Below are 243,043 nucleotides of genomic sequence, written 5' to 3'. Positions count from 1 at the left end.
TGTGTTATAAAGTAATAAAGTGTAAATTATTATTCAATACAAGCCTTACTTTTTTAACTTATATATGCTATGAGTTTTAATTTTGGGGTTAATAAAGTTCATCCGTTACCTACTCAGTAAATTCAAATTTCAAAGCACTGGGTGTTCGTACTCTGAATCTGTTATATTGTCGTTAAAGTAAATAATATATTCTTTGATTAGGTACACCCTTGGTACACTAAATACTGTATATTTATCTACCTTATACATATATCACTGACCAGCTCAGCTGACCACAATAAAGATTGCTCTGTTATTGAGTAGCGCCATCTATCGTGTGATAGAGTTACCAAAATTTTTCTACAATAATTATTTATATAACATAAAATGTAATATATCTTTTTCCTTTATAGATATGTATTTTTATTTGATGAGTATCATTAATTATAAGTAATTGTAGAATTTAAGTCGTTGTAATACCTAGTCATATTTCATAATATCAGCTATTGATGACAAATAGCCCCAGAATTATACATACAAATTTAAGCAAATAATTGTATGAGTCCAATGAATATTTATTACCTTTATGAGTAGTTTTATATTATTTTTAAATTAAAATGCTGATCTTATGAGTACTTGCAAAATTCGTGGTTTTTAAGCCGCCTCCACACGTTATTCCCAACGCTGGTAATAATCCAAAAGTAAGAAAAAATCAAAAAACTGACGCTTGTTGTGTCTACTATTTGGTTAAGTCAAGTTGGTAACTGTATTGTTGAGTGATCCCAGAAAATTTGCAAAGCACACGTGTTGCGAGATTCTAAAGAATCGTTTACATAAGGTTCTAAGCAATGCCAGTTTTTGGGAACGTAGCCATCCATGAAGATTATTTATTATATAATAAATTATTGTAGTTCAATTTTATTAAGATAAAATTAATGGGTTTCCGTACAGCTTTACAACTAAGTTTCTTGCACCCGTTCTTCTCAGGTCTGAGGCATTTTTTTTCGAATGGGTGGTATATATTTGATGTTCAATTAGTGATTTTAAGATCTTATTTTATGTAAAACTAGTTGACCTGACAGACATTGTTCTGTATATAGTAAATAAAATAATGTTTTTTATGAATTTGTCAGTAATCATAACATCACGAATTATTTCGTAAAATATGCTCCCTGTTGTTGTAATGAAATTGTTTTACAGCAGAACTGTCAAACCATGCGTCAATAAATTCTCTCATAGAAAATATGTCCATACAAAACAAATATCGGGCGACGGGGACACATCAAGGGAAAAACAAAATTGTTGTTTTTATTTAATACCTAACACTTTCATATTTTTTCACCTTTTAAACCTTCCCTGGACTTCCACAAATAATTCAAGACCAATCAAGAATATTAGCCAAATCGGTCCAGCCGTTCTCGAGTTTTAGCGAGACTAACGAACAGCAATTAATTTATATATATATAGATTTTTTGAGCTCATCATGGTGACAAAGCCAATGTATGATATCAATTTGCTCTATATTTTTTTGCAATTATTTATATTCTAGTTCATAATTATTGGTTATTTATCTGTAAAAATGCGTAAATTTATTTATAATTTATATATTAAGTTTTTTATGTTAACTGGCTCCGTCGACTGAATATCGACGATTCGGCCAACGTCAACGTTGAGAGATTTTTTATTTTAATTTAGCTGATTGCAGTATATAAAGAGCTGATTTAAAAAGAAAATGAGCGGTTGAAATAGCTGTGGTTTTTTTTGTGAACTGAAGAATGGGCAACAATAGTTAGTACGGTTATTATTTTTTTTTTATGGAATAGGAGGACAAACGAGCGTACGGGTCACCTGGTGTTAAGTGATCACCGCCGCCCACACTCTCTTGTAACACCAGAGGAATCACAAGAGCGTTGCCGGCCTTAAAGGAAGGTGTACGCGCTTTTCTTGAAGGTACCCATGTCGTATCGTCCCGGAAACACCACACAAGGAAGCTCATTCCACAGCTTCGTAGTACGAGGAAGAAAGCTCCTTGAAAACCGCACCGATCCAGATGGTGGGGATGATATCGTAACTTGTGGCGTGTCGTGCGAAGGTGAAATTCGGCGGCAGGAATCAGGTTGAACAGCTCTTCGGAACACTCCCCGTGATAAATGCGGTAGAAGACACACAGTGAAGCGACGTCTCTACGCAACGCCAAGTGATCCAGCCATTCACAGAGCGCTAGGATCCCGACAATTCGAGCTGCTCTGCGTTGCACGTGGTCAAATGGATCGAGCTGATACTGGGGTGCGCCAGACCAGATATGACAGCAATACTCTATGTGAGGCCGGACCTGCGCTTTGTAGAGCGCTAGAATGTGTGCCGTATTGAAGTATTGCCGTGCTCTATTTATGACGCCCAGTTTCTTCGAAGCCAATTTGGCTTTGCCCTCCAGATGGCCACGAAATTGGCAATCGCTCGAGATTTCGAGACCCAGCATTCCGATACTAGGCGAGGCTTTAAGGCAAGTGTTCTCGAAGAGCGGTGATACGGCAAATGGTTTTTTTTTTAGTGGTAAACGCGCAGACTTGAGTCTTCTGGGGGTTAAATTGGACAAGGTTCAACTTATCCCATTCCGCGACCTTCTCGAGAGAGGACTCGATAGAAGACACAAGTTTCTCCCGGCACGGTTCGACGTTTTCCCGAGAGAGACCTGCATGGCCCGTGTATACGGCATAACCAGTGCTGTCGTCTGCATAGCAATGCATGTTGGCGGTGTCCAACATATCATTGATATGCAGAAGAAACAGCGTGGGAGATAGCACACAGCCTTGGGGCACTCCAGGGTTCACGGGCTTGGGATTCGAGCAATAACCGTCGACAACGACCTGTATGCTGCGCCCAGTGAGGAAACTGGAGGTCCACTTGCATAAGCTCTCGGGAAGCCCAAATGATGGAAGTTTTGCGAGTAGTGCCTTGTGCCATACACGATCAAAGGCCTTCGCTATATCCAGACCAACTGCCAGGCCTTCCCCCTTGCTTTCAATAGCCGCCGCACATCTATGTGTTAGGTATGCCAGTCGACCGACCATGGCAAAAGCCGTACTGCTGGTCGTTGATCAACTGGTGACCCTCAAGGTATACCAAGAGCTGGCGGCTAATTATGCTCTCCATGATTTTGGAGAGTAGGGAGGTAATAGCAATAGGCCTGTAGTTTGCCGGATCCGAACTGTCTCCTTTTTTTGGGATCGGATGGAGAAGGGCTGACTTCCATGAACGCGTTAGCACCGGCGTCAACTCAGGGGCACACGTTCTTAGCACGATTGGAGAAATGCCATCCGGCCCACTCGACTTCCTAAGGTCTAACGAAAACAGAGCTCGCCTAACAGTTTTCTGTCGGAACTGTACTTCAGGCATGGAGCTCTAACACCGCGGGATGGTTGGCGGTGTTTTTCCGTTTTCGTCAAGATTCGAGTTGGAGGCAAAAAGAGTGCACAGGAGATCGGCTTTCTCCTTTGCCGTATGGGCCAGGGTGTCATTCCTGATGTGCAACGGCGGCATGGACGGCTGGTTGAAGTAACCAAGAGCAGCTTTCGACAACGACCAGAACTTGCGTGTTCCGGTCGTGTAACTAGAAATCTGCTCGCCAATTTTGACGACGACTTCGATTTCGCACGGGCGATTTGCCGCTTAAAAAATCTGGAGGCACGGTTATATTTCCTCTTCAGAACTTTGCAGTTCGGATCCTTTGAGCCCAGCGCCGCAACAAGCCACCGCCCAAGTTCGATACGCCTGTTTGCACGCATCGAAACAGGGCTGTGATCTGCCACCGATCGGTACTACAGAGCTTGGTATAAAAATATCCATGCCCTGCAGTATCACATCGGCTACTGCAACGGCGCAGGCACTGGGATCATCCGAAGGGAAACAAACCCTGTCCCAAGGGTAGGATGCAAAAAAGGAATGCATCCTATCCCAATCTGCTGACTTGTAGTGCCAAACGCAGCGGGTCGCTTGTGGTCTGCGACGTTGGTGTCGGATAGGCACTACACTCCTGACCAGGCAATGATTGGACGTTCCGAGAGGGGCGTCGACAGAGACCTGGTAACCATCTGGATGTGTAGTAACCAGAAGATCTAATAAGGACGGCATGTTGCTATCCACATCTGGGAGCCGCGTTGGCGACTCAACCAATTGGGACAGACCATACGCCAATGCAAAATTATGCACAGATCGCCCTGCGTAGTCTGAAGTACGTGATCCAAGACATTCGGCATTGTGCCCGTTGAAATCACCCAAGACTACAATTTCAGCGGAGGGGATCTGAGCAAGCACGTCATCAAATGCCGCTTGAACGCAGCCCATGAGGTGATCCGTTTCTGCGTTACCACTATGGGACCTGTAGACACACGCATAGATGCGGACGCGGTCCTCTAAATCTACACGGAGCCAGAGAGTGGACAGGTCCCTACCCTCAAAATTGCCGAGACGGCGACAGCAGATATCCTCCCTAACGTACACACATACCCCGGCATGAGGCATGAAATTATGCACTTCACTTTTCAAGGATTTCTCTTATCTCTCCAACAATAATTATTTCCATGGCTTTGCAAGGTATGCAATTTACACTCATTAGGCGATAGTTTGCTGCAATAAGTTTGTTCCCCTTTTTATAAATATCTTATGTATGTCAATCCAGAAAACTACCGACTACGCAAATTAAAAGAGGTTCTATTATTAACATAATTTAATATAAGGAGTTAAGAAGTAATATTATTACAAATCAGAGTTAATTTATATATTTTATTATAGATGATTTTTACATCTGGATAGAGTCTCTCGCTGTTAGAAAACCGATAAAAACAGGCCAGGAATATTAGTTTAGTGTGCATGACAAGCTACGTCCCGATACCCTCGGGATTTGTATCACACTTACGCGTATAGTGTGCGTGAATTGCTCTAAATAGAGGAGAGCTCTAAACTCAATTGATTCGATATTTTCTACATATCTCGACGAATATATCAATGATCTAAGGACAAAGGCATAAATATAATATGTATTGATTATCGTCTAACTGTATCGCAAATATTGGTGCCGTTTCCTTTGTTATGACCGACAACTCCCGGAAGCCCATCATCATTCAGTCAACGTGTGGAGCTGGTTTTAGATAGTAAATTTTTCTTTTTAAAGCTAGCAACACTGAAATGAATGTCAATTTTCATTGGCCTATGGACTTGCATTCCATGCCACTAAATAAATAAAAAAAAAATAATTGTCATCTGAGTGTAATTTCTGACAATATAAGCCTTATGTCCATGTGTCAAGGACTAATATCTTTGAAACACTTGTGACGGAAGTATAATATAAAAACTAGGATTGCCTACAATTTCTTTAGAGAATTGAGACAGTGAGTCAGTGACGTCATACGAATTATAATACGAATGGAACTGGCCTCGGTCTTCTAAAATTACATGAACATTGAAGAAAATTATTAAACGACGTTTACGCTCCATTTTTCATCCAATTAAAGTGCCTAAAGAAGTGTACAACTTGTGTTCAGTGTTCTATTAATCTAGTTTTCGAAAGCGAATCATCATCTAGTGATAGTTATATTTTCTAGTTGCTTTGGATACGAAAATTCTCCTTTATTCTAGTCTCGTAAGTAATTTTATTTAATAATTTGCTATTCAGTATTTTTTATTAATTATTGTTTTTATTATGAGTCATTTAAAGTATGGTATAAATGTACGTTAAGAGGAACGTGCGAAATCCCCGTTGTCGCTAAAAATAAAACGGTGCGTATTTTGGGATTATATTTGGTGATTTCGCTTGCGAAAGTCGGGTGAGTCGCATGATATTGAAAGTAAATAAAATTCTCTGATATGTTCCACCGACATGGTACAATGAACTAAAACAAAAACATCGCTAATTTCGTGGTATCGTATTACAGTATACAGACATACAAGTTGCGATAATGTACGATATATTTTACTTGTTCTTTAATCAATTTTATGTGACGAGTTATGGCTAACATCCTTTTATGGACTTTGAACGTTTTGATCAATATTAGTAAAATCCCATGGGTCATGGCCTTGACACAAAACGCCTTAAAAAAGATATGACTGTGTTCCATAGAATCTCAAGGTCAGCAAAAAGTGAGCTTTGTTGTTTTGTCAAGTCATAATATTACTGGTATGCATGTTTCAATAAAGCTTGTGATGCTTTTTCAGAGTAGATTAGTGGATGTAAATTAACAGAAACATATTTTTTTTAAGTTTAAAAAAATATGTGACTTGACTTCATAATATATTTATTTGCATTAAACATGGTATACCATGGTATTATTATACAATAATGAGCTTGAATGTTTTACCAGCATTAGCTAGCATGCTTATATTTAACTTAGTACAACTAACATTAGAATTTAGAAAAAAGATTAGATATTATAATAATTAAGAGTAAAGTAATGATAGTTTTAATTTTACGTAGTCATAGTATTGTAAATGTAGTTATAAGATTTGTTTTGTTTGAATAAATAATCATATTTATAGCTAAATATTATGAGTCAAGATTAAAGACTATAGAAATTATGAATAGTTTATTCTTAAATAATCTAGAATTTAAATTTTTAATGCTACTCGGTAACTTATTATAAATACAAACTCAATTACATAAACAACTTTTATTATATTTAGTAATTTTGTAAACAACATTATTATTTATAATAGACTAAGCAGCTTTCGCTGATGCGTCTATATTTGCCATATCTATCCAAATGTTTGTCCAGTCTATTCTTAAACTGATTTTGATTTAACCACATCCTTGGGCAATCTATTCCATATATGAACGACATGTAGTACAAGTCTTTTTGCATCATGTTGGTTCCACAGATTTAAATCAAAGGCTTTATATTTAACGGTGAAGGTAACAATCCTAGTATTTTACCTATGGGTTGAAACTATTGCTCTGGATGCATGCCATATGTTACACTTTTACACTTTTTTTGAGAAATAAATGCTCTGCAAGTTTGCCTTTATCATAACAATGTTGAATAAACATAATTATTATTTATTGAAGTAGGCGTTACTTTTCAGAAATCCATAACTATACAAATGATTTAAATTTTCTTTAGTGTTAATTCCGCCAATATTTGATTGACACGTGCTTCGCCTCTATACAAGGCATCCTCAGGATGTGTTGTCTCGCCAAAATCTGGCACGAGACGGAGTCTCTACACTAAAGAAAACTTATAACTTTGTATATATTATTATTATACACAATTTGAAAATAATATAGTATATATATATATAGGGCCACAGCCTTTCCATCAGGCCTCTTGTATTTGATATTTAATATTCTGCTTATTCATTATATATTTAATGATATAAAATTTAAATTTGAACAAAAATTCCCGAAATAATAAATATATCCTATACTTAATAGCAATAATATTAATCATATCAATAATAAGTAATGCTAGCATCATTATATATATATTTACCAGTGGGAGGCTCCTTTGCACAGGATGCCGGTTAGATTATGGGTACCACAACGGCGCCTATTTGTGCCGTGAAGCAGTGATGTGTAAACATTACTGTGTTTCGGTCTGAAGGGCGCCGTATCTAGTGAAGTTACTGGGCAAATGTGACTTAACATCTTATGTCTCACGGTGACGAGCATAAATGTAGTGCCGCTCAGAATGTTTGGGTTTTTCTAGAATCCTGAGTGGCACTGCATTTGAATGGGCAGGGCGTATCAATTACCATCAGCTGAACATCCTGCTCATCTCGTCTCTTATTATCATAAATAAAAAAAAATTGTTTTGTTTTGAAGGGTCAGTAAGTTAGTGTAATAACTGATGAACATAGTTGTGGTGACACTCAGATTTTTGGGTTCAATCAAACAACCCAAGTGGCACTCCATTGTAGTTTGCATAGTGTATCAATATAGGCATTAAAAACTAGGTTGGTTTCTTTGGCCCTTGGTTCAAATCCTAATAGGTACAAATATTGGTTTAGTTGTCTCCAAATCATGGAAGTTTGCATTTAGTACTTATGTATGCATTGTATTTCACTTTGTCCATTTTATTAATAGTTTTTTAAGAGCTCACACCCATGAAGATTCATATTGTTTAAGTTAATTTCTTACATATAATATTGTACTTCATTGACGGGTACTTCCGCCTTAGTGATGTGCCACACACAACACTTATTACTATACCACAGATTAGCAGATTCCAATCTTAATTTATCATCATTTTTTGTATAAATATAATATATATTTCAAAGCAGTTGTTTATATTTCATCAAAAATATAAACTTTGAAATGGTGTTTAATTATTTAAATTCTAAGAAGAATTGCGGAAGTTACACAGTTCCCACAAAAACCGCCTTTTTTTAGGTAGGCATATCTTAATATATTATATAAATTACGTGACACGTTGTTTGTCCGCGATGGACTCCTAAACTAATGAACGGATTTTAATGGGGATTACTTCATGGAGTGCAGTTTAGTCGAACTTGAGAGATAGATAGTTTTTATTTCGATTTGGGACCTATAATTATTTTTATTTACAATATTTGTTTTGTATGGACATATTTTCTGTGAGAGAATTTATTGACGCACGGTTTGACGGTTCTGCTGTGAAAGAATTTCATTTCAGGGAGCATTTTTTACGAAATAAATCTTGATGTTTTTAAATATTATCGGCAAATTCCTATAAAATAGTATTTTTTTTATTGTCTACAGAACAACATCTGTCGGGTCAGCTAGTAATATATAGAAATTGTATTTATGTAAACAAATACTACTTGGGTGTTGGATGTCATAGTGTGAACCAGAAATGAACTCATATGAGTGCATCTGTACAAAGATACTGAAATCCCTGCTACCAGTGTAGCTAGTGTTTGAATTTTACATTAAATTTAATTAAATAAAGAAACAGAAACAAGATAGGATTAAAAAGTTAAGTTATACATAAACCTTATACAAACAAAGCAAAAAAAGAAAATAGAAGTTATGATTAAAATGTCAATATAATGAAAGTCCAAATCCAAATTATTGTCAATAACTTTAGAATATCCTTAACCGTTAGGTAGTCCTTAATTTAAGATAAGATTATCATTATAGAATTGTTTTGTTTTAGTGGGTATATCCCCGAAAAAAGAGTCCTTTGTTTTAGTTTGTTTTTACTTAGTTTTCAGTGGGTCCATTCGCAATGCTCGTGAAGTGCTGATACGCCGTAAGATTAAGAATCTCCCAAATACTCGAACAAGGCGAGCCTTTTACTTGACATCGACGCATCGACTGACATTTTTGTATGTCTTGTTCAACTCTCACGTTGCGACTTTTTTACTTGACAGTTTAATAAACTCATACGACATCAATGACTAAATATGAGGGCAGGGTTTATCAAAACTATAACACTTGGTCACCTTCTTCCACGTTTTTATAGATGTTACAGTCTATCTAGATGTAGATATGGATGATCTAAGCTATAACATGTACCTAATAATTTGTTACTGTCCAGTACAAAAAAGACTGATTCGATATTAACTGTTTTCGATTATTCTTCATTGCCCATTTAGTCCCTTTTTTTTGGTAGTTAAATATTTAAAGCAGTTTATGAAATGCAAAAATCTTTCAAATCTATGTAATTTTAAGGATTGTTATTACAATGGATCCGCTTTATGTGTTCTCAACCCACGCTTGCCGTATTATAACTCGAGAACCATAACTTATATAAATGGTGCATTATATAGTTGTTACATAACAAGCCGTAGATATTCTTGAAGCAACTTCTACCTATATAAGGTTTCTTGTGGCGATCTATTAATATTTTGTTATGTAATCAGCTGTAGAATCTATTCTATGTATTTTTTTACTCCATGACGAGCGTGGCGAAGTATTTTCATCAGACGCTACTACTGTTAGTTGAGTTAATTCCGTATGGATGGAATGTTTTGGTCATTGTCAAAGATCATATTATATCTAATTGTTGCATGTTTGGGAGGAGAGGTTTGTTCCCGCTGACCAATTTCAAATGCGTAAACATGAGAAATTTGTCTCTTAGACTGCTCACACTTTACTCACGTAAAACTTAGCAGCTTAGTGTGGTAAAACGCAAGGTTTTGTTGACGATCTGACAGCCCGATAATGTATGACCAATATTGATTTGTCTGTGTGTGCGTTAGCTAGTGTTTTCATATATTCATAGGAGCTGAGGAGACTTGGTAGCTAACTATGGGCGTTATTGAAAAGCGCATGGTCGCTCAGAGGGCAATGTAGAGGGATATTCTAGGAGTTTCCGTTCCTTAGATCGTTCGAATCAGAAATGAGGAGATCCGTAGGAGTATCCAATTCACCGACATAGCCAAGTGATTGCGAAACTGAGTTGGCAGTGGCAGCACAGGTGGCCGTATGGGCAGTAAAGTCCTCGAATGGTGACCACGTACTAGAAGACGCCGTGTTTATAGGCCCCCCGAAAACACCCCCAAAGATGGACGGATGATCTAGTCAAGATCGCCGCAATAGGTTGGGTGACGGCAGCGCAGGTACGATCGCTCAGAATCGGGATCTATTCAGAAGTGTTATTTTTGTCCGGAATTATTATGAGATATTTGATATAATATCATGATCTCTGTCTGCCAAAGAAAACAAATGAAAAATACAAATGGCTTTTCCATGGAAGTTTCTTGCCCCCTAAACCGAATTAGTAATTGATTTTCATACAACTTGTCCGCCGTCATGCTTGTACGTAATAAATGATGCACCTTCAGCCTATTTATCACACCAATACCGAGTCTCTATCCGTGGTGTAGAAGTGTAGAATAAAAAAGTTATTTTAACATGTTAAGTAAAGTTATTTTTAGTTGTGTGCTAGGCTAGGATGAAGTATCAACTAGATATACCACGCGTATAAACCCGAAAGGGACACACAATCCTATAACAAATTATTTATCAGTAGAACAAGCTTGGCCTAGAAACAAAGGGGAATGTTAATATTAAACTACTACTGATTTGATTCAATTATTTACTGATTATTAGGAATTGTAATGTAGGAATAGCGGTGACCTCCAATACAGGCATTAATCGCTTGCCTGAAGACATTATCTTAAATGTCTCTTTAAGATAAATAAATAAATCTATTTTGATTTGATCTTTGAATGTCATCACTCAAATGCCTCTCAATCATGATACATCATGAATCATGAAACGGAGACTCTAGAGATACAGGCAAAATATTGCTGTCGTCCTTTTAATTTTCCCTAACAGTTTTTGTATATTTTGATCTTGTGTTTGCACGGTATTATCATTTGCTTGTCACATCCAGTTATATACTTCATCCAAGGTTCTACCTTTATTAACATTTGCATGTCATATTATTCTAAAGTCTATGACGTCAGTATCAGCTGTTCTGTAAGGATTCAGTATCGGTTGTAATTGTTTAATGATAACAATGCGCATTCAATGTTAAAGATTATTATCAATGTTACCAGTACATATGTTATTATGTATATTTAGATTTTTATATCTTATTGACTATATAATAAGGTGTGAGAAGGTTTTTATCTGTGAGTATGTATGAAAATTATTAAGGCTGGGTTGCATTATATAAGCTGTTATAGTTAAGGTTTAAGTCAAATTTAGCGTTTACAGTAACGCTGACTTTAACATAGATTGCGGAATGTGTTGCACCAGGAAGGAAGGACGGAATACGTCCTTGGCATAGTTTAAGTTTAAAACTAAAAAGTTAAATATCAAGTCAATATGAATATTTTTTTGATACTTTTGACAGATCGCTATTTTACATTAACAATAGCTTTATCTCGCGAAGATTGGTCGGCTACGGTTGATTTCACTGGCGTAGATTGACGGTAACAATTTAAGTTCTGACGTTATCTAAAAATTGTCCAATGGTGTAACTCATGTTTTTCTTAACCGGTACTTTAACATGGTTGCTATTGCTAAAGATAGTTGGTGCAACACAGCCTTATTATTCTTATTAGTTAGCTAGAGCACTGGCACGGAACGCATGAGGTCTTGGGTTTGAGTCCCGCATTGTACAGAAAATTTTGTTTTCAAATTTTATCTGTGTATTAATCCTTGAAGGGAAGGTTATCACTTTAAAAACATAACAAATATTTAGCTAGATATTTGTCCGTAGGAACAAAATATTGAAAAGAATAATAATTTCTTTATTTTTAGTTACCATATTTTAAAAAACACATTTTTGTCGGCTTTTTTTTAAATTGGTAATGGAATTTACGAAATAAGTTTTTAAGTTAGAGCCATAAGTAATGTGTCTCACAAACTATTTAAATTTCTCAGACACAGTATTATGTGGTCGGGATTGTATTGCGGTTCGTTATGCTATTGGTTATCACGCCTTTATATGTGCAATGTGCACGTTACTTTTTCCATGAAAAATAATAGTCATTCGAATTCTTATTAAAGTTTCTCTCTTTCAGGTAGTTGTAAAGATGCAAAGCCAGTGGCCTCCGACTAGGTACAAACTTAACTGAAGCACTACAATCCACCAAAATGCCTGTCGTATCACCATCAAGGTACACCCCTACATCGTCAAACCTCACAGGGTCCTATCGTTCAACGCTGACTTCATCAAGTACCCTAGACAAGCCTTACTACCGGTCTTCTAGTGGAACATACGTCACTTCCACGCTACGGACCACATATGGAGATAGGACCACTGAATACCGCTCCAGATATTCAGATGTGGACGGTAAACGGGAAAGAAAGACTTCACTCGTAGAATACTCTAGAAGCTCGAGAGCGCCTAGCGTTACTGAGTCAGATAATGGAGTGTCGTCAAGATATCGCTCCGAAAGAAGTGAATCGAGATCCCGAGATGTGTCGACTACAAGGAGCGAGAGTAGCCGAACCTCAGATCTTAGGCCGAAAAGAAATGTTCTTACTTCTGCAGCATTGGCTATGTCAACTGCAGAGTTGTATAATAAATATTCACCAGCTAACTATGTCCCATTGACCCAAAGACTACAGCAAAGTCAGAATTGTGGAGAGATATCCAGGTCTAAGTCTATCTCAAATGATATTGGGAGGCCACCAGCGCCGGAGCTGAGAATCAGAAAGCCGAGAAATTCAGCTGCTACAATCTTAGAGGTAACTATTGATTTTAGCCAGTGTAAATCACATTTTGTTGGTATATTTATCTATGGACTTTAATATAATTCGTTACCTTTTGTCGATTATGTCTAAGTCTGCAGGCAAATATACGGTGTGCGCGTGTGTTGTGTGTTCTTCATGTCTTAACATCGCACTAAAGTAATTCAGAGAACAGCTTCCAAAAATGTCATCTGAAAGTATATTTCATATCTTTCAAGCGACATTGCTCAAAATCGTAGACGCATGTGCGGTATTTAGAACTAACACACAATTACATGACGCCCTAATCATTATTTACCACATTATGAGTCGCTTAATGTAAATTTCTCAACGGCCAGAAACCTGAAGGAAGGAGGTACAAGGAATCCTCGCCCTCTCCAAGCTTCAGAAAAAGAAACTCTGTATCGAATGGCGTTAAGGACACAAATGGAAATGAAGTGCCTACCGTTTCTGAAATACGTAAACGTTTCGATGGCAAAATTCCAGTGACGAAACTTCCAGCTAATGATTCGAGGTATAATAGTTCGAAAACCGTGGAGCAATATCTCACCCAGTTGAAAGACTGTGAAAATGGTACTGTTAGTTATACCAAAATACTACCAAAAGAAGAAACGTTGGTGCCAATCCACTTGCCTTCAGAAAAGAATGGGTTGAACCAGAGGTGGGAAACTTCGCCCAATAGAAATAGCTCGAGCTCAGAAATAACCTTAAGTAAAACTCTATCGGAGCCGGTATCCTTAGCTAAACCTTCGGTAGATAAAACAATGACAGTGTCTCTTACGGCTAAACTTCCGTCAGATAAATTAACAACTAGTATTAAGAATCAGTTAGATCCTAATAATCCGATAGGAAAGATTCTGGAAAAGTCCACAGTGATACACGTTGAAAATGGTGATGTTGACTACACAGAGAGACGAAAATTGAGAAACAGTCCAGAAGTAAAGCTTAAAGATTTGAAAAATGATATTGAAAAGCAAGTTAAAGCGCCAAAACATACGTCGAATTTTGCTTCGTACATTCAAATATCGCAACCCATAGCTAGTGGCACTTCGACTAAAGTTAATGAAGATAAAGATACAAAAGTAAAAGTTAATCTCAAACATATAGATTCGGATGAAGATCGTTTAGCTTTAGAAGAAATAGAATCTCCAAGTGAAACCGGTTTTGAAAACAAGACGTTCGAGCACGAGAATTATTTGAAGAAGAGAACAGAAAAGAGTGATGAACCGAAAGATGATGGTGTGAAGTCTATGGAAACAAGTACTGAAAGTACAATCAGTGAGCCAACAGATGATTCAAGTTCTGAAACGACTGTGACACGAAGGAGAATCTTGGATACGAAAGACTATGATGACATTAAAGCGGTAAGTTTTCATTGCATTTGCACTTAAAGGGGCTGTTCTTAAGATTAATTTTTAGATATTTTTTTAAGAACAGTGCCTTATTAACTGTAGATATTAGTTAAGGAATGATAATGGCAACTTTCTATATTCATCACACAACACTTAACATTATAATACACAAGCTGCCTTATTCATAATAAAACGCTTTTCGAAGGTATAAAGCTACATTAGTTAAAACGTGTTTTAAGCCTTTCGAACGTGCGATATAATTCCTTATTCATATTCGTTAGATAAATGTCCCATAACTAATACGTCTCTATAGTACGCAATGTTGCCATTTCGTACAAAAAACATGATTTTAACTTATTCAATGAGGAACTGTCAATAGAAACATACATGTTTTCAATGTCAATGGTGTGTCAGTTGTCAAAAGTCGATGTTAAAATAATTTCAAACTTCAAAAATCAAAGTTTTGAAGTCTGTCGGTTGTCAATCTATGACTGATATCCAACAACTTTGAGCGGGAAGCTATTTATCACATTATTTAACGAACAGCTGATCGATGTCGGCCATGTTTTTTTGCGTTCGAGTGCTTAAAATAGGTTTATAGAAGGCTCCTAGCTACTATAAGTCATGTCAGCTTTATCGAAGAGATAATGAGCGTTTTAGCTCTAATATGCGATTATAAATACCATTTTTTAACAAGTGTATATTAGCGATGTTTTAAATCTCCGCTAAGTCATTATGAATAATAAAGAAGATGTTTAAAAAAAAATATGTTACGCCTCTCTAATTGAATTTAAATATCTAGTTTTGGGCAACGAACGATCATATTTTACCGAAACTCTGTAAGAGTACCTAATTTATATTTTGGCGCTAGATTACGAACGTCCCATTACGTGGGTTTTCGTGGGATTACTCTGTAATTAATAACAGTGAGAATTGAAAGAGAAATATGATACTGCCTATCTTAATCAATGTTATGGATGCATAAGCTTGCATGTTTTTAACCGACTTCAAAAAGGACTGAGGTTTATGATCCGATTTACGTAATTTTTCTTTAGTTCGATGCAGAATAGATGCCATTTGGTCCCATAAAAATTACATAGTTTGGTCCAGTAGCTTATGAACATTTTTTATGAAAATTTTTGTTTACCTCGATGATATAATTGTTTTTCGTGTACGGCTTTTTTAGGAGTTTTCATTCAGGTTGATTATATATTATAATAAATATTATAAAGCTGCAGTGTTTGTTTGTTTGAACGCGCTAATCTCTGGTACTACTGGTCCGATTTGAATGATTCTTTCAGTGTTGGGTAGTCCATTTATCGAGGAAGGCTATAGGCTATGTTTTTCAAAATTAGGGATCCGTAATAAAATTGCTATTTTGTAACACAAGGTGTAAAATCGAAAACCTATTTTTGCGTGTGCTGCATAAACTATTGACAATAGAACAAAATGATGTACAATATTTATATAGGCAATATTTTATTACTTATAAAACTATCGCGTGAATTATACTTTATATGGCAAAACAACGTTTGCGGGGTCAGCTAGTATTATAATATAACTGACACTAAAAAGTAAAAAATAAAAAAAAAAACTGCGTTTAGGTGTAATAAATAAAATTTTCAGTTTTTGAAGTCGGTTTTTTTAAACTCAGTTTTTTTTGACAGGATTTACAGTGGAAAATATCACTTAAATCCATCAAATCGCTTGAGCGTACACATGACTAGCAATACTCTAGATTTTGTTTCAATAGAATTGAGCTTATAATCTTTAAGGTTACGATAATTTCATACGCGAAAACATCGGCGTGATGTTATAACATCGTGCGCAGCTCATAGCCTGCTCTCACCAATATGAGTGAGTTTAGTGTATTGACGTCACAACACCGCTCCGCTTAGCGACACTAGATGTCTTATGCGAATATTTTTTACCAATTTATTTCAGTTTGTCAATATATTTTAATGTAATAGTCAAAATTTCATAATATTCTTAAATCAGGACCGTAACCTTTCAGAAAAAAAAATATTTCTGCTTCTGGAGGACGAAAATATCCTGACATCTGCGGCATGACCCCACAGCAAGATGTCATAGGTCATTATGCTATGAAAATAACTAAAATAGACTAATCATGTAGTATCTACACCACATAAGTGTATTATTTTCTTAATCGCATAAGAGCAGAGCTTTGCCTGTCCGACAATTTGTTTATATGAGGACCCCATTATGAAAGCGCTTTCGTACTAAGTCCGACCAGAGTCCTTATCCGTGAAAACACGGTCCGAAGTAGCCGTAGTACTATTTCTATGGTAGTTTACGCACTAGATCCAGCTTCCGTCATTCGATTTCTTTCCGTCAACCGTTAGAAATAGTTCTACGACTACTTCGGACCGTGTTTTCACGGGTACGGATCGGATTTCTCTCAAGATTATTGAAAAACACAAAAAATCTGAGCGGCACTACAACTGCCCTCGTCACCTTGAGACATAGATGTCAAGTCTCATTTGCCCAATAATTTGTAATAAGAATAAAATGTGCCACGTCGTTTTAGTTTTAATATAATATTTTAGCGATCACATATGTATAAGAATCTATGAACAATTTTATTTGTTTAACGAAATACGCAAGTACCCGCATATTGTTCTACAAAGAATTCGAGTTCGTTGGCATTTGGAATCAGGCCGAGTATTTATATATGCGCCGTCTACAATATATTATTATATGTACGACTCTTATGTGTGAAGAAATCTTGCCTGTCATCGTAGCAACACTCAGGAGTATATTCGCCGTGAATTGCGGACTACCGTTTCGGCTTCAGTTTTAAAATCGATACTCAAAGTTATAATCTTGGATCATTTATACGTCTAAATAGACTGTGACAGCTTTGAAAACGTCAAAGAAAATTGAGGTTGACAGTTAACTTCTATTTTAAGCAATGCACGCACACTAACACAGTGGTTTACAGATCCCGGTGAAAGACAGCCATCGTGCATATGAGCCACGTGGCTGGTAATCTTAGATAATTTATACTTCTAGGTATATAGTCTTGCTGTTAGACAACCGATGAAAATAGGCCAGGTTTATACCTTTCTTTTTTATATTACTTTAGTGTGCGTGACAAGCTACGTCTTACACTTGCGATCACTTTCAAAAAACAAAATGCCTGAAAAACAAAAAAACAACGTTATGAATCTTGTCTTGTAGATTATTTTAAATCATGACCGTTTTCTTAGCTCTCCTACAATGCATAACAACTTGGAAGTTATTTTAAAGAAACTGAAAAAAAAATCACAAATGCAACCCATCGGTAATTCTTATCTGAACTAAACTTAAAGACGTTCTTTAAAAATTTCATAAAATTAATTAAAAACAATGCCCAATGTAAATAAAACACAATATAATACAATTAATGTAAATACAGTTCAGAACCAGTTATAGTTTAGTAGTTGGTAAAAACAATTAATAATTAATTGAGATATTTTGTAATTTTGCCTTATTATTTTGCCCATTAAGTTCTTGCTCGAAGTGATTATTCCACCTCGCTTTTGCTGCGTTTATAATTTGTGTTTCAAGTTTTTCCGCGGATAACTCAGGCGAGACGTCGTAAATTAGGGATTTCATGTGATACCAGACATAGAAATGAACGGGCGTTAAATCTAGAGTCTTCCCAGGCCACGCAATAATAAGTCCTCCTCGCCCTATCCAATGATTAGGAAAATGGAAATTAAGCCATCGCCTAACACTAAAATGTCCTGCGCATTCATATCATGTTTTGCCTTTTAGCCAAAGGCACGTCTTCGAGAAGGTAAAAAATTTCATTTGTGAAAAAATTTTCGCCTATTTCCTTGTGGATGGATTTCATAATAATAATTGACGACAATTTAATCGGACCACATTTTTTGCAGAGCATTCTAATGCTTACGAAAATTTTTTGACTATGCACGCGATCGTGACCTATGCCCCGGTCTTGGGCTTAAACAAGAGTTGTGGCGTTACTTCTGTGTCCACTCATCGCCTGCATATAGGAACATCTGTCACAACTATAGGTAGTAAAATTGGAGCATTCTGTCCCTATGTAGTCTGAGCAGAAGTAACAGATAACGCGTAAGATTTTGATATTCGGTGATGAAAACCTGTTGCCATAATTAACCCGAAAAATTGCCTCCGCACGTATCGAATGCAGTAGAAAGATGTAAGTGCTACCTACATACATTTATCGTCATAATGATTCGTCATTAACTAATTCTCCACTTATCCCACCGATACACACAGTTCTATATTTATACGCACTAAATGTAACGTCCAGAAATAAGCGCCGAGCCGACCACGTGCGAATTATTTGACATTTGTCTGCGGCCATCTTGAAAAAAGAACGCAACGAAAATAAATTTGTGACTTATTGTGTTTTTTTGTCGTTAGTTTAATATTACCGTGATAAATTGTTACATAATTATAACTGTTCATTGAATTTTGATTTCGATATTTAAATCTATTCTCTATTAATATTATACGTACTCTTTTGGCGCGAATTTTCCACAGCACTGGCTGAAAACGTTTGAAAAGCGTAACGTCAAAGTGCTGTCAAATTTTTCGATGTAATTTGTGTTTTATAAATGTTTTTAAATTAATTTCGGAGTGCATTTATTAAGTGTTTGATCAGTGTAAGGTGGTTTACGATTTTGTATGTCATAATTCCATAGCTATTTTTATAATTTCGTTGGCAAAGGGTTGGTATTTTGAAACTCATACGGAGTCTGTTTTATATGTCCTATTGTCCTACTTCAATATTGAGTTTGAACACAATACATAAAACTTCGATAGCCGTAGGCGGATTTAATTTAATAGTGTTGTTTTGAGTCTTAAACGTTATATTGTCATATTATGTGTAATAAACATATAATATAAATAGTGGGCCAACTATTGTGTTCTCTCGGTAAATATCTACCTTAGATTATTAATAGGTCCCTGCGCGCTACCTGATAACAACTAGTCCGTGAATTCATAAACATAATATTGTAATGCGTAGATATAACGTGCGTAGTATTTTTTACACAGTTTCCCTCCGCTTGGGCCAGTTTTTTTATTTTTACTTCGGATTATCACAAAATTTAATATAAAAATAACACTCAATACGCCCACCTTGTAGAATACTTGCAACGAGACTGGCTCGGGTACGCATTACGCAGAATTCGGCTTAGTATTGGCACTTAACGAATTCGCCGGCGCTATCTAGTCGGAGCGAGGGCGGGAATATCTATCAATAATCTTATTAAATTTTTCTATAAGAGGGGCAAATGGGAAAGAGGTTCACGATGTCAAGAGATTCGTTGCCGGCCTTTAAGGTGGCAGTATGCTCTTAGTCGTATCGGTTCGTGTGACGCCTTAAAAGAAAGTAACTTAGAATACTGCAGCCGGTAATTAACACACACTTTGTACCCCACAAAATGCCTATGCCCATCGAGTTTTCGGAACCAGTCCCAGGAAATTTATAGAATATAAGGATTTGAATATTACTTAACAGAAAGCACGTGCTGATATATTTCTCCAACCCACACACATCCTCTGCTTAAAGGCCTGCCAGTTACACCAAAGGCGCTTGTTTAAGGTACAGGTTATAATTTTGTCCCATTTTCATCTGATTAGGTAGCCATGTTGTAGCTACCGGAACTGTACTAATACCCTGCAATGTTTTTCCCTTTCTGTGAGGTTATTCTTCTCCTCAGTCGGTCAATCTTGTCAGAGTGGTTGTGGCCGCTAAGATGATCCGACATTAGTCGTTGGTCTATTATTTTTTGGGTCGCACTACCTCCCGCGCGATGTTCCTCCACTTTTGGCGGCTTATAGCATTGCGGGAGCACTCTAACAAGTTGTCTAGGTGAATATGAAACGCTCTTTTACCCTCCACCTGGCCCTGCACTACCAACAACTCAATCGATCCTTCATTTCTGCAGATGTGGCCGAAGAAATTCAGAATTAGTAATTGCACAGTCGACGATAGCCTTTCTTTTATATAAAACATTTTAAGGTTATTATTAGGCACAGTAATTTACCAATCAATCCGGGTTACATACATAGTCTTGCCATAAATACTGAAACTAAGAAAAAAATAATATGCGGATAACATTTATTACTTTTACATAAATATTTTATATAGTTTATACATAAATATATAAACAATTTAAAATATAAAAATCTTATTCGATCGATTTAATCTTAGTGGTCTCCATTGGCTGCAATACCTGTCCTTTAAACGTTGAGGCCAGTTATCAATAGAAGCACGCACTCTTTCCATGAGAAGATTCTTCACTGAGTACGGATTGTTTAGGGACTCCAACTTATCGTGGCGCTTAGAGCAAGCCGTGCTCTCTAAAACTGACCATAAATCATAATCCAGCGGATTAAGATCGGAATTAGACCACGGCTAGTCTTCAGCTCTGATGAAGTCCGAAACATTCTTTTCCAACCAAGACTGCGTAGACCGAGATTTATGACCCGGCGCCGAGTCTTGCTGGAAGGACCATTCTTGGTTATTGAACATGGTGTTCTTAAGGGGCTTCAATACATTCTCAATAATAGTATCATGATACACTTGTGCCGATCTTATGATACCTTTTTCACAAAAGTATGGCTCAGTCTCTCCTTCATAGCTAATACCCCACCAAGCCCTCACTGAAGTCGGATAGTGCCCACGTTGCACTCTGTCGACTAATTGGGACGCTTCTTTAGAGCTTTAAGCATAAATATTCATTTTGTTTGTTACAATGTAGCTCAATTGTAAAATTTTCTCATCCCTAAAGAATATTTTTCTGTTTCCCTTTGCGTACCACTTCAGTAGTTGTTTCGATTTTACCAGCCTATTCTTTTTTAAATTATCAGTTAGAAATCACCAGTCTCTTATAAAGCTGCAAGTCCTGAGTCAACTTTTAAAATACGCGACATGGTACTAGGTGCTATCTTCATCTCCCTAGATGTAATCTTTTGCTTTCGGACAGGATTTCTTCGAATTCTTTCCCTTACTGTTATGACCTCTTTTTTCGTACGAACAATACGTGAACGGCCAGTTCTTTTTCTGTCAGAAACAGAGTAGGTTTTACCAGTGGGAGACTCCTTTGCACAGGATGCCGGCTAGATTATTGGTACCATAACGGCGCCTATTTGTGCCGTGAAGCAGTAATGTGTAAACATTACTGTATTTCGGTCTGAACGGCGCCGTAGCTAATGAAAATACTGTGCAAACGAGACTTAACATCTTATGTCTCAAGGTGACGAGCGCAATTGTAGTGCCGCTCAGAATTTTTGGGCTTTTCAAGAATCCTGAGTGGCACTGCATTGTAATGGGCAGGGCGTATCAATTACCATCAGCTGAGTGTCCTGCTCGTCTCGTCCCGTATTTTCATAAAAAAGGTCTCATAGCCCGGTACACAAACATTTTCTAATACCAAGCGTTTGGAGAGTTTTAATTATTGCATTTGGCTCCATACCTACTTTCTGTAATGCAATCACAGCGATTCGGTTGTCTTTATCATCCCACTCCATTTTAATATCACAAAATATTGAAGGATGTATTGGCGCCAAATTGAGAAAACCAATGAACACTCATATAAAAATGACAGATTCCAAATTAAAATGTAATATTTTGTTAATTTTAATTGTGACAGTATTTATGGCCCGACTAAGTATTATCGCGGGTTTCTTTAAATGGAACCAGGTAAAGAGGATTGGAAATAAGAGATCTTGTATATAAGGGTTGCAGCCAGTAGAAAAAACCAGAGATTATGTCAGAATCATGGGAAAGGCGTTATCGTATTCATCATTAATTAATATGAAGAGTGCAAGATCTGAGCAACTTCTAAGGTGTTCGTGATATTACACGTAGAAATCCGAATAATAATAGCTACTTTTTCCCGCGCTGATTTATCTACGCGAGACAAAATATGTACACATTCATACGGATATTCGTAATCCTATTCTTTATCGGCGCAATTCATAACGGATAGTATCAATGCCATCCCAGTGCTGATTGTGAAATTTGGCAAAGATTTTTGGCCGTGCATCTGTAATAGATTGCTCAGTTATCCGCGCGACTTCGACATGGCTACCTCATGACGTCACGTAGCCGCGGCATGATCTTCTCCGCGGGAATCACCTAGCTTTCCTCTTCAACCTGGCCAAATAATAGGTAGATGATCACGCAATTTAACAATTCTGTGCGAACTTAGTGGTCTATTTTGTTTTCAAATTGGCCTTGATAATTTTATCAGGTGATCGGAAGTTGAGCCTTATTTGTTGTGGTTAAAGGACATTTTTGGATTAGTTGACTCAAGGTGTTAATGACATAGTTTCGTCGAGGTTGTGTTTTATCTGATATGGTGTATCCACGCGAGGGATATGATTACGTTGTTAATCTCGTGATGTAACAATTTTTCTGTGAGATTTCTTAGCCTTGCTGAAAAGTTTGAGGAACTTTAAGGTTTTTTTAAGTCTGTGGAAACTGTTCCTTAATGTTTTGTCGTTAAGATGTGAAAATGAAAGTCTTACATTTGTAATTCCAAACTGTTTTAAATGTTAATAATAAATTAGGAGTTTCAAAACAAATATTTTTATGTACTATTTCTAATATTAAAATAACAATAACAAAACAAGACCGAAAAACGGTTGGCCAAATTGTTTTTATATAAATTTTCTATCCAAGTGTTAGTGAAACATTAGTTAAAAAAAGTGTTAGTGAAGTGAAAGGCATCAGTAGTAGCCAAACGAAAATTGACGTTAGCTACTATTCAACCCAAGTAAGAAGGACGGTATTCGTATGCTCTGGTATTTGGAATTGGTGATACTAGCATGCGTGACTACTGGGATACTGTCTGCGCTACGCAATGAGGTGTGGCTGCCGTCGCTGCTACAAGCCACGCCCTTGCACAATACAACCCAAAGTAGTCCCTACATATGGGCTACATTATCAGGTACTTAGTCAACGTGAATTTAATGTAGTACCGAGTATTCCAAAGACAAAAGTGGTGTAGAACATAAAATCAGTTGACTGATCCTTTTTTAAAATATAAACTTTAAAATAGAGTATTTTGGATCAGCAATTTAAAGTCTGATAATTTGAACAACCAAAGAATAAGAATCAAAAAAGAACTCAAAAGACAGAATTCAAATATGAAATCTGCAGAAGCTGCACTATTAGAAAATGAGCCAAAGTAGGTCTGCCCAAGATCTCTAGATATAAAGAAGAGGTCTGATATTATTAACGCTAATAGATATCTAAAAATGCTCACTACAGCTACAGCAGTGAAAAATTGTTGCATCAACTAAATAACAGAAAAAGTTGGGTTAATGATGGTTTTTTCGTATTAAAAATTTCAAGCTACTCCAAAGTAATCCATAAAGATAGGGTAATTAGTTACATATTTCGATACTGATCCAAAATGCTTTTTATGGCTACGAAATTTTAATAGTAATAGAATAGGTCTTGATGTATCAGTAAATGATATTAGTGTATTGTGAGCTATAATGAGAAATAGTACATTGAGAAAGCCTCCTAGAAGGTTTTTTTTTTAATTATTAAAAAACCCTTTGAAAATTGATATGCATAAACGGATTTAGGTCTACGAAGCTATCAACAAGTCAAAATATTTGTCATGATTTTAGATCCATTATTTGATTTCTTTCTTTGCCGGAAATCCATAATGATTTTAATGTTTGATCCAAATGAAATGGACAGTAATTCTTTAAATGTTATGCCATCTACTAGATTGCGCGAATGGCGCGCTTTTGCCGGAGAAACGACGCGGCGGCAATATCCCGATGAACTGCTCCCGGATGGTAAAAATATGGGAACATCTTGAATGTAGCTTGAAACTTGTACACTCAGTGGCACACGCGTTAGTTTATTCTCGTTCGCCATAGAACATACTTCGGAGTTTTTTCAGGACTACTATTTGTTTAAAAGACTGAACTGAAATCTTAATGAAATTTTGGCAAATAAGTTTGGCTTATGAGCCAAGAAATATCTGAATACAAAACAAAATTTTGGAGTGCAATACTAGCAATTATTGTAAAATGCTTTTTGCTAACGAGAATTGTTCTCTCGCCAAGTTTATTATAATAGTTCACAAATGGTATTCGGCCGTACTCCAAAGTAGAAACAATGGAAACAGTTTTGATTGTGTCAATTATTCTTTAAATATGTCGCAGAATTGACATGAATAAGAACAAATATGACTAAATTCCTAAAGGTGCGTCTACACTAGAAGAGTTGAGCACGAGCGGCGCAGGTTCAAGTTTCGCTTGGAGGCAAGTGTGGGCTGTGGACCTACAATAATCCACAATGTCCTTTAAAATAGTTTTGTGCTCGCGCCTAGTTGCACGCATTGGCAATTCGGCTATTTCGGCTGATAATTAAGAGATATTTATAGTCAGTAAAAAGGCAAAAGTTAAACGGGCAAGACTATGGGTATCTACAACTTCCGTCAGTTTAGACTTTCAAGATGCTTGAGCGATGGTCGCGTTTGTCAGTTATGCAATATAAATATTGCAAGCGCAGCGCAAAAACCTGTGTGTTGTTGAGCCAATTAAATATTCGCGTCTTACCTGATCGAGGCTCGTAAAACACGTTCAGACTAGACGAATTCGTGCTCGGCTCAGCTCGTCTAGTGTGGAAGCACATTTATGAATCATGAGAACGAATGGCTCATCGGTCAATACCTAGATTTTATTATCTCCTGTGCGTACTTATTATTACTGAAAACTGTCAATAAAATCAAATGCTCATTCGTTAATTTGTATTTGTTTATATATATAGGTTTTCTTTACTAATAGGTGTACTAAAAGCGGTACACTCTTAAATAATATACATATTTAACATATTAAACACCGATTGAAGGATCAGTTGAGATCGCCCTTCTAGAATTCTTTCAGTACCAACCAGAGATTTGTCTCAGGTGCAGACCATTGATATCTGGGGCCTTGGGCTAATACTAAGTGGCCTGTCTATTTCATCATCTAATTAAGGCAAAACGTGTTTTCGGTATGTGTACCAGGTAGGATAAAAATGAACAATAAACGCATAAAGAAGAAAAATAACTTTAGCAAAAGAAAAATAAATGTTTATATTGAACAACTGCAATGGTTGTTTGGGCTGTTTGCATCCATGGGACGTTTAGCTGCAGTCCTATAAGCCCTCAAAAACTTAAAAGCGCCCCTGAATTCTCTTAATAGGATTTAATAAACAGGCTTCAAGCTACAATCAAATGTTTGGATGAAGGGACTTTGTGTGTCTTTTCGCTTGGTTTGTCTATTTCGTTGATTTCGTTTTTAACCTCATGGAGATATCAATTTTTCTAACTATCTGTTTCTACACTTTACATTTTAATGATTTTATAAAAAACAGAATATGGAAAGGTGCCATTGTCGTGATTAAACCTATTTTGATAGTTTCATTATTTAATTTTTATTAAAATGTTTGCATGCTGAGATGTGGTCGTGCAGCAATAATAATTTGGGTCCTTTATCTTAGTACACTAATATTGCATAATGGGTACTCCTGAGTCGTGACAAGTACATTAATTGAACGCGACATCAAGAAGTAGTGCCTGTTTATGCCGTAATTATTCCTGCTGCCCGACCAAACTGCAGAAGTAGTTTGCTTATCACCTTAGTATTTTTATTGATTGACTGCTTTATTTAGATTTGTCAAATGTATAGTAACAATGTAATCGTGCAGCTCTGCAAGCGATCAACGCAGAGTAAATTGCTTAATCGTTTACCATATCTTACGTGAGGAGTATTCCGAAGGGCTGTATGACCAGATCCCTTCTGCTGAATTCCACGATCACACCACACGCCATAATCTCAGATATCATGCTCACTATCTGGGTGTGTGATATTTCTCCGCAACCGTATACATTATGACATGAATATCCTTCAAAAACGTGTGTACTCACACTTACAAGACTGGTAACGCTCATTTTTTTTCCTCTGTTATAGACGGACGAAGGTAAACGTAGTAAGACAAATGAGCATTTTTTTCTCCTACTCTATAAAAGAATAACAATAGTAGTTGCCCTACAAATTAACCCTGGGCAGTCCCTTGCGTTCTTATTGTTAATATAGTGTTGTACTTGTTTTAATGTTTTAGTATAAGTTTACTAGTCTGTACCAATTTGAACCGACTTTTTACAGATATAATATGTTTTGCAATATAATAATAAATTACTACACCACTTATGTGACGATGTATGATGTCTATTTTCAATTATAAAAATATAGGCAATTATCTTGTGTTACTGCAAATACTTGTTAGTTTTGGAGTAGGGTATTACCCGCATCGAGAAAGTATTAATAAGGTTTAAATTTTTTGGAAAATAAAACGAAAATTTAAAAAATAGTACGTACGTAAGTACGTGGATGTGGCGATCGTTAGCATAATAATAAAAAAATATCAAGTCGGCATTACATCGCTATACAACGTACTTGTAAAATGTTTAAAAATCATTATCAAAGTGGGCCATTTATCCGATCTAAGAAAGTTTCTTGAAAACCGCCCTATGAAGCAACGCTCGCTATGCAAATGGCGACGGGGATCAGATCTTTGCTGATGTGTGTATTTCCGCCATGTTTTTATTTATTTTTATATAATATATAAGACTACCCTCCATTGGCTAGGAGTTTCGGTGAGTTATGTATATCTTCTTTCTTGTGTGGCATTGGGTTTCTCTCTTACCTATTACGTAACATTCTTCACCTATTACTGAGTTTTTGTACAATAAAACTATAGTATTTTGAAGGAGTATTCCTCTGATCGGAGTTTTTTAACGATGGTAGGAGTTGGCTGGTGGAAAGAGTGGACCCAGCGGCTTGAGGCGGAGTAGCGAGAGACGTGAACCATCCGAACAGAACGACAGGCATTCTTCAACCACCAGCGGTATGTATACGGTATTTTAAGCCGACTTTTAACATAGGTGAAGGTTTTCAAGTCGATTTAAATAATTTTTTATCGTTAAAAAGAGTAAGCGCCGAATTATTCCCATTTAAAATTGGTGGTTATTACTAATGACTACCAAAATATTTCGTATATCAAAATATAAGTATTTAATGTCCTATTTTTATATCTTTAAGTTACCTTTTTTAAGAGAATTTTAAGAACAAACTTCAAAAGTTTGTATTTTTTTGTAACTTATATTGTCAAGTATTGAAGATTGAAGAATTGAAGACACCAATTGAAGATTGAAACAGGGAGGGCCTGAATTCCTAGAAGAATTTATCGAAACCCGCTCGAAGGACCAATGAGCTTCATGGAAGGGGTCTGTATGGAGAAGATGCGCAGATCGAATGCGCTAGGGATATAATAGATCAGAAAAAGAGTTGCAGTCTCCGAAGAGACAAGTGGCCAAAACCCATAGAATTACTGTGTAAAATCCTATGCACAAGAAGTTGACTACATGTGAAGTACCACAGCGCCATCGTGTGTCCAAGCACTATGTGTTTCGGTTGCAAAATCGCCGTAGTGCTTTTTCAGAATTTTTAGTTTTCACTTCCAATCAAATGACCATCTTTTTTGTCTTGTCACTTCTACCATTACGAGTGAACCATCTCCAGGGCAACAAATGCCGCATATCTATCAGAAACTAGCTACGTTAGGTGTTGTCAACTTCTGTGGCTTGTGACAACGTTGGCCATCTTACTCGGCAAATGAGACTAAACAGCTTATGTCTCAAGGTGACGAGCGTAAATGTAGAGTCGCTCAGAATTTTTGGGTGTTTCAAGAATCTTGAGCGGCACTACATCGTAATGGGCTAGGCGTATCAATTACCATCAGCCGAACGTCCTGCTCGTCGAATGTAGAGAAGCACATAAAGACTCGGCATATATGTACTAATTGTTACCACATATTAGTATAAATGTTTTTTTAGTGACGTTAGTGTATTCAGTTTCTCTAAATAGTAATTCTGTTTGTCAGGTCTCAACGGTCTACGCAACATTGGCAACACGTGCTTTATGAACAGCGTGGTGCAGTGTCTCTCGAACACGCGGCCTCTTCTGGAGTACGTGACGCAGGACAAGTACACCACCGAGATTAACACGTCGCTGTCGTGTATGAAGGGCGCACTCATGAAAGGTGAGCATATTTGCAAAGGCATGTTACGACCGCAATTCGCTAATGCGCGCGGCCGCCATGTTGTGACGTCATCTCTGGAGAGACGCTTAGAACGGTACCGTAAGCAGCACGCTCGGACGAATATCCAGTTAAAGAAAAATAAAAATAAAACTACCATTAAAATAAGCGACTTCAAAAACTAAAAAGTATAAAATAACTTAATAGAGATTTTATGTAATACACCTCTTATGCATATCTTATACCTTTAATATTAATAAAATATCAGCAGCAATACGCATAAGCTGAGCCCTTTTGTCTTATTGTATGTTTACAATAAGTTTATTATGTTCATTTAAATTTATTTATTACTAGCTGACCTGATAGACGTTGTTCTGTATATAATAAATAGAATAACGTCTCTGGACTTTTACAAATAATTCAAGACCTAAATTTGTGAAATCGCTCCAGCCGTTCTCGAGTTTTAGCGTGACTAACGAACAGCAATTCAATTTTATATATATATAGTTTATTATTCGTACGTTCGTATGTCTTCCCATCTGTTCTATAAAAAAATCAATTCGTCAGTGTGAGATGTATAATTTGCAGACACACACATACTCACGTTGAATGCACGTGAGTACTCACACACCACAACCAAATACATTTATTTTAAACCAATAAATTGAATTAGTATTAATGTAAACAAAAATTATTTTCGGCTACCTTTTTAGTTAATTCGTTAATATAGCTATATTAAGAATTGAAATGGAGAAAGAGTGGTGTCTTTCAATACAGGCATTAATTGCTTTCCGGAGGACACTAGCCCAATTTATGTTAATGTTTTATTTATTTATTAGGATTTCAACAAGTACACTAATACAACAAAAAAATACAATGTAATTAAATTAATGCTAAGTGTCTTATCACTTACAGAAAATCACAGCATGCACGGAATTTTACTTATAATAATAATATTGACACACTTTTTACACAAATTATCTTGCCCCAAGTTAAGCATATATAGCCTGTGTTATAGGTACAAGACAATGATATATTTAATACAATATACTTACTTAAACATACATTAATTCATATAAACATACATAAATACATTTAAACATCCATGACTCGGAAACAAACATCCATATTCATCATATAAATGCTTGCATCTACCGGGATTCGAACCCGGGACCTCTAGCTTAGTAGGTAGGATCGCTCACCCCTCGGCTATACAGGTCGTAAGATCATACTTAATTAAGATAACAACACACTGACTTTTGTTTTTATTGCATACATAAAATAGTAGCAAAATTAGAAAGCACAGATTTAAAAACCTGTTTGGGTAATAAATCAAATTAAAATCACTTTATTCACGGAAATGACACTTATGAATGTCAAAAAAATATTTTTCTTATTGAATGTACCGCTACTTCGTAAAGGGTTGAGCTAATGAGAAGAAGTAGCAAGAAACTCATTGCCACTCTATATCAAGATTTACATTTGCATCGATTTACAAATCATTTCAATTACAATATAATATGCAAAATGATGCAACAGACATACTCAAACGTCCAATAGTCAATGCCTTACGCGAGTAAGACAATATTATTAATGATATCTCATTCGAGAATAATTTTCTTAAAGTTCGAGGAAGCGAAAATATCTAAGTTATACTGATCATACAAGGTTTGTGCGACACTTTGGTAATGAAAAAAAGAGAAACGTCAAGTTGACATGTACTTGGAGTCCAAATATTTATTTTAAATAGTGTAAATTAATATATTATTATTGATTTTTTTGACCGTATAAGAATTTGCGTAAATTTATATGATTTATAAGATTCCATTGTATTTGTTAATCTCACTATTCCCAATTGAAACTTATGTTGAACTTTTTAATTTGGTTTTTGTATTAAAGCTATTTTTTACTATTATCTTTGATGAATGTGTTGTGTTTTAGCGTTCGCGAGTGTTCTCAAGGAGCTATGGCGCAGTGGTGAAAAGGACTCTGTGGTGAATACAACGACGCTAAAGTCGCAGGTTCAGCGTTTCGCGCCCAGGTTTATGGGCTACAGTCAGCAGGACGCACAGGTTAGTGGAGTGCGGGTTCAGTGCCCAATTATATATGAAACAAATCTGGTCTGATGATAACCTGATGCTAAGCGACGTAGCCATCAAAAACATAACTTGTAAAAATAGCCAAGTCTCGCAACTCAGTTCTTCTACCGTTAAAAGTTGTGAGATCCATGTAATACCAAGTCGGCCAATTTATTTTGTGGCTACTTAAGGGTCATACCGGCCATACTCCACAGTCTTTTAAGGAATACATAACTTTAAGTATCGTCGAACCTATACTTAAATGGTTAAGGAATGGTTTTGACCTGTAAATATTGATTGAGATAAACGTGAATATAATTTAATTTAAATAATTAATCAGTAATTAGTTATAATAAATACATTTCAGTTTTAAAAGTTATTGATAGTGCATTCATTTTCTATATGATAAGGCAATATGGTAGATACGTCCTCAACTAAAGTGAGAAAGCTTCCATCCCTCTCTGTGGAGGTACAGAAAAAGGTCCACCTCCTGTTTTAAACAGACTGCCACGTTCATTTGCTCGAGTTTTATAAACTTATCTTTTGTAATAACATATTCCCAAAACACAACATAACAACAATCACAGTCGAAGGCACTGACATTGCACTAACGGCCGTTCCCAATATACTATCTACAGATAGAGATAAATTACTACCTTCTACTATCAGTAATTAGGTGTCAGTAATATGAAGCTGTCCCAATATACCCGATAAGTCATACTTATCGCCTTATATTGGGACGCGTGAATTGAAATTTCCATACAAACTTCTATCGCTGGTAAGCTATACGTCGCCCCATTGACAGACAGCGTGTACGAATAAGGTGAGTCAACGATAGTTACGATTTTTATCTCAAGTAAGAGATAGACTGAATATTGGGAACGGCCCTTAATGGACTTCGGATATTGTCGCAGTAAAAAAAACGTAACAGGGAGTTCACTTCTTTTCATGCTTAAAATGCTGAAGACTCTATGACTTTTAAGCCACTTCTTCTCATTAAAGTTCAACCTTTCCGAAGTGGTTGTAAATGAATAGTATAAATAATTATAGCTGTGAAAATCATCACTGTTTTATTTTTAGTTTTTAGATAAAATGAAGTTTTTTTTAAATCAATTTTGGTTACGATCGTTTCAGGAGTTCCTCCGATACCTGCTGGAGGGTCTTCACGAAGATGTCAACCGGGTGACAACCAGACCCAAACCCATCCTCACCGAAATCGATGACAACCTCAGGTGAGCCTATACACATCAGGTTATACAGGTTTAAATCGTTAAACTAAGTGACCAGGTGATTATTTCAGAACTATTACAGATCTCAAAAAAAATGAGCTGATATCGAAAGTACGTTTTCTAATCAGTAAAATATCATCAATAACTTTTAAAAATTAATAAAAAATTTTGATATTAAACACTTCCATACATTTAGTATGAGACTAGTCCAAAGTTACAAAGTGAGACTAGTAAGAAATTTCACTAGTTACGGCGCCCTTCAGACCGAAAAACAATAATGCTTTACGGCAGATGAAGGCGCCGTTGTGGTACCCGTAATCTAGCCGGCATCCTGTGCAATGAAGTCGTGCACACTTACGAGATGTCGTAAGTCGCCTCTTACGACATCCTTGGGTCTGGGACTACCCTATTCTTTTCATGCCCCAGGGAAGCACAGGGCAGTTCCTATCTTGCTAGAAAACAATTCAAGCCCCTGCTCTTCGACAACGTTCTGGATTGGTGTACAATGTAGTATTTCCATTTCAGCGACACTGCCAAAGCCAACGAGGCGTGGAGCCGATACGTTCGGATGGAGGACTCTAGGGTTGGAGACATCTTCATGGGTCAACTCAAATCAACTCTACGCTGCACGCACTGCAAGCATGACAGCGTCACCTTCGACCCCTTCTGGGACCTAAGGTAACCTCAAACAATATATATATATATATATACATACAGGGTGTCCCAAACTTATGGGATATGAAGGGAAAGTACCTTAAATATCGAAGATAGGCTATTTTACTGAAAGAAGACTTTATGTTATTTTTAAAAGTTAGTAATTCTGCATTCAAAGATTTTCCAAAAATTACTTGCCTCGTCTGGGAATCGAACTGCTGCCAATCGAAAGAATGGCCAAAAACTAATAACTCTTCTTGAGTAACATAGTATTTTTCCTTTAACCTGTATAATTCTTCTGTACGTGTGTTGACAGTGAAGTACTCCTAAACGGCTGTACTGATTTCAATGTAATTTTTTGTATGTGTTAAAGTGGATTCGAGGATTTTATTTTATTTTATTTGGGACACAAAACAAATACACACTGGATGATTACATTAGAGGAAGAAATAACATAAGTAGTACTAAGTGTATAATGACGACAATGTCCACGGGTTACTATATAAGTGTTACATTACAAGAAATAAAAGAAGACTCTAATTTATTTATTTATTTATTCGGAAACCCAACAATCGCACACTTTGTTAGTATATTCAATAAATTTATTAAGATCCGTCATGTTTAGTGGAGGTGGTAAAAAAATGGATATGAGCAGATATGAATTACTTCAATTTGGTTATCTGAATATCTCAATTTTACCTTCACCCACAAGTCTTCACACTCACCGCATTCTGTAATAACGCAAATTCTGCCTAATAACGTAGTAATTAAAAGATTATTATTTATTATAAACAGATGTTGCTTACTTATTTATTATGAGGGTAGGTATAATATATGTCTGCAATAAGAATACTTAATTTAATAACAATGAGATTTAAGTTTAAATTTAATTTACTAACATTAATTGAATTGATGCTGTTCAATGTGCTATTGCAGGGGCGAGGATGGTTTAGGTTCACAATTAAACTACCTCCTAAATGGTTGGACCGATTTTGATCATTATGTTAGTGTTCCAGTGAATTTGAGATTGGTTTAGATTCTCAATACAGTCGACATATAATTCTCCTACGTATGTTAGTGATCACCTCCTGACGTCTGGACCGATTTTTCAAATTTTACTCGTGTGTACAGGACAACGTCTGTCGGGTCCGCTCGTTTATTATATAAAGCTTCGAAATCTTACTTTTTTGTAAGCAGTTTATGCATTAGTGTGCGATTGTTGGGTTTCCGAATATATACGTTTGACACACGCGTCACATAAGTTTTCTGTGGGATGAAGTGACGTAACGAGAAGATGAGAGAGAACTTACCGGATCTTAGACCGGAATTTTACCGGGAATTGACTTGAGATGTCGCTCTTTGAAATCTAAACAATTTATTATTTTTTTTAGAGTCATAACCCTCACTTTTGAGATTAATTGGACGTAGATCCTGAAAAACGTTTCCACAAGCCACAAACATCACAATTTTAAGGAATTTGTGTTTAAAGTTGATTAAATATTAGTGTATTCCGTACATGTGGGTTGGGCTACTAAGTCATGATGTCATATACGACCGTTTTCAATAACGTATCTCTAGTTACGGATACATTGCTGTCACTGTTTCATGACAAGATCTTATCTATCCATAGTTATGTCCAATATAGTAATAGTCCAATGCTTTATGTCGATAGGTTGTTGAAATGCAAGTAAACGTAAAAGGATAGATTTGTCCAACTCTAGTAAGTTAAAATATGGATAGATAGGTTATTGAAAACGGCCGTTAAAGAGTGACAGTAGGGCTGCCATTTTTTGTCAGTCCGTTAATATGAATCACGTGACCAGTTTTGTGTTCTTAGCTCAATTTCGACATGATTGCGATTTGGAACGTTTTTGTGGAATTACGTACAATTACACAAATTAATATTATTAAATATTTGTCTGTCAGTCTGCCGATACCGTCGCGAACCGGCAACTTGAAGCTACAGCAGTGCCTGCAACACTTCGTCAGGGAGGAGGAGCTCGACGGCGACGAGAAACCTGTAAATATTTCATATATAAGAGAGGACAACCGATCGTACGGGTCACCTGATGTTAAGTGATCACCTGCGCCCACATTCTCTTGCAACACCAGAGCAATCCCAGGAGCATTACCGGCCTTTGAAAGGTGTACGCGGTTTTTTGAAGGTGCCCATGTTGTATCGTTCCGGAAACTCCGTACAAGGAATATCATTCCACAGCTTTGTAGTACGTGGAAGAAATTTCCTTGAAAACCGCACTGTTGAGGACCGTAGACACATTCAGATGATGGGGATGATATCCTAATTGTGGCGTGTCATGCGAAGGTGGAATTCGGCGGCAAGAATCAGGTGAACCAGCTCTTCGGAACGCACTCCAATTATATATTATTCTTGGTCTTTATATATTATTGGAAAAACCACCCCTGGAAGATAAACGCAGAAACCAGTATTAAAAGTTCCAACACAATCAATTAATTTATATTCATTTCATAACCTTATTATATTCATTTCGTAACTTTATTATTATGTCACCACAATGTCAATAAAACTTTTGTTCAAAATAACACATTGCTGAAATGGAAGAGCGGAGAGCGCGCTGTGCCTGGGGTACAGGCATTATTTGCCTAAAAGGTGACTCCGGCCACTAGCTGCTGTAAACTATGTTTTTAAGAGAAATAAATTATTATTATTATATTAATAATCAGTTATTTCGCTTATTCGTACAAAACCCTGATAATGTTATTAGCAGGGAGCGTACATTTCATGCCCGTCACAATGACGTATTAATATAAACACACAGGATGTTTCAAAAAACGTAGTGACAGATAGTCTATCAACGTTTGATTCTAACATAATAGTTTCTGAAATGTAAAAAATAAGTATTTAATGGATTGAAAACAAAATGCTTTATTGCTCTTTTCAAACTTGTTGACTACGGAGAAGACGAAACTGAGTACTTAATGTCATATATACAAAATGAAGCATTTTGTTTCCTGCCCATTAAATACTTATTTTTTGTATTTCAGAAGCTACTACGTTAGTTATAAATTATAACTAGTTAATTTATCTCTAAATAACACGCATAATTAGATAATAGTCATGAAAACTAACAATTCGTTTTTTTCCATCCTTTATGTAGCTTGGCGTCATACGCCTGTCATCGGCATGACATGTACGCTCCCTGGTTATTAGATTATTGGGAGGTTTGCCAAAACCGTCACAGTGTTTTTGTTTAATGAAAATAAAGGAAGAGACGACCAAGACATTCAGCTAATGGTAATTGATACGCCCTACCCATTACAATGCAGTGCCGCCCAGGATGCTTGAAAAACCACGGCATAGACTTATTATGGCATAGACATAAGGTGTTTAGTCTCATTAGCCCAGTAATTTACTAGCTACAGCACCCTTCAGACCGAAACACAGTAATGTTTACACATTACTGCTTCACGGCAGAAATAGGTGCCGTTGTGGTACCCATAATTTAGCCGGCATCATGTGCAAAAGAGCCTCCCACTGGTAAAAACGAATTAACGAGTGTTCCTTTAGTAATTACTAAATAATGGCGGTGGCAGGGCAAATTTGGATAGACTGCAATAAACAAAACTGAATGGAATTCTTTAGAGAAGCTTTTACCTGAAAGAGGTCCATACAAACCTCTGGTTTAATAGTAACTTAGAAGTAAGATTAAATTTACTGTAAATGTTTCGTATGGAATCAAGGAAAGCATTATTATTATTATATACGTCGTTTTCTCGAAATAAATATTTTTATTCTATTTGGCTACGACTAAACAATCAAAAAAGTGACAGAAAATTTAAACAAAGATTACAAAAATTAACTAATAAGAACATATTTTTTTATATATTAATTATTAATAATTGAAATGATTTGTAAAACGAAGAAAATGTAAATGTTGAAATGAGTGGCAATGACTTTCTTGTCACTTCTTCTCATTACGAAGACTCAGAATCTTTACGAAGTGATACTAAATTCATTAGGAAAAGTTATTTTTTTACAGTTATAAGTGTCATTTTAAGTGATTTTAATTTGATTTGATTTAATACTTGCTGGCCCGACGCTGTTCTGTAATGGCAACATTCTATGATAAAACATAGAATGATGAATCAATACGTTTTTTTAACGTCTCTGAACTAATTTTTTTGTTGGCGTGGTTCAATAAATTACTCTGCTGTGTTTTCAGACTTGTTCGAAGTGTGGAGTCCGAAGGAAGTGTCTAAAATGGTTCACCGTGCAAAAGTTCCCGAAGGTGTTGGTGCTACATCTCAAACGGTAGGCGTAGATAATTTATACGTCTTGATAGACAACTGATGAAAACAGACCGGGTTTATTAGTGTGCGTGACAAGCTACGTCTTACAATCGCGATTTGTATGCCACTTTGTGTTAGCGTGTGTGCATTGCTCAAAATAGAGGTTAAATATCAACCTTAATTTTTTTCGACCTTTTCACAGCTGTCACCGTCTCTATAGACGTATAAATGATCTAATTTCTAAGGCAAAAATAATACGTGGTTTTATATGATGAAAGATTTTTAAAGAGAAATCCGTTACCGTTACTGACACCTTTGTGACCTAACAGGTACCGGTTCGCAAGTGAGCGAACCGGTAATTTCTCAGAGGGCACGAGCATGAGGGGGCCGCTGCTATCCTTCATACCGCACCCCGAGACCCACACATTGCCTCGACGTTCTTAACTACGACAATATGTATAATTATGTTGTGTATTTCCTTCCAGATTTTCACCAACGGAACGGTTCCGCGGTAAGTTGAACGTGCTGGTGGAATTCCCTCTCAACGGATTGGATATGTCTCCGCTCTCGGCGAACAATACCACGGCAACCTACAACCTGTACGCACTGAGCAACCATTCAGGTACGTTTAGTTCTGGTTCCCTTTTGGGGTTTTCTGGAGAAAGACCATTTTCCCCAAAAAGTCCTAGTCGACAATATCAATATAGATGTATATTCCTTCTCAAGAATCAAACTGTTGATATTAAAAATACAAGTTATAATTTAAATAGTTGTACGCAACTGCAGATTATACAGATTGCCCTGTGGGAAGCATGCGTTTGCGTGACATAAAAATAATAGGGAATTCCCAGACCCAATGGAGTCGTAACAGGCGACTGATCATTTACCCATGGGAGGCTTCTGGACACAGGATGCCGGCTAGATTATGGGTACCACAAACGCGCCCTTTTTGTGCCGTGAAGGAGTAATGTGTAAGCATTATTAAGTTTCGGTCTGAAGGGCGCCGTAGCTAGTGAAATTACTGGGTAAATGACACTCAAACTTTGTCTCAAGGTGACGAGCGCAATTGTAGCGCCGCTCAGAACTTTTTGGTTTTTCAAGAATTCTGAGCGGCACTGCATTATGATGGGCAGGGCGTATCATCCGCTGAACGTTCTTCTCTTCCCGGCCCGTATTGTCATATAAAATTATTCAATTGATCAGACAGTCTGGGACTAGATAATAATTGTCTTGGTGCTATTTCAAATCCTGACTTAAAAAAAATTTCCCACCTATGATTTTGTTATTACTGTTCAGGTACCACGTATTCCGGGCATTATACGGCGTACTGCAAGCATCCCTACTCAGGAGATTGGCACGAATATAACGACTCCAGGTAGATATGAATTTAGAATAAACAGCCCATACAAGTTGACTTTGTGTCTTGTGATGTGACATCACTCGGACTTACTGTACGTTTTGCAAAAACATTATAGTTAAGTCATTCAAATATTTCTTTATTTTTCTTCTAATGCACAGTATATAAATCATTATGAAGATTATAAAAAATATTATGTCAACGTCACAATTCGTAATTAGTAATTACGTAAGTAAGTGTCGCCGCACACGAGCCACTCGCCACAGCCACAAACGCCGCCACGAGAAGCTATAAGCGGCTACAAAGGTAGCTGAAGCGCGCGACAGCCACTTGTGGCCGGTGGTCGACACTTGCGGTCGGTGGCTGCTACTTTTTTTAACCCTTAACGTGCAGTATCATAATGGACTCTGACGAAGAAGGTTTAATTGCGCTACTTTTGATAAAAAGACGTCGTCGTAGAAGACGAAACCGTAGTTATTGGATACATCCAATTTTAACGAATGTACACAAATGCAACGAACATTTCGATAATCTTCTAAACCATCCTAAAAAGTTTTTCCAACATTTTCGTTTAAGCATAGGTACGTTTTGGGAACTACATGCTCTATTATATGCTGGATTAAAGCACCACGATACCAACATGCGGAAAAGCATCGCACCTGCGGAAAGACTAGCTATCACATTAAGGTAAGTGGAAATAATCACTAGCATAAAACTCCACAGAACACTATGATAAAATAATCTATACTTTATTTATAATCACTATGCATTGTTTTTTCTACTAGAGAATAGCTAGTTAACAAATAAAACACGTAGGTATTTGTATTTAGTTATTGTGTGTTTATTATAATTTGATATCACTCGTCATCATCACGGAACATGTCTTCGATAACAGAACTGTTGTCCATAGACTGGTCAGAATAATATGAATGAGTTGGAGAAGGCTGAATTATAGGTGAAGACGGGATAGATGTAGAAGCGTTTTCTGTAGAGTATGACATGTCAAGCATAGACTTGTCGGAATAATGTGAATGAAGTGGAGAAGGCTGGGCAGATGTAGAAGCTTTTTGTGTCTTTTTGTGTATGTTGGCATTTCCTGAAGAATAACCATAATATTGTGCCGAATAGGTTTCATAATTTTGATTATGAGTGTACTTTCTAATTAACTGTAATATTTCTGATTGAAAATCAAGTTTACAATTTTCGTCAATTTTTTTTACATGTGGAAGCAGCGACATCAGAAATTGCTTATCGGGGTCATTTTGGTCGCTTATTTGATCATGTTTACGTTTTAAATTTTCCGAAAGTGTTCTGAGAATTTCATTTTCTGATTTTTCGGCCCTTTTTATATTAATGTTTCTGTTTATTTTCGGGCGAGATGTTTCCGCATCATTAGTTGCATTAGTAACATCGGTAGGCGGTCTCACTTCTTTTAAGGAATTCAAGAACGATAGATGATTGAAATAAATGTACTGTTTACTGCTTGTTGCTGCCGAACCACTCGCAACGTTCTTGTTTTTTGCATTTTCTCTATTAAAACTGTCACGAAGACTCTTCCACTTCCTCTGTAATTTAGTTACTGTAACAAAAAAAAAAATTTAATTTATTTAATTTATTTAAAAAAATATATATAATTTGTTTCAGGTATCTAGGAACTGGATGCTCGTTTGAGGATTTTGAACTCTCTTACCACCGTGGGGCCACTACAGCAAGGAAAATAGTACAAGAAACATGTCAACTAATTTGGAACTATTTAAAAGCCGTTTGTATTCCAGAACCGACCCAAGACATGTGGAAAGAAATTGCCAGCGGATTTCTTCAAAATACTAATTTTCCTAATTGTTTAGGCGCCATAGATGGGAAACATATAAGAATTATTCATCCATTCGATACCGGCTCCTTGTACTTTAACTATAAAAAATTTTTTTCAATAGTACTTCTTGCAACTTGCGACTCGAATTTACTTTTTACGTTCGTGGATGTTGGGGCATACGGTAAAGCATCCGATTCTACAATATTTAGAGAAAGTGAACTGTGTAATAAAATACACAGAAATACATTAAATATCCCCTCACCACGACAGGTCGGTAATCGACAACCATTGAACTATACATTTGTTGGTGATGAAGCATTTGGCCTCAGTGAAAATATGATGAGGCCATATGCTGGAAAATATTTGGACTTAGACAAAAAAGTTTTCAATTATAGGTTAAGCCGTGCCAGACGTTGCATTGAGTGTACCTTCGGCGTACTAGCAAACAAATGGAGAATATTACATCGCCCATTAAACACTTCTGTTCATTTCTCAGAAGACATTGTGAAAGCTTGTTGCATTTTGCACAACTTTATTCGCAAAAGGGATGGTTTCAATTTTCGGCACACTTTGAAAATAGTGGGACTCGAAAATATACAAAATACAGGCTGGCCAGTAACACGAGCGTCTACTGCAAGAGATACGTTAAAAGATTATTTTATGTATGAAGGAGCAATACCGTGGCAAGAAAATAGAATATAAATATATGGTTTTATATTATTTTATTAAACTTACCTTCAATGTTCTTTTCTTTGGCAGTTTTATTCGAAAAATCTCCCACAAACAATTCGCAGATTTCTTCCCAGGCCTTCACTTTTTCTCCTCTATTACTATAACTATCACTTTTTGAATCCCAAATCGCAGGACGGGATTGTATCTCTGATATAAATAATTCTATATCCATATTTATCTACATATATGAACTACAGACTACGTGCGTGCGTTACCGTCGACTTACACAGGTTAACTGAGGCAAGGGAGAGAGGGGCGCGGAATCGCGCGAGTGGCGTGTGGCGGCTTTTTGTGTCGGCGTTTAGTGGCCGGTGCGAGCCACAAGATGCAAGCTGCGACGATTTGTAGCGTGTGGCCGCCACCGGCGCCAACCGTGTGCGGCGAGTCCATATAAAATGTATGAAAATTACAGGAAATATGCCAGTGGCGGCGTTTTGTGGTTGTGGCCGGTGGCCCGTGTGCGGGAGCCCTAAGGCAGTTTCCATAAACAATGCATAAATTTGCAAGAAAACCTCTTTGGCTGTACTATTTGTGTCTTGCTGGCAACTACATTATGACCGCTTGTAATTGTAACTGTGTTTACATTTATTTTTGCGTATATGTTACATTTTTACTATTATTTTAGTCAACCCGACGTTTCGTGACCTTTCCAGAGCACGTTTCCAGGGGGACCAGTCAAGTAAAATAATGAGAAAAATGTAACTTTAACACAAAAATAAGTATAGAAAAACAGTAACAATAACACGCGTTTTAATCCTTTAAAAATTGTTTTATTATAATCTGTAACAGTCGCGTTAATCAAAGAAAAATACTACTATTGACGATATTTTTTCAGGGTGTCGCCTATAAACCCCCGGGACGTGGTGTCGCCTGAGGCGTACGTGCTGTTCTACGAACTGGCTGACAACTCCTAGCAGACCCTCACGACTACATGTTAGTACCTATACGCTTTTGTTGCTAGATTTACTGCAGAATACAGAACAAACCAGAAGACTATTCCAATCCATAATGTTAGTATACTAGTGTAATAAACGAACCCTGTGTGGGAATGAGATAACTAGAGATACACAAAAATCTAAGTGTGAGAAAGCGACGGAATAGATGGACCGTGAAACTGTTTTTAAACAAATTAGTGTCCATTAGTCTCCTGACAAACTGGACTGCGTTTAAATTTTAATGTTTTTATCGTTATTATACTGTATTTTAAAGGATATAAATTAAAAAATATAATGGTGATGTGTTCTGTATTAGATTGTGTTGTTATATACAGTCCAAATAAAGAAACATTTCATAAGTAAATACTGATTATTATCGTTGAACATATTCACTAAAATATTTGGAATTACATTTTAAATACGCAGTAAACACTATTTTCTAAAGATTATAATCATTTAAGAAAAAATGTGGTAGATAATTAAATATTATATACGTGAATATGTCACACGTGAATATACACACTTCACTAACTCACTAACACATCATATGTGTAAAACTAGCACACATGAACATTTTAAATTTAGTCTCGCCGTAATGAGGAGAGTGTTTTTCTGATACGCTAGTGTACTAAGTTTATGGTTCTATCACATTTCTACATTCATATTTTTCAATCAGCTAAGAAAATGCTCAAAAAAACCCTTATTTATTTACATTGTGTGTCGATTGATGCATTTACTGAAATCAATAACTCTTGTTTTTACGTATTAATTTACATTTACTTTGTTTGACTTACTTGTGTAAGTATATAATTTTACATATGTAAAGTAGTAAGTAACTGAAATGATTTACAAAAAGACGAAGCTGTACATGTTGGTTTAAAAGAGTGGCAATGAGTTTCTTGCCCCTTTTCCTCATTAAACCTCAACCATTTCCGCAGTGGTGGGAAATAAAAAAAGAAAAGAAAACTGTTGACATAAGTGTTCATTTCCTTAACCTACATGAGTAAATTCGTAAGACTGTCGTTGCGATGATGGATGAAAGTTGATTTTTCTGAGAGATAAACCTTTTAATTTAAAATAATTCTAATAGTTCTGAAGTGTTAAATTTTTAATGTAATACAAATTGTCATTATTGTGTACCATGGCGAAATAAATGAATATAGTATTGAACCACGTAAATTCTAGTACTTATGTACTGATAAATAAAGCAATTCGTGCGAAATTATTCCCTTACCATTCCAAAATATTCAAAAATGCACAATGTTAATATTCAAGTTTTTACTTCTGCCGACACTACCAGAGTGCAACGTGTATTTTTTGCATTGTATTAGACTGATCACTTTACATAAATTGTAATTAACAGTATATATATTACGCACCTAGGGAGAAAAATAGGTTATTCTCACCCTCGGAATATTGGCAGTGACAATAGCGGGTGGCAATGTCCTACTTATCTCGTGGAGCGTTTACAATTATTTTTCCCACCTGAATGAAAAGTTCGCTGTTAGTCCCTGGTACGAGGGACAAAAGTCGTCGAATCGGCCACTTTTGTCCCCCGTACCAGGGACTAAAAGACATCGAGGTGGGATTTTTTTTTAAACAATGAGTGAGGCACTTGGGAGGTGTTTCCAGGACGATACGACATGGGTACCTTCAATAAAACTCAGAAGTGAGGGATATCTCTTTAAAAATAACAAATTGTTAGATTTTTAATAATTAATATCTTGAATGAGTCGATTGACACTTTTTTTCATTTGACCTATCACCTGATTTGAGCTTAATTTTTCAGCTTTATATTGATGATGAAGCTGTGATGATGTGTTTACAGAATGGAACGACAACAAAGCAACGGCGCCGCCGCGGTGTCCAAAACACGCGTGCCGATTGCTGTAGATATACGAACATGCGACACGACTTGATGTAGCGGAACTGCTGGACCGAAAGTGATAGAGTTACCAGCCACTGTATTGGTACGTTAATCGAGTACTGGTAGCTTGGCATTTTCTGGTAAAACTTCGTCGACTTGACTTACCATTAGTTAAACGTCGACACACAACTTGCATTAAACAAAAACCCAACTCGTAATAAGAAATATATGATTTGGCAATTCAATTGTGTTAAATTTCTTTATATAAGGAGCGTTTACAAGGCACGATACGATCGCTACACGACTTTTTGCTGTACGATAGTAACATAGATCTTATTACTATTATAGTTACTAATTTCAAACTCTCGTAAACTTTCGGGCTTATATGTGGTGCGTTTGTCGCACTTACGGGGTGTAAAATGAAAATATGTAAATTAAAACGTATATACGTAATTCATTATCAAAACGGAGAGTAATGAAATCCCGCCCGCATAATGTAACTGCATAACTTATTATAAGCATTAGAAATAAACTATTGTCTTCCTTCGGCTTAATACTTGTGTAATAACTGAACTATAATATGAAATTAAGAGCATTTTAACGTGTACGTCGTTCCGAAAAAATCTTCTTAAGGTATGCTCGACCTTCTAAAATGTTATAACATGTTGGGTGCAGTACAGCCTGCATGGTTAAGAAAAAAGAAAATACTTTAGTATGTACATTTCTTTACAAAAATGTAGTTAAAACTATTTATTAATTTAGCTTCATATTGAAACACGATTAATCGTATCGTGTCGTGTAAAAGTCTAACTCGCTCACTAAAGAAAATGTCAAGCAGTGAAGCTCTTGATTGTATTTATGAAATTTTAATATGCATAACATTATTTTCTATTTTATAATGAAATTATAATTTTTTATTAGATTGACGGATTTGTTTTGTTTTTATAATTTTATTAATAAAAATTATAGTGTATTGTTTTATTAATTGATATCAGATATTAAAATCAAGTATTATTTATTTATTATGTATGTCTTAAACAGTTTAAAATTGACTTATTTATATTTATAGTTTTTTAGACAAATAGCTAATAGAATATTTATATGTTAAAAATAGTTTGGAAACTTATAGAAAATTTAGTTGTTTGTTATCACCTCCAGTTTAAAATATCAAATAAACCATACATCACTATTCCGCTCATGTTATTTATTACGCTAGTGATGTAAAATGTTTGTATAAAAAATTCAGCGCCCTCTAGCGATAAAGGGGTTCTTATTTTTGTATACAAATATTTAGGTATATATTTCACCGTGACACCAAAAAATACTGGTTGTGCCACCGTGGTGTCCGTAAATTAGACATCATACAGACGCCAGAATCATGATCCGAGCGAGCTGGTCGCTCCACCAAATTGGTTGCGAGTAACTATAGAGCTAAATACATTTTGTTGGTCGACTGGTTGCGCCACCGTGGTGTCCCGGTGAAATATACCCCTTAGACTGACGTTAGCAGCTCTGTGAGAGAAACAGATCTATAATCAAGTCGTGTTACAAAATGCGTGCCTACAATAGAAAGCTTATACGAGTAGGTAAGTTAATAATAAAATGTATATAAAATAGTTTAAATAGCGCCTTATTCGAGAAAAGTGCGTTAAACATGCGGTTGAAGTCTGCGTGAGTGAAACGTCAATGTCAAAATGTCAGTTATGTCTTTTTTCGAATAAGGCGAATGTTTGAAACGCATTTTTTCGGAATGCTACGTTATTTTTTAATCGGTGCAATCGTGGATTTTTACGATGTAAATTATCGGCATAGTGTGCTTTCATTTACAAAAATCGTGCATTTTACAATACTTATGTAGTTTTATGTTTTTGATTAAAAAAATAACGCAGCTTTCCCTGGGCTTTTTTAATTGCGCTATTTTATATAACTCCAATTTAAATTATATGATAAAGATAAATTATATATAAAATCCGTCCACCGTCCTGAATGGAAGTGCAAAATAGTAGATTTCTCTTTATAATTTCTGCATTTAAATCCTGGTTGTAATCCGTGAATAGATTTTAACTGGGTGCAAATCGAGCTCGAATAAAATACTCGTTAAATATAAAATATTTATAAAATTGTAGATTCAAAATGGCGCGCTTAAAAAGCCCACGTGATTCGCGCTCGACTCTGTGCCATCGACAATACAGATTATAAATTAGAATACAACAAATTGTTAGATCAAACAGATTTAAATTGTATTTATTTATAATGGCTTAATACTAAAACTATCTAGAATAGGAACTTGCCAGTTAAGAAAAATGCAATTACGAACACACAAAAAGCAAATTGTTCACCGTTCACGGTAAAAGAACACCATCGACTAAGAAATTGAAGCAGTGTGGTCAATCAGATTAGTAGCAATTAAAGTCAATTACAAGAAACCCGCCGTCGTAATTATATTTCATTAAGTAATCAACGTTCGAGTGTTCATTTTTACTGTCACTGTCATTGTCAGTGTGACAGGTGATCTTATATTAGTATTATTACTTACTACACGGCGACATTATCTTTGGACCTCACTGTAACGTGAAGGCCCCTCCCGTTTCACCACCTCGCGCTCGTCCTGTTAGGTCTGTACGGTCTGCAGTTTCATTACTGTAACGTACATGTCGTGATATTTTTGCTTTGTTTTTGAAGTTTTCATTGTTACGTTTTGACTTTTCTTGTCAAAAGTTCTGTAGTTTCTGTTGTTCTGTGTCGCTTTAATAGTTCTACCAGGAAAATAAAATCTTTTTTTAGCAAACCTAGATTCTGTCATTGATTTTCCATCATTATAATAATAATAATAATCCGCACCACAACACAACACCTTTACATCATCTATAATACTGACAAAATAAATCTATTTTTTATTTTTTCGTTATAATATTATCCTAGTGATGTTTGTTTTGCACACCGTAACAAAGCTACGATGTGACGTCATCGACTTCGTCCAGAGATAATGTAACCGGGTACTACAGTATGACCTTAAGTATCTTAAAATAATAATATAATCTGTAAAGTGAACTAAAGGTATAGTCGAGCGCGGATCGTCCCATTCAAGTCACTAATGTTATATAGTTACTAAATCATAATATAGTTTAAAATATCGAGTGCATTAATTGCTGATAGGCGTCCGTGAGCTTTCATATTGTTATGTGATTAGAAAAATAATTCTTTATCTGTGGACAAAATCGTTTAATATTTTCGTCAGATTATTTGGCTGTTAGTGCAAAAGTTGCCTGAATTTATTTATATCGCCTTATATTCTGAATTGTGTTTTTTTGTAAGTTAAACGAGACATCACTTTTAAATATTGATAACTTGGGGGACTTCCTGTTAAGTCGGCCATTTTGGTATTGGTTCTATGACGTCATAATTGGACGTAATTCCAGAAAAACTTTCCAAACCACAATCATGTCGAAGTTGAGTTAAGAACACAAAACTGGTCACATATTTCATATTAACGGACTGGCAAACATAAATGACAGCCCTACTGTCACTCTTTAAATGCCATCATGACTTAGTAGCCCAACCCACATGTATGGAATACACTCATATTGATTAAACTTTAAACACGAATTCCTTAAAATGTGATGTTTGTGGCTTGGAACGTTTAACAGAAACTACATCCAATTGTACTATGGACTTTTAATATTAAAATGTATTAATTTGATTGAAAGTTGAAAGTATTGTATAATCCTTAGATCAAGTATATGTCTAGATATACTGTGCCAGCTGTGATTTTGAGCAATACACACAAAAAGTGACATACAAATCGCGGGTGTAAGCCGTAGCTTGTCACGCACATTAAAGTTGTAAACCTGACCTGTTTTCATCAGTTGTCTAGGAGCAAGAGGCTTTATCTTGATGTACAAATTATCTAAGAATGACACAACCGTGGAGAGAAATTTTGAACGGAAGCATCAGGCCATAGGCATAATTCTAGATTATTTTTATTGCCAAGGTACATAGTTGGCTAGTACATAGAAGTAAATAGATTCAAATAGAAGAAATATGTTAGATAAACGCGATGTCGTTAAATGCGGGTAGGACACTTTTGCACCAACGGCCACACTCAAAACGTGAAAAAAACTTTAAGAATAGATAATTTTAATCGGAACAAACATAAAATTCTAGCTAATATAAATAATAAATATTGTTTTGTAACCGATTTTATTTCTATTCTTATTAGAGATGAAGCCATATTGTGTCCACGTGTTAGTCAACCGAGAGTTAGCTAAGAGTGCTGCGTTGTGAGATTGTTTTAGTTTATTTTCTTCTTTTTATATAATTTTATTGATTGTTAAATCGTTTTTTTTTTGTTTTCCGGTATCCTAGTTGCCAATACTTACACTGTTTTTTATCACGTGATGTTGTCAATTTACAACTAATTCGTAAATTTAATAAAATAAAATGAGAGTACTTATATTATAAACGCGAGGTTTATGATTTTAAAAACCCTGACCAATTTATATTATATTTTAGGGCCTCAGCATCTCTCCTCATACTCCTCTAACATCAGGCAAACAAACAAACGAAAATTACGATGCTACAGACCGATAGATAGACACATTGAACGTATATAAGTAAAACTTACATCAGGGATTAAAAATTTTGACAATATGAAAAAGGGTGGCGAACCATCGTACCAGATATTACAAAAGGTATTATAAATTTTAAAAAACTTTTGTAAAAGTAGCCCCTTTTTTCAGGACGATCATTTTGCTTTTATATAAAATTTCAACTGTCTAACAATTATTGTGGCTTTTGAGATATAGCTGCTAGGCGGCAATAAAGTAAAATACCGCTCCCACAAAACAATGTGGGTAGATGGAAATAAAAAATATATTCAGGGTATTATTAGCTTTACAGTAAGTAAAGTAACAAATGAATATATTAAATAATGTGTACTAAGAACATATATGATACCCAAATTATTGCATGACCTCCAATAATAAGAATATATTTTAAAACATTTATTACTAATAAGATTACAAGACATGAATATCATGTGATATTTTGCCAAAACCCATATTGGGTTCAGGTTTTTTTTATTGTTATTGTATTCGTTATAATAATGAGAATTATTTGAAATCATGCGAACTTAGTTAATAACGTTTTCATTTATGAGAAAAAGCCGTAATAAGCACAACGCCATCTTGAAATTATTAAGTGATTAAATGGACAGAATATTTGCTGAGTCATGGAATAGGATACCGGAAATATTTTTGTTTATACCATATTTACCATGGTCAATTCACAAAAGCGACACAGCAAGCAGACCGATACAATGTGTTTTTTTAACTACCCTCAAACAGTCTAATACGTTAAATTAGTATTTTAAAAGTAGGTTATTTTTATTTTGTTGCGATTTATTTACCACTTAAACCAAATATTGATTACTTAGAAGTATTATATTATTACGTAATTAGTATTATGGTAAATAATATCTGAATAAATACTCAACTCTTTACTGAACTGGTTCTTAAAGTAATAAAGGTTGTCAGATCAGTACTAATTTTTCACCTAATGTGTATACATGAATGCATTATAATGCCATAGGAACATATGAGTCGCTGTTGTGAGTTGAATAGATTATTAGCCAAAGATATTCTTGTTGAGATTTATGTATGTATATTTAATAATAAATAATTTATTACTAAATAATTATTTAAATCGTTTTGCGGGAGAATCTCCCTAACTATTGTCTATAGCCACGTAACAGATTTGTATTATAGAAATATATATTTAAAAGAATAAATTATTATTGAAATCAGTAATGTTTTATTTACTTTACTATTATAGTTGTTATCATCGACTCGACATCATGAATACGTCATTTAATACGTTAATTTTTTATTACTAGAGGCGAACATGTACGTAAACAGTGATGAATTTAGAGGAAGCACGTGAGGTTTATAAGGATAGAAGCAAGTGGCGTTCTGTTGTCTCTGCCTACCCCGACGGGAAACACGCGTTAGAGTGTGTAAAGTTTCTCCAAGTTTAATATTACGTCTCCCTGTCATGTACCTAATTCTGTAATGACAAAGGTAAGAAAAAAGACAATTTTAAACTTAGAGTTACTTTACATCACGTTTATTAATAAACACAGAGTATAATTTTTGTGGGTACCATCTACCATCGCTGAAGGTCCAGCTAATAATCTTGTAAATCCTTATTTTGAATGTCTATCCTTCGGATATTAAAAAAAAACTATTTTAATAGGTACATGACCATTCATTGCTTGGCCTATGGGTGCTGTTTAACATGTTTATTTTCGCGGAAGACTGCCGTGAGTTTTTCACTAAATACAATGAGTATATCCCGGTAAGAATGTTTTTACCAATAAATTTCAACACGGCAACAATATGACTTTTCAAATCTACCAAAATATTTTTATATAGTCTTTTTAATAAGTCCAGAGTTTAACAAGAGTTAAAAAATTGTAATATTTGTAAGTAACATATTTTCACCTAAAATATTTCGATGCGGTAGCAAACATCGTGGTTGATTTCTATGATGGCAGCCATTCAACTTGGGCAAAATAGCCGAGAATCGGACTTTTAGTCGCATGATGCTGTTGCGTTGCAATTAGTGGAAGCTAATGCAACTAAAGATGCAACCGACCATGTGGTGCGCTTATTTATAATCGGGCACCTCACTCTATTGAACACGGCGGTCAACGTATCGTTGGAAAACGAATCACTTACTCACTGAGATCCTGTTGCATAACGGGAGAGAAGAAGGGTTGTTACTACAGCCTCACTACGACTCACAGTATGAATATAATTAATCAGAATAAAGGGCAAGTACCTCTATTCAATCATTCAAAACAGCCCAACAAAATTATTTTATAAATCTACGAGGAAAACCTACGAGCACATCTGAGCTAACACATTAGATTACACTTGTGATAACCACAAATCTTGGAACGCCTTGTGGAATCGTGATTATACACGTACACACCAGGTATCTGTAGGAGTGTTTGGAGTGTGGTGGTGTGGAGCTAAATCATGTCATAAACTGGTATTTAAACCAGATAACATTTGTCTCTTACACTACATCATTTGGACAAATATATGAATAGGTCATGATGATGATAAACAACCGAGTGCACGATATTATGGTGCGGTGCGGTGACAGGCGAATGGAAAGAGCACGCAGGCGGGCGTACGTCTGCGGGCGGGGGAGTTAATAATTTCAAACGCCTGCAGTTGCCATTGTTGCATTTTCAATACCTATCAACAAATCGCAGGGAGGAAGTAGGCATACGTGGCTTGCTCACGCGTTTCAAATCGCAAAATCTGCATGTTTATGCTGACCGAAATAATTCGTTTAACATAGTTTATAGGAGTATATTGCAGCAGCTACCTTACAAACTATAGTATTTATTATACCTATTAATGAGATCATCATAAAAAATATTAAGTTCCAATTTACATACATTACACAATATAGTTGTTCGAACACTAATAACTGGATAACTGCTGGACGGGTTATCATGATTTTAAATTTGTTGAATTTATCTCCATCCCGAATAGCAAAATAATTTAAAAACATCGAAATAATGAAATTCTGTTACCAATAACGCCACATTTTTTGTGAGTGTCCTAGGCTATATTATACTAACCCGAAAAATTAAAAGACTTTTTAGTCATAGCTTTAAAAAGTAAGTCGGAAAAAAACGGCCTACCACTAAAAATAATTTAAGGCAAAACAATGTTTGCTGGGTCAGCTAGGTAGTTGTAATATAATAAAATAATAATACCATATTCCTAGGTATAAACAACACATAGTGGCAAAGCCGCTGTGTTTCATTTGGTCTGAGGGCTATCTGGAGGCTAGCCCTCCCCCCAGTGTTAAATGACAGCTTGGATCAAAAAAAAGAGTATGTACTCCAGCACGGTACCAGACTTAGTAGACCTGGAGAACCCATCCCAGGGTGTCCCCAATAAGGACCTTGTACCTTGTAGTGGATGCCCAGGCTGCCTCACATACTCTGGAGGGGGCAAACCTGTACTTATTGGGGACATACAAGCAAGAAGCTCAAATCACTCTCCTCCACATTTGCTCTTTACTTAAGCAACTTAAGTGGGCTTTGAACAAATTTAAATGCCATCCAATTCCACCGGGAGAGACTGAATCCAGCCCTGCTCTTTTATACATACACAGATATCCTCTTTAGCTGATACATCTTTCCTCTCCTACCCGGCGCATATAATCAATAATAATAATATTATAAGACATATTCCATCTTTAACTTTTACAGGATTAAAATAAATATCTTATGTAGAACACTTACCTAAACATTCCTAATGATGACTGAAAAATAACTCTGTATATCCACATTCAAAACATATAATCAATTACTAATAAATACAGTTAAATATATCACAAACTACAGTACACTTTCAATTTGTTTGTAAAGATGGAGACACATTCTTGCCAAGCACATTCTCCCGATATTTCAATTTCTCTACATTTGTTGGATCCTTTAGAGATTCATCCTCTAATCTCTCCAACCTCTGGTCTTGTATGGGTTCTGAAACAGATGAATAAAAAAAATGATTTAATTTGCTGGAACTTAGAACCCCATAAACATAAAGCATGAGATAGCTGACCACTTATGGTCAGTTAATCAGAAGTGAATATTAGGTGCAAGAGATACTAAAAATCTTACTGAGAGGATGAAGCATATTCCTGGAAGTGACAAGCAAATAATAACACTGTCCATGAACATGATCACAACATACAAAAACTATTAGGATTGCGAAGGACAAAAAAAGTTTTTGTGTCTTTGTCAGACAAATTTTATATTTTAACAAATTCAAGTGTCAAATGATTATTGAGTGTCCGAAAAATGGTGATATGTAAGGCTGTAAAATCCATACTAAACGGAATTCATAAAAGTAAACTTTCATAATAATGTAAATACAATTTTTAGTTTAAATATATCACATTTTGTAAAAAAAAATTTAGAATAATAGCAGTAGCATATTAATATAGTAATAGTTTCACATCTTTCAAAAGTGAATATTGATTATTATTACCTTAACTAGAATAAATTATTCAATCAAATCAGTAATAAGTTCAAATTATCATTATACAGAAACAACACTTGTCTACCTTTTGTTCTTCTGCTTATAATTTTTCTGGATTATAAGATTGTATGCATAGCACATCCAGTTGATACTTCATCCTAGAATCTAACATTGTCCTTCAAATAAGCAGTCAAGAAAAAATATAAATGGCATTTCAATTAATAAAGTATCTGTGTGTGTATTCTTTAAAATAAAATAAAAATAGTAGTTTTGTCTGGATATACCCAAGCTGGTGGTGGCATAATATTGAATTAGATCATAATAACTTTGCATCACCTGTTTGAAGAAACAGTGATGAGTGTAAAAGAACTCTTAGAAAATAGCATTTTGGCTCAATAACCATATTATGTTACTACGAAAATAGCTGAAATATAGCATTTAGCAACATATTATAAATTAGATGGATTTTTAATGGTTAATTTTAAGTACTTACTTGAATAAGGTGTATATCTATCGCTTAATAAGCCTTCCAAATTATAACCTATTATTCCAACCACCGCTGCTATAGGAAATGTAATGTATGGCGCATTTGATCGCAAAAATTGCATTAGTATCGGCCACATTTATGAATTTGTCTCTTTTTCTATCGGGGATTAAAATAACTCTCATTCAGTTGATGTCTTTTGCGATCATTCTCTTTTCTAGAAAAGCTATAAGAAAAAAATATATCAGCTGTTATCATTTTTTTTTTTATTCTTTTTCCTTTAAATGGGAAAGGCAGAGGACCATGCAGCCAACGTCAAAGAGTATGTTTTTTCATATCAAAAAATAAATTAGAAAAAATAAAATAAAGCTCTGAGCTTTATTTTTTCTAATATATTTACAATTGTAGTAGAAAACAGGGAGAGAATTAGAATGGGGAATTTCAAGAGGTAGGTATAAAATTTTATAAAGATGAATGCATTAGAGGACTACTGAATAATATAAACCTCCTATATATAGTACTTAGTCCTAAAGAATAATGATTGTTCAAGAAATTTTTTTAAATAAATAAACATTTTAATTAACTGTTGCATCTCAATATATTCTTGATATTGTGATGTTTTGTGGTAAAGACTACTATAACATAAATGATAAATGAATCGGACATTTATCGAGAGAAACACATTTTATTTAATGATTATTGTTTTTAAAATTTGCAACTAGGAAATTTAATAAATTACATAATTTTGAAAAAATAAAGTAAATTAAGTATGTTTTTATTCAGTCGGTAATTACTTATCTCTATGGTGAAACTATATTATATTATAATAGGGATGTTATCTATTAGGTACTTTATGGGCGAAACTGAATGGCACTTATTGTGAAAGCTAATTATCTCCGTTAAGCGACTAATTAACAATATTTTTACAGCTCAAGAAACTTACAATAGTTATAGACTCCACATATTTTATAAAAGAGTTATTATAATACACATATTAGTTGTTGATCGATGATTGTTCACACGCGCTATCAAAAGAAGCGCCGCCAAGCCACTCTAAGCGGTCATTCACATCTACAACAGTGCGAGCAACCGCTCGTTGTCTCCATACACTAGCTATAGCCCAACAACAAAACTATCGGAACTACACTCTCTTCTAGCTGCTCGCAAACTCCTTTCTAGAGTCACTTCTCGTTCATCGCTGGTGGCGGGACAAGACTTCCAATTGACTACTCCCTTTCTTTTATTGTAACTTTTATAAATTTCCGATATCTATTCATTATTATTTTAAATCAAAATACAATAATACACGATACACCAACGTCTAATACCACCTGGCTCACAGTTTACCGAGACAACTGAAAAATGCACGTCTTGTCACTCACTAGACTATGAACACCAAAAACGGTATAAAATTAATATAATCAATTGAAGAGTGGAATCTCGGGTGAAAGCAAGTTTCATGTTTTTCTGTAACAGTACTAACATATGTAGGTATGTCAAAACTCTATTGGACTTTTTAGGTATAAATTCTAAATGCTGGCAATAAGGTTAACGTCAAATTCCAAAAGTCAAAGTCCGTCCAAGTAAAATGTCATTATTGCTGAGCGTTGGAAAAAAAACAACGCGCTTCGCTTCTCTTTTGGGATTTATGGTTTTGTAACAAGGCTCGCTTTTGTGTTTCGCCGTGAAAATATTTTCAAATATAAGTTGTAATCATGTCAACAATGCGTTAATCGCGTAAATATCACAATTACCTTGTGATTATATTGCATTTTATGTAAGTAAAGTGCATTTATGGATCAATATTCGGAAACAATGATGTCTCTATAGCGTCGCTTAATGGAGACAAAATCGGGAGCGGGTGTTACAGACCATTGGATGAATAATATTATGGAGCCGGCGTCCAACGACAGGCAAGTTCAGAACGATATTTCTTCAATAAAACGTGAAAAAATGGCTGAAGCATACAACGGACAAGAGAATGTTACTTACGAATTGAAACAACAAACCAGATATAGATGTGATGTCTGTGATCTAACTTTTGAGGGCCTTGAATATCTCATACTTCATAAAAAGTTCCATGGCAATGATAAAGATACTCCACAAATGGAACCAGAGCCCCAGGCTGTCAAAGAAGGTCCCAAGAAGCGTAGAAAGTTTAAATGTGACCAGTGTGATGTTAAAGTTAATTCTCAGTACCATCTTGATATACATAAGAGTAAACATGAAGGTAATGCAGCTAAGAAGTTCTTATGTTTAATTTGTGACAGAAGTTTTGTTGCAGCTCAGTTCCTAAAAAGCCACATGCAGTCCCATTCATCAACAAGTACAATAAACTGTGAGATATGCGGTAAAAGTTTCACTGGTCAAGCCTATTTGAAATTGCACATGCAATTACATAATGATGTAAGGAAATTCAAGTGTTCAAAATGTGATGAGATGTTCCCGACAAAAAACTGCTTAAAAATTCATATGAAGAAGCATTCAAAAGTAAAAAATTTTAAATGTGACTGTTGCCAGAAGTTGTTTGTGTCAAAGATCACAATGGAGAAGCATCGTCAGAGCCATGAAGGCCAGCCAATGGATTGTCATGTGAAATGTGTGCAATGTGACCGAACTATGCACTCATCACTGCTCCGAACACACATTGCAAGAGCACATCCATCGACTATAGATGATGATGTGAAAAGACCTCACAAATGTTTAACATGTGGAAAGCGTTTTATTGTTAAAATAAACCTTAATCTTCACATTAGAGTCTGTCATCCAGATCTTGCAGAGCCGGAGGATGATGATGAAGATGTGATGACAGATAACTCTTAGCTTATCTTTATGCACCCCTGTAGATTACAACAACTAAAAATTCAATTACGCAACTAATTTTTTTTTTCTAAGAATCATGAATAGGCCATCACTTATTGCCTGCAATTATTTTTGTTTCCTATTCCTAATCTTTTTGTGCAACAATGTGATATATATGGTAAAAACATTGGGTGTTGTTTCAATAAAAACTATTAATATAGTGATATTAACTTGTATTCTTTTGTTATAAGTTTATGTGTAACTTTTATTTTAAGGTTTTCTGCTACTATAATCAGATTTTTTTGTAATAAATGCTTAATAAACAAAGCCTGTCTATTTTTTAATTTCTGACTTAGATATTGTATGTTTCAAAATTCTTAGCTAACATAAGAGTATCCATTATGCATAGATATGGATATCTATATATATAAAAATGAATTGCTGTTCATTAGTCTCGCTAAAACTCGAGAACAGCTGGACCGATTTGGCTAATTATGGTCTTGAATTATTTGTGGAAGTTCAGGGAAGGTTTAAAAGGTGAATAAATAAAATTTTGCCCTGTACTGCCCCGGGGCGTAAAAAGAATAGGGTAGTCCCAGGTCCAAGGGTGTCGTAAGAGGCGACTACGGGCTTTTTGAAAGTGGGAGAGTCACGCTTCCGTGTTATGACGTCAGCACAATCGGGCCAGACTCGTCCGGGCTACTTACCACACTCGCACAGATTACCGGCGTGAAGTAGCGGCCTAGTGCCACTATGTTTCGCATAGGTTAGTGTCGAGGACCGGAGGCCATCCCTTCCCCCCTCCCCCACCCCATCACCCCTCAACAAAAATATGAGAGCGGTCCTTAAAAAGATATTACCCCAGGAGGGTACCGGTTCTACCAGAGTCGGAGAATCCCTCCCCGAGCATTCTCGCTCGGGCTGCCCCTCGTATTCTGCGGAGGGCACAGTACCGCGCATACCTAAGGACAAACAGGGCAGCAACACCACGGCACCCCGCTCCACGCTTAATGTGGACTTCTGTAATATCAGGGGAATTCACTCCAATTTAAACGCCGTCCACCACCACCTTGAGACGGCGCAGCCGACCTTGTGCTTCCTTACGGAGACGCAGATATCTCGACCTAGCGATACGTCATATTTAACGTACCTCGGGTACAAAATTGAGCATAATTTCATGCCTCATGCCGGGGTATGTGTGTACGTTAGGGAGGATATCTGCTGTCGCCGTCTCGGCAATTTTGAGGGTAGGGACCTGTCTACTCTCTGGCTCCGCGTAGATTTAAAGGACCGCGTCCGCATTTATGCGTGTGTCTACAGGTCCCATAGTGGTAACGCAGAAACGGATCACCTCATGGGCTGCGTTCAAGCGGCATTTGATGACGTGCTTGCTCAGATCCCCTCCGCTGAAATCGTAGTCTTGGGTGATTTCAACGGGCACAATGCCGAATGGCTTGGATCACGTAAAACAGACTACGGAGGGCGATCTGTGCATAATTTTGCATTGGCGTATGGTCTGTCCCAATTTGTTGAGTCGCCAACGCGGCTCCCGGATGTGGATAGCCACATGCCGTCCTTATTAGATCTTCTGCTGACTACACATCCCGATGGTTACCAGATCTCTGTCGACGCCCCTCTCGGAACGTCCAACCATTGCCTGGTCAGGAGTGTAGTGCCCATCCGACGCCAACGTCGCAGACCACCGTCAGCAGATTGGGATAGGATGCGTTCCTTTTTTGCATCCTACCCTTGGGGCAGGGTTTGTTTTCCTTCGGATGATCCTAGTGCCTGCGCCGTTGCAGAAGACGATGTGATACTGCAGGGCATGGATATTTTTATACCAAGCTCTGTAGTACCGATCGGTGGCAGATCACAGCCCTGGTTCGATGCGTCAGTTAAAGCAGCATCTGACTGCAAAAAACAGGCGTATCGAACTGGGGTTGCGGCGCTTGGCTCAAAGGATCTTAACTGCAAAGTTCTGAAGAGGAAATATAACCGTGCCTCCAGATTTTTTAAGCGGCAAATCGCCCGTGCGAAATCGAAGCACGTCGTCAAAATTGGCGAGCAGCTTTCTAGTTACCCGACCGGATCACGCAAGTTCTGGTCGTTGTCGAAAGCTGCTCTTGGTAACTTCAACCAGCCGTCCATGCCGCCGTTGCACATGAGGAATGACACCCTGGCCCATACGGCAAAACAGATAGCCGATCTTCTGTGCACTCTTTTTGCCTCCAACTCGACTCTTGACGACAACGTAAAAAACACCGCCGACCATCTCGCGGTGTCAGAGCTCCATGCCTGAAGTACAGTTCCGACAGAAAACTGTTAGGCGAGCGCTGTTTTCGTTGGACGTCAGGAAGTCGAACGGGCCGGATGGCATTTCTCCAAGTGGAACTCCAGCTTCCTCACTGGGCGCAGCATACAGGTCGTTGTCGACGGTTATTGCTCGAATCCCAAGCCCGTGAACGCTAGAGTGCCCCAAGGCTGTGTGCTATCTCCCACGCTGTTTTTTCTGCATATCAATGATATGTTGGACACCGCCAACATGCATTGCTATGCAAACGACAGCACTGGTGATGCCGTATACACGGGCCATGCAGGTCTCTCTCGGGAAAACGTCGACCAGTGCCGGGAGAAACTTGTGTCTTCTATCGAGTCCTCTCTCGAGAAGGTCGCGGAATGGGGTAAGTTGAACCTCGTCCAATTTAACCCCCAGAAGTCTCAAGTTTGCGCGTTTATCACTAAAAAAACCCCATTTGCCGTATCACCGCTCTTCGAGAACACTTCCCTTAAAGCCTCGCCTAGTATCGGAATACTGGGTCTCGAAATCTCGAGCGATTGCCAATTCCGTGGCCATCTGGAGGGCAAAGCCAAATTGGCTTCGAAGAAACTGGGCGTCATAAATAGAGCACGGCAATACTTCAAGCCGGCCCACATTCTAGCGCTCTACAAAGCGCAGGTCCGGCCTCACATGGAGTATTGCTGTCATCTCTGGTCTGGCGCACCCCAGTATCAGATAGATCCATTTGACCGCGTGCAACGCAGAGCAGCTCGAATTGTCGGAGACCTAGCGCTCTGTGAACGGCTGGATCACTTGGCGTTGCGTAGAGACGTCGCTTCATTGTGTGTCTTCTACCGCATTTATCACGGGGAGTGTTCCGAAGAGCTGTTCAACCTGATTCCTGCCCCCGAATTTCACCTTCGCCCACCATCTGGATGTGTGGTGGTCCTCCACAGTGCGGTTTTCAAGGAGCTTCCTTCCTCGTACTACGAAGCTGTGGAATGAGCTTCCTTGTGCGGTTTTTCCGGGACGATACGACATGGGTACCTTCAAGAAAAGCGCGTACACCTTCCTTAAAGGCCGGCAACGCTCTTGTAATTCCTCTGGTGTTGCAAGAGAGTGTGGGCGGCGGTGATCACTTAACACCAGGTGACCCGTACGCTCGTTCGTCATCCTATTCCATAAAAAAAATAGGAAAATGCTCGGAATTAAATAAAAACAATATTTTTTTTCCTTTGATGACGATTCGAATTTATTGACGCAACGGTTTGACAGTTATGCTGTGAAACAATTTTATAACAACAACAGCGTGCATTTTTGCGAAGCAATTCTTGATTTTATGATATATTATTGACAAATTCATAAAAAAAAAATATTTATTTATTATATACAGAACAACGTCTGTCGGGTCAGCTAGTTATAAATATAAATCTCTGGATCCAGGCAATAAAGTGGTAAGCATTGGTTACATCCTTTAACTGCTATTTGATATCAGTAACAATAACAACAGCTTTAAAAAATGGAAAATTCTCCTATAATTAACTTATGTATCATTTGCATTACTCTAAGAAACATAGCACAAAAAACCAGCCTAGCAAAGCTAAGAAAAAAGTGATTCACTCGATTGAATTAAACATGCAGTCTGATAGATTGACAGACGACGCCTATAATTCTTGTAAATAAGGAGATAGCCGAAATCTACTACGTTTTAAGCAACTGTTCGCTTTCAAACTTAACCGGATTATAATTCGTGGCTAATTGCGACACTGTAATTGCTACTATTTCAAACGCTTCATACTAAACAAAATTTAAATTTTGGGCAGACCCGCCTCTTAATAGTTATTACGTAATATTTCATCCTCTTTGTTTATTTCCTGGTAGTAGTCTAGAGTTTCTGGTAACAGGATCATCTAGGTACCACAAGTAGCGCCCGTTCACGAGCATGACGCATGGGCAAGCCATCGGCCATCGCCACCCTTGACATTAATATTTTAAGACAGGGAATGACCGTCCCATGACGCCGCCACAAGCAGTGACATTTAAGCGAGCATGACGAAGCCTATCACTCAACCAAATCAGCAGTTGCGTACTTAATTTCATCGAAAATGAGAGCTTAAATAGTTACATAGGTCCAGAAAAAAAAATTACAATTATTAATCACGTAAACTTTCGTTTAATGCATTCAGTCAGATGTTTTAAATTAATTCAACGTGTTGGACACATTGGCCTAGCTGACCTGTGTTTTTATTAAAATCAAATTTATTTAATCACCAACCTAAGAAACAGTAGGCACAGTGTTAATGTTTACATTGCATTTTTTATGAAATCTAACTGTTCCTACAATTAAAGGATTATGAATAAGGAGATATCAAGAAAATTATTTCTATACTATAACTACCATTTTTAGGGTTCCGTGGCCAAATGGCAAAAAACGGAACCCTTATGGATGGGGAATTTTGGGGGTTCCCCATACTTAGAACTGCAACTCAAATTTTTTTTCATCAAAACGATACATACCCATCTATGGATAGGTCTTCAAAAATTATTAATATTTAATTATTTTTTAATTTCTAATATTAATTATATTTCTAAACTGAATTCGCGAGAGACACTTCCAAAGTAGTAAAATGTCTCCCCCCCCATGTAACTTCTAAAATAAGAGAATGATAAAACTAATAAAATATATGATGTACATTATCATGCAAACTTCCACCGAAAATTGGTTTGAACGTGATCTAGTAAGTATTTTTTTAATACGTCATAAATCGTAAACCGCAATCTACCTTTCATTCAATCAACTCAAATATAAATAAAAACATTTTATTTATTTAGCTTGTACTTTTTTTGTGTAGGTACATTTATTCAGATTTGTAATCAGTAACGAGGATTGTAAGCATATAAACTGTTTGCCCTTGTTTTTACCAAATGTTACGTTTTCCACGCAATATTTGTGCTCGAAAATATGATCAGGCGGCATAGATGCTTAGGAAACGATCATGCGCGAACTGCGACGTTGCCAGAGCTTACACTTGCACATACAAAGTGTCTGCCTACCTTCCCCTAATGAGCGCGCGTGTGGTATTATTAGTTCTCACCAACCTGTATAAGGTCCAGGCCTTTGCTTTGTTTTACTATCATAGATTATAGACACACTATGTACTAGAGATAGATGTGCAACTCATGTTTTTATTTTGTAAAAATCAGTGTACCAAGGCCAAGAGATGGCGCTGCGCTATTTTTGCGCTCTTAGCGTACCGTCGCTAGATGGCGCTTATTATGTTTATAGTTTTTACTATAAATGTTGTAGACCGTATTGAATGCATATTGAGATTTGTTTTGTGTGGGTGGAAATTATTAATCGATTATTAAGTTCAGTAGTCACCTAGTAGTAGTAAATAACGAGAGTCATTCTATGATTACAACACCATAGTCAAGTCTTTAATAAGTAAGTTAAGTGAGTTTTTTGCTATCACTAGCTCCATCTATCCATCTATCATGTATGTTAAATTATCGCCATCGTGGTGAAGTTGCAGCGTACCTAATAGAATAGGTGGCAGCACTTTCAATGCAAATATTTTTCATGTGCCAATGTTGGGAAGTTGCACCCCCCTGTTTACTATTTTGTTACAAAGATGGCAAGGCGGACGTTCGTAAATGAACTCCTATCGCTCAAGGGTGCTGCCATTTAGTGTCGCGTTATGTGTAAAATAATTAAGTAACTAGCTTCAAATGCTATATTATCACCATAAAACTTTGTCTATAATTCTTGCATAAGACCTTCATTTATTTACAGTGTGTGAGAATTGATGCATCTACTGGCTTTGAGTATTTGACATTTGAGCATATTTGTTGCATCAACTTATAGGTACCTACTTATATATGTAAATAAAATAATTTGTAAAACGATGAAGATATAAATCTTTAAAAGTTAAAAAAAGTGTGGCAATGAGTTTCTTGTTACTTCTCATTTAAGCTTGAACTTTTCCTAATTTGTGGTAAATAGTAAAAAGGTAGGAAAGTAGACTGAAGTATTGGTTTACTGAACTATGGTAAGTGGTAACTTTTGACATTCATAAGATATTTCCTTGTTCTAATTATACATAGTGGTTTTGATTTGATTGTATATAACCTATATTTTCCTCTTCTTAAACACAACGAACGACATTTTCGAAGCTTAATGAGAAGGCGGAATATTTTAGATTAGTTGATCTCCTTTAGATTTCGATTCTCGTAAAGACTTAAAAAGTCAATATTAAGTAGTTTTATTACTATATTTCAAATAGTTAAACATAAAATCCGAACAAAATTCGGACTAGAGTCTAAAAGTCCGGGCATGTCCGGTTTAATCCGAACAAATGGTAACTATGCTCCCGGTGTTGTTGCATACCGGTGTAAAAACAGGTACGTGACACACCATATTAAGTCTAATAAGGTACACCACAACCGATTTTGTCGGCCGATGGTGGACAGAACAACCAGGACAAATAACTCGTACGTGAATGTGCTAACACTGCAACAGTGTACCATTGGACTTTGCCGGTATTCTGTAGTCGACTGTGTAGCTACACGTTTTCAAAATGGAGTAATTCGAAGAAATCAGTCAAAGACCTGTACTTTCCCCGGGGCATAAAAAGAATAGGGGAGTCCCAGGCCCATTGGTGTCGTAAGAGGCGACTAAGGGCTTTTTAGAAGTGGGAGAGTCACGCAGCCGTCTTTTGACGTCAGCACAATCGGACCAGACTCGTCCGGGTTAATTACCACACTCGCACAGAATACCGGCGTGAAGTAGCGGCCTAATGCCGCTATGTTTCGCATAGGTTAGTGTCGAGGACCGGAGGCCATTTCACGCAGAAACCGATCATCTCATGGGCTGCGTTCAAGCGGCAATTGACGACGTGCTTGCACAGATCCCCTTCGCTGAAATCGTAGTCTTGGGTGATTTCAACGGGCACAATGCCGAATGGCTTGGATCACGTACCACAGACTACGCAGGGCGATCTGTGCATAATTTTGCATTGGCGTACGATCTGTCCCAATTGGTTGAGTCGCCAACGCGGCTCCCGGATGTGGATAGCCACATGCCGTCCTTATTAGATCTTCTGCTGACTACACATCCCGATGGTTACCAGGTCTTTGTCGACGCCCCTCTCGGAACGTCCGACCATTGCCTGGTCAGGAGTGTAGTGCCTATACGACGCCCACGTCGCAGACCACCAGCGACCCGCCGCGTTTGGCACTACAAGTCAGCAGATTGGGATAGGAAGCGTTCCTTTTTTGCATCCTACCCTTGGAGCGGGGTTTGTTTCCCTTCGGATGATCCTAGTGCCTGCGCCGTTGCAGTAGCCGATGTGATACTACAGGGCATGGATATTTTTATACCAAGCTCTGTAGTACCGATCGGTGGCAGATCACAGCCCTGGTTCGATGCGTCAGTTAAAGCAGCATCTGACTGCAAAATACAGGCGTATCGAACTTGGGTTGCGGCGCTGGGCACAAAGGATCCGAACTGCATAGTTCTTAAGAGGAAATACAACCGTGCTTCCAGATTTTTTAAGCGGCAAATCGCCCGTGAAAAGTCAAAACACGTCGTCAAAATCGGCGAGCAGCTTTCCAGTTACCCGACCGGAACACGCAAGTTCTGGTCGTTGTCGAAAGCTGCTCTTGGTAACTTCAGCCAGCCGTCCATGCCGCCGTTGCACATGAGGAATGACACCCTGGCCCATACGGCAAAAGAGAAAGCCGATCTCCTGTGCGCTCTTTTCGCCTCCAACTCGACTCTTGACGACAACAGAAAAACACCGCCGACCATCCCGCGGTGTCAGAGCTCTATGCCTGAAGTACAGTTCAGACAGAAAACTGTTAGGCGAGCTCTGTTTTCGTTGGACGTCAGGAAGTCGAGCGGGCCGGATGGCATTTCTCCAATCGTGCTTAGGACGTGTGCCCCTTAGTTGACGACGGTGCACGCGTTTATTCCGGCACTCTTATTCTAAAGGCGTAGTCCCTGACTCATGGAAGTCTGCCCTTGTCCATCCGATCCATAAAAAAGGAGACAGTTCGGATCCGGCAAACTACAGGCCTATTGCTATTACCTCCCTGCTCTCCAAAATCATGGAGAGCATAATTAGCCGTCAGCTCTTGGTATACCTAGAGGGTCACCAGTTGATCAACGACCGACAATACGGGTTTCGCCATGGTCGGTCGGCAGGTGATCTTCTGGTATACCTAACACATAGATGGGCTGCGGCTATTGAAAGCAAGGGGGAAGGCCTGGCAGTTAGCCTGGATATAGCGAAGGCCTTTGATCGTGTATGGCACAAGGCGCTCCTCTCTAAACTTCCATCATTTGGGCTTCCCGAGAGCTTGTGCAAGTGGACCTCCAGCTTCCTCACTGCGCAGCATACAGGTCGTTGTCGACGGACATTGCTCGAACCTGAAGCCCGTGAATGCTGGAGTGCCCCAAGGCTGTGTGCTATCTCCTACGCTGTTTCTTCTGCATATCAATGATATGTTTGACACCTCCAACATTCGTTGCTATGCAGATGACAGCACTGGTGATGCCGTATACACGGGCCATGCACGTCTCTCTCGGGAAATCGTCGACCAGTGCCGGGAGAAACTTGTGTCTTCTATCGAGTCCTCTCTTGGTCGCGGAATGGGGTAAATTGAGCCTTGTCCAATTTAACCCCCAGAAGACTCAAGTTTGCGCGTTTACCACTAAAAAAACCCCATTTGTCGCATCACCGCTCTTCGACAACACTTCCCTAAAAGCCTCGCCTAGTATCGGAATACTGGGTCTCGAAATCTCGAGCGATTGCCAATTCCGTGGCCATCTGGAGGGCAAAGCCAAATTGGCTTCAAAGAAACTGGGCGTCATTAATAGAGCACGGCAATACTTCAAGCCGGCCCACATTCTAGCGCTGTACAAAGCGCAGGTCCGGCCACACATGGAGTATTGCTGTCATCTCTGGTCTGGCGCACCCCAGTATCAGCTCGATCCATTTGACCGCGTGCAACGCAGAGCAGCTCGAATCGTCGGGGTCCCAGTTCTCTGTGAACGGCTGGATCACTTGGCGTTGCGTAGAGACGTCGCTTCATTGTGTGTCTTCTACCGCATTTATCACGGGGAGTGTTCCGAAGAGTTGTTTTACCTAATTCCTGCCGCCGAATTCCACCTTCGCACGACACGCCACAAGTTAGGATATCATCCTCACCATCTGGATGTGTGGCGGTCCTCCACAGTGCGGTTTACAAGGAGCTTTCTTCCACGTACTACAAAGCTGTGGAATGAACTTCCTTGGGCGGTGTTTCCGGGACGATACGACATGGGTACCCCTTCAAAAAAAAGTGCGTACACCTTCCTTAAAGGCCGGCAACGCTCCTGTGATTCCTCTGGTGTTGCAAGAGAGTATGGGCGGCGGTGATCACTTAACAACAGGTGACCCGTACGCTCGTTTGTCATCCTATTCCATAAAAAAAAAAAGAAGTCGACTTCAACGTCGGCGTTATTGGCGTGTGTTGGCTAATAATATATGTACAGAAAACAACTGGGTGAATACCACCACCTTTTTGCAGAATTAAAATTACAACTCATCAAGTTCTTCGAATATTTTAGAATGAGACAATAATTTCACTTAATTTGAGCTGTAGATGTCGGCAGACTGGTGACAACAAGTTTGGACTCGACGGCTGATCAGCCGTTTCTGGGCGTAATACGCGCTGTCTTTGTTTTACAAGTAGTTGATTGGATCTTCCGAGTACGGCCGTCATCGCCCGAGCAAAATTCGGCGAAATACGGATTTAGTTTACGCCAGCTGTAACGGAAACAGAGTCTCATATTGACTCTCTGGTCCACATCTCAGTATACTAGGTCTTGCGTTATATCATTGCTATGTGCAGATTTTTTTAAAGGAAGAGAACGATAAACGAACGTACGTGTCACCTGATGTTAATTGATCAGTAACATTCTACTGCACCAATCATCGACGATCAAGTCATCTCCGATTGGCTAGATTCTTTGGCGTTGCGTAGAGATTGCGGGTTCTTTCTGCATCTTCTATCGCATTTATCAGTGCTCAGAGGAGTGTCAAAATGCAAAAAAACACCCGCATCTCGTTGACGTCTAGCATTCCAAAACCGCGCGTTTTGCAAGAAATTTCTTGCCTCGAACAGCCGCTTTGTGGAATCAATTACCCGCTGCTGTTTTTCCTAATCGGTACGACTTTATTAGGAGTTTGATAATAACATAGCAGATACAGTTATATAGTATATTTGATAAAAATAGCACATTAATAATAGAAAAACACAGCGTTCAGCCTCAGCTGACACAACAGATATAAAGATTGTTTTTGTTTTTCTTTTGACATAGAAAAACCAGCAGTCACTCTAACTCTACCGTGAGCCTCTTGCCCGTTTGCCCCCTCTTGTATAAAAAACACGACCCCAGATGAATTACACGAATACTGACAGCTAAGGCGTACTCGCTTTGAAGGTTTCGCATTATCCGCCTGGAAACACCGCGGTATTAACATATGTTTGACATTACATTTTATATGCCCATGAAATCCACAACACTAGGGGTCCAGAGATGCGTTGCCATCTAGTTAGTAGGCATAGTCTGCACACTACAACTTAAAATCTTAGTTTCTTGTTTGATCGGTGCTATTAAATTCGCCTCACCATCACAATTAATTTGATCTATTTTCAACAAAACAGTCCGAGAACTTGACAACAAACTTCATCCATTTCTAAAAAAATATATTTTATTACCAGCCAGTATTAATAAATTTTTGGATTCCAAAGAATTTGCACCTCATTCTCCATTTAGTGCCACCTAAATAATGATAGTACTTATACATGGAAACTGTGCGAGGAGAAATAGCTGCCTGTATTGAGAAAGCTCATCATAAGAACCGAACTTAAATTGGGAGTATGTTTAAATCTTGAAGGATATCACGATTCAATTTTAATCGAGATTCAATTCCGATACGTTTTCTAATCGATAACAGTATCTCGACTATCCATTCTTTAATCTGTGAGCGGAGTAACGCGGTTTTGGTCGCAGCCCCCGCTACACCTCCCTCTGCTGGACCGTGACTTAGGTAGTAGACGTGCATGGCGACCAACTGACGCATATATACGACCAACGAATATGCAGAAGCCGCGCTGAAGACATAATAACATCGACAAGAGCTTCTTCGGTCTATTAGTTCTATTCTTTTGAAAAGGACACATTAATTTGTATGCAAAACTCAATGGCTATCGTCAAGTCCATGCTCGAACTAGTCTAGGCAGGCTAATATTATTAGCATACGGATATAATATATTTTTGCGTAGCAACGCTTCGACGTATATGAAGAGAGTTACCAAACTTCACATCGTGCAGCCACGTAAATGACGAGAGTTGTCAAACTTCAAGACATTGTTAATTTCAACAGCTCCGTCAGCAATACTCGTAGCTCAGCGGAAAAGTGTTTACTTTAGAGTTTAGACGTTGAAGACCCGGGTTCGACAAACCTACCAGTGTATGAATTTTTTTGGCTTTTGTAAAGTTAATGGAAATTTCTAGTAAGTTCAAGATCAAATCGAACAGAGTAAAGAGGATAGAAAATGTGTAAGCAGGACAACAATAGTTAAAAGAAATTTCTAGTACAATTTAAATTTAAAGATGGAATAGGAGAATCATTTTAAAAATAGAACAGATCCGGGGGTATATACGCCGTACTAAGCGTGGCCTACGGCAGTTCTAGTTCTGACTCGAAAGTGTAAAGGAAGAAGAAGAAGAAAACAAGAAGTAGTGAAAAGTGGAAAGTGATCCAGGTGAAGAAGAAGATAGAACAGACTAAGTGTTCGGTGCGGTGTGACGCTTTGAAGGTACCGCCGCCCACAAGAGGAACAGCGGCAGACAGTTCAGAAAAGTGAACCCAAATAAAGACTTGTTCCTATAAGCGGAGTATTATTTCCAATCCCTGACCCACTCTCGTGTCAATATCATAAGGATTACACTGCATTTAATACTGTGCTATTTGTAAATCCAAATTTGTAACTTACTAGATACCTTAAACATTAGAACCAATAACTTAGAGACATGATTACAAATAAATGATGAAATGAAATGAAAAATTTGACTTTGATTGTCAACTTATTAAAATTGTGATTAGACTTAAAGAAAACTGTAAATTAATTATAAACGTAATTTAAGTATCTCAATGAATTAAAGTAGGTACCTAGTAATTAAGTATAGTCCTTAAAATATAATTTAACATGTTAGTTCTTATTCTGTTGAATAAATTTAATAACTTTGTCTCTTGTATCCTTTTGTTTAATTTCATAATCCTGGATAGTTAAGAAAGTTTGTTTAATTTCATAATCCTGGATAGGTAAGAAAGTTTGTTTAATTTCATAATCCTGGATAGTTAAAAACGCAATAGTTAAGTTTTAGACGAGGTGTTCCTAGGACTCATCAGGAATAGACAAATAGCCAACATCTCCAAATAAACAATAAATTTTAAATACGTTGGAAAAAGATCCACTTTTTTATTTTGCATCTCAGCCATTTTGGAATTCGCCATCTTGGTTTTACAGACCGCTGACAGATGGACGGATAGCGGGATCTTGTTTCACATTGGTAATTTATCTCTATCTGTAGATAGTATATTGGGAACGGCCGTAACCTGCCTAGGCTAGTCGAGTACTTACCTACCAGTTCACAAAAGAAGAAGGTCTTCCTAGTGAGAGTAATCGAAATAAAAGGCGCATTAACAGAATAATTGTATATCTTATCAACTAAATCATTAATATGTTTTCAATTTTCTTTTTCTTCAGCTTCTTTTGCCTCTTGTACGGCTGCTGCCTTCTCTGCTGCCGCCTTTTCCTGCTCTGCATCAGCTTGTCTTTGCTGTAATATATATAAAAAAAACGATTTTTATATCAACACCTGGAGTAAGATTAAAACTGGAGCCAGGGTAATAAAATGCCTTGACAAGGGCGTAGCAAAGTACGTACAGAGGGGTGTCGCTGCCCCCCCAGAAAATACAGGAATGCTCACAAGCCGTAAAGTTATATACGTACGTACCTACGTAATAACGTAGGCAGTAACGTAAGCATAGAACCTCACCGTACATTACACAACATGGCTGGTAGAATTATTGGGAAACGTTGACCTAGCCATAGTACAATATTGTGTTTTGTATGCTGTGGTGGATGGAACTGTTGTTAAATGTAGACCTAGGCGTGCATTACACGATTTCTAACGGGAATGTTCTAAAACGGGACAGTTAAAACCCGCCTATAAGTATACTTAAATAATAATATACTGTGTCAATTCGTAGAGACTTTTTTACAACTCCTAGAGAATTTTACCAGTGAGCGGCTCCTTCTAAATTATGTGTACCACAACGGCGCCTTTTTCTGCCGTGGAGCAGTAATGTGTAAGCATTATTGTGTTTCGGTCGCCGTAGTTAGGAACTCACTCAGAACTTTTGGGTTTTTTAGGAATCCTGAGCGGCACTGTATTGTAATGTTTAGAGTGTTTCATTATTACCATCAGCTGAACGTTCTGCTCGTCTCTTATTGTCATAAAAAAAGACGACACCATTCACAGAATACTGACCTTTCTGATGTCATCATCCTTTTTGTTTTGTAGCGTTACACTGACTTCTCTTATTAACTCTAGTTCTTTATTCTGTTTCTCAGTTAATGTTTCGAAGACTTTGATTGGCACGACATTCAAGTCTCTTAAGGAATTGACAAAATTCTCGGACCTCTGGAATAAGTTTGCGTTGGACATTTTCTTGACTGGTGAAAAAAAACTGCTTTTAATTTAATATCCTTTTGGACTAGAAATAAAAATTGCTGACCACATAATTACCATAAAACCTACTCTTTGGGCAGCAATGGACTACACCTATTTATGTAGTATCTAGTAAATCTAATATATAAAATTCTCGTGTCATGGTGTTAAACTTTGAACTCCTCCGAAACGGCTTGACCGATTCTCATGAAATTTTGATTGCATATTGGGTAGGTCTGAGAATCGGACAACATCTATTTTTCATCCCCCTAAATGTTAAGGGTAGTCCACATGATTTTATTTTTTATTTTTTTTTACATTTTTTTTTTAAATTTGTTTGATTGAGTCAGCATTAAAAAATACATACAACTTCAAATTTTCACCCATCTACGATCAACAGTTACTTTTGTATCGCGATTTTATCGGCAATACAACGTTTGCTGGGTCAGCTAGTATTTATATATATAAAAAAGAATAGTAAGCAAAAAAAAGATTATAAAACATGAATTTAACTTACCAAATACTGTGTCTGTTCGCCTACAAATGTAAAAAATAACTGAACGGTATTATTTCTGCCTACGTACCTCAACATTAGCTATTCTTTGTTTTTCAATTGGCGCAGGTTTTAGCAACATTTGGTAAGTTTTTTAATTTTTATTTTGTACGCGAACATTACATTATTAGGATAATATGTATAACCAAAATATGAGCTCTTAGGCAGATCTTAAACAAAAACCAAGAGACCATATTTTAAAATAATTCTTCCACTACCTTAAATAAACTTCACAGCAATATTTATGTCGAAAATAATCGAAACATGTTGGCTACCCCGTTGTCCACATACAAAGAAAAACGGCGAACGTAAGGTCCCCTTCTCTTTTACACGCCTCGCCACACACACTCTTTGTTTTTTGGTCCATAGATTTCTTCACCCATTTATAGAAATTTAAATAAGAACTTAACTTAAATACTTTACAACGCTACTTACGCTTGCAACGTTCTGGATATTGAGTGACTTGTATAGAAATTAGTAGTGAAAAATTATCGCCATATATATTATTTACACCAGTTTAGTAATAAAACACATAGCAATGTAATGCAATATTTCGATCGGTGTAGTTTATTGGTGGTAGTGGTAGGTGTATTGTGGAAGAGTTATAGCAGGTTGTGCATTTCAGATACTGAAATGCACCATATTTATTGTGTTTAATCCTCCGTTCCAATATATACTAAATCACTACTATGTCACTGCTTGTCTATATAAGTCATGGAATAACGTAGATATCTCACTACTAGTACCTTTTATTCAGATTTCTATGGGACCGGTCTTAAATCCGACGATGGTAAGCTTATGACTACGCGATATCAGCTGGGATATACAGAAAGGATTCTTCGTTGCGTAATTAATGATTTGATTTAAACTACATGTGAATGAAAACGAAGCATAACGCTAAGTTAATATTACCTATGACGTATAAATAAAATGTTTTACACCCCTGCGGCCAAAGTTCGTAATCAATAAAACATTTAAAAGTATTCAAATTAGGTTCAATGTTAATGAATTTTTAAATTCAGTGAAGCACAAACACTTAAAACTAGCTGCTGCCCGCGAAGTTGTTCACGTGACCGTTTAATGCAGCAAAAATACAATGTCTGCAAGAAGCGTGATAATTTGTAATATCCGACATAGTCCCGACCTCTTGAAGTACATGCAAAGTTAGAATTAAAACTATTTAGTAGTTTTTCCCGGACATAGATTCGGACAAAATTTTAACAAAGTACTTTTTGGACTAAGCATTATTTGCAGAATACTGACACGGGAGTGGGTCAGGTCAGGGATTGGAAATAATACTCCGCTTATAGGAACGAGTCTTTATTTGCGTTCACTTTTTCCGAACTTGCACTTCGCCGGTCTGCCGCTATTCCTCTTGTGGGTGGCGGTACCTTCAACGCGTCACACCGCACCGAACACTAGTAGTCACTAGGTCTCTTCTATCTTCTTCTTCTTAGAACACTGCCACTTTTCACTACTTCTTCTTTTCTTCTTCTTTCCTTACACTTTCGAGTCAGAACTAGAACTGCCGTAGGCCACGCTTAGTACGGCTTATATACCCCCGGATCTGTTCGATTTTCAAAATGATTCTCCCATTCCATCTTTAAATTTAAATTGTACTAGAAAATTCTTTTAACTATTTTTATCCTACTTACACATTTTCCATCCCTTTTTTTCTGTTCGATTTGATCCTGAACTTACTAGAAATATCCATTAACTTTTTTTTTTCCATTAACAAAACCCGAAAAAATCCATACACTGGTAGATGTATCGAACCCGGGTCTACAGCGTCTAAAGTAAACACTTTTCCGCTGAGCTACGAGTATTGCTGACGGAGCAGTTGAAATTAACAATCTCTTGAAGTTTGAAATTCTCGTCATTTACGTTGCAGCGTTGCTACGCAACAATACCTACACAGCAAGTATTTTTCTTTTAAATATTTTTTGTAAAGTTTATACTTTATTTCGATTATATGCAAACATTACTTACGAGTCATTTTTAAACTTATAAGGCGTTTTTAATAACTTATCTGTGTTCTAGGTGTCAAGAAGTCGATGCTTAGTGATTAGGAGCAAAAGCAAATCTAGACCTAACGACCTTCTGAAAAATAGAATACCTAGTACGTTGTAATGTAATGAAATTGCCGGTTTGTACCATAAGAGTCAAATATTTTCTTTGTACGGTAAAATTTTTTAAGCGACGTCTTTATCCTTATAATCTTTACATTTCACGGGAAGGTAATTTATGGTTTAGCGGTAGAAATTTAACCTTAACTCGACATTAACTCTGTGAAAGCATTTTGAAATGTTTCTTGAGATGAAGTAAAAAACGGCGGCGGGTAAAGCTTGCCCTACCATGAATTGTGCCGTGTGATGAAAAGTGGATTCTATACGATAATCACAAGTGAGCAACGCAATGGCTGACTCTAGGTCAGAAACCTTAAAACGAAGCTTCCCATAGAAAAGTGACATGGTGTAATTAAATACAAATTCCTCAGATCTGGTCAAGCAATAATAGCAGATATCTATTGTACTTTACTTCGAACAATGATGGGGAACTCGCAGTGATTCTATATATAAACATAAAAGATCAAATCTGCAGCCCAGTGGGGCCCAGAGCGCTCTTTTTTATGATCATAAGGGACGAGACGAGCTGGACTTTCAGCTGATGGTAATTGATTGTACCGTTCAGAATTCTTGAAAAATCCAAAAATTTTGAGTGGCACTACAATTGCCTTCGTCTCCTTGAGACATTACATATTAAGTCTTGTTTGCCCAGTAATTTCACTAGCTACGGCACTCTTCTGACCGAAACATAATTTAATGTTTAGGTGCACATTACCGCAAAGTAATGAATAACCTTGCCTTGAGATGGCATAAACGTATAGTTAGCGAGTGTAAATAATTGGATTAGAAATAAATTATTAAAAATTTTACTTTAGAAAAAAAATGTTTGAAATTTTCAGTAGGCACAAAACGGCAATTTAATACCTATAATATAAATAAAACGTATTAGTAAGAATCACTGTTATTTTTAATGATTTTAATATATCAACATTGGTACATTACAATAATATATTATATATAAAAATGTTGATGGCCATAAACAAACAGAAAAACAAATAATAAATGTTAGAACTTTGTTTTCAAAAAGAGAGTTAAAACAATTCCCTAACGTCATTTTTGAGGGTTGATTTTATGGCCACTTTGACTGTAGCGATTCCATGTGTACACCACTAGATGGCTCTTCTCATCACATTGATTTCCAAACACGCAAACTATTCTATTGGCTTCACTTCTAAAACTGTGGCTAAAAATACATTTGCCTTTAAATAATATAAAACTAAATAATTGAATATAAACACTTTGGCTTGAGGTAAGATGATGTAAATATTTCGTAAAACGGAACGCAATTCAACCCCTAGCTAAGGGGAATGACTCACCCCACTCGCTCGACGTTCACCCAATCCGAAACCCGAAACAACCCGACCGATGCCGAGCGGGGCGCAAGTAAAAAAACAAGTTTAAAAATTTCGCGATCGTAATTATGTAACTAGTGGAGTAAAATATATTTTTTTAATAATCATTTATACCTAGCTAGACCCGAAAATGTTGTGATAATAATACAGTGTGAAAAATTACAGTGCATAATAAGTTTCTAAAGGGCTTCTAATGTATAACTTATATTGATTTTCTGCGACGTTGGATGCGGTATCCTGTTAAATAAATGTTATAGCTTTAGAGTAGGTAAGCTATTTTTATTATATTGGATTTATAATGTGGTTGTATTTACCTCAATTTGTGTAAGTAAAAAAAATATATTTATAACTGCGATTACGTAGACGCGAAAGCAGTGCACGTTTCTTTTTACATTAATTTCATTCAAACAATAATGTTCTGTCTATTAAAATAAATAATATTATTGAACAATTCCTGTTTTACACATAATTCAGATTGAATTAATTCACTATATTAATAATAATATCAAAATGTATGTAACAATATAAACTTTCTATGTTCCGTGATAAAATAGGCAAATAAAAATAATGATACTAGTAGCCGTTAAAAAATGTAAAATTTATTTACGTTAGTACCTACTGTTGGGTTCCAGGTAATACCTCATTTGCCTTGTTGTATGTATCTATCAACAAGACAATAAAAATCAATCTATTCGTTCATATTATGAAAAGTGCGTAGGTAGTTAGGTATATTTCATACTCTTTTACAATTTTAAAACCTACTAATATTGAATCAATATTTTTTGTCTAGTACTGTGTGTAGGTACGATATATACCTATATCCATATTTAATATTACTATGTTGGATTTATCACAGCGCGATCATTGCATCCACTTTTGTGTATAAATAATTATAACAAGATTAAAACCATCTCCTTAGTTATACGTAGGTCACACTAAAAGTTTTGCGTAACTTAAAAAAACAATATATAAATACTCTCCTTTACATCTTAAACATTTTTTCATGCGTTTGAACCATTTTTTAAAACAGGAGGACCAAAGATCTGAAGGCATGTTTTCTACGTGCTGATTGCTGCCTCTTCGGAATTGGTAAAAGTGAACCGTCTCATAAAATCTTTGATTTTGGGGAAAATACAGAAATCACAGGGTGCTAGGTCGGGGCTATGTGCAGGATGGGTGACTTTTTGTAGTTGTACTTTTTCGGAAGCTAAAAATTACTTAGTTTATGTTGGCCGTGTATGAAGAAGCGTTGTCATGATGTAGGAGAACGCGGCTTTTTGGTCGTCTTTCGCGAACTTTTTTTAACACCATGGGTAAACAAATGGTAGAATACCACTCGGCATTAATTTAAAAATTCTTTTGATCTTCAAGTGGAATTGTGCAGATGGGACCCGTAGCTGAGAAAAAAATGCGACCATTTTTTTTACCAAGGTTTCTCGCCTGCTTCACTGTTGTTGGCCTGTTCTCATTTTCAAACCCCGTTTCCCCTTTCACAAGATTGCTGTTTTTTTCGGGTTCAAAACAATAAATTCACGTTTCGTCTCCTGTGACAAATTCAAATTCAAATATTTTTATTCAAAATAGGATTTAAAATCACTTATTGAACGTCAAAATCTACCACCCATTCAAAAGAGACTGCCTCTGACCTGGGCGCAAGAAACTCGCGACAATGTCACGGGATCTAATGACAAAAAAGTTTCCGACCTTTAAATTCTTTGGGTACAATTTTCTGAATTTGGCTCATACCAATCCCCAATAGTCCTCGAATTTTCTAATAGGTGCGGATTACCTGTGGGTTTTCTTCAATTAGCCGCTTAACAGTAGCCTCGTCATTTTCGTTGAGGGCAATTGAAGGACGCCCTTCACGAAATTCGTCATGTAAACAAACCCGACCTCTCTTAAATTCAGCACACCATCGCCTCACGGTGCTCAAGCAAGGTGCTTCTCTCCCAAAAGCATTTTAAGGCCCAGCGGCACAGTCTTGCGGAGTGAAAGAACGTTTAAAATCATAAAAAATCATCGCTCTAAAATCTTTTCAACTTAATTCCATTTTCGTTGCGTACGCAGAACTTTGATGTGTGATGATATTGACAAATGATTTCCCGCCAATTGTTTCTTTTTATTACTAAGAAGGTTGTAACGTTTCAAAAAATATAACATTTGAAAATCAAATAGTTCTAAATAGCTAGAAGTGCAAACCTTTTAGTGTGCCCCATGTATATGTGATCCCAGTGTCTTTAGCTTAACAGAACATGTGGCACATCAACGTCACACATTGTTTGAGACTGGCTCGTGTTCGCCCACTTGGGCGTAGTATAAGTTGCCACACTTTGCGACTACGCCCGCGGTATCTAGTTGGAACTTAGCGCAGACCAATTCCTAATCAAGGTCTAGACGCTTATTAACAATACTTTTGAATTTCGAAACACACTTCTTTTGAAAACGAGACTTTTTCGCAAAAATCTAATGTAAAAACAAAGTAACAATGACATGCGTTTTAATACTTTATAAAGTGTTTTATTTAAATCACCATGTTGTCTGTTGAATTTTTTTTTGGAAACTAAACGAGCGTAATCTCTTTCGCCCACATATTCTCATCCAACACCAGAGGAATCACAGGAGCATTGTCAGACATTTAGAAACGTGTACGCGCTTTGTTGAAGGTACCCTAATCATATTATCCTGGTTTTGATGTTTAACTAGCTTTTACGCCCGATTTTTGCCGCGTTAAATTTGTAACGTTCTCTTTTGGGACCTCTTAAAATTTCGGCATGAAATATACTCTATATCTTTTTCTGTTCGGTTCTTGACAGAAGTTTGCAAAATTTCATGATATCAAATAAAGGCGTAAAAGCGAAAATTATCGAATCATCACTCACCGAATGTTCCCTACATTCGGTGAGTGATGATCTGGGATACTCACCGTACGACTCTTCCCACTTCCTGCACATCGCAAAGATGTTTTAAGTACTTTTTATTTTTTTACTAATCATTGTCGTGTCGTGTGTCGTACATCTTTACCGTCCATTGTGAAAACGGCTAAAGCCAGGGACCGCTGTTGTACAGTTATAAAGTCATATATTATTTTTCTTTAAGTACAAGCTGCTTCAGCGGGATAATATTTTGTAGTCTGTGTGTTGTACCGACCTCTAGTTAATATTCATGCTTTGTATTATACAGTGTGGTGAAACTACGATTACGAGATTTAGAGGAAAGTCGTGACAGGAGTCATACCCTCGAATTGTAATAAACCAATAACTACATATTTAGTTTTTTAATATTTCTTGAACTTTTTCAAACGATTTTTCCAAAAAATAATGTATTATTGAACCAATCATAGAAATCTTAATAATAAGTAACCATTGGACCCTGTTACTGATAAGGATCAATCTTTGCAAAGAAACGTATTATTAAAAATGAAGGGAAATACCAAATTTTATGTGTTATTATTTTTACACAGAAGAAAAGTCCTATTCAAACTTTTTATTCGGAATCTTACTTTTCTTGTTGATATTCTATCGAGGATAAATTCTGTCATGGTATCAAATGCAGTAAGGTTTTTAGAGAGACGTATAAACTTATGCATTGGAGTAAATGAAAACCATGTGGGGCAACTTATTAGTAAGGTAAAAGTGAGATATGAAAAGCAATTTTTCTTCTTGACTTCATTTTTAGTAATAAAGATCCTTTAACATCCTCAGGGTTCAATATAATGATGCCCTTCGCATATTATTTTGAATAGCCGGTTTCTGGGAAACTGTCAAAAGTTCAAGAATATTCAAAAAACTAAATATTGGAGTCTTATAAATCGAGGGCATGACTCCTTTCACGTCATTCCTCTAAGTTTCATAGTTTCCGACTTGGCCATCACCGCCACACATATACAAATAAAAAATTATAAAGTACTTTTTCGCTTCAGTATTTATTTGTACCCAGCAAGTATTCTTTTATAAAAAAATTCAGGTTACAGTTTTTACTCTGTTACGTTTTTTTAAGCTATTGTATAGCTTCTATCGCGGGCCTTGAGCGTGGAGACCGAATCCAGAAATTCCGTAACGAAAATAACCTAACACTTACTTACTAGATCAATATAGATATTTTGCCGCTATCATTACAGTTGCCGTGGAACAGCGGTTATCACGTATGCTTTTTGTGCAGAAGGTTCGAGCCTGGGGTTTCTTATTTTTTTATCACGTTTTTTTAATTTTTATTATTATGACAAGCATTTTTATTTAGTTTCAGCTGTCCCGTTGTCTGTCTGTAATCAAATCTTGCAAGTTTAATTTTACTCACTTCCCGCTTGCTTTTTTTTAAATTAATTTTATCAAAAAAAAAAATACTGCATAAATAAAATAAATAAATAATTATAATTGCATAAGTTGATAAAAAATGCTATGCAATAGCTATACCGCGGCAGTCCCCGAGTGCCACACGTTTTTTTTTTATTTCTTTATTATGGAACATTATGAAGCCAAATTACGAGCCATGTGAGATATTTAATAAGTCACAATCCATGAAAGTAATTTCTCCAAGTATTAATGTCTAAAGAATTCGTCGCCGTAATAATTAGGCCAAGAGTGCTTTAAGCGTAAGGCTTTGACGGAATTTCTAAGATGTTTCGCCCTTTATATAGTAACATATTCTTACGACTATACTCTTTTAATATACTACCGTATAGACGAACTGACAGCCCGATAATGCGTAATAAATCAATAGCTAACATCTCAGTCAGCAATAGCTAACAATGTCAACCAGAAATAGCTAACATCTCAACCAGAAATAGTTAACAATGTCAACCAGAACTAGCTAACATCTCAACCAGAAATAGCTAACATTGTCATCCATTAATAACTAAGAATGTCATTCAGCTTTAGCTAACAATCTCACCCAGCAATAGCTAACAATGTCATCCAGCAATAGCTAACAATCTCAACCAGCTATAGGTAAAAATCTCAACCAGCAATAGCTAACAACGTCACCAAGCAATAGCTAACAATGTCAACCAGCGCAACCAATTAAATTGTGTAAATGTCAGTGTGTGCGTTAGATAGTGGTTTAATATTCAATATACTAAGAGGTAGTTCAAAATCGGAGACAGTAATAATAGAATCGCTTTCTTTTTCTAACTTGTCTTATATATTATTTAGTCTATGCTTGAATTTTTTCAATTCAAGTGTGACTCCCCCAGGTCCCCGTCAATTCGAGCAGCTCTGCTTTACATGCGTTCAAATGGTTCGAGCTGATACTGGGGCGCGCATGACCAGACACGACAGCAATACCCCATAATATATATATGAAATATTGCGGTGCTCTATTTATGACTCCCAGTTTTTTCAAAGCCAATTTGGCTTTGCTGAATCACAGAAACCCCTAAAAAGAAATAACTTTTTTATGGAATAGGTGGACAAACGAGCGTACACCTGGTGTTAAGTGATCACCGCCGCCCACATTCTCTTTCAACAACAAAGGAATCACAGGAGCGTTGCCAGCCTTTTAAGAGGGTGTACGCGCTTTTTTTGGAGGTACCCGTAATGTCGTATCGTTCCGGAAACACCGCACAAGCAAGCGCATTCCACAGCTTGTAGTACGTGGAAGAAAGCTCCTTGAAAACCGTGCTGTGGAGGACCGCCACAAATCCGGAAGGTGGGGATGATATCCTAACTTGTGACGTGTCGTGCGGAGGTGGAATCCGGCGGCAGGAATCAGGTTTAACAGCTCTTCGGAACACAATGAAGCGACGTCTCTACGCAATGCCAAGTGATCCAGCCGTTCACACAGCGCGGGGTCCCCGACAATTCGAGCAGCTCTGCGTTGCACGCGGTCGAATGTGTTGATGAAGAGCGGTGATACGACAAATCGGGTTTTTTTTAGTGATAAACGCGCAACCTTGAGTCTTCTGGGGGTAAATTGGTTAAGGTTCAATTTACGGGCTTCGGGTTCGAGCAATAACTCTCGGGAAGCCCAAATGATGGAAGTTTTGAGAGGAGCGCCTTGTGCCATACACGATCAAAGGCCTTTGCTATATCCAGGCTAACTGCCAGGCTTTCCCCTTGATTTCAATAGCCGCCGCCCATCTATGTGCTAGGTATACCAGACGATCTCCTGCAGACCGACCATGGCGAAAGCCGTACTGTCGGTCGTTGATCAACTTGACCTTCTTGGTATACCAAGATCTGGCGGGTTAATTATGGTCTCCGTGATTTTGGAGAGCAAGGAGGTAATAGCAATTGACCTGTAGTTTGCCGGATCCGAACTATCTCCTTTTGTTTTTGGATCGTATGGACAAGGGCCGACTTCAGGGACTACGCCTTTTGAATAGTAGTGCCGGAATAAAGGAGTTAGCACCAGCGTCAACTCAGGGGTACACTTTCTAAGCACGACTGGAGAAGCGACATCCGGCCGGCTCGACTTCCTGACTTGCAACCAAAACAGAGCTCGCAGAACAGTTTTCTGTCTGAACTGTACTTCAGGCATAGAGATTTGACACCGCGGGAGGGTCGGCAGTGTTTTTCCGTTGACGTCAAAAGTCGAGTTGGAGGCAAAAAGAGCGCACAAAAGATGTGCTTTATCTTTTGCAGTATGGTTCGGGTTGCCATTCCTCATGTGCAACGGCGGCAGGGACGGCTAAAGTTACCAAGAGCAGCTTTCGACAACGACTAGAACTTACGTGTTCCGGTCGGGTTACTGGAAAGCTGCTCGCCGATTTTGACAACGTGTTTCGATTTCGCACGGGCGATTTGCCGCTTAACTCCTCAAATATCCTTCGGTCCTCGACATTAACCTATGCGAAACATAGCGGCACCAGGCCGCTATTTCACGCCGGTATTCTGTGCGAGTGTGGTTATTATCCCGGATGAGTCTGTCCTGATTTTGCTGTCGTCATAAGACGCCTGCGTGACTCTCCCACTTCTAAAAAGGCCTTAGCCTTAGCCCCGGGGAAGCAGTATAATATAACTATACAAATTATAATCTAAAGAATATTCATAAATAAGTTACCTCCACTACACTAATGACTAAAGAATATATAATACTAAAGACAAAATACAATAATGCAAACACTTTAATGAATTATGCGACCGAGCGGCGCATGCACAGACTGTTGATTTCATATTTTAAATTACAGATCAAAATGGCCGTCCAGGATATGACGTAACAGTGAGAGCTATGCGCCGGTAACACAAGATGGAGGGCAGCGGAAGTAGTACAGTGACGGAGGCGTACCAATATGTGGGCCCCTTCAGACTGGAAAAGACGCTGGGAAAGGGACAAACGGGTACGTAACCTATAAAATATACTGAGTGCCTACAGTAGTCTATCTGTCAGTACGGAAAGTGCATTCTTAGTGACAGTTAGATCAAAAATATATTTTATTTTGTGGCATCTCTTTGTGAAGAACATTTATTATTCAAATTCATGCAAAAGATAATATAATACCTATTCATGAAAAGCAATGATGTTCTATACACATATAAGAACATGTCATTGGCAGTCTGTTAGTTGAACAGCAAAAGTGTGCTGAGACAATGTAAGCACACTTTTCTCCTTAGTCGTTATCTGTCACTGTCTGAAACAAACCTGAACTGAATAAATGTTTTACATTGCTGCTTATTAACCAAGAACATTTTAAACAACTGAAGTAAATGCGGCAATGTATAGATATAAACTTCGGAGCTTTTTATGGTGTAATTTGTGGCATGTTTCGGCTTTGATTTTATGTGACGTGATTTATCTATATGTATAGAACGTCATTAATGAAAATAATCACTCAATAAATCAAACCAAATATATTTTTATTTCATAGGTAAATCATATTACACTTGAAATATGTAATTTTTATGAAACATCATTCGGAAGGCAGTTTTCCTCAGAGAAGAAAAGCAAGAAACTCTAAGGTTGCTCTTTTCAAAACAGATTAGGAGTTACAAGTTCTTATTTTTTATGCAATTTACATTACATTTACAAATTTCAATTACAATATATGTATGCAAAGTGACACAACAGAAATGCTCAAACGTAAAAACTAAAGGCTTACACGTGTAAGTCAAAATATAAACACAATATTTTTTGAGTTATTGAGAACAGTAGATGCATCAATCCACCAATAACAGTGGCTATCACAATAGACCACATTCACCAGTGGGTGGCTCCTTTTCACAGGAAGCCGGCTAGATTATGGGTACCACAACGGCGCCTATTTCTGCCGAGAAGCAGTAATGTGTAATCATTACTGTGTTTCGGTCTGAAGGGCGCCGTAGCTAGTGAAATTACTGGGCAAATGAGGCTTAACATCTTATAGGCCTCAAGGTGACGAGCGCAATTGTAGTGCCGCTCAGAATTTGGGTTTTTTGAGAATCCTGAGCGGCACTGCAATGTAATGGGCATGGCGTATCAATTACCATCAGCTGAACATCCTGCTCGTCTCGCCCCTTATTATCATAAAAAAATAAAAAAAATTGTTGCAGTGAAAGTGGGCTGCAAGGAACTGCACTAAAGCCCCTTTATCAACCATAACCATACCACAATACAGTAACGGCCGTTCCCAATATTCAGTCTATCTCTTACTTGAGATAAAAATCGTTGACTTTTCTGTCCCAATAACCTTATCGACGGTAACTCACCTTATCCGTACACGCTGTCTATCAATGGCACGACGTATATCTTACCAGCGATAGAAGTTTGTATGGAAATTGCAAATCACGCGTCCCAATAAGAACGACTTATCGGGTATATTGGGACAGCTTCAGATTATTGGCAACTAATTACTGACAGTAGAAGGTAGTAATTTATCTCTATCTGTAGATAGTATAGTGGGAACGGCCGTAATAGAACAGTAATGCTAACTTCATACTAGTACGCTTGAATCGACGCACGCACACATACATTCGACTTACATGGCTGCTAAGCAATCTTGAGAAGACAAAACTATGGAGGGCCACGCCGTACGCGTTCGGAACTGGTCGCTGTCCATTTTTGTATGTACCAACCCTAGCGCTCCGTCCAGACGTACTTATAAACAAGGAGACCGCTGATTTACGCTATATTGTGAACATACCAGTGGGAGGCTCCCTTGCACGGGAAGCCGGCTAGATTATGGGTACCACAACGGCGCCTATTTCTGCTGTGAAGCAAGTGATGTGTAAGCATTACTGTGTTTCGGTCTGAAGGGCGCCGTAGCGATTGAAATTACTGGGCAAATGAGACTTAACATCTTATGTCTGAAAGTGACGAGTGCAATTGTAGAGCCGCTCAGAATTTTTGGGTTTTTCAAGAATCCTGAGCGGCACTGCATTGTAATGGGTAGGGTATCAATTACCATCTGCTGAATGTCCTGCTCTTCTCTGCCCTTATTTTCATAAAAAAAATACACTGCATGGACAAACTATGTATAATGGAAAGAAAGGCGCAATAAATGAAGACTATAAGTGTAAGAATTTTTATTTAATAACAAAAATATATCCTAACATTATATGTATCTATATCTTTGGATGCGTCTCTTGCTGCCAGCTTCATCAAGAATTATTTGGAATAGAGAATTACTTAGGAGAGAATCTGAAAAGAGTTCAACATTGTTAATGAATTAGCCATGAACTTGAATAAGATATAAGCCGTGATTGAATTAGAAGCGGGGGTTTTACATAGCTGTCAGTTATTTTTTAGTATGACAATAAGGGACGAGACGAGCAGGACGTTCAGTTGATGGTAATTGATACGCTCTGCTCATTGCAATGCAGTGCCGCCCAGGATTCTTGAAAAACTCAAAAATTCTTAGTTGCACTATAACTGCGCTCGTCACCTTGAGACATAAGATGTTAAGTCTCGCGAAGGAGATGGATTTCTTTCGAACATTTCGCACATTTTTTCTTCGCCCATATTTCGCCGGCGATGTATTTTGTTTAAGCAATTGAAATGTAATTATTTAGCAAAATGATTCAAAACCACAAGTTAGTTACATATTATTGTTATTTTAATGGGAATATGAAAATTAAACACCTGAAATACGACACTAAATCCTTTTTAGGTTGGACATGCTGTATGATGGACAGTTTTTCACTGAACACTTTTTTATTGCGAGGCGTTGTATTCAAAGCGCGATCAAAACACAACTGAACGAAAACTCTGCTTAATAGAAGCGTAGGCAGAGTTTTGTTATTGGTGTTCAGAGTAATTGTGAGTCTAGTTGAATGATTTTCTTAATGATAGGTACCCCGACGTGGTAATGCAGCAACTGAATTTACGGTATTGCAATAAAAAACTGAGAGACCTACTGAATTTCTTGCGCCCGTTCTTCTCAGATCTGAGGCTACTGTGTGATCTGTCTTACTGAGCTACACTAACTGTGGCACTCTTTCAAAATTAATGGTTTTAAGATCAAATATTTGATTATAGCATTGAATGATATTAGTATTCAGATTTATAAGATATTCAATAAAATAACTGTCGGCCATATTAACTGAATCACCAATGAGTGTGAATTACGTCACGGCTTAGTAATCATCACGACGTCACGCGTCGCATTTTTTTATTGTTTATAACGCGATATCATTGATTTCTGAGGCGTTACGAAGGTTAAGCTTATTTTAACCCGTTCTGATACTAGGCGAGTCTTTATTTTAGCTTTTTGAAGTTATACTAATTTTTATGATGCGCACACCGTCACTCAAATTCGACACCCTGACGCTAGCTGGTCAACCAGGCCATTTGTACCATACTTCATCTACCAAGCCTCTTGTTACTCATATGTCTACTGAACCACAACCATCCGACGAGAATTAAATAATTTTCAATACAATATTCAATTTATGTTCAAGTTTTAAAATAAAAAAAAGTGCGTACATGAGTGTGCAAAAAAACTTTTTATTCTTTATTTTACCATACTTACTGGAATTAAACGAACTGGCCCGAGGAATTTGATTTTCGCTCAGAGTTGTGTAGCTAACTCCGGGAGGCATAGCTTGTATAGCAGCGGTGTACTCTAGTGGAGTGCAGGAAACTGATGCAACAGCAATCAGGAGTATACTGAAAATAATATTTAATTTAATAGCTAACATTTTAGCCAGTAGAATGGCAAATTATTTGGAATGCGCGGTCCCGAGTAAGTAGAACATCTTGCCTACTAGCGTTTAGTATTAGCGCGAGATGCGTGTAGGGGTGTCGGCATCGTACAAACGAACAAATCTTTGACTTTTTAATTCCATTTTATTTAAAAACTCAATAACACATGAAATTCTACCATGAACACCAACTACCTTCCTACATAACGGGAACCAACTTTTGACTTCCTTAATTATAATTTATAATTAATTTATAGGCAGATTAAAACAACCAATTTTTTCTTTACATTTCTATCTTAAATAGACATTGGGAAAAATTACCAAAGTACCCCTAAGTTTTACAGTTGGAGCCATGTTAATCATTCAATGTAGACAAAAATTGTATAAAAATTATTAATTGTTAACCAACACTATGTAACCTGACATAGTTTTACTATTTTTGTAAAGAAAATTGAATTATGTTTGTTATAAATTAAAAATGCTTCTAATTCCGAATTAAAACTATGGCGATCTTTGATGGGAGAGATAAACTAGCTCCTCGATTCCTCAAGGCCGTTGGCTCTGTCCCCAGCCTTAACCCGTTCAGAAACTATTTACAACGAAATCAAACTAATGAACATTACATAACAACTATTACATGCATACTTATATATAAGATACGACTTATATAAGTTAAATATATCAGACATTCATTCAATCCCGGTAGGTGCAATCATTTATATGATGAATGTGTTTGTTTCCGAGTCATGGATGTTTTATTAAGTATATTGTATTAAATATATCGTTGTCTTGTACCCGTAGTACAGGCTATGCCTAGTTTGGGGCAAGATAAAAAAAGATAATTTGCGTAAAAGTGTGTCAATAAATAAATAGATTCATTCACTGAAATACAACATTCACAACAAAACACAAAACCAGCAAATATATACTACGTCGCGTCAGCCATCTTGTAGTACCGAGTATCAGAACCAACTATCATGGTAAAGATTAATAATAAGCTTACGAAAACTGTTAGGGATCATCGCTCCACATCTTTAAAAGAAGGCTGCTATATCGTAAACAAACTAATGAATAAAACATCTTAAATTGCCCACAACCATATTATCTTGTAACTTGTACCACCGCCTTAAAACCGGAATGAAGCAACGAGAAAATTTGCATCTCATTCACTGGTTTTATGTTCTCATGTAAGTGACGACTGTCTTAATGAGAAATTAAGTTCTAAACTGAATCCGATTGTATTAATGAATCATTATGATTTTTAAACTCCGAACTGCCAACCCTAACTGTTATCGCCGGAAAGCGACTTCTGCCCCCACCGCACTCTCCAATTGAATCGCCTATTTTTCTCGACGATATTCTAGCTATGGATATTTTAATATCTTTGATGAATGGTTGTATAGAAGCCCGACATTTTCTAAATAAATTCACAGGAACACTTATATCAGTAATCGGAGTATATTTTAAGGGTGCCGTACCCAAATGATAAAAATAGAACTCATTAAAAAGTCTCCGCTGTCCATCCGTCTGCCAGTCTGTCATCAAGCTGTGTCTCATGAACCGTGATACTGAGACGGTTGAAATTTTCATAGATAATGCATTTATGTTACCGCTATAACAACAAATAATAAAAAACACATAAAATAAATATGTAATGGCCTCCCGTACAACAAACGTGATTTTTGCCGTTTTTATAGATAATGGTGCGGAACTCTTCGTGTTAGAGTCCAACTCGCACTTGGCCGGTTTATGTTTATCCACAAGATCGTGAATAAAGTGTAAACTTTAATAGAGTGTTGGAATTGCAATTTCAAAGGAATAAGCGGTGAAGCCTAGCCTGTTTTAGTTGATTCCCAATATTTCAACCGTATTTACACAATACAGTATAGAGCAGTACTTTTACTTCATACTAGCGCACCCGAATCGAGGCACGCACACATTCATATAGCTTACACAGCCGCTAAGCAATCTTGAGAAGACAAAACTATTGAGTGCCACGCCGTACGCCGTCGAGACTGGTCACTGTCCGGGTTAAATGAGCGGCGGCGCCGCGCCATCTGCGTCGTCAATATTTTTGCATGTAACAACCCTAGCGCTCCGACCAGACGTAGGTATAAATTTCAAGGAGACCGCTGAGTTACACTACTGTTCCATTTCTGTATTGTGGTATTTACGACTAGAATGAATCACGTACTTTTAAGACTAGAGAAGTCCGTTGATCGCTTGAGTATTATTAGATTAATTTATCTGATTTCGTACTAATAAGTAAAAGTAAGGTGAGTGCGTAACAGTTCTTAAACTGTTTTAACTTTTAAGGCTTCTAAGTAAACCTTACAGAAACTTACATCTTTAATTAGCAATGGTTGGAATACAGGGTCAGTAAGTCATATAATTTTCTTTCAGGCGATTTATAATTTTCTTGAACCTTGCCTAATTTTGGCTAACTGTAATAACTGTTTCATAACTTTACTTTTGAGGTAATATTATGTAGAAGTCTGACTTTTATTCATCTGTAATACGAGTTGTGGCCAGCTGTAGTCAACGCACTTAGTCTACGCCAAGCGTTCGTAGCAATAACACGCATTTGAGTGCTGCAGGGTTCTGTTTAAAATATGCCTACGTGTGTCAGCTAGTTTAGTTACTGGACAAATGACACTTAACATCTCAAGGTGACGAGCGCAATTGGACGTAGTTCCTGTAAACGTTCCAAGCCACAAACATCACATTTTAAGGAAATCTTGTGTAAAATTTAATAAATATTAGTGTATTCCATACATGTGGGTTGGGTTACTAAGTCATGATGTCATTTAAAGAATGACAGTAGGGCTGTCATTTTTTGTCAGTCAGTTAATATGAATTACGTGACCAGTTTTGTGTTCTTAACTCAATTTCTACATGATTTTGTGGTTTGGAACGTTTTTCTTGGAATTACGTCCAATTGTAGTGCCGCAGTATTTTTGGATTTTTCAATAATCCTGAGCAGCACGGCATTTTACGGACAGGGTTTATCAATTAGGTCCTGCTCTTCTCGTCCCTCATTGTCATAAAAAAGCAATTCATTCCAGGGCTTGTTTGTACGAGGAAAAAAGTCCTTAAAAATCGTAATTTACAGGAACGCTAATCTAGATGGTTGGGATGATATCCAAGTTTGTGGCGTGTCGTCCGATGTTGGAATGGCACGAGAGGAATCAGGTCAAATAGTACTTTGGCACGCTCCGCATGGATGCGGTACAAAACAAAATAAAACCTTCTTTTGTACTTGACCTACATTTGTTTTACATAATATTGAACTATATTGATCATCGGAATCCTGTTGTCTAGGGCAAGATAATTTGTGTAATAGTGTGTAAATATATTATTTATTATTATTATTTATCAAGCTCTGACTTAGCAAACTTTGTATTGCCTATCTATACAGTATGTATATATATAAATAAAATTGGAGTGTCTGTTTGTAGTATTGAAATAACCGTTTTTTTACCAGATGTATATGAATATATATACGGTAATACACCAAGATAACATTTCTGTCTGTCTGCCAGTCTGTTTGTTCTGTTTGTTGACCGATATTGACGGGACATTTATTGGCAGGTAGCTGATGTAATAATGAGTAATTTAGGCTACGTTTATTTTAAAAAAAATATTTTATTTTAGAAAAATAAAATAATGTTGCAATGGCCAAGAAACGGTCTAACTCTAAAAATAATTTATATGGCAAAACAACGTTTGGCGGGTCAGGTATTGGCATATAAATTAAGTCCCCGCGACCGTTCATTATTTGAATTGTCATATATAATGAAATGTCACTGACTGGTTTATTTGTATTGCAAATAATAAAGGTACTTTTAAGTCAACAAAATATAGGTTCCGGATAAGAAATCATAATAAATTATATACTAAAACTTTGTCCGAAACACGCAGCATCTAATGGTATAAGTATTATTCCGATCGGTTCAATAGTTTTCTATCGAAGTATAACCGAAGGAACAAACGGCTCTCCATTCATAGAATAGATTGATGTGACGTTAATTAAATTTACTATTTTATGTTTTATTCAAATTCAAATTAAAATATTTTTATTCAAAATAGGATGTAACATCACTCATTGAAAGTCAAAAACTACCACCCATTCCAAAACGAATGCCTCAACGCAAAAAACTCAGCGGGCCTTTTTTTCATCAAAAAATATCTTTACACATTAGTAAATCAAAATTGTTCACGCAAAATCGGGCTATCAGTATATACGCTAGTTTATTGTAAGTCTATCACTGGTAGCGACCACGCTTAGTTGATAAAATTTTTGTTTTCTAAATGTATAATCTGTTTATTGAAAATTTTCAAAATTTTATTTATTTACTCTAATTTTTTTATTATTAAGGTTAAGTAGTTTAGCTTGCCATTGTAGCGGCACATTATAACCTTAAAAGTACGCAAACGAAACCGCACGCAGAAACTATGTACTATGTACAACACATAAAATTCATTTATTCATTAGGTTTTCTATTCGACGCGATATGAACTTTGTACAAAGTTTGATTAAAAACGTGAAAAACTTTTTGCATATTGTGGAGTTTGTCTAGTGCTTCGATATTGCAGGCTTCAATTGATGGCTTGGAGTCAAAGAATATTTTTAGGGTTCCGTTAGAAAATAGGTCAACAGCTATCTTTTTTTTATGACAATAAGGGACGAGACGAGCACGACGTTCAGCTGGTGGTAATTGATATGCAGTGCCGCCCAGAATTCTTGAAGAACCCAAAAATTATTCGCGGCACTACAATCTTCAGTCACGTTGAGACATAAGATATTTCACAAGCTACGGCGCCTTTCAGGCCGATACACAATAACGCTTAAACATTACTGCTTCACGGCAGAAAAGTCGCCACTGTGGTACCCATAATCTAGCCGGCATCCTGTGCAAGTGCATGCCTCCTATTGATGAACTAGTCATATACAAAGATGGCCATTTTGATATTACCATTTATTGTGACGTATATTGGCGCATAATATTTAATCTATGTACACCCTTATTTTAAACTAGCTGACCCGGCAAACGTTGTTTTGCCATATAAAGTATAATTCACGCGATAGTTTTATAAGTAATAAAATATTGCCTATATTATAGCCTATACATCATTTTGTTCTATTATCAATAGTTTTTGCAGCGCACGCAATAATAGGTTTTTGATTTTACACCTTGTGTTACAAAATAGCAATTTTATTGCGGATCCCTAACTTTGAAAAAAAAAAAACAAAAAACAAACATAGCATATAGCCTTCCTCGATAAATGGACTACCCAACACTGAAAGAATCATTCAAATCGGACCAGTAGTACCAGAGATTAGCGCGTTCAAACAAACAAACACTGCAGCTTTATAATATTAGTATAGATTTACAAAAAAAAAACAACAAAAAATATTTGATATTTTAACCGCTTTTAACTTTGAACACGATTCATATATTGCATGAACTCATTTGTTATGTTTATTACAGCCATAATGTAAAATACTCATTGATTTTCTTGCATGTTCATCTCAAGATGAACTAAATCTCTGTACTTTTTTCGAGGAAGTAATTTAAAAGAAATATTTATAATGACTATTCAAAATCCTTAGATAAAGCCTATCCCCCTTATTCATAATGGTCCGCTAACTTAAAACAGCCGCTAAGGAGTGTTTTTTCTCATTCTGACTTAGGTCGATAGAAGAAGACAGAGTGAGAATTAGCAATGCAATAAGTTAGCAGACTATTATAAATAAGGAGGTATTTGTTTATATAATTTTGACATTGACAATAAAGCGATGCCTCTATGCATCATAGGGATCGAGCCGTTTATAGAATACCGGAGTAAAGTATGAGTATCGCTGACAATTCGAGCAGCTCTGTATTGTACGAACGACAAAAACTAACTTTTGAAATAAATCAATAATGAAAATCGACTTACCTCAATAACAACTTCATTATGAATATCAATGTTTGCTGGAAGCGTACTCTTGTGAGTTGTGGCATTGTATTGTAACTATATAGAGTGGATATTACCATATCAAAGAGTATTAAAACTCGAAGCTTCTTTTTTAACGTAGCCTTCCAAAGTAAACAGTAAAAGGTGTTTTACAAAGTATACATATAAAAGAGATTTTAACTTCAACTTTTATCTACGATGGCTAAACGAAAAAAGTAATCTGTGTTACTCCATGTTAGTTTAAGGTCTTGATCTTGTTGACTAGCCCAACAGTCGGTATGCTGTACTCAGTGGGTTCTTAATATTATTTAATATATACTATCTCTATGATTATTTATTTTATTTATCATTACATGTTACTTTTTACATTCTTGACTAAAACACATTTGAACACTAATGATGCTTCGCCGACCTAGTATGTTTTACTTAAACTGTAGCCAAATATCTAATTTACATTTCAAGGCCTACATACGTAAATGATGATGGTTTGTGACCCCATTACATTATTAAAAAAACACGTATATTCTGAAAGATGTAGCCAAAGAACGGGCACATTTGAGTCGATTTCTCCGGTTTCTAGCACCACTCCCAGATGACTACAGCATCATAAAAGGCTGCTTACTTTCTGGACTTCTTGCACAATAAGAAGATAATTTCATTCAATCAAGGGACTTAGTGTATAAACAGACAATTTAAACTGTATTAAAAACACGCCATCGTTCACAAAATGATTGGTCTCCGAGGAACTGAAGAGTATGAAGTTTCGGGACACCTAAATTATGTGGTGTCCTTTTCCAAGTCTTTCTTGAAATTCCAACTATTCCTTAATGAGACATCATAATAAAACGCGAACGCTCCGTTGTAGAAATGTCCATTAAATTTTAAAGGCATCATTAAACTCTAATGTTACATTAAACTGTTACACGAAATGTCTTTACGCCTTCCTAACATTACTTTAATTTTTAAAACTCTATCAGACACTTGACCGTTCCAACAGATTTTAATGGGATTTCCGTTGCACAAAGCCTCATTAAGGGTTAAAGGACTATTATATTGACAGCTAGAGCTTCAAATTTCAAATTGGCTGTGCAAGGCCCATTAAAGTGGATCTTAATATAACATCAAGTTTGCAATTGGGGAAATAACGAATATTTTGTGTATAAGACTGCAATTAAAATAGTCAATTATGAATTATGTCCTTAACTAGTCTTTCGCGTTTGTTGGATTTTTTGCACAGTCTAATCTTTGCTTGGACAGTCTAGAATTCAGTTTGGGTTTACGTAATGACGATATTTTAAAGGATCTTTCTGCAAGCGAAAGTACACATCTATAAAACCTCTAGTATTCTTACGTACCCGGTCTGGTGCTCGAATTGTTAAATTATGTGTACGGCTCAGAACTGTTGTTGTATTAACAGGTTGTTTTCGGAACTATTGTCCTAGAATGACGTACTGCGCGTACAACCATCCTAAATCTTATGATTTCTCTCCGGTCGTGCAAGAGAGTGAGGGTGGCGATGATTACTTACCACCAGTAATTAGCATAAGAAAAAATTACACCTATCCTTATTATTGAAGAAGAAATAAAACATATACGCTGGTGGTTCATGAAAAAGTCCATATCGTGTTAAGATACAAGTATTTATTATAAATGAGTGGTTTACAATAATTGCGTTACTAGCTATAATGAATACAGACCCTTTCAATGCAATGCCGAGTGCACTTCAGCCTAATTGGATTTGTATCACGTAGCGCTGGCCACGGCCGTGAGTCGTGACACTACCTCTCAATGAAACGTGCGTTCACTTTTACACGGGGTTAGTGGGACAGTACTTAACGTTTGCCATGCTGCTTCTATTCATGTTGTTTACTCGTTAAAAAACTCAGAACTTGAGTGCAACTGAATGCGAGACATATTTATAAAGAAATGTTTACTCAAAGCTATCCAAATTAGGTTCACAATTCTTAAATATATATATGATTATTTTGAGGTTTCGTTACCAAATAATGATAATGATTGAGAGTATTTAAATTTTATAATGAGAAATGCTTAATGACTTTGTTTTTTTTAAATTAATCATAAGATCTCACTAAGCCTGGAAACTAAATATTTTTTATAGCGCAATTGAGTAAGTAATAGCCATTTTAGTATGAAATAACAATGATATTATAGTAGTAAGTAGTAAGAGGTAGATATGTCACTAGCGCGCCGAAAATCAATCGCCTAAATGGAGTCAATTGGTTCCTCTGGTCGTAGTCGCTCTCTCGATTCGAAAACGGTACACACGCATTTGTTGTAGACAGAATTGCTTACAATTTGATATAGGTACAACATTAAAATGCCGTCTTGTGTTATGGGAAGATGCACTAATTACGAAAGTAAAAAAAAATCATAGAATTACATACCACAGTTAAGAAATCATGAATTATAACAATTTATTTGATTTCATTATTTATCTAACAAAATAAATATGTCGCCATGACAACGCCGATCGCCGCCAAGCCGATCATAGATTAACGTACAGAAATAACAAAATATTGATGCTGTCTGTTGCGGGATGATCGAGGTAGAATATTTTTGGAAATGATGTAAAAAAAGTTGTTGCAGCGAATGTAATATGAAATGTAATAATTTTTAATAAACAAGTGCGTATATAGGTAGCTGAACTTACAAACTACAAAAACAAGTTTTAGGGTAGGTAACGGATGTAGACAGTGAGTGCTATTTGTTTACGTAGGAGTTTTTTCAGTAACACTGCCCCTTTCAGTATATCCTTTGCTAACTGAAGAAGAATCAATGGATGCTGTTTTTCTTCTCCCATTACCTAATTGTAATAAACCCTCAACAAAAAGACATTCATAAATAATATAAGATACAAAAAATAATAATTGTAATCTTTCAACTTTTTGGGAGCCGTCGTTAGTAAAATTGTAAAAATGGGACCCTTACTGTAGGAACCTTTCGGTTTTGTTTTGGTGTCTGTATGTTTTTTATTATTTTATGTATAAATAATTGATATCATCAATGTTGGCTATATATTATAATAAATATTAAATATTTTTTTTTATAAAATCAATGACACATTATCTACTTAATTTCAATGCAGTTTTACTACTTTATAGCTTTTACTACATGAACTCAAAAATGAATCGTAATTTAGGCATAAATCACGGTGTACGGTAAAAATCATATCTGATGAATTAACTGTATTTTTTCTATACAAATACTAAGCAATTAGCAAATTAGAGTTATCTCGTTTTCGCTTGCGATAATTGCATTTACTATTCTTCTTTGACGTGTAATCGTAATGTAGTGTGCTATTGCAATGTTAAATTAAAATTATTCATGTGTACGTTAGTGTATCATTTTCAAACACCGAATGCTTCTACTTAACCTATCTATACTTGTAAATATCATTGTGATATAACTGGACGTTAGATGCTTTATGACTTTTAAAACGTCAGATTTTTTCATGCACTTACATATATAATATCAGATAAACTATACATAGTCTTAGAAACTCAATAGCCGAATGAAAAATATTTATTTATTAAAATTATTTCATTAATTACATAAAACGCCTTTTTATAAAGGACGCGCTGTAGAATTTATATATATAATAAATAAATATATATAAATAATAATTGTAATTACTTTATTAGAGCAGAACAAATAATAGTCATAGGTATGAATCGTATTATTTAATTAACCTTGTATTTTATACTACTCTAATAAATTACTACTATTAATACTATTTTTTATTAAATTAATTAACAGCTCTATATAGATCTATAATCCTTTCAAAGAAGTGCGTTAATAATGAGAAAAGGTATGTTTCTCGTGTAGTTGTAAACACTATCATATTTCGAGTCATATTGAGAATCGAAATGGTGTCAAATGTTTCCATCAATTAATTGATTTCATGAGATTGCGTATCAGGTGAAATGTATGCTATAAAAAACTTTTTAAGTTTTAACCGACTTCAAAAAAGGAGGTTCTCAATTCGTCGGTATTTTTTTTTATGTTTATTACCTCAAAACTTTCGACTGGGTGAACCGATTTTGATAATTCTTTTTTTATTTGAAAGCTGGTGCTTCCCGTGTGGTGGTGGTCCCGATCTGACCATGACATCCATGAGAAAACCATGAAAGTCTTAAATTTTCTATACGACAAATTTACGAATAACTCAATATCGCGCCAACCGATTTCGATGATTCTTTTTTTATTGGAAAGGATATACTTCAAAGCTAGTTTGGTGACAGTTTCGTTGGGGTCTGACTACGGAATCCATGACAACGTAACGAAACTCTTCAATTCTTAGGAGCATATTAACGATACTCGGCCGAATCTTTTTTATGCTATTAGGATATTTGAGTCACCTACCGTAACGTCATTATGGTCAAGTAATTGTCGTAGTAAAATATGATGATCAATGGAACACCATAACGATTTACAGTAAGGGTGCGATCTGTGGCAGAATTTCTAACTGTCTGTAATCAAATTGCAAGGCTCTTAAGTTCATTGCTGCATTGGGAATGCACATATTTAGACAAATTGTTAGAAATTGTACTTCAAATTCACAAAAAAATAAAAAATAAATTAACAAAAAAACAACCGACTTCAAAAATACTATTCCAAAATCTAATACATGAAATTCTCGTGTCACGGTGTACGTAATTGAACTCCTCCAAAACGGCTCGACCGATTTTCGTGAATCTTAGCGTGCATATCGGCTAGGGTGGAGAATCGGACAATATCTATTTTTCATCCCCCTAAATGTTAAGGGTGGTCAATTATTTTTTCTAACTTTTTGACATTTTTTTTTAATTTTGTTTAATTATGATTCAGCATTAAAAATATATCCAACTTAAAATTTTCACCCATCTACAATCAACACTTACTTTTGTTAAATTTTTATTTTAAAGGGCAGTAAAAACAGTCAAGTGAGGGTGGGTTTCGCAATCGTAGGGTTCTGTACCAAGATGTACAAAATGTAAGCGGCATTAGTAATATAACAGAAAAGAAATAACTTTATTAGCCACCAAAAGCCTTACATTGACAATATTAATTAGAATCGGATATTGAAGTCGTTTAAACTCAAACAGCATAGGTTATATACGGATAGGATCATCGGGATCCTGGGAATGAGAATTTCCACACCGTCGAATGTTCTTTTGAGTATCGTCGCGTAAATCACATGGTTCATCAATTTATGTACCACCAAATGGGTTCCATTGCACAGTTTTGGTTAGTTTATGTTTCGAAGCATTATTCGAACCTTTAGTCGTAAGTTGTGCGGTGGTAAGCCAGGCAAATCCAAGGTGTTTAAGAATTCAATTGAATAGTTGGTGGCATCATGTTCATTTGTAACACAGTCAATAGATTTTAATACTTATATTATATATTTGTTCCAGGGCTGGTTAAACTCGGGGTGCACTGTGTTACTGGAAAGAAAGTTGCCATCAAAATCATTAATAGAGAAAAACTGAGCGAATCTGTCCTTATGAAAGTAAGTTTGGAGTTATTACGTAGTTATAAGTTTGAATTGGGTTAAATTAAAGAAAAGCTTAATAGAACAGTTCCATAATATATCCGTTACATTACCTAAAGTTAGTTTTGATCGTTTTTTATTATTGTATCTTAGATATTATACTTATACACTCCTGCTAATCATGCTGTGTACACACCCCCGTAGAGTTGCAGCCTATATTGAATTTAGCTGATAGTTTTTTTGTATTTCTTCATGTAGGTATAGTTTTTTGTAATTTTGTGGTGTGTACCAATTAAAATTGATAAAATAAAATAAGTTTGTGGAGATGTAAGATTTCTCTGCATCATCTTCCACGCATCATGAAGAGTGATCGCAGGAATTGTTCGGGCTAATTAACACCACCATACATTACGTATTATTTAGTATTCCTTTTAGACCTCCAACAAACAACGAACGAAACTCGTTAAAACATCTCCCTTGTCTTTCGTCCGTTTGTTTTGTTTGGTAGTCGTTCATTATAATACTATGTGAAGGCTTAGGCTTACAAGTACTCGTAGTACAGCTAAGCCGCATAGTCTCACAAAATCACACGAATGGCTCGCGGGAAAAAACTTTTTTTTTTATGGAATAGGAGGACAAACTTGCGTACGGGTCACCTGTTGTTAAGTGATCACCGCCGCCCACAATCTCTTGCAACACCAGAGGAATCACAGGAGCGTTGCCGGCCTTTAAGGAAGGTGTACGCGCTTTTTTTGAAGATACCCATGTCGTATCGTCCCGGAAACACCGCACAAGGAAGCTCATTCCACAGCTTTGTAGTACGTGGAAGAAAGCTCCTTGAAAACCGCACTGTGGAGGACCACCACACATCCAGATGGTGAGGATGATATCCTAACTTGTGGCGTGTCGTGCGAAGGTGGAATTCGGCGGCAGGAATCAGGTTAAACAGCTCTTCGGAACACTCCCCGTGATAAATGCGGTAGAAGACACACAATGAAGCGACGTCTCTACGCAACGCCAAGTGATCCAGCCGTTCACAGAGCACTGGGACCCCGACAATTTGAGCTGCTCTGCGTTGCACGCGGTCAAATGGATCGAACTGATACTGGGGTGCGCCAGACCAGAGATGACAGCAATACTCCATGTGTGGCCGGACCTGCGCTTTGTAGAGCGCTAGTATGTGGGCCGGCTCGAAGTATTGCTGTGCTCTATTAATGACACCCAGTTTCTTTGAAGCCAATTTGGCTTTGCCTTCCAGATGACCACGAAATTGGCAATCGCTCGAGATTTCGAGACCCAGTATTCCGATACTAGGCGAGGCTTTGAGGGAAGTGTTGTCGAAGAGCGGTGATACGACAAATGGGATTTTTTTAGTGGTTAACGCGCAAACTTGAGTCTTCTGGGGGTTGAATTGGACAAGGTTCAATTTTCCCCATTCTGCGACCTTCTCAAGAGAGGACTCGATAGAAGACACAAGTTTCTCCCGGCACTGGTCGACGATTTCCCGAGAGAGACCTGCATGGCCCGTGTATACGGCATCACCAGTGCTGTCATCCGCATAGCAATGAATGTTGGAGGTGTCCAACATATCATTGATATGCAGAAGAAACAGCGTGGGAGACAGCACACAGCCTTGGGGCACTCCAGCATTCACGGGCTTCGGGTTCGAGCAATATCCGTCGACAACGACCTGTATGCTGCGCCCAGTGAGGAAGCTGGAGGTCCACTTGCGCAAGCACTCGGGAAGCCCAAATGATGGAAGTTTGGAGAGGAGCGCCTTGTGCCATACACGATCAAAGGCCTTCGCTATATCCAGGCTAACCGCCAAGCCTTCCCCCTTGCTTTCAATAGCCGCAGCCCATCTATGTGTTAGGTATACCAGAAGATTACCTGCCGACCGACCATGGCGAAACCCGTATTGTCGGTCGTTGATCAACTGGTGACCCTCTAGGTATACCAAGAGCTGACGGCTTATTATGCTCTCCATGATTTTGAAGAGCAGGTAATAGCAATAGGCCTGTAGTTTGCCGGATCCGAACTGTCTCCTTTTTTTTGGATCGGATGGACAAGAGCTGACTTCCATGAGTCAGGAACTACGCCTTTAGAATAAGAGTGCCGGAATAAACGCGTTAGCACTGGCGTCAACTCAGGGGCACACGTTCTAAGCACGATTGGAGAAATGACATCCGGCCCGCTCGACTTCCTGACGTCCAACGAAAACAGAGCTCGCCTAACAGTTTTCTGTTTGAACTGTACTTCAGGCATAGAGCTCTGACACCGCGGGATGGTCGGCGGTGTTTTTCCGTTGTCGTCAAGAGTCGAGTTGGAGGCGAAAAGAGTGCACAAGAGATCGTCTTTCTCTTTTGCCGTATGGGCCAGGGTGTCATTCCTCATGTGCAACGGCGGCATGGACGGCTGGCTGATGTTACCAAGAGCAGCTTTCGACAACGACCAGAACTTGCGTGTTCCGGTCGGGTAACTGGAAAGCTGCTCGCCGATTTTGACGACGTATTTTGATTTTGCACGGGCGATTTGCCGCTTAAAAAATCTGGAGGCACGGTTGTATTTCCTCTTAAGAACTATGCAGTTCGGATCCTTTGTGCCCAGCGCCGCAACCCAAGCTCGATACGCCTGTTTTTTGCAGTCAGATGCTGCTTTTACTGACGCATCGAACCAGGGCTGTGATCTGCCACCGATGGGTACTACAGAGTTTGGTATAAAAATATCCATACCCTGTAGCATCACATCGGCTACTGCAACGGCGCAGGCACTAGGATCATCCGAAGGGAAACAAACCTTGCACCAAGGGTAGGATGCAAAAAAAGAACGCATCCTATCCCAATCTGCTGACTTGTAGTGCCATACGCGGCGGGTCGCTGGTGGTCTGCGACGCTGGCGACGGATAGGCACTACACTCTTGACCTGGCAATGGTCGGACGTTCCGAGAGGGGCGTCGACAAAGACCTGGTAACCATCGGGATATGTAGTCAGCAGAAGATCCAATAAGGACGGCATGTGGGTATCCACATCTGGGAGCCGCGTTGGCGACTCAACCAATTGGGACAGACCATACGCCAATGCAAAATTATGCGCAGATCGCCCTGCGTAGTCTGTGGTACGTGATCCCGTGATTGTGCCCGTTGAAATCACCCAAGACTACGATTTCAGCGGAGGGGATCTGTGCAAGCACGTCGTCAATGGCCGCTTGAACGCAGCCCATGAGATGATCGGTTTCTGCGTTACCACTATGGGACCTGTAGACACACGCATAGATGCGGACGCGGCCCTCTAAATCTACGCGGAGCCAGAGAGTGGACAGGTCCCTACCCTCAAAATTGCCGAGACGGCGACAGCAGATATCCACCCTAACGTACACATATACCCCGGCATGAGGCAAAAAATTGTGCTCAATTTTGTACCCGGGGTACGTTAAATATGACGTATCGCTAGGTCGAGATATCTGCGTCTCCGTAAGGAAACACAAGGCCGGCTGCGCCGTCTCAAGGTGGTGGTGGACGGCGTTTAAGTTGGAGTGAATTCCCCTGATGTTACAAAAGTCCACATTAAGCGTGGAGCGGGGTGCCGTGGTGCTACTGCCTCGTTTGTCCTCGTTCATGCGCTGTACTGTGCCCTCCCCAGAATACGAGGGGCAGCCCGAGCGCGAATGCTCGGGGAGGGATTCTCCGGCTCTACAGGAGCCGGTACCCTCCTGGGGTAATTTATGTTTATATACCGCTCTCATATTTTTTTTGTTGGGGGGAAGGGGAGGGGGCGGGGGATTGGCCTCCGGTCCTCGACACTAACCTAGGCGAAACATAACGGCACTAGGCCGCTACTTCACGCCGGTATTCTGTGCGAGTGTGGTAATTAACCGGGACGAGTCTGGCCCGATTGTGCTGACGTCAAAAGACGGCAGCGTGACTCTCCCACTTCTAAAAAAAACTGTGCCAAAATCGGTACTTGTACCATAAAACTTCGTTTGTGGTAACACTTTAACTGTGAGGGTTGTTTCAGCCAGTATTCTGCAGATTCCCGGTATCCATACAATTTACAAAATGTCATCGAAGCAGTTTACTAATATCCATTAAAAAGTTACAAAAAAATCTTCGATTGTGGGGCTGGTTAGGATGGATACAATTTTTGTGAAATTTGTGGCGATGCCTTCTTTTTCTGTTTCATTGTGTCAGAGTAATAATACTCCGCAACGATGTTCTTTAAATCCATCTTCTGTATGACTAAATCGCAGACACTTTCGCGGTTTTTGATTGTAGTGCGTTTGTCTCGAACAGTTTTGCGGTGTATCGGTTTACCACACGCTGAAATTTACTGAGGAGTTGCTTTAGACTTAATTGACCTTAGATAATTTATAAGTCTAGATAGTTGCCGCATGACAACAGGCCATGTTTATTACATAAGTATGAATGTCAGCTTCGTCCTACACTGGGTCACTTAGTTTTTGTGTGTGTGCGCGTTGTTAAAAATAGAGGGTAGCGATTGGCCACAATTTTTTAATTGTTAAACATTGTATCACGATGTGTCTTGATGAAACTAACTTAATTAGTAGGGTGAGTCCGAACTCCGAAAATAATTTATTTCACTTGTTGTTTCTCAATATTCGAATCGCATAATCGCCTTGTTCACCGTAGTATTTTTTGAATGTAGTTTAATTATAATAATAATAAATAAAATATTTTATATGCAACTTCTATTGTTATTAAAAATTGGAAACCCAAGCGCTGGCAGCTATTTCGGTCAACGGATCAGCCTTACTATCCAACGCGGTAATGCTGCCAGTAGACTTGGTACGCTTCCACGTAATGATAGTTTTAATATTATGTAGTCATAGTATTGTAAATATAGTTATAAGATTTGTTTTGTTTGAATAAATAATTTAATTTGGAAGTTATAAACAATTATACTATACAGTATAATATATGTAACTCCTACTATTAAAAATGTACCTAATAATATGCTTTGAAATAAATTAGAAGTTGCAAGGGTAGCGTAATTGACTGTATAGTATTTAGTTTTCCAAAGATCCTTGGAAACGAACTAAATAGTACTGACGCATGTAAAATAAGAAGCATATTTATATGAGAGAAATAAAAAAAAAAACATTATTGTTTCTTGGCAGTATACCAGCCTTAGGAATCTTTAGTACTTTATCTTCCAACTCTTTTAGTAGTAGTGGTTATTCCATCAATGGCTACGATCCATAAAGATAACTCGGAGGACAATACTGACGACAAGGAAGATGGGAAGATCTAAGAAGTATAGTAGAGTGGAAGAGATTAGGAGAGAGAGGCCTTTGTCAATGGATAATCATAGAGTTGTAAATATTTAGATACTTGTTCTTACCTTTTAATGTCTAAATAAAGGATTATACTTTAATTATTTTTAATTTCAGGTAGAGCGTGAGATAGCCATAATGAAACTAATCGAACACCCTCACGTTCTTGGCCTCTCCGATGTATATGAAAATAAGAAATATTTGTGAGTATTTATTGTTTTCAACAAGTTTAAGATTATATTTTGAAAACATATTGTACAGCATTTATGCACCAAGCAAGGAAAATAGTAAAAAATTGTACCGTTTCGTATTGAGACGCTTATCCCGTTGGGCCCAGAGGCGCGAAGAATGTCTAAAGTACTATCTACGCGTCTCAATAGGGCTACTGGAAACCCAAGCGCTGGCAGCTATTTCGGTCAACGGATCACCTAGCTATCCAACGCGGAAATGCTGCCAGTATTCTTGGTAAACTTCCCCGTAATGATAGTTTTAATTTAATGTAACCATAGGTAGTATTGTAAATATAGATATAACATATGTTTTGTTTGAATGAAAATAATAAAAAAATGCTATTGGTGAATCAAAAATTTGAAAAAATACAGGAAGAGTGATGGTAAATGATCACGATATAATAGATAAGATTTGTTAGTCTACATGCAGAATGCACCTAAAGCCTAACGTTATTTGACAACTTAAAACTGCAACAAATTCGACACGTATTTCGTCTATTCACGAGGGATCCTCTGGAGCGCGCCTGCCCTCAGGCTATTAAATAATAAATGTTATTGTATGATTTTTCATTGCAACCATATTTTTATAAAAAATGAAGCCCGCTGATTTTCACGCGCCCGTTCTTCTCAGGTCTGAGGCATACTTTTTCCAAAGGGTGGTTGTGACTTTCATTGAGTGAAATTATACTAGTTCCACAAAATAACGCTGATTCAATAATATTTCTTACGTCATCGGATGGTTGGCTTAATATCAGCTGAGCAACGTTGGTAGCATAATCTACAGACCTTATTTAAATTCAAATATTTTTAATCAAAGTAGAATTGTAAAATATCACTTTTGAACATCAACATCTACCACCCATTCGAAAATGTATGCCTTTTTAATAGAGTTTCGTTAAAGTGAAATTTATTAAATATAAACTATAGGTACCACATAAACATTTTTTAAATAATTCTTTTGAAGTCCGTAACTCATTTGTTATTATACCTATATTTTCTGGAATCATTTTGTAAAAGCATTTATGTAAATTTCCAACAAAACTTACTAACTTAATTTAACCAAGCAGTAGACATAACAAGGTTTTATTTCTACTGCTATATATAGGTACTATTTATATTTGATCGTGGTGTTATCATTATGGTTACATTATGTATATTGCATTACCAAGGCCATTTCCTTTTATCAACTTTACGTTCCCGCGCACTTTTTTGTCAACCTTTGTATAGAGTGTTCGAATCTATCTGTTTAAAACTATACCTACATTATTCGACTTCATTCTATTATATATTCAAAGAGAAATAAGTAACACTTCCTGAAACCAGAAATCGAATGAGGCATGTGGATTTCTTCATGAGTCCGATTGCTTTACTCGGTACGCAAGGGGCAACCCCTCTACCCCGCTATCCTTACGTTGATACTGCTTAAATAATAATTATTCTTGCATAGTCTGTAATATATATTATAATATCAATATCGTTTTAACTCCTAATGTGTATATTACAGATATTTAGTATTAGAGCATGTAAGTGGAGGGGAGTTGTTCGATTATTTAGTTAAGAAAGGCAGACTGACCCCGAAGGAAGCAAGAAGATTCTTCCGGCAGATCATCTCTGCATTGGATTTCTGTCATAGCCATTCAATATGGTAAGTATTTATATAGCATAGATATTTCACTACTTTAACGATATATTTTAAATGATTCCTTATCACACGGAGACGATGCAGATAGTAAAATATAAAAGGAAGGATCCAGTGAACCTCTATTTTGCAAAGATTACTGTCGAACACCAGGGCATATCTCCCAAACCCCGACGAGGATACAAACTTTACCAAAGACAAAAAATTCCTCCCAAAAGTCACCTCAGGTCGACCGTCGAGGAAAAACAACACAACAAGATCGAAAGCAAGGGATTTATTTATTTATAAGGTTTGCCAACAGGTTTACATCTTAGTTACGACCAGAATTCACATTCATATTATAAATAAAGATGCAGACCCAATTACAGGCAAACACAGCTTGCGTTACAATAGTTAAATTAATTAAATAATAATAAATATTAATAATATAAATAATAATTCTTATAAATTGATAAGGATTAAATATTAATAAAATTATAAGAAGAAGGAAGACTAATAATTATTACGAAAATTTTGAATACAAATTACTTTTAAATTTAGCTAAAGAATCAGAAAGAATATCTATACTATTAGCGTGACAGAGAGTGTTGTTGTGTCCGCGACACATCCTGGCCTGAAAGCCGTTTTGACCCAAATTGATCCTGGTAATCTTTACATAAAAGGGTCAATAATTACTTAACTTATAATTAGGTCTGGGGATAACCAAGGATATCAGTGCAAGCAAGCAAGGGCAATCCATGAGGCCTCTTAGAATTTTAAACAACAAGATTTGATCCGACACATAACGGCACTCCTCAAGAGATGAAAAAGTATTGTAATCTCTCCGGATATTATTTAAGAGTTTCGGAGACAATTTCTTTCCATGGACAGTAAGAAAAAACATGAAGCATTTTTGAACTTTTTCGATTCTGTTAGTATGATATTATAGTGAAGATTCCATATGCTGCAATAATATCCAAATAGATCGAGTTTCAGAAATGTATAATTTTTATAAATTTTCGAATTTCTCCATAAAATCCCAGCAACCTATTCATTATAATATCATCTATGTGGTAAAAAAATATTACCTTACGATAAAAAAATACACCAAGATCTTTTATCTAGTCCACTTCCTCGAGGTCAGAGATGTCTTGCAGGTTTTTGCAAGTGTATCACCGGCTCTGTGCAGTATATAAGCTTATTTATTCGTCCTAATTACAATGACCCACTACTACTACAATATTCTAGACTATTTTTTCTGTGTGTCCAAAACATGTTGGATGCCTCCTAAACCGTATTAAAAGGTAGAAAATAACTTTTAATTATGGAGACTTCGTTGCATACTGATATTAAGTTTTAAAAGTTTTAAAGTCCGCAAAAACTAATTTAAAGTTCAAGAATGTTACGCAAGTGTTCACTAATTCAAAACAGCCTTGCCGACCTTACAAAGCGTCGAATAAACATTGGTACGTATTGGGCGCTGAATTGAATCGATGGATCCATAGTGAGAGTCAACGGTTAACCTATTGCACTACTAGACACTTTACGACGGGTTCATCCAAGACTTAGTTTTACTTCCTTAGGGGGAAGGTTATGTTGTAATAAATTTACGCAGGTAATTAATGAACAGCCTCTTATTTAAAGATTATTACTTATTTCTCTTAAATAACATAAATTACTGATACCCACAGCCATCGGGACCTGAAACCAGAGAATCTTCTTCTAGACGAACGGAACAACATCAAAATAGCAGACTTCGGTATGGCATCCCTACAACCCGCCGGGTCGTTGCTGGAAACTTCATGTGGAAGTCCGCATTACGCCTGCCCCGAAGTTATTAGGGTAAGTGCTTTATTATACTTTATACTGTACCGACGCGTCTCCGGCCATGTTTGGAGTATTTTTCTCTCTATTCTGGCAAGTTCTGGTATGCAGTAGGTACTAAGTACCACTAGATAGCTTGGCTTTGTTTTTTTATGAAAGTAAGGGACGGGACGAGCAGGACGATCAGCTGATGGTAATTGATACGCCCTGCTCTGGATTCTTGAAAAACCCGTCACCTTGAGACATAAGATCTTAAGTCCCAAATCTTCAATTTGCCCAGTAATTACACTAGCTGCGGCCCCCCGCAAATTGGCTAGAAAATTTGCTAGGGGGCTGAAGGGGGCTTCAGACCGAAACACAGTAGTGTTTACACATTACTGCTTTACGGCAGAAATAGGCGCTTTTGCGGTACTTACCCATAATCTAGCCGGCATTATGTGCAAAGGCTCCTTTGGTAAATACCGTATTGGTACATACCGCTAAGTAGAAGTACCTACCTACAGCTTGCGAAAATTGTCAATTGTTAGCCAGTATGGGACTGAGGGTCAATGCGAGCAGCACGTACGACGCGATCATGCGACGCCCCGCCAACGACCGAACGTGTCGTATTTTACTTTTTATTTTGTAAACCCTTCCTTTATTTATTTATTAAGTTTTGTTTTCTCCATAATTACAAAATTTTATTATATTAATTATTATTTATTTATTTATTTATTTATTACACTTTTTTGACACCACATTAACAAAATATAACTTAATTACTAACATACATAATTACATGATATGGTGCAAATGGCGGCCTTATCACTATATAGTGATCTCTTCCAGGCAACCATTTGTAATACAATAAAAGAGAACGGCAGTACATTAAAACGGTAAGAAGTGTCAAAAATATAGACACGCATAATATATACTATACTAAAATATACATACAGATAGATTCTATCAAATAGAGGACAGATAATGTTTTTTTAGTTGATTTTTAAAGGATGCTAATGATTGTGCTTGTCGGATAGTAAGCGGCAGTTGATTCCAAAGAGTGATGGCATTAATGGTGAAAGAAGAGTGATAGCTATCAGATTTATGGAAAGGAACATTTAGTATTTGTTTCGCAGCAGAGCGCAACGAAAGCTCATGCTGAGACCCTAGTAGCACAAATCTGTCTTTAAGGTAAAGAGGAGTGTTTTGGTGAAAAATTATGGAGTAAAGAAGGTGTAGAATGTGGGAATTGCGACGTAGACGTATAGGAAGCCAGTTGAGTTTTTTTCGGTAGGAGGAGACATGATCGTATTTACGTAGGTTAAAAATGAAGCGAATACATAAATTTTGTAGGCGTTCGAGTTTATCCAGCTGAGCCTCGGTAAGGTCGGGATAGCAAATGTCTGCATAATCAAGAATGGAGAGCAGGCAAGTCTGCGCAAGACATATTTTACTAGGTACTGGGAGAAGATTACGTAACCGGCGCAGGGATCCATGTGCGGAGAAAACTTTTTTACTTAATTCATTCAGTTGCGTCTGCCAAGAAAAATTTGAATCTATATGTAAGCCTAGATTTTTGACATTACTACTAAAAGGGATTAAAACATCATTGATACGAGGTCTAGGCAGTACATCCCAGTCAATTTTAGAGATCAGATGTTGCCTGCCTATGATAATTGCCTGCGTTTTTCCTGGATTTATCACTACACCATAATTTTTACACCACTCGCATATGGTAGCGAGATCCTTATTAAGACTATGAACTGTAGATTGTAAATCAGATAACGTGGAGTGCCTATAAATTTGAACATCATCAGCATATAAGTGGAAAGAAGAATTTAGATTGCTAGTGATAGAGTTTATAAATATTGAAAAAAGCAAGGGAGAAAGGACACCTCCCTGTGGAACACCGGCAGAAACCTGAACCCAGGATGATTGTATATCCGCAACTTTAATACGCTGTCGTCGCCCTATCAAATAGCTATGGAACCAACTCTCGGCATCTGCTGATAAATTTAAAGAAGATAATGATTTCACTAAGATGTCGAAATCGACAGAACCAAATGCGTTACTAAAATCAAGTAAGGTTAAGATAGTAAGCTGTTGGTTATCCATAGCGAGACGAATATCGTCCGCAACTTTGACCAAAGCGGTCTCTGTGCTGTGTCCAGGACGAAAACCTGACTGCACGGGGCTTAGAAGACAGTATTTATTAAGGAAATAACTAAGTTGTTTATAAACTAACCGTTCCAGTAATTTAGAAAGGAAAGGGAGTATAGATATTGGGCGATAGTCGCGAAAAGTCAGAGGGTTTGAAATTTTTGGTAAAGGAATTAAGTGAGCTTCTTTCCATGTATATATATATATATATAAATCTTTCCAATATTTGATTATGTTGTTTCATTATTTGGCCCCCTTATGTGAAAGTCCTCCATATCTTCCCATTTTTCCTATCTAGAATCATTCAATTTCTTCTATATTGTCTATTGTTTTTCTCTTTTTACCCTCTTACACTTCCTTTCCCGTCTTTTGTCATTATTCAATATGTCCTGCCAATTTCCATTTTAGCTTTACGGCTGGTTGCATAGCATCTATTAACGATGGATTATGTCATCAATATTAAATTGTAACATTAACAGGTGCTTTGTGGACGGATGTGATAATAACTAACAGTTATCTTTTTTTATGTGCCTAACTAAGTGATTGTGGAACTTAATTTACTTCATTACTTAGGTATCTCATACCGTGTATTATATCTCATTCGTGTATTATATACACATTAGAGTCATATTAGCAAAAGTGTGGCACTTTTTATAAAGCAATTTATTGTCGAACTATAATGAAGGTTAGGTAGCCAAGCTATAATAATACACACGTATGCACACATTATAACACACATATTTATAAGATTCTGGAGAGCAACCATCAAACTACAGGATAAGGAATGTAGGCCGATATCCATAGATGGGTCTAAAAAATTTCACCCTATTTCTAACATATTTTCAACAAAATTTAGTCGGCACCAAAATGTACCAAGATCAGAGTTAGATTCTGCTTGTTTTTTTATACAGTTTTATTAGACACCTAAAGATATTAGAACTACAGTTAATTCTATTAAACGCGGTAAGTCACCTGGGCATGATGACCTTAGTGTCGAACACATAGAACCTATGGGGTACAGAAAGAGTATACCATCATTTTTGTTGGACAACCACAATTACCGTTTTATTATAATAGGAACACTTATTATCAAAATATATCAATGTAGGTACCACGTAATTAACGTACATTTCCGTAGTGTTTTTTATATTTAATCGAAATCTTAAATAAGCGTGATTGATATTTTAATCAATTCTGCTTGGGCCTTCTCGCATTTCAAGAACTTATCGATGGAACATCTTAGCCGAGTTGTAGGTAGTCATAAAGCTTATGTTTGTTCCTAGTGTTAACATTATAGTTTTTTTTATGAAAATAAGGGACAAGACGAGCAGGACGTTCAGCTGATGGTAATTGATGGGCAGGGGGCCCATTACACTGCCGTGCCACTCAGGATTCTTGAAAGACCCAAAAATTCTGGTACTACAATTGGGCACGTCACCTTAAAACGTAAGATGTTAAGTCTCAATTGCCCATTAATTTCACTAGCTATGGTGGTGGCCTTCAGACCGAAACACAGAAATGTTTACAAATTACTGCTTCACATCTGAAATAGGCACCGTTGTAGTACCCATAATCTAGCCGGCATCCTGTGCAAAGTAGCTTCCCACTGGTAAAATACTTTGCATGTGCTATACATTAAAATGAAATACAAATTTTCAGCACACTTGCTCGTGAAGTGAGCATATTACATCGTTATTAGATCCAGTCTCACTTGCCTAGTAGTTTCACTAATAGCTACGGCGCATAGTTATGACAGTTTCTAGCAAATTCACTTATGTGACTATGTACATACATATAACATTATCAAGAATATATTGAGAATAACAATTAAAATGTTTATTTCTTTAAATTTTGCTCTCAATGATTCTTTAGGACTTAGGTTATAAATTTATTATATTAATTTTATATCTATAATTTAACTATTTACTTTTTAATTGTAATTATGACATACTTATGTAAATTTTTTATCTGTAATTTATTATAAGTGAAGTGAAGTGTAATTTAATATGAGTGAAATGCCTGTAAAAAAAAATTGCGCGAATAGCCGTCTTCCACAATACAAGTAATAGAACATCAGCACACTATACTCTGTGAGAGAAGCATAAGTTAGCGGCCTCCATGAAATTTATACCTATCTCTGGGCGAAACGCTAGGGGTGATATACCTACATATAAATAGTAAAATATGTGTTTAAATTTTTATTGTATGTACTTATGTTGTTTGAGGCTTAGGAATGAAACGTTAAGAAACGAAAGGTTTTTATTGTAATATGCTTAAGGCATTCCTAATCTTTGGGATACGTGCATAAAATGCCTATTTTATAGGTTAGTATCCATTATATGATAGTTTTTTCTAGTGCAGGGAATTGACCCAATGTGGCCCATGTGGGCTACAATGGATCAAATGGGGCACCTGAATCACAAGTATTTAAAATTCAATAAAACTTGTTTTTATTAAATGAATCTCTTTATTAGTTTAAAAAAGATATAATAATTAGTCATAGCTTCTGTTTTTAATCAGTCTATAAAGTTTCTAAATCACAAAATAGTATTAAAGATCAATCAATCTAGAAAGTAACTAAAGATAGGTTTTATAACATAAAAAATACAGATATTTCAAAATTTAAATCTAGGCCACAGTAAAACAAAAATGAACAAATAAGGCATCCAAAAATAAATCAATTATGTGATCAATTTTTAATCTTATGGCTAATCTATCTCAGACTTTGAACATATTTAGAACAGGAAAGAAAACTAAAACTTAACATAAATCTATGTTTGTAAAATCAACGTCGAAATAATAGTCCTTAAGTCCTTTTTATGCTCCCAATAGATCCAGGTTTAGGCAATATCAATTTAATATCGAGCAATGTGACCGTGGCAAGATCTGGAACAACAGGCAGGTGAAATTTGTTTGAGTTTTTGACTGATTCCTAAGAAAACTGACCTCAGTCTCTCCACCCTTTTCTCCTATTACTTTTGCAATGTAATAAATATTTTTACTCTTCACTTTAAATAATACTAATACGAAGTCCCCTTCTTTTGGCAATTTATCAGGATTAATGACTTGAAACTCAGCTTCCTATTCAAACACAGGTTCTTCTTCCGAATAGATGCTCATTACTTCACTGGAGCTATTATTTAAGACTTTTCTTTTCGTAACAGCTTAGTCTTAGCTAGTCTTTTTTCGCTTATGTATATCTTCTGCTCTTTTTTAGATTTGGTCTTTTTCGGGTGTAGCAATCATGGTTTTACCTTTTCGTCTTGCTGCTCTACTACCTTTTCTAGGATCAGCTTTTCGTAAGCCACGAAATTCTAAAGGACTAATGAATATCCTAGTTTGCGCATTTGATTCTATAAATGTACTAGAAGTTGGCGTTGGGCCATTAAATGCAGTGCAAGGTGGTTCTACAGGTTTGACTGGTGTACAAGCTGGTTCAGTTAATAGTTGATGAAAGAAAATATTTTCTGAAGGAGATATCAATGGCACTAGTTCGACATCATTTAAGGTTTCAATATCTTTCGAAGCTGATTTGGCAAATTCTGCAGATGATGTATTTTGAGGGTCGGCTAAAAACGATTTTTCGTCATGAACAATTGCCGATGATAGTTCTAAAGGCAGAATTGTTGGTGAAGGAGTTCTTGTTCTGTTCTCGTCATTGTCGTCTCTGGAAATAACTTCATGTTGTCTGTCGTCTGGGTTTTGATAGTGTGGCCTGTCGGTAACTTCAGTGGGTGCGAAATCCTTGTCAGTAAAAATATCTCTGTTGAAAGGGAAAATCCCTGTTTCGCGAAAGGCATTGCATATGTTAGCCGGCGTCATTGCTTTCAAATGGGCATCTCTAACACACCCAGCAACTTCATAAATTCCATCCAGTTGTAACAGCCTTATTGTAGGCAGTTTTTCATGGCCTAAAAACACCAACGTCTAGAGGTTGAATTTTACCGGTTGAATGCGGTGGGACAGTAATAATTGTCACCCCATTTTCTTTGGCTAAATTTAGTGCCTCAATACAAATGTGCGACTCATGATTGTCCAGTATTAGAAGGCTAGGATTCATTTTACTTGAATTTGTATGAGTTATAAAATGATGTAATGTCTTTGCAAATAATTCTCCATTTATTTAGCCAAATTGTGTTGCGAGTCCTAAAGTCATTTATCATGTGTTGCTTAAAATGGATCCTTGGAAAGATCATTACGGGTGGCAGAGTATTACCCAGTGCGCTCACTATGTAACATGTAGTTACTAGTGTTCCGCGCTCTGTACTGGTAACTTTGGAAACCTGTTTTTGGCCTTTGGGGCGAGTACTTTGGCTGATTTTTTAGCTGTCATGGTGTTGGTTTCGTCTAAATTGAAAACCCTGGTTCCGTTTCCAAACACAATTTCTCTCGACATAACGTTTTCTAAATTGTCAAAAAACATTTTTACGTTATGGCGGTTGAAAGACGTGGCACGACTCAAACTGCAACCTTCAGGTGTTCTTAGGCTTAGATCAGGATGTTATTCCTAAAGCCATAAAACCTACCAGTTTGGTTTCATGGCATTTTTTTGGTACCTAGATAACATTTAGCAACGCCATCTCGTATGCAAGCTTACGTATACGTGGCATTTTAACTTGTAAAAAAAGTACTTTGAAGATCGAAGCTCTTTGGGGTACAATGGATCGTGATCCAACGAAACCCATAATAACATGATTCACCCAAGTACCAAAAACACAAATAATATTTTTTACATTAAATAATTTGCTTTTTTCCTGAACCTCAGTACGGTTCTATACGATTGAGTACATATCTATATATAAAGAAAAAATGCATTTAATAAAAAAAATCCAAGTAACTTTGCAGTAAGACAATTTTAAGTAGCACGTAAAAATTTTTTTTGCGTACTTACCTAGTGATTGATGCGCTATCGCGCGTCCTCCCGCTATGATGGAAAGATTACGACTAGTTGGGCCGCGCGGGGTATGGAAGTGGAACAGCGTTATTGAAACCATCGCGTGTATGTGTAGGTGCTATAGATACAGAACTAAAATGATTCACTGTTCCCCGTGATCCACTGATACCCATGTTCCCCTATATATAAAGGTATTTCAAGTATTGATCTTGAGCTGCACTTGTTGTGAGCAGAGCGTATTAATTACCATCATATGACGATGATGATCGACTTGCTCGTCTGGACGCCAGTTATATTAATAATAAAACAATTTTCATTTAAAGAAAAATATATTAATGAATACCTACAGCTAGATACCAGAAAAAACTCAAAAACACCATAGTTGTAAAGTTAAAGGCAACCATATTATAAATACACTAATTAAGTACAAATATTATTATTCACACCTATAATATTATACAAAATAAATAGAAAAATAGTAAACTACAAAATATTCTACAGCTAATTGGTTGGAGACAAAATTCGTTTCTTGTCTTAGCTCGGCTAAGTCATATATCAGCACTCCGGATAGAATCTCCCTGCATTGTGTCAAGTAGATATGTCTTAGGGATTTAATAACAGATACCAAGTATGTATATATATATATAAGATACTAAAAAAATCAAATATAAAATAGTTAAATTCTTAAGACATAGAAACATTAAATTTCTAAGCCAAGTTGAAACAAAAACTAGTTTTAAATTTGTATCACAGAAAATCTATTTGTACTATACAAAATGTACTTCAAAGGAACTATTACAAAATTTGAGCAATAACAAAAATTAAGGTGATCTTAATTGCTAGTATTAAATGGAAACAGTTATGCCAAAATAAACAAACAAATAATTTGTTATTAACCGCAACTTAAAAAGAGTACATGTGTTACCTAAATATTTATTTGGAATACATTCGGTTATAATGTTGACAACTGTACTCTAAAATAGAGTACTGTACTCTTTTTCAGTTACTCTACTATAATATAATGTATAACATTGAGAGTCAAAATACTCTTCTTACATAATGTGCCAGACATACTTATAAGTAAAGACTTTCTATTTACTAAATTTACTGGCTGATGGTATCCACAACATGGTTGTTTGCAGAACACAGCCGCAAGCAGCTTAATATATAATGTAAAAGTTACTAGCTGTGGACAAATAGTTTTCAAAAATAAATTAAAAGAGAAAAATCTCTTGTTTTTTCTTCTCTCTCTTCTTCTAATAATCTCTTCTTGTTCTATTCAATGATACCAAAATAGAAAAGAAGCCCTATTCAATTCTATATGTGGGTCTAGGTTCTACCTAGGGGCTTTGGATTATGGAGATTTTTTTATATATTAATTGGTGTCAAACGGGGAAAGCACATCAGTAATAGCAGAGATAAAGAGACATGTTACTGGCCTTTGTCATGATAGTATGCTTGAGACATGAATACCCTAACTCGTACCAGTTCAGAAATACAACACATGATTCTAGTTTCTATTGCGGTTGTGGTTTGCTGGACGTCAAAGTGATTCAGGTAGGATTTCTCAAACGGCAGCAAGTTCATAAGATTAGGCAGGAAGGAACACACGCAGAAAAGGTGAAGTGCTGATGTAATTCTAAGATACCTAATAAACCATTAACAATACTCGGGCAATGTTATAACTCTAAGTGCATCCCAATGGACGATACACATCTAGAATAAATGTAAAATACTATTCATAAATACTCATAGTACTGTATATATATATGAAATCAAATAAACAGAAACATAAATTATAAGGAACAATTGAATTAAGAAATATCTCATTATCAATATAAGTACCTCATTCATTTTGGCATAACTGTGTCTAATTTATAACTGCGCCTTAAACCATTTTTAAACACAGAGAAAAATCAATGTTGTTCCTGGATCTTTACTATTCTAATAAAAAAAATATATGAACAAGAAATTAAACAAGTTTAGCTACACTTTTGGCATTCCTGTGTTATTGGTCATATACCATCTCGTAACAAACTTCCTTTTTCTATTTACCATAAAATTATCTGCATGGTATCCTGAACTGCCTGTGTGGCTTTGGAGATTATATTAGTTAAGTTGGCTTAAGAATAATATTTCACAAAATCAAAATTTTAACTGTTTACCATTCACAGAGAAATCAAATTCCAAGCTATGTTATATAGCTACTGGATTTAATTTGCTTTTAACAATTCAAAAGAACAGTTTTAAAATATATAACTAAAGAAATTTAACTTTTGTTCAGCCTGGAGTCAAATCAAATTCACTTTATTTCCAGCAAACAACTTATTTTCATTATTTAAAGCAATTTTCTTTGAAACATATTTCAAGCTCTCTACTTGGTAACAAAATACTGTAAATAGTTCATTTAATCATCATCTACCCTTTGCTTTTTGCTAGTGTTTGATGGTGTTTGTGGTGGTGAGCATCCGGTGTCTCGTCTCTTGCCAGAATGCCTTGCACATGAATGTCTTCCACTAGTTGAATGAGATTCTCGCTCCTTGGTTGGTGAAAACTGCTTCAGCAGCTCAACATCTTTGAAAATCACTTGAGCTCCTCCTCCACATGTGGGCACAATGTCTCCCTTATATGCCATGGTTTCTACTTCACCATCAGTATCCTGCTGCTGTGATAACAAACAATACTTAGATCTCTTGGTGTGTGTTATGTCCTTTACATTTGTCAGTTTATTGACATGCTTGCTATTTCCGAGTGTTGGTTTCATAACAGTACCCATTGGAACCATATTGTTTGGTGCATGTTCTACCCAACCACGACCACGACCATCAGCTGAGAGAGATCTGCGATGACGTGGGTTAGCGATGGCCACACCTCGTCGTGATGTTGGTGTCTCCCTATTGTCCTTTGTGTGTCCAGAACTAAATGGTGTTAATAAATGTGCAGGTAAAGCTCTTGGAGTAGAACCAGGTGTATATTCTTGAACACTTGCTTGAGCACCAAATTCTAGAGTTGATCTAGGCACAGCATCTATATTATCCCCATGCCCATGCACAGCATTTGCAATGTTCCTCAAAATATTCTCCTTTTCTTCAATAGCATTCTTCAACTTCTGCTTTTCTATAATAATCTCCTTTGCCTTCTCATGTTCTGCTGCAATTTTGTGATTATATTTACGTTCAAGTATCTTTTTCTGTTTCTCTTTATCTAGCTTATACTGGCTCAAGAGTAATTCTTTTTCCTGCAATTCCCGTTTGAGCATAGAAGTGTATTCTGTTAATTCTTTGTGTTTTTTCTGGTGGCTAATTGATGTGTTTTCGGTTGACATTAGGCGTTCTTCTAAAGCTTTAATTCTCCTCTCAGCTGAGGATAGCTGTCCTTTCAAAGATGTATTGATACTCCGTACTTCTAGTGACTCTTTTTCCAAATCTAACAATGCAGACCTTAACCTTTCATCCTGTATGGCTTTGCTCCTTTTTATTATTTCAGCTCTATTGATTCTCATTTCTAAATGAGCTATCAATTCTTTGATTACATGAGATGCTTGGGGACTATTTAATTCTATGCTAGGAAAGTCTGGCCCAAGGCTGTAAACAAGACCCAAATCAACCTCTAAGTCTTTAGCTTCTGGTCTAGCTATGTGATCCCGAGCTGTTTTAAATATTTTATTAGCTTTTCTACGGCCAGACATAAGACCAATATTAGATACAACATCATGTATCTGGGGCTTTACAACTTCCACTTCAGCAGCCATTTCAGCAAACCTCATAACTTGAATGGTCTCATCATAATCTTCAGCTTTCGGACTGGCACAAACTATCATTCTTACATGGCCTTCGCCCTCAAAGAAATTTTTAAATAAATGTGTTATCTTTGATTCTCTGTATGGGACAATGTTTTTTGTTCCGTTGATTTGATTTTCTCTCAATAATTCAAGACAAGTACGCAATGTCATTAATGATTTGTTTATGTTGCCTGCCTCCCGTAACCTTTGTCCTGTGTTTTTAGTTCTATTGGTACGTTCACTACCAGCTAAGTCAACAAGACTTAACTGACTAATGGTGAGTAACTCCTTGTTTTGTATCACAGCTTCCCCCATAGCATCAACTGGTGCTTGAACAAGTCGAATTGTAAAAACAGAATGACTTCTACTTGACTCAGCATTTAGAATAGTATGAGCCATTCTCTTTCGTTTTAAACCTAAATAGAAAGCATCAAATGCATCTTCAGCACTTTTGATCTCAATTTCCGTTACACCATGTACATACATATTGCGTGCTGCGTCTTCTCTTATAATCTTGACCGCTAATTGCTTTGTTGGTGGTCCATCTTCAAGTAAATCATAGACAGTATTGTTATATACTTCAACATAAGTCACAAACACAGCATATTGATTATCCTCTTTGATCCCCTCTATTTTAGATGCATCCGTATTAGACATAATAAGGTCGGGATTAGAGTTATTTTTCTTTCCACTTTTGAATTTGTGAAGTTCTTTTTGACGTTCTAACATTGCCTCAGCTTCAGATTGAATGTCAAACATGTTCATTTTGTCTGGTTTAAACACATATTTATGAGCTTGTAGGTCATTAATTGCTTTAAATATAACATTCAAACATCTTGGTAATATACCACAATTATGAGGTTCACCGGTCATTGTGAATGTTTTACCACTTCCAGTTACTCCGTATGTAAATAACAAACCATTCTCTCCTTTCAATAAGCCTTGTACAAGAGGAAATGCTACTTTATCGAATACATCTTGTTGACTTGTTTCTGGAGGGAAGACTTCCTTGAAAGTGTACTTCATTGACTTGGTATTCTCATTTCTATAACTTAACGCTGTTGATGGTGGAGTCATGAGAATTGTTGTTGGAGAAATTATCTTTATGCAGACAACATCGGTATCCCTTTGCATAGGGCGTAATCTACAATATACTTGGACAGGATCCTTTTCTTGATTTAAATTCTGCTTACTTCGAGAAGGCGTTCGGAATTCATATTTCTTAGCGGATCTCATTTTGGAAAACTGTACAAACGTTTACACTTTACAGAATAATTACCTATTGTATATTTTTAAATTCTATTAACTAATAAATCAAAACTAAGCTAAATCCACAACGGTCAACGGTTAAACACCAAACAGCAGTTGGTTTTTTAAGTTTGACGTAACTCAGAGTAACAAATTCATCTATGATCTGTATAATCTATGGTAAGTTGATAAGATTTCTTGCACTAGCTAACAAAATTAAAATAAAAAATAGTGAATTCTATAAATTTCGGTAAAAATTCTCCAATCGAGCGAATGTAAAAATAATATATTGAGTACCTTACTAAAATACTGAACTTGGACATTGGTGCTCATGGGCTCGAAACATTATACAAATATAATCGTGAGCAAAAAATAGACTCAGGACGCATGCTCGCGATTATGTTTATGCCTCTATCCAAAAATCTGAGATCCCTGTATTTCTGTTTTCTGATTTTAACATCTCAAAGCTTTTTAGTTATTTTTAGCTTTAAAATTAGTGGTCTACGATGTATTTTAATTTTTTTTGGTTAAGAAAAAATAATATATGAGAAGGAGTCTACACTGAAAAACGGTTATAATATTTAACTGCAAAAAAAAGCTTAAATTTGTCCAAATATTAAAATGATTAAAATTAACTTTAGGGTTCCCCCTGGCCCTAATACAGCTTACAATGGCTTCATTACTCAATCTTGTTCGAACTTTTTTTTATCGAAGAGGAGGACAAACGAGATACGGCTCACCTATAGTTAAGTGATCATCGCCGCCCACATTCCACCCATGTCATTTTGTCCTTGAAAAATGCACAGTGGAGGAAAGCCACACATCCGTGGGAATGATATTTTACTTCGTGGCGTGTCGTACTAAGATAGAATTCGGCTGCAGGGTTCAGGTCACACAACACTTCGGAACACTCCCCGTGATAAATGCGGTAAAAGACACAATAAAGCGACGTCTCTACGCAACGACAAGTGATTTAGGCGTTCATAGAGTAGGTACTTGGTCCCCGACAATTGGAGCAGCTCTGCGTGCAGTCAAATGATTCGAAATGATACTGTGGTGCACCAGACCAAAGATGACAGCAATACTCCATATGTGGCTGGACCTTCGCTTTGTAGAGCGCTAGAATGTGGGCCGGCTTGAAGTATTGCCGTGCTCTATTTATGACGCCCAGCTTGTACGCAGCCAATTTGGCTTTGCCTTCCAGATAACCGCGGAATTGGCAATCGCTTAAGATTTCGAGACCTAGTATTACGATAGGCGAGGCATTAAAGGGAGGTGTTCTCGAGTTTCTTCTGAAACTGGTCGACGATTTCCCGAGAGAGACCTGCATGACACGTGTATACGGCATGACCAGCGCTGTCGTCTGCATAACAATGTATGCCGGAGGTGTCGGATCGGATGAACAAGGGCTGACTTCCATGAGTCTGGGCCTTTTGAATATGAGTAGCGAAATAAACGCGTTAGCACCGGTGTCAACTCACTACTCAGGAGCAAACGCGCTAAGCACAATGGGATAAATCCGGCCTGCTCGACTTCTTTTCGTCCAACGAAAATAGTGCTCAGACATAATGCTATGGAAATAACTGAAATAAATCAATCTCGCTGTGTCAGTAAGTCAGTATCAGTAAGGTTTTTAATTCTTCTGATAGCAAAAGTACTTCTGAGAACAAATCGCGGACGCCAACTAATCTAGTATTTACTTTAGTAAATACTTATTTAGCTTAGTAACATAATTAGTAAACTAAATATTTGTATAGCTAATTTATAGCGATGCGATTACATATTCCTAAATCGTAAGCAATTTTGGAAAAAGTACGGTGGGGCCTTCCAATCTCACTAAATTGGATAGTATTTGTTCTAGCTTACCGACATCTTTTGATTTTATTATTATATTTCCTGCAAATTGTATAACGTAGGAAGCTTTTTAGCGCTAAAATCCGTTAGGTTTAGAGTATTTATCTAATGTAATAAACTCTTATTCCAGAGGCGCGGTTGCATAATTATTCCGCAACAACTATTTTATTTATAATTGCTATGATGAGATTAATAGTATTTCTCACGTGAGCTTTGTAAACTGAACCATAAATTAAGGCAGTAACGGATAATTTTCATTCATAGATGTTTATTATATAGAAATGGTTATGACAATGTAATGGTTGGATGTGTATAATAGATATAATATAATTATATTAAAGTGTATTCCCTTGATTTTTACCTTCCGTTAAAAATATAATGAGTAATTTTGAATTCCAGGGCGAAAAGTATGATGGCCGTCGTGCAGATGTGTGGTCCTGCGGTGTAATTCTGTACGCTCTACTGGTGGGAGCACTGCCGTTTGATGACGATAACTTACGACAACTACTTGAAAAGGTAAAATGTATAACAATTAATATAGGTTGGTATTCACGGGCTATTCTCCGCAAGTCTACTCTAGTACTACTGGTACCTACGCTTATTTTGTGGTCGTATCTCAACCAAGGAAGTTACTCAAACTTTCTTGAGGAGTTTACATTTAATATAACCACTTTAACTAATTTTTTCTTCACCCCGGAGCTGCGTGTCAGAGACTTGGGTTGGGACCACTTCAATAAACGCCAAAGCACGAGTTATCTTAACACGACTTCAACGAGTATCGCAATCACGTAAACTGAAATGGATAGCAATTATGGGTGTGAGCCGTGGAAGGTGACCAATTCCATTAATTAACTCCACTTTTACTGGCGTGACAAAATTTCAAACGCTGTTATGAAGTCCCAATTCACCAACTGATCAAATGCCGCAAATTTGGATCTGGATAGGCCACACACTCTGAAGAGATTCCAACAAGATAACGAGGCAAGCCCTAGAATGGAAGCCCCGAGAAAAACGCAAACATGGTCGTCGAACGCATATCGGGCATTGAAACGAATTGACGGAGCGAAAGATTTCGGAAGGACCTAGAATAAAATCAATATAATTGACAATCAATATATAAGTTTATTGAAAAGTATTTTCATGGTACATACAGGCCCTGAAATGCTTTCATATGTATATATTATAAATAATGATTTTAATGATTTCAGGTCAAACGTGGAGTATTTCATGTGCCACATTTTGTGCCTCCCGATTGCCAGCAACTCCTAAGAGGAATGATTGAAGTGAACCCTGAGAAAAGAATGACAGTAAGTGAACATTAAATAATTATTTTTTTCAGTCCTTAAAATATAACCTACTTTAATGCTCATAGACGTTGTGGTCACTGTCAAACATCCTCACCTTGAAATTCGTGTTCTGGCTTTTATGAAAACGGCAGATTTCAATTTTTGGACAGAGGTGTCTTATAAGAAAGTCTTTTTATTCCAGCTAGCAGAAATAACCCGGCATCAGTGGGTCACCGCAGGAGGAAGAGGCGAGCTGGAGCAGGAGTTACCAATGATGGAAGTTGTACAGACCAGGGTCCTGCCATCAGCTGACGCGATCGACCCAGATGTATTGCAAGCCATAAGCAGTTTGGGGTGTTTTAAGCACAGAGAGAAGCTAATTCAAGACTTACTAAGTTCACAGTAAGCATAAATTAAATTCTAATTTTGTGTTTCTCGTCGTCTGTCATAAATAAGAATTAGGAGAATAATTATGATGGACAAATATTTTAATTAAAAATAAAAAAATGGGTTGCACTCCGGAAGTGCCGGCAGAAGTGAAAACGTTGTGCATTTTAGAATGGTTAGGTAATAATTTCGCACGTATCGCTTTATTTATCAATATAAAAGTACTAGCATTTATGTGTTAAAATACAATATTAATTTATTGCGCTATCGTACACAAAAATGACAATTTATATTATATACAATATTAATAATGAAAAGGATCTTTGTTTGAGGCTCAATCACGTCTAAACCACTGATCGTATCGACATGAAACTACCACCATTCGATGCGAAATTTATCATAGATGGTTTATGGATATATATTTTTTTTTATTGTGTTTGTAACAAGATGAATAAAATTTAATTTATTACCTTTTAAAATTCGCCCAGCGAAGCGGGCGGGAACGGCTAGTATTATAAAAGAATTTAACACTTTAGAACTATTACAATTATTTTACACTAAAAAGATTATCTTTCAGAAAAATCAACTTGCATCCATTATTTCAGCGACTGTCTTATGTTGTACTGGTTGTCGATGGTAAAATGTATACTTACGACATTCGTGTCATTTAATTCATGTGTCGTGGGTTTAAATAAGCGATTCTAGACTCTTGACTTAAACATATTTTATATTATTACAGCCATAACACGGAAAAAGTGATATACTTCCTGTTACTTGAACGGAAACGACGAAGACCAGCGAGGGATGACGAACCCCGCCCCCCTGCGCTTGCAGCCCCCTCAGACCCACCCAGGAAACGACTCGATACCTGCAGAGTATGTACTATGTATACTTTTTATGTTACTAAACTAAACTATTAAATACTGTAGCCCCGATGTTAGAGACGGAATCATTGCCATATTACCTGCTGCGTGACGTCAGCAAGCATAATTTATTTCAAACTGCACTTTCGATTGGTTATTTTTGATTGTATGCCTGGGTTAAGACGTCACAAGATGGCGTCTCCATTCTCAATGCGCGGGGTTCTTAATTATACCCAAATGTTATGAGTTTATCTTAAAAACTTGAATGAGAGTTGTTACGATGTTAACTTTTCCAGAGTTTGCCAAAAAAGGCGTTTGTTTTTCTCAAAATCTTCTTTTTGAAGTTACTTCTAACACTACGACCGCTTCGGAAGCAAATGGCGCTCTGAAAGAGGCATCGCATCTCGTGAGGATGCCCCGTAGAGGCGAAGCACGTGTCTAATTGGTTAAAAAAGATAATTACGAATTACCTCAAAGTAACGGCAAATTCAATAAATGTTCCTAATTATACATTCAAAGTTATAGTTTATTTTGACTTTTTTAAGTGGTCTACATAATAAAGGTCTCGACTTTTGATTTTTGAGTGTATTTTTGATTTAAAATGTGACATTTGCTGAAAAACACTAAATTAGGTTTTTAAGATTAAAGACTAGTTAAAATTTAGTTTTCTAGACGAAGTTATGGTTTTCCGACAAAAAATCACATTTGATTAATAATAATGTAATGTATACCAAGATCAAGTGGATCATCTGATATCATCGAGGGTATGGATGGTTGGCTTAGTAGTGGCTAACCACTGAGGCGTTTGCCTATAAGCGCGGGTTCGATTCCGAAATCATCATAAGGTATCATAGCCACAGGGTTACAAACTTGAAATTTTGTACTAAGGCTCCTTAAATGATGTACGTAACTAATCTTCGGGAATTTTAACGCCACTGGAGTAAAATCAGTGAAGAATGGATTCATGAAATTGTATAAACCTGCTTAATTCGATTACTTACTAAGCTTTCGATATCTACAGGTTTTCTTAGTTAGAATATATACCCTTACCTGCTACTAGCTTAATATTTATAAGCCCATATATATCTAATAGACAAAAGCTTCATTCAACCTTTTCAACCTCCTACTTCAGGTACTTTCGACAATTTATTGTCATCATCTCATCTCCTGTATTGTCCTCCGACATTCTGTTTTTATATAATATAATAATATTTACGAAACTTTTTCTCCATTTCTCGCCCCCTTCAGTATATTATCTACTTCTTTTCATCCATATTCGAGTTATTATAATCTTTTCTTATGCGCTCTAGTAGTTTCTAATACCTATTTAATTATTTGGTGTCTAATCTCAATTAAGTTTCCCAGTAATATATAGAGATTGCCTAATGGCAACCCTCATCTCTGATCTGGTAAGTACACGTTAGTTTCAGCCTGAAGAGCTACTTGAATTTGTCAGCGATCGAGTACTTAATGTCTTACAGCTGGATTCCTTAGCAAATAGTCGTCATTTTGCACCGTATCTTCCACGTTCAACGGGAGCACTTGGATGGGTTATCTGAACTGATTCCTGCAACTGTATTCATGACTGTATGACATAAACGTACACCCTCTCCATCGGAATGTGTGTGTTCCTCCAAAGTTCGGTTATCAAGGAACTTTGCAATAAGGTATCTCCAAGTAGAAATGACAGGGATACTTTTAATAAAAGCGTGTCTCAACTTAACCTACAGCCCTTCCAATATTTGCCCTGGAGTTTCAAGATAGCATGGTCGGAAAATATCAATCACAATCAGGTGACCGAATGCTGTTCTTTCGATGAAAATTTTGGCTTTAGAAGTAGTTGCACTTGGCTATTATGTCTTATTGTTTTATTTTTCAGGTAAATGGACAATCGGCACATTTCGGGCAAATAAGTGAAGGATCGCCAATAACGCCAAGACGATCGCAATTCAGGTATTTTGATTTTATTGGGATTCCGTTATGTCTATAATGTAATAGATGTCCGGAGAAATTGTTAGAAAGAAATTCCAAATCATAATTAAGGCTATGTGTCTCCTATTTTATGCCGTACGCGGCGTCTGGCGTTAGTGTCAACGTTCAATTCCGTGGCTTCCAACGTCTGGACGCAACGCATAGCGTCGGCGGTCAATACGTCTGGCGTGACGCAAGTGGCTCAGTGAGCGCTCACGTGTGGTATTATAGTGTTTTCGCAATGGATTCGGTGAAACTCATAATGGTATATTCGTTATTAGTTTATCAATATTTTTTTCTCAACATTGATGCTTATAAATATTGTTTTTATGATTCTTGTCACTTTTATCAAGTAGTGTACTTTATAATATTTTACTGATTCAATTAACAACTCGTCTTTTCCTTTATCAAACCTCATCATTATGTGTGACGCGAGCGACGACCTTCAATGGTTCGAAATGACTAAAGATACGGCGTACGGTGTTCGGACTTCGGATGCGCGCGTACGGCATCAATACGCCAGTGTCGACATTTGAAAGAGACCACAACAGTACATTTATATTATAGTAAGCATTGTGACACAACGTACGGCGTAACGAGACGTCGCGTACGGCGTAAAATAGGAGACCATAGCCTAGATCTTAGATCATTTATACGTCTAAATAGACAATGACAGCTGTGAATACGTCAAAAAAAAAATTGAGTTAAGAACTAATCTCTATTTTGAGCAATTCACGAACACTAACACTAAGTGTCATACAAATCGCGAGTGCAAGACGTAGCTTTTCACGCACACTAAACTAGTATTCCTGCCCTGTTTTAATCGGTTGTCTAACAGCAAGAGACTCTATCTAGATGTATAAATTGTCTAAAGCTATGATAAATATTCCTACATTTAAGTTATAAGTTTTCAAAATACGTGCCACCCACGGTGTGCAATATATATCACTGTGTACTTTTTTTTAATTTTGTATGTTCAAATACAAATTAATACATTTGTTATTGAAAATGGAATTTTAAATCGAATTTAAATAGATTTCTTATCAAATGTATTAATTAAGAGGTCTGAACGCGGTCGCTGCATTCCCAATCTGTGGTATCATTAACAAGACTCCTTTGCACAGGATGCCGGCTAAATTATGGGTACCACAACGACGCCTATTCTTGCCGTGAAGCAGTAATGTGTAAGCATTACTGTGTTTCGTTCTGAAGGGCGCCGTAGCTAATGAAATTACTGGGCAAATGAGACTTAACATCTCATGTCTCAAGGTGACGAGCGCAGTTGTAGTGCCGCTCAGAATTTTTGGGGTTTTTCAAGAATCCCGAGCGACACCGCATTGTAATGAGCAGGGTGTATCAATTACCATCAGCTGAACATCCTGCTCGTCTTCTCCCTTATTTTCATTGAAAAAAAAATTTAGGTAGGGCTGTCACTCTTAACTAGCGCGAGGGAAGTAAGGGGAACGGGCTTCACGTTCCAGCGAGGTCCAAGGTGGCCGTGTAGTAAAGTGATTAAAATGGGAAAGTTGGAGGGGTAATATAATGTGACCGAGAAGTAGTGGTTCTGTAGTATTAGTAGTGTTTTAACTTGAAATGAATTGAGAACAGGTTTGGTCGTAGCAGGTCATCGGGGAGACGAACAGAGGGGAGAGCTTCGCCGCAGCTGTCCGCCAGTCCGCCAGGCAAGTTATTATCCTACATCATTTATATCTAGATAGACTGTCACAGCTGTGAAAACGTCGAAATCAATTGGACGTAATTCCAGAAAAACGTTCCAAACCACTATCATGTCGAAATTGAGTTAAGAACAAAAGACTGGTCACGTGACGCATATAAACGGACTGACAAAAAATTCCCGCCTACTGTCACTCTTTAAATGACATCATGACTTAGTAGCCCAACCCACATGTTTGGAATACACAAATATTTATTAAATTTTAAACACGAATTCCTTAAAATGTGATGTTTGTGGCTTGGAACCTTTTTTCAGGAACTACGTCCATTTGATCTTGACAGTTAGGCCCTCTTTCACCACATTCAAGTAAGTGGACCAAATACCAAGTATGCGTATATTTAAATTCCAATATATCACCATATTTCTATTTAATAATACCAAAATATCCCTCTCGTGGAAAGTATGCACTTCTCTCTCTTTTAATTTTATTCATAATAATGATATTCACACAAGAAACCACTAAATGACAAAAACCGTATTATACTTCATACCGATGGTTTCTAGTTTCAAAGGTAAACAAACATCTGGCGCTAAACAGTGAAATGAACGCTCAACATTTAACAAAATCATAAATGACAATCTGCAATGACGTTTTGACAAGTGATAATTGACGTAAAATTGAACGAATATGACGAGTGATAGATTCATTACTCACCTAACCAATCAGTAGTTGTTCAAGACATAATTTTCGCTTGTGAAATTCCAATGCTTCCAATTAACGTTAATTGAGAAGTTACTAATCACAGCTTTACTTGGACATGGTGAAATAGGCCTTAAACCTGTATTCTGAGCACTAACACAAAGTGAAATACTGATCGCGAGTGTAAGACGTAGCTTGTCACGCACACTAAAGTAATGAACCTGGCCTGTTTTCATCGGTTGTCTAACAGCAAGAGGCTCTATCTAGACGCATAAAATAATTAAGCTTTTTATCTTTTTTAACTTTATTTATTTCGAACGGCCTTACTTACGTTTTATCGGTGGATTTATGTTGAGTTCCTTTATCAGTGTGAGTGTAGTGAGATCGTTATGATGGTCTCATACTAATAAAGTAAAAACTTAATAAATAAGTAAATACTTAATAAATAAAGAATCTTTGAGTTTCATTTCATTGAACTTTTTTCGGTTTTCTTTCGTCAACGATTACTCACGAACGAATCTCGATTTTGACCAGCTTGGTGGCGAATAACGTGGTTTTTTGATGTAAAGAGCTGATTAGTTTTTGGAGTTGATCGATAAAGCAGTTTAAAAGTTATTCCAAAGAAAACAACATGAAAAATTTATATATTTTATATTTTTCTTGAGATTTCTTAAAATCCGATTAGAATTGTATTCAATATCTAAGTTTGGTCAAATCCTTTCGTGTGGCGCCAGTATTGATGAAATCTGTCTAGTCGTTCACAAGTTATAACAGGTTTACATAAAAATTAAACGTAAATCAAATTGAGGAATATTATTTTCTATACGTCACAAAGTGGTCTCAACTCAGCATGCTTGCTGGTTTGCAAACCAGCGCTGGTCTTCCGTTGGGCCATTTGGTGACATCTGCAAACAAAAAATTTCTTAATAAATCTATAATCTGTATCTATATATATAAAAATGAATTGCTGTTCGTTAGTCTCGCTAAAACTCGAGAACGGCTGGATCGATTTGGCTAATATTGGACTTGAATTATTTGTGGAAGTCCAGGGAAGGTTTAAAAGGTGAATAAATATGAAAGTGTTCGGAATTAAATAAAAACAACATTTTTGTTTTTCCTTTGATGTGTCCCCCGTTGTCCTATATTTGTTTTGTATGGACATATTTTCTATGAGAGAATTTATTGACGCACGGTTTGACAGTTTTGCTGTAAAACAATTTCATTACAACAACAGGGAGCATATTTTACGAAATAATTCTTTATGTCATGTCGATATATATGAAATATGAAAACATTATTTTGTTTATTATATACAGAACAACGTCTGTCGGGTCAACTAGTATTATATATATATATATATATATATATATATATATAAATTCAAAATATGTCCAGCCGTTTTGGAGTTCATATTAAATATACACATAGTATTTTACAGCATGACTGGTGACACTAACAATTTTTAAGGAGAGAATTCGGTGCTCGATTGTGTAAAATAAAATAACTTACTTGAGTTTTGAACAAATTACCTTATAAATAATGAAGTATAGATATGCATCATCCCTATCTGAGGTATAATTAAGAAAGTCGTTTATGTTATAGTAATCTTTACCACATAAAACGTCTCTTAACAATTCTTTTTAATTTCGTATCACACTAATTGTTTCGAAAATTTTCTGGGATCATGTTGTAAAATCATATACCCATAAAAGACTTACTAACGCGACTTACCCGAGTAGTAGGCATAATAAGTTTATGTTTGTTCCTGTCGAAAAATAGCCAAGGAGAGTGTATAGATATTGAAATTGAAATATTACTTTTAATTTTATGCATACATTTTTTTTTGTGAGAAATCTTTACCCTTCATTAAAGGGCATTTTTTTTATTTTTATACGGGGCCCCTACGCTAAGGCACGCTACGCCACTGGACCTAGGTTATAAATAGCGCGAATAGCCCTAGTCATGCTGTATATATTGTATATATAACAATTGTCTGTTTGTCTGTCTGCAGGTCATACGCCACACCGAGTGTCTTCATTAGGTGGAAGTCCAGCCACTCCCGGATCTCCGCTAGGTACACATTATTTTTATGTCAGTCGTCAAAATATGTGTCCAACGGGCTCTCTTTATGGTAGGTGATCACTTCCCAATATTATTTCAAATAATATTACAATGACGAAATTTTTTTTTAGTTTGTTTTAAAAATATTTCACCTATAGTACCTTGAGTCTTATAGTTGAAAAAAAAAATGAAATCCCAGGCAGTTTCTTTTAGGTTTTTATTTCCTGACCGCTGCTGTGTTGAACACTGTCATAAGCATTAAATAAATCCGACAAATTCCAAGTGCATTCTGTGATTTCTCCAATGCTTCAAAGATATGAATCTTGATTAGTTCAATACCCGCATATATGTACTTGAACGTAACTTATAACAAATGTAATTATAATAATATCTATTTTATTTTCTCCTCACAAAGATCTTAAAGCTAAAACAGTACAGTAGTGTAACATTTTTTAACAGCTAGTATTTTGTGAGGAGCTGGTGTCTGAAGTAGGTTGACCCTGTATTACGGATCACCAGGACCTCACCCCTAGATATATGGATCACAAATATTAAAATAGCCACAATTATTAAAATAGGCAATTTAAAATAATTAGCACTGGGCTTAAGACTACTTTAAATCTATCGGCAGATACAATCGATATCGCTTGCCCCATCACTACTTCCTCGAGTACGTATGACATCATATTCTAAACTTACCGATTTCTCGACGATGTCGCTTTATAGGTATTGTTAGATACAACCCAGTGATTTGTATCAACGTATCTCCAAATTGAAAACAGGTAGGGCCATAAAGTCAGCGAAATTATTTCATAATAATATAGTATCTTAATTTCGTGTTGATTAACGGCCGTTATCAATAACGTATCTCTAGTTACGGATACATTGCTAGCACCGTTTAATGACAAGATCTTATCTATCCATAGTTATGTCCAATATAGTTATAAAAGAATCAAACCTCGGTAATACATGGGGCACACTAAAAGTTTTGCACTTGTAGCTATTCGGAACTACTTATTTAAATTTCGAAGATTATATTTTTTTAAACGTTGCAACCTTCTTAGTAATAAAAAAAAAACAAATGGCGGCAAATCATTTGTCAATTGTTTTTTATCACACATCAAAGTTCTACGGACGCAACGAAAATGGAATTAAGTCGAAAAGATTTTAGAGCGATGATTTTTTATGATTTAAAAAGTTCTCTCTCTCCGCAAGACTGTGCCGCTCGTCTTCAAAATGCTTTCGGGGGAGAAGCACCTTGCTTGAGCACCGTGAGGCTATGGTTTGCTGAATTTGAAAGAGGTTGGGTTTCTTTGAACATGACGAATTACGGGAAGGGCGATGTTCAACTGACGTCAACGAAAATAATGTGGCTACTGTTAAGCGGCTAATTGAAGAAAACCCGCGGATAACCTATAAGACAATTCGAGGACTATTGGGGATTGGTATGAGCCAAATTCAGAAAATTTTACACAAAGAATTAAAAGTTTGTTGTCGCTGGGAATGAATGAACATACAGATACTCATGAACATAGATGCTTATGAAGTACGACCACGAACATTCTAATGCTGTTTATGACATTGTCACAGGACGCGAACGACGTGGAGTTATTGTTTTGAACCCGAAAAAAAATAGTGATCTTGTGAATAGGGTGTTTGAAAATGAGAACAGGACAACAAAAGTGAGACAGGCGAGAAACAATTCCACTTGAAGATCGAAAGAGTGTTAATGCCGAGTGAAATTCTACCATTTGTTTGACCAGGGTGTTAAAAAAGTTCGCGAAAGACGACCAAAAATCCGCGTTCTCCTACATCATGACAACGCTTCTTCACACACGGCCAACAAAACTAAGCCATATTTAGCTTCCGAAAAAGTACAACTCGTCACCCACCCTACACATATAGCCCCGACCTAGCACCCTGTGATTTCTGTATTTTCTCCAAAATCAAAGATTTGATGAGAGGTTTCACTTTTACCAATTACGTTCAATCAGCACGTAGAAAACATGCCTTCATATCCGTGGTCTTCCTGTTTAAAATAGTTCGATGGCATGAAAATATGTTTTAAATGTAAACATGTGAAAAACTTAAAATTTTGGTTAGTAACATGTTTTTTTTAGTTACACAAAACTTTTAGTGTGACCTACGTAGTAAAATAATTTAAGTTATAATTCAGTTACGATTACACGTCATATAATAACAGTTATTAATGCCTATCTTTTATATGTATTTCAACTTATTATATACATTTCAGCATCACCTTCCATCCGCGAACATCACCATCAGAGAGCGAATTCCACGGGACCCACTATCAGTCTAAATATCAGTAAGTTTAAGTTTTACTGGATCTGTAATCAATTATGATTCTTTCAATGTGGTATTTTCTTAATATATTCTAGCAAATAAGAACAAAAGGGGTTTTTTATAACAAATTTAAAGCAATCTAACATCTAAATAATTATCTTTAAAATTCAATAGATCAATTAGCTAAGCTTCTAAGAATAAATTACGAATAATGTCAAAATTACTAATATTCAAACAGTAATCGGACGCCCTAACTTGTCAACGTTTGAAGTGAAACTGTGTCGACGCCTTTTTTATTTTGCGCCCAAGCAACGGGAGAGCATGGCTACACTCCGGGATAACGACGGGAGGAAGGTGGTGAATCCCACATAACCAACGCAGCCTAAGTCTGCGTTGGTTATGTGGGACTCACGTAAAACCTAGGTGCCTACCCACTAAACACCACCTGAGGTTGGCTTTGAGCAAGTGCCCTCTAAGCCTTCATCGAAGGCGACCTTCTCTTGGGGAGAGAGAGAGGCGCAAGCGGCACTCCCTATGGAGTATCCGCTGAGCACAGAAGGTGCTATCTAAATGCGTCTGATTATCCCCGGATGCCAAGAGGCGATCCAGGTCAGACGAGAGTTGGTTAGGGGGATCGGTGAGGGCGTTTCTGGGCCTCCTGACTTGATGACGAGTGTCGATGCTAATGAGACAGCGTGTTTTATAGATCCCCTTCTTCTCCACCTGTCACTTTCTACAATATATTATTATATTTATTAACAAAATTTACGAAACTCATAAAAAATGCAGACAACTGCAACGAACAGGACTTGTAATGAAAATATTAATACTTAATTTTTTATTTCTGCCTTTATTAAGATTTATTGAGTTAGGCGTTATTTAGCGGAAATCCATATTTATCAGAAATTGTATAAGTTGTCCTGAGAGTTACTTCCACTAAAATTTGTCCTAAACCCATTGACGTACAAAAAACACAACTGGACTAAATCGCCTACAAAATATCGTCAAAAAATGTCCGAGCAGCGTCGCCGCGTGCCTTTAGCCTATGTTCGATTGTTTGCCGCACGTAATTTGTACGCACGTAACTTTGTACCGACCCGGTGGAGCAGTGCGGTGTTTCAGGGAAGATACGACTTGGGTACCTTCAAATAAGCGTGTAGGTACCAACTTAAACGTGTGTGATTCTTCTTCTTAAACGGGAGTTGCAAAAGATCATGGGCCGCGGTGATCCTCGTGTATCATTGATGCGTTGGAATTATCTATATTCTCTTTTCTTGTAATTTTGTTTTGGCTAATTATAGTGCAGACGGTTTCCTGTAGAAAGAATACATAGAGAGATACCATAGACAACAGGGCTCATTGTCATCTGAGAGGCTAATCTAATGACAATAAAGAAACATAAACAAATAAATTTTCAGGTGGTGAACCTGGCGAGGCAGTTATTATTATCAACGAGAATCCAATCGTCGGCTCTTCCGTCTCTGTCAGACCGCATAGTCCGTCTCACTCACACAGAGGTAACAAACTGTTGAAATGCAATATAGTTTATTCTGTCTAGTACGTTCTTTTCATTTTCATTAACAATGTTTATTATGAAACAATAAGTGGAATACATTTTCTTATATAGTTCAATTATTTGCACAACATATTGAAATTCCATTCAAAACGTCATTTTAATGCAACAATACCTTGCTGTATAGATATAACAAAGCATATATCTTTGTGAAGTAACAGGCTATACTAATAAGTGCAAAATTATAGTGCAAAGCTATATACAGGATGTAACAACTCTATCGTAAAATTGGGAGTTTGCAATTGGACTGAATATACATATTATGGGCATTTGGCACTAAAAATTTTCAGAATAATTTTCACATAATAATTTTACAATACGAATACTAATAATAATAATACGAAATTTCCGCCTGCTTCCTTTATGATTATTTGTTTACAATTTCTTTGAAATAAGGTCCTTGTTGTTATACATTTTAGGAGAGCTAAGAAAACGGTCATGTTTCAAAAATAATCGGCAAGCCAAGTTTCTTAAGTCTTTTTTCAGGTGAAAAAAATCTGACAAAATATTGAATTAATGTCGTTTTCTTGTCTTGTTTCCCACTTTCAAATTTGGACGGATAATCGATGTTTTAATATCGATAAATAACCAGTATGTACTTGTTTTTATAAATCAAAATGCAATTTTGACTTTATTTGAAAAAAGGTAAAAGAACCCGATAAGTCAAAATTAGTTAACTTTTTCAAAATGCATTTGGGGATTAAAATTATCGCAAATAGTCAGGTGATAGGGGTAAGGTTAGCAGTATTATATATAATATCGAATAACCAATAAAACTGTATATATAATAATTGAGGAAAAAACATAAACTTGTTATGCCTACTACTCGGCTAAGTCGAGTTAGTAAGTCTTTTGTGGGGCGATGTATATGCTTTTACAACAAGATCCCGCAAAATGTTCAAACCAAAACTATTACGATATTCAAAAGAATTGTAAAAAACGTTTGAGTGGTAACTCAAGCAAAAAAGACTTTCTTAATGATTCCTCAGATTGGGAATGGAGCGACTGCCCTCAAGCTATTAAATAATAAGTTTAATAATTGTACAATATAACTTTGTAAACATATTTTTTGATGAAAAAAAAAGCCCGCTGAGTTTATTGCGCCCATTCTTCTCAGGTTTGAGGCATTCTTTTTGGAATGGGTGGTAGTTTTTGACTTTCATAAGTGATGTCCCATCCTATTTTTGAATAAAAATATTTGAATTGAATTCATAATACGTGTTTTTTTGTTATTGTGTTTAGTTCGCGAGCGTTCCTCACTACCAACACCGACGAATGCTCAGTCGCCTCCGCAGTCTTCACTATTCCCCAACCTGGCTTCAATTGCAGGTAACGACTTCCATATAACAGGATCATACTGAAACACCTTCCTCAAAGACAGGTAACACCGAAGGAATTATAGTAGAAATGATACATGAGACATTCAGTCTTTCTCCAGGACGTAATAGTCTTAGATAATTTATACGTCTAGATAAACTATTACAGCGGTGAAAACGTCGAAAGATATTGTGCTTAGAACTAACCTCTATTCTGTGCAATTCACGCACACTAACACAAAGATTAATACAAATCACGAGTGTAAGACGTTGCTTGTCACGCACACTAAAATAATAATCCTGGCCTGTTTTTATCGGTTGTCTAACAGGAAGAGACTCTATCTAGACGTATAAATTATCTAAGGTAATAATAGTATATTCGACACCACATTCGACTTCGGCCTGCCGGGGCCCTCCGTCAACGTCTATATCGGAGACCATTTGACTCCGCTCAATAAACAGCTTTTTAAACAAGCACGGCAGTCCAAGATTGAAATTAATTATTCTTATTTTTGGATCAGGTACTGTCAAATATTTATGAGAAATAGTGATAATTCTAGAGTTATTAATATCTCTTATATATTATAATATTTATACGAGGCTGTGGGTTGCAGTTATCGTAAATAGGCAGGGATATTTCTCGTTTTATTTAAAAAAGGTTATTATTGTCATTTTACTCATTAGGTAAAGTGTTTTCGATATCAGTTTAAAGTTATTTAATGTCTATTATAGTTACGGAATAATCGCCTGGTCACACTTAACGATTACACTCGGTATAACGCTATAGACTACAGTTACACTAAGTTATACAGCGTGTTGTGTTTTGCTATGTAGGTATAACAAAACATATCTCGGTGACGTCATGGGTGCAACTAACAATTATTGTAGACTGTAGAGGAATATAACACCTGACTGTGAGACTTGACGACTTGAGTGAGATAGTCAACTATGTGATATTTGACGATAAATTGATATTAATATGAAAAAAAGTAAAAAATAGAAATTTGTAACTTTAAAACAACTAAGGGCTACTCACTCGCCTACGAGTTCTAATCGGCTACGTCGCGGCGTGGGACAAATACCTAGGTGTCAGTGCCCACGCTAGCCCGCGGCTATTAGATTACTTACAGGTTGTTCGGAAATGATATTATGGAAAATTTATTAATTATTAGGTGAACTTTTTTTTTTTTTATTTATTTTTTTGGATTACGGTTAAGTAGCTATCATCTCATCCGTTGATTGTCGCCATGGTAGCTCCGCACGCTGTAGGTAGTTCTATAAATTTGTAAAAGTGCGAATTACATAGTGTAGGTATTCGACTTAGTTTGTATACATTGCCAAAATTATAAAAGTATGAGTTTAACACCATCCACGATCCTCAAGTATAAAAAAGCTGTGAGTAAAATAAAAATAAATCAAATCATTTTGCAGTTGGGACAGCTGGTACACCGGCAGCACCTTGGAGAACAAGACTGGCCACCATAAAGAACTCCTTCTTGGGTAGTCCCAGGTTCCACAGGCGGAAGATGCAAGGTAAGACTTACAATTTAAATCCAGCTCAATTCGACATCATAACTTAAAATCAAGTAAGACTCATGTTACTGTATCCCATAGATGAGGTACAGTCGGAGTCAAATTTAAACAATTGTTATTTGTTATACTATGGACGACATCATTTGAGAATAATCCTTACCTATACAGACGCATACTTGATTCAATTATTCATTAGGTATGTGAGAGATCTACATTCAGTGCTATATAAATAAACTTAAATTCAACATTGGCTAGTCACTTATTGAATATACCGCCCATTTGCACAAATACCTATTCTTGTTCGTGCGAATGATCTGGGGGTCAATTTTCAAGGGTATTTGAGAGGGTCAATTACAATTTAAAAAAAACATATAACAATCTATCTCACTCGCACTTTAAATATATTCTTATTGCTCTCGCGTTCAAATATAATTCTTTGTCACAAAACTATTTTCTTTTGCCATAAATAACATTTTTAACGACAAATCTCAATACTTTATTTAGGTTCTTATATCTATTATTGTGTACCTATTGCTTATTTAGAATATTGTACCAACCTACCATCTTAGAAACTTAATTATTACTTGTGCGTTTGCGATAACCTGCCATAGTTAAGCTATTCAAACTAAGTAGCTTGTCAAAGTTTTAAAAAATAAAATTTCAAGACAAAATAAACCTGTTTTTATTTTTATATGAAAACGACAGTTTTTCTTCTTAGTGAAACTATAATGAACAGATATGTTGCTTTGAACAAATATTTATTATTGTAATTATTAATTTTTTTGCCGATGTGACTAAAATTATGGGTCAAATTTCATCTACTTAATAAAAGTTAAAACAACATAAAAAAAAGGACTTTTTCTTATCGACACGTCCACTTCCTTTTCTGCCAGTTTCCAGCGTACCATTGAATTTCAGGACATCTTCTATAAAGTTTATTATCAATGAAAGAAGAGTTTACAGGATTAATCATTATCATTATGGATGGATCAGCCATCTTTCCCTTCGTCATGTCTTTGGAAAGGGAACGACCCGTCCCACGACGCTGCCTCAATTAAGTGAGCGTTACTAACATGCTATAAACTCAACCAATTACAAACGAAATATTTTTATACTACAATGTTTCCTCTATCGACATTTGAAGTAATTGTATGGAGTCAAATGAACTTTTATATACAGGTTTTTCTTTCCTTAGCGTCGTCGGAAGAAGTCCATCTAACCCCTGAAAGCTCTCCGGAGCTCACAAAGCGCTCATGGTTCGGGTCACTGCTTCTCTCAGTCGATAAAGAAGAGACTTTTACAGCACTTGTCAAGGGGAAACCGCTCGCGACTGTAAAGGCTGACCTTATACACGCTTTCTTGAGTGTAAGTATGCTCATGTCAATGTGTAAATATTAATTATTAACTTCCCTATATAAGGTGACGTATGGTCATGGTTTATAAAGAGGCTGAAGACAGTTGTATGAACACTGCTTAGAAAAATTGCTTTCATAAATCCTATAATATCTTTGCAATCAAATCAAATCAAAAGCACTTAATTCATGTAGGTCAAGGAAATGATACTTATGAATTGAATCGGAGCGGAAGGAATTCTTTTTTGGACGATTGACTCAGTTAGTAAGAGTGCTCGGACAGAACCTGAGAGGCGCGGGTTTGATCCCGCACCATCTATAAATTTTGGTACAAATTAAATTTATGTAATTGATTTTAACTTAATATAATTATTCACTTTAAATTATATCATTTGCAGATAGCAGAGTTGTCTCACAGCGTGTTAAGTCCGCTCTCGTTCCGCGTCGAGTATAAGCGCGGCTCTAATGCACCCGCCATGTTTCAGAGGCATGTTCGCTTTCAGGTAATCAAGTTATTTTGTATAATACTGACAATTAACTAACTATATTACTTTGAGGTAACTGTGCCTCTTGCATATCATATCTGAGACACATATGGTGTACTGTCACATCATCATCATCATCAGCCAGAAGACATCCACTGCTGGACAAAGGCTTCCACCAAAGATTTCCACGACGATCGGTCTTGCGCTGCCCTCATCCAACGTATTCCGGCGATCTTGACCAGATCGTCGGTCCATCTTGTGGGGGGCCTACCAACAATGCGTCTTCCGGTACGTGGTCGCCATTCGCGGACTTTACTGCCCCCACGGCCATCTGTACGTCGAACTATGTGCCCTGCCCACTGCCACTTCAGTTTCGCAATCATTTGGACTATGTCGGTATTCGGTAACTTTGGTTCTCCTACGGATCTCCTCATTTCTGATTCGATCTCGTACTGTCACATTTGTGGTCAAATATGGCATTTTTGGGTAACCATGGCATATTGTGGGACCGGGTCTTTTATCTCTGTGGTTAATCATGCTAACTTAATTTAACTATATCATGTTCTTGTCTACGATACCTATTCTACTTTTAAAAATATTGTTAGATAGCTTGTACAGTTAAACCTCTGTTTACTTATGATGTCTCATGACAGTGAAATAAAAGGAATCTTTAAAACTTTAGGGTAAACAATTTTTGGTGAAGAATATTTGTATAGGACTTTATAAAACATTTTTGAGGTTTTCGTTTAACAAAATGAATATTATCACATTAAATTCATCGATTATTTAAAAAGAATCATTCAAGATTGTAACGCAATTACAACTATACACAATTTTTTATCTCCAGGTTGATATATCTACTATTACGAAGGCACCGGGAGAAAACGGCAAGGAGTACTTATATGCGATCACATTTACCTTACTTTCAGGTGAAACATCATCATTATTATTGAGCTTACTCCTTATAACCCTAGTTAAACTTTTTATTAATCTTACATTTTCAATAAATTACCTATCCCTAACTCTTATTATATATCCCTTGTAGTAGTAATTAAAAATAGGCCCCAAAATTGAGCCTTGTGGAACGCCAAAATTTTTTGTAGTTCTAAAAACATGACTGATCAAGAAAGCTAAAGAAGGTTCTTGCCATTATAACAGTTTATATCCAGATATATTATTAGTTTTATTTATCCTGATAAATTTCAATCTGATTAATATTATCAAAAGTCTTACTGAAATCTCTGAGTAGATAAATTCTTTTGGAAAATTTAGTTCAGATCAGATTGTTAGTTTATAGAAAATATAAGATAAGACTAATGAGAATAACACGTATTATATTAAATTAATACAAATAAAAGAAGATAAAGATAAAACAAAGTTAATACTTAATAAGGTAGTCGGTCAATATTTTTTTCACTTTTGATTTTCTACTTCAATTCAATACATACTATAAAATACTCTTCATGGAACTTGGAAATATTCAATATTTGTTAATTTAATTATTATTATTAAGATACAAATTTAATTTGTTAATGGACGATAATAATATTACAATGAATAAAAAAAATCGTGTCAAATTATTCGATTACTTGGTTTATGTACAGAAATTATTCAGTAAAAATATTAAACGACATCGTCTTCTTTTTTGCATTTTTAATATAGGTATTAACACAATAATAATTAGATTGTTAAAATTATTATGCGCTCGTATATCTAAAAGTAAATAGGTAAAGGATGCACAATATTAATATAATTGTATTATTTTTCTTATACCAACTAGTAAGTAAAACCAATAGGATTCTTAGAATAATTCGCAAAATTTGTCATTTCATGTCACAATTTTAATGATATATTTGCAGGCAATATACGCCGGTTTCGACGTGTGTGTGAAGTGTTGCAGAGCGCCGTGTGTAGAGCGCCCGGTGCTTCCAGACGAAACAACCATTTACACTGTAAGTATGTTTTATAGACACAGTCAACTAGCGATATAACATGCATTTTAGAATAAAATTTGTTTGTACGTCAATGGAATTCTTAATAGTCTATTCATTAAAAATGGTAGAATTGTCCCTATGCAAGGTCAAAAGAGATGTATAATACTCAAGGGATCAAAATAAATTTTTAGGTTTATTTATTAATAGTGATTAATTCTGATGACTCCAAGCCACTTTCACAAAATACATGTTACATTTAATTATGTCTGCGTGTGAATGACTATGAGCACCAAATTACGTCAATATATTCTTCTAATTTTTAGTTTCCTTAACTTATTTACCTGTATTCTCAGATGCCAATGAAATGCCGGACAGTCCAGAAAACCCGCAGAAACAGGAACACGACTGCGACTCATGCGATCCTGGCAACACACCCTCCAGCAACACGTCCAACGAGAGACTCGATCAGGTAACACTTAAATACAGACATATAGATATTCATTTTTAGACATGCGCATTTTTCTCAGATGGTTGGGCAAAGATACGAACCTCGATTTTCATGCCTTTTTATTCTTTGTACCCGTTTTAGGACGTCCCCGATCTGATAGACCATTTTTGCCTAGGACAACATTTCCATTCACTGTACTTCTATGTGTGAAGTCAACTTTAATCCATCTGCTGTACTGCATAGAAACATTATAATATCTAGGCCAGATGTAGACTCGAATATTAATCATAAGGTGTGTTAGTTACAACTGATTTCCCCACAGAAAAATCGCGATGAACATCTCTTCGCCCTTCCTAGGTAATTGTCAAAATACATGGAGCCTTACCAATTTCACTTCCATTTAGCTCTAAAGAACAGATTTAGGAGGGTTTAGTTTAGTTTGACTAGACTGTTTACACACTTAGTCTCGTGACTAGGGTATTATGCGTGTCAGTTAATCTTTTTACTTCAACCAGCCCAGGTCATCCCGGAAAGTTTGCTTTTTCATGCTGTTGCAGGCATTGTTGTCCCTATTTTACTCCTTTTTTTAAACATTTTCTGTAAATAACTATTACAATATAAGCTTATGTTGTTAATATCACTAAGTATTTATAAGTATTTAATAATTATTTAAGTAATTTTTTCTCTATAATTCCTTTATAATCTAACAGCATGTATATTTGTTTCAGGTATTATAAGAAAATAAAGTTTTGTATTTAGCATCCATTATTGCCTATAATATTGGTGGTCCACTTAAACGTGACACTGGCTAAATTGTTGTGAATTTTCCACAGACGCCACAATAGGAAGAATAGAATTGAATGCTCCTTACACTATTTACAAAACGAGAAAATCTATACTCAAACCACCTGCATGATGCTTTAGCTCCTAAACGTTAGGATAATAATAAATGTGCTAAAATATTTTATACTTATAAAAAAATGTTCTTTTATGTATTTCAGAATGGCTCCCATACACTGGGGTCCAACTCGTCTGTGGCAAGCGGCTCAAGCGGTTACAAGGTAGGTGTCTTTGGAATAGTCTTTCTATGTGTCCTTCTTTCCACATACCCTTTTAAAAATTAGGAACATCTTTACGGTGTGGTACTAATTAATAGAAGTATAAATTTTGTTACAACTTGAAGGTTGCATCTCTGCAACGCAACAACTTATTTATGTTATGTTAAAGAACAATGGGAAGTTTAAAGTTTGATTTTTTGTAACTGTCTGTTTCCTGTACTCAAGTTATTAGCATAACTTTAATTGTATTTTAAAACTTAACTAAACTTTTATTAATAATTTACATTTTCTTCATGTGAATTTTCTTCCCCCTACAACTAAACTATAGAAGAGAACTTCCTTGCGTGATGTTTCCAGGACCAAACGAAATTGCCACCCTTAAAAATACGCTCTTTCTCAAAGCCAATACAGCTGAGATTCTTCCGGAGTTGCAAAAGATGACATAGGGACCATTTATAATAATTATACCATGTTGCAACGATGATGATATACCATTAGGTGACATGTGCGCTCGTTGTCCTCCTATCAATACTTCAGGTTGGTTAAACTATTTATATCAAAAGAAAGGCTAGAGAACGATGATCTTTCTTTTGTTGAACTTAACTCATTTTTCTATATATTTTGTCAGAATCGCGATCATATCTCGAGAAAGGAATGATTTCAATAATTTTTTTGTTCGTCTGGGACTCGATAGATTGCGAGAGAATTCCTGTATTGCTAAGCATAAAAAACACAAAATAACAACGACAAGAGTAAAGTTTAGCTGTTTCTGATCATCCGATGTGCGTTCTATTAATGCTATAGGGCGAATTTCCATTCATTTGAAGAGTAACGGTTAGTTCTACTTGTGGTTTTTACTGGTGTCCATAATGTAGTGTGCCCTATTGGGTATTTTGTGACCAGCAGCTGAATTTCTAGAGCTTAAAAGAAATTTTAGAAAGGTCTTTCCCGCTCCCGTATCTCACATACGGCTATCAAACGTGGACACATAACAACACAAAAATAAAACAAATCTAACGATCTGCCTCACGAAAAGAATCTGTTGAAAGAAATATTTAAAAGATAAGAAGTGAAAACCTTAGGAAAAAGATAAAACGAATAGATAATATTCCAATATTAGGATAAACTATCAAAAGAAAAAGGGACCGCCAAAAGAACAGATAGGTTTATGAAATAATAAAAATGCCAAGAAAAGAATGGAGAGGCAAAGCATGGAAGAGGATACATGGAGTAAGCTGGAGGAAGCTTATACCTAGAGTGGGGTTCCAATAACTTAACTCTTATATACGCGTAGTCTTAAGAATTTATATTTTTAAAGATGGTTGGAATTAATTATAGATTTAATTATTATTTATTCCTCTAGTCTACTAGAATAGTAGTAACATTAACCCGCCATGGGTAGCAAAGCTTATCTTGTTGGCTAAAAATAGCTGCCAGCACTTGGTGGCTAGGGTTTTCGGTAGCTGTGTTGAGACTCGTAGATAGTACTTTATGAAATCGTGGTTCTGGATCCACGGGTCAAGTCTCTCGACACCAAACGGCACAATGATGACTTACTTAGAATTTGTCGAATATATAAAACGTTAACCGTTTGGTGTAATCTAATGCTGTATTCTTGTTGCAGCAGAGTGTGCGAAGCCGTCGTGCGGCGGAACCTGCTTCCACTTCCCTGGACCACGAGATAATGAGCTGCGGGCGAGATCTACCAGGTCATTAATTATCTTCATTATTCATAGAGCAGCTCTCAAAGAACTTTCTCCAAAAGTTCCACAAAATCAAATCGCAACTAACTCATAAAAAGTTCACATTACAGTTTCCTTCACATAGAAGTATTATATTTATTTCTTATTGGGCAGATGAGACTTAACACCTTATGTCTCAAGGTGACGGGCGCAATCGTAGTGCCGCTTAGAATTTTGGGGTTTTCAAGAATACTGAGCGGCACTGCATTGTAATGTGCAGGGCATATCAATTACCATCAGCTGAACATCTTGCTCGTCTCGTCACTCAGGGTCATAAGAAAAGTCACTTTGAGACAAGATGTTAAGATTATTAGTCCAGTAAATATACTATGGGTAAGTGGTATTCCACTTACCAATGTTTTTATAAATGATATCTGAACTATTCTACATTTCCCGGCTTTCTAATTAGATGTGGATGCCATAGTATTAGATCATTTATACGTCGAGATAGACTGTGACAGCTGCGAAAACGTCGAAACATAGGTTGACTTTTAACCTCTATTTTGAGCCTTGCACGCATACTAACAGAAAGTGACATAAAAATTGCGAGTTTATCGCGAAAACTTAAGCAATAAACCTGGCCTGCTTTCATCAGTTGTCAAACAGCAAGAGGCTCTATCTAGACCTATAAATTATGTGAGGTCATAGAAATAATATAAACGGTTTCTTTCATCAGGTACGCACACGAAGCGTTCTTCGTCAGAATGCAGGGACTCGACATCTTCCCCGCGCCGTGGACTCGAATCCCGTGACGCCAGCATTAAAGACGAGCTCAGGAGAAACAACTCCTTGCGGGAGAACCGCCGGGAACCACGGACAGAAATAACGCCCACTTCGTTAGCGTGAGAAAACGAAACAACCTTTACCAAAGAAAAATATCGACAGCTCTTAGTCTAGGATATTATAATATGGAAGGAGACCTTTCATAAAAATGATCCCAAAATAAAAATGTTTAGCTCAATTCAGACAGTCTTCGCATTCTTCGCCAGTCTTTAACATTACGCTTAACTTTATGTTAAAGAACAAAGGAAATTCTGGGCATCTGTCAAGTGTTTTTAACGTCAGTTCTGTACGAGCATTATTTTTCATTAGCAGACATTTTTGATTTCTGGCCCATTATGAATGGTCTCTTTTGTTGCATATTAATTTGGTCTAGGTTGATAAGAGAAACCCACGATTCTTATAAATCGTATAGAAAAGCTATGTCAAAATAGATTTTGTGCTAATGTAATTAAAATGTTTACAGTAATGGAGGATAAGTGTCGATTTTTGGTCTAGGTTGATGGATGGGCTTCAAAGATGTTGTATTTGTAAGCAAATAGAACAATAAATATAAAATACTTTTGGTACATTGACTTGACCAGCAGATACAACATAATATTGTAAATAATGCACGATATTATTGCTATTTAAGCCGGCTCTTGGTCTAGGTTAATAGAATTAATCGACGGTAATTAGCAATTTACAACAATAATAATTGCATAGCATCTTGGTCTACAGTGATGGTTACTTGATTGTTAGTGCGACAAGAGTCGAAGTGAACGAAATTTTATTTGACGTACGCCATTGACAATCACACTCAAAAAATGTCTGAAGTAAAATTCTGCCTATGCGTCTATTAGGTAGAATTGTATACAATATACTTTGAACATTACTGCGACGAAATAAGGTGTTAATTTGAATGAATGGTTTCATGTTGTCTGTATAGGTTAATGTGTAAATGTAGACAACGCCGGTCGGGCCTTTATTGAACGTCAATGATTGTTGCAAAACTTTTTGCAGGCTACAATAGTCATTGCACCATTCAAGTTCTGCCGGACTCCGGAGTCATAGCGGTGACTATTCACTCATCATTGACTAGTTGAGGGGCAACATTTTACCATAAACTATAATTATAGTTCCCCATTCCCCAGTCCCAGTCCCATTTTGCGTGACCAACTTTAATTTGACAATATATGCTAATTAGTGGTTTAATATTCAAACTATTAATGAGTTAATGCCAAGGGTGGCTGACTTTTTACGAATTGTCAAACAAAATAAGTTACAGAAACAAAAGATTCGCTATCCTTTTCTATCTTGCCGTATCTCCGTTAGAGATGGTCTTCTCTCTTGCACGCTTTGTTTGTCTTGTACCTATATTGTAATTCTATGTGTCTATATAAATGTTTTTACCCCGTTATTTCATAAGAAATTGAAGATAATTGTTGTTACATCAAGTATTTGTTTTAAAACGTAACAAATAATATAATATGATTACATAATATTATAACCTCAATAGTGCTCCATTAACGTGACAGTGACTTTGACAGTTTGATCGACCTGTCAAAGTGACGTTTCAGAAGATGGCGGCGCCATACGTTAGAAATATTTTGGCCACGGTCCACGTTCCTTTAGTTCTTGTCGCACTAAAGTTTAATTTTAACGCTTGATCTGTAACCAGAAGTTATGTTATAATTACCTATATCTTAACTTGTACAGTATGCCGTGTAAAGTAATAATATTTGTCGCCGAATATGTGGTTATTGGGGCTAGCATTATTTCCATGTGGATTCTATATGGCGAAATATTACGATCATGCTCGCATCTTTAAACATATTATTATAATGTTTATCAAATAAAATAAAATATAAAATAAAATTAGAGATAAAATAAGCATAATAAAGAATCTATAAACATGTTATTTACCTATCGATGGAAAAGTGTAAAAAATATAAAACTAAAAAATCGCACTATACTAAAACAATACTTTTCTTCAAAAAATTTATATTGTAATAAATACGAAAAATGAATCCGTTTTTTGAAGGTATTAGAAGTTTATTGCCTTCATACTTGTGAATAATGAAAGGACATTAGAATGTTCTTAGCTTTATAAGTTGTAAGACTGTTTTTAATTTCTCTGAATATGTCATATTAATATGTTTAAAAATATGCGCGATACTACCTTAAGTGCAACCGAGCACGCCGTATTTGTAATATCGTTTCTGCAATAATTACTGCACTTTCTATGTGCTTTCGCGATTTAAAAACAATCGCCTCATACAAAACAGACTAAAGTTAGAGAATTATTGTAAAAAATACATTAATAAACGAAATACTTAAACGATCGGCAGACGTCCGGTTTGTAAATCGTGTCGCATGAAAATCGTCTGAAACAAATACGACACGATTTTTACACGTTGCCGGATGGAAAAAGATGGACGGTAGCTGTAATTATTAGCTTTAAATGTTTATTATAAATAAAAAGAATACCGGCCATTTCTTATATCGCTACCCCGTACTGATTTAGCTAAGGCCTCCGAAATGCTGTATTTTTGCGACCGTTTACCAAATGACGTTGTAGTTAGTATGTATGTATGATATGCACATAGTAAATGTCCATTTATCACTGTTTAATGTGTAATGTAATAAATTTACATCATCCAACATTTTTTTACTGGTCGTATGAAATATTTTATCCATTGGGGACTAATTGGGTGTAGCACCGAATTCTTAGCTGTGTCAATAAAAGGAATGATGCTTTTAATATCCTCTTCTATCGCTGCTCGTCTGGATTCCTTTGTTGCTTGTGTCACAAATTATTGTGCGTACCTATACTATGATCGTATGAGTCTACTACTTTTTTTAAAATTATGAATTCATTCAATATTTGTCCTAACTTTTACGTCTTCGAGCGTCATTTGGCGGCCACATCTCTCTTGTAATATAATTTTGTTGGTACATTGCGTTAGGTATTTATGATTTATAAATAGTTCAATACCCCTCTCTGCGCTCTGTTATCTATCTAACTCATACAGAGGCATCTATTAATTACGCTAAGAGATTTACTTAGACCTGTTCTTAGTGGAGGTTTTCTTAAGACTTTCAGGTTAGAGTACTTCGAGGCAACCATATAGTTAATACACTACTAACTATATTTTACTTTGGTAGTACCTATTCTATTAAATTTTCATTTGGTTTTACGTACAATCAAGTTTGTTGTAATTCTGACCCTAAGACACTAATTAAACTCTGTTTTACTTTTAAATATATTCGATTTTTAAAATTATAAACTGCTCATTCAATCATAATAAACACTTATACCACATTTAGGCCATCTTAAAAAGATACCACAATAATTTACAGTCTTAAAGGACGTACGTCATTTCCTTCTATCTTCTATCTTAGCTTCAATGTAAATATATGTATCTATGCTGAAAACGCACACGAAACCATTCTAGTCATTATTAGTAGATAATTATTTATCTGTAGCTTACTTGTAGTTAATCATTATTTAATTGTCTTTTTAACATATATGTAACCAGATAACGAATACCTTTATCAGAATTATTTACTTTATCATGTGAATAAAATGTGCATGGCCATAAAAACCAGGGCAGTTGACAGACTGCAGTGTAAAATAAAGATCAAAATGACCTACAGTTTCATCCAATGACAGCATTGACATAAAACAATTCAATTTCTATTTGAGTATTTGAAAATGTGTCAAGCAAAACATTGTTTTGAATGCCTTTAATTATGTTTATCATAATTAATACGTTGTGCATTTTAAAGTAACTTACAATTTTATATGAATTTAAATTATGATTATTTATGTTTACTAAGAATCCATTTAAAGTTTGAATCGCAGCATTATAAGTAATTTGTTAAAATATTTTGGAGTGGTGTTCCCCAAGGGCAATTACTTTGTCTTATATTTTATATCATATACAATGTCAAATTTTGCATTAGGAGGGCACCAACGCAAGATTTATGAATCAGTATTAAGACTAGAAGTGGGCAATGAATGTTAGAATGATGTTTGAGACTGTATTTAATCGAGGCATGTATGTATATCCGCGTTCGCATTGGTGTCCTCTTAAAATGTCATATATCTGTTCTAGTAAAGCACAGGCTTATACCAACATTAGTAGAGCCTTACTTATCGTGTAGAAATTTCATTGACGTAATAACTGCGTTGTCACTTACTCACATTTATTCAATTATAGATAGATTGAAATTATTACAATTTGTTGTTTGTCATATATCGTAAGTGATGTTTGTATAAATTGTGTTTTTGTCTACAATTGTAGTTGTAATAAATTTTGTAAATAGTTTAGTTGATATTTCGTTGGATTTCTGTTAAAAAGTTATTTGTGTATATTTAATTTTTTTGTTGTGAAGTGGGATTAAGCAAAGGTTTGCTTGAAGTGCCACAGGGCCGCAAGACTTACAAGAACTGTAAAATTTTGGACTTTTAGCAAGTATGATTAAAAATAGTGAAGGAGTTTATATGGAGAGCATAATATGAGAATAGTTAAACTAATCTTTAAAAGTCACTGTTGGACCTAACACATGTACCGTTAGTTTGTACTTTTGTAGTGCGATCGCGTTTATGTATATTTTCGTTTTTTGGTCTGTCATGAGTTTGCTCTTGTAAATTAGATTCTATTGCTGGTATATGTCAAATATTATTCATAAATAAGAGGCGTTCTAACAGTTTGAAAGTTGAAAGTTTTGCACAATATAAATTTGCCCTTTTATATTGTAATATTATAAATAAAATATACACACAAAATGATAAGATTTGATATATGCTATCAAAAACAAATACTTAATTAACATTTAAATACGGTTTTATTTGTATCTATTCAAAACGCGCATTCACGGCGTGTCTCAAAAATTAAGTTTTTTATCTTTATTATTTATTCTGCGATATTTTAATCGGGAATGCCATTTTAATCCAAAACACTGCTGTATCATTTGTATATCCAATCACTTTTTCGCACATTTATATCGACACCTTATTTCCAAAAATAAAAAACAAACAATTCAGAAAAGGGTTCCTAAAGAAAACAAATCGTATTGTTACTGTATGAAACGAATGTATTCTAGACTTATCAAGTATCAACTAAACTGCTTTCACTTATCGGCTATTTCCTCTTTGGTAATGGTGGGTTTATGGAACAATCAAATACTTATCCCAAACTTACTGAATTTCACACTTATTACACTTTGAAACTGAAGTAGTAGAAGTATCGACTGTTTAATAAAACAAATTGTCTGGTGAGTTCATTTCCAATGGCACCTTGTTATGTGTTTCATTGTCATAGTCGTTTTGAAAAGCGTCGTCTTTACAAAGAGCAAACTTATGATAGAAGTTCGGATACATAAACTTGTCTAACGTTGATTTCAATTAGTCTGTTTTTGGGATGTCATAAACAGCTTACACTAACGGCTTATATACATGTATAATGACCATACAATTATTCTTAAGTTTGAAATGTCTTTCATATCGATAGCAATACTAGCTCACGCCTTATCAACAGTTTGGAGAGATTGAGCTCATATTTAGTTTTAAAATTGACTGACTAAAATTGTTATTAGGTTGCACGTTATATTAAGTAATAAAGTCTACCTCACACTGCGAAAATATGATTTAATGTAGAATTTAATTTAAATTTTATTTGCATATGTATAGATTAACAATCATAACACACCGTATGGATTCCATGTTTAAGACATAAATAAAAATAAAAGTAGTGCTAGTCCACAAAGTATAGCAAAATTAATTATTTAATAAAAAACCTTAAATTGAATAACTTAAATTTTCAAACTAAATATATATATAAGTACCTACATGTTGTGTGAAGACAGACTTGAATATCGTATTTTATAATATTTATACCTTATAAATACCTTATAAATACCTTTTAAGTTTAAAGATTTCGTGGGCTTATCTAAATTTATCATCATCATAAATTATCTTCAAACTTTATTTATCCCAAATAAGAAGTTATAGGCGATAAATAAAGCGAAGGGACTATTCCGTTAAACAAAATGGCGCCGTGCAGCCAAGCGTTTGACACCAAAGAGGATGTCGGTATTTCTCCAAACTGTTTGTTAAAAATATTATACTCATTGTCAATCTAGTAACCTGATGCGTCACATATCACATATTATAAAATATATTTACATTATTACATGGACGTTGCAGAGATATAATCGAATAGATATTATGGTGGATTCTCATAATGCAAAGGTTTTTAATGTTGGTTCAAAACAATTATCATTAAGTCTGCGATATTGGTAAATTTCGGTACATAACACAAGAAAATCTGTTATACAAACAAGTAAGTATGTAAATAATGAAAGGTTTTCTAGTAACTACTTCAATATATTGCAGAAAATACTAATATCGTAGACATACACGACGCCAAATAAAAGTATCGTGTACTATTTGCGTTCTCTAGACTTCCAACTCTAGACATTCGTCGAGAAAATGACCAGAAGAAAGTTGTTTTGAAAACTACACATACATACTTACCGAACAAAGAGCTCGTTAAAATGTATAGAATAAAATACAACCTATGAAAATCCGCCATTAGAACTCATGTTATATCGTAGTCTGTTAGCTGAGGTTTCGCTTTCTGTTAATTTTTCTAGCGAGTTGCATTTTATGAAATTATTGTTTTTAATAGAATATCATGTTTTTATATCTATTGTTTTGTATAAATGCTTGTAAAAGTTATTTTCGTTGCAATTTTCACGTTAGGTATGTGCCATTTCTTCACTGGTATATTTTTACGGCAATAGCGCATAGTATTACTATTAGCTGTTTCTGTCAATGTCAAATTAATGGCAATAGCGAGTAATTATTATAATCTGTTCCAAGTATTGTAAGAGATTAATTCGTTCACGTATCGTTTGTATAAATGCCTTTATTATTGTATCGTGAATAAATTGAATGATCATATATTTTGCATTGAAGATTGTAATTTTGTACTCCGTTTATTGTTAAGGTATTGCGCGGGAAAATGTTTTCCTCTGAACAGTGTGCGCTTATACCTCCAGCTTAAGTACAAAGGTATTATTTAAAATATTAGACTTGGAATTCATTAGTTTTTTTATCGATATTTTAGATAGGATATTATATAACGTACGTGTTATACACAATGAACACCGTTAAAATACAATTATATTATTTATGTTTCGTGGCTGTATAGTTTTGTGTCTTTTACATTTTTTTTGCCACATAAAATACATTTTTAATTGAATATAGTTAGGCTGAGGTATAAACGTACATTTATAAAGTAATTTTTAAATGTGTTCGTGGTATTATTTGTAAAGTATCGCTATGTAAACTTCCAATGCATATAATATATATGTATATCTTTGACGGGCCGCCGTTCGAGCTGTACATTGTATGACCATAATATGCTACGCTATCTATACTTGCTTAAGAATCATTGGTTAATAATGATGAATAAAAGGAAAACTTTAATTTTGTTTTATTCTAACACTACCTACAATACCTATACTACAGCAACTACTAAAAAACATATCTATATCCATATTATTTTACTTTAATTGTTACTTAAATATACCTTTATATACACATCTAGTCTTAACAGAGTATGTGTTAGCTATCATTGTCACTGTCACGACATCGACAGTAACATTAACCGTGTGACGTTGAGTGCTATATAAGGAATGTACAGTACAGCGGAAGGCCCACCGACACAGACACGCACACACCGCCTTCGCAGGCGTAGGCGCGGTCAACCACCGCAAACCACTGGCACTCGTCACTCTGACGATGGCCAGCGGCCCGCACCCTAGACACACCACACATTGTTTTGATTAAATACGTAATTCCTCCTCTCAAAAAAAAAAAAAACGGAAGGCCAGTTCTAATCGGCTATTGGTTGCGTGCGGACGTGTCCGGGTGTAGTGTTACATGTAAAGATTAGTTGTTTCACTCGTGAGCAAACGAGGAACATTACAAATGGCGACGAGGATAAATTGTAAGTTTTTCGTTATTGGGATTATGGAACTGCTATAAAAGACAAGAGCTTTAGATTGCGGTATTTGAGTGATTGCATTATATTGTATATAAATAAGCAGTTTAGCATTAAATTGCGTAAAAGTACTTGAGCATTGAATTTAATTTATTTATTTTAGTAGCTGATCCAGCGTTGAACGAAACGTTGTATTGCAATATAATGTAATTTAAAATTTGGGGTATAAAATGCAACCGATTCTCAGACCAAAATATATATCCTACTACAATTATTGTATTCGATTGTCATCTTGCAACCCTATAGCGGAATTGTGGATGGAACAGAATACCTAATATAAAAATCGCGATACAAAAATAGTGGTGTAGGTGTACCCTTATGATGTAGGGATATGACGAATTACACAAAAGAAAAAGAAGCACACAAAATTTCATAAAAATCAGTTCAGCGATTTCGGAGGAGTTTGGTAACAAACACCGGGACACGAGAATTTTATATATTAGATAAACTAATTTGTGTCTGCCAACCCTAGTACTGGAGGGCATTTTCAAGAAGTTTGATTGGGAAGAGCGTGGCATCAATATAGAGGGCAAGAGACTGAGTAACCTACGATTTGCAGATGACATATTACTGTTTGCGGACTACCCGGACGACCCTCAAGCTTATGATACAGGATCTCAATCAAGCGTCTAAGCAGTGTGGTTTAGAAATGAACCTCGACAAAACCATGATCATGACCAACATCTTAAATAGTACCGCAAACATTAGCGTAAATGGTACTTTCATCGAAAAAGTGGAAAAGTCTGGGTATCTTGGTCAAGAGGTCGTAATGGAAAAGGACAATCAGGCTTACAAAAGTGACAGGCGCAGTTTTATACTGGCGTGGGCAGTTTACTCCAAACTCAAGTTCGCGTTCAACATGAAAATCAGTGCCGAACAAAAAGCTCTTATTCACGACCAGTGCACCCGGTTTCCCGTGCTTACGTATGGGGCTGAGACTTGGGTTTTTAATAAGGAGATCCTTCACAAACTTCAGGTGGCTCAAAGGGCAATTAAGAGAAAACTGGTAGGAGTTACACTGAGAGACCGTAAAAGAAACGAATGGGTCAGAGAGCAAAGTAAAGTGAGCGATGTAACCAAACGTGTTGCGAAATTGAAATAGGAGTGGACTGGCTATGTCACCCGCAAGCATGGCTCGTGGTGCAAGGCAGTGATAGAATGGAGACCATGTGGTGAGAAACGCACGAGAGGAAGACCGCAGGTGCGTTGGTACGACGATATCAAAAGACTGGCGGGAACAAAGTGGTTGGAAATTGGCGGATTAGATGGCATAAGCTGAAGGAGCCTACACCTTAGAAGTTGAGAACGGCTAAAGAAGAAGAGGTGTCCGACAACATTTACATAGAATTGCGTATAAGCATTTCAGCATTAAATTGAGAAAAGAGTCTGTGCATTAAATTGCGAAAAGTGTTTGTCCATTAAATTGCAAAAAGAGTTTGTGCATTCAATTGCGAGCATTAAGTTGCGAAAGTGTTTGTGCATTAAATTGCAAAAAGTGTTCGTGCATTCAATTGCGAAAATTAAATTTCATTAAATTTCAAGTGTCATTATTAAAAATATACATTGAGGCGGCAGGTTTATTGCATCACCAAGGACAGCAATTACAAGAAATAATTTATAGGTAATATTCGAACGAATGCACTGCAGTACGTAGCGTAGAGTGGCGTGTGACGTCACTTGAAGCCGCCCTCAGTACTTTCATGACATAGCGAGGCTACACGACGAGACGAGGGTATACCATTGGCAAACGTCCTTGGGCTTTGAGTCTGTGTCGGTGGCGCAGTTGGTGAGATGTGTACCTACCTTTTGCAAATTTTATTTAGAAATCCTACAGTGCTGAAACAGGATTAACTAGAAGGCGTTCAATGAATTTTTCATATTTAATGGATCCAACTGTGAGTCACTGGCTCATCACGCTACTTTGGCGTCGGTGCCACTTTGGCACCTGCATTAGTTGCATCCCCATGTGCAGCATCTACGGAAGAGGCATGCGGCATCGCATGGTACAGCGCGTGCTTCTTCGAGTGACTGTCGCTGGTGACTGACAGTGATGTTAGCCGTCACCTGTGTCTTGCGTTGGCGGAGGGGCACAATTTTATGGTGCTCCAGTGTGGCAACTGCTCGTGTTGCATCAGGGTATCATCTACACATACTTATTTACAATGTGCTAAAGCGCGCATTGCTTCACATATTCTAATGGTTTGTCAAGACAACATTCACTGTAACAACTTTTTAATTTTGTTAAGATTGAGGCGCACAGTGCTCTTTTACGAATTCATAACTTAAAGGGCGCGCACGTATTATTGCGGAAGAATGACTGGAAGACGATCCGTCTCGGGTAAGGACGCGGTTGCGCCCGAAGCACTCCCGATCCATGCAGGGCGGCATCTGCTGCCGTTGCTGCTGCAGGGCGGCGTCGGCTCTTCGTGTTGTGGCATCGTGTGGCAGGCTCTAAGCGATGGTGCGGCGTGGCCTTTGGCATCTAGTGGCGCGGTTGGTCAGTTAAGTTTGTTAGGACGCCCGCGGTGAGTTTATGTAGTACTTCTGTGGACAAGCTAACGTCTTGTTTCTGTCACACATTGATGAAGACCCTCGTTGTACGCTAACTTTATGCCTACGTCATGTGGTTGATTTGAAAGAAGTAGGTATATCATGTACTGTTTCAATATAATTTTCAATCAAATATAGATCAATGTACGTTATAGATCATGTAATCAATAACCAGTAAAGATTCTATTAGGCGATCTATTCGATTAGGCGTTCTATGTGGTATGAATGATGTATCGAATTTAGCATCAATTTATTTAATACAATTCGCTCTGCTCTGTGTGTCAATTTGGTGTCTTTTATGAGGCGATGCATATGCTTGTACAGCAGGTTCCCAGAATATATTGGATCGGGGTGGTTATATAAATTATACACACTTCTTGATATTTCTGTATTCTTTATAATAGTTTCCATCTATTTAATTTAAGAACAAGTAATAAATACATCAAACTTAGCGCTCTCGCTTATATAGACTCGACAGCCAAATGTTGGTCAACTATCACCATTATCTTCCATGAATCACATTGGAGTTAATTTAACTTAAGATCTGATTATTATGTGCAACATTATGGATATTTAGAATTGAGCAATTGTGTTTATATTATGCCGTTATCAGTATAATATGTTTGCCGGATTACGCAAAATAAAATATAGTCTTCATATGTGATCTTAATTTAATCTTGGTACTGTCGTTAGATATTCATTCATGGTTTATTTGGTCGCTACTCATTTACATGTTCTTCTAACTAAAGTGGTATTTAAATAAAATTACAACACAAAACAATATTTTACCTACCTTTCAAGTATTTAAGAGGTAAATAAAAATAGTCATTAAATAGTTTTAAATGTTAATTATATTTTTAAATGGAGTGTCTTATGACTCCATGACGTTGGCAGCGCTGAACGTGCTGGCTTTTGACTTTCAATGGGTGATGTCAAACCATATTCTGAATAAAAATATTTGGATTAAAAATATAGTACCACATTTATAATTTGTCGAGACAAAATTCCATCTTTGACAAACATTAACAGTAACAGATAGACTTAGAAACATATGAAAAACAAGACACGACTTAGTTTTAATCCAGGGATAAGTCATTGTTTAATTAAAATTATTAACTGTTACGTAGTTAGGTACATTAATATTCTTCATGTTTCTATATTCTACTTCTCACGATTTTCGTAACCAATGTGTTTATGTCTACATAGTTCATTTTGACATATTTTATCTATTATAAGTAAGGATATTCCTTAATTTTCCATTGTTAAGCTCGACTGAATACATGTACCTACTTTCTTGTATTTTTATAAAAAGGAGGGGATGTAGTGTACTGACATCTAGTCTTAACAGAGTATGTGTTAACTATCATTTTCACTGTCACGACATTGACAGTGACATTAACCGTGTGACGTTGAGTGCTATATAAAGAATGCACAGTACAGCGGAAGACCAGTTCTAATCGGCTGTTGGTTGCGTGCAGACGTGTCCGGGTGTAGTGCTACATAGTAAAGATTAGTTGTTAATTAGCAAACGAGGAACATTACAGCGTCTATCTGTCTGTCTGTAGACAGATCTGTTCGCGATAAACTTAAAAACGACTGCACCGATTTCCATGTTGTTTCCACCAATGGACAGCGTGGCTCTCGAAGGTTTTAGCTTGTAATTTGTTAAGTTTTTGAATACATAAACGATATTCGTTGGAGTCTGTTCAAAATAATGTATGGTGGAATTGTGTATCTTGTATAGGTCTACAGAAAATTGGCAATTATAAAGCGGTAATGTAAAGGCTTTCCATGGCTTAGACATGTGTTCTGTTAAACAGTGTCTAAATATTTAAACCTCGTCTAAAATGGAGTTTATCTTTTTCTATTACATAACCGTGTTTAGTTTGTGTTTAACTAAAACGCCATTAAGCACAATCTAAACTGAAGTGTTCAGAAACAAAAAGAATGGAACGCAATTTTTGTCATCATAATATAATCGAAATCTACCTTGAATATGTTAATGTTTGTTTAATTATAACCAATGTCTAAAGATTGTTTAACGCTACACAATAAAAAAATAAAAGACAGACTGGTAATAGAACTTTTTTAACACAATATTTTTTTTGGTTATAACACAGAAAAAGTTTTAAAAGAATAACTTTACACTGCGTTTATTAATAAAACTGTAAATGTTGGACCTGCACCGTACTGTAATGTGGGCCGGCGCAAAATGTTGTCTTACTCATAGCTTCTTCGAAGTAACTTTAGATGTGCCAAATAAATGATAATATTATATTTGTATAAATCCAATGAAGGTAGACTAAATTAAGCTTTAATACTCAAAGTAATCAAGTGGCGCTAAATGAAACAACAACAACCTTTCAACTATATTTTTATTTCAACACTTTAGTTGGTAACTTATCACATTTATAAAATCACTCAGAACCAAATTAATACTACAATTACAATTTACAAACTGACTAATATAAAATTAAGTATTACATCCATAAGATCTTTATTGAACTATTTTAAGTCTGCAATCGTAAGGCAAGTTCACAAATCGAAGGTTTTCATATATCAGAGATGCTACATTGTTTTCGCCACGTTTTTTCCACTGACCTGTATAAACACCACTGGACAGGCTGTTCCATATGTTTCACAGCAATTTTTTTGTGCCTATTTGAAGCGCCACTTGCGAGGGTCCAGAGAACTAATTTTGACGTATAATACAAATGGCAGCGACAGAAGCGTACAGTACTCTGAAATATTTTTGCATTCTGAATTAATTTCGTTCGTTTTCCTTGTTATTTAAACTTCAGGAATCAACGTAGGTAATAAAGTTCACTTTTTTTTTATTAATAGTTTCCCACCATCTATCGATGTTTGCTGAGGTTGTCATCACTAGTTTTAGTGCCGCAGACTCTCGCTACATGGCAAACAGCGCCAAAATGGCGAATATCAAACAGGCACAAAAGCACTTTGACAGCCGCCAGTCCAAAGGTAAATAGTCCCTCCACTTGGGTATTTTCATAATTTCTACTTTTCCAATGTTTTTAATGAATACAATAATAAATTTTGATCATACATTTAAAGTGTGGCTTAACCGAAACTATTACCAAATACCATGTAAAAATAACAAGAGCGCAAAATCTTGGAGAAGTAGTAAGTGTTGCATAATAATTATCCAATAAGTAATAAACTTTGGCAATAACAATCGATAAAAAATTAAAATTTGGTTCAAAACAGTAAAAGTATGGCTACTCAAATTTTAACATTAAATATTGGGTTTAGTAATTTAACGGTAAAAATCGTCAAAACAAATGATGGCATAATTTGAATAATGTATTTAAAAGTGATCCCTAAGTTTAATATTTTTTATTAATAATTAGGTAAGTAGGTATATATAAAAACAACTTAAACATCTACAATACTAATTTGTACCCTATTTAACGAAGCATATTTATGCAATTTTAGCAAGTATAAGTGCTTACTGCTTTGTGATTATAATTTATTGACCATACATAAATACGACCAAAGTCATTGTATACCCTGGTTTTAATAAACATAGGCTAACTAATGGCTTATAAATAACTTATTGGTACGTAATAACTAACTCTTAAAAAGGTAGCGAAGACTATGGTTGGGTATAGTTCAACATGATATTTAGATAGTAAATGTGTCACGTAACGAAGTTAGGGTGACCATAATTTACAAAAAATACGGATCACAACCTAATATCAAGATAGCACATTTCCTGACATTGACGTACCTACGCCTTTTTATATTATTAGAGTAAAAATTCCACATCATTTTTAAAGTATCTTATATGACATGAATAAATGGAGAAAGAAATAAGTGGATAGTCAATGTAATAAATAGTACCAACACAAAGGTGTAAGTGATTCGTGTCCTTAAGATCCAATTTCTTCAATATTAATGGTATATTATTTACGAAGAATCGCAATATAAGATAGTAAAAAAGCGTAAAGATTCAACCGGTTCATTCTCTCCATTTTCAATCTCAATATAAATGTTCTACGCCTTACTTTGATCTTATTCAACACATCTTCTCACGACCTACATTAAAGCATGTAAGATATCTCAAGATTTAAGAAGATTGATCTCAAGTGTACAGAATACCTGTACACTCTCTATAATATATCTATATATAATATATCTCTCACAATGATAGGTCGAACATATATAATATAGTTTAGGCTGGACTAGCATCGGTCGTTTAGGCCGTCGCCTATATTATAATATTCAATCCAGCCAGCCTACATATACCACATGTCTAACAAAATATATTAAATTAAAATCAAGAAACGGCAATCGAACCAGGGAACCTTTCCAATCAACGCGAATAATTCAAATAATAGCTTATTTGAATTATTCGCCGTTATATTGGCATTAATTATAATTATTAATAATATGATTATAATACCGTTTATAATTATATTTATAATAATATAATAGCAATAAGCTATAATCTTCTGTTATGTAAAGTTTCATAACTAATATATATATTACATGAAGTGTCTGAAATTATGGTGTTATTATTTTCAATGACAACATTAGGGTGACCATATTATATTTACTTCTAATACTAATTCTACAACCATACTACAGTAACTATTTAATACCATGTAAATGAATTTCGTTATTAATACTATTTCTATGATTTTACTCCGGCAAGAGTTTTAATTACTCGTAATTTACAATCAAGGCAAATATTTATATAGATAGACTAGACTATTGGGTCTTTTAAAGATAAAAAATTACTTCCTTAGCAGATATTACAGAATAAATACTTGTTCTCAAGATTTACTCAAATTGTCATTCAATAAATATATATGAAACATTTAATTCATCTAAATACATCTATACATATAAATAAAATTGGAGTGTCTGTTTGTAATATTGAAATAACCGTTTTTACTTTATGAATATATATATATATATACGGTACATACACCAAAATATTTTTTTTTTATTTTTGTCTGTCTGTCTGTTTGTTCCGGCTAATCTCTGAAATGGCTGGACCTATTTTGACGGGACTTTTATTGGCAGGTAGCTGATGTAATAAGGAATGACTTAGGCTATGTGTATTTTAGAAAAAAATCTTCAATTTTAGAATAATAAAATAATGTTGCAAAGTCCAAGAAACGGTCTAACTCTAAAAATAATTTATATGGCAAAACAACGTTTGCTGGGTCAGCTAGTAATAAATAAAAATCAAAACATCAAAAATTCCATATATTTTATTGTATTAGTTAAATATATGGTCTGACGTAATGGACGTATTATGTCCTCATAAAACTATTAAGAAAAGTTAACCACGAAGCAAATTTGCGCATTCGAAAAATGTGAAAAGGATGGTGTGATCAAAAACAATACGAAGAAAGGAGACAGCACTATGCCAAAATGCATCCTAATTAGTAATTGCATCTAATACTTATCTGCTTCTTTAAATTTAGAATATCATTTGTCTTATCCATCTTAAATAGTCCAATTTTAGTAAAGGCTTATTAAATGTTAGGGAAGTCATTTATAATCTCTGAATATCTTCATAAATAGCACAATTTTTATCAGTACTGTAAATAATATTTTTTGAAATTATACTAATAAAAACTAGAATATATTTTACTTATTTTAAATATTTAACACTTATATGAAGAACACTTTGCATTAATTTAATAAAAAATGTTTCAATGTCATATTGAAATGTCATCAAAATTAAATCAGCATTTACAAACAAATCTCAGCCTACGCATCTAATACGCAGAGTTTTCGCTCAGTTGTGTTTCGACCGCGCTTTGAATACAACGCCACGCAATGACAAAGTATTCAGTGAAAAACTGTTCAAATAACAGCATATCCAGATTAAAAAGAATTTGATGTCGTATTTCAGGTAAGTCAATTTGCTAAATAATTACATTTCAATTGCAAAAACAAATTGTTCTTGTCTCACCTCGCACGTGACGTAGTGTTACTACTTCTAATGATAGAATGCAATATACATTGAACATTACAGCCACGAAATAAGGTGTTAATTTGAATGAATGTTTTAATGTTATCTGTGCCCTGATCCAACTTATTTTGGCGATCTACTACACTACTAGCCTACCAACACTGCGTCTTCCAGTAGTGGTCACCATTCGACGACTTTATTGCTCCAAAGACGTTCTTTGGATATATTGCATAATTATTTTAATGTAGGACTAATAAGGTCTTTCCCTCTAGGTTTAGTTCGACCCGCTCGCCCCTTTAAACCTTATATAAAATGGACGCCCATTATAGAACATGTTTAAAGTAAACTATGCTGGGTCTATGTTACCATGTATTTTTTTTGGAACCAGGACAAATTATGTAACACGGGTATGATAAAACCATACGTTCACCTGTAAGACAGTTATCGCCCTGTGGTTCCTCTGGTTTTGTGAGTCGGACTGCGATGATCACTATACCAATTTGATCTCTTTTGACTTAAAATTATTCTATTGTTTTTCAGTTTGTTAACCAATGTATACTGAATATTCTATCCTAAGGGTATATATAAGGATATCGCATATGCCTTATGATTCGATGGGAGAACATTCCCGCTATATATCAGCTTCTAAGTAATCTTCTCATGGCAGTATCACTTAAGCTAATGCCGTAGGGGCCGTATTTGCTTGAGTTTTGTCAACTGCCCATCAAACTTAATGTCCACATCACAATCACTCAACGGATGGGAGATGATCGGCTTTTCCTTATCCGGACTGATGGGCGTCACAAACCCACTATCCGATTGCTCAGACTTCTTCAGGTTTTCGTCAAAATCATGCTTCAACTGCTGCTCAAAGAGCCGCTCCTGCCGAATTTGCTCGTGCGTGTTCGCGAAAAACCCTGAATTCTTTCTGCCGATGTCTTTTATCCCCAATGTGTCTAAAGTCAGGCTGTGCTTTCGGGAGTTTTCTGTTTTCTGGTAATTTTGTGCGATCAACCCTGAGTGTATCGACTGGGACTTAATCAGCATTTGTTTCCTGTCTTCATTCCTGTTAACAGCGTTTAGGACATCTTCTCTGCTAATTTTAGAGAAGAGATTTGGAGCACTCTTTTGCTTTCCCTCTTCATCGTTGTATGAAAACTTCGAAGCGATTTTGGAGCCGAATGATTGTCTTTTATTGTACACTTGAACAATTTTCTTGATTTCAGGTGGCGCGTCGATTTTAGATATATACCGGCTCAGTATGTTGAGATGCTGTTCCATTACTTTGTTCTGAGATTCGAGGCGTGATTGTGACTTTTGGTAGTTGGTGAGAGAATCCATTGCAGTCTGGAAAATTTTAAAATTTTATAAATCCTTTAGGAATATTTTTATTTATATATGTATTATAGCATAGGAATAAATGATTTCTACTTTTGTACTTTGACTTTTATAAACGAACAAAATATTTTTGACAATGGCTCTTATCAATTTGTTATATTTTTAAAGTGATAACCCTTACTTCTAGGATTAATACACAAATAAATTTGAAAGACAACAAAATTTTATGAACGCCGGAGGTGGTGGGTTCGAGTCCCCCATCGTTCATAAAAGTTTTTTGTTTTTCAAATTTTATTAATGGCTCTTATGCTATAATGACCTAAATGCATAATTGATATCCGATTTTTATACACCTCGGCCATTGGCCTAATTGCAATTAATTTGACTTGTATATCGCTTGGTTATTGACCTAAATGAATAAAATATTTTTGATTATAGCTCTTATACCACTCCACCATTGACCTAAATGAATAACTGATGTCGACTTTTACACACGACTATTGGCCTAATTGCTATTTATTTTGACTTTGATATCGCTTGGCGATTGACAGTTTCATTAATGTTAAATTAAAATTTGTAACCAAAATTTATGAACGATGCTCGTTTCGAGCGCTCTTTCACTGAGCTAATCGTTCGAGTGACGTAAGGTTCATAAATCTTAGTATTTCTTGTTCAACTCTCAGATTGTGGCTTCATCTGCAGGATCTACCTGCTCAGCCCCAATAGTTCCATATTAGGAAAATATTTTGAGAAGTGAGAATCCCAGAAGTGAGGGTATCACTTTTAGAATAACAAATTCTTTAGATTCATTAATGCTACTCACATCAAGTTCCCCGCTCATATCAGCTACATGAGCCACGAGCTCTTTATTCCTGTCCGCCAACAAACTCATTCTTGGCATCTCTTCACGAAGCACAGCATATTCCACAGCATATTCGGTCAGTTGTCGTGATATATCCAGCTTTTGAACCTGCGTTGGAGAATATTAGAAATGAGTACGTAACATTTGAAACTGTAGAAAATCGCTTTTTAAATCAAGCGAGTGGTTTTGATAAGATAATTTTTTAAAATCAATGACATTCTATACATTTAGACAAATCACGTCGTATGAGATCAAAGACGAAATATGGAACATGCCGCAAAATACATCATAATAAACTTCGACTGCTATATCAATATTCAATACATTGCCGCATTTACTTCAGATTTGATCCGGACAGTAACAATTGACACACGACTAAGGAGAAAAGTGTGCTTACATTGTCTTTAAGCACCCTTTTGCCGTTTCGCTATCAGACTGCGAATAATAAGTCCTTTATGAAATCCAAGAGAGATTAGAATTTGTTTCAATATTTGACATTTTACTTGTTGAACAACAATGACTACAAGCCAAATTTAGTTATTGGGGCCAGACGAAGAGATCGGTCGAGTTTTGAATTAATGTATACTATTGTGATTTGTTCCAGTCATCTACATATTAATCGGTACGATGATATTTTTAACCGACTTCAAAAAAGGAGGAGGCTATCAATTCGTTGGTATTTTTTATGTTAGTTGACTCAGAATTTCGACTGGGTGAACCGATTTTGATCATTCTTTTTTTATGTGGAAGCCGGTACTTCCCGCGTGGTCCCATTGTAATTTGGTCCAGATCTGACAATGGCATCCATGAGAAAACCATAAAAGTCTTAAATTTGCTGTAATTATGTGCGCGGTATATTAACTAATAATTTAATGTCGCTCCAACCGATTTCGATGATTCTTTTTTTATTGTAAAAGATATACTTCAATGATAGTTTGGTGAGTTTGGTTAGGTTCTGATTATGGGATCCATGACAAAGTAACGGAACTATTCAATTCAAATCGATACTAGGCCGATTATTTTTTATGCTATCCGGATATTTGAGTCACCTACCGTAACGTCGTTAGTGTCAAGTAATTGTCGTAGTCGAATATGAGATGATCAATGGAACTCCTTAACTCCCTCACAGTAAGGGTTCGATCTGTGGCATAATTTCTAACTGTCTGTAATCAAATTGCAATGTGCTTATGTTCATTGCTGCATTACAAAATTTAGGAGATCTAGACATATTTAGACAAACTATTAGTTAGTGTACATCAGATTCACTAAAAATCTAAAAATAAAAATAAATTGTATATTTTTAACATATTTACATATATATTAGTAAGTAAGTAATTAGTAGTAAATTCATTACTTTTAAATTTCTAATTTGTTTTTAGCATTAGTTTTTTTAGTTTAGTATCGTTGTGCATACCTTTAATTTAGATATATGTAAATAGTAACACTTATTGAAGTTTATCTTGTATATGCTAATTATGTATAGTAATATATACATATATATATCTCATCACATCTCTATGTATACTCTAATTATGTATAGTAATATATACATATATATATCTCATCACATCTCTATGTATACTCTAATTATGTATAGTAATATATACATATATATATCTCTACATCTATTTGAAATAGCGTCTATGAAGTTAAACAGCCTAGCAAAGTGAAGATGTAATGAAAAATCAATGAAGCATCCATTCGAATTATCATTTATTTAACCGAGTCAAAACGTGTGATTCTACCTTTATTGTTATTGATTCTACTGATCTACCAATCAAACAGCAACACATAAAAAAAAAAATGAAAATATGGGACGAGACTAGCAGTACGTTCAGTTGATGGGTAAGTGATACGGCTTGCCCATAACAATGCAGTGCCACTCAGGATTCTTGAAAAACCCAAATATTCTGAGCGGCACTACAAATGCGCTCGTCACCGTGAGACAAGATGTTAAGTCTCATTTGCCCAGTAATTTCACTAGCTACGGCGCCCTTCAGACCGAAACACAATAATGTTTACACATTACTGCTTCACGGCAGAAATAGGCGCCGTTGTGGTACCCATAATCTTGCCGGCATCCTGTGCAAAGGAGCCTCCCACTGGTTCCCACCGCAATATTTTACATCGCAACTTTTAGTCGTTACTTACCATTTTCATAACTTTATTGTAGATCGTAACGCTTATGTCAGGCAGTTTGTGTTTCAGGTATTCAGCGGCTTCTTCGCAACTCTCGCACAGCATCAGTCCGTCCTTGTGAGTTGAGAGCAGTGCGAGCGAGACGGAAAACATCACGTCCAACGATTCAAGGAATATTAGATCTAAAAACAATAACCGTAAGGCTGAATTATTGGTAAATTATAGAGCGTACAATGTGTGTATACTAAAAGTACAATAAATATGAATCTTAATCATGGATACATAAAACACTTAAAACATGATAAACATCTGTTAATGCAAATCATACCTTACTGCCTTAACGTAAGGTTTAATTGACAACGCTGACTAAAACATCAGCGCAAAGTCAATAAAACATACCGATAGAACATGGCACATTGAAGTCACGTTCTTTCTTTACAGTTTAATATAAAAAAAGTATCTTACGATATTTTTTTGACTAGATATTCACAATTACAACAAAGTTATATAAGATTCCCAAGTATTAAATTTACTGTTATATTTAAATTTTTTAGAACAGGTGTTGCCAACTTCTTATGGAATAACTAGAGTATGGGTGATTTTAATTTCTCTAACAGCAATATTTATTTCAGTTAATATAAAGTCTATATTTTTAAATATCTGTATGGCTGGCATGTACCAATAGTTAGTATTTTAATATTATATTTTAAATTACACCATCATGAAAAAGAAAATATTACTATTATTAGAGTACGATAGGCAACCCTAGTTAAATATATCTGTTTAAAGAAAAACAGTTATATTAGAATAAATAGTTATATCTAGAGTGGATTTTCGGTATTCAAAGTGATTTCAGGCCATAAACGCTAGCGTCTATTCGACTATACACATCATACACAGATAGTGACACAAGATTATGAGAGACCTTATTTTTCTCGAGACTTTTTACGGCTTTTTATCTTGTTAAAATTTAATGATAAAGACACATAATATGTTACATTAATAGGTTAGCTTTTATCTTGTTAAAATTGAATGATGAAGACACATATTATGTAATATGTTACATTAATGGGTTACCTTTTATCTTGTTAAAATTTAATGATAAAGACACATAATATGTTACATTAATAGGTTAGCTTTTATCTTGTTTAAATTGAATGATGAAGACACATATTATGTAATATGTTACATTAATGGGTTACCTTTTATCTTGTTAAAATTTAATGATAAAGACACATAATATGTTACATTAATAGGTTAGCTTTTATCTTGTTAAAATTGAATGATGAAGACACATATTATGTAATATGTTACATTAATGGGTTACCTTTTATCTTGTTAAAATTTAATGATAAAGACACATAATATGTTACATTAATAGGTTAGCTTTTATCTTGTTAAAATTGAATGATGAAGACACATATTATGTAATATGTTACATTAATGGGTTACCTTTTATCTTGTTAAAATTTAATGATAAAGACACATAATATGTTACATTAATAGGTTAGCTTTTATCTTGTTAAAATTGAATGATGAAGACACATATTATGTAATATGTTACATTAATGGGTTACCTTTTATCTTGTTAAAATTTAATGATGAAGAAATATATTGTGTCACATTAATAGGTTACCTTTTATCTTGTTAAAATTGAATGATGAAGACACATATTATGTAATATGTTACATTAATGGGTTACCTTTTATCTTGTTAAAATTTAATGATGAAGTCACATAATATGTTACATTAATAGGTTACCTTTTATCTTGTTAAAATTTCATGATGAAGACACAGCATATAAAACAGCTACATTACCAAAAAAGCTTTATTTTGCAAATCACATTTTTTTTTCTGGATCAAAAATGCGAAAAGATCCATTGTACTATCCTTAGACCATTATTTATACGTCTAGATAGTCTATGACAGCTGTGAATGGGTCGAAAAGAAATAGACTTTAGAACCAACGTCTATTTTGAGCAATTCACGCACACTTACACAAAGTGTCATACAAATCGCGAGTGAAAGACGTAGCTTGTTACGCACACTAAACTAATATTCATGGCCTGTTTTTATAGGTTACTAGCTGACCCAGCAAACGTTGCATTGCCATATAAAGTTATAAGAAAAAAATCAATAATTAAATTTTTTTCACCTTTTAAACCATCTCTGGACTTCCACAAATAATTCAAGACCAAAATTAAAAAAAAAAAAACATTTTCATATATAAGATTACTATCATAGTACTATTCTCTCTATATATCTCTTTTAAAACTTTTTCTAAAAATTTTAACTCAATAACTATAAATAATCCGTTTGCGGAATATGTTTAGGTTAGGATAGACATAAATGTCTTGTGACCAACCTTAATTCCGACGTAGTCGTAACTTAACTCCAGTACCGGAAATAACTTTTGATATCTGTTATAATTATGGAAGAATCATTGTCAACCAGCCACCACCAGTAGCTCTCGTTCATGATCATGACACATGAACCAGACATCGCATCTCTCGACCTTTAGGAACTGCAAACTCACTCACCAAAAACTCTGACCACGAAGCCCAGAGGAAACTGGCTGGTGAAGAGTGTCAGCATCCAGGGCGCTGCGTACAGAGCTGGTGATATGTCGAGGGACTCCAGCTTCGCGTGGAGAAGAGGCTCGTGGTCTCGGAGAAGACGGGACAGTTGGTACAGCTGAAATTACAATACATACACCTTAAACTACATATAGTGCAGATAGAAATATTTATTTAATATAGCTAAATGTTATGAGATTAAAATTATTTTATATATATATTTGCACATAAAGTTTTAAGTTTAGTTTATTTAACGTAACTCATAGTATTTTTTTTATGAATATAAGGGACGAGACGAGGACGATCAGCTGATGGTAATTGATACGCCCTACCCATTACAATGCAGTGCCGCTCAGGATTATTGAAAATTCCAAAAATTCCGAGCTGCACTACAATTGCGCTTGTCACCTTGAGACGTAAGGTGTTAAGTCTCATTTGCCCAATAATTTCACTAGCTACGGCGCCCTTCAGACCGAAACGCAATAATGCTTACACATTACTGCTTCACGGCAGAAATAGGCGCCGTTGTGGTATTATTATTATGTCAAATTATATTTTGAAAGCCTTATGTAAAGCCAAAGCTTCTGGTCAATATGTAGATAAAAAAAATTGTATACATTTTCCCTTTCTATCCAACTTCATTTTAACATTATAAGATGCCAACATTTTACAGATTATGCCTTAAGATCGAAGGTTTTCTCATAGTCCACGAACGCCAAGCATAGTGGCTGTTTATACTCCTCTGTCTTCTACATAAACTGCCGCAGCGAATATATGTGGTCTATGGCCTTTTCGGAATTCGCCTTGTTCAGAAGGCTGGAAGTCATGGAATTTGCGCGAAGAACGAGACAATTCGTGATAACCCTAGAAAATAGCTTATAAACATGGCTCGGAAGTGATATAGGTCTAAAGTTCTTCAAAAGAATTTTATCGTCCTTTTTGAAGTACACTATACTTCTGAGCCATGCCTGCGGCGTTTTTCCTTCAAGGGTGACGGAGTTGAATAGCTTCTAGAGAATCTTAAGCACAGAAGTAAAACCAGCGCTCAGAAGCTCGGCTGTAGTTCCATCATTACCCGGCGCCTTGTTGTTTTAAGCTGTGTAGCACCAATAATAAACAAGCTTAATAGCAATACCGCTCAGAGTTTTAGGTTTTCAAAAATCATGAATGATACAGCATTTTAATTCATCTGGTGAGAGTACCATCACTTCGCTTATCATAAGAATATATATTTCGCTAACCTGAACTTGCAAGGCACTCATATCGGGCAGGTACTGTTTCCTTAGTCCACGTCGGAACATGAGATGTCTTAACAACGTGAATGCTTCCGATTCTTCCATCTGGAATAGAACAATAATTAAAGATTATTATGGGAGAGCAATTGAAAAAAAATTATCCCCGCAACAATTACAATAGCAAATATAATAAAAAAATCGGTTCATAAAAAAAAGTTCACACAACAATGGGAGAAATTGAGCGATTCCTAGGGGGTGAAGGATTACTTACTACTGCGCAACGCACATTTGTTTCTGCCCTGCATGAAGTGAGGGTCACCACGACACTATCGACCATCTGCCTCCATAAGATCTTTAACTTATTCACTCACATCGTCAGAAAAAAAAGTGACAACCTTGAAAAGCGATCTAGAGGCAGGAGTCCAATGCGTTGGAGCATACAGATCCGCGACGCCGCCAATAAAAACGTACACGAAGCTATACACATTGCAGATGACCATAACACACGGAAAGCTATCGTCCGGAAGATAAATGGAGGTTACGACCCTCAGTAATGAGGAAAACAACACAAGGACGAGGAGAAACGAGGGTGTAGATCGTAGCACGAGACGAATTCGATAGTTTCAATACATCAAAAAGCTGTCACAGTTTTTTTTATAAATTATAAATGGCAAACGCGTTAGAAATTCGTGTTTTCTGCCCGCTCAACCGCTTTAGTAATGGATTTCTATACAACTCTCCTGTCCACACATATGTATGGAAATAATGACGCACTTTCACCCCAGTTGTCACTGTCAGTACGGATTCAAGTCTATACAGGTGTAGTTTAAACAGTTTTTCTAACTAACCTAATAAGGTTACGAATTAAAGTTAAAAAAAGCTGGATTCGTGGAACGGACAAATAAACACTTTCTCGTGATGGATACCTTTATATAATAGTTTTCTTCATCATCATTCACTTCAGCCCCAAACTGTCCAATGCTGGACAAAGGCCTCCCCAAAGTTTTCTCACAAAGATCGGTCCTGCGCTGCCCTCATCCAAATTATTTCTGCGATCTTGACCAGATCACAGGTCCATCTTATGAGGGCCTAGTTTTCTTTACAATATTATTTATTTTGATACATTTCTAACTCACGTGCAGTAACAATACTCCGGCGACGAAGCTCAGACCTTGACAGTAGCCCACTTCGGGGTCCAGTAGGGAGTATGCTTTCAAGATGTTGTATAAGGCCAGTTGTCCCGGGCCTAATGATGACTGAAAGTACGAGTGCTTAGGGAATGTACGACCTGGAAAGAAATTTAGAATTTGAAGTATTGAAACCGGTCAAAAAATTAAAAACTGACGCTATTTTGATTTCAATTATTGTAGAGCTTGCAATCGTTCTTTGTCTTTTATTTAAAAAAAAAGGATTGGCGTCATCTTTCTTATTGATGTGTGTAATATAAGCACGTGTGTTTTTTAAAGATCCATGTCAGGTATTTGGTAAAGTTTTGCAGATACATAATAATATTACTTACACTAACGTTGCAAATTATTTCATAAATAATCAAGTTCCTATTTCACTACTAGAGCGGTTAGATTACAGTAGAATGATTAGAGCTCATCACTTAGTATGCCACAGGGAATTATTTAGGTCCCACACTTTATCGTATATGTCGACAACGATAATTTATAAAGAGTATTGTTAAAATTATGAATGATTATAAGTGATTACAACAAATATATCTATAAATATTATTTTTTGTCGTGCTAAAGTCGATTTGCTTCTAACTACAATAATATCAAACTGCCAAATATTATTATAATTATGAAAACAGTCATTTACAATAATCTTTACTGAAAATATAAACTTACCAAGATCTATAATGATAGCGTGTTGGTGCTTTGTCAGGCCCGATAGTAAAGTCCTGTATGGAGTGTTGTGATTGGGAAACATTTTGATGTCCGGAGGGGGAATGCGGAGACAGGCCTGCTCAGCGAGGAAATACCAGACCAGCCCTCGTATCATTCGTGGCACGCCTGGTAAATGTATAAACACATGTATATAAAAATAATAGTCAGAACTTTTACGGCTATAATAATTTATCTACTATTAAGTACTAAAGCGGGACCATAATATAAATTGGACGTAGTTCCTCAAAAAACGTTCCAAGACACAAACATCACATTTTAAGGAATTCGTGTTTAAAGTTTAATAAATATTAGTGTATTTCATACATGAGGGTTAAGCTACTAAGTCATGATGTCATATAAAGAGTGACAGTAGGGAAGCCATTTTCTCAGTCCGTTAATATGAATCACGTGACCAGTTTTGTGTTTTTAACTCAATTTCGACATTATTGTGGTTTGAAACGTTCTTCTAGAATTACGTCCAATTGATCGATAGCCATCGCTCTATCTATCCACAAATAACCTAGGGCGAGTACAATTTTTATATAAATTTTATTGTAAAACATTTTTTTTTAATAAAGTTCTGTTTCAGGTTTCCTGAAGCAAATCATACTTCGGGTAGATTTAAATTCTTATTTAATTTGAATTAATATACACATTATTTTGTTAAGCTTTTAGAGCTCTTCGCGTAACTCTTCGCGTAACAGGTGAAAGTATTTTAAAGTAAATAATTTATAGTAATAACTAAAGAAGAATAAGGACTTCTTAAAACGTTGAAAAAATTCCAATAATACAATTATGCTTGCCACCAATGCGATGCATGCTATTACTTGTTCCAATAAACGTTTTGATATTAGCTATTGGACGCCTCGGACGGCAAGGTTGTGCTTTATAACAGACCTGTCAAGGTCACACGATTTCCACTCTTTAAACTGCATATTTTTTTTTATTACTCTTACCCATTATAAAAAGCACATCAATATAAAGCTGAGACACTAATGAATAATCCTGATACGTACTATTGTACGATTACCCGATACAGACTATTGTCTGTGGTTCAAAAAAACAGCGTGGTACGGATATCTCGAGAACGACTTGATGAACATTTTTGAACGATATTTTTTTTCACAATTCAGAATTCAGCAGAGAAGGTTCGTCTCGAAAATCACAACTGTAGGCCTTCTCATTTTTTTTTAGTAAAAACGCAGTTGATTCAAGTTCATTCGAAATTCAACTTTAAAAAAAAAATAGCGTGAGCGTTCGAGACGTGCACTTTTGGAGTGCCCCTGAGGATTCTTGAAAAGCCAAACAAAAATTCTGAGCGGCACTACAATTGCTCTCGTCACCTTGGAATATAAGATGTTAAGTCTCATTTGCCCAGTAATTTCACTAGCTACGGCGCCCTTCAAACCGAAACACAATAATGCTTACACATGACTGCTTCACGGCAGAAATAGGCGCCGTTGTGGTACCCATAATCTAGCCGGCATCCTGTGCAAAGGAGCCTCCCACAGATACGTTTCAATACCTTGTCGCACAGCTTGTGTCAACATGTGTCGGTCGACCTTCGCGAGCGGGTGCGAGGTGTCCCTGGCGAGAAGGGAATCCCACATTAACCCCACGCCAGGCTCACAAGTACAAAGTTCAGTATACTCCAGCTTTATCCGACGCACAGCTGATGATTCAGCGCTTTCTGTTGAAAATATTAAGAACAGCTTCAGTATTTCCGAACATAAATTAAAATATAAACAATGTCCATCTACAAAGACTCTCTAAGTGAACACAAGAAGTAAGTAGGGATCAACATATCTTCTTTAATTTATTTTTATTTACGAGCTTCAAGTAAAATCCTTTAATATCGTTTTTTATGTTACACGTTTTCTATATAAATAGGTACTATGAAAGTATTTTTGTGAGTGATTATTAAAATAAACTAAACGTTTCGGCCAACGAGACTAGATAAGAATTTAAACAAAGTTTCAGGGTTCAAAATTTGAATAAATTGTATAAAATACCTACACAATTTTGCATTAAATATTCTAATCGCTGTCGTCTATAATAGACACAGATGATTTGTCAGAAGAGTCCGAATCAGCCGTATTTATGCCAATATAACTCAGTAACAGTCCGTTTGTTTACATTATTTATCTAGTCTCGTTGGCCTTAGTACATATTTTATATTATTTTGTTTTGACAACGGAAGCGTAGCATGAAAGAGTAGCTAGTTTAAACTATCTATGCCGGACGCACCTTTCAGTCGATTATTCTCTTTCTCCATTCGAACTAGAAGCACAGTTTGGTCAATCGCCATCTTCCACAGATGTCTCAATTGTTCCTTCGTTCGTTTTCCACTGGCGGGCACAGGGCGACCCAACAGTGTGTTTGTTGTTTCACCTGAAACAATACGGATATAAAATCAAAATTTGAGGTAATTTAGATAAAATATACTGCACAAATAATTAATATTGAAAGTGTTGGAAAAAGTCGACTTCGCTGTTTTTTTTCAGGTTCATCTTTCCTTGTAATTTTTGAGTGGATGCATACATTATTGTTATTATTAGTCAAAGATTAAAATAATTCCATATAATAATTGTTTAACTTTAAGTCTAGCTTACGACGTATCTCATTGGTTGCCACGGGTAAATTTAGAAAACAGACGGGCTCTTGACCAATCAACCTTACTGAAAGGTAGACGGAGTTAAATAACGGCCCCTGATGTTCCACTTCAACCCAAAGATATCCTTTGCTGGTGAATGGTAGCCATCCATAGTTGCCAAACATTAGTAAAGTCCATGGTAGCCATCTAAAGTCTCCAAACGTATAGTAATGTCGTGAAAACTTCCGAGCTCTCGCACTGACGAGAGCAAAAGGTTAAAGGTTAAGGTGTTAATTACATTATGTTATTGTAGTGTGTATTTCTGTATACATCTTAATCTAGGATAAAGTTTCAACTAGATTTGACATGTGCCGTACATCCAAAATAGATAAATATTTCTAGAACGCGGACAAATTCAAATGCAGTATGACAAGGTCGACAAGCTTCACCTTAGTTGCGAGAATGATAATTTGGATGTATTACTGAATTAATTGAATATATATAGGGATTTTTACACATTATTTCTAATTATGTGGAATTCTTTACGTATTAATATGCTTCTTCTATCGATCTTTTTACAAAGTTAGGAATGTACTTCACCACTTTAATTACTGACAACCACATAAAATTAACAAATTAATTACAGTAACAACTGAGGTGTTACGTCATTTTCATTTCTAATAGATTTTGTATGTTGTGATATCGTTTATGCACGGTATTATTATTTGCTTGTCACATCCAGGTTACTTTATCCTAGATCTTAATAGATATGGAAGCATAGTTCGTTTAAGCTATATTAATGCACTATATTGACAACTAAATAAAGCACGTATTGCACTTTAGTGATGACTAATGATAGCCTTTCAGTCTCAAGTTAATATTACCTTCAATATCATGTTGAACCACTTTTTCGTAAATGGCTTGCCGCCATGTTGTATCGGCGGCGTTGGACTCCGAGGCGCTCGGCCGTGAATCACTCACCTTCAGGAAGCTGCAATTTGAGGGTAGTAGTGAAAAATCTCAAAATATTATTAACTCAAGTAACTACGAACCAAACATTTTACTTAAATACTATTCGGATGATGAAAACGAGGGATTTATTACTAAATTTTTATATTAAAGTGAAAACTTCTTTTGGCGCACCGCACATACTTTTTTTCGTAGCTATTAAGTTAGGCTGATCTGATATATTCTTATAACTGTATTTTCAATAGTATGATAAGATTGAATTAAAGCTGTGGTTACGTGGAAGTGCAAGAAGAATAGGCTGATCCGTTGACCGCAATAGCTGCCAGCGCTTGGGTTTCCAGTATTGAGGTGCGTAGATAATACTTTGTACATTCTCCGCGCCTCTGGGCCCCATGGGCCAAGTGTCTCGACACCAAACGGCACAAAGATCTTAGTGAGACCGACATATTTGTTGTCGGCAGTCAAAGCAGCAGCCCCAGCACCAACTGAAGTAACTTGGACATGAGAAGGAGCCAGAGTGTCCACGCAAGGTGCGTGCCACACCAGCGCCCTTCACCGTGCCCAAGTCATCAGGGACATATCATCTGGGAGCTTGCCGTTATTTTAATAGCTTGAATCAAAGAAATCATTTATGGCACAATCACGTTGCTACCTTGGCGTGGCCAACAGAAAAATATTAATGGAAATTTTACCATACAAACATTTTCGACTCTTTTCTCCGTAGTTTTAAGATCAAAATTATTTTCAAATAAAATCAATATTATCATTATCGGCACAGCATTGCAATGGGCGGGGCGCATCAAAAACGATCAACTGAACATCCCGATCATCTTGTCCCTTATTGTCATTAAAAAAGAATCTGTAAAAGGCCTAAGTTAATATTTCATCTAAAGAGACCGTGATATAACTTTGAATAACAATGGATCCTGACGATATTATGAGCTATATACCACACGCGTCTTTTCCCAGCGCACCGGTAGTTTATGTCGTGGATCATTTGAGTTTATTTATAGAAAAATACTTACATATCCATCATAGTTGAATTGACAGTCGGTGTGGTTTCTTTGGAAACATCAGGCTCTTCGACAACAGGCGGAGTTTTAGGAAAAGTTTGTTCTGAAATAATAGTTAATTTATCAAAGCCAGCAGAATCCGTTCATAGATGTATCTAAACGCAATCAAAAAATATTTCGAAACTGTCGTTTTTTTCTCTTTTTTTGCGCTGTAATCTTCGAAGAATTTATAATTCAAAATTGAAATTCTGTATGTCAAATCTTTATTTTTTTATATTTTGTATTCTACTGACAAACTACATAATATACTTTCTATGCTCTTAGCTGGTGAGCATTTCTGTCACTTATCATAACAATATAATATGATCTTCATTACATATATAAAAATTTAATTCAATATGTTGAATAACATAGATTGAAAGTTTAGTTGTATTATTCAACTCACACACACTAAACATCTAAAGCGACTAGTTAAATACATTTTGGCTTTGTCGAGTGTAGCGTTATCAGAAAAGTTCTGAGCCATCCAAAATCAAGAGGCGATTGTAATTTATAGTTTTATAACTCTAATATTTTTTTATTGCGTTAAGGTTTATTATTAACTTTTGTAATGCGTTAAGGAATATTAAAATGAATATCTACTATAACGTCTGTTGTCCCTTTATGGCATTAATCCAAATGTCAAAACTTATAAGTAGGTACTTCCCACTGAACTAGATTAAAGAATCATAAAGTAAGGGGAAAAATCTTAGGTTTTACAGCAAAGGGAAGGAAAAATTTAAAAATCATTATTCAGGTGAAGTGGTCAAGAGATGCGTTTCCAACCGTAATACATTCGACATATTATGGGTTTGGGAATATAGCCCGCCAGGTGATTTCGCAATGTGTCTGTGGGAGGAAAATATTTTTTTAATTTTATCGTGATGTCCGGTAGAGTATAAAGCGCAGCTATAGTTATAAAGTAAGATAAAATTTCGTGCGTACAAAGTACACATATCAGAAGTGAAACCTTTGTTGTGCATGAAACTCTAAGCTGCATATGAAGTCCTGGTACATGTTGCTAGGATGACACATGATTTCGAAAGACATAACAAACACCGCTACCATATTTATGTTCTCCTGATGTGTATGTCGTGTGCAACTATGATCGCCTGGTACCAAAACACTGTGTAATACTTCCTAATCATATAATATATTTTTTTAATTAAATTATTTATTATAAAATTATTTTACCTGGTTGTACTACCGCCGGGGAAACTGACTTTGACCTCAAGTTGTCTGGCGACAAACAATCAGCAGAAGAGGTCACCGATGAAGTATCGAGGTTCAATGGAGGAGGCCGTGGTGATGGTTCCTAAGGGGAAAATATTTACACTTCTTTAACGGAACAAAAGAAAAATCCTTAAAATAAATATTCGTAGTCATCGTAATCGTTCACTCTGATAATTTTTCCCTAACGCGCGAAAAGAAGTTTCACTTCAAAAATATAATTCGTACAGCTTGAAATATTATTTAAAGGATATATACCTCATGTCCAAAATAAAAACAATGGCTGCATAAAAAATGGAAGACACCTTACAGAATGATTCTTCACTTAGCAACCAAACAATTAAATTCTGTTCCGTTGCTTTTCATCAAACGGCTTTTCTGCAACTTGATCCGACTGCACGGAAAAAAAAATTAGATATGACTTGGCATATCTGCATAGCATTAATACTACTAATACATGGATGGCTAGTAGGATGTGATGGCTAGTCCATGCGTTATTCTCGTGAATGGCTACAGCTAATAGTGCCTGGTCAAATCTGTCATCAGAGACATTGTTTTTTTTCATGTCAGAGCAGATGGTGAAAATACTCAGTCTTGTGCTGCTTGATAGAACGTGCTGAAGCTCGACTATTTTTTTGGTCTTTTGTGACGAATGCCGCATTGCGCCATGTCACAAATGTCCAGGCGTCTTGTAGCGATACAAATTAAATTTGTAACCAAAATTTATGGACGATGCGGGACCGAGATTATTATAACAACGTGAGAGTAGAACAAGACCCAAGTACCAAGATTTACAATCGATTTTGGTTACAAATGAATTTTGAATAATAAAATATATATCGTAAAATACGTGACACTATATATGTCTATAATGTAAGGTATAGGCCAGATATATACACCTTATAGCCCGATGTCGCCTAACAAAGGGCAGCCAATAGGAAATGTTCAAGATATGTTGTGATAGTTATCCGACCAATAAGCACTCAGACTGCACCCGCTCACCTCAGTTGGTCGAATTCTGTGGATTTCGAATACTTGGTGCTAAGGCGGTCAAATATAACAAAGAGGTAAACACTGTAGGAGTTTTATGTGCTTATAACTTGTAGTTAGAATTGTGTATTTAGTAACTACATATTTTATAAAGATGATATGAGATTCAATGGAATATTATAGCTTTAAAATTTATCATATAGCGTTATAGATACAATTTTCTGGAATAGTTTCCTTTTTACCTAGCAATACTGTAGGATAAAAATTAGATTTTCATTTAGGTTTCCAATACATAATTAATTATGTTTTTATAATAATAATAAATGAAACTCAAACCTTCTTAACTATAGGTGTATCTTCTTTCCCCTGTCTCCTCTTCAGCAGGTGGTCGAAGCCGCTTGATAAGGAGCGCTTCGCTTTCATGAATATTGTGCTGCCCCCTAGGTACTGGTTGAGAAACTCTGACCTGAAGCATAAATAGTACATCACTCATCAACAAAAGAGAGTTAATGATTCCTACGAGGGTGCAGTTGTAGGAAAAGGCGGAGGCCAAAAAAGAGCATTTTCACTCCACCTATAAGACACGAACGTCGCAAATGCAAGTCTGGCGCAACCCAGTATCAGCTCAATCCATTTGACCGCATGCAACGCAGAGCAGCTCGAATTGTCGGGGACCCAGGGCTCTCTGAATGGCTGGATCACTTGGGTAGAGACGTCGCTTCATTGTATGTCTTCTACTGCATTTATCACGGGGAGTGTTCCGAAGAGCTGATTCACCTGATTCATTCCGCCAAATTCAACCTTCGCAAGACACGCCACAAATTAGGATATCATCCCTTCCATCTGGATGTGTGGGTGGTCCTCCACAGCGTGGTTGGTAGTGTGTGGAATGAGCTTCCTAGCGGTGTTTCCGGGACGATACGACATGGCTACCTTCAGAAAAAGCGCGTACACCTTCCTTTAAGGCCGGCAACGCCTCTGTCATTCCTTCAGTGTTGCCAGAGAATATGGGCGGCGGTAATCACTTAACACCAGGTGACACGAACGCTCGTTTGTCATTTGCCATAAAAAAGACTAAAATATAATAAACACATAAATTACAGACTTACAATATACAAGCGTAGAGTAAAGCGTGCTTTATCAGTGGGAGGCTCCTTTGCACAGGACAGAAATAGATTACGGCACCTTTTTCTGCCGTGAATCAATGAACGTCCGGATCTAATAAAAAAAATATCATCAGTTGGCTTACCTGTTTTCTGCAGTATCATGTACATGCCGCTGTTGTTTCGCTTCGCAGTTGGCACGAAGCAGCATCATGAGGAACGCATTGTGTTCGGTCACCTGCAAAAGAAATCAATCTAGAACTTTCTCTCGGTTTTGCGCACCTGTAGTTATGTTTTGAAAGTGATAACGCTCACTTCTAGGATTAACACACAAATAAAACTTGAAAACAATGTTTTATGAACGATGCGGGACTCGAACCCACGACCTCTGGCGTTCCGTGCCAATGCTCTACCAACTGAGCTAACCGTTCGAGTGACGTATAGGGCAGAGCACTGGTACGGAACGCCAGAGGTCGTGGGTTCGAGTACCGCATCGCTCATAAAATTTTGTTTTCAAATTTTACTGGAGTATAATAAGTAGTTTATGTGACTGTACATAATGAAGGGCATTAAACACGAATGTAGTTATAGTAACATCACACGAATGTTTTAATGCCTAATTATATACACTTACATACACTACTTTATCATCCCATATATCATAAACCTCCATTTTGCATTTAGAAGCCGCATATTACGATCACCATAAATTTTAAGCGGTCATGATGGTCAAAGAGTATGTAAATACTACGTAATAAGAGGTGGAACTGCCTAAGGAAAAATTTAAATTTTGTTTAGTATGAAATGTGCAGTGATTTTACGTAAGTTTGAAATAATAGTAATTACAGTATGGCGATTGGCGACAAAGTATAATCTGGCTAAGTTTGAAAGCGAACAGTTGCTTTTAAAACGTAACGTTTATACAAGATTATAGCCGTCATAGTCAGTCTATTAATCACTGCACGTTTAATACAATCGAGTGAATCGCTTTTTTTCTTAGAGTTTCGCTACGCTGGTGGCGGCTATGAAAAGTTTTCTGCTAGCTGTCATTTTAATTCAGAGACAAACCAGAGTCGGTATCGTTCGATATCTTACTTACGTGCAACATTTGTAGAATTTGTTTGCAAATTTCATTTAGAACAAAACGTCATCTCGATTGATATTAATAATAATAATAATATTGACACACTTTTTACACAAATTATCTTGCCACAAATTAAACATATATTATAGCTTGTGTTATGGGTTGCAAGACAACGATATATTTAATACAATATACTTACTTAAACATACATAAATACATATTATAAATATACATAAATACATTTAAACATCCATGACTCGGAAACAAACATCCATATTCATCATATAAATGCTTGCACCTAATTAATTAATTAAGTAGGATATTAGAATAGAGGTCAAATCAAATTTCTCTTTCTTTCAGAGATGTTTGCAATTTGAATGAAATAATGTTATCGAAATCGATGTTATTATTTATCAATAATAACATTTTCACAGACAAGAAATAAGTTCTAACAAAACACTATTTTTACACGCTTTTTATTAGCTTCACTTGTGTTATGTATGTTTGTTTGTAACCGACTCATTTGGGCGCGATTTTGACAGGCTTTAAACGGCCAGAATTCGTTCAAACTTCGTAGATTTATCGAGGACCGATCACAGTACATTACTATGATAAACTTATTCCATTTTTCAATTTGCAAAATAAGATATTTGTTAATTTGCATAATTTTTTCATCTACCGTCGATAAGGCAGGAATCCATTTTAAATTTCAACCATTATCTTTTCAACCAAAGCGAGTTTTTTTTAGTATTTTAATGCGGTTCTTGAACGCATCATGGAGGGTTTATGATATTTGAGTTTATTAACAAATGTAATTAAATTAATTTTTACACGTAATAGTATGTTTACCTCGAACATGTGGTTGGTACCGCCCTGATACTTGGTTATGATAAGATCCTGTTCATCATCGGGCAAGGTTTCGATGCGACGAAGGATGAACGCGTGCGTTTTATTGTCATTCATGCCTGGAATAGAAGAAAGGAAGCTTAAGTATCTACAACTTACTATTGAGTAGTACTGGGAATCAAACACAAATATTTTTTTTATTTATTAACGGCTTTGAACACAAGTCCTTTAAGCCAAACAAGAAATAAATTTACATTTAATTAATATAGATTTATTAAATACGTTTAGAATTTTAAATATACAGTAGTATTAATACAGTTCCTCTGTAGTGCTACAAATAAAATTATAAATAGGTTTATAAAATTTGAGTTTTGCAATAAGTCTTTGATGTAGCGGAGTAAAGGTTTAAGTTTGTTTTCTTTCATTATTGTGCCTATTTCACTCACTAAAACTAGTATTTAAACACTGAAAACTGAGTAATTGAATACTATATGTTTAATATCAGCTTCTTCATTTCAACAAAAGTCCACACACATATTTATTATATAGGTAATAGAGATAAATTATAAAATAAAAACTATCGCACTTTCACAATAACTGTCTAGTCCCGAACTAAGCTTAGATTGTACTATGTGCGCCGGAAAATACAATTTAACCATTAATAAATAGAATTAATAGGAAACAAACATTCATATTTATCAAACAAATGTGGGCGTCTACGGGGGATCAAACCCAGGACTTATAGCTTAGAGTTAGGGTTTAGTAACCACAAGACTTTTGGGTCGTCATTGCACAAGACAGCAGAAGAGGACACGGCATCCATCTAGCCGACATTCTCTGCTAAGGAACCTCTCATTATTGGTTGACACGATAAGGAACCCACATACCTTCAATATCGTGACAGAGTCTGTGGTACCACAACATAGGGCAATGTTCGCACGTCATATTCGGAGATTTCTCGCGAGACTTCTTCAACACCTCCGCATTTGAAACAAAAGCTTGTCGAATAGCTGTAAAAAAAACAATCAATAGATACAATATTTATTTATTATGTTTAATATTTGCCATTTTAAAGTGATATCCCTTACTTCTGGGATTAATTGTTCAAATTAAATACTTCTGGGATTAATTGTTCAAATTAAATATGTAAATAAAATGAAATATGAACAATAATTATATAAAATATGAACGATGCGGTACTCGAACCCGCGCCTCTTGGGTTCCGCCCGAGCGCTCTTACCAACTGAGCCAAACGTTCGAGTGACTAAACAATATTATTAAAATTTTATGTGTTAATATAAAAATAAATAACTTAAAACTACATATTAATAATGATTCTGTGAAAAACAACAAAAGCATAAGTATTTAGGTGCTACGACATAAAAACAACATTATAAAGTAAAGAATTTAGGAATACCCTCAATGTTAACAATAAAAGTATAATACTGCATATAATATGTCCGTCTCTTGTTATCATTTGCCGTTATGTATTTTTGCGTCCTTGTTAGTTGGTACATCATTTTTAACATCTCTCACGATATAACTTCAGGCAACGTATGTCAGTAATATTATTATTTTAGATAGTGTGTTAATAAGCGCTACCAACGTCATGGAGCCATAAGATATTCCAATTAATAAATACATTTATATAATTGCCTTCATTTTATATAATTATCACTTCAGTTTAAAGATGTTTATAAATAACTACTATAATATTCAGATCTTTATTTAAATTAACATTAATTTGATTCGTATTAGTTAGTTGGCACTGTAAACCAGTGACTGTAGATTCGTAGCAGCAAAAATATGGATTACGATTAAACAAATCTATTTTTAAATGTAAAAAGGATATTGATTCAGTGTTAAATTAACATTTTTTTTTTTTTTCAATTTTATTGATTTTCTAATTCATATATTTGCTACTTAATAACAGGTGTGAATTCTTTATGAAATGCCTTTTGTGGGACTTAAATTTTCCAAACATTTACAATTGTAATTTATATTTTTTTACACCATCAGAAAGAAGATATTTCAACGAATAAAAAGCCCCCAAACTTTTTGAAAAAAGCTGATATTTTGACGCCAGAATTTTCGATTGAAAATTAGGGTGCTTTTTTGATATTAAGTTAAAGTAAGGCGAAAAAATTAATATTTTAAATCAAATAAATTACAGTGCATTTGGGACATAATAAGGTAATTTCACCAAATTTCGAGAGAAAAAAAAAATTTTGAAAAAGATATAAATATAAAACCAAAAACTTGTATTTTTTAATTTTTCACCTAAATTTTGAGGTAATGTGAAAAAAGTGTAATTACAAAAGTTGTAGATCTCTTTATTACCTACAACTTTGCCGATAAACTTTTTGCCATAGGACTTGTAGTTTTGCCGGAAATCGAGATAAACCGTTTTTTACCCTAAAACACCCCCCCTTTTCCACTTCCCGACCTCAGATCGCCCGTAATTTATTTTTCCCTTAATTTTTGTTATATTCTCGTCCTTTACCAATGGGTTTCGACCTAATGTTATTTTATTTTGGTTTCAAAAATTATCGACCCTGGTCTACTGCTGTAGTGCTAACTTTTGTCAGCATTTGACACGTTTGGTTTTCGTGTCCTATATAAGCTAGAGTGCTAAGTTTGATTATTCGTTAATTGTTGTGAATTCTAATTAGAGACTCTGCCGAAATACATTCTTACAAGAATTGTGTGTGTTTAAATAAAGTGTATGTGTACTTGTATGCACGCAAGACGTTATACTTCTTTGGCCTAACGAAGCAAAAGCCATTAAAATGATTTATTCCTCATTTGAAGAAAGAACAATTTTGCAAAAATCTTGCAAAGATGGCTTTGACAATTAATTATTAAATAATAAATACGACTGTATGGGCTTGAACCCTTTGCCTGTCTTAATAATAGACGAAGAAACCGAAAAAAAAAATAACGAATGACGCAAACGTCAGAAAATTTTAGGAACCAACTTCAACCTGTTACATATGTGATGCGCGCGCATGTTAAAATTTCACTCTCATATTTTTTTCATATCGCAACGCGCCTTCAAAAAAGCTCTGTTACACGTAATACTTACCACAAACAACTTCACTGGCCACAGAATCACTTTCGCATTTAAAGACATAGCATGCGTAACTGTCATTGGTCTCCCGGCACACGAATCCGAAATGCTCCTTGTTGACTCTGCCCAGAACACAGCTGGCGACATCGTTGAAGCTCCGATGGAGTAGGATCTGCTTGCGATCTGGACTTATGAGACGCAGCTCCGAACGACCAACCTGGTTGAAAGTAAAAAAAATCTGAGAGGCACTAAAATTGCGCTGGTCACGTTGAGACATAAGATGTTACGTCTCATTTGCCTAGTAATTTCACTAGTTACGGCGCACTTCAGACCGAAACACAGTAATGCTTACACATTACTGCTTCACAACAGAAATAAGCTTCATTGTGGTACCCATAATCTAGCCGGCAGGCTGTGCAAAGGTCCTCCTACTGGTAAATTGGTGTTATTCCTCATAACATATTACAACAGTTGGTACAGTTATGTCATGAAGCTACATGAGTTTGTAAAGGGGCTTTAATTATAAAAGAAAAACTTTTAAATCATCGAATAACAAAATGTCATAGCCTACTTAACATAAGAGTATACAAATTAGGGGGTCTGCACAGAACCAGACAATAACCGTGCACATGATCATCTATTTAATCTACTATAATATAGTAAGCCTTCTTTGTCAAAGAAGCTATAATATATTTCTTGAATTTGTGGACTAAGTGTAACACCAGAGGAATTACAAGAGCGTAGCCGACCTTATAAAGCATCCAATAAACGTACATCTAGATTCGAAAACTGAAATCATCATCAGCCGGAAGACGTCCACTGCTGGACAAAGGCCTCCCCCAAAGATCACCGTGACGATCGGTCCTACGCTGCCCTCACCCTACATATTCCGGCGATATTGACCAGATCGTCGGTCCATCTTGTGGGTGACCTACCAACACTGCGTCTTCCGATACCTGGTCGCCATTCGAGAAGTTTTCTGCCCCACCAGCATCTCTCCTATGTGCCCTGCCCACTGCCACTTCAGTTTTGCAATCATTTGGTCTCTATATCGGTGTATTTGGTTCTCCTACGGATCTCCTCATTTTTGATTCGATCTCGCAGAGAAACCCCGAGCATAACCTTCTCCATTCCCTCTGAGCGACAATGAGATTTCTCATCAGGCCCATAGTTAGCGACCACCTCTGCGTACTGTAAGTCATCATTGGCGACAGACACTGGTAGAAAACCTTCGTCTACAGACACTGGTATTTGGGACAAGAAGATTTCACGGAGGTTACGAAACTGCAATCACATTCTAAAAATCTCAAAACTTTTATAAGCTTGTAGCGCGCAAGGCAATTATTTAGTTTACGGTTCCCCTTCTTTTCAAAAATATATTTTTTAGTTTTCTTCTCGGCAAACCCTTTCATTTGATACCCACATCATGAGTGTTCTGTTAACCGTTAATACCAAATAACCGCAGAGTTAAATACATTCAAAATAATGTGAATTTTATTTACCTGGAACAACATAGTTCTATTCTGTTCCCCAATCAACTGTGCAAGCGGCGTTTTCAAATTCAAAGTTCCAATTGACGCCGATCGATCTCTCAAAAACGGTTTATTTTCCGGCAGGTTTTGCTTTCGTCCATTATTTATCCTATGTAACTCGTTAAACACAATATCATCCGTTTGCTCATTACTTTCTTCACTATCCACTGATTTTGTCTCATCAATCTGATTTAAATCGGGCTGTTTAGAACTTATTTTATCTACGCTTTCATCTTCTGTTATTTTTAACTCATTAAGCTTTTTATTTTTTTCTAATAACTTAAATTCATCTTCTATTTTAGAATCATCAGATCCAAGAACATTTAACGGATCAAGTTTAACTTTCGATCCTTCTAAATCGTTTCTTTCCTCGACCTCTTTCAGGGTACATAAATTATTTTTGGTCACAAAATCATTCTTAACTACCCTTTCTTTCGTAAACTCATCAAATTCCTTATCTACTTGTGTACTATTCTTATGTAAGGCTTCGACACTTTTCCATGCTGTAGTTTTGTCAGGTTCTAATGGCGTAGTGCTTGGTATTAGTGATTTTTGGAAGTTTTCGTGAGATTTCGTTGATTCTTTTAAGCTATCAATAGAATTGGAGCTAATGGAAGTCTGAAAAATCAATAAAATCATTATTTAAAAAGATTTAAGGTAAAATTTAAAAATCAAATAATTTTTGATGCATGGCAAGGACATGTCCCACTGCGGATAAAATAAGTTGCAAGACTTTTGCCACATGACTCGAGCTCGATTAAAACTGGACGATATATTTCCAAAATATTTCCCAATTCAACCTAGGTTCCCTGTACAAAATTACGAAAAATATTTATTATATAAAATGTAAGCAAAACGTTCGATGAGCCCACCTCTGACCCATTTTGGAACAACGCTGTTTATTAAAACGTGCATTAAAATAAACTTATAACAATGGATACAATCCTTCGCCGTGAAGGTACGAGAACTGCAGTGACGTCATAATCAGTAGCAAAAAATGCGCATAAATATAAATGTGAGAAGCGCACGTCACACGAAGGAAACTTGCTGACAAAAACAAAAACAGTAAGTAATAAAAACAAGGACTTTAAACGATATCTTTAAAAATAAACAGACTGAACCCATTTCCATTAATGTTGGAATTTGCGTTGGTTGCTCCAAAAAACAAGTGAAATAGCCATTTACGAATTTTTTTGCCGTCATAAAAGTAATTTATTTCTCTCTATACTTAATTTTTTCTGACGCCAATTAATATTCTATTTCGACTTGAACAATTAACGCTCTGACAAACACCTTAGACTTTATTATAAACGTGACGTTATAGTCTTGTGTAAAACCTAGTTATAACACTCGTAAAACTTCAAGTTCACTCCGACGTTGCTGCGAATAGCTGCGCAGTACAAACAATAAGGTCTCGGATGGGTAATTGCGGAATTTAAATCTGCGCTAATAGGATAACTTCAGAATGAACCAGAAGTTTGGCGAGGGGTATATTTGCTAAATTTCAAGAAAATTTATTAAATTAAGCGATATTTTGCAGAAATTCACAAGTATCTAAATGTTATGAGTTATGTTTAGTGTTATTTCTGCTAAGATTTGTTAGTCTACATGCAGAATACACGTCCCGCCCGCTCTCACGACCTAGTGTTCGCAGTTATACGCGCCCTCCACCGAAGGATCTGTCCCCGCTGAACTACGACCGACCGACCGGTTTATTCGTTACCACGCCTGTCTCACTCCCCGTGTAGGTATCGAAATCGTACAAAACGTAAAAAAGTACGTGCCGTGGGCACCTCAGTGTGGCTATCCAGTAAGGAGTTAGGACTCATGAGCGAGCAGTGACGGACGCGCAAGGTTTGTTCGTCATTTACTTCACAGCGCCGGTCCGAACGAATTTCAAAAATGTAGAATAATAAAGCAAAACAAAACATATTAAAGGTCATTTCGATCCAAATTCAAATTTTTTAAGCTTCCTAAAGATGCTGAATCAATATTATTTAAAGTGTTTATTATTATAATGAAACTACCATTCTCATGAACATGAATATCATGATAGTTACCTATTTATGTCCTATACTAAGTAGGTTTGACTATGTCGTGTTCTTCCAACGCATGCATTACTATCTGTAACTAACCACAATGAAAGAATATTGATTTTTTTGTGGAATAGGAGGACAAACGAGCGTACGGGTCACCTGGTGTGAAGTGATCACCGCCGCCCACATTCTCTGGCAACACCAGAGGAATCACAGTTGCCGACCTTTAAAATTACGATTACATACCAATTAATATCATAGAAAAACTTAGCTATTTTTATAAGATGACCAGCCGTATACTAGGTTAGTACAGTTTCAGGTAAAGAAGACAACACTAATGTCGTCAGAACAGGTAAGACTCACGCGATAGAAAGACAGACAACTTCTACGTGAATAAAAATGTAGGTTAATAGCACTGTGCGATCTGAATAACACCTTATTGTATAGCCGCAAGTGTTCCTATTTCATTAATTTATTTTGCGGAGTGAGACTGCCGTACTTGTACTATTAAATATTATTTGTCGGTACCTTAAAACTCTGCCGAATTCTATTACAAAATTCGGCGAGTCAACAGCTGCTGTATAGACGAAACACGTGTCGAATTGATTTCAACAGAGTTTTTTCTTTAATGAAGACTAACTATGAATTAACATTTCAGTTAAGACATAACATTTAGATTGACAAATTACTTTAGATCAGTGAGGATTCTAAAGGTTTTGGCTAAAGTACGTGTAATAATAATACAGGTGACCCGTACGCTCGTTTGTCCTCCTATTCCATAAAAAAAAAAAAAAAAAAAAAAAAAAACGACTTTTTTAAGTTATTTTATCGTGGTATTTTTTTTTTACTTTTTAGAGTCCGTTACCAATTCTAATATATTATAAACCGGAATGAAAACTCCTAAACAAGCCGTACACAAAAAAACAAGTATAACATCCACGTAGACATAAATTTCATAAAAAATGTTCATAAAATGAAAACTACTGGGCCATACTATATAAATTTTTTTTGGGACTAAATGGCATCTATTCCGCATCGAACTAAAGAATAATTACGTTAATCGGAGCATAAAAGTAATCGGTGTAGATACATAAAAAAAATACCGATCGAATTGAGTACCTTTTTGAAGTCGGTTAAAAACAGTCGTATTTTTGTGACATACGCATGAGTGATTCTTCTTGATTGATTTATTATAATGGTTCGTTATGGGATTATAAATACAAGGCACGTACCCCTGTAGATGACAAAAGACTGTGGCGTCTTTGTGAGCGGACTTTTTCCGCCTCGTGTTGAGCAAACTTGTTCAAGGCATCGTCTATCAGGGATTCTGGGACTTTACGCTGAGAAATCCGCACTTTTCCGATGTACAGCACCTGGAATCAAGCACATGAATCAGTATAATTCTCGTGGAGGAATCACATCTTGCTTGATAAACGTTTTTTGGAAGGTACCCATCTCAAAAAGACCTGGTTACACCGACGGACGAACTGCACAACTGGGTGTACATGAAAGAAAGTTCCCTGAAAACCAAACTGTGGGGGGGTGCCACTCCGCACCCCGCCAGTGCTCCATCTGGCCGCGGAGTTGACGCACTGTACCACTCAATATTCAAGAATACGTTTTGTAGTGGGCAGATTATATTATTTACCACCAGGCGACACCACATTTTCTCTTCTCGTCATTTTATATTATAACAGAAGATATAGATGGCATCGTAAGTGGTAATTGTAACCGTTTATAAAACCAAAATAAAACCCACTTCAAAAAAATGTGACTCCGACGGACTAAGACCGGCGCTCAACGAGGTCAAGGCTGATGCATTGCTTACACTGCGCACTAGGGAACTCTGTTCACCCGTCCTGGAACATAAACAAATGTACAATTAAAAACTTGCAGTGCGGTAGCAATAGAAGATACGACAGTTATGGCAAATTATTAATATTTATGTATAGTTATGAATACTGGTGGATTGTATTCGTTCCGCAATTCTCGGGGTAGCCTGATTACCTAGAGGACGAGTCCCCAGGTGGCGGATAGGGGAAGGCTTCTACGACTTCTCTGACGTATTCAGAGTAGAGGTCGTGGGCAGTGCTGCATGTCTAGACTGGAGCATGCAGAAGAGTTGGCGGCAGATGAACCCCCAGCGGGTCAACGGCGGCACTCGCACCTGGAGTATCCCTTGCGCCTATTTCAGCCATGAAGCAGTAATGTGTAAACATTACTGTTTCAGTCTGAAGGACGCCTTAGCTAGTGAAATTACTGGGCAGATGAGACTTAACATTATTATTATCTCAACGAACGCAATTGTAATGCCACTCAGATTTTTTTTGGGTTTTTCAAGTATCCTGAGCGACACTGAATTGTAATGGCCAGGGCGTATCAATTACTAACAGCTGAACGTCCTGCTCTTCTCATCCTTTATTTTCATAAAAAAAGTATACAATTAATATTTCATACATTGCCTGAACCGCCCAGGTATTCTATGAGTTTCCTAGGCATTGTTTAGAATACCGTATTATACACATTGCCGGTAGCATACAAGATAGCTGTACACGTGAACCAATGTAAATATTGATCATGCCATTCTATTTCTGTATTGGACACTTTCCAGAGTGTCATGACACCGTATTCCGACTAAGGTGAAACTTATGGCTGTTATTTATATGTGCGAGCTGTTATTGCGGAAGTCTAAAGTCAAACTGCTATTATTATAATACTAGCCGTTCCCGCCCGCTTCGCTGGGCGAATTTTAAAAGGAAATAAATTAATTAATGAAAAAAATAAGTAGCCAAAAACCATCAAGGATAAATTTCGCATCGAATAATGGTAGTTTCATGTCGATACGATCAGTGGTTATTATTATATTACGAGACACGTTTGTCCGCCATGGACTCCTAAGCTAATGAACGGATTTTAATGGGGATTACTTCATGGAGATCAGTTTAGTCCAACTTGAGAGATAAGATAGTTTTTATTTCGATTTGGGATCCATAATTATTTTTATTTCCAATATTTATTTTGTATGGACATATTTTCTGTGAGAGAATTTATTGACGCACGGTTTGACAGTTCTGCTGTGAAACAATTTCATTGTAAAAACAAGGAGCACATGTTAAGAAAAAATTATGAAAAATTATTGATAAATTCATAAAAAACAATAGTTTGTTTATTATTATGTACACCCTACTGATAAATATATATATAGATTTATGATCCTACTAGCTGAACCGACAGACGCTGTTCTGTCAATAGAAAAGAAACGATGGAAGTTTTCGGGAATAATATTGTAGTCTAAAGCCATCTTGTGTAATAAAGTATTTCTGAATGATTTTATAACATATAGTAATAAAATAAAAAAGGTTAAATCTCGTTTTTATGTAAGCAGCTATTATATTACGGCTTAATAATTGCTATTTTTTTAAGTATTAACACTGATATAGTATGTTTTCATTAAGAGGAGGACATGTCGGAGTTTTCTGTAGATGAGATGTAGATAAGATACACAATTCCACCATGCATTATTTTGTTATATCTCAAACGGTTTAGACATCGTTTTCTCCAACAAATATCGTTAATGAATACAATCAATATGTATACAAAAACTTAACAAATTATATACCAAAACTATTACCAATCGAGAACTAGTGTTGCGGATGTCCTTGGGCGGTTCACACCAGTTCCAAACACGTATCAAATCGAATCAATCAAATCAAAATCATTTTATTCACGTAGGTCAAGGAAGTGACACTTATGAATGTCAAACGTTTTCTTTTCTTTTTACATTGACCATCACTTGAAAAGGTAGAGCCTTAATGAGAGGTAAGTGGCAAGAAACTCGTTGCCACTCTTTTAAATTAACATTTACAGCTTCATCGTTTCACAAATCATTTCAATATATGTAAAGTGATGCAACAAAAATACTTAAACGTTAAATAGTCAATGCCTTACACGAGTTAGTCCAAAAAAGTAAATCCGGTTACTCCATTACCTTGCATTTACTTGTATCTTCTTTGATTAACGCGAGTGTTACACATTTAAATAAAACACTTTATAAATGATTAAAACGCGTGTAATTGTTACTGTTTTTACATAAGATTTTGCAAAATTTATTGAAGTAGGCGTGGCGTTACTTTGCTTAAATCCATAAAAATCCAAATGTTTTTGAGTTTTCTTTAGTATTAATTCCGCCAAACTCTGGCACGAGACTATGTCTCTTTTTGTTGCTTGTTTTAAGACAAATATTGGCGGAATTAACACTAAAGAAAACTCAAGAACATTTGGATAGTTAGATTTTGCGTTAAAATTATATTTTTATTATTGAAATTTAAACTTACAAGTTGGGGTTGCAGTTCCCCACCAATGATATCGCCGGACTGGTCCAAGGCAGATGCTCAGCTCCATTCTGCTGCTGGAAACCCACATTCCTCATCACGTTCACATACCCCGAGGATCCCTTGGGGCTTGAGGTACCAGATGCAGGGTCTCGCATCTGGCTGAAGAGATCTGTTACCTGGCAAGAAGACCTAGATATTTATTTATTGTTTTTATAAAATCAATAACGGCTGTATTTCCACAAAAGGGTGGGCAAAGGTCATCATACCAGCATTTCGCGAGCTAAATCTATACCTTCACCAGTTAGAGGCTCATTTGCACAGGATGCCGGCTAGATTATAGCACCACAGCGACGCCTATTTCTGCCGTGAAGCAGTAATGTGTAAGCATTACTGTGTTTCAGTCTGAAGGGCGCCGTAGGTAGTGAAATTACTGGGCAAATGAGACTTAACATCTTATGTCTTAAGGTGACGAGCGCAGTTGTAGTGCCATTCAGAATTTTTAGGTTGTTTCAAGAATCCTGAGCGGCACTGCATTGTCATGAACAGGGCGTACCAATTACCATCAGCTGAACATCCTGCTCGTCTTGTCCCATATTTTCATTAAAAAAAACCCCCCCAATTACCGTATCCCAACCCAGGCATCAAACCTGAGACCTCGGCACAGGTCGCACTTGATACCATTGCGTTAAGCAGTATTTTAAAATTAATGTGATTATTATGTAATTCATAATGTTGAACTTCTACAGCCTTACAAATAAACTTTGTATAAAGTTATACCTAAGAATAAACCAAGAACATGCAAAATGTTTCCAAATCGACATTTTGCTTAAGATTGCTTTATTCGGATGTTTATGGACGTATAACGTTTCCCGTGTTTATTTGCAAGACTGTCTGACATTCGGTTAACTTCAGAATTATAATTGTATTCACAGTGTTGTCAGCGATATAGTTAACATTTTCCATATTCTTGGTTTATTCTCAGGTATAATTTTATACGGAGATTATTTGTAAGGCCGATAAACTTTTAACTTATTTAATGCAACTATCTGAATTAATAAATTTATCAATAAAATCACACTCCAGGAGACAGAAAAAGTCTGAGTACGAAAAATAAAATAAGCCAACGTTAGTAATGGATTTTCATCAGACATTTATCCTCATAAGATTTAAATTAAAATCACTTACGTGAGAATTTTACATAATTATACAATATTTTATATACTACTTTGGATTACTAAGCATGCAAAATAAACAAAGTGAACAATTACAAAAAATGAAGGTAGATAAAAAAAAGCTTAGCATAACAACTTCAATATTAATTATATTTATATGGAACAAAAAGGATTAGACCACAAATTGAGCAGGTTTAGGTCGTCGTGTGTCTTGTGTGATAGCATCTGCATACAGTGGTGTCATTGATATAAAATCAAAAATAACAGTGGTCCTATTATTGATCCTTGAGGAACTCCATATAGTAAAGGTTCCTGACTTTCATACAATTTCATACAACATTTCCGCGGGTTATTTACGAAACAAACAACGCACTTTCAGCCCAATTGTCACATCAATACGACACATTCCGAGAAGGTGTTATAACACGAAATTCATTACCGACCATGAACCAACTCACAGACAATAGAAGCAGCCATTAGTGGGATCAACAAGTCAATAATCGCATGTCAAGGTTCTGTAGACACAAACATATTTGCGTCACGCGCTCTTAACAAATATATATGACAACAGACCAAAGTATTGTATAAGCTGAGACCACACTGAGATATTTTAGGGTTCCTTACTAGGTACTTATATAAAAACATTCAAGCCGTAGTCAGGCTCGCATTAGAAAATCAAATAAACATTTTTGATAGAAGAAAAGGACAATCGAGCATACGGTTGACACTTAGATCATTTATACGTCTAGATAGACTGTGACAGCTGTGAAAACTACGAAATAAAATGAGGTTGACTGTTAACCTCTATTTTGAGCAATCCACGCACACTATCAAGTGACAAACAATTCGAGAGTGTAAGACGTAGCTTGTCATGCATACTAATAAACCTGGTAATAAACCTGGCCGGTTTTCATCGGTTATCTGTCGCATAAATTGTCTTAGGGTTACATAATGGTATCTGATCACCGCAGCCCATACTCTATAATAACACCAGAGGAATCACAAGAGCGCCAACTGGAACGCCAACGAGATTGCCAACCTTTTAAATTGTCCAATAAACGTACATATGAATTGGAAAACAAAAACACATTGGTTCGTGGCGGACGAGGATCGAACCAGGGGCTCCGTGGTAGAGAAAGAAATGGTTCTAAAATCCGAGCGCTAGGCACGACGAATTTCGTACGTTAACCTTTATTACCTGTCCCTGTCACTCCCGCGTAAATATAATGCGTCTCACTCGCACAGATGCAATAGCTGCCGTTCTGACGGATTTAAAGCGAGCAAGACGTATTATACGGATTATCGCGGCACTAAGCGTGAAAATTTTCAATCATTTTGTATGATGCACGTCGCACTAAAGCGGTGCTGTACTGCGCGTCGCGGCATAGTTGCCTCCGAGAGAATACCGCAGCGTCGCGACGCGCAAGCGGAGTCGTCGTCTCAGTGTGCATACCAGCCTAGCGAAACTCTCTAAGAAAAAAGAAATTCACTCGATTCTATGAAACGTGCTGTCATTGATAGATTGACAGATGACGGCTATAATCTAGTAAAAAACGGAGATAGGCGAAATCCACTACGTTTTATGCAACCGTTCGCTATCAAACTTAGCCGGATTATACCTCGTCGCCAATAGCCATACTGAAATTACAACTATTTCACACTTATGTCAAATGACTGCACGTAGTTTACGTCCTCTTTAATGCATACTGTTAATTGTTACATTTATAGAATTTTGTCTTCGACATTCTGAAATAAGTGTAAAATAGTGAAGTCAGTAGCCTTCTTGATAGTGACTTTGGTATTCAGCAATCCACATCTTATTTTTTTCTCTTCCATATTTCTTGTTTCTTCCGCACACAATAAAGAAATAATGACCAAATCCTCGTCACTATCGCTTATCTTTTATTTCAACGGAATAAACCCTTTGATTCCCTTGAGATTGTCCAAATATACTGTATTTGTAGCATAAAGAGCCGTGTCTTTTCTTTAATTTAACTTAGAATTTAGATTTTTCACAATTTCAAGAAACTGTAGGTTTGAGTTTATAATTTTGATTTCAACTCGATACGGTTTACACGTGTTTCCGAGATAAAGGGTCTTGTCAGACAGACAGACGGACCACAAAGTGATCTTATAAGGGTTCTACTCTTCCTTTTGAGGTACGGAAAACAACAGCATAGTTAAAAAAAATGATATAATGTAATATTTTGATCTGTATCTGAGTTTCTGCAGTAAGTTATAACGTATGTCCATATTCAATGTTCTCATTCAGATTTCTATGCTTGTATTAATGATCTAAAACTGGAAATATTTGCTCAGTTTTTCTTTATAGACTGACGTATAAATATAATGTAAACTTAAATCGCATACATCTTATGAATTTAACTTAAGCGAGGTCGGGCGCGACAGGGCAATTTATTTGAAGAAATTGATTAAAATCATGATATTTTTGAGATATACTTATATCACATAGCCCTGATAGTGACCGTGGGCGAAAAAGGTCGATGTAACACGTTAACAAAAAATTGTATAAGAAAATAATATATTAAGCTAATATTGACCTTCCTCGACCCAAACATGAGCATTGAAATTTACAAATACATACAATGATACAACACTAAATTTTAATTTCCAAAACAAAAAAAACTCGTGGCAATGTAGAACGTAGTTTTTTGTAAAAGTAAATGATATAGTTAGAACATTCTATTTAGACACTTTGCTTTTTAGGAATTTACTTATAAATTAATAAAATAGTATATACGAGTATAATAATACTGCAGAAATAAAAAAAAAAATAACAAAATAACAACCGACTTCAAAAACACTATTTCAAAAGAATAGATATAATATGCACTAAAAAGTATAAAAATAATTGCGTATTTTTATATACAATCTAGTTAATTAATCTAATTCTAGTTACGATTATTGTTATTTTTGGAATCGGTGTCAATTTAATAAATTTTATTATAATTTGTTTAATATATACCATATTTTATCCAGGCGACAGCAGGCACAGTGCGGGGCCGGTTCAAGAGTGCTACGTACCTTGATGTCATGTTTTCGAATGTTATGTTTGTAAACATTTTGCATCAGTGTAGGAGCACTTAAAACATTTATTCCTAACATTTATTAGCAAAGTGTTTGAAAATGTCTCTTATTTGATAACCTTTATAAAATCGCTGAAGAAATAGTTGGCACAGCTTGAAATTTGTCAACTGATATATTTGCTAATTAAAAATGCCATTGTTAGTTAGCCAATCAAAATGCCAATGTCAACACCATGCCTTGTTAAAACTCACACGGGCTTAACAATAAAAAAAAACGAAGTTTCAGTGTAATAACGGTAGAGCATTTCATTTTAAAACTGGATACCAAAAAAAAACCGGTTAATATTTAAGTTCAGAGAGATTAGTTGGTAGATCGGTTTAAGATATTATAAGCTTTGCGTTGAAGATGCCGGTTAAAAACGGTTTTTCCCACCTATCTTCAGACGGCGTCATTAGAGAGAGCAGTTTCAACTTGAACGCACGAGATGAGCTTTCAGTCTACCACTAACCGGTTAATATGTTTTTATTAGTTAAGTACTTTAAATCTATCCTCTGAACGAAATTGTAAAACTCGTTTTATCATTTAAACTGTTAAATATAAAACCGGTTCCAAAGCCAAGTTCTCTAGCTTAATCCAAGCCAAACAATTTTTATTAGTTTTAGTAGTAGGTATAATAATTATATTTGTTTTTGATCTTTTGATTTCGACAATAGACAAATCTATGTTAATCTTAAAAAAGATTGGTTTCTATGTTAGTATAAGGTTTTTTGATTTTGACTTTAACTATCTCTATAAAACTTACGCAAACCTTAATCAATAATTTAAGATTTTCTGACTTTGAATTTGTCTATCTCTATACCTTCGCATCCACCTTAACTTAAATATAACAATAATAAAGATTGTATTAGTTTTTTTATCTTTGAGCTTGACTTCCCGCATATGCATGCTATTAGTTGGCAAACAACAAACACACATTAGTGTATATATAATTACATAATACAACAGAAACTTCGTTTTTCTTCAACAATAGCCCAATTCTTACCAAATGCTTGACATTTATGGCCGAAGTGTCGGAATGGGAACCGAATAGAGGTCGATTTTGTTGCATTTTGAATCCTGAAAAAAATTATCACTTAGATATTGTGTCCTTTATTCCTACTAATATTATAAACTAGCTGACCCGGCAAGCGTTGTTTTGCCATATAAATTGTATTGATCTTTTGCTTGCTAGTTGATAAGAGATGTCGCTAGTTGTATTCATTAGCAACAATCACACATCTTTTATATTTTGTATAATTCACACTATAGTTTTATAAATTATAGCCTATTTGTTATTCTGGCGTGTAAGCTATATTATTGTAAAGTTTCATCAAAATCTATTCAGTAGATTTTGCGTTAAAGAAGTTCAAACATACATCCAGACAAACAAACTTTCACCTTTATAATATTAGTAGGATGTGAATATCAGTTTGTTTGTTACGCTTTCACGCACGAGATATACTAGAGCTTGAAAAATGAATATTAATGAAGGGGTTTAAATAGGGGCTGGCAGTTCGTATAGAAATTCGTCATTAGGTACTTGATGAGAAATAATTTATAAACATTTGTTAGAGCATTTTTGGAAACTTTGGCCCACATAGGGGTGAAATACGAGATTAAAGTTCACAGGGAAATACTATTATAGAGACTGTCCACAATGACAAGGGATATGCGCTGTATAATAGAAGAAAGTGGAAGGAGCAATTTGTATGTATATAGTTTGAAAATTATCCCAAATAATAAAAACTACCCAAAGTAACTATTCAATTAAAAATTCACACAGTCTGTCCATAAATTGAATTAGTCCCTAAATTAGATATGTTAGGCACTTGAACTGAAAGAATTTAATATACTAGAGTATACACGAACCGAATGTGTGACCAATTTGACAACCTGTATAGCCGAATGGTTAGCGATCCTACCTACTAAGCTAGAGGTCCCGGGTTCGAATCCCGGTAGGTGCAAGCATTTATATTATGATGAATAAAGATGTTTGTTTCCGAGTCATGGATGTTTAAATGTATTTATGTATGTTTATATGAATATATGTATGTTTAAGTAAGTATATTGTATTAAATATATCATTGTCTTGTAGCCCATAACACAGGCTATATATGCTTAACTTGGAGCAATATAATTTGTGTAAAAAGTGTGTCAATATTATAAAAAAAAAATGATATTTTGTGAATATGTGCGTTAGCTAGTTGTATATTCAAAGTACTAAGGTGCCAATTCCTGACTGTTTACAAATAGATTTGTTTTTTTCTTGCTGTATATTCGATACACATGTTCTTCTTCGCTTCATTAGACTTTACGCTAATATATAATTAAGTTCATACATACTTGTACTATTGGTGCCAGGCAGATTATGTATTTAAAACAAAAAACAAACATTAAAAATTAATAAATAAAAATAAAACTCGAAAATAAATCTTACAATTCATCAAACAATTTTTTTATGATTTTTAACCTACCGGGATTCGTTGTTATGGTACCCCCACACTGATGTTATAAAATGTATACAAATGTTTTCAAACAGTTTGCTGACAAATGTTAGGAATTGTTAGATGTTATAAGTGCTCGTACACTGATGTCACCTGGATACAATATGTTTACACACAATAAAATATGTTTTCTTTTGTTGGGCGATGTATATGCTTCTACAATATGATCCCAGAAAATGTACAAAACAAATGTGTTACGAAATTTAAAAGAATTGTTAATAAACGTTTGTGTGGGAAAGGCTATTATAGCATAAACGATTTGCTTAATGACACCACGAATTGGGTATAAAGCGAACACCCTCAGGCTCTTTAATTATAAATGTTTATTGTACGATATCACATTGTAATCCATATTTTATTTAAAAAAAAAAGCCCGCTGAGTTTCTTGCGCCTATTCTTCTCAGGTCTGAGGCAGTCTCTTTTGAATGGGTGGTAGTTTTTGACGTTCAATAAGTGATTTTAAATCCTATTTTGAATAAAAATATTTGAATTTGAACAAATGATAATGTTTTATTTGTAACAATTTGTTAACTAAGCAAAATTTGCTTAAATTATTTTTTTTTATGGAAGAGGAGGACAAAGGAGCGTACTACTGATGATAAGAACCGCACACCTAACCGATCGGATGCACTATTTCGGGACTACGCCTGATGAGTAGGAGAGCCGGAAAAGACGGGTAAGGACCGGCGCCAGTTCCGGAGCACATGTCCGCATAACTATCGGGGGATGCCATCGGGCCCGCTCGATTTATGAATGTCCAAGGTGAAAAGCGCCTTAAGAACGGCGGCATGTCGGATTTTTACCTCCAGCATGTATGAATCGCACCGTGGGATAAGCAGTGGTGGTGCACCTTGGTCAGCCAGAGTTGAGTTGGACGAGAGGGAGCCCAGGAGATCAGCTTTCTCTTTCGCGTCATAGGCCAGCGAGTCATCGTCCCTGTGGAGTAGCGGAATGGCAAGCTGGCAGAAGTTGGACAGCCTTGGCGAGCGACCAGAGTTCCTCCGACGAGTTCCCGAGGGAAGGCGTGCAAGTCTCTCGCCAATTCTGCCAATGTGCTTCGACTTCGCGTCAGCAATAACTCTTATGAGGGACTTGGAGGCATTATTGTAGTGTTTTTAAGTTCGCTGGAATTCACATCCTTAGATACCACCGCATTGACCCAAGCCTGATAGCATTCCTGGCCTCCGGATAGCCCACACACCGAACAAAACACAGCGGCAAAGCCGCTATTTCAAGCCGGTTTCAAGTGGGAGAGTGGTATTTCTCCGGGCGTGCCAACCTATGATGGTGGAGATGATATCCTAATTCGTGTTGTGTCGTGCGAGGGTGGAATTCAGCGGCAGAAATTAGGTGAAACAGCTCTTCGGAACACTCTCCGTGATAAATGCGGTAGAAGACACACAATGAAGCGACGACTCTACGCAACGCCAAGTGATCCAGCTGTTCACAGTGCATTTACTATCATTGCCTAACATGAAAACATTTTTTACATTGTGATAAAAATATTTATTAGAAAATGTAAATATTTTATAACAGCAGTGTGGAAGCACCATTAGGGTCACTAACCTCACAAACTACAACAGCTGATTAAATAATATTTATACGCATCTGTATTGTAGTTTACTAGCAGCACTACTTGAAGATTTAATAAATAAAATGAAAAGACCTAGATTAATTATATTGTCTACCCATAAGTAATATAGGATTGTAATACCTACGGCATATTATTATACTAGCTGACCCGGCAAACGTTGTTTTGCCATATAAAGTATAATTCACGCGATAGTTTTATATAGCCTGTACATCATTTTGTTCTATTGTCAATAGTTTTTGCAGCGCACACAAAAATTGGTTTTCGATTTTACACCTTGTGTTACAAAATAGCAATCTTATTAAAAAAAACATACAACTTCCTCGATAAATGGACTACCCAACACTGAAAGAATCATTCAAATCGGACCAGTAGTACCAGAGATTAGCGCGTTCAAACAAACAAACAAACAAAGACTGCAGCTTTATAATATTAGTATAGATTGGTACACCTGCAGAAACAAAATCCGTTGTGGTTTTGAGTTATGATGTGTTTAAAAATAAGTTTTGCATCGAATCATGTCTACATCAATATAGTTTTTTTTAGGGTAAACAACCGCTAAATGAATTCATAGAAAATTCATTAGACTAAGTGATTTTATGGCTGTGTTTGCGTGACAAAGTTGCGTGTAATTTACACGGCGGGAAAGAGACAAAAAAACAAAAATGGCAGCCGCCCTTTAACTAGGCCGATTTATTCGCTTAGTCATCGTTAATATATATCTATATACTCGAACAAAGCTCTTCAGACAATCTTATACTCAAGATTCCGCTTCCATATTTTACCAGTGGGAGGTTCCTTTGCACAGGATGCCGGCTAGATTATGGGTACCACAACGGCGCCTATTTCTGTCGTAAAGCAGTAATGTGTAAGCATAACTGTGTTTCTGTCTGAAGGGCACTGTAGCTAATAAAATTATCGGGCAAATGAGACATCTTATGTCTCAATGTGACGAGCGCAGTTGTAGCGCCGCTCAGAATTTTTGGGTTTTTCAAGAATCCTGAGCGGCACTGCATTGTAATGGGCAGGGCGTATCAATTACAATCAGCTGAACGTCCTGCTCTTGTCGTCCCTTTTTTTCATAAAAAAAATATTCACATCACAATTGCGACTTTAACACATTTTTCTAAGCATATTCGGTATTATCACAAAAATTAATTTAAACATGGTTTAGACACGTGTTATGTAAAACAGTGACCTAATAATAACGACGTCTAAGATGGGGTTTATCTTTTTCTATTACAAAACAGTGTTAATCGGGTGTTTAACTAAAACGTCGTCAAACACTAGGTACATAAACTGAAGTGTACAGGAACAATTAATAGATACGGAACGCAATTTTTGTCAGCTGTTTCGTGTTTAAATATGAGCAATTTGTAATAAAACTCTTTTAAAACAAGTGTTTACCGAATGATTAACTTTTTTGTAATAACAATTTATGCCTGAAAGAGACTTCAGAGAATAATCCTTTGCTTGACTGTAATGAGCAGGGCGTGTCACTTACCATACATAAAAAATATTTGGGGTTGAGCAAGATATCAACTGTAAAGTAGATCCTGTAGATAGAGCCACAACCTGAGAGTTGAACAAGACATACCAAGATTTACGGATAATGCGGCATGCGGACGGTTGGCTTAGTTGGTACGAGCGCTGAGACGTAACCCGAGAGACGCGGGTTCGAATCCCGCATCGTCCATGAATTATGGTGTAAATTAAATTTTTATATTACACTTAACATTTCGTTTTTATTTTCCGAAACAGTCTGATTGCCGGCATATTGAGTTTTGGTTACTCTATCTGAGTCGCAAGAAGATAAAATTCTATTGATGCATAAATTCAGGGCCTCATTTAGGGGAACGCAACCGTTCCTCCACAAAATATATAGTACAATAGAGAATTCGGAAAAAAAAATCAAATTCACAAACACTAGTAAAACAGCTTTTCCTTTGATTTTTGTTTCGCGTTTTACCTTTACCGACACATTGATAATGTTATATTACATTTGTAATATAACATTTTGAATATTGAATTTTGGTTCAAACATGATTATAATATGAAATATTAATAAAAAACATCAATCGATATTTGTTCCTACTCCAATCAGGAAATTATTTATTGGAAAACTCGACTGAAAAATATTGTCCAATTAATTTGGGGCCAGGGGGCTTCCATTCCTGTGTTGACCCGAGGCCTCCAGATCAGTAAATCCGGCATTGCAAAAATTATAAAAATTTACCCCACGACCACTGGGAGTAACAAGAAGCAAAGGCTGTTAAAATTAAGAGGAAACGGGCTAAAACAAAATCCGTAAACAATACACTTAAATATACAACAGATAATCCTGAAGGGAAGGCGCCAGTAGATACGACACTGGGTACACGTATTCAATTAAACATACAATATTGTTCTAACTGCAGAATAAACAATGAATGAAATCAGGATATAAAAAGAAGGACTAGAACCAGACAGGGAAATGAAGCCGACGTCTTTACGAACGACTTAAATGTCAAATAATCAACCTAGACCAGTTAAACACGTTAGTTTTGCAAGCAAAATTTACGGGTACTTGCAAATCGACACAGACGATTTTAATCAGAGATAAATAATTTCTCGAATAGCACATCTGTATTTCAAAACTATAAAACAACACCATAACCACTGTGCTTTTACTAGAATATTACAACCCACCATTCATATACAAACAGACTACCGGTTTTGTCACTAACAGCATCCTGGAAAAGATATCTTCGGCAGCCAGAATCTACTGTCCAAATCCTTAACGATAAGTTAAGAATCCACTTTTCATCGCATGTCACAATTCGATCCAATATTCCTTCATTTCTATATCGATTGAACAAGGCAACACAAGTTTCAACACGCGTTTCTTCTGCAGATCAGTCAAATCATGATACATCCATTTTGTATTTATTTTTTATTTTATTGATTTGACTTATTATTATATTCGTATTGACAATAACCTATCACTAGATGTTTCTAGCGAGCGCTCATGTCAGTTCAATTATTCATTAATAATATTATGTTCTCTGTTCATTGGAGTTAAAATGAATATTCATACCTACTCATACGAAGATAGACACGTATTTGACGGCGGTTTTCTTGTTTTTTACTGAAAATTATTTAATTTATCTTAACACTAGAGTATTTAACGTTTGAGTATTTTAAACCGATTTCAAATAAAGAGAAAGTTCTCAATTCAACTGTATTTTTCTTAATGTTTATTACTTCAGAACTTTTTACTGGGTGAACCGATTTTGATGATCCCATTTCAATTTGGTCCATTTCTGACAATGGCTTCAATTCAGTTTTAAATTTCCTGGATATCGAGTTATTCGTCCATTAGATCATTAGCCACAAGTCCACAACGAAAACACTATTGATTTTGATAAGTGCGTGGTTCCAGATCCCATAGAGTGACACAGAGTTCGTGTACCTCATACACGAATTCGCGGAAACCGCTCCCCGTGCACCGCATGCGGTACATTGGAGCATTAACACCACCTGTATAATATTACGTGGTCTGCATTCAATGTGTTAACGGTAAACATGATGGCTCCAGTACTGGAGAGTTACAGCAGGACCTGTATAGTCCGAACCCCTTCTTATCTGAACACCTATGTAATCCGAACGTCCTACTCACTAAATACATGCCTTGAATGGGCTAACCAAGTATGTATACTTGTTTTACTTATATGTCACTCCAGAAAAAATTCTTCAACGTAAATTGCGAGATAAAGATTTTTATTTATCATTAAATACCTCGCGACAAACTAAAATATTGGGGTTCTTTATGTAATCCGAACACGGGGTAAATTTTTGGAGTCCGGATTAAAGAAGTCCTGCTGAATATACCAAGGTTTGTGGTTACGGGCATTTAGTTTAGTGGTGAAAGCGCTGGATACGTGGTTGAATCCGGCATCGTTGTTGTTTTAGTATTATTTGTAATATTTTTTCTATCAAATTAAACATTAATAAAATCGGGGCAAGTTTCTTGTTATAAACACGTACGTAGGTACTTATATTGTTTTGACAACAATAATATATCACTTGCACGAAGCTTGACGCTTCGCACGTAACTAATCAGGGTTGTCAACTTTCTATGAAAGATGTAGAGTATGTCTGATTTGAGATTGTCTGTAAAATCAATTTACGGACGATAATATTACGTTATAAGAAAACATTGACGAAAAATTGCACACTTTTAAGAATTGAAATTTACTTAATTTATTGCTCCAACATGGTGAGCATCAATACAATTCCTTAATAACTAGCACAGATATATCTACTTAGGTGACACCCCAATCATAGGTGCAAATGGAGATCAAGTAACGAAACGGACATAAACAGAGTATTACATACATTTTAGCAAATTAACATTTAAAAAAAATTTAATACGAAAAAATATATTGAAAGAGAAATACGAAAATTTATTCTACAATAAACAATATAAATGAAAAAAAAATTAATATTAGTACTTAAAATTTTAAATTATTTAAAACTGTGAGAAATAAATTAAAAGGCATTTATGTTCTCAAAATTGATTCCTTTACAATTTTTTTTGATGTCACATCTAATATACTAGACAATAGTAACGTTATTATATTCGACCTAGAAAAAAAAGAATTATTATCCCTGAATTATTAATATTTTGTAATACAAAGAAGGAGTTAATTGAAAATTACAATTAATTCGATAAATTAACATTTATTTGCCTTCGTTAACTCAAAAACATTCGTCAAAACAGCAAAATATTTTGTAAACAAAACAGACGCCATTAAAAAAATATGTGACCAGCTATAAAAGTACTATATACCCCCAGTTACTCCGCTGGGATAGTTTTTTGTGTTTATTGGTAGATATTGATAGGAGTTAGTAGTGTTATAGAGTGCAGCTATAATAAATAGAATAAAATAATCTATTGCAGAGTACGTTTGCCAGCCCTATAATTAATGTCAATAAAATTACAATGTTATGTAGATGTTGTTCATTGAAGTAACTAATGGATATGCATACGTAGATTGTATTTGACAGCTTACCTCGCAGTTTGTTTCAGACAATATGGGTATGAATATGATTTAAATAGTCTAATATATAAAGTCTAATAGTCTAAAATAATAATACATCAATAGTCATGGGGAGAAAAATTTCTACGAGGGTGCGATTTGCAGGCACGAGACGTAGTCGTGGACCTCAACAACTGAGAAGGGACATCGCCCGTTATCTATTTATTTATTTATTTTTATTTATTTATTTAAGATGTACCAACAATAACTCAACTTAACATTAACAATTGATTTGCACTTACATACTAATTCTAGGTTGGTTATTCTAATTAGGTACATTCAACATTTTAATTATGAAAAATTTAAGTAACTTAGTAATAAATCTTAATTCTAGAAACTATACAATGTAAATAATTATAAAGTGGTAAGTGTGAAATTACAAAAAATAAAAGTAAGAATTAATAAATCATTAACAATCTAATACAAACTATTATCTACTGTGGTCGTTATTTTTTCTAAAACTTTATTTCTAAATGACTTAAATGTGTCGTGAAAAATGTCAACGTCATGATCGTTGATATCATTGAATGTTGTAGATATTCTATTATAAGAACCGTATTGTTTCACATTCGTTCTAGAGTAATTATTTGAAAATATTTTACTAATCGGTTGTCTTGGTAAACATCTTGGAATGGAGAAATTTAAGTTAGATATTATATTAGGTTCTAAGGATCCGTTTATAATTTTAAAAAGGCCGCAAAGGTCCAGAAACTTTCGTCTGTTGGACAGAGAAACAGTTTTAAAATGATTTAATCTGTCACAGTAACGTGATCGATTTGAGAGGCTTTGATCTTTGAATGACACGAATTTTGTAAATGATTTTTGAATTTTTTCCATGCGTTTTATGTGGCATTTATAGAAAGGGTTCCATATTATGCTATTGAACTCTAAAGTACTTCGAACAAGCGTGTTAAATAGACAGATATGAGTAGTTGTGTTTCTAAATTCCTTTGAGTTACGTTTTAGGAAACCTAACATTTTCCATGCCTTTATTATAATAAATATCCGGACGACCGAGCCTTGCTCGGATTTTAAAGAATGTACAAAACTTGAACAAAAAAAAACTAATAGGACATCTGGATTCGAACCGGGGTCTTCTGCTTTCCGGATCACCCAATGTCCCATCTGAGCTATAATAGTCTTGTATATAGTGGCGAAATTTACCTTTGTATTCTAATGTTATTGTAGCTGTTTCTCATTCAAACATGGATAAAACCATTTTTTTAAATTGAAACCTAGCTAGATCGATTTATCACCCCCGAAATCCCCAGCATACTTAATTTTATGAAAATCGTTGGAGCCGTTTCCGAGATTCTGATTTTATATATATATATATATATATATATATATACAAGAATTGCTCGTTTAAAGATATAAGATATGATCATAATGATTGACAAAACTTAACTTGGAATCAAATAGTACTCCCAAATCACGAACGACTGTTACTTGACTTACAATCTCCTTGTTAATTTTGTAAGAGGAGACAATTTTTTTTTTACGCTTGGAGAATTTAATGTGTGAGTACTTGTTCGCATTGATTTCCATTTTATTGTTTGAACACCAATTGTAAATGGAAACAATATCGCGTTGCAAAAGGTGTACATCTATGGCACAGCCTACTGTACGATATAATTTGACATCGTCAGCGAAAATTGAGCATTCACTATGACTTATATGGTCTGCTATATCATTTATGAAAAACAAAAAGAGGGTCGGTCCTAAGTGGGAACGCCAGAAGTTGCAGTGAAATCATTGGACTTATAGCCACCCAGAACAACTCTTTGAGTCCTATTTTTCATATAAGAATTGAACCAATTCAGAAGATTTCCATGAAATCCATAATGTTTTAATTTTATTAGGAGTATCTCATGGTTCAATTTATCGAATGCACTACTAAACTAATTGTAAATAGCGTCAATTTCATTACCATTATCTATATTATTACTTAGGTAGTTTGTAAACTGAAGTAGGTTTGATGTAGTTGAGCGATGTTTTAAAAAACCATGTTGATTGTCTGTTATTATATTACTTAAGTAGGGAGTTACTGCTGATAAAATTAGTCGCTCAAAAATTTTGGAAAATGTGTTTAATATTGAAACTGGGCGATAGTTTTTGATGTTATCTCTATGGTTCTTTTTATATATAGGAACTATATTTGCTATCTTCCACAAGTCAGGAAAAATTGAGGTTTGCATGGATTTTTTGAAAATAATATTTAACGGTAAAGATAAATAAATGCCTACATGTTTTTAAAATAAAGTATGGCGGAATACCATCGGTACCAGCTCCTTTACTGGGATCAATAGAACGAAGTAACTTAAAAATGTTTCTTTCACTTGTTTCTACACTTATCGCGAGTGATACAAACTTTATACTATACCTACGAGGAAAATAAAACAAACTACTTTATTTATCACCGCAGCCCACGTTCTCCAGCAACATCAGAGGGATCCCAGGAGCTTTGCCGGCCCTTTAAGGAAGGTTTACGTGCTTTTTTTTAAGATAACTAAGTTGGACCGCCCTGGTAACACCGCGCACTGAAGCTCATGTCATGCAATTCCATGTTTCATCCATTCAAAATGTTTGTGGAAAGGTTTATGTTATATACCACAGACTGGGAATGGAGCGACCACCCTCAGGCTCTTTAATTATAAATTTTTATTGTACGAAATTACATTGTAATCCATATTTTTACAAAAAAAAAACCCGCTGAATTTCTTACGCCCGGGTCCGTTCTTCTCAGGTCTGAGGCACTCTGTTTTAAATTGGTGGTAGTTTTGACGTTCAATAAGTGATTTTAAATCTTATTTTGAATAAAAATATTTGAATTTGAATAATCCATACCTGGACCTGTGCTTTGTAGAGCGCTACGATGTGTGCCGGCTTGAAATTTTGCCGTGCTCTATTTTATGATTAATTCAAAAGTCAATGACTTCTAACTAGAGCTTGATATTGTTTACTTATAGATAATCAAGGAAGACAATGTAAATATTATTAATTAATTTAAGTTTTAAATAGAATTTACTGTCTTTGAGCTAGGGTTGGCGACATTCTACAAGTAGAAATTGTACGATTTCAGAGAGAAAAAAAAGAGAACAGAATTTTTAAAATATAGTAAATTTTAATGTATAAATATTTAAATGCAATAAATAATAATTGTCTAGTTTATTTCGCTAAGTTATTGAGGCTACAAGCAGGATAAACACAACTAAACTCATAAATACATATAAATCAAAACGACCCGGGCGTAGTATAGCTAAGTATAACTATACTACGCTATTCACTGATAAAGTAAGTATAGCTATATATATAGTATATATATATAGTATATAATAAATAAGCAAAATATGATAATTTCCAAAGTAGTATAATTATATTCATTTAGTTAGTTTTGTAAAAACTACGGAGAATTAAAAGCATAAAAATTTTTGCACATCTTTTTAACAGTAGTTTTGCAATGTAAATGCCCTTAATTTTAGTTGGTTACAAACATTCGTGTTCTTACACTGAAATGGGCAATTTACAAAAAACGTGACATGTAATTAATTTTTAGACTTATACAAAATATCAAATATTTATTTCATATTTATTGTCCTGTTTATTAAGAGTCATGAAGTACGTTACAAAGATCACGTGAAGCTTCACCGGACTTCACGGAGCGGCTGGCAACGCTCCTGTTGCTCCTCTGGTGTTGCTAGAGAATGTGGGGGACGGTGATCACGTAACACCATATGACCCGTACGCACGTTTGTCCCCCTTTACAATATAAAAAGCGCCTTTAAGGCCTAAACTGACTTTGAATAGAGAAAATTCACTCTAGCTATAACCGTTTTTCCCTAAATTAACATAACTAGCACATGTTGTTACTAAAAAAAAACATTAATTGACCTTGGAATATTTAGTTTATACCTTAAGAGCGCTTTCGCACTATTTCCCATCTGAATCCTATCCGTATCCTTGAAAACACGTTCCGGAGTAGTCGTAGAACTATTTCTTTAGTAGTTTACGCACTAGATTCGGCTTCCGTCATCCGATTTCTTTCCGTCAACCGTAGAAATAGTGCTACTTCGGACCGTGTTTTCATGGATCGGACTCTGATCGGACGTAGTGCGAAAACGCTCTAAAGGTTCGGTTATTATTACTCCAAATAACAAAATTTATAAACAATTTGTTATTTTTTAAAGTGATAACCCTCACTTCTAAGATTAAATACACAAATTAAACAGTTCGCACGTCGCGGGTTCGAGTACCGCATCATTCATAAATTAATTTGTGCAACGTTATTGCAAAAAAATTACATCCGGCGGTTGTTTTAATTTTTTTCATGTTCGAAGTTATTATTAATTACTGACCTCACGATGTTTTATTTTTTCCTTTTTTGAAATAAGACCGTTAAATATTTTTTTATCAAATTTGCTTGAAATAAGTTCTTATTGCCGAGTACGCCTTAAGGATCATAATTCCATATTAATGGTAGTTTTATGCACATATGAAGATATTTTTGTACTTTGTACCGCACTAACGCCTCGATCCTAAAGCAGCTAAAAATAGGGAGCAGTCCACGTCTATCCACTACATGTCTGCAGCGGATCATGAGATGCTTTGGCCACATTGCACGACGCGGTGCGGATAACCTAGAACGTCTGATGGTCACCGGGAAAATTGAGGGGAAGAGACCAAGAGGCCGGACCCACGACGCTTGTCTGACCAAATATCCGAGCAGACTAACCAACCCATTAGCATCGCATTCCACCAGGAAAGCTGTAGACAAACTTAAGCGGAGTCCTGATCCTCAACAATAAGGGAACGACTGTGAAGAGAATTTGAGTCTAGAATTTGATAGGACACTAGAACTAGAGTTAGTCCGGATTAATCCTGACATGTTCAGACTTTTAGACTCTAGTCCGAATTATGTCCGGCTCTCTAACTTGTCCGAATTTTATTAATTGTAATTATAAAACTACACATGAACACCCTACTAATATTATAAATGTGAATGTAAGTTTGTTTATTACGATTTTACGACAGAGCTACTGAACCGATTTTGATGAAATTTGGTACAGTGATAGACTAGAGCTTGGGAAAGGACATAGGCTACATTTTATCCCGGAATTATCCATAGTTCCCGCGCGTTGAAATTCACGTCGATGAGCTATAACTATACCAATAGTAGGTTTAGTTTGCCATAGCAATCTTCCTCGAAATAACATTCATATAATATGTTGGGAACGGGAGCTAAAACGGGAACCGGAACTGTAATAGAACATGAGATAATCTTCCAAACTTGCTTACTATTTTTAAAAACCCTTTAGCTACGCGGACGCGGGCAACATCTAGTATCAAATAAGTCCTTAATCTTTGCGAAATGTCGGGGTTTTTGTGTACTTTTCACTTTACTAAATGATCCTATAATATGAGCCCTGCTATTTTTTTAATTATTTACTAAATTTCTATATTTTCAATTAAGTTGAAACGTTTTAGGTTTTTTGTTGCATAGGTCGTATTTAAAATAATTTACAAAATGCTGAAGTTGTAAATATTGCTTTAAAAGAGTGGCAACAATTCGACGCTTCATTGTAAGTCTTCTATCGTATTTATCACGGGGAGTGTTGCGAAGAGCTGTTTCACCTTATTCCTGCCGCCAAATTCCACCTTCGCACGACACGCGACAAATAAGAATATCACCCCAACCTGGGGTTCCTTCACAGTGCAGGTATTCAAGGAATTTTCTTTCACGTACAACCAAACTGTGAAATGAGCTTCCTTGGAGAGTTTCTTGCGCCTCTGCTTCTCTCTCAGGGCGCCATTTGTTTCCGAAGCGGGAGTAGTATCTAATATATTACAAATGACATCAAAAAGAATTCTAAAGTAATCAATTTTGAGAAAATAAATGCCTTTTATGCCATGTGCGGTGTTTCGATACGACATGCGTGCTTTCAAAAAAAGCGCGTACACTTTTCTATAGGGCCGGTAAAGCTCATGTGATTCCTCTGGTGGCCCGTGTGTTTTTAAGCCCCATTCCATAAATAACTTAAAAACCTGCTGTAAAATATCTTTGCATATGCCATTGGTAATTGATTACCGCTTGACAACAAAACTCGTTGAGTATTAACATTTATGTTGTCCATTTCCTTTTCCTGTTGAACCTTCAAGTTGTATTACGGATGTTCAGACAATGCCATAAACACTCAAGGACATATTCTTCCATTTTAACTCAAGTACAAAGAAGTATTTTTTTAACGCCAACGTATGACTTGCCAGTTACTATTTCAATGGTTTTGCTTCCATTCGTTGGATGGATTTTAAGAGGATTCTATAGGACATTAAACAATTTTTTTTATGTTTTATTATTAGTTTTCAATTCTATGATGAACTGAAGCAGGATTTTTGAATTTACAGTAGGTATTTTTATGATGAAAAACATTTCTGTATGTGTCTCTTATTTTAATTTCTAAAACGAAATAGCTGTATACTGAATAATTAGGTTAAAACAAAATTTGCGTCATTGTATGGGAAAATTAATTTTCTAGACACTAAGAGCGCTTTCGCACTACGTCGGATCCGAATCCGATCCGTACGCGTGAAAATACGGTCCGATGTATGTATAGAACTAGCATTTGGTGTAGTCGTAGAACTATTTCTAACGGTTGACGGAAAGAAATCGGATGACGGAAGCTGGATCTAATACGTAAACTACCACAGAAACAGTTATACGACTACTTCGGACCGTGTTTACACGGTTAGGGATCGGATTCGGAACGGACATAGTGCGAAAGCGCTCTAAAGCAGCATTATTTCAAAAAAATTAGTCTAAATTATTTTTTAACATACAAAATAAACAAACTCTGAACTCGATTGCTCAGTGTCAATATGAAAACGAACGAAATTGCATTTTTGTTTTGCCATAATATGAATCCTCTTAAATCAATTATGTAGGTGCTTATTTTACCCTTTAAAGTAGGTGTAAGCGCTCATTTTGTCCTTTTAGGTGGGGGATAGATATATGTTGGGATAGATAGGATAGATGTTGATATCTGGCATTATACAAACTCGCGTTTTGGGATGAACTTCTTGCCTCCCAAATCCACTTTGTAGACTCAATCACCTGTTGGAAGTTGGAGTTTACCCGAACAGATACGACTCCCACCTTAAAGGCCGGCAACACACCTCTTGACCCTTTGTTCTCAGATGAGACTTATCCCATTATATAAAAAAGTATACGCACTGATTTTGTTTCTTTAAGTAGGTGTAAGTGCTTATTTTTTTTCCTTTAGGTAGTTGTACGCGCTTTTATTGACGTTTTTGGTAGGTGTGTGCGCTTATTGTGTCCTTTTAGATAGGTGTACACGCTTATAGTGTTCTTTTAGGTAAGTGTACTTGCTTATTCTGTCGTTTAAGTTAGGTGGACGCGCTGATTTTGTTCTCTTATAAAGGTGTGCAACATTCTTCATTGTTTCTTTTAGGCTTACATGGAAAGGAGTTTATTCCAAAGTTTGATTGAACTTGGAGCGCTTGGTGAATTTTTGAGCTCAAACAAAACCTCTGAGCGGCCCTGGGCAAGTCGAATCACTTACCATCAGCCATCAGGTGAACATCTTACTTGTCTCGCCGCTTTTTCTCATAAAAAAATCATCATATATAAAACATTTTTTAACTCAAAACTTTTTAAGTCGCGTTTGGCACTTTTTAGTAGGGGAAATTCTTATGGGTTCGCGTGACTGACATGCTCATGACTGGCGCACGCGCTAAATAAATAATTAAACAAATAAATATCCCTACTAATATTACAAATGTGAATGTAAATTTGTTTGTTACGCTTTCATGCCAAAACCACTCAACCGATTTCGATGAAATTTAAAACAGATATAGAATAGAGCTTTGAAAAGGACAAAGGCTACCTGTTGTTGGAAAAATAAATGGAGGGGATGAATGTTTGTAATGAAATTTGTCATTATCGAAGATGACTCCATAAAACTTTGTATTTAGGCACTTGATAAGGAGTAAATAAATATTTAGTCTAGCGTTTTTAAAATTTTGACCTGTGTAGCGATGAATTAAGGGATGAAAATTCGTATGTATGGAAGTCTAAGTAAAGTCACGGTTTCACGCCTAACTCCGAATTCGATTTTGATTATATTTGGTACAGTAAAAAATATTTTAACAAAAAAAACAATGCAAATTCAAATATTTTTATTCAAAATAGGATGTGAAATCACTTATTGAAAGTCAAAAAAACTACCACCCATTCCAAAATGAATGCCTCAGGCCTGAGAAGAATGGGCGCAACAAACTCAGATCGACTTCCAAAACACTGTTCCAAAACAATAGATTTTATGCAATTAAAAGGATAAAAATAATTGCTTATTTTTATACAATATAATTAGAAAGAAAGAAAGAAAGAAAAAGTTTATTCATGACGATAGTACAATAAAACAAAATTGAGAAATATTATTTTCTATACGTCACAAAGTGGTCCCAACTCAGCATATTTGCTGATTTGAAAACCAGCGCTGGTCTTCCGTTGGACCATTTGGTAACTAATGCGTAATTAATTAAAATAATTCTAATTACGATTATTGTTATTTTGGAATCGGTTTCCTTGCGCCGCGACCCGCTCTCGCCTCTCGTTTCCTCACGACTCAAGCACATCTCACCTATAATGTATGTTCTTAAAAACCTATCTTGGATGACACCGACTCCAAAAATTACAATAACTGTAACTAGAATTAGATTGTATAAAAATACGCAATTATTTTTATACTTTTTAGTGCATATTATATCTATTGTTTTGAAATAGTGTTTTTGAAGTCAGTTGTTTTTGTAAAAAAAAAGCATGAACGGGTTGAAATAAGAGATGAAATATTGCATAGGAATTCGCCATTTTCGGAGATAAAACCATGAAACTTTATATTTAGGCTTTAGATAAGAAGAAATTTATAAACATTTGTTCGAGCATTTTTGAGACTTAGACCTACATGGGGATGAAAGAGGAGATTAAAGTTTTCTGGGAAATACTATTAAAGAGACAGTCCGTAACGACAAAGTATATGCGCTGTATCAAAGAAGAGCGCCACGCCGGCAGCGAAAAGAGCAGTTCGTGTGTTATTATTTCAAATGCAAACTTTCCTGACAAATAAAAAATGCTGCCCATAGTAACTATCCCACCCAGACGTAGTCGCGGGTTCATATACTGTGCATTGTTGAAATAGTGTTTCTGTTTGATTGATATATTATTCCAAATAAGTTTTAATAAATAAATTGAAATTAATGATTTAATTGATTTGAAACATTATTAAATTTCAAATTTTAATGCTAAATGTTCTAAGTTTTCACTCTTATTGGCAGTCTTTACAACTGCCAATTTTTTTTATATTTAATTGCTGAGATTTAATCCCAGAATTGAGAAAATCGTCTATTTTACTTTTAAATCATTTCGATATCGCCCAAAATATCGAATATAATTGAACAGCGGAACAAAGACGTTGACGCAAGTAATTGCTTACATAACACATGTATTTATAGTAAAACCCGTATTGACCTCGAAACGACCTCGCCAAGGCAACATAAATACATGTAAAGTCTAAACATCCAGTAATTAATTACGCTAACTACCGTATATTTATGTTACCCTAGTACTTTATACTGATCACATTATAATCACAACCTGTCTTCCGCAACGGTAAGGAAATCTACAGTTGCTAGAGTGGCATACTGCATGCATGCATAAAAATATGACATGCCGGCCCTTTTGCTGGTCATTGTTATGCCAAGTTAGTAATGCATGCACCGAAGTGCATGGGATAATTATGTACTTACATGACTTTTTAGTCACTAAGTCGCATGAAACGCAATATAAGAATGAATAAATATTGTAAAATAATTAGCTTGGCCATAAATACTGTTAAAATTTAAAATAAACAAAATATTACTTTTGAATTTGGAATCTGTCATTTTTATATGATTGTTCATTGCCTTTTTTGTCATCTTGGCGCCAATACATTGTACAATATTTGGCGATATTAAAATGGAGTGGGGTGATAAAGAGAACCGAATCGTTGTGCTCCATACCTACTTTGTGTACCTAATGCAATACACTAAGTAGGTATGGAGCCAAATGCGATTTTTGGCTTGGTATTAGTAAAAGTAACGGGAGACCTCTGTTTGTGACAGATAAAGATCTGGCCGTCCACGTAGTGTTAGTACGAAAAAGGTGGTTAAAGCAGTAAGTATTTATGGCAAGACTATGCATATGATTTCATGAGTCAAATTATGTCAATAATTATCAAATTTTACAATCAATCAATTTACAATCCTCTTATATCAATATTCTATTTAAAAATAAACAACAAATACTGGGAAATTCAAATATTTGAATTGCGAAACATTTTGTCTGAACGAATTCGAAGTAAGAATGGCGACAAAATTTCAACCAATCCTTTCCGCTTGCTTGTTTGTCGTCACGAAGTATGACGTCATTTTCAACCTATCCAAGCGCGCCAAAATTTTTTTTTTATCGAATAGGAGGACAAACGAGCGTAGGGGTCACCTGTTCTTAAGTGATCACCGCCGCTCACAATCTCTTGTAACACCAGAGGAATCACAGGAGCGTTGCCGGCCTTTAAGGAAAGTGTACACGCTTTTTTTGAAGGTACCCGTGTCGTATCGTCCCGGAAACACCGCACAAGGAAGTTCATTCCACAGCTTTGTAGTACGTTAAAATTACAGGTGTTTAAAATGTCCGCGTTTTTTATGAATTATTTCAATCACGACATAATTACAAATTATAAAACAAAGTCCTGCGCCGCATCTGTCTGTTCACGATAAACTCAAAAACGATTGCACCAATTTTCATGCTGTTTCCAACAATGGATAGCGCTGTTCTCGAGGAAGGTTTGAGTATATAATTTGTTAAGTTTTTGTACACATTTTTAGTAAATTATCGATATTTTTTGGGGGTATCGGAAAAAATAAGCCATTTGGGCGCTTTCAACGAAAACGCTGTCTATGTGTATGGTGGATTTTTTTTCTATTGACAGAGCAGCGTCTGTCGGGTCAGCTAGTATAAAAGTAAAAGTAGTATGAATATTCACTATTATGCGTGGCACTCAATAGTTTTGCTCTTCCCAAGATCGCTTATCAGCCGTGTAAATCGTGTGTATGTGTGCGTGCGTCGATTCGGGCGCTCTAGTAAGAAGTTAAAGTACTGTTCTATTATTTTCTGTATTGTGCCCTGGTCTAGCCCATATCTGAGCCTGTTGGACAGCAAATCCATTTTAGAAGACATGAACTCGCTTGATCTAAGCAATACCCGGCACTAGCCGGCACCAAGTCACTTTAGAAATTTCCCATGGAAACTGTACGTAAATCCAGAGATTCGTGGCCAGATGATAATAATGACCTTTGAGCTAAGGGCAAAGGTAGTCATTTAAAATTTTTTTTTTTATTATTGATGAGTCTGCAATTAGGTAAATATTTATGTGGTGATTTAATAAACATTTATGTTGGCGACTCAGGATTTTTGGAGTGCGAACCGCTCACACAAAGGAAAGGGAGGACGGTAACTTTTACCCACGATAGTCCTACGCATTTTAACTTGATATCTTACGATTTATATGTCTGGACAGACCGTGACAGCTGTGCAAACGTCGAAAAACACCGGATGACAGGAAACCTTTGTTTTGAGCACGCACACGATTCTATTAATGCTAAATCAGTACTGAATCGCTTTTATTAAACGTGGCTACGTCGCTTCTAGTAAGGTACTTTAGATTTACAAGGTTTCAGTTCTGTATAGACCTCAACAGGTATCGAATTTGCGACTCTAATCACAGTCTATACAAGCTGGCACTCAACCTTATTATTATTATGAAGTAGTTTTACTTTTGCATAAAATTAGCATCCATTATTATAATTAGTGTTGCTATGCTAACGTTTTACATCTAGTATCTACATGTTATTTAATATTCATGAATTATTCAGATTGCAATAACTTTAAAAAATCAGGTTACTTATTTATCTGATGATAAGTATCACTCCCAGCTAACCATGCTCTATACTTATAACATCACTAACGGAACAAATGTGGGTTCTGCCAAGGGTCGCCCAACGGGACTCAGTTTATAGTAATTGATAGCCTACTTCATACCCGTCATGATCAAATCATTATATATTCACATTGTGAAGGGTAATCCATCATCTAGGCAGTATTAATAATAAATAAAATTAACAAAGCAGTCCATAAATTTTGGTATAAATTAAATTTGTTTATTTAAATCCCAGAAGTGAGAGATTTGAAAGAGCGACATCTTAAGTCAATTTCCTAATATGCATTTATTGGAGTTCAGCAGGTCAACTGTAGATCCTGTATATAGTGCCTAAACCCGAGAGCTGAAAAAAGATATACCAAGATTGATGGTATGCTGTAGAGCGCTTGGACGGAACCAGAGAGATTTCGGGTTTGTGTCCACAAATTCCGGGACACCGTTCATAAATTTTGATTACAAATGTAATTTGTATAATTAATCCTAGAAGTGAGAAACGAAATGAAATGAAACTGTTTAGGCGTTGCTTAACCACGTGATAACCCCGATTCTACTAATACCATATGAGTAATGTGCAAAAGCATCAATAAATAATATAAATACTAGTTTTTTAGTAAATAGATGCTTAGAACTGAAACGGTAAAAATGTAGAAAATTTCTTGAAAGAGTGTTTCGGCCATTGTTGTCAAAATGGGTCAAGTGTGAGTCGTACTCGCACAGAATAGATTTCGTCCGACCTTATTCATGTAAAGACTTATTTAAAAAGTTAAATATTTTCACATTGCCCAATATGTATATAATATTTGAATCGTGTAAATTTGTAAAACAAAATAATCATTAATTTAAAAGGGCCATTGAATCCTCGTTCCACCAGACTACCGGATAGACTGGTTTATGGCCACTGTCCCAGAACAACATTATACCTAAATAGTAGCTACGCGATGTATATAAAATTATTTAATCATCTACATCTTAAAATAAAAAACTTACCACAGAAACGGACTCCTGTTTAAATGGTTAATCTACAAAAAAAAAATTTTAGTATTAAGGATTTTTTCAATTTTAAGTAAACTTTTTGCATTCTAATTTAAATTAGCCGAATAGAAGACACTACAATAAATTTAAGATCTATAATGTATAATGTATTTGACGCAATAAACAAATTTCATTTCATTTCAATACAATCCTACAACGCATATAACTTAAACACTTTTTAATACTTGTTTTGTAAACATAATATTAATATTTGCTCAGCGGAATTTTTGGAAGCCAAATTTTATTAAAATGATAATATTCAGATCAGTATAAACTTGAAACAAATGTCTGACAAATGACTCCACGATGGAAAAATCCAATCTAAACCGGTTGATTCAACGAAATGTAATTTACATGTTACATAAACCTTTTTAAAGTTAACTAATCATAAACTCAAACAATTGTATTGTTTTAAAGGTAGAATAAGACCGAATACAAAGTTCTCTATCTACTTACAAGACTGCTTCACGGCGCCCATTCCTGCCGTGTAGCAGTAATGTGTAAACATTACTGTGTTTCGGTCTGAAGGGCGCCGTAGCTAGTGAAATTACTGGGCAAATGAGACTTAACATCTTATGTCTCAAGGTGACTAGTGCAATTGTATCCGCTCAGATTTTTTTGGTTTTTCAAGGTTCCTGAGCGGCACTGCATTGTAATGGGCTGGGCGTGTCAATTACTGAACGTCCTAGTCGTCTCGTGCCTTATTTTCATAAAAAAAACTTATAAGATGACCTATACGAATTTTTGTTTCGAAGCCTTGTTTCTCTGAGATGATGGCATGGTTATATTATGTATGTATGTAATATAATTTGAAATACTAACTAGCCACTCAACATGAAGTGATAACAAATTATCAATTTATATCCCAGTTCGTGTTAATAAACAATAACGTAAAATTTTAGTTAAAGGTAGAACAAAACCGAATAATACGTTCTCTATGTAATATCGAAAAAATTTAATCGTGACTAGGGTTACCATATCTCGGGATTTCTCCCGAGTTCTCAGGATTGCGGCTGTATTTAGAAAATCTCATGAAATCTCAGGACTTTTAGAATTTTCAATTAAATACAGTTTACGTATTAAAGATCTCTTAAGCAAAAAGTATAAATATTAATAAAAGTGTAAAACTAAAAATTATCATCCATTGCTTATAAGTGCACAACTAAAATCAATACTTATTAATCCAAATAGGCAGTTAATCAGTTTTATAATAAATAATAGTGAAGATAACTTTTTAAGTGCGCTTTTTCTTTAATTATTAATCTTATTAATAATTAAAGTTAAAAAAAAAAACGATTTTTCTAAGGAAATCAGGCTTTTTCTCCCAAATTTTTGGTTTTTCATCTGGTAACCCTAATCGTAACCCACCTTAATGTCATTTTCCCACAGTCATAATAAACAAGTTGGTCGAATCTATATTAATATATATATATATTTATTTATTCTGTATATCACATTCACTTGAACATGCATTTCCTAAGTAACTATTATCATTCTACATGGGGCACACTAAAACTTTTACACTTCTAGCTAATCGGAACTATTTGAATTTCGAATGTTATATTTTTTGAAACGTTACAACCTAAACAATTGGCGGTAAATCATTTGTCAATTGTTTATTATCGCACATCAAAGTTATACGTACGCAACGAAAATGGAATTAAGTCGAAAAGATTTTAGATCGATGATTTTTCATGATTTTAAAAGTTCTCTCTGTCCGCAAGACTGTGCCGCTCGTCTTCAAAATGCTTTTGGGAGAGAAGCACCTTGCTTGTGCACCATGGGGCGATAGTTTGCTGAATTTGAGATAGGTCGGTATTCTTTACATGACGAATTTCCTGAAGGGCGGCCTTCAACTGCCGTCAACGAAAATAATGTGGCTACTGTTATGCGGCTAATTGAAGAAAATTCGAGGACTATTGTGGATTGGTATGAGCCAAATTCAGAATTTTTTACACGAAGAATTGAGAGTAAGTAAACTTTGTTGTCGTTGGATCCCTCATGATCTGACAGCGGAGCAGAAGCGGGCTCGACCACGGACATTCTAATGCTGTTAATGACATTGTTACAGGAGACGAAACGTAGATTTATTGTTTTGAACTCGAAAAAAATAGCAATCTTGTGAATGGGTGTTTGAAAATGAGAACAGGCCAACAAAAGTGAGGCAGGCGAGAAACGTTGCTAAATGTTGGGGAGTAGTTTCCAGCAGAATAAAACATATGATTTAATATTTTCGTTTTATTTTCTTCCTTTTACATGCTTTCTCCTTATTTTCTATTTTTCACAAACACCAATTTTTAATCACGTAGATCGACCCTTTTTCTACATTATGTCAACTGTCATCTGTGTCACTTAACTTTTTAATTCCATAGACTACGCTGACTAATTTTCATTCTCTATGTTTTGGAGATAAACATAACCTCAACACAAAAAAATTATCACATTATTTTTTCTCAGCTACGGGTCCCATCTGCACAATTTCACTTGAAGATCAAAAGAGTGTTGATGCCGAGTGGTATTCTAACTATTTGTATCTATTTGTTTACCCAGGGTGTTAAAAAAAATTCGCGAAAGACGACCAAAAAGCCGCATTCTCCTACATCATGACAACGCTTCTTCACACACGGCCACAAAATTAAGTAATTTTTAGCTCCCGACCTAGCAACCCTGTAATTTCTGTATTTTCCCCAAAATCAAAGATTTGATGAGAGGTTTCACGTTTACCAATTCCGAAGAGGCAGTGATAGCGTTCAATCAGCACGTAGAAAACATGCCTTCAGATCTGTGGTCCTCCTGTTATAAAAAAATGGTTCGATCGCATGAAAAAATGCTTAAAATGTAAAGTAGAGTAATTTTGAAAAGCAATAAACATAATATTTTGGTCATAACATGTTGTTTTTTAAAGTTACGCAAAACTTTTAGACTGACCTACGTATTAGGCATTGATAAATACAAAAAGTGTGTCATGAATCAATTTTGTCGATGGTACATTAACCGGTTAGGTTTTTGGTTTTCAAGCCTTGGTGTAAATGAATGGAAAATATTGAAGGCAAACCCATAAGCCACCTTTAATAATAGAACGTTGTTCCAACCTTGAAGGAATCTTACTAAAATGCAAACAGGAAAATCAACGCTATTATCAGCACATTAAAACTTAACTGCTTTAACGAGCCGACTAAACGACACTTATAATTAATTACATATCACTCTTAATTTAAATTTTCTCAAAGTATTTATGCAGATAGAGTTAAATATATTCAATATAAGTAAATTAAGTTAAATATAAAATTAAATATACAAAATAGAACAAAAAAAACATGTGCGTCTTGGAACGCCCGAAGATAACTTAAACTAATCTAAGTTGAACTATTTAATATTGAAATTATTTAAATTGAGAAACGCTTAGATTACACAAATTTTATGTATATTAATATGATAATGGAAGGAAAGTTTATTTATTAATAAAATCTTTTATTGAAAAATATATTTTATTCTTAGTTACAATCTTTGAATATGTTCATTAGAATTTGTTTACATTATTAGTATCATATTTAATCCTATAAAAGTAATGACTGGTTAGAGTGAGAGAGGAGACGTGAAAGAAAGGGAAACCAGACAGAGTGACGCCGTTACGCGTTACGTTACGAAGCAGTATACCCTCCCATAAGAAGTTATCACTTCAAAAATATTCAGAGTTACTCCTAGTCGTACTCGCACGTACACGATATTATAACAAGATGCACTTTTTCAACATTTTGTAAAAGAAACATTTATTAATTTGCGTGGCAGCCATTTTGGATTTTGGCCATTTTGGTATTTTATTTATCTGATGTTATAGCGGCAATAGTAATACAATTTATTTAAAAATGTCAGCTTACTATTATAACTTATGAGATACGCCCCGCTAAGAACTGAAAGATAGACTGACGGACAGAGAAGACTTTGATTTGCCTCATTTTTGAATAGATTTTTAAATATTTAAGTTCTTATAAGATCTGAATTATATTAATTAACTGGTTATTTAATATTTACCTTTTCAAATGGAAAAAGAATGCAAATCTGTTCATAAAAAACACTTGAATTAAAGACCTGCTTTTTTAAGTATCTTGAAAAAGAGACACGTAGAATTCTCAAACCGATGATCGAACGTATAGTGTACACTTAACATTTTGTGTGTATACTCGCGTCATATATAAGACAGTCTCTTCACCAAATATGTTCGCCTGGTACCAAAACACTGTATAATGCTTCCTATCTCATTTTCTCCCACGTTAAATCTTATGAATTTATGTGTCTGTTTCTTTTTACTGTCGCTTCAAGAATAAATCTTGATATTCGCAACAGATTTTCCAGGCCTTCGCTGTCTTTAGGTCAGAGTGAACCTCAATAAGATTTAAGCAGTATCTGGATAAACCACTACCAAGCTCAACCTAAGTGGTGGTAAATGTAAAAAGAAAAGAAAACTTTTGACATTCATAAGTGTCATTTCCTTGACCTGCATGAATAATGTAATTTTGATTTGGTTTAAAAAGAAAATCCAATAAAAGGTTTGCGTCAACTTCCCAGCCATTTAGCGGATAAAAGAGGCAAATTAACAGGGAAGTACATTAGAAATTATAGTATTACTAAATAAACGCGCATTAAAAAGTAAAAAATTATAAATAAACCTGAGATTTTTTTTTATTTTATAAAAACGAGTGAATATTACATCTCTTAAGAACAAACTCCTTAAAAAAATTAAAGTGAAAGTTTTATTACATCGTCTCAAACTTTTTCGTCTGTGTCGCAGTTCGCAGCAGCTGACCGTGTAGTGTATTGGCCATTATTCATTTGGCCAGTGCTGCACGCTATTTTGTTTGTTTTTGTTAGTATTTAATATAATCCTTTTCAATCAATATTTTAAACCAGGGCTAAGACACGGAGTTTAATAAAAAGATTAGTTGGAGACTTAGTCTACTTTTATTATTTCCCATTATCATTCCAATTTTCCAGGTATAAAATTAAGATTGATAAAGCGATTTTTATACCCTTAATGGAATATTATTCAAAAAATTTTTAGTTAAATGTCTATTATGTGAAAATGTTTGATTAATAAGCTAAAATTGATTTAAATATTAACAATAAAGCGATTTTTATACCCTTAATGGAATATTATTCCAAAAAATTTTAGTTAAATGTCAATAATGTGAAAATGTTTGATTAATAAGCTAAAATTGATTTAATATTAACAATAAAGCGATTTTTATACCCTTAATGGAATATTATTCCAAAAAATTTTAGTTAAATGTCTATAATGTGAAAAAAAGTTTCACTTTTACCGTTGTTTCATAAAAACACACAATCCTTTTTTTTCTACTTATTACTCTTATTATAACGTATGAAATTTATCATAAATTTTATTATAGCATTAAAAGCGTTTTAACACGCTTTTTATCAGCTTCACCTGTATGTATGTTTGTTTGTAACCGACTCATTTTTGGGCGATTTTAATCCACTTTAAACGGCCAGATTTCGTTCAAACTTCATAGATTTATCGAGGACCGATGTTACTACATTTATTCGATAAAATTATTCCATTTTTCAATTTGCAAAATAAGATTTTTGTTAATTTATATTCTTAATATTTTAATAATAAACGTCAGTTGTCATCCACGACGCGTTTCATTATCATAATTTATATGATTATAGTGTAGTTAGTAATTTGGTGAAAAGTGCAAATATAAGTTACGATGGATTGGATAATTATATCATGGAGCACGCAAGACCACCGCCAGAGCTTAGCGTGGATGGCAGCCCCGTAGGCCGGGCTGACGCGTGGAAAAAGTGGAAATTTTCTATTTTTCAGTTTTCGTTTTTATATAAAAAAAGCTTGATGTCTTCTTATGTTATATGTGTGAGAGTGCTGATTTAATACTATTATAAAATTAACCAGGATGTTAAACAAAAGGCAAAAATATTGGATTTCAAAATTTTTTAATTTTGAAACACGACGTCTAGAAGTAGGTTAAATCACGTTATAATATTCCTCTCCATAGAGAGGCACATGCATAAAGTCGAAGTTAATATAAAGAATATAAAAATACAACTACAATTATATGCATTTTAATCCATTAAAAAGTATTTTATTTAAATAAAACGGTATACAATAAAGTAGGTACCTACTCTTGGTCTTAATGTGTGATGAATATTTTTTAAATAAAAAATATAAATGACGGTTATTAATTTTAAATAATAGTTATCACGAATACGTATTTGTCAATCTTAAAATGTTGAAAATTCTCTATACATATAACAACAGAGCTAAAATATCGATACATCGAACATTGATACTATTAGCCCATCCCTACGCTATTTAAAGGCGCTTTAATCCATGCCAAATAGCATAAACAAACGAACGAAGTAATAAAAACTAGGTCAGATCAATGATACAAAGAAAACTGTTTGTAACTTATATTTTATACAAAAAGGATTTATTTATATCCCTTTATAATCTGAATACCTATATATCTTGCAAACTACCCGTACAACAACTTTCAATATTGCAAAATGTTTTTTTATTGCAGTAAATCTACTATCATACTGTCCTTCTTTATGTCCCTATCCCATTCATATGCAAAACATATTCATTAATCATTCATAACATTTCAATGCCCTGATTATAAATTACACTAGCGATCAATGCCATTGTACCTATACAAATTACAAAGTTCAAACTACAGATTACGTAAAACTTAGAATCGCGCCAAAATTTATTCATCTAACATAATATTCTGGCAAAGACACTATTAACATTCATCCTTACAATACTTACACGAGTATATTTTTATTTCACAATAATATTTACATTTTCACACTATACACAAGAACAGCTATATATTAACACTATTCAGTATATTAAAGTATAAAATGTGCATTTCACACGCGACTACTAATAAAACAACACCAATCCAGAATTCGGCGATTGAGAATTGGGAGACATCGTACGCAACCGCTGCGCGCGAAAGTGAAAACCAAACTGCCATCTTGTGAACAAATAAGACTAGTCTTCGCCCTTCGGTGTTATTGAGTTTATTATTATTTGTTTACTGGCAATTACAATAAACTTTAAATTGTTAATATTTCTTCTTGCCTGTCGTCTTGAACTGCAGATTACTGAAATATTTTTCATAAACTGTATGTAGCTAAAATTATCTATCGTTATCGTTTCTTTTTGTCACATCAATATGATTTTCATCTAAGTTTGTAGTAAAAATTTACAATTTTTCTGTTTCAATATGCTTTAATTGTCTTTCCAAAAAATTGTAAGTTGTAAGTTGCCACTGGCAAAAAAAAATCACGATAATTTTACATCACCACATTCGAAATTCAAATCACAAAATTGTAGCTCATTTTACAAAACAGAAAACTTCACACAATATGTTTTTTTTTAAATCGAATTTGATTTTAAATTCGATTCGCCACAACGACTATTATTCCACGCTTCTAATATCAAGTTCCGCAAGGGATTATTCAATCAATTGTTTTGCACAACACTCGACTGATGCAAATACATTTACAACCGAAGACTATGACATGAGCGAAAAGACAATATGTCAAGCGAAAATTCTAATTTTACAATACAAGGTTTTGAAGTGAGGTCGTGACATGGGAAACTAACGACTACCGCATTTTAACAATACTATTTATTTTAACGATCTGATTGAGTGACTAATAGAAATGGAGAAATATTTATTTACCTTAGGGAGTGGCAATAACATAATGCAACAAAATTTGGTAAAAATCATGAGCTACGGAAGTGCGTAAAGAGGCTATGACATGAGGAGAAGAACTGATTAGAAACTTCCAGCCCATTATTAAAGTGAAACTTTTATTACATCGTCTCAAACTTTTTCGTCTGTGTGTTGCATGTCGCGTGATGGTCGGGCGGCGCCTATAGTTCGCATATTGGTTGCAATTGCGTTCGGGTGGAACACTAGGTTCGAACCCCACACACTTAATAAAGTCTTTTTTATTTTATGAAAATGTAAAGCATATATAAATTTGTTTTTTTCTTCTATGCTGATATAATACCTTTGTTATTTTGTGAAAAAAAGTTTCACTTGCATCGTGGTTTCATAAAACCACACAATTGCCTCTTTTTAATCATATAACAATTTAGCCTATTTAATATAAAATTATATTATTTTAGGTGGCCTGCGCAGAACCAGACAATAACCATGCATCATTCCGCACCTTTTAATCTACTATAACTATAGTAAGCGTTCTTTCTTTAGAAGCTTTAATATATTCCTTGAATTTGTGCTCAGTGAGTCCTAGTATACTGTCTGCTATTTTATTGTAACATTGAATACCAAGACCTATGAACGAGCCCTTAACTCTAGCTAACTGATTAAATGGCACGTAAACTTTATTTTTTCTTTTTGAATTGAATTCATTCAAATAACAATTTCTCTTGAATTCGGTAATGACTGCCGAATGTGTTGCACCACCGTATTGCTTGTCATAGTTAAAGTTAAAATTGAAACATATTATAGTCAATATTTAATTGAAACTTTTGAAGGGTCGCTGTTTAGCTATTTAACACTAACAATAGCTTTAACCGGTGAAGATTTGACGGTTACGACTTGTGGCGTCATCTAAAAATTGTCAAATGGTTCATCTCATTAATTGCTTGACCGGTACTTTAACATGTTTGTTATTCCTAGAGGTCGTTAGTGCAACCCAGCCTTAGTTTATTCAATTCATTCATATTCATTTATTTGCCATTAAATATGGTGTACAAATTTGGTCTTACAATAGCTTTAAGCATCTTCTATTTAGCTATTACCAATTGCATGCAAACTTACACTAGGTTAAATTTTTTTATTACAATATAAATTACTTAATTTTATATTAAGGTACACAAAATGATAATTTGATAAATTATTAAAAAATAAATAAATTTAAGGAAAGAATAATCTAGTAAAAATGAAATGTCAAAATCCTTTACTCTTTGTGTTCAAATAAATATTCTACAAAATAAAATGAGTTTCGAAGTAGCCAACTGTGTAAGGATATTTAAAATCTTGAAAAGGGTAATATCCTAATTGAATCAGGGTTCTTACTGAACATTTTCATGCCCATCCAGAAGTAGTTTTTCTGAAATAAGTTGCTATGCGGAACGACTCTAGTATAACGTATAAAATAAATAATGAGAAAAACAAATTAATATGGACACGCCTTTCTAGTTTGATAGTATATCTAAGTATCTATGTAACGGAATCTTTCACTGTGACTTTCACCCTTTTCAAATATGGCGGATGAAATTGAAAATTGCACATTTAACGAGGCCTGATGACGATCCAATAATTTAAATAGTTTGTCGCACTTTTACTAACTTGGTTTCATAGATTAGGGATTAGTCTCCGCAGCGCTACAACTAGATACCGCAAAGTGCGGCAACTAATTATAGTGGGCGTACTCGAGCCATTCTCGAACAATGTGTGACGTTGACGTGCCACATGTTCTGTTAAACTTTGCTAATAATTGAAACTAAAATACACGTTCATAATATGAAAACTACTGGGCCAAACAATGTAAAAATTTTATGGGACAAAATGGCATCTATTTCGCATCAAATAGAAGAAGAATTACGTAAATCAGATCATAAATCTCAGAGTAATCGGTGTACATACATAAAAAAAATACCGATCGAATTGATAACATCCTCCTTTTTGAAGTCGGTTAAAAAGGAGGACAAACGAGCGTACGGGTCACCTGGTGTTAAGTGATCACCACCGCCCACATTCTCTTGCAACACCAGAGGATTAATTTGTGGCGTGTCGTGCGAAGGTGGAATTCTTCGGCAGGAATCAGGTGAAATAGCTCTTCGGAACACTCTCCGAAATAAATGCGGTAGAAGACGCACAATGAAGCGACGTCTCTACGTAACGCCAAGTGATCCAGCCGATCACAGGGCACTGTGTCCCCGACAATTCGAGCTGCTCTGCGTTGCCCGCGATCAAATGGATCGAGCTGATACTGGGGTGCGCCCAACCAGAGATGACAGCAATACTTCATATGTGGGCGGACCTGCGCTTTGTAGAGCGCTAGAATCGGCTTGCAGTATTGCCGTGCTCTATTTATCGAAGCAATTTTCTCCTCCCTCCTCCTCCTTCTTTGCCCTCCAGATGACCACATAGTTGGCAATCGCTCGAGATTTCGTCTCCCTCCGTATTCACCAGACCTTGCTCCAACGGACTACCATTTTTTTCGTGATTTGGAAAATTTTCTACGTGATAAAAAGTTTTCTTCTCAATAAGCGGTACAAAATGCTTTCATACAGTTTGTTGAATCTAGATCACCACAGTTCTATCGCAAAAGCAAAAATGACCTTCCTATTAGATGGCAGCAATGTACAGATAATAAACAAAATTATTTTGATTCAATAAATATGTTAAATTAAAAAAAAAATCAGTATAAATCGGCAATTTCATACATTAAACATATGATGAGCTATTTGTAGCTAATGAGTAGCAGATGTACATTGCATGAGATTAAATATATAAGTATGATAATACCGGTAAAATCCATAGATGAGATAAGCAGACCCTTTCTATTGGCTTCGCTAGGGCAGATAAACAACCTAAATAAACCAATGAAAATTGGTGCTCATAAACTAATACTAAAACATAACTTACTAAAACCTAAGAAAATTAGATCAGTAGAGCTAACAAACGTAGATTAATCGTAAAATAGGAATTGGAGCCTACAAACTTACAGTAAACTTAGAAAATTGGAGCCAACAATTTTAATCCAACATGGCAGTGTCTCCAACTCATGGATGCGTCAGGCAACTGATTCACGGATACTCGTGTTTAGAGATGTTTGTCGTTTAAAAATATAAAATACCAACACAAAAATAATTTTAATTAAGGTAACTCACAAAGTTTCATATAGGTAATTTATGATTCCCTGTCAACCGATATCTATGGCTTTTAGCGAACTGTCAATCAAAATCGATGTGTTGTCAAAGAATATGAAATAGTACAAGTACAGAAGGCTTACTCCGCAAAACCAATAAAGAAATATGGACTATTGCGACATATAAATTGCCTCTCTTTCTATTGTACTCGTATCTCTTCCGACAACTTTAGGGTTATCTTCTTTACCTAAAACAGTACCTATCTAGTATAAGGTCATCTAATAAAAATAGCTCAGTTGTTTCTTTAATATAAATAGGTATGTAATCGTATTTTAAATCAATAATCGTTCGTTGTCAAACCTACATTAGTTGCAGATAGTAATGTATGTATGCGTTGGAACACCACGACATAGTCAACACACACAAATTAAATTTGAAAAATAAAATTTTATGAACGATGCGGGACTCGAACCCACGACCTGCAGCGTTCCGTGCCGGTGCTCTAACCAACTTAGCTAACCGTTCGAGTGACGTAGCGTCATAAAATCTTGTATGCTTTGTTCAACTCTCAGGTTGTGGCTTCATCTACAGGATCCACTTTACAGTTGATAGCCTGCTCAACCCCAATATTTGCATATTAGGAAATTGACTTGAGATGTCGCTCTTGTAAATCTAAACAATTTACTATGTTTTTAAAGTGATAACCCTCACTTCTAGGATTAATACACAAATAAAATTTGAAAAACAAAATTTTATGAACGATGCGGTACTCGAACCCACGACCTCCGGCGTTCCGTGCCGGTGCTCTAACCAACTGGGCTAACCGTTCAAGTGACGTATCGTCATAAAATCTTTTTTCAACTCATTTTTCCTTGAATAAGTAACTATTTAAATAGGTAGCTAGGTACATACGAGCGTAAACATAACTATGACACGTGATAGACTTGCACAGGTCCTCATTGGTATTGTATTAACAATAAAAAACAACTTTTTTGCTGTCGGTTCTTGCTCTAAAGTACGAAAAACGAAACACATGATATAAATATATATATATATATATATATACTAGCTGACCCAGCAAACGTTGTATTGGCGATATTAAAATCGCGATACAAAAGTAACTGTTGATCGTAGATGGGTGAAAATTTAAAGTTGTGTGTATTTTTTAATGCTGACATATAATCAAACAAATTAAAAAAAAATGTCAAAAAAATTAAAAAAAAAAAAAACATTTAGGAGAATGAAAAATAGATGTTGGCCGATTCTCAGACCTACTCAATATGCTCACAAAATTTCATGAGAATCGATCAAGCCGTTTCGGAGGAGTACGGGAACGAACATTGTGACACGAGAATTTTATATATAAGATAATCTTACATGGTACGTTCAAGGACATATTATTAGAAATACTTCATACAAATATCTACTGAAAGTATAAAATCAACTTGCAATATTCGTGAAAAATATTTGAATCCAATAATTAATAATCATGCAAGAATATACCTAGCCACTCAATTAAAATATGTAAAAAATCAAATTTAATTCATCCTAAATTTAATCACAAGCTTTTCGATCTGTATTTTACTTACCACTTGGACGGCTACGAAACAATATAGATAAGCATCCACAGTTCGTTCCATTTTTGGAATTATAAAAAAAAACTTCTTTCTTCGCTTTTTCTCCCGTTTTGGGCGGCAAATAAACATCAAATTGGAAATTTATGTACAATAATTTGTGTTAAAAATGGGCAATAATAAAAAATGTGACGCTTCAACTAGACAAATAATTGTTAATTTGCATTACGATCAAGTGGACGTACAGAAGAATAGCTGACCATTTGAAATGTAAGGAAAGTTTTTAATGCTATTGACCATTATAAAAGACACGTAACTATCGAATACGTTCTTAGACTCGACTAGAACGATAAAAACATGAACCAGAAAAGATATGCTTATCGTACATGTTGCGAAACAAAACCCATTTGTAGTCTCCAACCAAATTAAAAATGAAGGTTTTTCGCCTGATGACTCCAGAAACGTCTCGACAAAACTGGTACTCCGAAGATGAGTGGAAGCTAAATTGTTTGGGAAGGTTTCTCGAAAGGTACTGCTTCTTACGAAGCAACACCGAAAGAAGCATTTATTATTGGGGAAAAAAATTGTTAATTGGACGGTCGAAAATTAAAAAAAAGTGTTATGTCAGATGCTACAAAAATAAACATGGTAAATTCAGACAGAAAGAGTTGTGTTCGACGTCCAATAAGCCATACTTTCAGTTATAAATACACAAGGAGCATAGTTAAACACGGTGGCTGCAAAATCAAAGGAAGGGATTTTTTTTTCGGATGTGGAGTTGCACTTGTTCGAAATATTGAAGGTACAATGGATCAATTTCAGTACCAAAACATATTAGAAGACATATTTATTCCCTACCCTGACGACCATTTGCCTGTAACCTGGATCTTTCATGGTAATGAGTCTAAACGCACGGCCAACAGTGCCAAATGTCTTATTAGGGAACAGCGTATTTCCGTTTTAGACTGGCCTGCAAATAGTCTGGGTTTAAACCCTTTCGAAAGTCCGTTTTCATACAAACGCAGTTACAGTCAAAAAGAACTCTAAGAAGCTTTTGAAGAACGTTTTAACTCGAAACAGTTAAGAAATTAATTTTAAATTAGGTAACCTTATGTGAGTTTATAAGATTTAGTTTTTATACCACATTACTTTTAGTTTCCTACCAGTAAAAAGTTTTGCTTTTATTTTATATCAAAATATTTTTCGTGACGTCACAAAATGGCCCAACGGAAGACCAGCGTTGGTTTTCAAACCAGCAAACATGCTGAGTTGGGACCATTTTTTTTAAATCGTATATAATAGAAATGTTTCAGTCTTTTTGTTTTTTGCTTGTTTATCAATCTTAAGTTTATATTTATTTTTTATGTTATGTCTTTGTACAAAACTACTTACTTATAGGTTTCAAAATATATTTTTTTTCTTTCTTTCTTTCTTTTGTAGAAGCATGGACCTCAATCCCAATCGAAAAATGTCTGACATTGCTTGAATCAATGCCACGTCGTTGCAGACCTGTCATTAACAATAAAGGCTACGCAATTAAATATTAATTATAACAAAATTTATTAGCCTTTTAACAATATATTACTGATTACTCATTCTTATAAATAATATAAATATTTGCTGTATTTTTCTGTTGTTTCTAATTAGCTGTCCATCACTGTTGATACCTTACAATACATTTAGATGTTTGTAAGAAATTTTATGTTTAAACGACAGTTGTTATTATGTTGTTTTTGTAATAAATGATAAGTCATTGAACATATTTTATGCTACTGTTTCTTTTAATTTTCATTTGCAAATGAAACTTTTGCTGCAACGTATCTTGTATAATGTTTCTATTTCCGTAGTCTTGCCAAAAGAGTAAAAAAAAAATCTATTGGAAATAACATTGTTAGTTTAATACATAAATATAAAACGAATGAATGGGGAATGTTCAAAATACTATTTTCGCGCCTCAATAAGGCTACTGAAAACCCAAGCGCTGGCAGCTATTTCGGCCAACGGATCAGCCTTGCTATCCAGCGCGGAAATGCTACCAGTAATCTTGGTAGTCATAGCATTGTAAATATAGTAAAGATTTGTTTTGTAAATATAATATACTATAAACAATATAAAACGATTTAAAATATAAAAATCTTCTTCCAAGTGGTCTCCATTGGCTGCAATACAGTCCCTTCAACGTTGAGGCCAGTTATTAATAGAAGCACGCAAGTAAAAGTAATAAAGGTTATTTGTATAAGAAGAATTATTTATTTTTCTCTATTTTTAAAAATCAGTCGTACTAACAATTTCAATACCTACACGGGTAGTGAGATAGGCCCGGTATTGTGCCATATAGTATATATCTATTAATTTTATTTTATTAATTATTCCTACATACATAATTCATTACAGCAATAGTGTGGATTTAATAAAAATGATCTAGTCCTAAATCTGTATAAAGGAAGGCGTAGAAATTCGAATCAGAAATCAGATAGGTTATGTTATACACAGCAACTAATAGATTTTTTTAGAATATGAAATATGAAATTGGAAACAAATCAAATGGCTACGTAAAAGAAATCTGCTTTACGGGAATAGGCTTGTTATATAAAATCTCTCATGCTTGAACAACGATCCACAGGATGTTATATAAATACCTTAAAAGGCTAAAGGAGTTAAAACCTACCGATGTAGTGTATTGGCAATATTTGAAAACAATTTATAGTATGATTCCAAAACTATCAAGAATGTTGTTTACATTATTACCTAATTTCCTAAATAATAATAGGAAATACTTCTTAAAATATTTACACCTTTAAAAACTATGTTTTTAAATTTGTAGACCTTTCACTTATGACCGACGACAGACTTAATTTTACTGTCACATAGAACTGCATAAAGCGGTTTGATTTGCTTCCATTGAGATTAAATTTAAATATTATTCAACTGGCCAATAAAATTTATTATCTTCTGTTATAATTATTTTTGAAAATTCTTTTTATTTGACGTGACAGGTTTTATGGCCACATATAACCATTGGTCTTATGAGACAGCTCATAGTCGCGATGTCTGCGAAACTAAAGTGGCAGTGGGTAGAGCAGTCCTCGAATGGCAACCACCTCAATGTTGGTAGATCGTCACAAAATGGACCGATGATCTGGTCAAGATGGTCAATTATCTGGGATAGGTTGGATGAGGGCAGCGCAAGACCGATCGTCGTGGAGATCTTTGGGGGCAGCCTTTTTCCATCAGAGCTGAAGTGATCGAGAAAGGTTTGAGGAATGGCACTTTTTTCGGTTTCATAAATATTTTCTTTTTAATGGGAGACTGTATAACACGTTCTATACTGTTTGCTATTGTCATTGTGTGTAATTAGCCTAATTTAAGAGGGGGCGTTGTAGATAACCACAATCAGTCACATACACTTGATACTTACTATATTTACATTACGAAGGCTCGTTTGTTTTGATAATAGTATGATGGATCTGTTGATTCTCTCGTCATAATCGGTGACTTACAGCGACTACAGATTAGCAATTGGATCGATTTAAGCCTGTCGTTCTTATTTTTAAATTTGCTTACACCTGAAGGCGTTGGAGTCCACATTAGTGCCTGTTAGTACAGTGGCCTTCAAAAGTAAGTATCACACTCTTAAAATTGGGATAACGTTTTAAGTTCACAAGATATACTTTCGAAATAAAAAGGACTCCAAAGAGAATTTCATTTTGTACATAAAAACTTTATAGTCGGTAACCTTCTTTTAAGAATTGACTGAAAAAAAACTTCAAAAACAAAACCATTCCTTTTTCAAAGTGGACGTTTCCGAATTACAATTTTACCATTCACATTTTTCTTTCTGTTTTAAATTTTTTTCAAGATCGATGGGTCTTGTTTTAAAAATTTATGCTAAAAAGCACATAACATTTATTTATCATGCCTCTTTCAGTTGAAGAATGTGCTAGGATCATGGCTTTTCTGGAACTAGGCATCAGTATGCGTGTGACGGTACGAACGGTCCAGAAGGTAAAGCGAAGGTACGAAGAGACTGGACACCACCTGAGGAGACCTTGTAATGGCAGACCCAGGTGTACCAGTGCCCGAGAAGATCGTTATATTATTTCCACTATGTTAAGAAATCGCCACCAAAATGCAGTTGAAGTCCAGCAACAGCTACTTCAGACCCGGAGGGACTACATTAGTGACAGTACAGTGAGAAGAAGACTTGCTGAAGCAAATTTGAAACCACGAAGACCAGCGAGTGGCCCAAAACTCGAGAGACAGCATCGAGTAGCGAGACTGCGATACGCCCGTGAACACATGCAGTGGGATGAAGAAGAATGGTCAATAATTTTGTTTGCAGATGAGTCTCGATTCTCCCTTTACACTTCTGATGGAACGCGAAGTGTTTACAGGCGACCTGGTGAGTGATACCTTCAAGCCTGCATCTCAGAAAGAGTCCAATACGGTGGAGGCCGTGTACATGTATGGGCTGGCATATCTTCAGAAGGTCGCACAGAGCTAGTAGCCATAGAAAATGGCACCCTCACTGGGCAAAGATATGCTCAAGAGATTCTCAATGCGTATGCAGGGCCGTATTTAGCAAATATGGGTGATGGATCGATGCTGATGCATGATAATGCCCGGCCACACATGGCTCATATCGTACAAGAGTATACTTAGGAGGTCGGTATCAGCGTGATGGCTTGGCCATCAAGAAGTCCTGATCTCAACCCGATTGAACACGCCTAGGATGAGCTTGGGAGGCTAGTCAGAAATCGCAGACCACCACCTACTACCCTCAGGGCACTAAAGCAGGCTCTGGTAGAAGAATGGGAGAATATTCCCCAACATCGGCTCCGAAACCTAGTGTTCAGTATGCCAAACCGGCTCGAAGCTGTAATCAGAGCTCGAGGAGGCAATACCAGTTATTAAAAATTAAATAACAAGTTAATTTTTTTTACACTAAACTAAAAATGTCTATTTTCTTTGTTTTATCTTTTTTAAGTTAAAAATGTTACTAATGTATAATTTTAGTTTCTAAGAATTAAAGCCTATAAAATTTGCAACAAAACGTTTTTAATCTTAAATCTCTACCTTCTATATAATGTTAAGAAAAAAATTTAATTTGAAAAGTGTGATACTTACTTTTGCAGGCCAGTGCATTTTAAGAGCAAACATAGGAACCATTTTTCCATAAAAACTTTCTGAGTTTTGAGACATTGGATCAATCGTTTTTTAAATATTTTAGTATGTGAAGACTACTTCAAAATTCTAGAATGAAGCTCATGGTCGCTCAGAGGGCTATGATCGGAGTTTCCCTGCTAGATCGAATCAGAAATGAGGATATCCGTAGGAGAACTAAAGTCAACGACTTGCAAAAAGACCAGATGATTGCGAACGAAGAGTGGCTATGGGCAGGGCACATAGCCACATATATACGTATACATTAACTTATACAGGTAACATGAAAACATTCATTCAAATTAGCACCTTATTTCGTGGCAGTAATGTTCAAAGTCAATAGACTAGTTCTAATGAGCGTGTTCTATTGAATAGGTCACGCGCGAGACGGACGCGACCACATTTAGCAAAATGTTTAAAAACGTCACATAAGTTACACATTTTTGTTAATGTAAAGGGGCACTTACCTGAAATACGACACTCCATCCTTTTTAGTTTGGATAAGTATGTTTTTGTTATTTGGAGAGTTTTTGACTGAACTCTTTGTCATTGCGTGGCGTTGTATTCAAAGCGCGGTCGAAACCCAACTGAACAAAAGCTTGCCGAATCGACGCGTAATCAGAGTTTTACTTCTTACCTCTAAAACTGTTGCAGCTTTGAAAAGGTAGCAATGTAGCAAACCCTCTTTCTCATTGAGGAGGATGTAGAAGAGCTCATCAGGTCTGCCGGGGACTTGGCTGGCTCTGCAACATAATGCAACTGTCAGACGTTACCTTTAACATAAATTATCTTGCTCCAAACAAGGCATAGCCTGTGCTATGGGTACAAGACAACGATATATTTAATACGGTATTCAAATTCAAATATTTTTATTCAAAATAGGATGTGACATCACTTATTGAAAGTCAAAAACTACCAGCCATTCCAAAAAGAATGCCTCAGACCTGAGAAGTACGGGCGCAACAAAATCAGTGGGCTTTTTGTCATACAAATATGTTTACAAAGTAATATCGTACAATAAAACATATTATTTAATAGCCTGAGGGTGGTCGCTTCATTCCCAAACCGTGGTATCATTAAGAAAGTCATTTATGTTATAGTAACCTTTGCCACACAAACGTTTCTTAAGAATTCTTTTGAATATTGTAATACTTTTGTTTTGTACATTTTCTGGGATCTTGTTGTAAGAGCATATACATAGCCCCAAAAAAGACTTACTAACTCGACTTAGCCGAGTAGTAGGCATTATAAGTCTATGCCTGTTCCTGGTGTTACATGATGGTTATGACAGTTTCTAGCAAATTGACGTATGTGCCTACATATTGTATACATAACATTATCGATAGAATACTGATAAGCAACAGTCAAGATGTAAATTTCTTTAAATTTAGCTCTTAGTGATTCCTTAGGGCCTAGGTTATAAATAGCGCGAATAGCCCTCTTCTGCAGCACGAATATTGTATTAATATCGACAGCGTTGCCCAATAGCAATATATCATAGGACATCATACAAGATACAATAGTAATAATAGGATATAACAAAAGTGGCAGTGGGCAGGGCACATACACTGGCCTGCAAAAGTAAGTATCACACTTTTCAAATTAATTTTTTTTCTTAGCTATAGAAAGTAGAGATTTAAGATTTAAAAAGTTTTGTTGCAAATTTTATAGGCTTTAATTCTTAGAAACTAAAATTATACATTAGTAACATTTTTAACTTAAAAAATATAAAACAATGAAAATAGACATTTTTAGTTTAGTGTAAAAAAATTCAACTAAAATGCATTACACGCTATTTAATTTTTAATAACTGGTATTGCCTCCTCGAGCTCTGATTACAGCTTCGAGCCGGTTTGGCATACTGAACACTAGGTTTCGGAGCCGATGTTGGGGAATATTCTCCCATTCTTCTACCAGCGCCTGCTTTAGTGCCCTGAGGGTAGTAGGTGGTGGTCTGCGATTTCTGACTAGCCTCCCAAGCTCATCCCAGGCGTGTTCAATCGGGTTGAGATCAGGACTTCTTGATGGCCAAGCCATCACGCTGATACCGACCTCCTGAATATAGTCTTGTACGATATGAGCCGTGTGTGGCCGGGCATTATCATGCATCAGCATCGATCCATCACCCATATTTGCTAAATCCGGCCCTGCATACTCATTGAGAATCCCTTGAGCATATCTTTGCCCAGTGAGGGTGCCATTTTCTATGGCTACTAGCTCTGTGCGACCTTCTGAAGATATGCCAGCCCATACATGTACACACTCCACCGTATTGCACTCTTTCTGACATGCAGGCTTGAAGGTATCGCTCACCAGGTCGCCTGTAAACACTTCGCCTTCCATCAGAAGTGTAAAGGGAGAATCGTGACTCATTTGCAAACAAAATTCTTGACCATTCTTCTTCATCCCACTGCATGTGTTCACGGGCGTATCGCAGTCTCGCTAATCGATGCTGTCTCTCGAGTTTTGGGCCACTCGCTGGTCTTCGGGGTTTCAAATTTGCTTCAGCAAGTCTTCTTCTCACTGTACTGTCACTAATGTAGTCCCGCCGGGTCTGAAGTAGCTGTTGCTGGACTTCAACTGCATTTTGGTGGCGATTACTTAACACAGTGGAAATAATATAACGATCTTCTCGGGCACTGGTACACCTGGGTCTGGTCCTGTCTCTTCGTACCTTCGCTTTACCTTCTGGACCGTTCGTACCGTCACACCCACCATTCTTGCAGTGCGACACATACTGATGCCTAGTTCCAGAAAAGCCATGATCCTAGCACATTCTTCAACAGAAAGAGGCATGATAAATAAATGTTATGTGCTTTTTAGGATAAATTTTTAAAACAAGACCCATCGATCTTGAAAAAAATTTAAAACAGAAAGAAAAATGTGAATGGTAAAATTGTAATTCGGAAACGTCCACTTTGAAAAAGAAATGGTTTTGTTTTTGAAGTTTTTTTTCAGCCAATTCTTAAAAGAAGGTTACCGACTATAAAGTTTTTATGTACAAAATGAAACTCTCTTTGGAGTCCTTTTTATTTCGAAAGTATATCTTATGAACTTAAAACGTTATCTCAATTTTAAAAGTGTGATACTTACTTTTGAAGGCCAGTGTAGTTCGAAGGACAGATGGCCGTTGGGGCAGTAAAGTCCTCGAATGGCAACCACGTACTGGAAGACGTAGTGTTGGTAGGCCCCCCACAAGATGATATGGTCAAGATCACCGGAATACATTGCATGAGGTCAGCACAGGACCGATTGTCATGGAGATCTTTGGGGGAGGCCTTTGTACAGCAGTGGACGTCTTCCGTATGATGATGACGATAATTTTTTTTTTCATTTTTAAATATATTCGTAACGGTTATCAATAGAGAAGGGTCGTTTTGAATTTAAATTTGAGAAATCATATATGGGCTGGCAAATACCTCAATATGTCGACTAGTCTGTGAACGAGAACTGGCTCAAAGTTTCCGTTGTAAGCCTTAAGACAACCATCTTCGATAGCTATGCTGACCTAAAACAAAACATATACTTTAAACATCTCAAGTCAGTTTCCTAAAATGCAAATATTGGGGTTGAGAGGTTTATCAACTGTAAATTAGATCCGGTAGATGAAGCCACAACGTGAACCGTAACCAAACCGTACTGACGCAACAGGACGAGCACGAGGGGTCGAGGGGTGAGGAACAAAAGTCAAAACGTAACTATGAAATCTTAAAAAACACGAAAGCGTCAATCCTCTAAGAGAAAAAAAAACTACATGCCTCTGTATATGAGGATTGCGTTAAATTTTTTTTTAAACTTCAAAAAATTATTTATTGTAGAGAGTCGACGTTTTATCTACAGTCTACGCGAAGCAGTGTACAATAATACTTGGAGGCGTAGCGTACTGCGATACATACACCCGGTCACATCTCTGATCAACCATAACCGACCATAATTGAAGAATAACAAAATAAGGTTGTCTAAATTGTGGTGACCCTTTCACAAAAGCCACAATAGAAAGAAATTGAAATTGAATCAAGCAAATTGTACAATAGTAACATTTATTAGTAACAATAGTATATGTATTGTTGCGGCGGTACCTATATTATGTTCCACAGCAAAAATAAAATCTAGCTAGATAAATCTGTCTTCCTTTGCATAGGAAGCCGGCTAGATTATGGGTACCACAACGACGCCTATTTCTGCCTTGAAGCAGTAATGTGTAAACATTACTGTGTTTCGGTACTTGCGCCGTAGCTAGTCAAATTACTGGGCAAATGAGACTTAACATCTTATGTCTAAAGGTGACGAGCGCAATTGTAGTGCCGCTCAGAATTTATGGGTTTTTCAAGAATTCTGAGGGGCACTGCATTGTAATGGGTAGGCATCAATTAGTAGGTAGGTAGGTATCAATTGCCATCAGCTGAACTTCCTGCTCGTCTCGTCCCTTATTTTCATAAAAAAAATGCATCCTATATACCTTGTCAATTTTCCCCATGGCGCGTATTTCCTTTAGAAGCCACGGCAGCATAGCGTTGGACAAACGCTTGTCACCTGCCGTGTAACCTAGGTAGGTGACGGATGTCAACTTGGTCTTCATGGTGACCTGAAAGGTTACAAAGGTTGTATTGTTACAATTTCATTTATATCGATGAAACAAATTTTGAAGGCAATATGTCTATTTTAAATCGCATTATTATCAACATTAATTTGCAAATAATAGATGTCGCTACAGTACTAGACAAACGCCGCTTTTCGTGCACCGTTGTTTAGACTCCTTAAAAATAATTATAATGAGTACTTTATAAATATTTAGTCTGGCCATAAATACTGTTACAAATAAATATAAACAAAATATTACATTTTAATTTGGTATGTGTCATTTTTATATGATTGTTTATTGAGTTTTCTCACATTGTACAATATTTTGCGATATTAAAATGGAGTCGGGTGATAAAGAGAACCGAATCGCTGTGATTGCATCACACAAAGTAGGTATGGAGACAATTGCAATTTTAAACTCTCCATACGCTTGGTATTACTAAAATTTTTGTGTACCAGGCTATTAATAGGTACAATTAGATCTCCTCTATTTGTAAAAAAAGATCTAGCCGTCAAAACAAAAAGGTGTTCAAAGCAGTGAGGGAAAGAATTCGAAGAAGTCCTGTCCAAAAGCAAAAGATTTTATCTCGAGAGATGAAGATAGCACCTAGAACTATGTCGCGTATTTTAAAAGATGATTTAGGACTTGCAGCCTAAAAGAGACGTACCTACTGGTACATTTCTTAACTGATAATTTGAAAAAGAATAGGGTGGTAAAATCGAAACAACTACTAATACGCAAAGGGAGGTCACAGAAAAATTTTGTTTACGGATGAGAAAATTTTTAAAATTCAGAAACAAAATTACCGTATTTATGCTCAAAGACCTAAAGAAGCTTCTCAATTAGTCGACAAAGTGCAACGTGGGCATTATCCAACTTCAGTGATGGGTTGGTGGGGTATTAGCTATGAAGGAGTGACTGAGCCATACTTTTGTGTAAAGGTATCAAAACATTGGCACAAGTGTATCAAGATACCATTGTTAAGAAGGTAGTGAAGCCCCTTTACAACACCATGTTCAATAACCAAGAATTGTTATTCCAACAAGACTCAGCGCCGGGTCATAAAGCTCGGTCTACGCAGTCTTGGTTGGAAACGAACGTTCCGGACTTCATCAGAGCTGAAGACTGGCCGTCGTCTAGTCCTGATCTTAATCCGCTGGATTATGATTTATGGTCAGTTTTAGAGAGTACAGCTTGCTCTAAACGCTATGATAATTTGAAGTCCCTGAAACAATCCTTACGATTGGCAGTGAAGAATTTTCCCATGGAAAGAGTGCGTGCTTCTATTGATAACTGGCCTCAAAGTTTAAAGGACTGTATTGCAGCCAATAGAGACCACTTCGAATAAGCCATTTATATTTGAAATTGTTTTGTATTTATGTATTAAACTAACACACTGTAAAACTGATAATTAATGTTATTTGCAATAGAATTTTATTTTTTCTTTGTTTCAGTATTTATGGCAAGACTAGGTATAGATATTTTTAATAATCGTGTTTCCTCTCTTACAGTAAAGTTATTAATATTTTAATAAATAAGTAAGATTTAAGATTTTAAATTAATTATTCAACTTACATTAACTTAACTTACAGTGTAATTTAACTTAATTAGATATAGTAAATTAAAGCGATCATTCAACGTATTCCGCCGATCTTAATATATTCAATCATATATCTGCTATTATAAGATATCAATTATTTTTCTGCTTTACTGCCCCAAACTATTTGTGATATTTTAATCGCTATAAAAAGAGACAATAGCTATTTTATTTCTCTAAAAACCGAACGTTTTAAAAGTTACAAAAACATATAACTTTAACTCATGGGACTTTATACTCTATTCACTATAAATTCTTTCAAAACAATACCTAAAAAGATACAAGATTTAAAAAAGTGACATCTAAGTCAAATATGCAATTATTGGGGTTGAGCAAGTTATCAACTGTAAAGTAGATCTTGTAGATGGCGCCACAACCTAAGAGTTGAACAAGACATACCAAGATTTACGAACCATGTGTCACTCGAGCGGTTGACTCAGTTAGTAAGAGCGTTCGGATGGAACCCGATAGGTCGCGGATTCGGGTCCCGCACCGTTCAAAAAACTTTGGTTACAAATTTTATTTGTATAAATAATCCCAGAAGTGAGGAAAATCACTTTTAAAATTACAAATGGATTAGACTAGATCACTTGGCGTTGCGAGACGTGGCTTTATTGTGTATCTTCTACAGCAGTTATCACGGAGAATGTTCCGAAGAGGTACCATGACTTGGTCCACTTGATTAGATCACCTGATGATGTGTCAACGCGGCCCATAATCGCTTATTGCACCAAAGGAATCACAGCTTTGCCAACACTTAAAGCGTACGCGCTACTTATTAGGGTTGTGTACGCGCTATTTATTAGGGTTACGTACGCGCTACTTATTAGGGTTGCGTACACACTACTTATTAGGGTTGCGTACGCGCCAATTATTAGGGTTGCGTACGCGCTACTTTTTAGGGATTCCTACGCGAAAGGTAACAAACGGGTACCATCCAGCGTGTATAATTGCTAATGTATTATTTATTTCGATTTTTATGATTCTGCCGCTGTTACAATAAACAATAAAAACGAAGTAAGGGAAAACCCAAATAGCTGCTATGGTAATACAAAAAATTAGAAAAAACGGTTGACCCTCAAAGCCATCCCTGCAATTCGCTTATTCCAAACATATCAAATTCTCATTCATTCGCTCGTCGAGCTCAAAGTGAAAGCTGTTCTATATTTTTGAACTCTTCGAGCTCAAAAGTCTGGTAAAAAATGGATTAAACCGTATTATATAAATTTTGAATGAAAAATTTTTGGTAGTTCTTTTGAGATTTCTTAAAATCTATCAGTACGAATTAGAATCTGAATTTGGGCCAGCCCTTTCGAATGGCACCAACGGCGATGAAATCGGTCAAGCCGTTCAAAAGTTATGAGAGGCATACATATATCCTTACATACATACACCCAAACCTACACATACACACACACAAATACATACAGACGTACGGACACCATCGCGGGAATAGTCAGGGAAGCTTCCTAGGACGTCGATCGATGAAAAATCGATTTTCGAAAAACCAATTAATCCTCGAATTTTTAAAAATTTTGACTTATCTTAGCGGGATGTTAAAATGTTTCTTACACGAGTTATATTTTTTCTCTACACAAGTATTTTGATAGTAGATAGTGTTATATATATTGTACGATGCACCCCTAGCTGTGCGATTCCGCTCACCCTTGACTAAAAACCACAGTGAAAAATACGAAAATGTCCACTTCCTTGCTTGCTATAACATTTTGTTTGTAATACTTAAAAGGTATTACAATAAAATATAACGGATAGAGACTGGTTGATCGGGCTGATCGTTTAAGGATATTATGTTTATAAATTAGAATAAAGCATTTACCTTGACAACTTTGATTTGTAATTGGCTTAGCAATTAGTATGTAGGCTGTGATGTACGCATTATAATCAATACTATTATAATTATGTTACATTCCTATCACATTAATAGCAGTTTAATATGCAAACCCATGAATGCTTCTCATTTGATCAAAGCCAAAAAATTCAAAACTTACCTTGGGCTTGAAGTGTTTGATTAATATTAGTTAGCAAGACTCATCTCTTTTTCGCAGCAGCACGACAAAGTGTTAACAAACACCACAAATTATTTTACAAATAACTAAATTCAATATTGACATTGTTTCTTTCTTCACAACATAAAGCTAAATCTAATACCCAATGGGAAAACTGAACATTGAACATGTTCTTGTACTACAGAGTACAGACGTACGTTCACGAAAACTACAAACATTATTATGGTTGCATCTCTTTCATTACAACAAGAGGGAAGGAGAAAAAAATATGTTGTTTTCAAAATATTGATGTGAACTTTTTGCCTTATTCTCGCTTTAGAATGCATTTACGTTTGAGCGCCATCTACTGACAATATGTGAAGTCAGTACAGAAGTTAAAGTATGTCTATCACCTTGGTTCATGTATCACTTACTAGGTAGCGCATACGAAACATATAA

General features: G+C 35.8%; 7 protein-coding genes and 1 long non-coding RNA gene across 18 annotated transcripts; 4 read left to right on the top strand and 4 right to left on the bottom strand.

The window, feature by feature from the left end:
• Positions 1–5,348: 5,348 nt before the first annotated feature.
• LOC126964456 (ubiquitin carboxyl-terminal hydrolase 2-like) lies at positions 5,349–49,304 on the top strand. Of its 7 annotated transcripts, none has more exons than XM_050807561.1 (14): positions 5,349–5,617; positions 12,430–13,099; positions 13,441–14,466; positions 27,277–27,376; positions 28,412–28,570; positions 30,509–30,639; positions 31,780–31,877; positions 32,400–32,552; positions 34,455–34,548; positions 36,731–36,819; positions 37,283–37,419; positions 38,094–38,172; positions 41,535–41,632; positions 43,463–49,304. In XM_050807561.1, the coding sequence occupies exons 2-13, from the start codon at positions 12,503–12,505 to the stop codon at positions 41,611–41,613; spliced, it is 2,742 nt and encodes a 913-aa protein (XP_050663518.1). In that variant the 5' UTR covers positions 5,349–5,617; positions 12,430–12,502; the 3' UTR covers positions 41,614–41,632; positions 43,463–49,304. The 7 variants fall into 7 exon arrangements, with proteins under 7 accessions (XP_050663518.1, XP_050663522.1, XP_050663523.1 ...); XM_050807565.1 differs by having other exon boundaries at positions 43,424–49,304; XM_050807564.1 differs by lacking the exon at positions 5,349–5,617 and adding an exon at positions 5,733–5,801.
• On the top strand, positions 38,726–40,718 carry LOC126964461 (uncharacterized). The gene is made up of 2 exons (XM_050807579.1): positions 38,726–38,841; positions 39,799–40,718. The coding sequence occupies exons 1-2, from the start codon at positions 38,795–38,797 to the stop codon at positions 40,667–40,669; spliced, it is 918 nt and encodes a 305-aa protein (XP_050663536.1). The 5' UTR covers positions 38,726–38,794; the 3' UTR covers positions 40,670–40,718.
• A 2,566-nt stretch (positions 49,305–51,870) lies between the features above and the next one.
• Positions 51,871–53,315, bottom strand: LOC126964627 (small integral membrane protein 12). Of its 2 annotated transcripts, none has more exons than XM_050807815.1 (2): positions 53,063–53,315; positions 51,871–52,070 (listed from the first exon to the last, which is right to left on the bottom strand). In XM_050807815.1, exons 1-2 carry the CDS (start codon positions 53,190–53,192, stop codon positions 51,940–51,942), a joined length of 261 nt encoding a protein of 86 aa, XP_050663772.1. In that variant the 5' UTR covers positions 53,193–53,315; the 3' UTR covers positions 51,871–51,939. The 2 variants fall into 2 exon arrangements, 1 of the variants encoding a protein (XP_050663772.1); XR_007729411.1 differs by lacking the exon at positions 51,871–52,070 and adding an exon at positions 52,655–52,734 and having other exon boundaries at positions 53,063–53,212.
• Positions 53,316–54,675: 1,360 nt separating this feature from the next.
• On the top strand, positions 54,676–56,182 carry LOC126964743 (zinc finger protein 726-like). Its single transcript, XM_050808017.1, has one exon. The coding sequence runs from the start codon at positions 54,893–54,895 to the stop codon at positions 55,874–55,876; it is 984 nt and encodes a 327-aa protein (XP_050663974.1). The 5' UTR covers positions 54,676–54,892; the 3' UTR covers positions 55,877–56,182.
• Positions 56,183–73,944: 17,762 nt separating this feature from the next.
• LOC126980177 (serine/threonine-protein kinase BRSK2) lies at positions 73,945–143,915 on the top strand. Its single transcript, XM_050829778.1, has 25 exons — positions 73,945–74,220; positions 81,076–81,225; positions 96,379–96,473; positions 101,863–101,948; positions 103,480–103,620; positions 105,285–105,435; positions 119,733–119,849; positions 120,542–120,640; positions 120,822–121,021; positions 121,746–121,881; positions 123,749–123,822; positions 125,461–125,522; positions 128,227–128,289; positions 130,531–130,602; positions 131,999–132,097; positions 133,396–133,482; positions 134,901–135,002; positions 136,198–136,367; positions 136,753–136,857; positions 137,687–137,768; positions 138,699–138,791; positions 139,127–139,242; positions 140,223–140,282; positions 141,907–141,988; positions 142,698–143,915. The coding sequence occupies exons 2-25, from the start codon at positions 81,135–81,137 to the stop codon at positions 142,865–142,867; spliced, it is 2,553 nt and encodes an 850-aa protein (XP_050685735.1). The 5' UTR covers positions 73,945–74,220; positions 81,076–81,134; the 3' UTR covers positions 142,868–143,915.
• On the bottom strand, positions 83,424–92,773 carry LOC126964451 (uncharacterized). 2 transcript variants are annotated; one of them, XR_007729379.1, is made up of 3 exons: positions 92,662–92,773; positions 84,832–84,968; positions 83,424–83,501 (listed from the first exon to the last, which is right to left on the bottom strand). It is a non-coding gene; the product is annotated as an uncharacterized LOC126964451 (long non-coding RNA). The 2 variants fall into 2 exon arrangements; XR_007729380.1 differs by lacking the exon at positions 92,662–92,773 and adding an exon at positions 90,947–90,958.
• LOC126980176 (kinesin-like protein KIF23) lies at positions 112,785–117,595 on the bottom strand. The gene has a single exon (XM_050829777.1). It carries the CDS (start codon positions 117,465–117,467, stop codon positions 114,858–114,860), a length of 2,610 nt encoding a protein of 869 aa, XP_050685734.1. The 5' UTR covers positions 117,468–117,595; the 3' UTR covers positions 112,785–114,857.
• An 11,851-nt stretch (positions 143,916–155,766) lies between the features above and the next one.
• LOC126980170 (TBC1 domain family member 1) lies at positions 155,767–242,751 on the bottom strand. 3 transcript variants are annotated; one of them, XM_050829758.1, is made up of 25 exons: positions 242,588–242,751; positions 238,859–238,984; positions 237,819–237,907; positions 235,037–235,142; positions 190,246–190,421; positions 187,671–187,770; positions 187,144–187,284; positions 183,846–184,493; positions 182,359–182,560; positions 180,161–180,283; positions 179,277–179,392; positions 177,490–177,581; positions 176,577–176,706; positions 175,215–175,335; positions 173,994–174,084; positions 172,884–172,990; positions 171,654–171,797; positions 170,932–171,096; positions 169,368–169,532; positions 168,648–168,799; positions 167,518–167,616; positions 166,241–166,394; positions 163,713–163,882; positions 161,523–161,669; positions 155,767–160,708 (listed from the first exon to the last, which is right to left on the bottom strand). In XM_050829758.1, exons 2-25 carry the CDS (start codon positions 238,976–238,978, stop codon positions 160,040–160,042), a joined length of 4,227 nt encoding a protein of 1,408 aa, XP_050685715.1. In that variant the 5' UTR covers positions 238,979–238,984; positions 242,588–242,751; the 3' UTR covers positions 155,767–160,039. The 3 variants fall into 3 exon arrangements, with proteins under 3 accessions (XP_050685715.1, XP_050685716.1, XP_050685717.1); XM_050829759.1 differs by lacking the exons at positions 235,037–235,142; positions 237,819–237,907; positions 238,859–238,984; positions 242,588–242,751 and adding exons at positions 195,508–195,581; positions 223,571–224,286; XM_050829760.1 differs by lacking the exons at positions 235,037–235,142; positions 237,819–237,907; positions 238,859–238,984; positions 242,588–242,751 and adding an exon at positions 223,571–224,286.
• Positions 242,752–243,043: the final 292 nt, after the last annotated feature.

The sequence above is a fragment of the Leptidea sinapis genome, chromosome 5 (assembly GCF_905404315.1).
Source record: "Leptidea sinapis chromosome 5, ilLepSina1.1, whole genome shotgun sequence".
NCBI classification, from domain to species: Eukaryota; Metazoa; Arthropoda; class Insecta; order Lepidoptera; family Pieridae; genus Leptidea; species Leptidea sinapis.
Note: the sequence above shows the minus strand (reverse complement) of the source record. Positions and strands in the feature narration are given on the sequence as shown.

Coding starts and splice junctions, on each gene's coding strand:
- LOC126964456 (XM_050807561.1), top strand. CDS start 12,503: ATGCCTGTCGTATCACCATCAAGGTACACCCCTACATCGTCAAACCTC. Junction 14,467..27,276: donor ACTATGATGACATTAAAGCG/GTAAGTTTTCAT, acceptor TAACGATGGTAG/GAGTTGGCTGGTGGAAAGAG. Junction 37,420..38,093: donor CGCACTGAGCAACCATTCAG/GTACGTTTAGTT, acceptor ATTACTGTTCAG/GTACCACGTATTCCGGGCAT.
- LOC126964461 (XM_050807579.1), top strand. CDS start 38,795: ATGCGGAAAAGCATCGCACCTGCGGAAAGACTAGCTATCACATTAAG. Junction 38,842..39,798: donor AGACTAGCTATCACATTAAG/GTAAGTGGAAAT, acceptor AATTTGTTTCAG/GTATCTAGGAACTGGATGCT.
- LOC126964627 (XM_050807815.1), bottom strand. CDS start 53,192: ATGTGGCCGATACTAATGCAATTTTTGCGATCAAATGCGCCATACATT. Junction 52,071..53,062: donor TAGATATACACCTTATTCAA/GTAAGTACTTAA, acceptor CATCTGTTTCAG/AACCCATACAAGACCAGAGG.
- LOC126964743 (XM_050808017.1), top strand. CDS start 54,893: ATGGAGACAAAATCGGGAGCGGGTGTTACAGACCATTGGATGAATAAT.
- LOC126980177 (XM_050829778.1), top strand. CDS start 81,135: ATGGAGGGCAGCGGAAGTAGTACAGTGACGGAGGCGTACCAATATGTG. Junction 121,022..121,745: donor CAAGACTTACTAAGTTCACA/GTAAGCATAAAT, acceptor ATATTATTACAG/CCATAACACGGAAAAAGTGA. Junction 133,483..134,900: donor CAACCTGGCTTCAATTGCAG/GTAACGACTTCC, acceptor ATCATTTTGCAG/TTGGGACAGCTGGTACACCG.
- LOC126980176 (XM_050829777.1), bottom strand. CDS start 117,467: ATGAGATCCGCTAAGAAATATGAATTCCGAACGCCTTCTCGAAGTAAG.
- LOC126980170 (XM_050829758.1), bottom strand. CDS start 238,978: ATGAAGACCAAGTTGACATCCGTCACCTACCTAGGTTACACGGCAGGT. Junction 172,991..173,993: donor AATTCAACTATGATGGATAT/GTAAGTATTTTT, acceptor CTCAAATTGCAG/CTTCCTGAAGGTGAGTGATT. Junction 166,395..167,517: donor TGAGTGCCTTGCAAGTTCAG/GTTAGCGAAATA, acceptor TTGTAATTTCAG/CTGTACCAACTGTCCCGTCT.